Raw genomic sequence first — 288,358 nt, 5'->3', positions numbered from 1 at the left:
AGAATGAAATCCATTGATGTTCGGGCCAGGGTTTACAAGGTGCGAGTAAATGTTGCAATGGCACACGAAGCTTGTTTTGGGGGAGGAGAAAGGGCTCTTCTTTGCTCAGGCACAAGTGACAAATGGATTGTACTTCTTCACATCACAATCAATCTCACTAGAATTGTTGTCTAATGAGTTTTTCAGGTGTTCCTGCACCCTGCATGTCCCGCCACTATCAAAAACCAATAAAAGTGCCCCTGGTGCACCTGACTCTGATCGAGGACGAGAGAACAGGCTGTGGCTGGCAGTTTGCAAATAAGAATTCAACTGGAGAAAATGTGCTTTATATGAACACTCTGGGGATGAAAATGAACAGCAGACGGCAGTGCATCGCTAACTGACTTTGGCTTTGTTCTATTCTTTTGATTACCCCTGAATTTATGGACTATCATCAAGTCCTCAAGATGTTCTTCAAGCATTACTAATAAGGGGAAGAAAAGTCAACACAATATGAGCTCTGGAGGCCAGTACTGAATTTGGATGAAGGAGGAAATTCAAGCTCTATTCAGTAAAACCATCAGTGCGGGACTTTCACGATACTCGATCTCTTAGCCATTGGGCTTGCTTCCCTTTTTAATAAATATTTTGTTTACCTTTGTCCATATGTGTGGTATTTCTGTATTTTAGAAGGAGTAGTGATGGGGTTCCTGAATCAAACAAACTTGTTTATTTTTTTCATTTTTAATTCTGAACTGTACTGGCGTCTACAGAGCAGGCTTAGATGATGCCAATGTTGTTGGCTACATCCAGTGTATCGTAGTCTGGAGCTAGACGCACCTATGCCTTCTTCTAGCCGTCGTGCCTGATCAGTGTGTTGACCATTGCAACATCAATATCATAAAGCTTCTTTACAGCCTGTTTGATCTGGTGCCCGTTAGCCTTGATATCAACAGTGAAGACCGGAGTGTTATTATCTTCAATCTTCTTCATGGCGGTCTCCGTGGTAAGAGGGAACTTGATGATTACATAATGGTCAAGTTTGTTCCTACAAGGAACACTCTTCCTCGGATACTCTGGTTGCCTACTTAACCTCAAGGTCCGTGGCCTCCTGAAAGTTTGGGGTGTCCTAATTTTTTTCTTCTAGTGACCGTGTACCTCCCTAATAACAGCCTTTTTAGCTTTGAAAGCCTTGAATTTTGCTTCGGTTTTAACAGGGACAGCTTCCTTCTTGGCCTTCAGTGCCATGTTGGGGGTGAAAGAAGTCCCAAAAGGGGACATGAAAAGGGTACTTTAACATTAAAATGTTGTTCCACATTAAACCACTGAATAATCAAAATATTTCTCTCCTCTGTGAATTGTATAACATGAAATGCAAAATTAATTACTAGATTTATTTGATGCACACAGGGCGCTTTTGATGTTTTGATATTGTGCTGGGTTTCTCACGCCCCTTGTGAGAATCTTGTTCAGGGTACACCCCATTAGCGAGTTATGTCTCACCACTATAGCATTAAGAAATTACTGTAACATGTTATAGAACATGTTTTTTTCCGGTACATACCAACAATTTTTTTTCATTACCCACCCCTGTTGGTTGAATGCAACATGAAGCACCTGTAAAGCAGTGAGGAAAGAAGAAGGGGCAGCCTCCTTTTACAGGGACAGAAGACGGTTCTTAGAAATGGCGATTTCTGTTTGGCTAAGGCTAAGTCACCTGCCAAAGATAACCCCTGCTCACCCCCTTGGTAGCTTGGCACGAGCAGTCAGGCTTATCCCGAAGGCGATGTGTAAACCACTTGTGCACGCACCCACCAGCAACAACATCCAAGGCCCCCCACAAAAGGAACTCCACACAAGGTTATAAATAAAAATAGCATTTGTATTATACCAAACATATTAGAATAGTAATCACAATATGTACACTTTGCCAACTGGCACTGGGCAATATTTACAAGGGATTATGTAAACCGGACAGGGCCACATGGACCACTGTCAGGACCATCACAAAGTGAACCTGGTAAAGGTGAACTAAAACAGACAAGTATCAATAGGTCATAGAAAGTAAAGTCAGTAAACACTGATAATCACTGCACTTGCAACAGTCTGCGCCATGAAATCCATCATACACAGTATCCCATCAGTCTAACTCCAGTAGACCCTCACCACCTAAGTAAAACCTTACACTAGGGGCGGAAATCACACAGGGAAGTACAATCTCCCTAACATACCTAAACAGGTAAAACAACCTCCTATGCATAAGCCATGTCTAAAGGTATCAGAACACAGGATGCGCAAAACATACTACACACAGTACAATTCCTAACACCCAAAAAGCAATAGCACATGAATCATAACAGCACATAAATCACATTAGGGTCCAGGTGGCGCCACTGCGCCAAAACCTAAACGTAGCAGCTGCCCACTACTTGCTGGGTAGCTGAGGACAAGAACAGGGCCTAAACGCTGCAGCTGGCACTAAGTGCTGTGCAGCTGGGGATGGCCAAAGTAGGGGTGAAGGAGTGCGTCCCACTCCCGAGTCCAAGACATGTCCCTAGAAAGCAAAACCTAAACGGTGCAGCTGCCCACTACTTGCTGGGCAGCTGGGAACTCAAAAATGTGACTGGGGCTTTCACTAGCCCTCTGGAAGAAAGACTGCGCAAAATGATAGAGCCCTCCGGCTGTAGCAGAAACATGTCCATTTTGGGGGAGTCCTCTAGGCTCTGAACAAATCGTGCCAACTGGGGGGAGCTGCCCGCTGCCTTCCGGGGCCGCTCAATAAAGCCAAAAGAAACTGCCCCCAAATGAGGAGATTAACGGCGGGGCGGCCAAGTGGGGTCGCCCAAGACACCAACAGAGCCAAACGTCGGAGCAGCCCTCTGGATGTCACCCAGACGGGCTTCCGCCCTAAGCATGGGACCGAGACTGCCCTGCTAGCCGTAATGGAGGAAACCAGAGAGATCTTGGATCGAGGGGGATCGGCGGCAGTCACCCTCCTCGATCTAAGCGCTGCATTTGACACGGTAAACCATAAAATTTTACTGCATCAACTTTTTAGTCTGGGTGTATCAGGCAATGCTCTAACCTGGCTCACATCCTTCTTGAGCGATAGATCTTTTCAAGTCTTTGAGGGAGATACATTCTCTTGCAGCAAACCTCTGGGATGCGGAGTCCCACAGGGCTCAACGTTAAGCCTAACGTTTAACGTTTATATGAGACCACTGGCTGAGATTGTCCGCCCTTATGGTATTAAGATCATTACCTATGCGGACGATACTCAGCTGGTGGTCTCTCTGGCTCAGGGAAGCGACACTCTAGCAAAGACTGACCTTGCAGGTTGTTTAGAGGAAGTAAAGAACTGGATGACTATGTCATGCCTTAAGCTCAATGGAGAAAAAACTGAGCTGATGCTCCTCGGCCGTTCTGCTCCAGGCACAATTGACTCTATATGGCCTTCTTGTCTGGGTCAGCCACCAGCCCCCAAAGACACCATAAAAAGTCTTGGGGTATGGTTGGATAAGTCCCTGACATTTGACAGCCAGGCCACCAAGCTGTCTGCCTCCTGTTTTGGCCTTCTCAGACTCCTTAAAAAGATTCAGCCCCTCCTGCATTTTGAAGCCTAACAAACTGTGATTCAAGGCTTGATTCAATCTCACCTTGATTTTGGCAACGCCCTGTATTTGGGTGCTCCTGATTACACCCTTCAGAAACTCCAGGTAATTGAAAATTGTGCTGCGCGCACACTGCTCCAGCTTTCCCGCAGACTCTCAGCTAAGTCTGGACTGAGGAGCCTTCACTGGCTTCCTGTCAGAGAGAGAATTAACTTTAAATCCCTGTGTATCGCGCAACGAGCCTATTGGAGAACAGGTCCAGTGATTAACAACTCCCTAATCACTCCCTATCATCCGAGTAAACAGTTGCGCTCCTCCAACTCCTTTTTTGTCATAGTCCAGAAAATAAGGAGATCAAGAGCAGGAGGCCGGTTATTTTCCTATAACGTGGCCAAGATGTGGAACTCTCTCCCTCTATATTTGAAGTCCAACCCTAATTTGTCTTCCTTTCGAAAACAATTAAAAACTTTTCTATTCAACTGATAGAATCTCGCTTCCCTCGACTTAGCAGTCTCCTCAGCTAGCACCTTTTTCTTTCTTAGCGCTTGGACGCCTCAGGGCAGCAATTTGCGCTTTACAAAACTCATTTTCATTTCATTTCAGAGCGGGGATGCTAGGGTAGAGGCACCGGCGGGGTGAGCGACCTCGCACCTTCCCCTCCCAGCCGGCTTTCACTCACTGACTTGCTGCAGCGGGGATCTCCACTCTCCGGTGCGGTGGTAGCGGGACTGATACTTCTCAACTGGAGCCCAAAAGGCTCCAGGACTTATTGTGCCCACTCGGGTAGGCGGGGTAGGCTCCCGGCCTCCCCACGTAGCACCAGCTTCATCTCGGCGACGGGCAGCATCTCCAGTCTCCCTCTCCACACGGGAGACGGGAAATGCGGCCCGGCCTTCCCCCAGGCAGGGGGAAAGCAGAAGTGACCCACTGCTGGCACCGCCCACAGTCAGGCAGGTGCGGGCCTGGCTTCTGGTTTTGCCGCGGCGGCGGCACCAATATTTTCTTTCTCGGGGCAATACTCGGGGTAGGCTCCCTCGGTGAAGAAGGTAAGCGGAGAAGCGGGGTGGGCACCCGCTAAGGTGCATATAAACGGGGTGGCACCCTTAAATAAAAATATAAATGTGGGTATAATAGGGGTAGGCACCCGAATTTAAAAATACAAATGTGGGCATAATGCAGGGTAGGCTCGTGCCAGCAAAATATATCAATCAGCAAGGTGGGCACCCGCAAGGCAGGAGTCACGGGGGAATCCCTCTTAAAGGGCCTCAAGAAAGAGGAGCACAGTGCTCCCAGTGGCATTCAGTTAGCATAAAGCCCCCAAGGATAAAGAAATAAAGCCAAAGTCTTTACAAGGTCCTGAAGTAGAAGCCATGCAGAAGGGTCCCAGCAACAATGTCCATCAGCAATCCAGGGGCTGGGCAGGGCCCTGGTAGATTCAAGTACGAACACAAGAACCTTTAACATGAGGTCACAGCCTCTTTTTATACACCAAATCCCTTTGTCTCTAGGGTGCAGGGTGGTGGGAAAACCAGAAGCAGCTGGTTTTGGAACACTCTGTTCTGCTCAGCCCCCCTCCCCATTCACTGGCCAGGCTAGGGAGATCAGTCGCACCACAGGGGGCGGAGCCAGCATTGGGTAGGAAAGGCCCAGCCCTATTCAGGTCCCAGGTGCACCCCTCCCTCACATCAACATGCAGATCTCTCCATTCACCACCGGGGCAGACCCATCCTGACTCATGGAGCCAGGCACACCAGCCAATCACAAGTCAGACAGCCATTTCACATTCACTGCACAGGCAGGCCAACTTCTAGAAGTGGAAGTTCCACACTAGACACCTTAAAGCCGCACACATCATCGCGCAGCATTCATTCTCATGAGTTTGCACATACCAAACTCAACCTTGCACTTCCGACGCATCAGGAATTACCATGGACACACATATCCCCCATGCATTCCTATGGGAGGGCAAGCCAATCTCACATACGCACTCAGAGAGCGCACGCACCTTACACTGCGCCACAGTGCTAAAGTGCGCAAAGACCAGAAATCACTATAACGATGTAACATTAAAAGGCAAAAAGTTCAGGGGTGAACCTGCCAGAAGGGCCAAGTCCAACAACGGTGTGCGGTTCTGAAACAATCCTTTCATATGGGTAGAGACTAAGTGCAAGGAAATGCCTCTAATTTTGTACGGTCACTCCCAGGTTTTTAGTACTGATGCTGCTAGTCTGAGAGTGCACTGAGGCCTGCTAACCAGACCACAGTACCTTGCCCTTACCCTTAAACGGGTATGTCGAGTTGGCTCATACCCAATTGGTTGAGCTAAGTTGACTGCAAGTCCCTAGTGAATGGCACCCAAGGCATGTAAGTTGGAGGGTCAACCCAGGGGCTGCAGCAATAGTTGATAGCATTATCTACCAACTATCCCAAAAATGTACCATGAAAACAGCCAATATAGATAATAGTGAAGCAGCTTTCTTTACTATAATGGCGGCTGACGATTATGCGGTCATTGGCCCACCACAAATTTTATTTCGGGCCTTGTGGAAACCGTGGTGCAACCAGCACTACGCCACAATAATCTGACCGTTCTAGGCGATCAAAATTTACATTTTGACGCCCATACTAGCAATGAAGCTCAATCCCTATGTTAGGAATGAGCCACCCTTCAGCTAGAGATTAAGCCCCGATCGCAGTCCCTCGGTCCGACCACCATCTTGTGGCGTTCTCCATTTCACTAGCTAAACCCCCTCCCACAGCTAAAATCAGCCCAATTACTCTGCACAGAAAAGGGACAAATTGAACGCTGAGAACTTCACCCAAGCACTTCAGCTGAGCCATCCTCAATTGGGAGAGGATATTAATGCCACCAACACAGCACTGGACAAGTGGATTGTTGACACACTGGATGCAGTTGCTCTATTAATATTCTTAAGAGATATACCAAATTGGCGCGTTGGTTTAGTGAAGATCTGATGATACTTTTAAAAACCCTGCAAACGCTTAGAGCACCAATGGAGGAAAGATTTCTCAGATAGCAATAAGGCTACCTACAAGTCAGAACTAAAGAACAACGATTCTCTTATTAAGAAACCTAGTGTAGCTTACTATAATGATAGATTAGAGAAGGCGGACAACTCCTTCAGAGAACTGGCGGCCATCCTTAAAGATTAATCCTCCCTAGAGAGAACTATGGCTTCTGCCATGTTCTCCAGAGTCATGTAACCAGATTGTAGACTTCTTTGCTATGAAGATATCCAAAATGTACGATCCTTTCCTGATGAGACCCGTAATGGTACACTTTCTCAATCCGACAAGAGTCCCTGAGTTTGACACCATTTTCCGCTCTGAGTTCTCCCCCCCCTTCATTGGAAGATTTAAAAGGTGTAGCTTTAAACATTAAATGTGGTTCCCCAGTGGACCCAGCCCCGCCTAAAATCATAAGCGAAGCTCTAGATGTAATACTGCCCTATGTACAGCAATTCCTGGAGCTCTCCTTTCGCTGCAGGAGGTCACGAGTAAGTGAAAGCAAGCAATTGTCCTTCCATTAAAGAACAAGCATTGGAAATGCAATAGGCCTCGCATTAGGAAAGTTTGAGCTATTGGTCTTATAAATGGCTTTTTTTTATTTATGTGTTTTTTTAAATATCTAAATTAATAGCTTTGTCATTTACAATGCCAATAGTTATAACTTTCGCAAATGTGACACCTATAGCATTTGTAATGCAACATGTTTTGTATTTACGTGACTTAGATGTATTGATATTACAAATAACAATGGCTTTTAACTTTTTTAAATAATTATTACGTAAATAAAAGTGATTGTAATTTATAATGGCAATAGCTTAAACTTTTGTAAATAACTTTAGTGAAGATTATGTTCAGTGTATTTTATTGTGACGAAAATCCAAGAACAGAAGTGAAATATTAACATCTTTTTTGACATTTGTAATAAAGCTTGAAACATTGAGAGAACATATTTGAACCAGTGATGCTGTGGTTGCACTGAGTGATGCAGTAATTGCACTGAGTGATGCTGTGGTTGCACTGAGTGATGCTGTGGTTGCACTGAGTGATGCTGTGGTTGCACTGAGTGATGCTGTGGTTGCACTGCGTGATGCTGTAGTTGCGCTGAGTGATGCTGTAGTTGCGCTGAGTGATGCTGTAGTTGCGCTGAGTGATGCTGTGGTGGTGGTGCAGAGTGGTGCTGTGGTGGTGCAGAGTGGTGCTGTGGTGGTGCAGAGTGGTGCTGTGGTGGTGCTGAGTGGGAGATGGGGAGAGGGAAAAAAAGGAGAGCAGGGAGAGGGTAAAGAGATGGAGAGGGTGAGAGAGGAGAGAGGGGGGGAGAGAGGAGAGAGAGACGGAGACGGGAGAGAGGAGAGGGAAGAGAGGGAAAGGGAGAGAGGGAAGTGAGCGAAAGGGAGAGAGGGAAAAGGAGAGAGGGTAGATGGAGAGAGGGAGGGGAAGAAGAGAGGAGGAGGTAGAGAGCGAAGGACTGAGGGGAGAGAGAGGGGAGGGAGAGGGGAGGGAGAGAGGGAGAGAGAGAGGAGAGCAGGCAGAGGGGGAGATGGGGAGAGGGAGAAAAAGGAGAGCAGGGAGAGAGGAAAGAGAGAGGGGGAGAGAGATGGAGATGGGGAGAGAGGAGAGGGAAGAGAGGGAAAGGGAGAGAGTGAGAGGGAAGTGAGGGAAAGGGAGAGTGGGAAAAGGAGAAAGGGTAGAGGGAGAGAGGGAGGGGAAGAAGGGAGGGGAAGAAGAGAGGGGGAGGACGAGAGCGAAGGACGGAGGGGAGAGAGAGGCGAGGGAGAGAGAGAGGAGAGCAGGCAGAGGGGGAGATGGGGAGAGGGAAAAAAAGGAGAGCAGGGAGAGGGAGAGAGCAGGGAGAGGGAGAGGGTAAAGAGAGGGAGAGAGGAGAGAGAGGGGGAGAGAGAGGGGGGAGAGAGGAGAGAGAGACGGAGATGGGGAGAGAGGAGAGGGAAGAGAGGGAAAGGGAGAGAGTGAGAGGGAAGTGAGGGAAAGGGAGAGAGGGAAAAGGAGAGAGGGTAGAGGGAGAGAGGGAGGGGAAGAAGAGAGGGGGAGGACGAGAGCGAAGGACGGAGGGGAGAGAGAGGGGAGGGAGAGAGGGAGAGAGAGAGGAGAGCAGGCAGAGGGGGAGATGGGGAGAGGGAGACCAAGAAGCGAGTTCCTCCTGCAAACTAGCTTGAAAAGCCAGAGCTCGGGGTGTGGTGGGTTGAGTCTGCACGGGCACACCATGCCGAGCAGCTGCAGCCCTGGCAGGGCGATGTAGTAAAAGTCTGTAGGAATCCTGTAAATATAGTACCTTTTCAATTCCCCTGGGACTGTACTTCATTACATGGTGTTCACAGCAACAAACAATATGAGAGTGGGGGCCAGTGACGGACGGCACGCTGTTCCTTTAAATCCTTTAAAAAAGATTTTAACAGTACTAGCTTTCAGAATGTCAATCCAAGCAAACCAATTTTGAGCAGCAATAAAATCAGGGTTTAGGAGGATGAAGAGGGGTGAAACTCCTACAGTGTGAAGTCTCTGTGCATGCACTGTCCAGACACAGCAATGTATTTAAAGAGTAGATCTCTTCATTACAGCCGCATGCTGCAGAAATCTTGTAGGCACAAACACAACTAATGAAAAAAAGAAATAAGCAAGTGCAGCCGAAGCGGACAGCGCTTGTGCAACTAATTAAATAAATAAATATACAAGCACGGCCAAAGCAGACCACGCTTGTGCAACTGATTAAATAAATAAATAACCAAGCGCATCCGAAGCGGACCGCGTTTGTACAATTTAGTAAATAAATAAATGAATACCTCCGTAGGTCGGAACGCTCCAATGGCTAGGGCAGTGCAGCAATAAAATCAGGGTTTAGGAGGTGAAGAGGGGTGAAACTCCTACAGTGTGAAGTCTCTGTGCATGCACTGTCCAGACACAGCAATGTATTTAAAGAGTAGATCTGTTCATTACAGCCGCATGCTGCAGAACTTTTGTAGGCACAAACACAACTAATGAAAAAAAAAGGAGACACGGAACCAAGCGCATCCGAAGCGGACCGCGCTTGTACAGGATATCAAATAAAACTGGGCTGCAATTTATCTTTCAGCATGGTTATTCCACCTGAAAGACAGAACAGTGTTCACAAGTGCTTACTTTAAAAACAGTTTGTCCTTCCTTGACTATAAACAAAACAAACTCGCATCAGTTTCCAAGAATGAATTCCTATAGGAAGAGTGATTTTTGACCTTTGCCGAGATTATAGTTCAGGTATGTTGGACTGCGAAGGCTGAAGCTGTAAATTCAAGGTCTCAACCTTAATTTCACAGGATTTACTATGACACAGCAGAACATGTGGCGAAGCAATGCACCAGCTTTGCCATGAACAGCAAGAAACTAGGCAGCTTCACATTGGACAATTCCCGTTGTCACAATCAGACAATCTGTAAATGAGTCAGCTTGTACTACTTAGGAAATGGTCTTAGTGGGGGGTCAGATTTCTTGAACATTTATAACTTCCCGAGCCCCAGTCGATGCGGATGGGTCCCAGACATACCTGGCCTTGCACAAGACATTCAGGCGGGTTATTTCAAGGACGAACACTGTTGAAGCTCAGATGTGGCCAGACAAAGTGCTTTCCGCTCCGAGAAAGAGCCGCAGGTTGTGGTTTTGGCAGCTCGGCTACAAGTCGAGACAACACCTGCACACTGTACTGGCTGGGGAGATCTAGCTAGCGTCCGACAGCCTCTCAATTTGTGTATGGTGGTTTGGGCGGGGGCGAACTCAATGTGAAGCAGACAGATATCCAGCAGTTTAAGCAGCGAATGAACGCATGAATCCCCGATCAATGGACGAGAAGGATTCTTAGCAAGGTGCAAGTGCACATGCAGCCAGAACAGCCTATACAGAGGCTGGGGCATTTCACAGATGTCCACCATGCCACCACATGCCAGCATACATTAATATACAGGTCACCCACTAGTACGAAGCAAAACGCAAACAAGACGGAGGAATTGCTGGGGGGAGGAGAAATGCGACACGGTGGGCAGGGGAGGGGGAGGAGCGGGGAGAGCGGCAATGAGGGTGTGAAGCAGCAGGGGCCTTTGAAGTGAAGCTAAGCTTCACTTCAAAGGTGTGGGAGGAGTGCGGCTGAGGGAACAGATGGCGATTTGATGATGGGCACGCGCATTTTAGGTCAATGCGCTTGCGCATTGACCTAAAAGCGCACGGGCACAGCACCAAATCGCCAGTTAGTTAAAGTCTGTTTAAAGCCCTATAGTCTCGCTCCGCTCAATGCGCATGCGCATTGATAGGTCACGAGACCTAAAAAACCATCAGTGGATCCGGGTCTATTGGATAACCTGCACCCTATTTCACTCCTGTCCTACTTCTCTAAACCAGCAGAGAAGGTGTTAAACACACAATTGGTGGCGCATATTAATCGGCACAACATATACCATCCCACACAATCAGGATTTAGAGCCACATACTCTACGGAATCAGCGTTACTCCTCACCAAAGAGACACTACGCAGGTGTGCAGATGAAGGTCAGGCTGTAGCTCTGGTTCTACGGGACCTCAGCACAGCCTTAAACATGGTATCCCACAAACTGCTCTCGCAGCGACTTAGGTCAGGTGAGCTGGAGGGAGAAGCTCTAAAATTGATGATTTCCTTCCTGCAAGATCACAGCTTCCAAGTTGCACAGCGCCAACACATTTCAAAAATCATTCCACTCTCAAAAGGGGTCTCACAAAGCTCAATTTTGAGCCCAGCTCTTTATTATCTTTACATGGTCATGTTTATATGTGTGTATAGCGCTCGATTGCCGAGGTGTCTTGACGCTGTGACGTATGGGCGGAAAAGGACCGTTGTGATTTAGGCCTGCGTGGCTGTGAACAGCCAAGTTTTAAGACTCCTCCTGAAAAGCTGGAGATTGGGTTGACGCTTTAGAGAAAGCAGCAGTTTGTTCAAGAGCATTGCCAAGCAGTGTGCGAATGCTCTGCCCCATCTGACTCGCCTGATTTTAGTGGTTTTAATAAGGCCTAAGTTGGCCGATCTGAGATCGCAGGAAGGGACATATGGTGAGAAAAGATTTTAAAATCCTCACCCCCATGGACTGCCTTATACACAAGAGTTAAGGTTTTGAACTCAATACCTTGTTTAATAGGTAGCCAGTGAAGTGATTTAATGCCGGCCGAAGTTGACTGTCCTCTAAGGATGGCCAGTAGGAGTCTCGCTGCAGCATTTTGTAAAGATTGCAATTTTTGCAGCTGTCGTTTATCGATTCCCAAAAATACAGCATTATAATAATTCAGTTTGGATAGAAAGAGGGCAACCATCACTGTCTTTTGTAGCTCTTGCAATGGGAAGACTTTTCTTCCCTGGAGGAGACTGTGGAACGACACAATGTCACCATTGTATCTTATGCAGATGACACACAGGTTGCGGTCTCCCTGTCTCAGATCTAAGAAGCAGCCATCCAGTTTTCCTCCTGGATGTCAAGTAACTGCCTCAAGTTGAACTGCAGCAAAACCAAGGTCCTTATCATAGGGAAATCCCCTTCGATCTGGCCCTCAGCTTGGTGGCCCCAGACTCTGGGCCCTATACCTATCCCAAAGGAGGAACCAAAAATCCAGGAGTCTGGCTGGACCCCAAACTCTCCAAGACCAACATTAGGAAGGTGATAGGGAAATGTTTCGGAATTCTCAAAAATGCTGAGGAAAAACCCTGGACATCCTCCCGGTCTCAGCCAGGAAAACCCTGGTTCATGCTCTTGTAACCTCCCAGTTGAAGGAAATGTCCTCTATCTCAGAGCAACAAAAAACATCTCCATAGGCTGCAACGTATCCAGAATGCGGCAGCATGCCTAGTCCTTAACTTACCTAGGAGAGCTTCCTCCGCAAAAGCCCTGGACTCCATGCACTGGTTATTTCTAAAATTATTTTTAAAGCCTTGTGCTTTTGCCATCGGAGTTTGTAGTTATCTCTATGACCTTCTTACACACACACAGCCCTAATCCAACCGTCATCTCAGGTCAACTGGGGCTCACCTGGATAAAGTCCCTAAAGTCCAAAGAGCAAGATTGGGTGCATGCTCGTTCAGCTACGTGGCAGCCAAAAACTGGAACACATTACCCCGCTTTCTCTGAGCCATTGGAAAAATATATTCCGAAAAAGATTGAAAACTTGGCTTTTCAAGTACTGAGGCTTGTGTCTATCCAGCCTTCTAAAGAGTGGTTCCCAGCACGAGGACACACCAGTTGGTGTAACCAGGGGCTTTATAAGTGGGTTTATTTTTAATGTGGCTTTGCATGACCTCATAAAAATGATTTTGTAGTTTCCACTGCCAGAGCATCACAAAAAGCTACGGTCCGGAAGCGAAAGGGGCTCATAAACATGCCCCATGTTGGTCCTGGGTGGTGCGAACATTGAACCTGACTCATTGGCCTATGGAGACATACCAACAGCGCCAGAAATCTATGGGGTGGAGATAAAGGCCCTGAGGGATACAGGTGCCAATGTGACCATGGTTATGGCCACACTGTTTTCCCCAGACCAGATCCTATCAGAAGAGATGCACGAGGGAGGAGGAGCTACGTCAGCAAGCAAGATGGCTGCTTAGGCTCCCGGCTCCGTCGACCCTCGTAACCCGCCGCGATATCCTGCATGTTATCCTGACTCAACGCCTAGCCTCTGTGTGCATGAACTGTCCCGCACTCCAATGGTGAAATCCGTAAACTTTTATCATCTTGTTTGACGGAGTTACATCCAGTGTAAGTTTGCGGCCTACTCCAGCGGTGAAGCCGGGGCCTGGAGTACTTTCACGGCCGGGCTGTAGTGCAACAACATCGGCCAGGAGACTCAGGCTGGGCCCGGTAGACCGGAGTGGAGGCTTTGTTTCAGCCCGGATTTGGTGGCGATCGTCTTCATTGCTCAGTATCGACGGAGAAGTGAGTCTGCGTGCTGCAGGCTGCGGGTGGGGGCCCCCGTCCCGCGGCCCCGGTTTGCTCCCGCCGGGGTTCGGTGGTTCGGGGTCACTGGCCTGCGGCTTTAACTGGGTTGACCGTGGTTGTGAACGAAGACTGGTCACCCTTCGCAATTGCACGTTCGAGATCCTGTCTATCCCCCTTGTGGGTGCCGGAATCACCCGGGAAGGTGATAGTGATTGATACCAAACACAATATTATGGATCGAACGGTGCATGAACCATCGCTGCGGCTAATACTGGCAGAACTGTGGGCGTTCCGCTCACATGTGGATACTTTGCTGAGCAGGTTGGATTTGCGCCTATCTGAAATTCTCCTGGTGGAACCGGGCCCAGCCTTATTGTTGAACCGGGATTCTACAGCCATTCAAAATGCGGCCATTTTGACTCCGTGCGAGGACCCCATGAAGAAACGATCAATGGAATCATCGGATGGTGCCCTGGTAGACTGTGTTCCCGAGGATGGCATGGTATTGCTGAACTTTTCACTATTGCCGGCTTTGGAGATATCGTCAGGCGTTCCCCTTCCGGAGACTTTTGTCTGTGACTTTTCATCTCTTTTGTGGTCATCTTCTCCTTTCCTGGCAACGCTAAGACTCCTGTTCAAGACACATAGGGACTATTCATCTCGGAGGGAGAGTTTATCTGCATCTACGGTTCTTGAGGACTCACTGCCTGCTTGTAGCCATGGGCTGATTTTTGCTGACTCTTCTCTTCTTTATTGCTTCTTTGTATTCCTCTGGGTCTCGCTGGAAGGGGTTCGTGTTTTTGTTCGTAAGGGCCAAGGTTAAGATCGGCTGAATCGGGATGGGTTGGCATGGCTTTTACAAGTGTTGGACCTGCAATTGTTTGCTCCACAAGGCTGGGCGGTAACTCACGGTACCCTCTAACTTCTCTACATTGCTGTCATATGGTTATCTTTTGCTGACGGGGGTAGATGTTTAAGGCGGGGGTCTAAAGGGGCTGGGAGCCCACATGGATAGGCCCTCCTCCACTTTTCTTTTTCCTACCTTTGGGGTTTTAGTTGTTAGGGGCAACAGGCACGCTGATAGTGGGGTTAGGCTGTAGCCATTTGCAGGGGTGCAGGGTGGGGGGCTGAAAAGGGGTTTTTTTATTTTGCCTTTTTTATTTTCTATGGCCTTTTTTCTTTCTTTTTCTCTTTGTAGGGTCAGTATAACTACGAATCATTCGGATTCTTATCGTATGCTTGTACTTAGTGCTTTCGCTTTCATGATATCTTGATTTGTGGGCGGGCAGGCCTTGAGTATTGTGGCAACATGGAAATGCATATTGTATGTTCTTTTGTATAGACTTAGAAGCTCTGGTGCCAAATTTTCATTATAATGGTCATTACATGTATATCCTGTTTTTACCCTGTCCCCCGCATCTTCTGTTTGATTGTATGACACCTGATCCTCTCTTATATAATATAAAATGAAACCTCTGTCCTATCCTGAACTTTGATTATGCATTTTAACACAAGCTTTAATTTGAATCGCTGCCGGACCCTTGGGTTGTCAGCTGATGAGCTGTGTCATATTGTGATATTAACGACTTTTGATTTGTCTAGCAGCCGGCCCCCGTGGTTGTAGGCCCATGCTTGTATTTTTACTGAATGCTAAAATAAAAGCTTTCCACAAAAAAAAAAGAGATGCACGAGATAGTCAATGCTGACACAAAGTCACACCCTATGGGTGGGGGCGACTGAGCGAAGAGCTACTGGCCCAAAAATCCCCATGGAGTGCTTGCTGGAGAATGACTTGGCAACCTCTACTTACGCAGAAGTAGAAAGGATCTCTGCAGCAATGCTGGGTCTACCTGAATGGATATGTGCTATCACTAGAGCCCAGAAGGCAATGGAGGAGTGTCAAGCAAGCCTGAAACAATGGCCCAGGTCCCTGAAGGTAAGATGGGCAGGAAGGCTGGCTGCCCAGCCCCAAAGTTCCATATGCCCAGGTGTCCAACCCTCAGGGGGGAGGCCTAAAGCCTGCACAAGAGATTGCTTCTGGAAACGTGCCAGAACTCCATGGAGCAGGGGGCCTCCAGGGAAGAACATAGTGGACTAATACCTGCTCTACTCTAGAAGACCTGCGACAGTTAGCTGCCTAACAGAAGCAAGGGATTACCAGTGGTACCCATAAAGTATACTGGGAGGAGTGGCTTCTGCGCAGCAAACTAAGAGACCCCCAGACCAGGGGAATCCAGGTGACTGGTGGTCCCTCAGCTTAACTAGTGGTTCCTCCTTAACTGGGCCACAAAATCCCCTTAGCTACACACCTAGGGCAGACCAAAGCATGGGAAGAGGCTAGCCAACCACTTCTGCTGGCCCCAGATACCAGAGAAGGTCAAGGGATTTTGTCACTCTTGCCAAGCCATTATCAAAGCAGGGGGAAATCCAAAGGTTCTCCGTATACCACTACCTGTGGTTGTGGTGTCTCCCTTTGAGTGGGTAGGATTGACATTGTCAATCCCCCAGACCTCTCCAAAAGCTTCAAGGAACAGATTTTACTTGGTGATAACTGGGCATTCCACCAGAAATCCTGAAGCTTTTCCCCTTAGGACAGACACTGCCCCTTTAGTGGGCAGAGCCCTCCTTGGATTCTTTACCATGGTTGGGTCCCCCAAAAACATTATCTCACATGTATGATCTGCTGTGGGTTTGGTATGTACAGGTGAAAGGCGCTCAAACGGTGCGGGTGGAGTTTGGTAATGGAAGGTGGCGAGATACAACAGTGCAGGCAGTATAGAGGAAAACCCTATAACCTCTAACTAATATTAAGGCATGGGGTGCCTAAACATTATAAAACATACAAGCAGTTACTGTGCACACGTGAGATAAATAATTTGGTATACATGTATTGCAGGACAAACATAAAAGCTTTATGTTATTCATTTTGGAGAATATACAGACGCCAGCCGACACGTGTTTCATCAAGCAGGACGAAGCCTGTGAATCATCAGGGCTGTGAATGGCGTGGTGAGTCTTATGCGGGTAGGGTAGAGTAAACGTTGTAAACTTGGTGGTCAGCGTACAAGAAAAATAGTGGCTTCTAAGGAACAGTCGGGTACGACTTTAGACGGTAACCTGTGGTAATGGGTTACGCTGTCGCTCCGTGAAGGATGTGGCTTCGTCCTGCTTGATGAAACACGTGTCGGCTGGCGTCTGTATATTCCCCAAAAAGAATTACATAAAGCTTTCATCAAACCAACAGCTTCATCGCTGTTTGTCCTGCAATACATGTATACCGAATTATTTATCTGACGTGTGTACAGTAACTGCTTGTATATTATCTCACATAGGGGCACACATTTCATATCTGCCATATAAGCAATGTGGAAAGAGTGTGGTGTGACGTACAAGTGTAACACCCCCCTAGCATCCTCAAGAAAATAGTCTAAATGAGAGGTTTAACAAGACCATGAAAAGTATAAAACTGGGGTTGAATTAGAAACTCTGGAGTTGGGATGTCCTTCTCCAATGCCTATTCGCCTAAAGGGTGGTCCCCCAAAAAGGAGTTAGCTTTAGTCCCTTTAAGCCACTCTATGGGGTCCACTAAGCTTGGTTAGAGAGGGTTGTGATACCTATCAACGAACCAAAAAAGCTCTGAGGGTTTGTGAAGTCACTTCTCACTTTGACTCACTAGAAATCTAACCGTAGCAGACGTTCCGCTACCCTTGGATGTCTAGTGAGTCAGATTGAGAACACTGTTAAATATTTCAGTCAGGGCATTTTCAGCCTTGTTATTCACTCCCATTAAAGAGATTATTAATGTGCTCCTATCACATTTACTCATGAGCACTTTAAGACAGAAAGCAGGGACTATTATTTCACTATTGCAGTGAGCTCGGGTTGACTGTACTTAAATCATCAAGCTATCTTATTTGCTCACAAATATGTATCGCCATTCCCCTGCTAACGCTCAAACAGAGCAACATTGCCATACATTGCAACATAGCACCCCTGAAAAAACGACAAATCAAACTTGGCAGCAAGAAAGCCTCCTGGTTCAACGATGATCTTAAGAAATCCAAGAAACATTGCCGCTCCCTGGAGAAAGCCTGGAAAAAAGACCCAACCACCAGCACCAAGGAAGCCTTCAAAAACGCCACTCGCACACACCACCAACTGATCCGAAAAGCCAAGCAAACCGCCTTCAAGGACCGACTAGATAGCAACGCCCACAACAGCAAGGAACTTTTCAACATCGTCAAGGAATTCACCAACCCCTCGGCCAACTCCAACGACATCACCTCCTCTCAAGCCCTCTGCGACTCCCTAGCCTCATTCTTCCACAACAAAATTGCAGACATCCACAACAGCTTCGACAACCAACCCGGAGACCATTCCACCCAACCATCCGCTGGACCTTCACCACCCTCGAACACCCTTAATGATTGGAACCCAATCTCCACTGAGGACACTATCCGCCTGATGAACTCCATCCACTCAGGATCCCCCACAGACCCATGCCCTCACCACATCTTCAACAAAGCAGACTCCATCATAGCACCGCACCTCAGAGACGTCATCAACTGCTCCCTCAACTCCGCCACCTTCCCGGAAAGCTGGAAACACGCAGAACTCAGCGCCCTTCTGAAAAAACGCCACAGCGGACCCCACCGAACTCAAAAACTACCGTCCCATCTCGCTCCTTCCATTCCCGGCCAAAGTCATCGAGAAAGCCGTCAACAACCAGCTCGCCGCCTTCCTCGAAGCCAACAACTCCCTCGACTCCTCACAGTCCGGCTTCCGAGCCAAACACAGCACTGAAACCGCCCTCATCGCAGCAACAGATGACATTCGAACCCTACTGGACAACGGAGACACAGTCGCCCTCATCCTCCTCGACCTCTCCACAGCCTTCGACACAGTCTGCCACAACACCCTTCTACAGCGCCTCAGAAACATCGGAATCCAAGGAAAAGCACTAGAATGGATCACCTCGTTCCTCACCGGAAGAACCCAGAGAGTCCGCCTTCCACCATTCAAGTCAGAGGCCACTGAAGTCATCTGCGGCGTCCCACAAGGATCTTCACTCAGCCCCACCCTTTTCAACGTATACATGAGCCCCCTCGCAACCATCGCACGCCAACACAACCTCAACATCATCTCCTACGCGGACGACACTCAACTGATCCTATCACTCACCAATGACCCTCACACCGCCAAAACTAACCTACACGAAGGAATGAAAGAAGTTGCCGAATGGATGAAACATAGCCGTCTGAAACTGAACTCTGACAAAACAGAAGTCCTTATCTTAGGTACCTCCCCCTCTGCATGGGACGATTCTTGGTGGCCAGAAGCCCTTGGGAAAGCACCCATCCCGACAGACCACGCACGGAACCTGGGCGTCATCCTGGATTCCTCACTCTCAATGTACAAACAAGTCAACGCCGTCTCTTCATCCTGCTTCAACATTCTTCGCATGCTCAAAAAAACATTTCGTTGGATCCCCACCGAAACTAGGAAAACGGTCATCCACGCCCTGGTCACAAGCCGACTGGACTACGGAAACACCCTCTACGCCGGCACTACCGCTAAACTCCAGAAAAAACTCCAACGAATCCAAAACGCCTCAGCCAGGCTCATATTAGACATCCCGCGTAAAGAACATATCTCTGGTCACCTGAAAAACCTCCACTGGCTACCCGTCAACAAGAGGATCACCTTCCGTCTCCTAACCCACGCACACAAAGCACTCTACGAAATCGGACCAGAATGCCTCAACACACGACTGTCCTTCTACTCCCCCTCCCGCCAGCTACGATCATCCAACCAAGCCCTTGCCACTGTACCCCGCATCAACAAATCCACCATGGGAGGTAGATCCTTCTCCTACCTGGCAGCTAAAACCTGGAACTCCCTTCCCTCTCACCTTCGCCTTACTCAGAATCACCTAGCATTCAGAAAGCAACTTAAAACGTGGATATTTGACAAGTAATTCCCCTCCCCAAGCGCCTTGAGACCCTCTGGGTATGTAGAGCGCTATATAAATTCTTTGACTTGACTCAGAAACAGGCTTGTGTCTTGAAAGAAGGATGTATATTTTTTTAGATTTATTTCGAAACGCAAGGCATGTGGGCAGTGGCAAAGGGTCAGAAGAGACTGTTCAGCAATGGTATGCAATGTTATGTGTTGCCATGAGTAATATTTATACAGTAGATAAAGTCAAACGAAAAGACATCATTCTGTCTAATACTACCGCGTCTGTCTGACGCTCCTTCATGGCAATCATCCCAGTTATAGAGTGCCTGCACTGTGCGTGACACACATACAAGTCATAAGCTTTAAAACATGCTGCTTTAAAAATGAAGGCATTTTAATTTTTGTAATTTTCATTACCTACCAAGGATAGAAAGAATCTATATTAAGCTAATTGGCTTGTTCTTTGTATTAGGTACTTTAGCATCCTTTCTGGGGACATTGTATGCGGGGCCAAGAGAGCGTTTATGTGATTGGCCAGAAAATGACACAAAGAGCACAACTCCAGGCAAATAAGTTGGGCCGTGTAAAAAGTGTGTTTCCATTCCAGAGCTGGTCTTTATTGCCAATAGTAGTCCCAATATTTTCATTTAAGGTCACAATTGAAATGGATGAAAAGCCTCTTTTGAGGCTTATCAAATATTTAACAAAACGGCAGCCACAATTCTCCTGCCAGATACACGGCGTATTACTAACAAGTGAACTCTGCCCACGCAAATACAAAGTTTGGCCATGATGTTTGAACCCCCATCAATAGATTTACTCATACACAAGAGCCAATACCTGCACAAACCGATGGCTGCAGCTACATCGCCAGAAGCCTGTACACAAGGGGTCATGTGATGGGGTCAGAGCACATTTGTATTTAGCACTGCGCCAGTGGCTCCAAGTCTTGAAGTGCGCGCTCAGACTGGGTGGGGTTCGGCATTTAAATAATCTGCTGTCAGCGCCCTGACAGGCAGCATGCAAGCCATGTTTACAATACAGGCATCGTGAGAACAATGTTCTAATGGGGGGAAAACGCATCCATGGCTACTAGATTAGAACATTAAACCCATTAGAGACCATTTTTTTACGTTAACTCTTGAAAAATAACGGGAAGTTACTGTGCAAAGTGCACCTGAAGCTTTCATGAAGAATTCTTTGGAACTGTGTTAATGGCATTTCGACAGAAATCCTTCTGTTCTTCATGGGCATGTTTTCTTTATGGACTTTTGAGTACCCGATTATGAATTTCTAATTGCCTCGACCATACATGTTTCTTTTTTAAACAAACATTACGGGGAGGTTTATCCGGTGAGGGCGTTTCTTATATCATGTCAGTGGGCTTTACTACCATTTAATAAGCATTAGCATGTATGTATATATTTTTTTTTTTACTGTGTTAGATGTTTAAACAGGATATTATTATTAATTACCATTTGAACGAGAGTGAGATTAATAGGGACTATAACCTGTTATTGTAAAAATCTGGCGCTCGGGCCTCTTTAGGATGCAGTTTGATGCAAGCCAAGGAGAAACTGGGCAGATGACATGATCTCCCAGTGCTCTGTTATCTAATGTCCACAGAGTTCTCAGCAAGTAGTAGTCACTTGTCTCTGGCCGCCTTCATCCTCATATTTGTTGAAGGATGAGGGTGTGTGGTGGTATAGTTGTCACCTGTTATCCCCAACCCATGTCTTGCCTACAGTTAAGACGGGTATAAATATAAACCACCCCTTGGGAGGTTTGGGCTCGCTCGCTATACTACCTTACAGTGTCACAAAACTTATGCTGACAAAGTGTGTCACCAACATGAAAAGTTTGGAAAGCTGTGCCCTAGTATGTAGTACCCAGGGCCTGTAAGTTACAGTAAGTCGTCCCCCCCTCAAGGTAAGGTGCTGCACAGATGGGCTCCACAGGCACGGAGAAGGGTTTCCCATTGTCCATGTTCAATTGCCTGAGCAGGGAAGCCCATCATCTCCCCTGGCTTCAGGCTGGAGGGGGGTCAAATTGGATTTGGCCCTCTCTGTAGGGTTACCCCAAAACATTGCCCATACCCCCAACTTTTGTTAAAAATGTGTTTTCGTTCGCCTTAGGACTGCAAGCCATTGCTAAAGTGCTTGTGCTCTCCCTCAAACACAGTAAAATTTGCTTTCACCCAATTTGCAAATTTAATTTACATATAGGTTACTTTAGAGTTGTATACCATATACCAGGGTGTGGGAGCATACATTTATTAAGCAACTGTTCTCCATGTAGCGTCTTTACTGATTTCATGCAAGTGTAAAAACCCTGGCTTCTGCACGTGGCCAGGAGGGGAAAAAACATCTGGGGACTGTTTATGCTTGTTCATTTCCTCTTTGTTTTCAAGAACTGAAAGAACACATAGAAAAGAACGAAAACAGATGTCGAAACTGCAGCTGTCCACAGAATGTATTAATGTGCCATGATTCATATATGAGATTATATAAAGCTTGACTTGCAGAACCACTGCCTGCAAACATCTGACCCAGCTATTTCAACGTATGTCAAGTGAGTTCAAACAGTATATAAAAATTGTGCCAGGTGAAACTGGCAGAGCAAACTTAGAAGCCAACTGCTTTGTATTGCTTAAGCAGACCTCCACAACTGTGTTTGATGGCGGTCTCTCATTAACAGACAAGTATACCCGATTTGTGCGTTCTGAAATGGGGAGAAACAAGGCAAGGATCCACCAAGTCAGTCCAGATGGACCAAAAGTAGCTGCGGTCATGGGGCCCGTTGGAGAACCAGCCAAGTATATAGTGTACGCACATGCAAAGGGGATTGCATATTCCAGTCGCAGACTGAGGGAGGGAAATCACCAGTACTCTGTGATGAAAGGGCGATTCAGCTGGATCCAAAGAATTCAAACACTCGTCGAGACATCATAAGCAGAACACTGAATGAGTGAAATAGGAGATAATGAATTATGCCCATAGTGACAGTACAGTGAATTCTACTTTATGTGACAGCCCTGCATGACGACTTTTTTTGCGATGGGATGCATTTACAGACTCAGCAGATTCACCATTACCACACTAAACTAATTATCTTATAGAAGAAGGGAAAAATCTATTGTCGTAGTAAATTGTGTGGCGTAAAAAAACATTTAGATGAAGTACAACCATGTCCAGCAGAAGGACCTCCAGAATGGGAGATGAGGACTAAACAAGGGATGGAGGCTGGGACATTTTTTTTATTCATGGTTTGAACGTACTGAAAGGAATCCCCATTAGTTTCCATTTAATGGCACTTTAATGCTAAATTGAATTAGCTAGAAAGGATAGTGAGACTGTTGCAGTTTGATGTGCTGACTAGGTGGGAAAAACTATGCCAGGCAAAAACAAGCAAGCATTGGCATATCCAATAGGTCTCACCTTTGGAACCATATATGTTCAGCTAGAACTTTTGGCTATGTTGTAGAGCATTGTGGCTGCTGTGCATTATGTTGAAAAGTTATTTAAAAACTGTTAAGCATTTTTGTTACCTTTATGCACAACTGAAAAATCTGATTAAAAGATTTTAACATACAAAAAATGTCTTCTAGTTTTTAGGGTACTGGTACTGCTGGTAACTTCTTCCTGCCTGTTCTCATGCTTGTTATAATTTTTTGTTATGGGGGAGCGGGACATAAATAACAGGGGAGTGGAGGTTGGAAAATAGTAATTTAATTAGAACATGAGCAGCAGACGGACACTAGAGGAGAATCAACAGATGGCAGTTTGACATGATGCTTAGGTGGCGAAGGAGGTTTGGTGCTCCGGTGGTGACACTATGGTGTGGCTTGGAGGTACGTTGTGGATTTGAAATATGTTGTTTGGTGAGTAATTATGCGGTGTGTATTGGAAATGTGTGGAGGTGGATTGTGTGGCCTGGAAGTGGGTCGTTGAGTGAAATTATGCTTAGTGAAAGTGTCATTGTGTGGAGTGCATTTATGTTGATTGGTGGTATGAAGTGCATTTATGTGAAGTGTATTTATGTTGCATTGAGTAAAGTAATTATGTGGCATGTAATTATGCGGTGATAAGTGGTATATGGAGTGTATTTATGTTGCATTGAGTCAATCCTAAAGCTGTATAAGCATTTTTTTAATACTAATGTATGTATCGCAAACTTGACCCGGCAGTATTGGAGCGCTTTACATGAGCTTTGGTTATGTTACACAAGGACACATTCAGGCACAGGGAGATTAAGTAATTTTCCCAGAATCACAGGTGGGGCTGGAACCCTGGTTTCCTGCACCAAAATCTGCAATCTAGCCTACGGACCACATCCTTAGGAACACATGCTGCAGGCACTTAAAACTTTGCAGCGGTAACACAGGTAGTGATGGGTGGGAACGGCACAGCAGAGAACCGAAGGGGAACACGCTCACATTAAAATATGCTTTTAGGGGGGATTAATTGAAATTGACTAGCGATCTGGGAGGGGGAGCCGACTGAGAATTGTGATATAGAGGGATACTTTTTCTCTGCTGCTTCGAGGCTCTGAAAGCACCAAGAAGCTGAAGTCCGCAGAATTTGAAAGCAGTCACAGGAGTGGACCATGCTAACAAAAATAAGCAGCAACAGAGAGGAATGGGGCAAGGAGCAATGCTGGGGGATTGTGCGGCAGAAATCTGAAAACAAGCCTGCGAGTGGTGCGTAATAGAAATAGACTAGTGATGGGGGGGGGGGGGGGTAATGGGAGCTGACAAAGAATTGTGATCTCAGGGGATACTTGTGCTCTGCCCCTTCGAGGCTATGCAAGCACCAGGAAGCTGAAGTAGGCAGAATTTGAATGTGAAGCACGATGTGGACGCCAATGAAAGTGAAAGCCACGGCAGCAGTAACCTGCTGCACATGAGGAATGCAGCGCACTGCTGCTCACTCCAGAGAACCCTAGGCCAGGGAACAAAGGTAGGTCAATCACCCGCCTTGAACCAATTGCGTGCTGTCTTTTAAAGAAACACACATGCATATGCCAAATGCAGGTTAGTAAACATTTCTTTTTAAATAAAACAAAACACACATGAGCGTGTGTTCAAAGTTCCAAAGCCCTTACTAAATACCTCGCAGCACATAAGTGCTGGCTCAGGCGAGACCTAAAAAAACAGAAATGGAGTAACAAGGAATTGACAGAAAAAAAACTTGGTGTTGAATTTTCAGTAACATTAAATAAAGGAAATTGGAGTATTTGTGGTATATAACCCACCACAGACACCCCCTGCATTAGAAGAACAGGGAGACTCAACGGAGGATGACCCTCCTTTTTCTCCCCCCGTTACTATTTTACTACGATACAGAAATGAAAGATGAAAATTAAAATATTTGTTCAGAACAATACGAAACATGTCACTAAGCAATGTGCAGATGAGGATAGGGTTTTGAACACCTATGATAATGCATCGAAAAGACAATATAAAATCAGAAGTGGGAAAGGTGAGCCATCCTTCTGCATTAGTTATATTTTCATTAAAGTTTAAACAGGGTCAGCCACCAGATTAGACGCTGCTTCTAAATTTTACCCATTATGAAGGTGAATCAGACACGGATGCCGAATGTAACAATGCTTTTGCCATTTATCTGGTGTAGAATGACACATATCAATCTCGACCTGCCAGTATGATGGGAGCCAAGCATGAAGTACCAGGGTTTGATGCCAACAGACCAATGTACCATGTCCTTTGGACCTAGACGGGATGAATAGCTTTTTTACAAAGACTATCGTGACATCAGAAAAAACCTTGATGAATGGTAAACAAGGGGATACTCTGCACCAACTTACAGACCCCAGAATGCCCAAGTAGATTATGGATAAGAAATTGTTCATTATTAAAGAAAACTAACAGAGGGCACTCCATGTAACAAGGACGTGCCGAAGGACAATACAGAATTTCTTTAAACTGTGCACAACAATGATATGCCCAAAAACAGCCCCTATGCTGATGACATCACTTATCAGAGACACCAACAAAACTACTTTGAGACACAGGCTAATGGATCCCAGACAGTAACTGTCCCTTGGCCGGATTATGATTTAGCACAATATGGTGACCTAGGAGAGAGAGGGACGGGTGGAGATATCAGTAGATTTAAGAGGGCCATATATTGAAGGCATGGTAGAAGGACAAAAGGCGGGGCACTCCTCTCTGAAAGGTATAATACATCTGTGTGTTTGTTTTTTTAAAGACATCGCCATACATAGCCCAGTCTCATCTCCACTGACATACCATTGGCCCAATAACTGACAAACATTGTGTTAACAGATATATGCGCCCTTAAATTGGTGGGCATAGACTCAATTCAAATATTACATGCAACAATAAAATGCACCACAGATGGCATATCTTGAATGTACCAAACACACTTTCCCACTAATGCCTACTTTGCCCGACCGAAAACTACAGTACACAACTGGTGTTTGACAAAGTAGACAAAAATGTTTGGGCATCCAGTGGCGCATGACAATAGCACCCATTCAAAAAAAAGTGAAACAAAATGTTCCTAACCCACGAGTGCCATGGTACAAAAAAAATCACCAAAAGGAGAACAGAGAATGGAAAGAGTGATCCAGGACTTACTTAGGAACAGAGTGATAAAGAGATACAGGGTTCTCCATGCAATATCCAGATACTCCCAGTGTTATAAAAAGAGTGATACCTTCACTACGGAAGAAGTCTGGAGGGTTGTGTTTTTTATTTGCAAGCATTTAAAGCAGAACTAGATACCTTTCAGTTGACACCAACCACCACGCTCTTACAAATACATAGACTATAATAACAAGGGCTCGAAAAAAAATCAAAAAAAATGGTACTAGTCCTGCAGCACTAGTACCTTAAAAAATTTCCTCGACCTAACTGCAACCTACTTGACCTCCATCTGTGAAAGCGGAGCAAATGTGACAGGATAACAAGATTTACAGGCATCTTTATTGCTGATTAACTTTGTGAGCAATAAAAATGCCTTTAAATCTTGTCACATTTGCTCCGTTTTCACAGACAGAGGACAAAAGTCGGTTTGTTTTCCTACTCGCCAGAAAGGGCGAGTAGGACCTAAATACAGCTCGACCTTGCTAAATTTAGCTTAACTATGCGGTCGAGTGGAATTTTCGAGCCCTGATTAATGTCCGACACTAGAAAAACCAACTACGCTTCTGACACCACCGCCCTAGTAAATTTTCTAGGGACACATGACCACAAGGCATTTCCTACTCAATTGCAGTATGTTTACTAAAAGTGTTTCTATTGACAACACCTCTGTAATAGGGGGAAAAGGAGGAGACTTGACCCTCAAAGAGTAAAAGCTACACTGGACATTCAACCCCCTACAAGCACAAGCCTTCCTGAGTTTGGCAGGTAATTATAGACAAGGTTTCCCTAACTTTTCCCTTCTTTCCAAACCAATGCTAAACCAGACGACTTTTCCATGGTTAACTGAACACCAGAATAGTTTTCTGCAAATCAAACCGGCACCTTGGGATGCTCCTGCTCTTGGAATGCCCGACCATACTAAACAATTTCATCTTTTTGTACACGAACAAGATGGGTGCACACATTCTATTGTAACACAACAGGAGGTCAGGAAAACACCCTGCGCTTATTTTTCCACCACCTTAGACATGGTTGCTCAAGGTTTACCAACATGCCTGCGTGCAACTGCAACAGCAGAGGGTTCCCCAATGACAATCAAGAAATACTCATTCTTGGACATAAAGTGCATCTGTATGTACCTCACTGTTTAACAGAATAAAACTCAACATTTGACAAGTGGCAAGCTAACACATTAGGAGTTATGTTTGTACAGTCCTCATGTTACCATACATCGATTTAACTCACTTAATCCAGTGACCGTTTGGCCTACTCTCCATAGACAGGTAGTTGAAACTAGTAGAATTATGGTCACAAGCTGCCACATTAATGACATTAACAAGAGTACGCGAGGTAAGCGCTGAATCAACTGTCAATATATAAACTGAGACAATATGCCTTTGGAGTTGCGCATAACGTTGGCAGGCTTTGAGTAGAAATAGGTTTCCTCATGTATCACGGAATGAAATAAGCAACATCGTCCACTGAAGGCTTCATCATTGCCAAAAAGAGTAGTTCTAGTCAAATGTAATGCACACAAAACGTTATTAGATGACATAGGCAAAATTAATGCTTTTGTTGACAAGATAGTCAAAAGAGAATGAACAGAATATCTGGTCATTATACGTTTCCCATCAAATGTTTATTAAAGAGAAAGAAAGTGCATTACTTCAGCGATAAGGGCATAGCAGATTTGCAAAGACAAATAAGTTACAAAAATGGAAACAATATGGTACTCAAATGAATGGGTATTTGAAGGATCAGGATGTTACTGATTCATGCTCCCTGAAAAACTGGTATATCCTACAACATTGACGATACAGGCCCTTCCCATTTGGGAAGAAATGGCATTGTAAACAGTATTTTACAATTTGAGGGAAATGGCCAATACATGGAAATTTGGAGACAAAATATGTAAAGATTGCCTGGTATGCACACAATAGAATACCTATAAGCAAACTCCTACAGGACATTTTGCACCTGCTGAGGTACCATTTGAGTATTTGCATGTAGACTTTATTGAACTGCCCCCCTACAAATAGGTAATGGTGAAAGACCATTGCCTCTGCAAAAAAAAAAAAAAAACGCACAACTCTTGTATAGTAGGTGGAGAGTCGTATCCTTGACAACAGTTTGCTATTCAGCCCAAAAGCTATTGGAAATGCCACAGGAGAAAACAATGGACATTTTAGGTCCATGTAGTACTTTACGGCTGCTTCCTGAATACATGTTACTTGTAGTGGAGTACTATCGCCAATGGTCAGAACTGAAGTTTATGTGTAAGCTGTTGTGAGCATTGCTTAAGGGCGGACCTAGGGAACTGACAATGTAAAAAAGTAATTTGGACTGAGAAGTGAAAAGTAAAATAGAAGCAGAGAAGTTCTCGCTGAATTTGCTGCCTCACAGTAATCAGTTATATCAGTCAAAAGTTGCAGTGTCTCACTGCTTGTTGGAACAGATGTCACGAATTAGAATGTTTGCAAAAGGATGCAATATCAAGGAGAAGGATACAGGTGAAAAATATGAAGAAAGTGAGTAAGGGGTGTATTTAGTATTGCCTGACCTTTCTTGTATTTGCTGAATAGTACCCATTTGTGTTAGATTTTAGCGGCCAAGAACCTCAAACAGGGATGTTTCCATACCGAATACCATTTGCTGGAAGATACCCTTTTGTGGAACTCGTACTTTGTTTTTATTGTGAATAAAAAAAGTGTTCATTAATCATCAACCAAGAGCCATATCCAATGATAGGCATGCTCTGCAAGACAAACCTCCGATGCCCAAAAACCACCCCACCTTCAAGCCCTCTACCATCACATGAACCCGCAGGATCATCATCTACACATATTTATAAGATCCCCACTCGCTTCTTTCCCTCACACAGCCCGCCAGGTTGCAGGAAAGAGCCACAGCTCTGGGGTCGAACAGGAGACACGGGCCTTTGGAAACACGTGTATTTATTGACGCCGTCGAGCCTGACGGAACCTTTCATGAAGAAATAAGAGCAAACAAAACAAAACAAACACGATCAGTCTGGAATGATGTCCTCCGTGTGCTGGTGGGGGCAGAGTCCAGTCTCTGGGGGAAGGGGTCCTCAGGCTCCCGGGGCCCCTCACGCTCCCCTCGGGTCACAATGTTCCTGGGGGCTCTTCATTCTGCTGGGGGGTGGCGGGTGGCTCAGGCTCCTCCTGGTACCCCCTCACGCTCCTTCCTGGGGCCCCCTCACGCTCCTTTCTGATGCCCCCTCACGCTCCTTCCTGGGCCCCCTCACGCTCCCCCCCGGCCCCCTCACGCTGCCCCCGGCTCAGGCCACGAAGTCGAGCGGGCGGTTGAAGCCGCCCTTGCGGTTCATGTACTGCCGGTACTTGCGCTTCTGGCTGACGTTGATGGCGTAGGCGTTGACGGAGCCCTCCACCTTGCGGCCCTTGGTGGAGTCGAACTCGGCGAAGCCCATGATCTTCATCATCTCGATCTCCTCCTCGGTGCGGCCCTCCAGGTCCTCCTCCGTCAGCTCCTTCTTGGCCGGCGGCTTCGGGGGCCGCGACTCGCTCTTGGCCGGCCGCGCGGGCGAGCTGGAGGCTGAGCGGGCCCGGCGGGGCGGAGGGGAGCGGCGGCGGGGCGGCTTCGGGGAGCGGCTGCGGCGGCGGGCCTTGGGCGAGCGGGCCTTGGGCGAGCGGCGGCGGCGCTCGCGCTCCCGGGAGCCCGAGCGCGAGCGGCGGCGCTCCCTAGAGCCTGAGCGGCGGCGCTCCCTGCGAGGGGAGCGGGAGCGGCTCCGGGGCATGGCTGGGCGGGTCACCGGCTGAGGTCTGAGGCGGCTCCGTGAAGAGAGAGAGCAGACGGGAGTGTACGAGCGGCCTCCAAGATGGCCGCGGCTCTGCCTTCAAGCAAAGGATTGTGTCAGAGAGTAGTGCAAGACGGCTAGAGCGGCACTCAAAGATGGCCGCGGCTCAGGCTTCAAGCAAAGGATTGTGTCAGAGAATAGCGCAAGACGGCTAGAGCGGCACTCAAAGATGGCCGCGGCTCAGGCTTCTAGCAAAGGCGTGTGTCGGAGAGTAGCGAAAGATGGCTAGAGCGGCACTCAAACATGGCCGCGGCTCAGGCTTCTAGCAAAGGCTTGTGTCAGAGAGTAGCGAAAGATGGCTAGAGCGGCACTCAAACATGGCCGCGGCTCAGGCTTCTAGCAAAGGCTTGTGTCAGAGAGTAGCGAAAGACGGCTAGAGCGGCACTCAAAGATGGCCGCGGCTCAGGCTTCTAGCAAAGGCGTGTGTCAGAGAGTAGCGAAAGATGGCTAGAGCGGCACTCAAACATGGCCGCGGCTCAGGCTTCTAGCAAAGGCTTATGTCAGAGAGTAGTAACGGACGGCTAGAGCGGCGCTCAAAGATGGCCGAGGCCCAGCCTTCTCTAGAGACCTAAGTCATAGAGTACCAAACTACGGCTAGAGCGGCGCTCATAAATGGCCGCAGTTCAGGCTTCTAGCAAAGGCTTGTGTCAGAGAGTAGCGAAAGACGGCTAGAGCGGCGCTCATAGATGGCCGCGGCTCAAGCTTCTAGCAAAGGTTTGTGTCATAGAGTACCAAAGTACGGCTAGAGCGGATCTGAAAGATGGCCGCGGCTCAGCCTTCTCTAGAGGCTTCTGTCATAGAATACCAAAATATGGCTAGAGCGGCGCTCAAAGAATGTTGCGGTTCAGCCTCTGCTTATAATTTATTTATGCATTATTATACACAGCATACTCTACCCGAAAGTGTCAGGGCGCTTTACAATAGAACCAGTTGCATTACATTAGGACTTCAGAGTACATAACATATGCAAAACAGATACATGCGGCAACAAGCATTAAAAATATAATAGGTCTCGCCTTTTATTAAGTTAAAGCCATTTGCTTTGCTATATACCATTAGCAAAACAAATGGCTTTAACTTAATCAAAGGCGAGATCTATTGCATTTTCAATGCTTGTTCTGGACTGCAGTGTCACCAGGCACATCGATGTGCGCATCGTTTAACTTCTTTTTTTTTTATTTTTTATTTAAGAAGTTTTCTATAGCGCTGGCCAGACCCGAAGGTATCGGAGCGCTTTACAGCAGGGTGGAGAGAAATCAAACACATGGTAGAGAATAAAATAAACTTCTAACTAGTGGGGAAGTTACAGCATGCCAGGTCAAGTCAAGTCAAGTCATAAAATTTGTATAGCGCACTACATACCCAGAGGGTTTCAAGGCGCTTAGGAAGAGGAGGAGGATTATTTGTCAAATATCCACGTTTTAAGCTGCTTTCTGAACGCTAGGTGGTTCTGGGTGAGGCGGAGGTAAGCGGGGAGTGAGTTCCATGTTTTAGCAGCCAGGTAAGAAAAGGATCTGCCTCCCATGGTGGTCTTGTTGATGCGAGGTACAGTGGCGAGGGCTTGGTCGGAAGAGCGTAGTTGGCGGGAGGGGGTGTAGAAGGACAGTCGAGAGTTGAGGCAGTCTGGTCCGATGTCGTAAAGTGATTTGTGTGCGTGGGTGAGCAGTCGGAAAGTGATCCTCTTATTGACGGGTAGCCAGTGGAGGTCTTTAAGGTGACCAGAGATGTGTTCGTTGCGTGGGATGTCTAATATGAGCCTAGCTGAGGCGTTTTGGATTCGTTGGAGTTTCTTCTGGAGTTTAGCGGTGGTGCCTGCGTAGAGGGTGTTTCCGTAGTCCAGTCGGCTCGTGACCAGGGCGTGGGTGACTGTTTTCCTAGTTTCGGAGGGGATCCAGCGAAATGTTTTTCTGAGCATGCGAAGAATGTTGAAGCAGGAAGAGGATACGGCGCTGACTTGTTTGTTCATTGAGAGTGAAGAGTCCAGAATGACGCCACGGTTCCGTGCGTGGTCTGTCGGGATGGGTGCTTTTCCGAGGGCTTCCGGCCACCAGGAGTCGTCCCAAGCAGAGGGGGATGTGCCTAGGATGAGGACTTCTGTTTTGTCTGAGTTCAGTTTCAGACGGCTTTGTTTCATCCATTCGGCGACTTCTTTCATTCCTTCGTGCAGGTTAGCTTTGGCGGCGCCGGGGTCATTGGTGAGAGAAAGGATCAGTTGAGTGTCGTCTGCGTAAGAGATGATGTTGAGGTTGTGTTGGCGTGCGATGGCCGCGAGGGGGCTCATGTATACGTTGAAGAGGGTGGGACTGAGTGAGGATCCTTGAGGTACGCCGCAGATGACTTCAGAGGCCTCGGACTTGAATGGAGGAAGGCGGACTCTCTGGGTTCTACCGGTGAGGAACGAGGTGATCCATTCCAGTGCTTTTCCTTGGATTCCGATGTTATTGAGGCGTTGTAGAAGGGTGCTGTGGCAGACTGTATCGAATGCTGCATAGAGGTCGAGGAGGATGAGGGCGACTGTGTCTCCGTTGTCCAGTAGGGTTCGAATGTCATCTGTTGCTGCGATGAGGGCGGTCTCAGTACTATGTTTTGCTCGGAAGCCAGATTGTGAGGGGTCGAGGGATTTGTTGGCTTCGAGGAAGGCGGCGAGCTGGCAGTTGACGGCTTTCTCGATGACTTTGGCCGGGAATGGAAGAAGCGAGATGGGGCGGTAATTTTTGAGTTCGGTGGGGTCCGCTGTTGGTTTTTTCAGAAGGGCGGTGAGTTCAGCGTGTTTCCAGTCTTCAGGGAAGGTAGCGGAGTTGAAGGAGCAGTTGATGACATCTCGGAGGTGCGGCGCTATGACGGAGTCTGCTTTGTTGAAGATGTGGTGAGGACATGGGTCTGTGGGGGATCCTGAGTGGATGGAGTTCATCAGGCGGATGGTGTCCTCAGTGGAGATTGGCTTCCAGTCGTTAAGGGTGTTCACGGGGGGAGGATGGACAGCAGACGGCAGGGTGGGTTGGTTTCCGGGTTGGTTGTCAAAGCTGTTGTGGATGTCTGCAATCTTGTTGTGGAAAAAAGAGGCTAGGGAGTCGCAGAGGGTTTGAGAGGGGGTGATGTCGTTGGAGTTGGCCGAGGGATTGGAAAATTCCTTGACGATGTTGAAAAGTTCCTTGCTGTTGTGAGCGTTGTTGTCGAGTCGATCCTTGAATGCTGCTTTCTTGGCTTTTCGGATTAGTTGGTGGTGAGTGCGGGTGGCGTTTTTGAAGGCGTCCTTGGTGCTGGTGGTTGGGTCTTTTTTCCAGGCCTTTTCAAGGGAGCGGCAGAGTTTCTTGGACTTCTTGAGATCATCGTTGAACCATGAGGCCTTCTTGCTGCCAGGTTTGTTTTGACGTTTTTTTCAGAGGTGCTAAGGTGTCAGCGGTGTTGGATAACCATAGGGTGAGATTAGCGGCGGCTTCGTTAGCGTTGGAGGAGGGGGCTGGGGTGTGTTGAAGGAGCGATGCGGAGATTTGGTCCGTGGTGATTTTGTTCCAGTTCCTTTTCAAGGTAGGTTGGAGGTGGATGCTGGGTTTTGGTTTGTTGTAGGTGAAGTGAACGCATCTGTGGTCAGTCCAGATGAGGTCCGTAGTGTGGCTGAAGGAGACATGGTTGCTGGAGGTGAAGATGGGGTCGAGTGTGTGACCTGCGATGTGGGTGGGGGAAGTGACCAGTTGTTTAAGTCCGAGGTTGGTGAGGTTGTCCACGAGGGTGGCGGTGTTGCGGTCGTTGATCTTATCGAGGTGAAAGTTGAGGTCTCCCAGAAGGATGTAGTCTTTGGAGGGGAGCGCGTGTGGAGTGATGAAGTCCGTGATGTCTTCACTGAATTTTGCGCGGGGTCCTGGTGGCCTGTAAAGGAGGGTGCCTCTGAGTGTGGTCTTGGGGTCGATGTGGATCTGGAAGTGAAGGTGTTCGGAATTGGCGAGGTTGGCGTCAGAGCTGGTTGAGATGCGGATAGATTTCTTATGGACTATAGCGATTCCTCCTCCTGTGTGGCTGGTGCGGTCCTTGCGTGTGATCTTATATTCATCAGGGATGGCAATGGTGATGTCTGGTGCTGAGGAAGCATTCATCCATGTTTCCGTAAGGAAGGCGATGTCCGGAGAGATGGTGTCTAGTAGGTTCCATAGGTCGATGGCGTGCCTGTGGACTGATCGGGTGTTGAGAAGGATACAATGTAGGTGGTTGGGGTCGGGTATCTGTGGTGAGGTTGTAGCGGAGATGTTGTCGGTGCCGATGAATTTGCAGGAGTAGCAGGAGAAAGGTCCATGGGTGCGACTAGGAGCGGCTTGGACGCAGTTGGGAGCGCGACCGGGGTTAAGGGCTAGGAGGGTGGCGGCATCGTAGGTAATGCGGGAGGGCTGGGTAGCGCGAGGGGCAGGGGGTCTGGCGCTGGGCGCGGTCCAGGCGCGGACGGGCGTAGACGGGCTTACCTTTGGCGCACCTTCGGCGTGTACGTAGCGCGTGGACGCTGCGCGTGGGGGCATTGGCCATAAATGGATGGTGGGGGGGAGGGGCGAGGGCGTCTCAGCTGGGAGGCGGGGCGGGCACACGAGGACAACAACAACAATCAAGATGGAGGCGGAGGGGGGAGCACAGCGGAGCGCTACAGTGAAACGCGCTAAACAAACAGCAAACACTCTAAAACAGGTTTAGCAGTAGAGAGGCAGGCAGCAGGCAAATGGTGCCGGTAAAGTTACAATTAAACCAGCGCTACGATGCGCTACAGTAAAAATGCTCTAAACAAACAGCAAACACTCTAAAACAGGTTTAGCAGTAGGGAGGCAGGCAGCAGGCAAATGGTGTCGGTAAAGTTACAATTAAACCAGCGCTACGATACCGGGAACCAGCAGGGGATGCTGGGAGCGACCACTCGGCTCGAGGAGAGGAGTGAGTCACGGCGCGCTGAGGGGGAGAAGCGCTCTATAAGGCTCGTGGGAGGGCGTCTCAGCTGGGAGGCGGGGCGGGCACACGAGGACAACAACAACAATCAAGATGGAGGCGGAGGGGGGAGCACAGCGGAGCGCTACAGTGAAACGCGCTAAACAAACAGCAAACACTCTAAAACAGGTTTAGCAGTAGAGAGGCAGGCAGCAGGCAAATGGTGCCGGTAAAGTTACAATTAAACCAGCGCTACGATGCGCTACAGTAAAAATGCTCTAAACAAACAGCAAACACTCTAAAACAGGTTTAGCAGTAGAGAGGCAGGCAGCAGGCAAATGGTGTCGGTAAAGTTACAATTAAACCAGCGCTACGATACCGGGAACCAGCAGGGGATGCTGGGAGCGACCACTCGGCTCGAGGAGAGGAGTGAGTCACGGCGCGCTGAGGGGGAGAAGCGCTCTATAAGGCTCGTGGGAGGGCGTCTCAGCTGGGAGTCGGGGCGGGCACACGAGGACAACAACAACAATCAAGATGGAGGCGGAGGGGGGAGCACAGCGGAGCGCTACAGTGAAACGCGCTAAACAAACAGCAAACACTCTAAAACAGGTTTAGCAGTAGAGAGGCAGGCAGCAGGCAAATGGTGCCGGTAAAGTTACAATTAAACCAGCGCTACGATGCGCTACAGTAAAAATGCTCTAAACAAACAGCAAACACTCTAAAACAGGTTTAGCAGTAGAGAGGCAGGCAGCAGGCAAATGGTGTCGGTAAAGTTACAATTAAACCAGCGCTACGATACCGGGAACCAGCAGGGGATGCTGGGAGCGACCACTCGGCTCGAGGAGAGGAGTGAGTCACGGCGCGCTGAGGGGGAGAAGCGCTCTATAAGGCTCGTGGGAGGGCGTCTCAGCTGGGAGGCGGGGCGGGCACACGAGGACAACAACAACAATCAAGATGGAGGCGGAGGGGGGAGCACAGCGGAGCGCTACAGTGAAACGCGCTAAACAAACAGCAAACACTCTAAAACAGGTTTAGCAGTAGAGAGGCAGGCAGCAGGCAAATGGTGCCGGTAAAGTTACAATTAAACCAGCGCTACGATGCGCTACAGTAAAAATGCTCTAAACAAACAGCAAACACTCTAAAACAGGTTTAGCAGTAGAGAGGCAGGCAGCAGGCAAATGGTGTCGGTAAAGTTACAATTACGCTCATCGATGTGCGCAAGCTCACACTGCTCACTTCTCAGTAGTGGAGAAGTTACGGCATGACGTCATGCCAGGTGAGCGTTGTAGGGGAAGGGAAATCCTTAAAGAGTCATCCTCTCTGGATTTCCCTTCTCTTTTTGAAACTCAGGAGCAGAAACATCGTTGTGGTGTCAGCAGGGCTTTAAGTGGAAGCTTTTTCAATATTATATACAACAAACCATTGTTGCAGCTTATTTATGTTATGCAACTAACAACCATTGACAAAGCCAACAGTCCTGACTTGTTGTAGGTATGATGTTACTTGTTGTATCATATATGTGGATGCAATGACAGAAACAGCAAAATACAAGTAGGGCAACACAATATGCTAGGTACAGATTTTTAGCTTATGTGTTTTTAATCTACATCCCTAATTACATTGACCACACCCCTTTGAGAGACCCCCTAGATTTTTCATCCCACTTAAAGCCCTGCACAATGTAACTAAGGGCCAGATGCATCAAAGCGTTTTTCCCATTCTGTGTCTATGGGAAAATGTGTTCTTGCATATGGCCCTAAGTGCTTACAAGCAGCATGAATCCGAATTCAACTACATATTGAAACGTGCAGAAGTGAAAGCAAGCAGCAGCATGGGCAAGCCAACCACACCCGAGGTCGAAAAGAATTTCAAAACCTCATTAGCTTCTGTGCTGTATTTACCTTGCAGCCTCAACTGGTCCTCTTCCATCACCTCGTTGCAGCACCACTTCCAAGCCAATAAATAGAGCTGCTGGGTTGCAGTCCATGCACGAGCACACCAGTACCTGTTGTTATTCAGTTCATCTCGTGCTCCCTAAGTTTAAAAGCTACGCGCATCTCCTGCCCTGGACGCATACTTCTAGCGCACTAACCCAACATGCCACACTAGCCCACACCCTGCATAAAGAAATCACATTTGTCAAGCTCACCTCTCACCCCACGATGCACAGATTCACTCGAGCTGCACAAAGTAATGGGCTCCCACTGACGGTCAAACAATAAGCAGTTTTTAACAAGACTTGAGAGCTGCTGAAAATGTGAATGTAATGAAAATAAATTACCGTAATGCCAATCCTAGGTCTGAGCTATAAAACACAAATTTGGAAGCATGTTCAGTAGTATTTAATAGCAGCAGCGAAAGACAAGAACATACCGATACAGCTGCCTGTGAAGGCTTTCTGTGATGTAGACAGCATGCTCAGCAAAACATAGGAGGGTCACTTTGCGACATTCTTTACTCAGTGCCCCTTCAAGCGTGGCTCTTAGTTGAAAGCACGTTGGGACTAGGGCCGCTGATATGTGGGGGCTGGAGGGTAAAGTATACAGGAGAAAAATGATAGGAAAGCTGATGGACGAAGCAAGATGCTTCCTAGAGTATTTCAATGCAGGGACATAACCGCAGCACACTTAAGTACGTAAAAGCCATCAGGCCCTTTGAGGCTTAGGAAGTTTGCATGCACTAACTCCCCAAAATGTTGTCCATCTGTACTGCTCTGCTCAGGATTTAAAATGTTTTTTGTTATCAGTTATGCTCCTGCTGAAGAGGCGCCTATCTTGAATTCCAGGGCAACATAGCAAAAAAAACAAGCGTTACAATTTGTGCACTGGTCGATTGATTAAAATACTAGTGCAAAGTGACCCCACACCAGTGCAAAGTGTTTGCAAACCCGTTGCCGGTGAGGACGTTTCTGCACAGTAATGCTGCTCAGCTGTGTGTGTGCTGCAAAGTGTCTCGCACCTACCCTGGGCAGCAAACGGTCGCTCACTGGCTCCATTGAGTGCACGTGCATCATTTCCACCTTCAAGCTTCCTAGGATGGTTTCTGGCATAACAGCCGTCTTCCGCCAGGCTTGCTCGAATCCAGTGGCAAAGTGAGCAAGGGACTCACGTCTGAGCATACCCTGCCAACTTATGGCAACAAAGTGGTACAAAAGGGGGTGGTGATGGAAGTCCTTCATTGCCTTTTGTATCGCTTTGTTCGCCCTAAGTTGGCAGGGTATGCTCAGATGTGAGTCCCTTGCTCACTTTGTCTCTGGATTCAAGATAGCCTGGCTGATGAGGATTATGAATCCGAAACCGGTACCAGGATGCTTGTTTCTGGTCCAGGGAAGACATGGCTTGGCAGTTCGGGCTGGACTGTTCCCATGAAGCACAGGGTCAGACTGATTTGCATATGGCTATGTCTGAACTGGGTGGCAGAGTGAGCTAAAGAATGGTGATGGATTAAACCCAGATCAGTTGACTGGGGGTGAGTGTTTGATTTGCTCAGATGCCCCGTCCATCTTCGCCTTTTGTATCGCTTTGTTCGCCCTAAGTTGGTAGGGTATGCTCAGACGTGAGTCCCTTGTTCACTTTGCCGCTGGATTTAAGATAGCCTGGTTGATGAGGATTGTGAATCCGAAACCGGTCCCAGGATGCTTGTTTCCGGTCCAGGGAAGACATGGCTTGGCAGTTCGGGCTGGACTGTTCCCATGAGGCACAGGGTCAGACTGATTTGCATATGGCCATGTCTGAACTGGGGTGGCAGAGTGAGCTAAAGAATGGTGATGGATTAAACCCAGATCAGTTGACTGAGGGTGATTGTTTGATTTGCTCAAATGCTCCATCCATCATCGCCTTTTGTATCGCCTTGACTCAAAAAGAGAGCAGGCTCCGGGGGACGCACCTGCGACAGCAAAACAGTAACAGCGAGCCGCACTGCGACGCACCTAAAGAAAAGAGGGAGGTGCCGTGGGATGTATCGCAGCCCGCGAGGACGAAGCGGGCAGCACCACGGGCCGAATAACAGTCTTAGGTGAAACACCGGTATTCTGGGTCCGCCCACTCCAACGGGTAGTGTACGGTTTCTGGATATTGTCAACAGCCGAGTGCTGATTTGGTATAGATGGAGAGCAGTGGATAGATACTTAGGGCAACATCCGAGAAGGTGAAAGGGGAGATTTTAACAAATTGGGAAAATAGATTTCTTCTGTGGAAGTCTATTCAAGCAGAGGCAGTTGCAGGCAAGAGACAGCCAAAGAAGAAAGCTATTTTGGGTTGAAAAATTGAGAGTTCCTCTTCTGAATAGGATAAGTTGGCATTTAACATATTGTACAGAAAAGCCTTTCCCGCCAGTAGAAATAATGACTATGGTTACCACTTAAATAGGTTTATACCGGCTGGAGAGGTATGTACCTGCCGGTACAGGAATTAAACTTCTCTTTCATCTCACTGGGGTTTTTAATGGGGGATAGAGGAGAGGTGGTGTTCCCTTGCAGTGGTGCCCTCATTCCTTTTTGCCCAGGCCGGTGTATGGGGAGCTGGTGGAAGGCGCTGTGACAGTCTGCGGGATGAGGGGCGGTGGGCTTTTCTGAGCTCTTGCCCTGCCATTCTCGGACTGTTCGTTGGTTGGCTGCACTGAGCTGGGAGTGTTGCGGGTGATGGAGGGTGGGGTGTGGTTGCCTGATAGGGGTTGGCTCGATGCCAAAGTGGCTAGTTGTTCAGGGTTTGGGCTTGGTGCCACCGAGTTGGTGGTGTAGGGGAGGGTGGGATTCTGGTGCAGTCTGTGACTTTGGAGATGCTTGCTTTCCATCTGCGGTTCCCATGTTTTTTGCAGGGGCACACGTGTGACGGTCGTCCCGCTCCCAGCCCCTGCATCCTTTTGTGGTGCTTCCTTTCTGAGTGTTGTTCCTTCGGATGTTTGAAACAGGGCCCTTTGAAAATGCACACACTCACTGCTTTGAATTGAGTGGTAGAGATTGTGGATTTTTGTAGCGCTCATAGATTGCATGCAGTGGCGCTGAGCACCCAGTGGAATGGAGTTGGGATGGATTGCTCATGGCGGAGTTTAAATTCCCCGGAGGTTTCGGTGCCGTGGTTCACCGGCACGTGATCCCCAGGGAACGGGCACTGTAAGTGTGTATGGGGCCGGTGAAGGGTGGTTGTGAGCTAAATGGGGAGAAAGGGAGCACCTGACAGGCGATTGGGAAATGGGGTGTGAGAGTTTTCTAGCCTTGTGGTGGTGAGAATGTGCGGGCCCTGCATGGACTGTCCACGGGCGAGGTTCCAGTGGGCGCCCTTCAGGGTACAGGTGCTGCCAGTTCGGCCAGCACAATACCACAACTTTGATAAGGAAGTTGGGGATTTTATTTATAGAGTTTTGCATGGTATGAACCAGACTCGAAGGCATCAGAGCGCTTTACATAATTGGCATAGAAAAAGTTACCCGACTTTTACATGAGGTAAGTACAGTACATGGAGTAGGCACAACAGTATACTATAAATGGTGATAGTGGTGCTAGTCACATGTGGAATAAAACATGGAGTAGTCGCAGACACATGGCAACAGTTCATACGGAGGATGGTGGGATATATGTGCGATATAGTTCTCAGGTGGTTGAGACAGGGTGTGTTGACTTGGGTACACTGTGCGCATAGGCTAAAGTGTGGATGTGAGAGAAGCAGAGCGGGCAGGTATATCCAAATAAGTGCATTAAAAAGAGTATATAACACATTTCCTCCACTGGTCCATTTTGAGGCAGATGAACTTATTGGCCCACTTTAGCACTGTTGGGCAGCCGCCAAGGCATGGATGCCCAAGGACATAAACATGGCTATTAATTATTTACAATAGCATAGGACAGTAGCAGCTGTCAGAGAGTGGTGGCTTGGTTTTGGAGAACAGGTTTTGGTGGCATGGGTGACGTGGCAGCACAGCAGAGACTTGCTGGCACTGAAGAGGGATGTGGGTGGCACTGGGGTGTATGGTGGTGCAGCTGCTTCATGCAGCAGCATTGACGGAGTTGGTGGTGGGCTAGTGGCAGTTTCTTTACTTCCACGCCGTGGGAGGAAGGCTTTGGAAGATGTGTGTTTTCCAGGTGTGGGGTTTGGGATGGCCAGTGGTTTGGAGCTGGACATATCAGGAGGTCTCGGGGAGCCATCTCCATTCACACATTCCTCATGCAGCACTCTTTCACTGCGGAGCAGGAATTGCTTTGGGTGACGCGGAAGCCAGTTGTCTCTTGAGTGTGTGACAAATGCGCCACATGGACTTGGGCGAAGCCAGATGCAGTTTCCAAATATTACAGAAAGACACACGCAAAGACATGATACCCATTTCTCTTCCCTCCCTTACCTCCCCTAGGCACAGTTATGGTGTGGCATCTCTCTTTGGCAAAGCTTCAGAGTATTCACTTGGACCCTCCTGGTGTGCATGTGTTCAGTGCCTTTGGATAGGGTAGTGCTGTTGCTAGGGGTGCGCAGGCAGCATCCTAAAGATCCGGGGAGGGCAGGGTATGATTGCCTGCTCTGACCAGACTACAGTGGAGTATATTTTGCATTCCGTTTGCCTCCATGGCTTTTCAAGTGGAAGTACTAGGACAGTGGCGGGTGTTGGTGAGTTGAAAGGCATGCACATGTTGTTGTGGCAAATGGGGGGGAAATGGGGGAATCAGTGCAAGGCGAGCGCTCCGCCAGCCTCCTGCCGCACCATGGTGTCTTGCTGCCCATCCCAGGTCGGGCTTCTACGTCCTAAGTGGGAAAATGTCAAGCATTTCAGGAGGGATGTGTATGAGATGCTTCCGCTGCCACAGCATATTTAGTGTCTGTGTGCAAGGCGCTCTGACGTCTCACTGATGTGGTCCGCACTATGCAGGAACTAGGTATAGGTATTTGGTGTCATTAGAGGTACAATGTTGGGCTTTAATGCTACGGGTGGTTATTCTGAGTCACAACACGTGTTTTCACGTTTGGGAGGTGTTCACACTGTGAGAACTTAGCCTGGCCTATGATGTCCACTATTCTAGTGGGTACCTTGCACCAGTCTAATCGACCCTTATTGATGGTGGTTATAAAGTCAACCTTATAGACAAGCTATACTAGTGGTAGCATGGACCAGCAGTCTTAGGCTAAAATTTCAGAGAGCATGTGAAGCTAGTTGTTTTACCAATTATAATCCATTGAATACCAAATGAAAGGTCACCACACAAGGTATATATCAAATATATATGTATTTATTTCTAACACAACCCCTCTGCACTCTTTATGAGGTCAAAGGTAAAAGTACAACACAAGTTACTTAATTAGCATACGATAAGTTGCACAATATACAGTAATGCCCTAGGGGCCTCACTAACCATATACCAAAATAGTGGTATAAGAACCACTACAGAAATAGAAAGTAGGCCTAGGGCCTAGGGAATCGCTGGGGCTACACTAAACAACCAAAGGTTAGGAAGTAGGAGATCCACGGGAGACGCGTGCAGTGTCTAAACACAGTCGCGAGTTACCATTGACTTAAAATGGAGAACGTAAGAGTTACAAAGTTACTGTTTTAGGGCACTTCCGGATGGACTACGACAAAACCCCTTTAGACTAGGACACTTCGAGAGTCAAGACCCACGGGAGCACCGGAGAACTTGTGTTACCTCACGCAGGGAAGCCGGGTGCATAGGTGCCTGTTGGTGTCGGGTTTCGTCAATGTTTTCAATGGAGATCTGCAAAGAAGTGCTGCAGGCGGCCAGAGGAAGAGTGTCCGGGTCAATCCAAGGGTGGATCAAGGAACTGAAGAACCTGAAAGCAGAGGGGACAGAGTCTGGGTCACTAGCCAGTGACCAGGAAAGTACCAGGAAGGAACCAGGCGATGTCGCCATGATCTCAGGTGAAGCTTGTCTCTGCAGCCATGAGAGCCAGGAGGTGTCGACGAAGACCAGGAGCTGGATTCGAGCTGTCCCACGAAGGATCAAGTTGACTGTGGCATCGGTATCCGGATTGGACCCAACAAGCCTTGGCTAACGCAACCCACGCAGGAAGTGAAGATTCGCTTCGGTGCAGACCAGCAGGGTCTGTGGAGCTTCTTGTAGTGATGGCATGTTCCTTTAATTGGAATGTTATATATGTAATTGGAATGTTTGGATGCTGGGCAACAGTAACTGGTGGATCTAGTGCCATTCTTGATGTATCTTTACTGGAGCTACATGTGTAGTGACCTCTCCTTTGCAGGGAAGCTGGAGCAAGCCTGGAGTAACCAGGAAAGCGGTTTGGGTTCTTCAGAGGGTGAGCTAGATAACAGGCTAGCAACCGGGAAGACGCGTTGAGCTGAAATGCAAGAGCTGGCCCCATGCGGCACTCGTGGAGTGTGAAGGGCTGAGCTTCGGTGCAAATGGCGCTCTGGTCTGGGGCTTCTCGTACCCCAATGCACAACTGCGAGTTACCTCAAGAGCTGATGCAGTTAGCAAAATGCAGGATGTCCAAGGTGTCCTGTCCCAAGTCTCTCATGTCCGCCACGGGTCTCAGCTTTGCGGTGGATGTGGATCGGAGTCAGAGAAGTCTGGAAGTCCAGTTCCTGTGTCGCTGAGTCTTCGGGATCCGGCAGAAGCGTCGACAAATGAGACCGGCAAGTTACTGGTGATGCCTGTTTGCACAGGGTGGTCACTCCTTGACCACAAGGGAGATGTCTTCAATCTTCTTGTCAGAATAGAACGTCGAAGGTCCAAGAGTTCTGTATCAAAGTTTCGTTCCAGGATAATCTAAAGTCCTGGGAACACAGCTCCTATACTTATACTAAGAAAAGGGTCTGGATTACCTGCTAGGTCCCTCCTATGGGTGGACCTGGGAAGGGGGTGGTTACACCCCTTTCCCTTTGTCCAGTTTCGCGCCAGAGCAGGGCTGGAGTGCCCCAGCAACTGGTTCGAACCGAGCTATGCATGGAGCACCTTGTGTGCCCCAGGCAGGGTCTGGAAAAGCATCTGCTGATGCAGCCCTCCCTGCCCCAATACACAGCCTGTCTGGGGAGGGGCTGGCACCTCCCTGGACAGGAAACCTATTGTCCAGGCCTCCCCTGCCGGAGTTTCGTCCAGCAGCAGGAGGTCAGACTTTTGTCTGTGGCAGCAGCATCCATTTTGTGATGCTGGGGCTCTGTTTAACTTTAACCGGGTAAAGTAGTAACTACATGTCTTCTCCCTCTAGAAGGGTGGAATGCTACCCCCGCCGCCAGAATTGGGGGGGGGGGGTAGTATTCCAAAGTGTTTGACACCTTACACGACATGCTTTGATACAGCCAAACCAAAGTTACCATCAACCGCAAGGATTATAATGGACTTAGGAGTATACGGTATGGCTATATCATAGAACAGCTATAAGGAGATGATTCCGAAAGCTGCAGAGAGGCTCTGCTCATGCTAGGGCACCCTCTCACATAAAACCAAGCACTCTGCCTCCAGGATCGATAAGGCCTGCCATAGGAGTGACTTATAGGTTACTATGGGTCTATCTATAAGGTAGATATTTATATTCTATATCTAAGTAAGGAGTGATTACACCACCTTACCCAATCTGAGTGACCAGCCTGTGGTGTCAGTTTAGAGGGCCAGCCAGGGGTGGCATAATACATGCTGCAGCCCCTGGTAGGCCTTGGATGCACCTATGCCCTGGGTACCTATGGTACACTATACAGGGGTTCACAAAGGTGACCCAACATCCAATCTGGTATGTACCTAAAGTACATGGTATCAATTTAGAGAGAGACAGCTGGGCTGTGAGTCTGATTAGCAGGCCCACATCCATATTTAAGTCGAAAAACCAGAAAATCACAGCAAAAAGTGGGGGTGACCATAGGAAGCAGACCCTACTCTCCTACACACATAAGAGGAGGTGTTGTCTTTGAACAAAACAGAAAGAGGTCCAGCTTACAGACAAGCACCTCACGTGGGTCCAGGTGGTGGGTGCAGTGTAGTGTGGCAGGCTCTAAGGCGGTGCTTCAGATGGGCGGTTCCCACGTAGGCACAGCACACCACAGCAGTTCTGTGAACTGATCGATTTACAATGGCCATGGGATTGACGACAGTTGCATGTTGCTTTGATGTAATTGGAGAGCAGTTATAAAATACAAAAATAGAGGTATGTGGTAGATTAAGGGACAGGGAGTGGCTTAATGGTCAGGGAGGCAGAATTTGGAAACAGGGGAACAGGGTTTCCAGTTTTGGTGTTGGCTTAACGTACTGTGATTCTGGGCAAATAACGTAATATCCCTTTGCCTACAAAACGAATGTGTTCTTGCGTAACATAACAGGGGCTCTTACCGTTATCACGCCATTCGCAGGTTATCAGATGTTGGCTTAAGATGTGGCACCAGTATAGCGGGCTTGCCGTGAGGGCCCTTTTTTACTGTGCATGGGGGGGGTGCACTGGCCGTTTCACACAGGCACCTTTGGGATTTATATGGGTACCGTTCTAGCGCCAGTTCACTGCAACAGATAGGAATGGGCATTGAAGGCAGGCTGCAGGTGGAGGGAGCTAAGGTGGTTGGAGTGAGGTTTAGGTAGCACATGGGTGCACTTGCACACATGTACTTAGAAGGTAGATTATTAGTAGGTCTAGGTATGGACCTGCCACTGATAAAAAGGCCATCAACACAATATAAGGCCCATTAAAGGTCTAATAATGTATTTGCTTGGTAGAGTTAAAAGCAAAATGATAATCGTGAACATTACCTGCGCCATCTTGTCTGGTGGATATTTCTATGTGCACGTAAGCTGCAGTCAATTGTATCTATCACAGCCATTTTGTACTCTGTTGGTCGCCTTTGTTTCACCCTGCCCTCACTAGCATCCCTCTGGCCCTCTTACCGACCTGGTATGTGTGCTGGTGGCTACAAACTCTATTGCCACGACAAACTTCAGCGCCTTTTGCTGCCACAAATTTGTTTTTCTTCTCATCTCTGTTTACAGGCAAACCCACGGACAATCTGTTTCTCACTGCACCTAGTTACACAAACAGGTTCTAAATACCAAAAAGACTCTCGCAAACATGATTTATTGCAATGCAAACAGCAAGACTTGTTTTTGCCAACAATGGGACCTGTTTTTATCAACAGAACGGACTCTTAGATCTGGCCGGTCTCACATGTTTTAGACTCTGAAGCAAGGTCCAGCTGCAAGATAAGAATGTCTGTTTGACCTGGGTGGGAGGAGAATTACTATTGGGCTTCCTTGTGTGACAACCTGCCCGGGGCGGGGACTCCAAGCTTGTGTAACCATGTTGATGAAACAAATGCATTGTTCCAAACCTGTATAAAAAGAAGAGCCAAAGGTGTAATCAGCAGAACACCTCCCTTAGACATCCCGGTGTCTGCAGTTGGCGTGGTCTCCTCATGAGAAATAAACCTTTTTCTTGTCTTCCAGTTTCCAGCGTTTGCCTCGTTATTTTGATAGCGAACCCAAAGTGAATTAGAGGTGGTACCCTGCACCGAACAACATTGGGAGTCTTAGGAGACTCGCTGCCTTTCACAAATTGGCGCCAATCGTGAGGGTCCATCAGCGACACGTGGGTCCGGTAGAGAGGTCCTAACAACGGAGTGAACGACTAAACGATTGGGGTATCCCTGTGTGGGAGCGCAGGTTTGATATACAAGCGAGAAGGCTGTATTTAGGTGCGAACAGGTGATGGTTTATTTGCAACAGGTATAAAGTCAGGGGAAGCAAATGTCTGAGTGTCACACGGTTCTTCTTCTTGGATTCCTTCCTCTTCTTCGGGTCTTGTGGAGGGCGATGTTCCAGGCTCCTCGTCGTCGGAGTCCAAGGGTTTTCACCGGAGGCTCATAAAAGAGGGAAAAGAAGAGCCGTCAGATCAAAGGCTTCCTTGGGGAAGTATTAAGGGTAACCCGTCACCACTTTTAGTCAGAGTTATCGCAGGGTAAGTAGTTTTTGGAAATATACAGTGATTGGTGTCGATGGGAGGAATAGCGTGAGGGGGAAAAGGAAAGGACTAGGATGTAATAGCCTCAGTTGAAAGGAAGCACTTTAAGGCAGAAATGAATAAAGTACAAGATTTACGTTCAGCTAAGAGTGAGGCACTAAACAGTACTTCATACCCGGTATTAGGTTCACCAAATTCTAGGTGCTCAGGTTTTACCCCGTGCCCCTTTCTTACCCACCCCCTCCCTCCAAGTCCCGTGGCACACCTCACTCACCGGCTCTGCCGTAACTCTCCTGAGTTACGGCCGCCCTCCATCATCCTCCGGGGGACTCCACCAGTCCTCACACCACGGCTCGTCCTGCTCTTCGTCCACGAAGTCTCCGCCCCTGGATTCCTGCGAGCTGGTCCTTTCCCCAGGATACTTCTTATCCGCTTCTCCTTCTGGCGTCCTCTCCTCGTGTTCGGCACCATCCGAGTGACCGCCTTCCTTCTCACAGTCCGGTTCTTTCATTGGTTTCTCGTAACTGCCACCGGGGTTAATCCCCACCCTTCCGGGTTCTGGTTGCCGGCTCTCTGTAGAGACACGGAAAGACAGCATGGATGTTTGTGTTTGGATCGGGATTCCTTCCGTTGCCCCGACTCCCATGAATAGCAGGCTGACCACGGGGAACCTCTGCCCATGGGGATATACCGGTGAGTCCCTTCTCACACCCTGCCTGGAAAGTCCCTTGTCTGGCTGCGGATCGACTGTACTTCACCGGTTCCGAACAGACCTCTCTCGAATGACCTGCGGTCCTGACTTGAACCTTAGAGGAACGCCGCATTGATTGGACAAACCAGGCGCTGGAAGGGGAAGATGAAGAACTGTCCATACGATCCGGGTAAGGTCGTGAAAAAACAACTTGAATTAATTGATTGATTGAATAGTTTGATTGAAAATACTAGTATTCCTTTTTGACATTGAGTTGTTTGAGACATTCCCTGCTTGCAAACAACGAAGAATAGGAATATTCTCTCTCTTTGCAGACAGTGAAGGACAGGTAGTGCAGACTTTTTGTCTAAACTGATTGATTGAGATATTAATTTTGACCGATAAGTACGTCATGCCTGTTTTCTCTAGATTGTTTGGTTGTAATTGTTTTGGACCGGACCGTTAGAGGTCAGTCATCCGGCGCCGCCGGAAGGCACCCCTAACAAGGACATGTACGTAATATATGGATTAGCCACTGTAGCTTATAGCAAACTATGGCATAAATACACTAGGAAGGTGTGGCCACTGACGGGATCTTTCGATCCTGCTAAAATAGAAACGTTAGAATTAGCTCTCCACAAAAAGAAAGCTAGACCAGCCACGTTTGACAGCTTTGGTTTATGGCGAAAAGAGGCAGCTCAAAGAAAGAAAAGAGACGAAGCTAGACAAGATAAGCAAACGCGGAAATCAGCTTACCAAGCTTGTAAAAAGTTAAAAGGAGAACTAAAAGAAAAGGATATCGATAAAAAGGAACAGGAATCAAAAATATCAGATCAATGCCCTGTTAGAACGCCCTCGACTCTTTACCCTGAGTTACCAGCAAAACAAAGGGTAGATGATGATTTATTGTTAGGTCTCCCAATCATATACATGCCACCCCCTTATGCCCCTACTCATCCCGTAATACAACGCCAGACCACCAAAGTATAGCCGGAGATGGCACGATCGTCTCAGTCTCCACCACCTCTGCTCCCACCGAGTCACCCACACCAAATGCCTCTTCAAAAGACACAGTAGTAGAGGTAGGATCAAAAGACAAGCATTTACAATGCAATGGTTTCGCCTTTGGAAAAGTTAGAGCTATTGGCATTGTAAATGTCAAAATTTGTATTTATGTATTGGTTTTGACAACAGATAAATAAATGGCATTGTCATTTACATTGCCATTAGCTTAATCTCTCTCAAATGTTAGACCTATTGTACCCTAAGGAGGAGCTCAGCAGACAGCAATTACTACCACACACACACACCCAGAGCCACACACACACACACCCAGAGCCACACACACACACCCAGAGCCAGCCACACACACACACCTAGAGTCAGCCACACATACACACCCAGAGCCAGCAACACACACGTCAAGTATCCAAACTTTTGCTTCGAATGGGTTAGCCTATGTCTGAACTATCCCCTCCAGTAAGCCAATGACAAGTGGCTGTGTCCTTGATGGGCTCTCTATAAGATACAAATTTAGTCATTTGCGGAATATTAGGTTTGCGCGGTGGCCACGCTGTCATTTTATTGTGAATGTTTATCCCCCCACCCTTAATTGCCTGCAGGTGCTTCCATATTGCTTTGGGATGGAGACCCAAGCTTGAGTGGCAGAATGCAGGATTCTGCATCCTAGCAAGCTGTCCCTCCTGGTTGTGGTAGTGGATGTGGTGGTGGTGGATGTGGTGCAGTGCGAAAGTGGGCCCTCACTTAGTTAACACCGAAGCACAGCCAGGAAAGGACACAAACACAAACAATCGCACAAACCGCACCACCAGGTACCCACATTCATAAGTGCCTGCGACAGTGCCAAGCGCTAGACCATCAGCTCAACTTAAGTGCTGCAACAATCCCGGTGAGGCAAAGGAGGGCCTTTGTGTTTCTGATGGCTAAATGTGACCCAGCACGCAGCTCGCCCCATAGGAATAAGCATACGATAGTAGCGCAGCCCAACAACTCAAACATCAGCAACTACAATAGAGTATCAACAAAAATGAGCGGTACTGCATAAACATCTTAGACTCTTGTCATCTCAGAGACAAATGGCAACACGGGCTGAAGGATTCACACAGAATAAGGTTTGCTTCTCAACTCATAGACAGTCCGGTCTTCCCCGGAGGTGTTTTTCCTGCCCAATGCACAACTTCTACCGGGCACTCTGCTACCTTAAAAGCACCTGCTCAAATAAAGAACTGCCCCATATAGGCTTTAAATTGACCGAACTCCATGCATAACTGGAGCGTACAATGCGCCTTCACCAAAATTATTTCTCCCAACGCCATCGGGCCGACGCCTCCTGACAATATATTACCACTTTTCAGAAGTTAGTGAAACTAGCGCCACATTCGCTGAAGAGCCGGGGGGAGGGGGTAGCACAATGAACTCCATGCTTAAATTACACGTGCTCCCACACCAGTTGCCTGCAATGCACTCACCTCAACACTGCCTGAGTGTCCACCAAAACACACCTGCGCAAACCCCGAGCTCCAGTGCCTCAGCTTCTGTCTCTGGCCGGCATCCCGCTGATTGGAATTACAAGTGTAAGACAACAGAATATATCCTTGGCGACTCGCACTCCAGGCCAGTGTTGCTGCCAAGGACCTTCCTGCGCGCTCAGATAAGTGAGACTCCATAATCGACTAACACTGGCCCATTTAGTACCCCTCGGCAAAACCAGGGGGCTTGAGTTTGTTAACTCTTCTCTGCCACCACATCCATAATTTATTAACACTTGGCCTTTCCCTCAAGCAAGCCCGAATGAAATAATTAACAGTAACGCCCCCTCGCCTCTACTGATAATACAATGCCACACACAAAGACACAGACCCCCCCACACACACACCCACCCACAGAGCCCCCCCCACACACAGAGAGCCCCACCCACACACACAGAGCCCCACAGACACACACAGAGCCCCCCCACACACACAGAGCCCCCCACACACACAGCTACTACACTCCCACAGTAGAAGTTAATAACAAGCCAGAGCTCTGGCTCCATACTGGCTTGGTTCTCTATGAATTTGCCCATCTGCCCACCTCTACTTTTTGAAAGCTGCTGTTCATGGGTCTACTCCTTCCAATGCCGGCTCTGCATTGGCAGGCGGGACCGTCCAATCATTGTTTCCAAAAGCGCAATAGCTACATTCACACACTCATGAATATTAAGCAATGTTTCACGAAGAAACAAGTCAGAAACCTTCGATTTTTGAAAATTACAGCATTAATTCACATTGAAAAATGCAGAGGAATGAAAAGTCATGTACAGCAAAGGAGCATATAGAAAATAATTAATAGGGTGCTGAGCGATTATGAATTATTAATGGCATCAAAATGTGTTCATAATCTAGATTGAATTGTGTAACATGCATTATTAATAACACAAATGCAGCATAGTTCCACACTTAGGGGGGCATTAGGATCGCGGACGGACTTGCGTCCGTCCGCGACCCCAGAGCAGGAGGGAACCTCCGCATGGCATGCGGAGTTCCCTCCTGTGCAATTAGGATGTGACCGCAAGGGTTGCGGTCACATCCTCTATTTTTAACATTGCTGCGGGTGGAGCTTCAAGCTGCACCCGCAGCAATGTTAAAAACGCACGCATTGCATTTGTATGTAGAAAGTGGCAGGCACCGCGCAGTTCCTGCCGTTTACTGCATACAAATGCAGGGGGGTACCATAGGTACCCCCCATGTGCTCCCCCCACCCCCGTTCACCTAGGGAGCCCGCAACGGGCCCCGGCAGTGAAGTTACACATGCTTTTCCACGGCGGAAAAGACGCAGCGGAAAAGCATGTTTCCGTGCACATCCTAATCTGGCTGACGGTGTCTGAGAGACACGTCACCATATTAGTACTTTTCCGCCGCGTAAGCCAACCGCGGAGGAAAAGCTGCGGACGGAAACCAGGACCCACCAGCCATCCTAATGTGGCGGTGGGTCTTGGTAGGTCCGCAGAGGATTTTCCGCATCATCCAGGCCGGTGGTGGCTTCCGCCGGCCTGGAGGATGCGGAAAATCCTCCATCCTAATGACCCCCATATTATGCATTTCTGGCTGCTGCTTGGTGTGCCTTGTTACTTACTACGCTGCTGTTTCTGATCCGTCCCTGGTTACACGAGTTTAGAGCAGATTTAGCTTTTCTGGGAGTGGACCAAGTGAAGCGATGCCTCTGTCGCTAAACGTTATTGATTGGGACGTCTTCTTTCAGCCCCTCCACATCCTCACATTTGTCACAGCGGATGAGGTCAACAGAGGAGGGCGAGCTTGGAAAGTGGTGAGGGTTGCCAGGGGAGATGTGCCAATTTAAAGCTCTCTCTCTCTTGAGATCCTATCCTTCTAAATTAAGTCCCAGGGGATTGTACTGGCAATATCGACCTTGGCTCTTCCTGGCCATGACGCAAAGCATGCTGCGCGAGGAGACATGTTGAAAACTCCTGTCAGGGTTTATGGGCAGCGATAAAGTTCTGTGAGGCTGGACACTGCAACTGCCTTTAACTGCTAAGACAAACCAATTTTGTTACAGGCAATTGGAAGTGCAGGTGTACAGCGCGCGAGCTGAATGTGCCAACAGGGCAGCATGAAAAAATAAAAATGTTTGTGCAAATCTGTTTGTCCTCTATTTATTGCATGTTTTTGTGTTGTTTTCTGAGCCTGGCAGATCTCCGAATTGGCATTTTTAGATAAATGAACTCATCCCTCAGTATCCACATACATATTCCAGAAGTATGCCATATGTTATTGCTTTTAAGCAATATTTCTGTAGCGCTTCATAGCCACGGCGATGTGCGGAGGCACCTTTGCTGGACAGGCAGCACGTTGGGGCGCCTGAAGATTCCCCAGTTAAAAGTGCGGGAACAATGGCAACGGAGCCCCTCCCCAGCTGCACAAGGACAGTTTGGAAGAAAGCTTGAGTGGGTGGACTGCTAGGGCAGCGTGTGCAATGCCTGTGGCCCCAAGAAAGTGACTGTCAAAGGCCCTCCACACATTCACAGGGACCCCTTCCAAGAACAGTCCCCGTCTCAAACTCCGAAACGTGCACCCGCCCCAGCCCCTCCGATCTTGGAAGCACTTTATGTGCATTTTCAAGCCACACTCACACGGGACAGTATAGAAATGAGCCTGTAACAGTCCTGAGAGGAACAACAGAGTATACACTCGAAACACAAAGAGTTATCCACACTAAAATGTTGATAACCTTTGTAAGTTTCAAAACAAAGAATTTCAACATCTCTCCACAAAAAATCAGGCGTGTGCAACATTCTTTTTACATGAGTGAATATCTTGTGTAAACCCCAAATACTGAGTTACCTGTATGTCAGCTAATCTCTGTTAACTGTGAAATTAGATAACTTCATCGGCGGCATGCTCTGTAGTATCACGTGTCACCTCCTCCCATCTGCCTCACACCTCAATGACTCCATCATCCCCTGAGCTCCTCCTATCTGCCTCACACCTCAATGACCCCCATCAACACCCTGCCCCCCTCCCATCTGCCTCACACCTCAATAACCCCAGCAACCCCAGAGCTCCTCCTATCTGCCTCACACCTCCTACCGTCGCACCGCAAAAAACCCCTACCCGCTCCCACAATAATGAACACGTTATTTCGGCCCAGGGCAATGTTCTGGTCAGTCCGATGTGGGGCCGGCTCCGATTCGACCTGTGCCGCGTAGGCTCCACACACCTCTGCAGCAGGTACTTAACCACTGGGGCTACCTTCCTGGAACTCCTCACACACAGACCTCTGCAGGAGACACTGATTACCAGTCACCTTCTCCCTTTGAACTGCAGGTTACCCACAATGTCTGCCTTAAAATACAACGTTGAGTGTGTGTTCTCCGCCACGCACACCCACCGCTCCGGATGCAGCTCAAAAAGAGGTGCTCTGTGAAACGCAGCGCTATGGGTAATACTAGCCAAGGCGGCACCTGTGGCGCGTGGCCCAACACGTGTACCAGACTTTTAGGGGAAACGTCTGCGGCAGGGTGGCTCGGTGGGTCGTGCGCCTGCGGTATTGTGGCTCGGTGGATCGTGCGCCTGCGGCAGGGCGAGACGTGCACCTGCGGCAGGGTGGCTGGGTGGGTCGTGCGCCTTTGGCACAGCCCCACACCTCTGTGTAAATTGCCAGACCCCCGATATTAGCCTCACCAAAGGCCATGGTCCAGCTGCGCTATTTCTGAGTAGAGAGGGCAGCAGAAGCCGCTCATACCCCAGCAGGAAGAGCCTTGTGCGCGGCCCATCGTGCCGCCGGGGTGTGGGTACACGGGGGCAAACATGGAGTCCCGCACACAGCACGAGCGGGTGGGGCCGGGGCAGCTCTGGCCTCCGGACATCAAGGCAGGTGTCCCACCCCCATCGCCCAAAGCCTCCGAGAGTGGAGAGGACCTGGGGTGCCGCAAACTGCAGGGTGGAGCCGGCGCAAAGAATGTGTCACTGGCACTCTGTGCGCCCCGAGGGTGCACGATCCACAGACGCCTCCCTGGCAAGGGTTGGCGCTAGACTGGGGGGAGCAGAGGGTACAAGGGGGCGCATGGGCACCCAGAACCGGCAGAGGAGGGCACAAGCACCCCTGGGCAAAGGTTCCAGGCTGGCTCAGTGAGAGCCAAGGACACAAGGTTTATGATGGATGGACTGTGGCCGCAGAGGGGAGTCTGGACACGGGTTCCTGATAGTCACGGGGGCGTAAAGGAAACAGGGGGCTTTGAGAAGGTTCATGATGGATGGACTGAGGCATCAGGCAGTACTTGGGGGGAATCTGTTAGTGAAGGTTCAAAGTGATCACTGCCCCATGTCTTGTGCCCGCCAGGTCGTCCACCAGCCTCTGCAGTGTGCATGTTGACGTGCATACATCTAGGAGCCTATATGGCTGCCGGACTGTGCCGTCTCCTCAGCACGCCGGTGGTGATGCTCCATGGTTGGCCTTTTCTGCTCAGTAAACAGGCTCCATGGGAGGGGGCAGGGGAGGTGTGTGGCTCGCTACCGGAGTGTGCTTGTAATTGCCGAGCCTCCTGCCTGCCTGTCTGCCCTCCACCCCGGCGGCGCCTCGCCCTAAGCTTTGGGCCACGTTCAAGCCACGCTGGCAAAGTCTCAATGAAACAAGCACCACAACTCGCACACACACTCCCCACGCCCAGCATCTCACATACCAACACAGCTTTCTTCTCCCCCCGCCGCTGCTGTAGGATAAAACAAGCAGAGGCAGCATGACCGCTGGAGAGGGAGGGAGGGGAGCGGTGGGGGCCTGGGGGAGCGGCAGAGCGTGACGGAGGAGGGCAGAGAGAAGGGGGGGAGGCTAGCGGAGCCGAGCAGCTCCTGAAAGCAGCCACGCACAACATAACACGGAGACCACAGGCACAAAGACGACAGCCACGCATGAAAACCGGAGCATACATACCGGGCAAAGACGGAGACGACAGCCACGAGCCAAGCACGACATAACACTGAGACCACAGGCAACAGAAAAAGTGCAGCTCATCCGTGCAACAGACACCTTCCAAATGACAAAAACATGGCTTGAAGAAAAAAAAAAGCACCGCCCACCGCCGCATGACGTCGGCAAAAGCCTAAAATTCTCGGGAACGCCCACGAATCTGCTCCAGCATTGACGGACAGATCTCTGTTCCAATGGCTAGCCTCCATTTATGGAGCTAGCCAATGGAACAGAGGGGCGGGACATGAGCACACATACTCTAGACATAAGATTTCACCTGCGCCGAAAAGCTGCGCGGTGCGCAGCTTTCGACCAGGCGAAACCTAAAAAAGGAGCGACCAGGGTCCCGCAATTAAGTAAAGATGAGCGAGCAGGCATTGATAAAATAGCTAAGACCCTCATAGATAGGAAGGAGACAGAAGAGTATGTAACTGACATATGCAACTCCTATGTTGAAAACCGCAAACAATACTTTATTGTACGTCTCTGTTACCACATTCTTACTGCATATGAAGAGAAGTACCAAGATGTAGGGCCCGAGCGACTAGTGACTCTCTATAGGAAGGTAGACACCGGAGATGAAGGTGACAACGATGTTATAGAACTCTTTTCATCCACACTGGAAGTATTCCGTCACCTCGTGGAACAAGGACCGATAGATAAGGACAGGACATCTAAGATAGCAGGACCCCCGGTGGAAAAACCAGATAGCATGATGCCGATAAAAGATGCTGCCCCTTACTGGGTACCTCCTAGAGGACAAGGGACTTGTGAAGATATGAACCATCAAGACGCTAAAGGAAGCAGAGAAGGGATAGGTAGGGGTAATGCTGGAGAGTACAGCCGTTCAAGGCCCAGCAGTCTCCGCAGCCTGTTCCATGCCCAGCACGTGGTCGAAACAGTTTGAATGTAGTGGGGGTCACAAGGGAATCCCGTAGGTAGGATAGTGGAAAGGTGTCGAGGGTGCACCAGGTCTGCCTCCGGCTTCAAATATGGTATGCGTAGATCCGGATTAAACCAGACATGAACGTAACAACACTGTGCAATCAGGTAATATAAATAAAAGTTAGGGACCCTAAAGCCTCCCCTCTCCTGAGGAAGGGTCAAAGTCTGCCATTTGTCCTGAGGTGTTTTGTCCCCCCAAACAAGGCGCAATAAAAGTGTAAGCAGTTATGAATTTTTTTTTGGGGTAAGCGGGATGGGAATGTTATTAAAAAGATATAAGAACCGAGGTAGGACAACCAATTTGAATATGGCGACCCTCCCAGCCATTGATAATGGCAGCCGCAGCCATATTCCTGATTTGTGACTCAAGGGAGCTGACAGCTCTACCGTAGTTTAGCCTAATTATGTTAGTGGTGTCAAGATGAATATAAATTCCGAGGTATTTGACTGCGTCATGGCACCACTCAAGCGGGAAGTCGCAGTTCCAGGGAGTCGTACCGGCCGTGAGTGGAAAAATAATCGACTTATGCCAGTTGATATTTAGCCCAGAGAACTTACCGAATCAAATGATTTCCAAAATTAAGGGTTCAAGGTTGAGTTTGGGCATTCTAACATACTATACAGTGTCATCTGCATATAGCGAGATCAGAAGGTGGCCAGTACCAAATTGGAGGCCACGGTGAAGATGTTTTTCCTGGAAGTGGCGTACCAGAAGATCGATTGCCAGAATAAAAAGCAGTGGGAATAAGGGGCAGCCTTGTCACGTGCCACGTGACAGATTAAAAGGGTCGGAAAGAGTGCCGTTCAAGCGTAGTCTAGCAGTTGGCCGGGTGTAAAGCAGAGCCACCGTATAAACAAAGCATTCGGGCATTCCCATGCGGCACATGATGGACAGGAAAAAGGGCCACTCGAGGGAATCAAATGCCTTCTCTGCATCAAGGACAGCGGCAGGGGGTGTGGCGGGATCGATCCTATGTATAACAGTGAATAAGTTCCGCAGGTTGAGAGATGTGGACCTGTGAGGCACGAAGCCCGACTGTGCTGGCGAAATGATGGATTCTATTAATAAGGACAGTCGTATCACAATCACCTTGGCCAGTATCTTATAATCGATGTTTAATAAAGACAACGGCCTGTAGCAGCTGCATAGTTTAGGGTTTCTACCAGGCTTGGGGAGGAGAATAATGACCGCCTCCCTGAATGTTGGTGGAAGGATGCCCACCTCCAGCGCCTCAGCATACACCTCCAACAGTCTGGGAACTAAGATATCTTTATAGGCTTTATAAAAATCGGCAGAAAAGCTGTCAAGACCGGGAGCTGAGGCGCCTCGCAAAGCATCAATGGCCTCCAATATACTATCTTGAGTAATGGGGACGGACAAAAAATCCTGCATGTATCGCTCTAAGTAGACCATTGCAATCTCCGCCAGGTAATTCCCCTGATCCCCAGTGATTCTTGACGTATATAGTGTTTTGGAATACGAGAGGAAGTATTTGCATATATTTGGGGTAGAGTGCAGTATGGTGTCATTCGGGCAGACTATTTCCGTGATATAAGCTGAGTCACGTGAAGGGCGAAGTGGATGAGCCAACAATCTACCAGGTCGTTCGCCTTCCCCATATCGTCGCGCAACGTGCTGTTTATTAAGGAACAATAACTCCCGGTCCGCCGCCTCTCTAAATTCAGGTAGCAGTGCCAAATGGCGCGCCTCTCCTGCACTGGATGCAGTGACCATTAACTCTCGGTCTAGGGCAGAGAAGTCAGTCTCAATGCGGTTTAGAGTGGAGCGAAGATCTTGCAGGACTCCTGCTTGTTTAGCTTTGCATACGCCTCTAATATAGGCCTTAAACCCCTCCCAAAGAACTGCCCAGGTGTCCAGAGATCCAGAGTTGATTTCGGAATATTGTTCAATGGCCTGTCTAAATTCCCATTAAAAACCGGGTCTAATAACGCGTTGCCAGGGAAGCGCCATTGCCTTTCGTAGCCACCTGGCCTGGGAATATTGAGCTTAAGAACAACTGGAGAGTGGTCCGAGAGTGAACGGGGTAAAATAAATAGCCCCTCTAGCCAGCCAACAATTCCCGGGGAGACTAATCAATAACCTATCCTCGTCCCTGTGTTATGAAACCCTGAATAGTGTGTAAATTCCGGAAGTTGCAAATGCAGTTTGTTTTCAATATCTATCAGAGAGAAATTAGTGCATATGTCGTGCAAGGCTTATCGGGAACGGGGCTTAGTGCCAGGGGAAGTGGAAGTGCTATCTCTGGATGGGTTCATTAATAAATTGAAATCACCCCCTAGTATCAATAGTCCAGGGTCGAGTGAGAGGAGCCACACCTGCAGGCCGTGGAAGAAGGCTGGGAGTCAACATTTGGACCATAAATCCCGACAAAGGAAATCTTGTGTCTTGACAGGGAACCACTGACGATCAAAGTTCGACCCTCAGCATCAGTCAGGGCCCTGTGTAGCGAAAAGGGGACACGTTTATGTATGAATATAGAAACCCCCCTAGCATACCGACTGTAGTTAGAGAAAAATCTGTGGGGACCCCAACTTTTTGCAATGGGAGCATGATCTGAATCTGACAAATGCGTCTCCTGCAGAACACAATGTCGATGTTGTGCCTGACTACGTAGTTAAGGACTTGCCTTCGCTTTTTGGTATTATTTAGACCCTAACGTTCCATGACGTCAAGGAGTGCCCAGATGGACCGGGCATGTGGCCCAACCTAACCATTAAAAAACTGCAACCATATTCACTCCGCTATGCCTGCAAATCTCCTGCCGCAAACGAGTGACCCAAGCAATGACTGTAAAAAAAACAATGAATTAGCGTAAATACCCCATCCACCACCCAGCCTCCAGGAAAATGTTTCTTAAAAAACAATTCAGGTGTAATACTGATCTGCAAATTGGGTCCTTGGCCAAGAGGCTGGCGACCTCGCGTCTGTAAGACTTACCTTCTGAGCTGAGAAAATCAAGGGCCTGGTACGTACTACCTGCAGAGGGGAGCCCAGGAATTCTATGTGAAACCCCTTTGCAGTTCCCAGAACCCAAGGATCTGAGGTATTCTCCCTCCATTTGAGTACAAACCACCGGAGCCTCCCCTTTAGGTTTTGAGAGAAAGAACGGATAGTCCTTACTGGTGAAACCACCTTGGGCATTTGCTGCACCTCCGCTTGCCCTGTGGCATCTGCTAAAGCCTCTATTGGGGAAGAAAGTCTCTGACTGTCTCCCATCATGCCATCTATTGTTTTGTTTATTGAGTTCTCAAAAGACCTTCTTGATTTGCGATTGCGCCTTATCCAGAGGTGAGAAAGTTGCTATGAATTATCCTAGTTCTCTGTAGAGGTTCCCATCTGCAATGGCACTTTGCCTCTGAAGTGGCCAGTTCCTCGAGCTTGGGTTCAATTTTGATTAGGAGTGATTTGTGTCATTCTGCCATTTTCTTGTTCCAAGGGATATGGGTATCAACCCCTTCTTCTGATGAGACGTGAGACAACTGACCAGGACCTTGGGGAGAACAGAGACACTTTGGTGTACAGTGAGCGAACTGAAACTGCTAAGACTGGATGTACCTCTTGTTTTTGGCTAAAAGACACCAGGATTGAATTTCCTCTTTTTCTGTTAAACTATTAAACCATAAAAAATAGCCCACCTACCCGCGTGAGCGTCCTATCTGACTGAGTGACGACAGTCCCTTAGTACTGTTTTCTCAAATATTTATAGTTCTATGGGTATTTTCAAGGTTGGTGGATAAAAGCTTGAGGGCCTCTTTAGCCCAGAGAAGTTTCTCTCTTGGTAGTAGTGAGGTCTGAGAAGAAATCTTAAAAGCGCATGTTGTCAAAGTGCTGGAGAGCTTCCAGCCTTATTTGCATGAAGTCTGGTATTTATAGTTTTATAGTTTTAGGGGAATGTTCAAGGTCGGTGGAATAGAAGCTGGAGAACGCGAGGGGCCAATTAGTATACGCAACATTGATTCTCTTCACTTCAACCTTTGACCGACTTGACAGACCTCGTCTTTTGAAAAAAATAACTGCCTTTGGGAATCCCTTGGGTTTGTTAGAAATGAATATTGACTTACATATTTCCATGCTGTTGGTTGGGGATTGTGGCTTTTCCTCAAAAATTAACATAAGCCATGGCCTGAAGCAAGGGTGCCTGTTTGCTGTTTTATTCTCTTTATGCGTTCATGGTTTTCCATGTAAGTCAGAGTTCTTCAAACTGTGGGACACCATCCTTGGGGGGGCGCAAACTCCTCTCTAATTTCACCTTTGTTCTCTGTGGCAAGTCGAGGGAGGAGGGAGGGGAAATCGAAGAGGCACGAAGTGCCCATTCTTTTATTATGTTTATTATGTTTACCCTCCCAGGGTAAACCCCCCAGGGTAACCCCCTCCCAGGAGGGGGTTAATTAATTCAGCTTCAGCAAGGAGGCAGGAAGTCTCCTCTACTAAACCGAAAACTGCCTTTCGAGGACATTTAATTTAGGAAAAGAGGTCTGTGATGGTTTCTGATGATATTCACAGAAGCCATGGTGACGTGGGAGGCGCTGCTTTAGGTGACTGAGCCCAAATGCAAATTATGGTTCGTGAAAAAATGGGAACAGCGCCAATTGCAAACAGGAAGCATTTAAAGTTGGCACGGAGCCGAGCCCCCCTTTGAAATGAAGTGAATCCATACCAAGAGCACAAAATCGTAAAGAACAAAATCATCCAGAAATTGGGCAAAGTCACAACATTCAGACCATGAAACAGGACATATTGCATATTGTTGCAGCCTTATTTTGACACATTTATAGCAATTGATTTGTGGCGCTTGCCAATGGTCCCTTAACCCACATTCCTGATTGTCTGTCCCCAGAGGTGAAATACAGATGGCTCATTAACATACAAATGGTCTTTTAAAGACCTGTGAAGTGCTTGGGTGCGGGGGGTGCCCTGAAGCTGTATCAGCCCGGGCACAGACAGGCAGGATGAGATGAAGATGGTGATAGAGGGAGGTAGAGGGAGGGAGACAGAGGGAAGAAGGAACAAGCATTTGCAATGCAATAGGTCTCGCATTAGCAAAGTTTGAAGTTGTTGGTATTTTAAATGGCATTGTTTTTTATCTATTTGTTTATCTGGCCAACAGCTGAAAAAAGTGAGCTGGGGGGCTCAACCTACAAAAGTTTGAAGACCTCTGATATAAGTTATTCCACCCAGCAGTCGATGCCCCCAAATTGGGAGATCGGCCATTACATTCGGTTATTTGCAGATTATTTGGCAAATTTTGATGTAACCCCTAAAGGTCTTCAAAATTGTCTTGAGTGCTTCCAGAGATATGCCTCGCAACACTAATTTGCTAATCAACTCATCAAAAAGCAAAATATCAGTATTTAGGTAAAAGGAACACTGAAAACAAACTGATTTCGGTTTCTCACTAGGTTGTGAACAGCTTGAAGCTGTGAAAACTATTCCTGCCTTGGGATAACTTTGTCCCCCGATTTAAGTGATACATATAATAAAGGACATCTAGCGGTCACTGCCCTGTCCCATGCAAACGGGTTACAAGTGTTTAATATTGGTCATGGTCATAGGCATTTTAATCACCTGATTAACACCTATCGAACATAAATCTCTCCCAGCCTTTTCTATTCAATTGAAACTATTAATTTTAGCTCTTGACCTTTTGTGAACCTAAATAAAGGAAATATTCTGTGCACACCGTGTACTCTGAAGTGTTGAGCATTATCTCAAGCCATCTGAATTGCCCGTTGGTTCGGCCCCCCACTCCCCAAGGGGAGGGGGACAGTGGCTGGACCGGGGGTCTCAGTGGAGGCCACCCTCGGGAAGCAGAGCCCGAGCACCAAGAATTGGCAGGAGATAAGGGGAGCAAAGGCAGGGAAAGAGAAAGAGCGCGGGCCCACCAGGCAATTGGGCTGGGCCAGCTCAGCCATAAATCTAGGGTAGGAATGTGGTAGGGAGATAAGGGCTATTTAAGGGTGGTCACCGGGCACAAGGCCCTCTTTCTCCGGGGAATCTTGGCAGGAGAAGAGAGGCAGCATCGACAGAGTGCGAGGTGAGGGGGGGGGGCTGGGGGAGCTGCAGGGTAGTGGGTATAGCAGATAACGGGTGGGTGAGGGACACGGGGCAGCTCCCGTAGATGGTGCAATGCAAGCAGATGTAGGAGTGGGTGGGACAGCAAGGATCTATGGCGGAGGAAGGTATAGGAAAGTGTTCATCACCCCCCGCAATTTCAGCCGATCATGGACGGCACAAGGGGTGTCGGAGGATAGGGGGGGCAGCTGGGGTTCTTGGTGCTGACTTCACTGGCTTGGGACCGTGGGGGTCGGGCCTGGGCTAGCTCGTGGGTTGGTTATGGGCGGAGTAGGGGCAAGGGGTCTTGTGCCGCACGCAGACAAGGACATCGCGGGGTGGCAAGTAATTGTGAAAGTTATTGTATAAAGGGAAGGACGAGGCGGTGTCTTGCGGGCAGTGGCGCGCGTCGGAATGGGATTGTTGTCAACTGAGCATGGCGTATACACAAGAGTACAGAAGGATCATGCTTCCGATACAAAGAGAACAGAAGGGGGATATTACATGTGTAGCAACATCATATTGTTGGAGGTCACTCGTTGGTGAAGAGGCACGTATGGTATACTGCAGGGAGTAGGAATAAAATTGTGAGTACAGAGCTGGTTGGGGCTCCCAGCAGAGGCGACAAGTAAATGGAACTATTAAGGCATCGAATGTCATTAAGCGCGGTCCCAGTGAAATGTACGGGGGTTGGGCTCGGAGGATAGCAGGGTGCAAAGGAGAAACTGTGGTAGAAGGAAAGGGCGCCAAAGGGATTGGGGGGGATGGGGTACCAACGCAGGCAGCCACGGAAGACCCCGGAGTAAGGGGTAAGTGGCAGTGGAAAGGATTTGGTAGGACGAGGAGAACAGGGAGGGCGCATCAGCTGCGGGGTGCGAAGGTTAGGGGGCTCTGCTGGGAGGGAGGGGGGGCTCGGGAGCGACAAAGGGGTGGAGGGGGGCAAGACGGGCGGCAATACAGAAGGAATGGAGGAAAGAGAGGATATTACATGCAGAGCCCAGCATGTCGTGTGGATGGCACTAGACGGTGAATAATCACCGAAGGCATAGTGGAAATAAGGATGGAAGGTGGATTAATGAACGGGTTGGCTATGAAGGGCGCACAGCAGAGGGCCAGAGGGAAAAATCACGTTGCAGATACTAGAAGACAGTAATTGAGCCGGGATGCATAAAACGTCATTAGGCGCAGTCTCTGGGAAGTTGACTGGGGTTTAGGCTCTGGTGGGATGGCGGGATGCAGAAGCTAAGAAGGAGTGGTGGACAGAAATGGCACCAAAGGAAGTGGGGATGGGTCAATAACGCAGGCGGTTAAGTAAGACACGGCGGAAGGGGTGGGTCAAGGAAAAGGGGGGGTCATCAGAGGATAGGGAGTGGTAAGAGTAGGATGGGAGCAGGGAGGACCGCCGATGGTACGGGCGGGGAAGTGGGTTGGTGGGGGAGGGGGGCGGAGGCTGCTCCAACAGGCAGGGCAAGGAGTGGCAAATATGGCGGGGCAGTGGGGGATGCGAGGCGAAGTGAGGAGGGAATACGGAGAAGGAGGCATCACTCCCTCGCATTGGTCGCTAGTCCGTGGCTCTTCCCTTGGTACTACTGTTAGGTGTGGCTTCGGCTGACCACATCATTCCCGCTTTATTTGATGCAATGTTATATAGCGCGAAATTTTCCCGAAGGTGTCGGAGCGCTTTACATGAGGACCAGTTGCAAAGCAGAAGGATTTAGGATTGCATGAGTTATATAAAAGATACACAGAGAAGAGATTGGGGATTATCATTATTTCAATGTACATAGGGAAGGGACATGCCTTATCGCATTTCGCAGAGAGCCCCCATAATTTTGTGTTACGCCACTGGCCAAACTTCCGCTTTTGTCAAGACCTGACTAGACAGTACAGGTGTTGGTATTAGGCGGTGTAACGGTTCCCAAATACCAACTGCTAAAGGTCAGAAGGCCAATTTGGCAAAGGAGCGAAAAGTACAAGTAGAGATATAATAGGGCAATAAAAGGCAGACACACAGCAATAGCAAAGGTTCACATGGGGAGGTGGGGTCACAGGGGGGGTTAGGGGCGCAAAAAGGTGGTGCTCAAGGGGAGGCATTTAAAGGGGATTTTTCAAAGAATGCGGGAGGCGCACTGGAGGCATAGCACCCGCCAACAACAGAAATGCGCGATAGATTGCTCAGGGTCATGCGAAAGCTGCCGTTTAGTGGAACAGTGAAGAGAATGCTAAGGGGCCAAAAAAAAAATACAAGAGCGGAGCTTGCACCGTCAGTAACAGCTGAGCCCTTTTTAAAGGGTGCATTTTCGGGTGGGGGAAGAGTGAGAGAGAACACGCGAGACCAAGGGCCTGCCTAGGTGGTAGGTGCTGCGGGTGCGCCTGTCAGTGGAATGTTAGGGTGACTGGAGTGCTCCAGAAGCTCACTGCTGATGCACTTCCAAGGAAGGCGCTATCGCCACGATTGGGTCTTTGAAAATGCTGCCCTGCGCTCCTATTAAGAATAGTCATTAAGCGAGATTAAATAAATGGGATTTCCCGATTTCTCCGTTCTACGTTACATCCCCGTAGGGCACGTCAAGGGAATGTAGTGGCAAGTTCTTCATGATCCACTGTTTAAAATGAGGCATGTGTACCGTGAAAGCACCTGGAAGCCCTGTATGTATATGAAATGTACACCTCCATGTACTCGAGTGTTGTGAATTAAACTTGAACTTAAATGGGGAATTGCTGCAGAAAGTACCACGAGGCGCTAAGTGCTAAGTAGGCTACATTGACATAAAAGCCACATTGCCCTCTGCATTGTTCATCTCCCGGGTGTTTAAATACCAGCCACGGGACAGTTACGCTATACCGAATTTTGAGTAAACGTACTGAGTGCTTACAATGTTTACAAGTGAACACATGTAGCCTGTTCCGTTCACGATCTTGTTACATAACTATACAAGTTCCACAACTTGGAATGATATTTTCTCCCCTTCACCTGCAATTACGTTTTCAAATGTTACTCGAATAAACTTGAGTAATGTCGAAATTTACATAGTATGCACGCACATTTTGTACGATAATATGGAGTGATATTCTCGCTATGTTGACTGTTTGGGGATTTGTGGGGGGAAAAGTCTAATTGGACGCGAGATATAATAATAGCTCAGAAAAGTGGAAATGAATTCTATCTAGCAAAAAATAAGCGTTCTTGGATGCTACGTGAATGCAGCGGTAGCATTTCTCCGTAAAATTGCCCGTGGCGAGGCATTCTAGAGTTGTAAACTGCCATTTGACCTGGTTGCTGCATTAACACTGAGGTAGAGGACGCACCAGTAGTCCTTCAATTAAAGAACGCACAATGATTATGGCAAATAATTTGTGTGATATCATCAGAAAGGAGATAAGACCATCTTAAAGCAGCACGTCAAGAGTGTTTTCTGAAAACAAGCTAGAGCCTCAGCCCTCAAGAATAACATCTCTTATTTTCTGTTCGCCCTACCACACTGATACAGGCCGCGCCCACGGAGATGCGTGGCAACCCTCTACAGGAAAAATAGAAAGGCAGGGTACTAGCCATAAGAGGGTGTGGCGTAGCGAGAGGGGGGGGAGACTATGCTGGGAGGGGTGGGGGAGTAGGGGGATCTGATGAAATTTGAGCAAAAATTTTTTTTTTTAAATGTGCAGGTTGTGGCAATAAATGCATGACCTTCTGCAAGGAGCGCAAGGGGCCTAGAGAGGAGGGGGAGGGGGGCTCTGGGGAGAGCATGCAAGGCTCAGGCCGTGGGTTTGGGATGGGGGCGAGTTGGGAGAATGGTGAGCTCCCAGCGCCCTCTGCCCCCTTCCCCAGCGAGCCTCCACCGTGGCCGGCGGGGTTGGAGTTGCAGGTAATTTGGGCAAGAGGGTGACAAGGGGTAAGGGTGTGTCGTAGGCACGGACGGATAGGCGGCAGTAAGGTTGGGGGAGCCCAAAAAAAAATAAAAGATTTTTTTTTTTTTTTAATGACAGCTATATATACAGGTGGTCCAACGAACAGAACTAACGTGTGGTTTCTATTATAGAGTTGAGCACAGTTTGGAGACAGTGGCCGGTGAAGGGCAGAGTGAACGAACGGAAAAGTGCCGGTAGTGGCGGAGGTCACGAACTGGGCAAAGGGGCAGGAAAGAGCACAAGGGGTCGTGACGTGACGGAAGGTGAGTTCAAAAGACAGGGGGGCGATTCGGCAAAGACATGGAGCACCGCTGGGGGAGGATGAGGATAGCACAGCAAGGCCGGGGCACCCCTGGGGTTGGGGCGGTAACACTAGCGGGCTAAAGGAGTACCCACGCGAAAAAGGCGCTCACAACAGCTGCTTGCAAGGGTAACATTATTTTCAATTTTAGGTCAGCAGCGTGAAGCGTTATTGCTCCAGGCGCACCTGACAATGATGGGAAAGGAGGAACTGTTTCACGGCGGTGCATTGGAACTGGCAGCGAACGAGGAGGCTGGACCTAGCGGGGTGATCCCGGGAATGGAGTACCGCGGCGGCCAGGATGCACAACAGCTTTGGGCCACCTTTGCAGCAACAGCAAAGGCAAAGAACTGGGAAGGTTGGGAGCTGGCAATGGCTCAGATGCATGTACCGGCCCCAGAAGGCGTTGGACAATGCAAGGACGTGAAAGAGTGGCAAGGGGACGGTTGTCCTATTAATGGTCATACTTATTCAGCGACACATGGGGAAAAAATGGGTATGGAAAAGAAGGCCAGGGGGCGGGGTGGGGCTATCGCAGGAGCCAAAAGAGCAAGGATGCCTACAGAGGACGTAACAGCAAAGGCTCTAATGGGGGAAGATTCACAGGCAGCGGCAATTTTGCGGGCGTTCGTGCCAAGTAGGCAAATGGGAGAGGACAAAGACCAGTCAAATAAAGAAGGGGCATTAACAGCGGAAAGTGGTTCCTTAGGTGAGTTGTCAGAAATCATTAAAAAACTGGTAAATTATTGGCATAAGCCTATTGGAAAAAAGAATGGGGAGGCAGGGTTGGTGGATGAAGAGATAATAACAGGCGGGCCACGGGAGGGTTCCCCAATGCAAGTCTGGGAGGGAGGGAGTAGGGAAGAGGGGAGTGAAGGGGGGGCTGGAAGGAGAGTGGCAGCTCGGGCGGTAAAAAGTAACACCACGATACTGGTAAGAGATTCCGGGTCAAAGGCATCCCAAGATAGTGACAGAAATACAACACTGTCGAGGAAGGTAGGTTTAGGGGGGCTGAATGGGACACGATCAGAAGCATGGCATATACCTCTGGAGGTTAAAGAGAGAGTTTGGAGGAGGGAGTTCATTGATATTTTCACTCTACTGGAGCATGTGCGCAGGGGGGTAGACACGGTACGGGTATCGGAGCCCGGCAGAGAGAGCAAGGATAGGAAGAGGATCAGGCCGGAGGAGAATATTAACAACTGGTTAGACGCCTTTGCCCTACTTGCAGCCATAACGTTAGAGAAGTTCCCGGAGCAAGGTCCAGCGTTGAATAGATACAACCAAGCCATCCTGGACAAGTTCAGGCGACATGGAGGCATGGGGTGGCTCCAATATGACCTCAACTTCCGCCAACGCATGGAGGAGTCACCCGCAATGTCGTGGGATGAAAGAGAGGGGAATGAATGGATGGAACAGATGGGGTCCAAAGCAGGTTATGGGCTAGGTTTAGCAGGCGCAGGCAATGGGGTTCAGCAGTGGGGCGCACCAGCATCGGGACAGGGTTGGCAGGCTAACAATATACAGTCACATGCGTTGGCGAACGCGCAATACGGGTTGGGTCAGCAACTAGGGTCAAGATTTGCACAGCAGCAATTGGGACAGGTACAGTTTCAGCATGGTGTAACATACGCGGGGAATGGAGCAATGATGGGGTCCCAGCATCAAGGTGCAGTAGTTGGGCCCTGTCAGCAGTACCCTCTGGTGAGCGGGGCGCAGCAACATACATGGTCAGGTCCCGTGCAGCAACAGGCAAGTGGAGGACAAACGCTGCAACAGCAATTGGGATCAGTGGGACAACAGTTCACACAAGTGGGGCCTAACCAGCAGGTAGGCACCGGTTTTCCAACGTCCAACATGCTGGCGGGGGGGGCAGCTACAACAAGGCAGCAATGGGCTTGCGACTGGGCAATTCAACAGGGGCAGGAGCCATCAGCCCCTGACGGCGGTAGGATTACCAGCGGGCGTAGGGCAAACGACTGTAGGGCAGCTAGGGGAGCAGAGGCAAGTATGCATTGTGACTACACAAAATTCCGCGGGGTCAGGGACAGGCCAGGTACAGACCATGGGTAGCCACCAGCAGTCCCCCAGGAGCAACAGCAGGCATTTCGAGGCCCAAAGAGGGCAGACGACTTCAAGCAGCCGCTGCAATGTAAACAGAGGGACAACACGTGTCGGCTGTTCAACGCGGGCAATTGCACCTGGGGGGTACATTGCAGATTTCGGCATGAGTGCTCCCAGTGTAGCGGAGACCATCCCGCTGTGGCATGCAAAACACTCGTTAGAGTTGCAACGGGCACAACCTTCATGGGTCAACAATAGTCTGGGCCAGGTTACAAAAGGCCCATCCCCAATAAATGTTGAATTGCTAGCAACACTATTGAATGAATACCCAAAGATTGAGGAGAAGGAACTACTATTTTGGTGTTTCAAGGAAGGGTTCAAAATACCTTACACTGGTCCTTTAGCGGGCAGATCATCTAAGAACCTACGCTCAGCGGAGGAACTGTGGAAGTAGTTGCAGAAAAAATACAAAAGGAGCTGCAGCTACGAAAAATAGCAGGCCCTTTTGACACCGCCCCGTTAAGTAAATTCATTATTTCTCCGCTAGATATTGTTCCAAAAAATGAGGCAGGCAAATACAGAATGATTCACCACCTCTCCTATCCCAAAGGCAACTCAGTAAATGACTGGCTAAGCCAGGACATTTGCACGGTCTCCTATGCAACATTTGATTAAGCCATTGAGTTAGTCAGGCAGGCGGGGAAGGGGGCCCTTATGGCAAAGGCGGATATTGAGGCAGCTTTCAGGCTATTACCAGTACATCCCGACAGCTTTCATTTGCTGGGGTTCCAGTTCAGAGATAAGCTGTACTATGACAAGTGTATGCCCATGGGTTGTTCCGTTTCCTGCGCTTATTTTGAGGCATTCAGTTCCTTTTTAGAGTGGGCAACGAACAAAGTCCAGCCGGTGGGTGGCAAGCTCCACTATCTGGATGACTTCCTGTTTGTAGGTGAGGCCGACGCCCCCGAATGTGCACAGGCGTTGGAAGCCTTTACAGATGTGTTACAAGGCTTGGGAGTTCCATTAGCAGCAGAAAAAACAGAAGGCTCCACAACTACGTTAGCATTTTTGGGGATAGAGTTGGATTCAGAGGAAGGGGAGTCACGCCTCCCAGTGGAGAAAATTCAGGACTTTGCATCAGCTATCAAAAAAGTATTGCAAAAAGAGAAGGCAACTTTAAAAGACGTCCAGGAGTTAATGGGGAAGCTCAATTTTGCAGCCAAGGTCATTCCGGTTGAGAGAGTTTTTTCAAGAAGGCTGGCAGGGGCTACAGCAGGCATGACTCAAAAACATCATTTTGTCAGGTTGAAGAAGGGGCTAAAGCAGGACTTGCAGATGTGGCTGTCTTTTCTCCAAAGTTTTAATGGGGTTAGAATATGGCCGTCGCTATGGACAGCGGATGAGAGGGCGCAACTGTACACAGAGGCCTCCAGGCAAGGGGGTTTTGGGGCAATATTGGGCTCTGCGTGGTGTGCCAAAGAGTGGCCTACTGCCTGGCGACGATGTGGCCTCACCAGCAATATCACAGCGTTAGAACTTTTTCCCATTGTAGTGGCATTGTCAATATGGTCAGACACCTTGGCTAACAAGATTTTAGTCATCAGGTCAGACAACATGGTAGCAGTCCATGCAATAAATAATCAGGCGGCGTCATGTCACACAATATTAGGCTTGTTAAGGCATTTAGTGAGCAGGTGCCTCCGGTATAACCTACAGATAACAGCTAAGCATGTGCCAGGTGTTCAGAACAAGGCAGCTGATGCTCTTTCTCACTTGCAGTGGGAAAGATTTCGGGCAGAATGGCCAGAGGCGCAGCAGGGAATGACTCCCTTCAAAGAGGAATATTGGAGACTAATGCATCAGAAAATGAGCTACAGAGTATGGCGGAAGAGGCTTTGGCGGTGGGAACAAGACATTGGTATTGGCGCTGTGTGGACACCTTTCAGAACACGACGGCGGAGGCTTCCGCGCCTTCAGACAATGTGCAGCAACTGGGGATGCGGGTCAAACAGTTTGTGGTGTGGGCCAAGGGGGCCGGCAAATCTAGGTCATGGGTCGGGGAGCACCTATCAGCAATAGCATACCATTCAAAGATAAGGGGTTTGGAGGATCCGACGAAGGGTTTTGTGCTTAGGGCAGCCTTGAAAGGGTGGGCCAAAAAGGAAGGCAAAAAGCAGGATAACAGGTCCCCGATTGTTTTTAGCACACTAAAAATTCTAATGGACCACATCCCTGGGGTGTGCTACTCAGAATATGAGAGTAAGCTGTTTAGGTTAACATTTTCCCTGGCCTTTTTTGGGGCCTTTCGCATTAGCGAACTTGTAGCCAGGGCAAAAGGGGATAAAAGCAGCAGGTCCCTGTTGGTGAAGGACATAGCCAGAGGAACACACGAAGTATTCCTTCAGGTGCGACAATCTAAGACAGACCAGGTGGGAAGGGGACAATGCATTACACTGAACAGGATGGAGGGGCACAGCTCGTACTACCCAGTGACGCTTTTAGCAGGGTACATGCAGGAACGGGAAGGAGCGGACAGCAACAGCTACCTCCTCACTCACAAGGATGGGACCCCGTTAACACTTTATCAGTTTAAAAGGGTGTTAGCAGCAACGGTCCAAATAGCTTGGCTCCGAGGGTGTCACTACACTACACATTCATTTCGCATTGGGGCAGCCACCACAGCATTTCAGGAGGGTATGTCGGCGGAGGCAAAAAAACAGATAGGCAGATGGGAATCAGACAGGTTTAAGGTGTACATTCGCCCAATATCGGACAGATAAAAAATAGGGAACGACATGTGTTGCGGCGATTCAGTTGTGGGGATCTTGACTATATGTTGTACAGCACGCTAGATGTATATTAAAGACGGATTGGTGACGTTTACTCAACATTTCTGTGCTTCTGTTCTAATTCACAGAATACAAAACAGTGTGGGTCATCGGACACTCATACGTGTCCAGGGCGGCTAGCAGAGCTCACAGCCTTGGTTGGAATGCTACGTTCCCATTTCAACGGACAAGGGTGCAATGGTTTGGAAAGGCGGAGTTGCACTGGAGAGAATTGCAGAGTGTCATTGAAGAATCTCCGCACATGTTCAAATGACCCGAGTATTTTAGTAATTCACCTAGAGGAAAATGATCTTCCCGTGATGGGGCGGGGTGCTCTACTTCACATGTTAAAGAAGGATCCTAACAAGTTAGCCAGGTGCATGGGCACAACGGAAATTGTGTGGTCTGAGTTCATTCCAAGAAGGGTATGGTATGGTGCGCGCTCACAAAATGGCATGGAATTGTCAAGGAAGAGGCTAAATAGCTTAATGGCCAAATTTCTACGAGGGGCAGGCTTAGGGATCATCAGGCACACTCTGATTAACTTGCGGCAGCCGCACTATTACAGAGCAGACGGGGTGTACCTATCTGATACGGGGACGGATGTCCTGCTAGGAAACATGCTGGCAGCGTTGTATGCAAGGGGCTGTTGGTAGTTCACAAGAATGGGGCCGCAGTTAGGGCATGGGGGGGGCCTCGCTGGCAGTGATAGCTCCAAGCAAGGCATGGCCGTACTTACAAAGCGATCCAAAAAGATTACAAAAAGCAGGTGGCACAGCGGGCTCAGACTACAAACGGGGCAGGCAGGACCCAGGGGGTCACTGGCAAGCTCCCTGAGCTCCCTGTGTTCAGGTGAACCGTAAATAAATAATTAATTGCGCAACTCGGACGGGGGTGGGGACAAACGCCAACCCGGATGGGAATGTGTGGGCACCGGAAGTGAAAAGGTCACCCGGCCGGGTGGGAACCGGCTGGTTACCCGGGAGTGAGTGGGCACTGGACGCAAAAGGGCCATCCGGTTGGGTTAAAGCAGACGCTTACCCAAGGAGTGTGTGGCAACCGGAGGTAAAAAAGGTTACCGGGTCGGGCTGGAAGCAGAAGCTTGCCCGGAGAGAAAGGAAAGGTGGCGTCCCAGGGAGGGGGTTACCTTGGCAAGGATAGCTGCACAGAATGTAGGGCACAGTGCAGAGACAATGGGGTTACGGATGGTGATAGGTCACTTTGGTAAAGTTTGCCGCACTGAATGTAGGGCACAGTGCGAAGCGGATGGTGCAAGGACGCAGGCTCGCCAGATAAATAATGGTGTGTAAAGGATCGCTTGTAAGTGGTAATGCCCAATAAACTGCGGCCTCAATTCTTCCATAAAACAAACTGTGTGGTCTGAATTTATTGGGATTCGGGCGGTGCGACGCCTCTGCTGTGTTTTTGGCCTCAGTAGCACTTATGCAGCAGAACTAGCCCCAGTAATTTATCGGGGCGTTCGGCTGTTTCACTCCGCAGTCTTCTTTGGGGGAATTATTGCGTACGGAGATGTTTTCATCGAAAGGGGGCCTACAGATCTGTCCGCAAGAATTTCTCTTATGCCTCTTTAGGGTTTCCCAGACCTACTTACTAACCTTGACATTAGATCCTATACAATGAGGGAGTGCTAAAAGAGTCCAAAGAATTTCTTGTGAATATTATTAAAAGATTGCTATCGTAGTATTCTCTTTATCTCATGTACAAATACCCGGTCCTTCTTAGATGAACAAAAACGCAGGAGCCATGAACCTATGTGTTTCAATCCAAAGTATTCTTTTATTTATTCTTTCAATAATCATCCACAATCAACCCAACAACGCATTTTGTCCCCAGAAAGGGACTCTGTCAGGGTTTTATTGAATGTATCCAAGGATTCACCGCCCCAATGTACATCAAATACGGCCATGTGTCCTGATCCTCCACACGGAGCCTGCTCGAGAGTTCCAGCTGATCTTTTGTTTCGAGAGAAAAGTGACCCAGAGCAGCACCCGACGAAGAGGAACCGGGGGGAGGGGGGGCTGCGCGGGACACTCTGGAGCGAGAGCGCACCCACCCCCCGCGCCCCCCCCCAGCCCCGCGAGGCCGGGCCGGGGTCAGGCGCAGCGAGGGGGGGGGGGGCAGTGACCCCACCAGAGGAAGAAATGAAACCTCGGCCCCCGGGACACTGCTGGGACCAGCCACACGCTGCCCCGGAAGCAGTACCCTTGCCGCCGGAAGTGCGGCGTTTCACTTCCGGTGCGCAGCTGGCGCTAATTTTTGAAATGTTTGGTGTGTGTAGCGGGGGCTAAAGCTGGCTCTGTGCACGCCGGACCCCCCCGCAGTGCCAGGCCTCACCCCCCCGCAGTGCCAGGCCTCTCCCCCCCAGCCATTCTTACTGCCTCCCCCCCCCGTCCCCTTTACCAGCTCCTAGAAGCCACCGCCCCATGGACGCCGAGACCCAGGACCTCTGGGGCCGGATCTCCCGGCGGCTGGGCTGGGACCAGAGCACCGACCTGCGGCGGGAGGAGGCCCGGGTGAGCGGGGGCCGAGGGAGGGGCACCAGCAGGGGGGGGGCTCTGCAGGGGGGGGCGATGAGTGGCGGGGGGGGGGGGACTCTGCAGGGGCAGGGGGGGGTAGGTGATAGGTGAGAGGGGAGAGGTGGGGGGAGTCTGCATCGGCTCTTTGAAGCCCAGGGGTCGCGGTGATGTTTGGCCCTCTCTTCCTCTCGGCAGATTTGTTGCCCCCACCCCCCCACCCTGTGCATCTCCGGTGATCTCCGGTCATGCATCATTGCCAAGACAGGCTTTATGTATTTTCTTTTTGAAGTTGTACATAGCGCTAGCGATACCCGTACGTATCAGAGCTCTTCACATTCACACAGTAAACAGCAGAAGGACAATACATGACACAGCGACTGACACAAAGAAGCAAAACAAAGCAAGCCTACAGCATGGGAACACATGTGCAGCGGAGGGAGGGGGAGAGAGCAGTGACTGAAAAGGCGAGAGTGACACTTTCATACCGTGTTACACAGTAGAACATTACAAAGATAAACAGGAGAGTAAAAAGGAAGGGCTCACAAACACAACACAGCACGCAAGGGTGAGGAATGTACAGGATTATTTTTTAAACACATTTACAATGAAGAGCGAACTCCCTGGAGGGGCCTGAACGAGGGGATTAGTTCATTATTTAATTATGCAATTTTATATAGCGCGGACTTCACCCGAAGGTGTCAGAGCGCTTCACAGAAGGACCAATAATGATATACAGGAACAAAATGCAAAAGCAAAAAATAAGATACATGGATCAAAAGTGACACTAGTGAGCAACCAAAATACATGAGGTAGCAATCGGTGCATTATGGGAGAAAAAAATAAGGGTGCAGGTTACAAAAACGTATAAAATACAAGTAGAAGTATAATACTGCAATAGAAGGCAGACACTCCAGTACAATAACAAACGTTACGTAGGCAAAGGTGGCACTTGTGCAAGTCTCTAAAACAAACAAAATGTGCGAGGTAGCAAATAGTGTGTTACAAAACAAAAGTGACGTGTGCAAGTTCCAAAAGGGTACCATACACAGGTATTGGGAGATTACTAAACATTTAAACTACCAGAACACCCTGGGGAGGAAGTACCATAAACCTGGCCAATAGACTTTCCAGTAATGGGAGGTCTTCCTTCAGACGAAGGCAAGGGTGTGAGTTAGACTTGGAGGTGCCTTTGGAGGAGGAGAACTTTAAGGTCCCATTTGAAGGCCTGAGAGGAGGAGGTAGTCCGGAGCTGAGGCGGGAGTGAGTTCCAGATTCTCACTGCGTTGCCTGAAAAGGATTGGGCCATCGATCTTTCCTTCTTGAAAGTGGGGGGTTCCAGCAGAAGATTTTCCGCATTCCGAGATGGTCTAGAGAGCCTCCAGAGAGTTTCAGTTTATTCGACAGGTAGCGAGGAGTGCAAGGCTTTGGGGGTGATACAGGCAGTCTTGTAGATAGCTCTAGCCTCGATGGGAAGACCACGAAGGGAGGATAGCAGCGGTGTGATGTGGTCGCTTCTTTTAGCCCCATAGATGAAACAGGCTGCTGAGTGTAGGACCGAATTCAGGGGGGACAGGTGGGATTTGGGGAGGCCAGTAAGGAGAGAATTGCAGTAGTCCAGTCTAGAGAGGACCAGCGATTGCACCAGTGCTTTAAGGTCATGCTCAGGGAAAAAGCGACGGATTCCCCAAAGAAGTCGCAGTTGGTATTGTGCAGACTTTGCCATGGAATTGATTTGAGAGATTAGAGTGAGATTGTTGTCGAGTAAAACACCAAGGGATTTTGCGCTTTCAACAATGATATGCTTATTGTTAAGTAGATTCGTCTGATCCATCCAAGATTGAACCGGGGGAGGAGAAAGTGAGGAGAGGAGGAGGAATTCAGTTTTGGAGGGATTCAGAATCAGTTGATGAGTTGGCATTAAGTTTTGAATGGAGTCGAGAGTTGAGCTAAGGATAGCGAGATCGTGGGTGGAGGCAACCTTGAGGTAGATTTGAGTGTCATCTGAGTAGAGATGATAATGGATCCCAGATTTACTTAGGAGATTTCCCAGGGGTTCTAGGTAGAGGTTGAACAAAGTAGGTGCAAGTATAGAGCCTTGAGGAACACCTTGACCCACCGCCAGAGGAGATGAAAGGCTGATCACTATTTTAATCATTTGGGATCTATCTGAGAGGAAGGAAGCAAACCATTTAAGCACATTACCCTCCATGCCCATTCTCTGTTGCAGAGTATTGAGGAGAGTGTCGTGGTTGACAGTGTCAAAGGCTGCAGAGGTGTCAAGGAGAATAAGACAGGACCCCCCGAGTCGAGTATCCTCAGGGCGTCATCGATCACTTGCAGTAGGGCTGTTTCATTGCTGCAGTTTTGGATGAAGCTGGACTGACATTTGTCAATAAGATCATTGTCCTTGATGTAACGAGAGAGTTGTTTCGCTGCACATCTTTCTGTGATCTTCGCAAGAAAGGGAAGGTTAGTGATGGGGCGGTAGTTGTTGAGGTCATTCGCATCAGCAGAGGGTTTTTTAAGCAGAGGGTGACCTGCCCTGTTTTGAAGGAGACAGGATGGGAGCCTTAGCAGAAGGAGAGGTTGACCAGAGTGGTCCAATAGGACAGTGAATGGGAATAGAAGTCGATAGCAATGGCACTAGGGATGGGGTCAAGAGAATGGTTGGAGGGCTTTGTTTCGAGGATACATTTGAGGATGGCATCTTCAGAGATGAGGTCAAAGTCCTGCCAAATGGCTACGGATTTCGCTCGCCCTACCCCTCAGGAGGGGTAGGGTGAGCGACCTGAGCCACAAGGGATTTCACTTTTTTGTCAAAGAATAGAGCAAAGTCTGTTGCTTTCTTTGTAGAGTCCTCCAGCTTGGAGGTAGGGGGAGAGTGGTTAGGAATTTTGATGAGATCGAATAGTTTTTTGGGTCTACTTTTGGCAGAGTCAAGGAGGGTTCTGAAGTGCGACGCTTTCCCAAGGAAGATGTTCTTATGGTATTTGGATCTTGCAGAACGAAGCGTGGCTAAGTTATCGGTGGAGGGCGCTTGCCTCCATTGTTTCTCCAGGTATCTTAGCTGCTTCCTTTCTTCATAGAGGGATTTGTTGTACTAAGGTGCTGACGGAGTGGGCCTAACCTTTTTGCTTTGGAGAGGAGCGACCTTATTGATTTCGACTGCAAGGACTGTGAGGCATTGGGAGGTGAGTTCGTCAACATCTAGGTTCGGGTCTAGCTTTGGAAGTGATAACAAGGATGATTCACAGAAGGAACCAATATCAATATTTTTAACATCACGGAACCAGGAGGTAGGCCTCTTAGGTTGGCCAAGAGTAATAGTGTGAAAGGTGAAGAGAGAAAGGAATGAGGAGGTGGTCAGACCAGTCTACATGAATAGGGGTAGTGATAGAAAGTCTGTCTGCTTTGGAAATAACAAGGTCCAGGATTGAGCCCTTGGAGTGTGTTGCCTGTGTGCAGTGTTGTATAAGATCGTTTGTAGAGAGAAAGGTGGCAAGCGAGTTCGGAGAGGAGTCTTGCGGTGAGCCCCAATGGACATTGAAGTCCCCCACAAAGGTCTGATTGTCACTTTCCGAGTGTTGGTCACTGATGAAGTCAGTGAGTTCTTCTAAAAACGAAGGGTCGCTCCCCGGTGGACGGTAAATAACATGGAATCCGAGGGGTGAGCGATGGTGCAATTGGAGTTCAAGAGAAAGGCCTTCAAAAGTGCAGAAAGAGCTGAAAGGAAGAGCCTTCAATTGAAGGGAGTTTCTAAAGATGACTGCAACACTTCCCCCAACGCCGTCGCTTCTGTCTTTCTTGAGTATAGAATAGCCTGTGGGTAGTAGGAGATCAAAGATAGAGTGTGAGGTATAGTTGAACCAGGTCTCTGTGAGGAAGAGCATGTCAACCTTGTGTAGGGTGATGGTATCGGAGATTTGAAGTTTGTTTTACTGCTGATCTGCAATTGTGGAGCAGACAGCGTAGCTCTGTCAATACTGTTTTGGTGAGGGGGGTACTTGGGCTCTGCAGGGTGATTGGTATGTTGTACTTATACAGGGGTGCTCGGGAGGGTTTAGGTGGGTGCTTGGTTCTGACAGAGGAGATGGTCGGAATAGAGTAGACAATCGGGTAATCGGGAGGTGCAGGTTGAAGAAGGGTGGCGTTCGAAGGCTTGTGTGAGATAACCACGTTTGCCAATGAGGGGTTGGGCTTAGTTATACTGGGGCGAGGTGCATTTCGTGGGGTGGTGAGGGTTATCCACAGGAATAGGGGTGTATGGAAAGGAGGGAAACTTGGAGCTTCAAAGTGAGATGGCACTTACAAGCTGGGAAATCAAGGTGATCAGGGAGACTAGCTTATTTTCCAGGGAGATTAAGGTAAAGCACGTGTTGTTTGGTGGTTGTAGGGAGACAGGAGGGGGGTGGAATTGGAGGGGGAAGGCAGGGAGAGGTTGCGGTGGAGGAGGGGAGTTGGGGTGTGGGTTTCAAAAGTGGGGAAAAGTGGAGGTTGAGAGTAGGAGTAGGTGCGTTAGAGGCGGAGGGGGAGTTGTCTTTGTTGGAGTTGCAGGAAGGAAAGGAATTAAGGACACATTTAGGAGAAGATCGGTACGGATCCGGGCGGTATGGTAGAAGGAGAGGAGAGTATTGATTGGAGTTATGGGAATGTGGGAGGTAAGGGAGGAAAAGAGGGGAGGTGGTCAAATGGGTCCTGTCATCGATAGGGGGTTGCTGTTGGGAAACGGCCATCTGGCCGAGAGAGGGGGGTTGGGAGAAAGGGAAATTGAGGCAGGTCCTTGGAAGAGTGTCTTTGGGGTTGCAGTGCATGAGCGTGAACAAGACCCCACAGGACCTTTCCTTTACGGATTTTACAGAAAGTCCGAGCAATGAAAAAAGATGCTTTTAACTTTTGTTCTTCCCTTTCACATTTGGTGCATCAAAGACCAGTCATGTGTCTTCTCACAAATTTCTGCTAATAGGATTGCTATTTACTTTTCTTTCTTCTGCTGCAAAGTGGGTGAAGTTTTTAAGTGGATTTAGTGACAAACCTGCTCTAATGCAGCCAAGTGTGAAGTTTTTGTTTTTATTTTCAACACACAGAAAACTATAGACCCCTGTACACGAACTGTATTCATTAAGCAGTTAGGAAAATCAAAAACAACACTTTTTTTTGTAATTCTAAAGCATGCTGGAATCAGATTTTAATAGGAACAAAAGACACCAAGGCGCTTTATTATTTGGTGATGCACAAATGATAAATGTTCACGAAAACATGATTTCCACACTATCAAATGCGCTATATAGTGTTATCCGTAAAATTGTATGTCCATTTAAAGTTAATAGCCACTTCAACAGAAAATGTTCTGTCCGTAAATAGTGCGCTACCACACAATACTTTAGTTGCGTTCAAAAATCGCTCCTCATGTATATTAAAGTTAAGTGGGTCACAAAAGTATAGTACTGAGAAGTGGGTCGTGTTTCTAAAAAGCATGGGAACCATTAATCTAGATGTGTTTGTTACAATTAACTAAAATAAAGAGGGGATATAAAGCATTGAGGAGTTTGTCAAGCAAGTGAGATTTCAGAGAACATCCAAATACGTTGAAAGATTTGAACTGTCTGGATACAGATAGGAAGTTCTATATGTTGAGTACCTGCTCGAGAAAGCGCAGGCAGAGGGTGCATTTTTCCTAAAATATTTGTGAAAAATGTACAAAAAGTACGACACTGACCACAAGATGTAAAGTAAAGTGGAAATATATTTTACTTCAAACATAAAATACACAACCGTCGGCTAAAACCAACACATCTTACCCTTAAACATAAAGCAAAACTAAACCTACCCCCTCAGAACACAACGAGGGGATGCTAACCATACATGATGCGTAGTCTCGTAACCACACCGTTGGACTCTTCTCCCTAATGGTTCTTGTGCGTGGATGACTAATTTCCCTTGACATTTCGCCCTATTCATGGGAACACTTCCCACCTGGATGCTCTGGGGGCTTCTTAGCACTGACCACGAAGGACGTCTTTGCACTGACAACTTCTTTGCTCTACCATTTGCCGTCTTTCAGTTGACCACACCTTTTTACACATGCACTACTTTTTTGGATAAGAAAACCCTGACTGCCCTCTTGCCACTATGCCAGGCAATTTGACTCTGCCCAAACCACCCTCAATCGTCCTTTACTTGTGCAGCTTCATGCTTTTCCTAAACTAGTGGTTTTTTTTCCCCCTTCTGATACCTCAAAGCCAAACGTCCAAGATGCACCAATTGCCTCTGCTTCGACCACTTCTCACTCCCTATGCGCCGTCACGTAACCTAAGATCTTCTAACCAAAACCTTCTATGCGTCCCGCGCATAAAACTTTGCCGCATGGGCGGCCGCTCCTTCAGGTTTCTTGGAGCCAAACTTTGGAATGATCTACCGCAACACATTCGCTCCATAAAAAGCCTACCGGCGTTCCGGAAAGTAGTAAAAACGTATCTATTCCCTCTCCCGTAATGTCCCTTTTCATCCTTTTCCGCTCAGGCCAGGATCTTGGTTCTTAGCGCCGGGACGCCTCATCGCTGGGGCAGCTGTTTGCGCTCTACCAAAAAAAAAAAAAATGGTTGCAGGCAACCTACCCTTGAGTAATTCAACAGGTGACATCCCAGTGACTGCATTAGGAGTGGTGCATATTGTCCATACAAAATCCTCTGCTTCTATTCTCATCCAGACCGTTCACTAATGAAAGCGGCACATTGTCCTTTATCACTATTGCATCCCTCCACCAAACCATTACTCCTGGGATGGTACAGCGAAGTGGTCTCATGCTTCACACCCCAATGGTTCACAAATTTGCTAAAATCCTCTGACACAGCTGAACACCACTCTCAGTTATCAATTCGGTTTCAACCCCTTCCCTCAGAACAATGTATGCAAAAATGTTATCATTTCCAAAGTATTTGCTGTCTTCGCAAATTTCACCTCAGTTGATCGAGAATAGTAATCAACGAAGACAATGCCATATCTAGAGCTCTCCTTAAGCAAGTTCATGGACTCCATAATATCCATGCCCACTTATATTCATGCCCAGTTTCGATCAAGGTTTCTCTCGCACTGGAAAAGCTCCTCAGGACTTGGCAATGTTGCTTCTGACTTATCACTCAGGGCACACGCTACACCATTTCTTACCCAACGCTCCACTTGCCTATCCATTCCTGGCCACCCAAAAGTGTCTCTTGTCTTTCTTTTTAGCCCCCCTCATTCCCACATGGCCCTAATGCCAATTTCTACAACTTTACCCTTACTCCATGAGGCACGACTGACACATCTTTACATTTCGAAACGTCATTCGAGACCCTTAATTCTCCAAAAATGTTTGTATACTTTCAACAAATCCTCAATTTCTCCTTTGGGCCACCCTTTTATATATGCACACTATTAACTCTTGCAACACCAGTTAAATCTTACAGCTTAAATCCACTCTTCTTCACCGATGCAACCCATCTCATCAGCTGATGTACATGCTATAACACTAAAATCATCGTCCTTCTCTTCACTAGCATCTACCTCCAACGGTAACTGTGACAGACAGTCCACAAAGACATTTTTCACCCCTGGTATGTATTCCACTTTGAACTGAAACCCTCGCAACATGTAGTGCCACTTGGCTATTCTCGGAGTTGCTTTGCCAGCTCATTTGTTGTAAAATAAATAAGCCAGAGGATTGTGATCTATCCGCAAGGTGAACTCCAAACACCATATATATTTTCTAAAGTGGTTCACTCCCTACCACCACGCCAACGCTTCTCTTTCAATCACAGAATATGAACTCTCTGCTCCACGGAGAGCAAGCAAAGCAAAAACAAAAACAACTACCATGGTCTTACCATTCTACTGTTGCAGAGAGTTCATATTCTGTGATTGAGAGAGAAGTGTTGGCGTGTTGGTAGGAAGTGAACCATATCGACTAGCATCTGTTACAATGCTGCACAGATCAAGAGTGCCAAAAGACTTGAGAGAAATAGCCTCAGTTATCTCCTCTTTTATCAAACAAAACTTCATGTTCACCTCCTCAGTCTAACTCTTTTTTTAAAATAAAATTAATTGTTTTTGTCTTTATGCACATTTTGTTACAAAATACGCATAAAATTCAAGCATGCCAAAGAAAGACTGCAATTGATCTTCATTTTGGAGTGCAGGAAACTCTTTAATTGCCATCTCCAAACTCTCCTTTGGTTCCACCCCTCTGCCAGACAATTTGTTCTAAATACTCCTCACTGGTTACTGCAAATTGGCATTTACTTGGTTTTAAAGTGACCCCTTTTCACTTCAGAATGGACAACACTAATGCTAGGGTTTTGTCATGCTCCTTATCAGCTCCAAAAACTAGTATGTCATCTTGAAAGCACCTCACGTTTTTTTTATTTTTAAAATTTTTTTTAAAACCTTTATTTGAGGAAATGGATGCGTACAAATACGGGCCTACAACCCGGAGGCCGGCCACGGAACAAAACTGGAAAGCACCATCATCAATTAAAGGCACGGAGTGGTTAGATGATATTACCTAACGCTGTAAGTCAATGTTATTAACTAACTAGAACAACTCGACATAGGATTAAAGGAGTTTAATTTTTATATATTAAAGAATAAAGGATCGGTCGTATAGGTAGCAACCTGGAGTACGTGGGGGGGAAATATCCAACTGTTTCGTTGCAGTACAACAAAAAAGCAATAATCAGAAAGGTCCATAGCATGCAAAACATAGGTTCGCTTATAATTCCTCAATGGTAATATCCACGCCCGACCACATGTACCCAGAGACTAACTGAACAGCAATTCCGCAGTAATAAAAACCATCAGGGAAACAGATAAGTTGCAATCACTATACATCCCAACCCAAGAAATAAGAAAACAAGAATACTAAAGAGGAAAAGAAGTAGGGGGACTCCACGTTATTGTACCCGCCCCGCAGTGATAATGGCGAGCAATAATACAAATAGCGAACGTGCTTGGGGGCGGATCGATAAATTCAGGAGAAACAGTGCCATGAGTACCATGTTACATAAAATACCTATTCCTCCCCTCACAGTAACTCACCCCGCGGGGTTACGCACAGTCGTGGAGACCCAAGAAAAGGATACAAAAGAGCCATAGAAACAAAGAACTACCTAATAGACCCTACTCCACCCGTCCCACCCTGCACCCCTGCAGAAGGCTACGGCCTACCCACCCCCAGCAGCGTGCCTGTCGCCCTAATTATGAACCCGAAATATAGAAAAAGAGAATATAGAGAAACGGAAAAAGAAAGGGAGAAAAAAGAAAAGCCTGGGGTGAGGAACCATTAGCAAATGGTACGCCCCCCCGCCCACTTACGCCATGAGTGTGGCCCAAAACGAAACTGGCAAGTGTTTAGTAACACGTAAATACGAAGGAATCAACAAAGTATCACAATGTAGGGCAGTCCATAACTCCATTCACCGATCAGTAGTCCTCCGAAAAGAACCGGGTTCATCCTAGTCCTTTCTTAGCCAACGTCGCTATGTGCGTAGATCCAGTGGGCATAGGACATGGCGATGAAGAAAGGCCGTGGAAAAGTTGCTGGATTATCAATGGAAGCAGTCAATGGAACCCTCTCTCCCGAGGGTACTGCAGAAACTGTTCACAGCTGCCGTATATACCAGTGTCAATGAACACCAGCGGTTCCACCCGTTCATGAATCGGATCATCGCTACCCCAACCAGAAAGCGGGGAACAATCAACGACCTCACCAGCCCATCTGCGTCCTCAAAAGCTGGCCCGGGAGGAATGGCGGCCATTACATCCCCCTGCACACAGGAATCCCGGACCAAGGTTGACCTCCAGGTCTTCAAAGCTTGCAGGACTTTGCTAATCGTGGGTTCGAGCTCACCAGTACAGGCCCAAGCAGAGTGCAAGGGCAAGAAATCGGCATCCCGGGACCCTGCACGGGACATGGCAGCAGCCGCCATTTTGCTACAATTACGCCGTCTCTCCGGACTCATCTCCAGGGGTGAGCTCAACAGCAGAACCCCGGCGGGACCCCCATCAAGCGCACGAGCAGCACCCACAGCGCTGAAATAGTGATCACAAGGGAGGGGGACCCGCCGGTGACACCGCTCCGCCAAAATCCCTCTTCGCCACCAAGCGAAGGAGCCCGGTACGGCAGGACGGCAACAAAGGGGGAAGCCACCAGACACAGCGTCCCCAACCCACAACTTGCCGCACACCACCTCTGGAGCACCGGACGAGTGTCCCAGGCACGTTCATTTGCCTCCGGGCTCTTCGCACATCGGCATCTTCCGGCCGTTAACATCTATCATACACCAAGGCTTCTTGAAGACAGGACCACCCAATACTGCTACCTCTCCATTCTCAGACATGGTCTGGCCTTCTTCTTTTTGTTGCTCTTCTTCCACCATAAATACCACACTTCCTTCATCGGAACCGGATTGAAAAGACAGGGTTTGACCATCACCCAAACTGTTTACACTTTTCAAGGACTAAACCTCCTTACTACATTTAGCTTTACACACTTTCATGAAATGTCCGCTTTTCTTACATTTCCCACATATCTTATAAGTAGCAGGACAACTGGATGAATTTCCTAAATGGGTTTTACCACTACATCGTTAATACTCCAGCTGTATTTTCCTTTCCACGTTCATGGACCACTTCTTCTTTGTTTTGCCTTCACATTCCAGGGCATGCACATCGTTGGCTTTGGTCTCGGGCACACATGAGATCCGTTCTATACAACAAGTCTTTTAGTAGCTTGTTGTTGGATATCTTGAACCAGGCTCTCTGCATGAGAAACCCTGCCTGCAAGCTTTGTGATCTTCCCTCAGTAGGTTCACTTTAATGGTTAGTACAATCATCTTGTTTTCTAGCGAAGTCTTACAAATGTAATAGCTCTCTGAATAGAGTCTAATTTGTCTAGAGCTTCCGGTGACAGAGTTGAAATGTTAGGTGTTGTAGGAGGTACCCAATGAGGAGGAGGGCTGGGAGCTAGTGGTGGACCCGAAGTTTACCACTATGTCTGATGCGAGCAAGAGTCCATAATATTGGAAACAGTGGAGGCATGTAAGGATTCATTGAGTACCTGGGCCCACTGGCAGGGAGTTGTGCCTAGCGCACAGAGTCACAGTAAATGAGGGTTACGGGCAATTGACGATTCCGGTCCGTGTTCCTCTTTGGGGGTCTGGTCGGTAACTATGCACCTAGAGTTTACAGGGGTTAATTATGGGCTTTCAGTGTTGTGGAATGTGCATCCCTGTCTGTCCGTGTCTATCGATTGGAGGGTTGAAGGTGGTGCCCATGTAATTTCACAGTAGCATAGTGGTGTGAAACCCTGGTTGATGGTGTAATTGTATCAAATAGCCCTTACTTGTCCCGAAATGCATTGCATGATCCCCAATAGGGCAAGTGGGTGGTGGGCAGTCAGCGGTAAAGAATCTTGCCATAGCTGCCACCATGAACCCCCCCCCCCCCGCACCCACCCTCCCTGCAGACCAACATCTTCCTGGGTTGAGCGAAGCATATTAAATATGGTTACTGCCAAATTTGTCCCAGGTTGCTTGGAACGTGAAAGCGAGCATGGAACGCTGAATGTTGCAGTAAAGCCTGTTGTGCCTGCAGTAGGAGAAACTCATTAAAGAAAATAGTGCTTACAGACTAAATAAGACCTACTGTGTACCAACAGACGAAAAAGGGCCAGTCCTCATGGAGGTTACACATGAAGACAAGGCGGTACTAACGAGGGACTAACAAGCCTAGTAATGTATCAGAAGCCAGCATTTACGAAGGACAATGAGACTAGCCAATGAACAATCTGGAAGGAGAATGGGTGGAGCTTCAACTCCGTTCTCTAATACAGCATTGCCCTCAGAGCAGCACGTGGCCAGCTGCGGCTCGACCTAAAAAACGATTTACAGAAGTGGTTGAGTTGGAAGACTAGTAGTAATGTTTGTAAGGACGTGTGGTATGGAATATGATGTGCAGAGTTTGGCATTTTATTTACATGTTTTTTTAAGTTTCTTTCTGTTTTTTAAATATTCTTTCTTGCAGCTGAAGGAGAGCATTAAGAAAAGCAAGAAGCCTTTGTTCAGCCGCTCCCAGCCTGTCCTTAGCCTTGACCTGGAGGATGTGGAGAGTCCAGTCTTTGTGTCCTGCTCCCATCGGCTGGACCTGTCCGGCTCCGACTTGGACAGTGATGTCTCATTAAAAGAGAACAAATGCAGCCCCACCAAGCAGAGGCAAAAAGGCCTGACTGGATCCACAAGTGTCCCATCACAGCTCGGGAGGCTGGGCTGCCCCAAGGAAAGCCTGGAGACAAGCGACACAGGGCGTGCAGAGAAAGGTAGGTAACTGGAGGCAGAGCTGTGTGATATTTGTGGAGCGGATGTCTCTGAGTTCCGTGAACATATCTAGTGCACCCCAGATGTTAAGTGGGGAAAATGTAAAGTGAGCCGAGGTAGTGGAGGGAAGAAGCCGTCCCTGTCGGACCCCTTTCAAGGAACCGCCGGGCAAGTGGGCCACAACCATCCAGGGTTGTTTGCCTCTCGTCTGCTGGGATCTGCCCTACTATGGCTCTAAAAAGTGGGTGAGGTAAATCCATTCCTCGCTTGAGTCTTAGGGTAGCAAGGGCGAAAGTCAAAGGCTTGTCAGCGACTTAGTACAGGGTGGGCAGCGACTCCGAACTCAAACTCTCATATAGACATTAGGACTCACTCTCCAGCCCACTGCTTGACATAATTAAAGGAGAAGTACCGCAATATCACAGCAACATGAAATACTACACACATTAATAAGAATGGAGCTGCAGGGTTCTACAATCACATATATGGGGCTCTAGCCAAATATGGAGATCCTGACACCTTCTTCAGTGACCTAACGTAACTCATGTGGTATCCACAATGTTTAGCAGAGGTAAAAGGTCATACACGGAATCGGGTACAGACAGGCGCTTACTATCGGGCTCTGCAAGCACCTACCGTGTCGGATAACCAGTAAGTTCATTCAGATCTTGAGCAGAAGAGTTCACACTGGCAATCATCATTATCATCCCAATGGGCATCAGATACATTCTCTCAGACATTTTGCTTGGGCCCTGCACTACTGGTTCGCTGGAGCACAACTCTGCTTTCAGGTTGTCACGCTCTTGGCAGGTGACTGTCATTGGAAGGATCCCAGGCTGCTTGCCTCTGGAAGCCAACAGCACTGAATGGTTTGGCGGCTGTCGCATGCCTTTGGCAGGTGCAGCCTCTAAGCCACTGGGAAGATCCCATGTAACTGTAGTGGTGTTTATCTCTGCTGGTTGCAGCGTATTCAGGCTTCGTCAAAACATCAATGACTCGCATGAGCTGTGCATGCCCAAGGCACTGGGCACTACACCTCCCACCCCCAGACACACCACGTGCCTGGTTGCCATTGTTGTATTTTGCTGAGCTATTGTGCCTTTTTTGGGAGGTGGACATTGGTTTGGACTAGTGTGGTTGTTGTGTGGAGGCACACAGTTTGTAGCATCATTCAAACTTTTGAAGTCCTGCATGTTCCTCAGTCAATTAAAATGCTCCCATAAACTTATGTTTGAGAAGTAGTGACTGGAGCGAGTTGCTATTGATCCTCATTTAATGAGAAATTAGCTGCTGCGCCCACAAGAAGTGTTGGCTACCAAAGACCAAATGTTAGCGAGCAGCACTGAATAACTTTGCCCATAGACTTAGCATTATAGGAAAATCTAGTGTTTTAGCATTTCGCTCACATTTGTCTGATATTCATGTTTCATGTATTGTATTTGATGTTTTATGTATTGTGCTTTGCTGTGTTCGGAATGTTGAGCCCGCACCACCTCATTGGTAAGTCATGGGTTGCTCCAGCATGAAGGGGTCGATTGCCAAAGGGAGCTCTTTGTGTATGGGTCCCTGTTGGCTGAAGACGCCAGCAGTCTCAATTGGAGGCCAGTAATCCCTGATTGTGTTATATTGGTTTACTAGCAAACTGTTGAGCATTATGTCCTGCAGAGTATTGTGAAAGTAATTGCGTGTTCTATCTATCTATATATCTATATATCATATATATATATATATATATCCCCCCGCTTGGCCGGCCGAAGCGCGTCTTGATGTTGTAAGGAGAATAAAATAATGCTTGCACATAAGCTGGTCTGCGCCCGTGATTTCGCGCTGGAAAGAGAGTGAAAGGTTGCGAACTGCTGCTGATATATATTTTCACTGAAAAAACTATAGGTTTCACACCAGTTATAGTTAGGTGGAAATTTTACTCGCATAAAACCATTGAAATTCCCACGTTATAGTTAGTTGGACTCACTATAATTTCCACCTTTCTATAACTGGTGTGAAACCTATGGTTTTTTCAGTGAATTCAGCGGAAACAGGGAGGCTGCACTAAGAAGATTAGAAACGAGGTACATTCTCATGTTGGATAGTAAAGCTCCTAATGGGCTTAATGCTTCGGAAGACTTTTATACCGGTCTTTAGATCTTTTTCAATATACTGTATTGCCCTTTTGTTCCTCAATGACACCATTTATAGGTCAACTCAATATATGCACTATATGGTTTCTCATATGTAATTCCAGCTTGCCATGTGCTTTTGACTTTTTGACTGGTGTCAGTGTTTTTTTACAAAGTTCAGTCAAGCCTGCCATGGCGATAGACAGACTTGGTTCAGTCTGTTAATTATCTGATACAATTTTAACCACTATATTAGGTTTTTGTCTCTGTAGTTCTTACAACACCCAGCACTTTATTTCACAATTATTCATCATACAACGTAGAGATGTGTCTTCTCTAATATTAGCCAGAAAAACCAGAATTTTTTCATATCATACCGTTGAGTTTATTGCTTGTATATTAATGGGTATCCATTCTTTTAGAGCAATTTCTATAACATGAAATGTTTCGGTAGATATAGGGTTTTTTAAATGTGAATGGTTGTTGGTTATAGACATGCATATGTTTCTAAATGTATCATAATAGGTTCAATGTTATTTGACCAGACCATACATTCATTTGTATATACAAATTTATAGTCATATGTGGTTGAACAATCATGAGCTGTGTTGTTCACAAATGGTTTTATCCATCAATTATGTTTTTAACCATATCCATATTATCACATTTATACAGGCATTAGGCCAGTTCACTGGTTTTTGTTTAAAGTATTACTGGCTACATGTGACCTTCAGGGATTTATCCCAAAACGTTTGTTTGAAAAGTCACGATGCATTGTTATTTTTGACACCATGGTAACGCACAGTATGTTTACTATGTTTATTGCACTGTTGTACATACCTCTACGTTGATTGGCTAACGCCATATGCATGTGCACTTTAAATTTCTGCCATTCCCCTCTGGAATGCCATGTGACCAAGGCCTCTGGGAGGCCGAAACGTTATGCTGTCCGTGTGTTGCAGAATAAATTAATTACTCACAGAAAATTTTGGGTCTGCTGTTTTCTGGTCGCGCTGCGGTGATATCGAGACTACGGCGCTGCTTTGTGAGAACCTGTGTGTATGTATATATATATATATACTGAAAAAACCATAGGTTTCACACCAGTTCTAGTTAGCTGGAAGTTTTACTCGCATAAAACCATTGAAATTCCCACGTTATAGTTAGATGGACTCACTATAACTTGCGCGTGTAATGCACTGCTGATGACGTCACATATTACATCACTCATGACATGGTCAGTGACATCACTGATGACACCATCCAGTGAATGTGTGTCTTTCTGAAAAATAAATATGTTTTATATATGTATATGTAAAAGTTGATGGAAGAATAAATGTTTAAATAAGTGTCTAAATGGATGTTTTTTAAAAAAAATTGATTGGTTAACTGGCTTATTAAGTGTATCTTAGTGAATACATATATTAGTGAGTAATGTTTAAATATTTAAATATATGTATTAGTGTTTCACTTTGTTTATAAGTAGCTGCATGGGTTGGTGAGTAGCCACATGTGTAGGTATATGGGTTATTAGATGTTTTTTTAGTATCCGTATGAGTGTTTGTATGGTTTGGTGGGGGTATTACTTATAACATAGATGCATGATTGACTGACTGTCTCTTTGTATGTGTTTTGAAGACCGCATATGTGCAGGACTGTATGGGTGGATGAGTGTATATGTGTGTGTTACTGAGTGAATGACTCTCACTAGTGTCTTTATCAGTAACTACATATGTTTTAATCTAGTATATGTGAATATTGATGTATATAAGTGAGTATATGTGAGAGTAAGAAATTGTAAGAGTTCCTGTTTAAATAAGTATGTGTTTCTATAAGTGATTGTTTAAGAGAGTAAGTATGTGTAAGTTTTCTTAGAAGTAAGGTGGTAGTGTGTGTTTAGCTGTATATGCAAATAAATGGATGTTCAATAGTTTACTTGCATGTGTGAGTGTGTGAGAGTAACTTTTGGATGACTGTTGGTGTGTAACAGGATGTATAGGTGTATCACTACATATGATGAGTGAGTATATGTATGAGTGACTATATAGAACTGTTGGTGAATGAGTGGATGTGTATATAGATGGTGGAATTATTGAATTGGTTGTTGTAACTGGTATGTGTATCTCCATTTTTTTGAAAATGTTAATTTCTATTTTTGAATGTGTTTCATGGGTTACATTACACTGAAAGGAGGTCTGTCACAAGGATGATGTCCTCAGTGATGTCATGAGTGATGTCACTGACCATGTCATGAGTGATGTAATATGTGACGTCATCAGCAGTGCATTGCACGCACAAGTTATAATGAGTCCATCTAACTATAACGTGGGAATTTCAATGGTTTTATGCGAGTAAAACTTCCAGCTAACTATAACTGGTGTGAAACCTATGGTTTTTTCAGTGAATTTAATAGGTTTTTTAAATGGTAATTCCTAACTAGAACTGGTGTGAAACCTATGTTTTTTTTTCACTGAATTTCATAGGGTTTTTTAATGCTAATTCCTAACTATAAGTCTCACTTTATAAGTAAGACTGTTAGCGCTCTAGTTGTTCTTTAGAACACTCTGGTACATTCTGTCATTGGGCTACCGTTGGGCTACATCTAGCTGATATTTGGGCTACATTTGCTTTTTTTGTCTCTGGTGGCCATCTTTGGGCTACATTTGGGCTACATTTGCGCTCTAACATATATATAGCCCAATGTAGCACAATATATATTTTTTTCAAAGTTAATTTTCGTAAAAACCACTTGAGAATAGCAAAGGCACATTGGGCTACCAATCCCTACAATTTTTCCCAATTTATTTATTTTTGTATTTTTTATTTTTTTTTTGCTATGGAGCGCTCCCGGTGCGCGCCCCGGGGTGCGCCCCGAGAGCGTTCTTTCATAAAGCGCCCCAGGGCGCGCTCCGGGGAGCGTCCCGTAAGCGCCAAAATCACGAACGAAAACATGATCGTGACGTATCGCGTAGCCGCATCTGCGTGATACGCACGGCGTAAGCGCACCCGGAAGCACTCGAGCGAATACGATCGCGCAACGTAGGCGTCCGACACGCTTATGATACGCGCCCCGGGGCGCGTAGCGTAAGCGCGTCGGGTCATGTGACCAGAAAATAACACACTTCATTGGTTCATAACCGTTTTGGTTTCATAATGATGAAGCCCCTGGTCATGTGACCTGAAAATAACACTTTTCATTGGTTCAATAATTTTTTCCCCTAAATTTTGAGAAACCCACCCATTTCTCTCACTATTGATTTGCACTTGGAGAGAGCAAGAGGTGTTTTGTGAATTATCTACTCATTAATTTCCTGATCTACAGCAATGGCTGCAAGGGAGTCATCCAGCAGTGATTCAGATGGTTTTGTGCAAGAGGACCCTCCTCACCAGAAAACAAAGAACCACTTCATCTGGAAATTTTATGACATCCCTGAAGGACAAAAAAAAGTTAATGCAAGTAAAGTAACTTGTAAAATATGTGGCAGTATTTTATCCAGAGGCAATCCTCTAAAAAAATATAGCTTTGGAAATGCCAATTTAATTAGGCATGTCAAAAGAAGACACCCAAAAAATTATTCCAGGGAGAGTGTCAGGGAGCTGGCAGAGAATGCACGAAGAGATGGCGGCAGCACCTCCACTGGTGGAGCAACACCTTTTGGTTCAACACGTGCAAGAATGGTCCCTAACGTACAGCCGGTCTTTGCAGGCATAACATTTTAATGCGTGGACTGTGACGAACTACTCTGTTATGGGGAGCAGAGCGTTGAACTCATTGCAATAAAGAGACAGGAACACCAATGCTCTCCCCGTCCCTAAATTTTCTCATTTTTTTGCTCCTGTTGAGCAGTTTTTGAATCCCTGTTTTTGTTTTTCCCCTGTAAAAAATCCCCCCAAAAAATAAAATCGTTTTAAAAAGTATAAAAAAAATATAAAACAAAAACCAAAAAAAGTTATTTTCAGAACTACCTCCAATTTATAAAAAAAAATGCTATTTTTTTAAAAAAGTTTCATTCTTTTTTTCTCCATGGTACGCTCCCCGGTGCGCGTACCGGGCTCTCCCCCAGCGCAAATAAAAAAATAAAAAAAAAATTTTATCGCCCCGTGGGGCCCTTTTATGACCCCCACAACAAACCTAGGGGGTCAGGGGGGTATACCCTGCCCCCTTTTGCTCATTTCCCCCTTTGATTTTTACCACCTCAATCCTACCGAGGTACAAGATGGCGGCCGCTGCGGACTGTTTCGAATGTTTACAGACACCCCAGAGCCAATCGGCTTTCCGTACGCAAGTTGTGTGGCGCGCTTTGAGCGCTCCCCGGTGCGTGTACCGGGGCGCGGCTCTAGATATATATATTTTTTTGAACCTAAATTACTCAAAATCCACTGGAGCACATATCTTGAGACATAGCAAAGGCACATCGGGCTACTAGTCCCTACAATTTTGCCAAGTTTGGTGTAAATCCATTCAGCCGTTCGGGCTAAAAGTGAAATCGACCGCCCTATGGAAATTAACATGGGGAAAACGTGTTTTGGGACCCCCCTTTTATCTCGGCCCCCGCTTGACAAATTCCCCCCAGACTTTCAGGGAAGGACCGGAGCGCCGCGAGGCAAATTTGAGGAAATTTTCAGGCAGATTCGTCAACCGGCGCCAAAGTTATTCCAAATAGAATTTTGAGATTTAACATTGAAAAAAATCCTAACTATAACTACCTACTGGCGACCGCCAGTAGGAGATATACATATATATATATATATATATATATATATATATATATATCTATATATATCTATATATATATATATATATATATATATATATCAAAATGAAACCCCTCATTTTGTTCCTTTTCAAATTAAATGTATTAAGTGTTACCACTTTATTCCAATCAAGATGACTTCTGGTGTGCCATACTTTTGTCATAAGTAAGACTGTTAGCGTTCTAGTTGTTCTTTAGAACACTCTGGGACATTCTGTCATTGGGCTACAGGGCTCGACAAATCCACTCGCCCGCTCGCATTTGCGAGGGAGAATGGATGAGGGCGAGCTATTTTTAGGTCCTACTCGCCCTTTCTGGCGAGTAGGAAGACAAACTAACTTTTGTCCTCCGTCTTGGAAAACGAAGGAAAAGTGACAATATAACAAGATTTAAAGGCATTTTTATTGCTCACAAAGGGGCTAAGCAATAAAGATGCCTTTAAATCTTGTTAACTTGTCACTTTTGCTCCGATTTCACAGACAGAGGTCAAGTAGGTTGCACTTGGGTCGAGGGGATTTTCCAAGTAACTAGACCTGCAGGACTAGTACATTTTTTCAGATTTGTCGAGCCCTGGGCTATAGTTGGGCTACATCTGGCTGATATTTGGGCTACATTTGTTTTTTTTGTCTCTGGTGGCCATCTTAGGGCTACATTGGGCTACATTTGGGCTCTAACATATATATAGCCCAATGTAGCCCAATATATATTTTTTCAAAGTTAATTTTCGAAAACCACTGGAGCACATATCTTGAGACATAGCAAAGGCACATCGGGCTACCAGTCCCTACAATTTCGCCAAGTTTGGTGGAAATCCATTCAGCCTTTCGGGCTAAAAGTGAGGTTGACCGCCCTATGGAAATTAACATGGGGAAAACACGTTTTGGGACCCCCCTTTTATCTCGGCCCCCGCTTCACGAATCCCCCCGAAACTTTCAGGGAAGGACCGGAGCTCCGCGAGGCAAATTTTTGGGAACTTTTCAGGCAGATTCGTCAACCGGCACCAAAGTTATTCACAATAGAATTTTGAGATTTTGCATTGCAAAAAATCCTAACTATAACTACCTACTGGCGACCGAACTTAACTTTCACACAGAAAGATGAATGCGGACCCAAGAGTTCTTCGTGTCGGGTATTTCTTTATTTTAGATCACCCTGCATTGCCGCCATGGCGCGTTTCAGCCCCACCTGGGCCTTGGTGTGTGTGTGTGTGTGTGTGTATATATATATGTGTGTGTGTGTGTGTGTGTGTGTGTGTATTACACAGTGCCAGTTGCCACTGTTAAGTTATGGTTTCAGAGTTTCCATAGGGAAAATATCTTTTTTGTTTTGTTAAGAACTTTGACGATGCAAAAAAAAAATCCCTAAACAGTTCATCGATTTTAGCTCCTTCATGAAATGTTTTGCAGTGATCCATCAACGGGTGCCACGATAAAGGGTGGGCGTCCCAAAACAACAATGTCCCTTGTTACTTCCCATAGGAAACTTTGCTCTCTGATACAGAAGAAACAGCTGGGCGTTAAAAGGGGTGCTCGGGTTGGGCATGAAAAGGTTAAAAAGTTAGGTATTTCTGGACTGATGGTCTCACTGTAGCACTGAAAATAAAAACAAACACAAAATGGACCATCTTATTAGCTGACAGAGCTTTTTCCTCCTCATGCCATTTCAGCACTGTGGTACAGATTGATCTGATTGGTTGGCCATAATGTGGAGAACATTTTTTGCCCACATTACAGGACTCGTGAAGTTTATCACTGTGTCCTCAAACTTTTTTAGCTGGGCAGGTTAGGGACCTTCAGGCTGATGTGGGGGTTGGGTGTGCTCAAGTTTGAATCTGATATAAAAATAACCCATGAATCGATGTACGCGCATCACCCGTGGCCACTTTTCTATCACCAGTCACATGATGGCATTACGTGCGGACTCGGTATATCTATCAAGTTACCCACATTTGTTGGATGTTACTCTCGATTAACTGGTATTATCCCGCCTAAGAAACAAAATGCCTCCAAGGGCTTTAATGTAGCTGCCCCGCTCTTCAAACCTTGAATACCCCCTAAAAAGAGTTTCTGTACTATTCACCTCTGCCACACAATAAAAGGAATACTGTAGTTCACCTTGGAGTTCACAACCTTATATAGGAAGTCTGTCTTTGACCTCGCTCCTCTATATGGTCACAGAACTCCTCGTTGCTGGCAGTATCCTTCTAATGTATGGTGGGGGGGTCTTTATCTATGGTGTGTAGGCAATCTTTACTTGCCTTTATACATATGTATTACCGTCACATTCTGGTTGTTGATAGTTGTGTCCTCTACTCTGACATGTTTGGTTGAATTTCTGTTGCTTTATCCTACCTCTTATCAAGATAGCAAAGCGCACTGAGTTTGTTGTATGAAAAGCAGGGGCTTGCCATGCTGGAATTTAAGTCTCTTGACTTTCAGAATGTAGATGTCCATTTAAACCGGGTGTAGAACTCGCTGAGCTATCGTACCCTGGTGATCTGTTTTGTGAAGTCAACTGATATTTTGGATCAGAGCAAGCAAAGTGTTTGACACAAGAAGAAGCGGCGCCCACAATTTTCTTGTGCAGGCATTTCATACGACTGTGAACTCTACAGGGCTCAACAAGGCACCAGCTTTGCCTTTCCGGACCAAGTGATTTGCTTTTTTCTCTGCAGCACGCAAACAAAGTTATTGGGAGCTACAGCCTGCTTCAACTTTAAAAGGCTGCAAGTTAAAGAGCTCACCTGAGGCCGTATTATACAATAAGGCACATTTTCCTTGTTCGCACTGGGCTCACCTTCTAAAAGGTGCGTTTGGTGCTAACAAAGACAGTGTGCCAGGTTAGGCTGAATGCACATTCCCCCCACCCCCGGGTAGCTGCAAACTCGTGCTGTCCCCAGGGCTTTGCACTTAAGTGAAATACGGAGCAGCTTTTAAGCAGCCTCCATGTTTTACTGTGCAGGCGGCAACCCGTCCGCACTTTTAAGAGCGGGAGAGAGATCTCCTTGCAGGCGGGTGCAGAGAGTGACTGCGCCCGCCTAAGAGCGGAGGTCTAGGGAGTCTGAGACCCACTCCACAGGGCTGCCATCAGGTGGTTCACTGATAGTGCACCCCCTGGCTGCTTTTTTTCCCTTTGCGCCTGAGTCGCTACTACTGTGCGGGCGCAGAGTCCAACAGATTCCTTCATTTGCATGGGGCTACATACCCATGGAAATGAGAACGCACTCTGGTAGCGATGGTGCTAAATGTGTGCCAGTGCTTAATTTCTTTAAAAAAAAAAGAGCAAAAAAATGCTAGGGCTCTTGCCAGGAGGCCGCTGCAGCTTGCATCATTTGTTGCTTCTGCCATGCTATCAATGATAGTAACAGTCAGGGGTGAGGAATTTAATAAAATATCTACATGTCCATGGGACAGGCTGCTTCATAAATGCACTTGTCTGTAAAAAAACAAAATTAATCCACTTGTCCCTTTGGTGCCGCGTAGTGAGGCGATAAATTATGACCACAATCTTATTATGTAAGAGCTCTGATAATAGCCTCTCTTATTATGAATGGGCTCATATTATAGAGCAGTTTGACTACTAACCATCGCCTTATTTTGCCACCTTTCTGCAGATCTACATGCTGGTTGGAGATAGCGGTAAGAAATAGTTCCAGGGTTGATATGCCTTTTTGAGTGTGTGCAAACCTACTAACTTGTATGTTTTAGAGGTTTTCACCAGCTCTTCTCTAATATTTGTCCATTCTAAGAAAGTTAGAAATGTACTCCTGACAAGGGCAAATGTAAAACTTCTTCCAGAGTTAGGAAAAAAAGTGGTTGGAGGGAAGGTCAACTTGTAACTGCTCGACAGATTTTCACACGAGCAATTCCACTCGTGCATATGTGCTTGTGCTAAACAGCAGTTCTCAAATGTTTTCTAGGAGTACCATTTCCTGGCCTACGAATGGAAATCTGCATTAATTTTATTTGACAGAGTTTTATATAGTGCGAACTTGACCTGAATCTGGTATCGGAGCGCTTTACATAGCACCAGTTGCATTACATGAAGACACATTCATTTTTTGTTACGGGGAGATTAAGTGATTTGCCCAGAATCAAAGGATGTCCAGCGTCCTTGCCGAGACTCGAACAAAGTCCCCCAGATTCACGGTCGACTGCCCTAGCCGTATAAGGACATATACCATGGGTGCACTTTGCTACTTTCTTTAAGAATTGGGTCCCTAATTAGGTCGTCATTAACCAAGACCTTTGGTTTTATTAAACTTGTTTAATGAATGACTTTACAGTGAGTGCCGTTATTTTGCTCTTTCACAATAAGCATATATCCGCACGCAAAATAGTTTTGCTCAGTGCTAGGGACTTCTGTGGCAATGTGTGCCTTTTGAGACCAAAATGTATGTTCGGTTTTTGCTAATGTTTGTTATAATAGTGAAGACATGACAGCTACCACAACAATAACGTTTTTAAAAACCATGTGAAAACAAGACACACATTGAAAATAAACTAAAATGCTGACCCCCAATGACTACCGTTTAGCTTTGCCAATGCTTGTTTATTTTCTTATTTCTCATAGTCTTATTGAAACTAGTTACACTGATTCCATTAGGAATATTCCTGGGAATTCTAGCATGCATCAGCATTTTACTAAATGATGCTTTAAAGAAATGGTACTTAAAATTTCTGAGTTGCCTATTTTTGTAAACCTTTTATTTAGAAAGGAAAGAATCGTCAGTCTTACTTTCCGGCTTCTGCATATATTTGCATCAAATAGGAGAGCATTCCGGAAGCATTATTCTTAGCCTTATATTGTTAAACATTGCAAATGTGTGCATAGTTTTTTTTTTTTACTGGAACCTTTGTCAGTAGTGCGGTCCAAGCTCACAACATTTCCTTTGAGCGCTCAACCTAATAATAAAGGTGTAAGAAGTGTGCCTGGTTTATGCTGTCCACTAGTTCTAGTGGGCACCTTGCACCTGTCCAAACAGCCCCTTAGAGGTGATAGGTTAACCCCTTCGACGCTCATGACGAGCTCAGCTCGTCGTGAGTTACGCCTGTCGTACGCTCATGACGAGCTGAGCTCGTCATGTAACGCAGGTTTTTTTAAAACACAGCGCACAGCGGGAAAACTGCTCGCACGAATGAGGTTAAAGACAACCTTTATTGAAAGCTGTCTTAATAGTAGCTATAGAGAACAGCCTTCAGGCTAAGTATTGAGGGAATGTAAAGCAGTTTGTTTTACCAGTCTATAATCTCATGAATGACCAAATGAAAGGAGAACCTCACCAGGTGTGTGTGTGTGTGTGTGTGTGTATGTATATATATGTGTATATATGTGTATATATATGTATATATGTATATATATGTATATATATGTGTATATATATATATATATATATATATATATGTATATGTATATGTATTCATTCTAAACACACCTTTCTAGTCTCTTTATGAGGCTAGAGGTTAAAACACATAAGTTACACTTAATATCACACAGTAAATTAGCACAATATACGTTGAGCCCTAGGGGCGTACCAAACCATATAGTTAGACAGTAGTATAAGAACCACAACTTGACTAGACACAAGGCCTAGAGCCTGTAGAACCGCTGGGTCCACCAGACACCACCCAAGGTAGTGACACAGGGGACCTATAGGGGACGCGTGCAGTGTGAGAACACAACCGCGATTCACCGTTTGCTTGTATGGGGAAAGCCACTGTTGGAAATTTAAAGATTAAGGACAATGAGAGAGGACTTTGAGCAACCCCTTTAGACTTGAGGGGTTCTCGGGCCAACACCCACGGAAGCACCAGGGTACTAGTTACCTCACCCAGGGAAGCCTGGTGCATAGGTGTCTTTTGGTGTTGGAAATCGTCGTCGTTTTCAATGGCAGTCTGCTTCAAAGTGCTGCTGCAGTTGAAGTGGGAAGTGTCTGGGGTGATCCAAGCCTGGATCGAAGATGTGGAGAACCTGAAAGCAGAGGGGACCTAGTCGGGGTCACTTGCCAGGGGCACGATAGTCGAATGCCCACCAATGTTGGGTGATTTCAGGTTGAAGAGGTGAATCTTGACTCTGCATCCACGAGGATCAGGAGGCGTCTACGACGACCAGGAGCTGGATTCAAACTATCCCACGAAGTATGTCTAGTGCTGCAGCGTTGGTGACCGGAATGGACCCAACAAGCCTTGGCAACAGCAACCCACGCAGAAAGTGAAGAAATGCTTCGGTTCGGACAAGCAAGGACCGAGGGACGTCTGGAGCAACCTGGAAAACCCACTGAAAGTTAAAGTTGCCTTCTCAGGGACCCAGCAGTCGACGGACCAGAGATTGTGAAGGTACCTGAAATGCTGAGAGCGGGCTCACGGAACACTTGTGGAGTGTAGGCCCACAATCTTCGGTGCAAAAGGTGCTCGGTCTGGGCTACAAGCAACCCAATGTACAGCCTCGAGAGTCGTCGGGAAGCTGATGCACTTGCAAATGTGCGCGATGTCCAGGGGTTCCGATTCCACGGTACCCACGAGGGATATTGGTCTCTGCTTTGCTGGGGACTCTGTTCAGCCTCTGGGAAGTCTGGAAATCCACGTCTGGTGTTGCAAAGTCTTCAGCGTCCGGCAGGAGCTTCGGAGATACAGACCGGTCAGATGCTTCTTTGGTGCCTCCCAAGCAGGGGAGTAACTCCTTTACTCTAAGGGAGATTCTTCAGTCATCTGACGTTGAACAGATCATCGAAGTTCCAGGATTCAGTTGCAGAGTTTCGTCCAGGGATTTCTAAAGTCCTGTAGTCTGGGGTTCCTTTCTTATACCGATGGAAGGGGTTGAACATAGTCTGGGGACCCACCTATGGGAGGGTTTGGAAAGAGGGGTGGCTACACCCATTTCCTTTGTCCAGTTTCGCACCAGCGATGAGGCTGGTAGCCCCCGCAACCAGTCTGAACTGGGCTATGCATAGGGACACCAAATGTGCACCCAGTGCAGTTTTCAAAGCACTGAGTGCACCCACCCAGCCCCAATACACTAAAGCCTGTCTGGGAGGTGGTTACACCTCCCTGTTACAGGAAACCTATTGTCCAGGCCTCCCCAGCCGGAGTTTCGTCCAGTAGCAGGAGACCAGACTTGTGGCTGCAGCATTCATTTTGTGATGCCAGGGCTCTTTAAACTTGGTACCAGGTATACCGGTGTGTACATGTGTCTGGGTAGGATTCCAAAGTGTTTGACACCAAACACAACATGTTTCTGTGCAGCCATTCCAAAGTTAGCATGTACCGCGAGGGTATAATGCACTTAAGAGTATAGGGTCTGGCTGCATCACAGAACAGCCACAGAGAATAGGTCCCGAAGGCTGCAGAGGGGCTCTGCTCATGCATGGGCACCCTCTCACACAAAACCCAGCACCCTGCCTTCAGGATTGATAAGGCCTTCCATAGGGGTGACTGATAGGTTTATATGTGTAGTGATTTAAGGTAGATAAAGGTAACCTATATCTCAGTAAGGGGTGCATGCACCACCTTATCCAGGCTGCAGTAGCAGTCCTGTGGTGTCATTTAGGAAGGCTTCACAGGGGTGGCGCAATACATGCTGCAGCCCCTGGTAGGCCTCTGGGGTACATATGCCCTTAGTACCTGGTGTACCATATACAAGGGTAGCCCAGTAACCAAACTGGAGTGCACCTAAAGTACATGGAATCAATTTAGTGAGGAAGCAGCTGGGCTGGGGTCCTGGATAGCAGGGCCCCAGCCAGACTAAAGTCGAAAAACGGTGAAACCTCAGCAAAATTTTTGGGTGACTATAAGCAGATCCTACTCTCCTACCAAAGGGTTTGTATTCCTTTGTGTTAGGCCTGGAAATTGTGCTCTGGGCTTGGTGCTGCAACATGCAGCAGCATCTAATGCATGGAACAGAAAACAAAGGTAGTGTCAAGTATAGCTTTTTCTGACAGTATATGCAAACCAGTATAACTTGAGGTTATCTAAAGGCACTGTTAAGCTATCTGATGACACCATATTTGGAGTGCATCTAGGAGTAATAGAAGGTCAGATCCTGTAGCCCCTTGTAAAGTGACAAAGTAATGTTTTGAGTGCAAAGTATTGTGTAACCTAGCTTTGGTTAGCTGTGTTTCCATCATGTTTGTGGTTTTTCTGGGGATACCTATAGGAGGAAGATGTTAATACAACATAGAGAAGAAGGGCAGACCTCTGTGGCATTTTTTTTCTCCAAGAAGATATGTGCTCTTCTGACTGGAACCACCCTTCCGGCAACCACCTGCATCGCTGTTCTCATCCCTGAAGACACCAGTCAGTCCTCTTGCACTGGGAAGAACTGCACCTGAGTGAAACTGCCCTTGTGAATTACTTTGGAATAAGATCCGTTGTTGGACTGTTTTCACAGCGTGCTGGTGTAGACTACCAATTGATGTATAACGAAACAGACTGAGGGCTGAGGCAAACACAGAGACCGCACCTGTCCACAAAAGTCTTGGCAAGTAATATTGGTGCAGAAAAACCAGGGAGTGCGCCCCTCTCCACTCCCTATTTGGAAGACACAAAATTACAACAGCATAAAGAATAGGAATTCCGCACACAGAAATTATAAATATATCCAGAATCAGTTGAACAAAAAATGTTATTGATATGAGGACATTTTCAAGTCCATATAGTCCTGTTTTCTTTTTTGAAAATTATTCTTTATTGGAAAAGCTGAATACATCGGGTTGATAAAATCCAAGATTCACAATTCATTAGCCGGCGTGTTTCGTCCCAATAGGGACTTCTTCAAGGCTCTAATATCAGTTCACAATAAAAAATGTGTGTCTACAAATAGTTCTTGTGACATGTAGGTAACATATCTGTATAGTCACCAATAACGTGGCACGGTAGCCGGTAACTATCGTCTCAGCATCTGCTTCGTGTGACTGCGCCTTAATGAAACCCAATGCTATCTGAGAACGCAAAGCCAAACTCTACGTTGCCGAACGCCGAATGACCCCACTCTGTAACTTGTTTAGGTTGAAGGAAAGCACCGAAGTCGCTCTCTTGTCTGATCTTTGCCCATCATTAAGTTTTTGGGAAAGTCAAAGAAGAAACGTAAAAAACCTAAGTGGAACTCCACTCCTTCCTTCCACTCTTGAGCTCCAGAGAAGGCATTCGATGGTGTAATAGTGCTTCTCGGTCTCGCCTCTGAAGCCGATCCCCTTTGGAACTAGTTTCAACTATTGTTCCAAGCCAACCTGAATTTCCAAGTACATCAGGGATTCTGCAGCAAATCCAACAGTTTTGTGAAGCCATTCTGCTTCTGTTTGGCTCATGATCTGCTCTCTGGTGCGCCTCGGTGCCAGTTGGACCCACATGGGCTATACCATGGTGCTTATGCGGACTTGGATCCTGGAGCCACAACCCACACCAGATCATATAGAATCACAGCTGCTGGTGAATGACTCGCGCAGCCAATTGTGCTCTCCGACCAGGAGTTGGTGCTGCTTCAACCTTAACCTAGGCCGCACCCTGGCCTAACTGCCCGCATCCTTTTGGATTCACATACCCCGCACTTGCCTCCCGTAACAGCCTTACACACTAAATGCCTTATTTGGAATTGATTCTGATAGCTATCCCTATGATCTGTGAGATGAAATTGCCAACCTTTTACAGATAACTGATGTGAGGAACTCCAGGATCCCAGTAGGCTGGGCCATTGCAGCCAGAACTGCCGGCCCGATCCTCAGCCAAGTATAGCTTGATTCCAGTGACCCTATGCAGGGGATCCGTATCTGGGCATACTCATCCCACCAATAGCGGCACTAAATTTAGCAAAACAAGATCAATTGAATGCTTGAATTAATCTCAGCCACTAGTAACTACTCGGGCTGCATTCCAATCCTCATTATTTTGCCCACCGTGCCACCTCTGTTTAGGCGCAGACATCTCGCACTGTACGTGGTATACCACTAGGTGGTTCTACCAGGCCCAGAGTTCATTGGTACCCCAAAAGTGTACAGGGCTCAATGTATAACCCATAGTGCTCTATTTGTGGTAGTGTGGGCGAGCAGCCTTAGGTCTACACATAGTAGTGTAAGACATTTATTGCACAACCTTGATCAATAATGAACACAACACTCAAAAAGGAGATCTTGACCCATTTTTACAAAAATAAGCTTTGTTTGTATTTTATTTTAAGACCAAGATCTTCACAATAAGGTACGTATGTTTTTAACTAAAAATACTATTCCTTTTAAAAAGTAGACGCTAGACACTTTCTGAGTAGTCCAATGTTATCCTATTGGGAAAACAATAATGCGGTTTAACAGGTAAGTACAACACTTACAATTTCTGTCTTCGGGCCAAAAGTTCAACAAGGGGCAAGGGACAGGTGAGTACCAAAACTGCGGCACAGGGGTGGCTGGATGCAGAGCTCAAAATCTGAGTTTGGTCCAATGCTTTTCAATGGAGACTGGGGGTGCTTGGAGCCACACTGCTTGTAGGTAGATACACAAGTTGCAGGGGCCAAGCTTTGGGGGTAGGCACCAGCACGGGTGGGGGGGGACACAAAGCAGCACCAAACATACACCACCAGCAGAACCTGGACGTCCTGCTGCCTGGTGCAATTTCCGCGTGGGGAGTCCAATGCATTTTAATGAGGATTCTTCATTTTGGAAACAGACTGCAGGCCTCGCAACGTGGGTTACAAGAAGGAAGACCATCAACAGCAGAGGTAAGTAGAAATGTAGGGGCACCGTCGGTTCAGCTCAGCATGGACCAAGGGCTTCGGGTGCAGGAGGTGCCTTTTGGCACCTGAGTCTTCTTACCGGAGCTGGTCGCGGTCAGGGAGGCCTCTAGGTTCACACTGCATGCACCATTGTGGAGGCCAGGAGAGGTCAGCCAAATGGATCCCTAGTCTTTAGAAAGGGGCTTGGGACAACTGAACAGTGCCTCACTCCCCGCCTTATTGTGGCCAAATATAAATATGCCAATGCTGTTTCGACCCATTTGTCGTTTATGGATCTATTGAGCGCCTTTGATTGCGTATGCAGATCCAAGTTGTGGTCCATCTTAAAGGCTCTTGTATTACGACCGCATAGCATCTGTAGGAGTTGGCAATGCTGGTGAGTGCACCCAACCCTTTAAAGTTGAACGCGGGGTGCTTTCTGACCCAGGTCCTTTTTTGCATCAAGTGTTATTCCTTGTACTGTTACAATCATTGTTGTCCCATACCTTCACTGACTAAGCCTTACGCTAGAGCCCCCTGTGACTCTGGGTGAAGTTTGCTGCTTGCATTGTGACGCTCGTTTTTTTAATTTCAGGTGGAAGGCGAAGGGGGAAAGGCAAAAGTTGCTCAGAGAAGAAGCATGAGAGGTGAGTCTTCAGGGACGGTGGTCAATCTTTCTTTTCTTTCAACTCTGAGCTCTGCTAACCCTGACTGCATCCATTCCCTTCCACATAATGTACAGTTCTGTTCAGTGTGGAGGCTTCAGCCTTGGCCCTGTGGTGCTTTGTCTGATGCGGTTGTTAGTGTTATGGCCTTTTGGGAGCAGTGGATGTGTGGCCTGTTTAATTAGTCTTCTTTTCTTCCCTTCCTCAGGGCTCCTGTTGTCATCTCTGATTCAAGTGACGATGAGTTTGAAACGTGTAAGTAATCAAATTGCCAGAAAGTTCTGAAGTGCAGGTTGAAGCACACGTCACAATTTGTGATTTTGTTGGGAATGTGTTGTCTGTTTCTTGTCATTTTTGGTACTGTTCCTGTTTTTGTCTAGGATTTGTGATTGGTGGGGCTGTGTGGAGTGCTGTGGTTATGGGGCTTGGCCTTTTCCTTTTGGGATGACATCATCTGTGTATCTAACCTTTGGTTTGTCCAGGCAGATGTTCTCCAGGCATGCTGCGGTGGTTTGACTGGATGGAATGGTGGCCATTTCTCTAAATTATGATGACTCGAGTGGTTTGGCTGAACTTGTTCTTTCTCAAGTGATACAACGGGAGGTTTTTGGTGTCTGGAAACCTGTTTTCACTTTAGTGCGGGTGCTTTGTGATATGTTCTGGGTCTTAGGGGCTGCTTTTGAAACGCTTTGACGATGGATGGATGGATGTTAACCTGGGATATTGGGCATTCAGAGGCTGGCTTTGTATTCTCATATATGATGTTCCTTTGAGAGAGGTGTTGATGCTGAAGGGGCACTTGCTTTTGCACATCACTTGATTGAATGGATCTACTGTGGTGCAAATGTGATTGATGAGACCACCCATACTCTCTTTTCCGATTGTGGCATGCGTGCCGTGACTTTGGGAAACATGGTTGCCACACTGTGCCAGGCTTGTCTTGCGGGGCGGTGCTGTGCATTGTAATTATGGGATATCGAGACTTATGCAGACATTCTTATTTAATTTATTTATAGTTTTATGTAGCGCGGACGTGACCCTTGGGTATTGGAGCGCTTTACAGTTACCTGAGGTAGGATTGGGATACAGTTAGTATAGCATAACGTTTCACATGGACATGAGGTAGGTTTGAGATACATCTTGTATAGCAGCAAACTATCTTTACTCTTCAAGAAAGGTTAACAAAACAAGGGAAAAAGCAACAAGACTTTGTGAAAAGTCTGGTCCGACAGTAGGACGCAAGGGGAAATCCCTGTCCGTGGATCTGCCTGGCGTGTGTTTGCTGTGGGCTCTGATGGCATTATTGAGTCCCGCTTTCTCACCCTTGAGAGTGATGCCAGAGTCTGCTGGTTCCCAGTGTGGGGTCAGGGTGGGGGGGGGATGGCCTTCCCAGATACTGGGACCTTCATGCACTTGGTGTTCTAATCTCTGAGGTCCTGTGTTGCTCGTTAATGTCTCTTGGTTGTCTTTCAAGGTGTTTGGTCTGGGAGAGTCAGTCTGTGCCTCAATTGTCTTTCACTCCTCTACCTCTTCTTGTTTAACTTGAACCATGGGTTCCATCTAGTGCTCAGTGGTAGTTCAGGGCTGGGAATTCTGACCGCTCAGTATCTACTCTTTAAGATACTCCGGTTTGCTCGAAGCTAAACGCGGGAATAGCCACAGCGCAGTGAACTTTCCCAGCAGATTCAAGTTCCACCGTGTTTGGGTGCTTTCAATGAGTCTCTTTAGCATCACTATGCATTTTATGTAGGTCACACTGTGGCTTTGAGAGGCTCTGGACAGGTGGATGAGATGAAGGCGGTTTGAGACTCTTTTTACTAGAGCCAGACGGGGGAGTGGTGCGGCTAGAGGCAGGCGGGGGAGTGGTGCGGCTAGAGGCAGGCGGGGGAGTGGTGCGGCTAGAGGCAGGCGGGGGAGTGGTGCGGCTAGAGGCAGGCGGGGGAGTGGTGCGGCTAGAGGCAGGCGGGGGAGTGGTGCGGCTAGAGGCAGGCGGGGGAGTGGTGCGGCTAGAGGCAGGCGGGGGAGTGGTGCGGCTAGAGGCAGGCGGGGGAGTGGTGCGGCTAGAGGCAGGCGGGGGAGTGGTGCGGCTAGAGGCAGGCGGGGGAGTGGTGCGGCTAGAGGCAGGCGGGGGAGTGGTGCGGCTAGAGGCAGGCGGGGGAGTGGTGCGGCTAGAGGCAGGCGGGGGAGTGGTGCGGCTAGAGGCAGGCGGGGGAGTGGTGCGGCTAGAGGCAGGCGGGGGAGTGGTGCGGCTAGAGGCACGCGGGGGAGTGGTGCGGCTAGAGGCAGGCGGGGGAGTGGTGCGGCTAGAGGCAGGCGGGGGAGTGGTGCGGCTAGAGGCCGGCGGGGGAGTGGTGCGGCTAGAGGCCGGCGGGGGAGTGGTGCGGCTAGAGGCCGGCGGGGGAGGGGTGCGGCTAGGGGCCAGACGGGGGAGTGGTGCGACTAAAGGCTAGAGCCAGACTCTTGGGGGGGGGGGGGGGGCGCGACAGAGAGCCAGACCAGGGGGGTAAAACGAGAGCCAGATAGGGGAGTACGACGTGAGCCAGGCCAGATGGGGGAACGCGCTGAGAGCTAGATGAGGGAGTGCACCTCCGAAAGTAAATGCCATCAGAGTAGACTCTTCTTGCACATCCTGCTGTGCTACCCTGCCGGCTCCTAGTTATAGTCATGGTGTGTTCACTCCTGCAGCAGACCGCTCCACTCAACCTCTTTGTGAATGTCAACCTCTGTCTTGGATCCTAGGCGCGAGAGAACGTGGCTTGCTTCAGATTTAACGATTTTTACACCGTGAATGATTTCAGTTGCTTAAGATCTCAGAATCCTCTCTTTCCTTGCTCATCCCAGCCTCTTCAATGTTGTACGTGTCCAAGCTGTAGCTGCGTGTGCTTTATGCACCCTTGGTGGTCTCCAGGTCTCTTTGGGAAAATTTGTTGTAAATGGCTCGAGTTCAATTCTTTCCTTTTGCCTTCTGGCAAACCTCTACAATGGGCCTGTCTTCTCCAAAAGCATGTACTCGCCCAGTATTAGAACTCCTGACTTTAACGTTGCGCTGTCCGAAGAGGTATCTTTTCGAATACATTCCCCTAATCTCTTCACTCTCCTGGCCCGTGCCACAAGGCTGACCTCTCAGTTCAAGAAACCCCTGTAGGCGGATCTTTCAACCAATACATGGTCGAGCCGGGTCTGTATCTGTCTTTATATCCTGCAAGTCTGGCGCACGACCGCCCAATTCTCGCCGTCTGTCTTGCATAGGAAACGCTCTGTCACTTGTTGAGGTGATGGAAACACTGACCTATCCTTTGACTTTGCATCTGTCACCCGGCTGTTTCTACTTTGGTGCCATTCGAAGGGTTGCTAGACTTTAAGTGCAGTTGACACTGCCCTGATGTCTTGAAGGTGACAATTGCCTCCTGAGGCTATTCGGACATTGGACAGAATGGCTCTGTGCCGTCTGTCTGAGTCTTAAGCAAGCATTCAGACAGCCGCAGTGTTATAGGAGACCCTCACTTGAGCTTCACTACAATTGCACCGCTTTCTCATCCGCTCTCTGCTCCCTCCCTTTCTCACACTCAAACCCCATTTGTGTAGCAAGAATATACTTTATTATATAATATGAGGGCTTGAGTTGCTCACTCCTTTGGAATGTTTAGCGTTGAATTTTAATCTGAAAGGTCGTTTAATTCCCTGAGATAGTGTTCTACATTTTCTTGACATTAAACAGGTCCCTTGACTTGTGTTTTATTCACCTTGATTGTTTAAATACCGTTCATATAGTTGTACCGGAAGGACCCATTGTTCCCCATTTTAAAAGTTTACATTTTATTAGACATTTTTGTGATGCAGAAAATACAGCAATAAAAACCCAAATTAGAAAGCGCAAAATAGCACAGGCAAGAAGCAAAGGCAGTGCAGGGATTATCATGGAGTCCCATGAAAGAGACCATTTGTAAGCCCCATACCCGACGGAGTGAGGACAGCACATTGGGGCAGCGAGACCGGACGCCGACATGCGCGGTTGCTACAGCTGCCATATTGGCTAACCTGGTCAGAAGAGGTCTTCTTCTCATGGAAAGAGGAGAAGAGAGAGTGATGGTGACGTAGGAAGAGGGAGGGGATATCCAAAGTATCTAGTTGATGGACGGGGTGCAGTTAGCTGGCATTTCGGGTGTCGGTGCCCTTATCCGAGCGAGCAGAGCACTGTAAGCATCTAAGAGTAGCCAATGCAGTCTAGATTTATTGTGGTTGAAGCTTTGATTGAGGATGGTGTTGTCCGCCCTCCTGAGGAAGAAAACCCAGGTCCACCAAGAATGGGAAGAAATGGATTTGAAGCCCCCATTTTCTTAGAAATCTGGGACAATCCAGTGCAAAGAAGAAAACCCGTTCTCTTGACCCAGTCTGGCATCTCTAACAATCACCAAGAAAGGGTGTTCCCGAGTTTTCCTTTGCGCTGTGCTTGGGTTTTGAGTAATTGTGATCTCATTCACTGACGCGATCCTTTAGAGAGCGGGGAAGTACAGCTGACCCCACCTGGGTTTCCTGTGGGACACTTTATTTACAGTTACTACCAAAGTATTCCTTGGAAGTTATTAATTTACTACATCTGGCTGTTCCCAAAATCACGTCTCAAGTACTATGGAGACCACAGGACAGGCCAGTTGGTCTTCACAGCCACAAAACCATACCTCATGCTCAGTACACGTCCGCCTTTGCTCTATCGCTTCATCAAGTGTCGTGCTAGAGTCCAAACCTCACACATGACAGCAAAGCGCACAACTCATAGCTGACACTTCGGCTAGCCTCTTCCTGCAGCTGGTTACTCCAAAGGGGGTGGTTCTTTAATGAACCTAAGAGTGTTTTGGGGCCTTGCAAAGGGATGGGAAAGTAATCTTGAAAGGATCCAATACAGTTTAATTAAACAAAAATCATTTCTCTGAGGATCCTGTGTGGACTGGTATGTTGTGTAACTGCTGTAGCTGGAAGTCTCCTGCTGCGTAATGTGTTGAATGTACCCAGTGATGCGCTTGGCTTTATCCACACCGCTTATGGAGTTTCCTTTCTCTTGTAGTTTTGATGCAGTTGAAGACCCCGAAGTCCGGCTGTCCAGAGCCGAAGCATTTGATGGATGAGTGAGTACTCCAGCTCTTGTATCTGTACAGTGGTGCCTGGTAGAGGCATGGTGGGCTGGGGCAGGAAGCGTGCTGATCCGGGTGAGCTGGCGGTGGAACCATGTGGGCTGGAGACCTGAGCAGGAGTGACTCTAAAGAGTAGTGCCTTCTCCCAAAGTTGCTCCTCCTCAGAGGTGCACGTTTTAATTTAATACCTTGGGAAATGAAATGACCTTTGCCCCCCTCCTCTGACCTTCAAGAGTGCAGGAGCACAATGCAGCAGGAAGGGAGGACCTCTTTATAGAGTGTAATGTTAATACAAATGAAGCCAGTCCTAAAAAAGATGGGGGGGGGGGAGAGGGAGGAGTGGCTTTAACGACGTTACATATAGTGGTGTTGCGTCCCTTCAATATCCCTCCTGGGATAGGAAACTTACCTAGTTTACAGTCAAAGTGTTGCATTACTTGGCTTCTAGCCAAGACTACGGCCCTACTATGGTGACTCTGAAACATGTAGTGAGTGCACAATTGGTCAAAATACTAATTTTGCGAAGGAGGGCCCTCAGGCTGCAGCCCAGATACCACTATTTGATGTAAATGGGGTATTTTCCAGACAACCAACAATCCTGTAAAACTAATGGGAATAAATAGCAGGTTCCAAACCTCTTTTCACCCTCCATAGACACTTCAGGATATACTTTAGGAATACTGTAAATTACTCTATTTTAATATCAAACTTTCTAGTTCAAGGTGAATGTATAGTTTTAATTATTAAAACAAAATGTAGTAGCAGCAATTGTAATCAACAAACAGAATAACAAAAAGAAATGCAACATGATTGAGGGTTTTACTACTTAGCTAACCCCCCCTCCTTCGCCCTTCCTTGTCTTCGGCTAAACTATTTCTAGCACATAAACAAGCCTGTGAACTTTTCTTGCATTTGCCCTCCTATCGTAACAGAATAAACAGGGTATTTTCAGAAGCAATTGCAGATAATGGTTGAGGCAACACCAAGGCCTCATCAGACTAGATGTTCAACGTAAAAGGCATTCTCTAACATGCACTGTTCTAGAAAAGAACATGGATGTATACGCATGAAAGAAATAGAGTTTACATCGGGAACTTCCCACGGTCTTTGCTCTGTATTCGAATTCAAGGGAGCCTGTAGTTGAACTCACAGTAGTTTTATAGCTCACCTTTGAAAGATAATCCATGCATTTATCAACCTTAATCATTTTCTTATAATCACTCAAATATAATTCTTTAAAATACACGTATATTCAGCACCAATGAAGCTGGTATTATGTTAAAGGCAGTTATTTATGAATCATGATGCGTACACAGGTGGCATGAGTGAGCTTTGTGGTATGAGGTGGATGCCTCACGGCACGCGCTCTTCACAAAAACAACAAATGAATGCCGCCACACACATGTGGAAGGAACAATTCTAAAGTCATGTTTACTTACATTTTTTTAAAAAACACCTATTTCTTGGTAACTGCATTTTTTAAGTGGTTTTGCAGTGTAAATACAATGTGCTGGTTCTATTTGTAGAAACGGAGTTACATGGCCAACCCGGGGTCAGTTACTGAAAGTAGTACACAGTAGCTTTTATTTTTTATTTTATTTGTAGGTCTATACAAAAAGACGTCTAGCTTACATCGAGTACCCCAGGAGACCAAACATAAACAATACAAAAGGCAGAAAAAAAAGAGAAATTGCAAGTAAATAGTCATGGTGTAGAAAACCAGCAAGAATCAGACTTTAATCATGTACAAAGTAAATAAAGAATTGAAAAAATTCAGAAATTCAATGCTTAGAAATGTATTAGCAAATTCGATAACAATGGGTAGTTTTACCCAGAGCCTCACCTATTAAAGACGAATTCACCATATTAACACTTTGACTTGACACTCAGCGTACTCAATAGATTTATTTGATGTCTTTTTTTTGTTATAGACTTACAAATAACCTATAAATGACTTTTAATTCCTGTAAATTATCTCCTTGTTGGCCATTTATAAATTTATATTGACACCCGAGCTCATGGAGTTATTGGATTGCCCTTCCTCTCTTTACTATAAGGCTGTATTGGTAGATCAGTGGTCTGCAGGAGTGTAGGAAGCTGGCTTTCTATGTAATATACCCAAACGAGGCACACTATGCAGAAAGTCCAGGTGACCCATATTGGCTTACGGGGCTTGCTTTAACAATCCCATGGCGCTCTATTTGTGGTAGTGTGGTTGAACATTTTAGGTTTATCAGAGGGGAGCGTTGATCATTTTAACAAATTCAGTACCAAAGCTGACTGATTTTAGGAATGATTCTTGAACGTGTTAATGTTATCCTATGGAAGGAGAAGACTTACTGCATACAGGTATTTGCAAACCGTTGTAGAGGGTACCCTTTGGGACTTACAGTGCATGAGGGACAAGGTCCAAAGTATCGCCAGCAGTTTGGGTTTACCTGCCCTAGTGCGTCCGGGTGTAGAGGTGCTGATCGCAATGGTAGCCTCGCGGACGGTCAGCTGTCAAAAGTTTAATGAAATAAAAACAGAGTCTACAAAGGGGAACTTGGGCACAAGTCTGGCAGAACCCAAAGGTGGTGGCTTAGCTCGGGAGGACTCCTAGGCCACAGAGACACGGGCAGAAGACGTGCACTCTGGCTGCTGAACGCAAGTGCAGGTGTGCTGGCTGGTGGGCCACTTCAGCGTTGGTGGCTTTCACAGCTCTAGTTATACCTGCAGAGGAGGGAAAAGAAACGCAGTAGGGCCACTCTCTGTGTGAAGCTTGCCACTCTTGTAGTCACTCAATGTGCAGTGGTGATGGTGTCCGGGCTGGACACAAACAAGCCTTGGTGGGCGCAAGTGCCTCCGTAGTCACGGTATTGGTGCAGGGGGGCTCCTGGAGGGTCTAGCGTCTTGAAACCCGCCAGAGAGAAGAGGCTGATATCTTAGAGCCTCTGGGACCTCCTCATGTTGCACTGTTCCCTTGGCAGGCCGATGGTCAACAGCATGAGTTACTGGACAGATATGATCCTGTCCCTCACCTCACCACCCCTCCCCTTCCCTAACTCTCCCCTCGTTAGCACAGGCTTTCACCTGCATTGGATCAAAAACTTGTCTGTAGCGGCAGGCTGTACGATACCAGTTAGCCAGCACACTAGATACTGTAGGTTTTTTAGGGGGCACCTCTAAGGTGCCCTGTAGATGCATGTCATAATAAATCTGTGCTGTGGGAGGCTGTTGTGGTAATGTTTCTAAAACAGGGAAAAGACGCAACCCTATATTATTCTTCCGGACTTCTATCACTCCTTTGCAGTAATACTAGGCCTGGGCGGTGAACTCCGCTCCGTTAGAGTGTGCAGAGTTTTCTGCTCTCCGTGCACAAAACTCAGCTCCGTGTAGTGCCGCAGAGTTTTTTTCCATGCACGCGAGTGGTAAGTTTACGAGCGCTTGCTGCTGCTGCTCTGGTAGAATTTGTACCCGAGCAGCAGGAAGACCAGCACGAACGGCACTTCGCACTGCACTCTTTCCCACACGCGGAACTCTACAGAGTTTTTTTTGTCCACAAACTACACCCAGGCCTGGCTAATACCAAAATTCGAGCATAAGTGATTGCAGCCAGACTGCTCCCTTCTATGTCCGTATTGGTCCTTCCAAAGGTCTTTATCCATGTGTGTCTTTCCATTAATGCTCTACCTGTTTCTTGACCTAGAGGTTTTACTTTTTTGGTTGCAGAGAAAGCATTTGATTCATTCAAATGGTGAGATTTGTTCAGTTTTCTGAAGGTTGGACTTGGGTGAGGGCGTTACCTTCCGGATCTCAATCCTTTACACATCCTTGCGAGCCTATATTAGGATAAATGGGCTATTGTCCAATCCATATGTATCAAGACGGGCAGCCCTGAAGGCTGCCTGCTATTCCTGCTTCTATTGATCAAAACTCTGGCATGCTTAGTCGGGGAGCGTTACTCCAAAATCGGTATTCTGTTTGCCAGAAGGAAGACCCTGTTCTCTTTACATGCATAAAATCTTGTACTATGCAAGGGGCCCCAAATACAATTCGACTAAATTAAGCAGGGACTATTGTTTGATGGTCTGTCGGGCTGCACATTCACAGACTTGTTGGACTTGGCCCTTCTGGCAGATTCACCTCTTAACTTTTTGCTTTGGTATGTGACTTGGTGTTAGTTATTTTTGGCTTCTGCGCACTATAACACTGTGTCCCAGTGTAAAGTGTGTGTGCACTCTGAGTGCATGTTGTGAGATTAGCCTGCCCTCCCATAGGAATGCATGGGAAATGTGTGTGTCCATGGTAGTTACTGATGCGTGGGGAGTGCAGGGTTGAGTTTGGTATGTGCGAACTTGTAAGAGTAATTGCTGCTCGATGATATGTGCGGCATTAATGTGCATGGTGTGGAAGTTCCACTTCTAGAAGTTGGCATGTCTGTGCAATAAAGGTGAATTGACTGTCTGGCTTGTTTGGCTGGAGCTGGCTGGTGTGCCTGGCTCCAGGAGTCAGGATGGGTTGCCCCGGTGGTGAGTGGAGAGATCTGCATATTGATGGCAGGGAGGAGTTGCACCTGGGGCCTGAATAGGGCTGGGCCTTCCCTACACAATGCTGGCTCCGACCCCTGTGGTGTGTCTGATGTCCCTAGCCTGTCTAGTGAATGGGGAGAGGGGCTGAGCACAACAGAGTGCTCCAAAACCAGTTGCATCTGGCTTTTCCCTAACCCTGTGCTAAAAGACACAGGATTCATCTGTATAAAAAAGGGGCTGTGACCCCATGGAAAATGTTAACTCTGATCCTGATCTGAGGGGGGCCTGCTGCTGGGCGCCAGGAGGACCTCCACTGGGGACTGCCTCCCTGCCTGGAGGGGCCTGTGAGCTGGCCCCTGGGCCCAGCCTTTGCCCCCCCACCTCCTGCCAAGACTTTTTGTTGAGCTTTACCATGGGCTTGGGTCTTTGTTTCCAGCAGCGCCTGGGAAGCGCTTGCGTTCTCCTCCAGGTGAGGGCCGTTCTCCATTGCAGCGCGGAGCTGCAATCCCCTTTCTCGAGGGATTCCCCGGCGTGGGGATCCCGCTTTTTGCTGATTTGTGGCACGGGTGCCCACCCCGCACTGCCTGCCACTTAATTGCCCATTATTTGTTTAAATAGCCAGTCTGGTGCCCACCCCGCCAGGGACTTTATATTTAATTGTAACGGGTGCCCACCCCGTTTTATTTATTTCTCGGGTGTCTACCCCGTATTGCAGCCGACAAAGGAATTAACACTGTGGGCCGCCGCTCTGCCCATGGCGACCCAGAAGGGGAAATCCTCAAACAGGAAGCGGACGGGAGACCACCCGTGCTCCTGTAACAGAAAGGACGAAGGTGGCGTTTGCATGTGGAGCCCCCAAGAGCGAGGGAGAGCCCCGTGGTGCCCCGTGTGGCCTGAGAAGACCCAGGCGGGAGCCTACCCCGCGCTGGGCCGGACCGGGAAAGGAGAAACACCCTCAGTACCCAGGCGGGAGCCTACCCCGCGCTGGGACGAGCGTCCGAGGCAATCCCCGGTGCCCAGGAGGAGAGCTGAGTGAGGAAGCAGCCTACCCCGTGCTTCCGTGACCAGAGGACCGCCTGAGAACCGGGTGAGTGGGGCTAAAGAGCGGTTGATGGAGCGGGAAGCCTAGTGCACCAAAGGAAAGAGCCCGGTGAGCAGGGCTCCTAGGTTCTTGTTTGTAGAGGGGGCGTCTGGGCACTTTGCCGGTGCCCGCCCCCTCCCCTCCGACTGTACCTACTTCACTTGGCATTTTTAGGAGCCCCAGTGGGAGGTCCATAGGCACAGTGGTGCCTGAGATTACTGATCCTGGGGCATTTCTTGTGGTAGAGCGGCCCCGGATGGCAGCGGGCCGCTCCCACCGCGTGGCAGCATTATCATAATCAGAGCCCACGTGGCTCCCCCAAGTACTTGGGCGCATTTTGGTAATTCGAGCCCGGGAGGCTCCTGGGGGCATTGCTGCATTCAGAGCCAGAGAGGTTCCAATGTGGGGCATTGTTGCATACCGAGCCCCGTGGCTCCCACATTGTTCTGAGGGCACAGTTGTTTTAGAGCCTGCAAGGCTCCCCACGTGATTTCGGGGCACTATTGTTTCATTGAGCCCCACAGGAGAGACCGGGTGCACGCTGGAGCCAGGCTCAGTTCCACAGCTGCCCAGCACTTAGTGAAAACAAACGAGGGAACCCGATAATTGGCTAGGGACCACGGGTAACAATTCTATTAAGAGGAACAGTGGTCCTTAGCATACTGAAGAATGACGAACAAAAAATACAATATAGGCCACAATATACAAACTATATGAATCCACTGACCAGCCGGACGTGGAGTTTCATTCAACTATAATTAGGAATATAATCAGCAATTTCTGTAACACCAGTTTCTATGATGGGGCACACACCTGTCCCCTATATTGGGAAGGAAGTGTGGAAAAACAATACAAAACGTTCAAACATAAAAAGGTAACAAAATTCTGTCTCTACATTCTATCACACCCACCTATACCGCCACAATCACCTACACATATACCGCCATCCCAGCATGGAGCCCATCGGCAAGCACACATATAAAATCAACTACCCGTCCGCACTCACCAAAAAAGCTGCTAAACTCTTTAAACACAACTTCCTGAGGTCTCACCCTGAAATCCCCTTTGTCGACACCTACTTCTCACCAGTCAATGGATCCCTTAACATCGATATCATCTTCCACACCTCACGCAGAGCCCAATGGAGAGAAACGTTCCGCACCCTACTCACTATCTCCACCACCAGGAAATCCGCTCACTGCTTAACTCTCTCCATCACACCGTCTCAACTCTTCCTAGGCAGAACCACTATCACTATCTACAATAACGGGATTGTCCTAATTCAATCCACAGACAGGAACCTGGAACTACTAGACAACTTGTTCCCCACTTTCAAAGAGAACCTCTCCAACCATCGGACCTCCACTCACATCCCCGCCAATATTATCACCCCAGACCTCACAGCCCCCACCGACAACTCTTGTTACTTAGCTCAGCACCAGAAGGACATACACCTCACCTCCTCCCCCAACACACCAGTCACTCACCCACCTGCTACAACCACCCCACATCCCGCAATCAGACATAAATAACCTCCCATCACACACTAGCCAACCCCACACTCCCACCCCGGTGACCCCCTCTCATAATACTCCCACCCACCCTCTCCCCTCTGACACCATAGACCCCGCCCACAACCCCTCTAACCTAGTTCAGCACCTGATCGACACACATAGCGACAAATCCCACACCCTGTCCCCCCCCCTCTCTCAGCCCCCACTTCCACACGCTAACTAATCATGCAGAGCACACCACATCTACCATCTTAACTCCCCCGCCCCACGACAGGACCATCTCCAACCTCAACTCCCCCCCCACTCTCAGCCCGCACTTCCCTTCAGGCTCCCCTTTCACCACCATCATACACTCCACTTCCACCCCGCTCTCTCCGCCTGCCATGAACCCCCGCCTCCACGCCTCCAACCTCCTCCATACTCCATCCACTCCCATCGCCCCCGTACCCTCTCTCCCTAACACCAACCCGCACGACGACAACACTGAGCCCTGCATGAACACTAACCCTCCCCCTCACCCGCACGCTAAGTCCCTGGTCATCCACCCAACCATGACTTCCACCCTCAGCACTAACACTCATCCCACGCTAGACAGTATTATGTCCTTCCTCCTACAACTCAAAGAAGAAATTCACACCATCAAGGAAGACAAGCACACCATCAAAGAGTTGCTCACCTCACCCCCTAGATTCGCCTCACGCACCACCACCCCCCCTCTCGACCTGCTACCCTCCCGTCCCGACGACGCTCCTAAGCCACGTCCCTCACATCGGACCGCGATCCATGCCCACAATCGCAACAAGCATAACCGCCGCACTCACTGGACCGCGATCCCCGCCCACAATCGCAACAACCGCCCCCGTCGTACATGCAACCCTCTCTCGGACCTCGACACCCTCTCCCTCCTCCGCTCCTACGACCAGGCTCCCCTAAACCTCACAACTGCCTCGCACTTCCCCATCCCCACAATACACTCAAATCCCCGTAGATCCCCCACTCTCAACAACAGAATATCCGTCCCAAATAACCTTAGAAAAGTCCCCCTCTCTCTAGTACCCTCATCCTCTCCAGACACACCCCGTCTCAAATGGACTCTCCTAAACTGCAGATCGGCTTCTAAACACTCCTCCGACATCGCTGATCTCATCCGAAGACTGGACCTTGACCTTATCATCCTGACTGAAACATGGTTAACCGAATCCTCTACACCTATAATGGACATTCTGGTTCCCCCTAACTACCACATCATTAGGCTTGACAGGTCTGGCAAGATAGGTGGCGGAATCGCATGCATATACAGGAACAGCCTTTCTGTTCTGACAGTTTCCGTGCTGCCCCTAACCTCCCCAACTTCCTACGAATACATCTGCCTCGATATCATCAGTGATGGAAAACCAATATGCTCTCTCCATGGCATTTACCACCCTCCCAGAGACCACCTCATCTTCGCCCAACAATTGATGGACCTAATTTCAACCAACGCAGGAAGACAGCTCACCCAAATATACCTGGGTGACTTCAACCTCCACTGGAACGATCTTAACGATGCGGTGGTAAATAGTCTTAAAAGCTTCCTCAGCGCACTGGACCTCACACAATTGTGTAACAGCCCGACCCACAAGAAAGGCTCTAGCCTCGACCTTATCATCGCCAAAGAGGGCACTACTCAACTTGAGACTATTCAACCCTGTGACTGGTCAGACCATCATATTGTTACTTTTCATATCAATGAAAAAGTCAAACTCAACTCGGTTCAACCCACCAGAACTAAAGTCTGGAAAAGAGACCTGAAAAAACTCAACCCATCATCCTTACCCCCGAACAGTTGCGACCTCCTACTCCCCCCTACTGGAGTTACAGATGTCCAATCCCTGACTGACCACTATCTTAGCGCTGTGACCTCAATAATTAATGAGGCTGCTCCCATGCAGCTAAAAAGAGTCTCCGCTAAAATCTCCAACCCATGGTACGACGGGAGTCTCAATGAAGATAGACGAGCCATGAGATTGGCAGAGCGCACCTGGAGGACAGCTCCCTCTGCACTACACCTGAAAACCCTGAAGAAAAAGAGAAACGCCTACTTCAGGAAAATAAAGCGATCAAAAGCAAACTTCTTCAGCCTCCAGCTCGACCAAGCAAAAAATCGCCCTAGAAAACTCTTTGAGTTAATCAGAACACAAGCCAAGGAACAACCCCAACCTCTCAGGACCTTGCACGAAGCACCCTCCTGTGAAGACTTCGCCACTTTCTTTACCCAAAAAACTGACAACATAAAGAATGATCTCCGCGATGACGCAAGACTCCACAACACACTCAACTGCATAACACCCACCGAACCTAAAAACAATGCAACATGGTCAACTTTTGAAACCTACTCCGAAGAAGAAATAGGCAAATTGCTCAACACCCTGAAACCTTCCAATCACCTCACGGATCCCCTCCCTGCTAGCGCTGTCAAAGATTTCATCCCACTGCTCCTTCCTCTCTGGACTAAAATCAACAGCTTGCTCCAAGAAGGAACCATCCCTGACTCCCTCAAAGTTGGTCAAGTCACACCTTTGCTAAAGAAACCTACTGCCGACCCGTCTGACCTAAACAACTACCGTCCCATTACCAATATTCCCACTCTCGCCAAATTATTGGAAAAATGCGTTCAACTACAACTGACTAAACACATCGACCTGTTTGATCTCCTCAACCCGCATCAATCAGGCTTCCGGGCAGGACACAGCACTGAAACTGCTATGACTCACATAATTGACGCCGCCCTTCAAATCCTAGATCAAGGTGATACCTGCCTCCTCATCCTGCTTGATCTCTCCTCGGCATTCGACACTGTCAAACACGAGAAATTACTCGATCTTCTGAGCACAAGAATGGGTCTTTCTGGGACTGTTCTCAAGTGGTTCACCTCCTTTTTACACAACAGATCGCAGAAATTCAAGAGTAACAACCTGATGTCCTCTCCAATACCTGTGTCGTTAGGCGTTCCCCAAGGATCTTCTCTATCACCAACCCTGTTCAACCTAGTTATGGAACCTCTCACCACCTTGCTTCAAGCATCCAATGTACTTTTTCACATGTACGCAGATGACACCCAACTATATCTCAAATTACAATCCCCCAACGACATTTTACTACTGAACGCTACGATTAGAAGCACCCAAGCCTGGCTTGCTGATAATCATCTCAAACTCAATGCTCTGAAAACAGAATTCCTGCTGATCGCACCTCCCACGAAGATCCCCATCACACAAACCTGGCTTAAACAGTTAACGGCACTCAATGTCCAACCCATCATAGTGGACTCAGCGAAATCTTTAGGCATAACCCTCGACTCCAACCTTAGCATGCAGCAGCATATCAGCAAAGCCACTAAGGGAGCGAACTTCCAAATCAATACACTGAGGAAACTTAAACCCTTCCTACCAGCCAAAGACTTCCAAACTGCAGTACAAGCTTTAGTAATCCCACGAATTGAATACGGCAGCACTGCCCTCTGCGGTCTCCCGTTAACCAGCACTGCACCCCTAAGCGCCTCTCTAAACGCTGCAGCCAGACTCATCACTGGATCAAAAAAACACTCGCACATCACACCTGATCTGAAAATGCTGGACTGGCTGCCTTTTGAAGCCAGAATACATTTGAAAATCGCCTGCATGACACACAAGGCTCTACACCTGAGCTCCCCCAGATACCTCACTCGGAAGCTGTCAATCTCTGGTGGCTCTAGAAACACTAGAGGCACAGACAATCTTCTGCTAAAACCTCGAAGATTCCGGAAGGTAAAAACCTATAAACGCTCTTTCTCAGGAATGGCACCCAGGATCTGGAACTCACTCCCTCCTGAAACCAGGCTCATCTCCTCCTTCACACTCTTTAAGAAAGAAGTAAAAGCTATTTTTATGGCCAAATACACTTGACCTATTAGCTTGGATTTGGAAAGACCCTACTCTGACCTGTATTACTTTGTTCGATCTCTATGACTATGTATTGCACCTTGAGCCATTTGTGTTGGAGTAACTCCGCGATTATGTATTTCACCTGAATTATTGTCGCTACTAACTATCTACGCACACATTTAATTCGCTGTCCGAACTCTATGAATATGTATCTTACCTGTATGATTGATGCCACTGACTATCTATGCACACATTTAACTGTTATACTTGTACTATTGATTTGCTGTACTACTTATATGTAACCCCTCTCTCTTGCTGGCATTCCCAGCCGTGTAAAGCGCTCTGATATCTGCAAAGATCCTGTTCGCGCTATATAAAACTTTCTAAATAAATAAAATAAATAAATAAATAAAATTACAGGCAAAGACTTTGAGCTGAGGTAACTCGCATGTATCGTACTCTCTTGTGGTTCCTATTTTTGGGTAAACTCGCTACAATTGGACACAATGGAAAACTGTGGTGCTATTTACAAGTGTCGACGTTTCGATCCCATGCTCCTAAATAAACGGGATCATCATCAGGACTAAATTACAACATTTGTCTGGAAAAATTGGTAAAGGCCTATTGGAGTAAAAAACAGAGAGGGAAAAAGTACATTGGTCTGTGAGACAATTCACACATAAAGGTAATGCAACTAGGCAGCAAGAAAATTAGTGACTTGAGTGATTTTGACATGCCACGGGCACATATCGCTGAACATGCAGGTTTGTGGTGAAGTTAATGAAAATTATGGCAACCTGATAGTGTTTAGGTGTCTGGGTGTCACATACTGCCTTAAGGTGCCTCGGGTGGTTGAGTTACCGAGAGATGGTGGTCTAGACTAAAAAATATTTATGGCACCCTGGCACTTAGTGGGCAGATGCTACGTTTAGGCCTATTCCTCTTGCGCATTCTTCTTTGGCTGCCGGCACAGCCAGCCCAGACATTCTGGACATTGGGCCCGTGAGCCCCTGAGCGGCCAAGTTGGCCTGGGGTCAGTTATGTGATTTTTTTTTTTGTTGGCCCGAATATGATTACCTGCCTACTGTGATTTTATGCATAATATGCAATGCTGTTTTGCCTATACCTCTAAATGTGTGTTCATGCTTAGGAGGTTGTTTTACCTAGTATAGTTATGCTAGTGAGTTCATGGTGCCCTGCATGATATATGCCTATGGTGTTTAGGATTGCATAGGGTGTACTTACCTTTTACCAGTGGTTACTGGTTGTGTGCTTCATTTGCTATTTGGTACTACAATTATTCTATGTTATAAGTGCTATTTCTACAAGGTGCTATTTCTACAAAGTGCTAGTTCTACCAAGTGCTTATTCTTGACAGTGGTCCATGTGGCCTTGTCCTGTGTATATAATCCCCTGTAAATTCTGCCCGTGCCATTGGCACAGTGTAAATTGTGTGTTTATATATAAAAATAGCCTTTGTATTATACCAAACACATTAGAGGATGATCTTTTTTTTTTTTTAAGTATATTTTTATTGCAGCTTCCAAATTTGTACAAACATTCCGATAATCAATTCAGTTACTCATCTCCTAATTCCACAGGTATCAAAAAGAAGTTGTACACGGCCATTTAGCTCACACCCCGGAGGTTGAGCGGCATCAGACAGTGGAGCACTAATATCTGACAGGTGTAGAAATGTTACTATACGGCTGTACCGTAATCAGAACTCAAGATTGCTTTTCTTCCTTCTTGGTTCTCTTGTTCCTCGTCCGTTGAGCTGCTAACCAAACTATATACACATCACCCCCCTAAAAAAAAACCATCTCCAGTGCATTGGCAGTAATTTAGAGAGAGAACAGCAGGCTGTGGGTCTGATTAGCAGGCCCACAGCCACATTAAGTCATAAACCAGTGAAGCAAAAAGCAAAAATTTGGGGTGACCATAGGATAGCAGACCCTACTCTCCTACACCAACCTACCAAGGGGGTGAGCAGGGGTTATCTTTTGCGGGTGACTTCCTTGCTCTGACTAGAGTGGTGGTTTCTGCCTGGCTTTGGCGCAAGCCTCAGCCAACCGGAAATCGCCAATTCTAACCAGACTCAATCCAAGCATTTGAGGCTGCCAGGGCAAGTATTTAAAACTTCTTCCGGAGTCCCCTATGCAGTGGACACGTGACTGCTGTAAGATATTTGGGGCTAGATTCTGTGGATGTTACGGTCCTGAGGGGAAACTATGAAACAGTGATTCATAAGGCTACGGGTCTTGTAGACCATTGGATCTCCCTGCCCTTATTGCGATCATGAAGCACAGCACTCAATCGCATGATGATTTTACCCAAATGACTGTACGTAACGTTCCAATAACACAGTCTCATTTGCTCAGTTGTTCTTTCTGCAACTGCGTTCCTTATTTATAACTTAATCTTAACCTTTTAAAGTCTGATGTATTAGTTTTATCTAAAGCTGTCTTTTTTTTATATGTGTATTTTTTTTCTTTTTAACTATTGCTATATAGCAAAATGAAAAGAATTTTATCAAGCTGTGCTTTTATGATTTATCTGTAACTCGAATAAAGCTTGATTTGATATAACTTAAACTTGGCAAACAACAATCAGGAATGAACTGGGAAACGCTTACACAACCATATCATGGGTGCAAACCTCCCAAGCTTTATTTATTCACCTCCCAGGCACACTTTGCTCATCAATGGTATCACTCCAGTTCACCACAGCAGGAGGCGGAGAGGGAAACTTGGCGCTGTACCCCCTGAATACGATCCTTGTGCACCAACTTCCCAAGACTATACAATATATAAATGCTCTGCTTGCACAACTTGACCTGTAACCTCTTCGCCGGGCTCTCCCACAACTATACTCCTCGGAATGTGATATTCGACCAAACCCAAAGTACAATAGCAGCTGACAAAAGGAGGCCTTCCATTTGTAAGTGAGCCATACCCTGATGCAGGATTCTAAATGCCGTTGTTTGGACGGAAAACTCTACACGGTAATGGACGTTTACCCCTTCCCTGAGTGTCGAGCCGTACTGATCTCTCGATCCCTAATGCAGATTTTGTTGTCCTAAGCAAACATGCGTGTGTGCCATGATATAGGCCTCTCTCTCTCAGCTTGTGGTCTTGTTGGACCAGAGACCCAAAGCGCGACTCTCCTAATGGTGGAAGGTTACTTCCTTCACCAGGAGTTAAGCGGCACGAGCGCGATGAGACAAGCTTACCGTGTAGTGATCAGTAGGAGGGAATAGGCACCTCTGAGCCGGTCACTGTAGTGAGGCCTACAGGCTCATGTGCTTTTTAAAGGTTCCACTGCTGTGTTTAACTTGCCCTTGGCCTACATCCGGTTGATGTGAAGTGCTACTGAGAGCAGAAGCGGGGTACCTGCCCTGGGTGTATGTGTCTGGGGAGGGTGCCATGCACGTACAATTCAGTACTGAGTGCATGTGTTCGAGGTGCACATACCTATGGCTGGTACAATATCTGAAGGATGTAGTGCTCTGCAGTGTGTGCGGGATAAGTGCGTGTGCTGGTTGTATGTGTACCTGTGAGTGGTAGAATACTTGAAGGATGCAGCGTGTGCATATTAGTTGCGCATGCTTGGATGTATTTGTACCTGTGAGATGTGTAGTGCATGGAGGATATAGTATTGTGCAGTGCGTGTATGCTGTATGCATGCACAGGGGGTATGCATACCTGGGGACGGTACAATTCATGGACCCCTAGGCTCGATGGTGAAACATGGAGTGGAGGTATAGCGCTCCTTCCTCTACAGATTTGTAGGTTGCTGCATTCCTGTTAGCTGGGTGGGACACCCTGGGGAAGGGAGGACCAGGGGTAATAGTTGATTCTGGAGAGGTCACTTGGAAGGGTCCTGGGTACATCTCAGGAAGGAGATGAGGCTTACAAGCAAATCATAAAGAGTAGGGCTTAGATCCCTGGGGTATCCTTTGGATTCAGACATCACTATGGCTGACATCCAGGTATAAACTCTAGTCACTCCCCGGGCCTGCGTTGTGGGACTATTAACTTCAGCGACGCTCCTGTTTTGACAGGCTGCTTTTCAAGAGGAAGAGGGAGCAGAGAAGTGGATGCATCAAAAGAAGCAGAATCCCAACGTAAAACTTTAAAGACCGAATCCTAAATCTCACCTGGTGTCTGGAAATGGACTGTAAGAAAAGGAGGGTGAGACCCCAAACATTTGCCATCTGCCAAGAATTCAGATGGGCTGTGTGAGATGGGGAAGGTCTGCAAGACTTCTGTCTGTGACCAAGGCCTGCTGGTCTCTCTGCAGGGGGAGGGGACATCACCTGGGGAAATCAAGACCTCCTGGCCTGGAGCACCAGCGCCTGCTTGCATGCCAAGACCAGTGTGCCCTGTGAGGAAGAGGAGAGCATTGGAGGGAGCATGGTCCTGTGGGGAGCCCTCCCAAGTGAACCCCCTATGCGAGGAAATGGCTGCTGCACCGATTGGGCCGTTGCCTTTGTGCAGGACTGAGTCTGCTACCCCTGTGTGCCAGGAGAGGCCTGCCATGAAGATAGTGTTACATTTATGTTATTTATTTTATTTTCTCGTGCTTGCATGCACGAGCTCATGTGTTTCAAGTCTTGTTTCCTGGCACGATCAGTTTGTTCCATACTAGAACATCTGATCGACCTGGAATCAAGATTGACAGTTGTGCAGTGCCAGCCGGAGCCTCCAGTCTTGTAGCCGGTGGTGCTTCATTATTTTTTAAATAAACTTCATTAATCAACTTGTAAGTCCTCCATTTCATCATAACAATTTTGACGACGATATTTGAAGCATCACTCTGAATCTACGAACCTACGAATTGGATTAATTTTCTTGAAACGCTTTTATGAACATTCCGGGGGCCATTTCGTGTCATTTTGGCTATTGATATTCTACGTTTGAAATTAAGATCCACTCATCGGAGTTATTTGGAATATATTTCCAGGAAGTACAAGCTGATCTACATTTGAACTTTTATTCTCTTAACTGAGTCATCCAGTCTACATGACCTGCAGGTATGACTTTTCTTTAAATGCAGCTTGTTTATTGTCATCTTAACTTCTCAAAGATTAAGGGGTCGTTTTTACTGGTGGAAGTTTGGAAGAATGCGGAACCACGGATAAGCTGATTAAATCTGTGTGAAGCTTTTACCGTGTGGAGCATTTCAGAATTGTTATGGTTTGATTATAAACCAACGTTTCACTCACCAGAACCCCTTTTAGATTTTTCATTCCTCGGATTCCTGACAAGAACACTGTTCATTCTTCAGTGTTCTGCGAAGAAACATTCTTCAGAAGCGGCAAGACGGCTCTACGCAATAGGCTCTTTGTGTTATCACGTGACCTGAACCTTTCACGCTACGTTTCTGCGCATCACGTTCTACATTTCACGTGACCTGAACCTTTCATGCTACTTTTTTGCGCATCGCGTTCTACATTTCACATGACCTGAACTTTTCACGCTACGTTTCTGCGCATCACGTTCTACATTTCACGTGACCTGAACCTTTCACGCTACGTTTCTGCGCATCACGTTCTACATTTCACGTGACCTGAACCTTTCACGCTACTTTTTTGCGCATCGCGTTCTACATTTCACATGACCTGAACTTTTCACGCTACGTTTCTGCGCATCACGTTCTACATTTCACGTGAACTGAACCTTTCACGCTACGTTTCTGCGTATCATATTCTACATTTCACGTGACCTGAACCTTTCACGTTCCGTTCCTGCGCATCATGTTCTACATTTCACGTGACCTGAACCTTTCACGCTACGTTTCTGCGCATCACTTTCTACATTTCACATTACCTGAACCTTTCACGCTACGTTTCTGCGCATCACGTTCTACATTTCACATGACCTGAACCTTTCACGCTACGTTCCTGCGCATCATGTTCTACATTTCACATGACCTGAACCTTTCACGCTATATTTCTGCGCATCACGTTCTACATTGCGCAGCCATCATCTGTTCGCTTCAAGTTTCTTCAATTTAAAGAAGACGCTTATGCAGTCATCGTTTCTTTCGTTTTCAGAAATAGATTTATTTTCCTATTTATTTTTCATTTTGATCTCTGGAACAGAAACACAAGGTACTTTATTCATTAAGTAATTTTTACTTCGAAGACGAAACTCATTCACTAATTTTCAATCTTTTCTAGTTCTACAGCGCCATCTACTGGACTACGACTATTTTTAGGTCTCGCCTTTACCATTCCGAAGGAATGGGAAATGGGGAGAATTCAAGTCGGCTATTTTCTCTTCAAACCAAAGGGCTTTCAGCCCCGCGGTTTTCATGCAGTGCCCGTGTACATGCACGCGCATCGCATGCAAGCCCAGCCCAGTCCTCCCCTCATTCACGCCCACCCACCAGGCTCTCCCGCCCCCATCAGGCTTCTCTCCCAATCCGCATGCAAGCCCAGCCCAGTCCTCCCCTCATTCACGCCCACCCACCAGGCTCTCCCGCCCCCATCAGGCTTCTCTCCCAATCCGCATGCAAGCCCAGCCCAGTCCTCCCCTCATTCACGCCCACCCACCAGGCTCTCCCGCCCCCATCAGGCTTCTCTCCCAATCCGCCTGCCTCCCCTCGTGCATTCACGCCTCCCACCAGGCTTTCCCGCCCCCATCCGGCGTTCACGCCTCCCACCAGGCTTTCCCGAAACATTACTTTTTTCACTGCTGGCCGGCCCATCTAGTTTTTATTTTTATTTTTGTTTCTGGTGCACGTCGCGTTTCTCCTGTCCGAGTGCTCGTTTTGGCTTCCCAGGTCCCAGTTTATTGATCGCCTGTTTTTCCGTTTATCCTGCCCCCTTATCAGTTATTGTGCAGTGCAGCGTCCTGGGAGCTTGTTTGTCTGATCCCCGCTGCGTGATATGTGCCGTCCGGGACTCCTCTGGCCGAGTCTGTAATGTGAGCTTCCAGGGGTGATTTTGCCAGGGCCTCCTTCCGGTCTGTTAAGCCCTCTTCACCTGCACTTCCGCCCAGCCCGCTGTGTACTGGAAGCCGCTGCTCACTGTCGCGATGCAGGCCGCTGATCTCTTCCAATCGCGCTATGCGTTCCTGTCGTCGGTTCGTTCCTGGATATCTGATGTTCGATGCTGCCCCATCCTGGACCTCAGGGACTGCCCTCGGAGCCTTAAATTACAGCGGATTACTGTGCCGGATTAATGTAAGGGCCGCCTCACCCACGGAGCTTCTCAGCTATGCAGCCATCATGGTCGGCTGTAGATTATCAATTTTAAAACATCTTTTAGACATAAACCACTTAATGTTTATTAAATGTTCTTGCCTTGGTATTGAATTCAGGGCTGGATAAAATACTACGTGCTTCCAAAGTTCTTACGTTTTGTAAAGTATTAGGAATTGGAAACATCTTGATTTTCTGTAACAATCAGTAAACAAACATAACATTTGGAAAAGCAAAAGGGAAACAATTGCAGAATTTCTCCTTTCCTTTCAATCAGTTTTGATCGCAAGGTGTGGGGTCCCACATGGCTCTTTGTTGAGCCATACCATGTTCAGCATTTATGTGGCATAATTCGCTGCTCTGATCAGGTTATATAGGTTCTTATTCTGTGCTTATGCTGATAACAGACAGATCTTGATTCATCTTGGCTGGACTCAACCTCGTCAGCAGGGCGTCCCTTGCAAAAGGTTTTAAACTGTACAGTTTAATCGATAAACTTTCCATTTGGTGCATCAAGCAGGCATGCATTCCTGAATCAACACTGCATGACCCAGTTTGTGGTAATTGTACAGTTTTTCAATCCCTGGTTTAATTTCGTTCCTGTTTTTTTTTTCATTTCAAGTTGTCTCCTTAATTTAAGTGTAAGGCTTGCAAATTATTATAAACACAGATAAGAACGGAAAGACACACCCCTTTCACGTGCCCCTGGCTGTAAAAGGAAGTGACACATAGGTTGAAAGCCTACAGAGCGTGTTGTGCACATGAAAGTGACAAAGCAGCTGGCTGCTCTGGAGTCTGCAGAGATCTTATCGACTCTATAACCGTCTCCACCACAAATGGGCCCCAAACACTGTCGATCGCACAAACTGGCCGTATGTTAAAGTGATGCTGACACTCTAATGGATGTTTTCCACTTTGAATTCTCCCAGCTCTGCCCAGAAGAGAAACTTTTTCCTTTCAAACTGATTTGCCCAGTGCAGTTCTATTCACTTTAATCCTAAATGTGAATTCCTGCTTGCATACAATAATATTGTATTTGTGCACACAAACGAAATGGATGTGTTCCTAAAAAGCAGGGAATACATACATGAAATAAATGCACATTTGAATCGTTCATTAAGGATAAAAGCATATTTGGAAATTAATTTGCCAGAGTGCCTGTGTCAACCAGGGAGGCCTTGAGGACAAATAGCTGGGCTTTCAGAAACTTGATCCCAAACACGACTTGCTCATAATATGAATGTCTCTTTTTATGAGTGCCTAAGTTCATTGTGTTTTGTGGCTCACCCTCAACCCCCCACTCACCCTCACCCTCACTCACCCTCAACCCCTCCCCCTCATTCACCCTCAACCCCTCCCCCTCACCCTCAATCACCCTCACTCACTCACCCTCACTCACCCTCACTCACCCTCACTCACCCTCACTCACTCACCCTCACTCACTCACCCTCACTCACCCTCACTCACCCTCACTCACCCTCACTCACCCTCACTCACCCTCACTCACCCTCACTCACCCTCACTCACCCTCACTCACCCTCACTCACCCTCACTCACCCTCACTCACCCTCACTCACCCTCACTCACCCTCACTCATCCTCACTCATCCTCAACCCCTCACCCTCACCCACCCTCAACCCCTCACTCACCCTCACTCATCCTCACTCACCCTCAACGCCTCACCCTCACCCACCCTCAACACCTCACCCAAACTCACACTCACCCTCACTCACCCTCACGCTCACTCACCCTCACGCTCACTCACTCTCACTCACCTTCAACACCTCACTCACCCTCAACACCTCACTCACCCTCAACTCCACAGTCACCCTCACTCACCCTCACACGCACTCACCCTCAACTCCTCACACTCGCACCCCCTCACCCTCACACCCCATCTGCCTCACACCCCCTCACTCACACTCACTCACACTCAATGACAATAACTCACACTCAGACTCACACACCCTCACGCTCACACACCCTCACGCTCACACACCCTCACCCTCACACCCCATCACCCTCACACCCCCTCACTCACACTCACTCACACTCAATGACAATACCTCACACTCACCCTCACTCACCCTCAACGCCTCCACCTCAACTCCTCACCCGCACTCACCCTCAACACCTCAATCACCCTCAACACCTCACCCTCAACACCTCACCATCACTCACCCTCAACACCTCACTCACCCTCACCCTCAACACCTCACTCACCCTCAACACCTCACTCACCCTCAACTCCTCACTCACCCTCAACACCTCACTCACCCTCACTCTCACTCATCCTTACTCACCCTCAACACCTCACCCTCATCTACGCAACGCCACTCATCTACTAAAATACACTCAACTACGCAACGCCACTCAACTACGCAACGCCACTCAACTACGCAACGCCACTCAACTACGCAACGCCACTCACACATGCAACGCCACTCACACATGCAACACCACTCACACATGCAACGCCACTAAACAACGCAACACCACTCAACTACGCAACGCCACTCAACTACGCACACATGCAACGCCACTGCCACATGCAACGCCACTGCCACATGCAACGCCACTCACACTGCCAACAACACTCACACAGGCAACGCCACTCACACAGGCAACGCCACTCACACAGGCAACGCCACTCACACAGGCAACGCCACTCACACTGGCAACGCCACTCACACAGGCAACGCCACTCACACAGGCAACGCCTCTCACACACAGGCAACACCTCTCACACACAGGCAACACCTCTCACACACGCAACGCCACTCACACACGCAACGCCACTCACACACGCAACGCCACTCACACACGCAACGCCACTCACACACGCAACGCCACTCACACACGCAACGCCACTCACACACGCAACGCCACTCACACACGCAACGCCACTCACACACGCAACGCCACTCACACACGCAACGCCACTCACACACGCAACGCCACTCCCACACGCAACGCCACTCCCACACGCAACGCCACTCCCACACGCAACGCCACTCCCACACGCAACGCCACTCCCACACGCAACGCCACTCCCACACGCAACGCCACTCCCACACGCAACGCCACTCCCACACGCAACGCCACTCCCACACGCAACGCCACTCCCACACGCAACGCCACTCCCACACGCAACGCCACTCACACACGCAACGCCACTCACACACGCAACGCCACTCACACACGCAACGCCACTCACACACGCAACGCCACTCACACACGCAACGCCACTCACACACGCAACGCCACTCACACACGCAACGCCACTCACACACGAACAACACTCACGTTGCCAATAGATCGCGCAGTACGACAGGTGGAACTATTACAATGGCAAATAACAATGCCTTTCACTGTTGTTATCATTTAGAATACATAAAGGGCTTTGTCATTTACACAACCAATAGCTCAAACTTTCCTACTGCGAGACCTATTGGCAACGCCAGTGCTTGTTTAATATTATTTCTTTCCTCTTTCTTCTTTCAAGTGTGAGTGTGTTTTCTATATATCGATATGTGTGCTCAAGGATATACTCTTCCTCCTCCACAGCCTTTTCGGTCTGCTGGTAGTTCTCCTTGGATGCCATGGGTAGAATGGAAAGCTTATTTTATGAATTATATTGAGACACTTGATGCTAATGGTAAAATTAAACCACCAGAAAAAAAAGGTATTTTCTTACACTCTCTAGGTCCAGAAGGTCTCAAAGCATTCAACCAATTGCCTAGGGTTGAACGCAGTGGTGACAGTAATGCTTTTGAGAAAGCCATCTCCGATTTTGATCGTTATTGTTCACCTAAGGTTTGTATTGGCATATCTAGGTATACGTTTTTTCAAAGAAAGCAACTTAGCAATGAGACTGTTGATAGTTATGTTTCTGCTTTAAAGATTCTGTCTTTGGATTGTAAATTTGGGAACTTACAAGAAGACCTCTTCAGAGATCCGGTAGTAATGCATACTAACAATGAGACACTACAAGAAAGATTGTGGATTAATGGACATTCTGATTTAGAAAACATTCTAGCAATTGTGAGAAAATCCTAAATGTCATGTCGAAGCGCAAAACAGGTTAAAGGAGAAATTAGTAGTCGCAATAGTGACACTGTTGCTAAAGTGAATCTTAAGAAAAGTTCAAGGGAGGAAGATAAAAAAGAAAAAAATAAATCTAATTCTTTTTCTAAAGGGAAGACTGAGGATTCAAAAGAAAACATAAGGTGTTTTAGGTGCAACAGTAAATCTCACCTTGCTAACTATGAATCTTGTCCAGCTATTAAGCAAAGGTGTTCTAACTGTGGTGTTGTAGCCATTTTTCAAAGGCCTGCAACGAGAAGAGTTAGAATAACAAGGTCAAGTGCATTGATCAAAGTGAAGATAGTGGTTGCGATGATTCTAATACAGATTGTGGTGAGGGTAGTGCTTTTTTTCTTTACATTAAAGACACCGAATTTCCCATTCTTAAGATTGATTATACTGCTGTTAAAAAGAAATCTTTATGTGACATGGTTGTTGGTGGAGTTAACACAAGAATGTATGCAGATTCAGGGTCACCTTATTCCATTGTCAATGAAATGGTGTGGAATTCTCAATTTGTTGAGAAATTAGGTAAAGACTTAGAATCTCCTGATATTAGTCCTGAGGGTCATTCAGGAGAACGCATTGACATTATTGGTTTTAGATCTTATTTTTAGATTCAAGAACAGGAAATGTACTGCAAAACTTTGTTTCGAGAAAAGGACCTTCTGTTCTTGGATGGTTTGAGCAAGTGAAACTTAATATCATCCTGAATCCTAACAGTCCTAATCCCGTTATCGTTATTAATGAATCTGAGTTAGTAATTTACTATTACCGAAATTTCCGAAAGTTTTCAGAACTGAAATTGGGGAACTTAATAGTTTCAAGCATGAGATACGTTTAAAAAAAGGTTCTTGTCCTAAAGTTTATAAAGCACAGAATATTCCTTTTGCTGTGCGTGATGGAAGTGAAAGAAGAACTTTTCTCTCTTGTGAAAGAAGGCATAATAGAGAGAATTGAATCTTCAGAATGGGTTTCGCCCATTGTGGTAGCCAAACATGTCAATGGCAAGATTAGATTATGCGTAGACCTTCGCCACCTTGATAATATCATCATTGATCAATTCCCATTGCCACATGTCTCTGAAATGTTAGCTAGTATTGGTGGAGCAAAAATCTTCTCCACCATTGACTTATCTACAGCATATCACCAGATTGAGTTGCATGAGAACAGCAAGGATTTCACAGCGTTCATTACTCCTTTCGGATGTTTCAGATATAACCGAATGCCGTTCGGATTAGGATCTGCGGCAGCAATTTTTCAACGAGTCATGCAAGACATTTTGAAAAATAGCAATAATGCGATATTTCAGGATGACATCCTTGTTTATGGGAGTAATGCGGATGAACATTGTGCAGCACTAGAAAATGTTCTTACAGTGCTTTCCAATCATGGGTTGACAGTTAAACATTCAAAATGTAAATTTGGCGTGAAGTCAGTAACCTATTTGGGGGATGAGCTGTGTGAAGATGGGATTAAACCCAAAAGTGATCTAGTGGAGGCCATACGTTCAGCACCCCATCCTAAGTCAATGGATGATGTGAGCTCGGTTTTAGGGCTCACTGAATTTTATTCGAAGTATGTACCTCATTTTTCTTGTCGTGTGTTTTCATATCAGACAACTAATCAAGAATAAGAACAAATTTTACTGATCTACAGAATGTGAGAATGAGTTTGTGGACGTTAAGAATGCCATATGTTCTGCTACCCCTCTTTCGAGTTTTGACTCTTCGCTTCCATGTGGTGTTACCAGAGATGCCAGCTTGAAAGGCTTAGGGGCAGTCCTTGCTCAGAAATCGGATTCGGGTAAAGAATGTATCATAGCTCATGCATCAAGAGCGCTTACACCTGCTGAGGAAAAGTACTCTACCATAGAAAGGGAGACTTTGGCAGTAGTATGGGCTCTTGAACATTTTAGAGTTTTCGTTTGGGGTAAGAATTGTGTGGTCAAAAGTGATCAATAACCTCTAGCACGGTTGTTGACCACTGAAGGTATGTTGAAAGCATCAGCTCGTATAGCACGTATGTCCATGCGTTTGCAAGACTTTGTTTATTCAGTTGTTTATGGTCCTGGAAAGGAAAATGTAACTGCTGACTTCCTACCCAGAATGCTGTTACCCCTTCAGGAGAATGTTTACAACGATTGGGATAATTTTCATGTTGCTTTAGCTCATGATGAGGATTCTCCACCTATTGATCAGGAAGAATGGTGTGAAGAACTCAAGAAGGCTCCTTTACTGAGTGAAGTTAGAAAGTATATGTCTGGGGGGGGGGGGGAGGGCACAGAAGAAAAACATTGGTTCTGATCTCAGGTGCTTTTGGGAGATAAGAAACAAACTTTCATTAGTTAATAATCTACTCAAAAGAGGTGACAGCCATTCATCCAAGTAAACCGACATCAAATTATTTCTTATGCTCATGATGGATACGCTGGCATTGTTACAACAAAGCAAAAAGTTTAAAAAAAATTGTTGGTGGCCCCAGGTATGGATATCTACATTGAACGTTTTCTTAGGAACTGCATTACTTGTGCAAATGCTGACAACACTTTGGTTACTCTTAAGCCTAATTTAGGTGTGCATGTTATTCCTGATGATCCTTGACACACTATCGCCATGGATATCATGGGACCAGTTGGTCCAAATTTAAAATATATTTTGGCGGCTATTGATGTATTTTCTAAATGGCCTATAATCAAAATTGTTGATAAAATAGATACTGACAGTATTTTGGTCTTCCTGGATAAAAAATTTACTGAAGAAGGTTTACCAGTGCGGCTGATCACTGACAATGGAGTGCAGTTCTTGTCCAACAAAGCATATTTCAAGAGAGTTGGCATTGTCCATGCCACCACTTCTTTGTTTAACCCCAGTGGCAATGGTGTTATCGAGCGTTTCAATAGTTTTCAAGAGTGCAGTTCACATTGGAGGGGTTGACAATGACAAGTGGGAATTACAAATTTCAAAAACTGTTTGGATGTATAGGACCTCAACTAATGTTATGACTGGGTTTTCTTTCTTTGAGATTGAGAGGTTGGGTTCCCAGAACTAAATGTAATCCTGTGTGTTTAGCTCCTTCTACCTTATCTAATATTGATCTTGTGAAGGTCAAAGAAAATTTGATTCAGAATCATGCCATTAATAAAGAAAGATATGACGGGAGGAAAGGGTCTCCCCATGATCCTATTGTAAAAGTTGGCATGTTAGTCAAAGTTAAAAAACCTTGGAAAGTAAAGAAAGACGAAAGCCAAATCATGGTTCCATTTGAGATTATGGAAGTTCTTAAAAACTCTGTCAGACTGAATAATAAAGTATGGAATTTAAACAGGATTGCTGTTCTTAAAGGTGACAATGTTTATTTTAAGTGTGGAAAAGAGTCTAGACTTACTGATGGTCTAGATGACAATTATTCTGTTGCAAGTTCTGATCGCCCTGCTGAGTGTCCCATTCCCAGATCTGAACGTTCTGTTTCCAGACCTGATAATATAATTGTTCCTGAAAGTGTTAGTAACAATAATGAACTTGGTAAACATCTCAGGAAAAAACCTGATTGGATATCTGGTTTTGTTGCTTCCATCAGTAACACATTTGTTAATTAGTTCATCTTTTTATTGTTTGGTAAAGGAGGAAGATGTTACATTTATGTTGTTTATTTTATTTTCTCGTGCTTGCATGCACGAGCGCATGTTGTGTTTCAAGTCTTGTTTCCTGGCACGATCAGACTGTTCCATACTAGAACATCTGATCGTACCTGGAATCAACACTGACAGTTGTGCAGTGCCAGCCGGAGCCTCCAGTCTTGTAGCCGGTGGTGCTTCATTATTTTTGGAATAAACTTCATTAATCAACTTCTATGTCCTCGATTTCATCATAACAGATAGCCTTAGAAAAGAGTGCTGAGTGGAAAGGGCCAAAGCCTGTGCAGTACCATTGCGGCGACCCCGTTTGCCAGTAGGAGCCGCCGTGGTAAAGACTGCTGTGTGGTAATGGCCGAAGCCTATTGCGGCAGCTGTGCAGCAACCCCATATGAGGAGGGGCTGCAGTGAATACTTGTGCAATGTTGATCTCCTGGAGCAGTGAGAACTGCGACTGGTCCGACCCTGTTGTGCACGTGATGTTGCCGTTGGAGCATCATCACCCTAGTTTGGAATTGAGGAGCAGAGTGTTGGAATCGAACCTCCCCAACCCACCCCGCGGAGTCTGCGTACAGCAACTCACCTGAGCCTCTGCAAGTGCCCGCAGATGGGGCACGCTCCAGCACTATGCATGAGTCCATCCTACCAGAGCAAGTAAGGCTTGTTTTGGGCCTATCAGCCCCGGGGGAATTCACTGCTGAGAGCGCTGTGGTCCTAGGACAGTCTTGACTTTGAGTCGGAGTGGACTCTTGAAACACGGACTTCTAGCAGGGCATTCCCTGGAGGTTGCCAACAGTGAATGCGGAATAAGCAGCATTGCTAACGCAAAGAGGGAGTGACCAGGGAATTTCCATTGAAACACTAGAGCCATGACCTCAAGGGTAATTGTGTTCTTTTGTGAATGCCCTATTTTTCCTTTGTATAGGTTGCGGCAGAACTAAAATACATATTTTCATAAAAATTAGAATTTTGCTGGATATGGATTTATTGCTGCACACCTTGAGTTGTGAGCCTGTGTTCACCCTCCTGTGCCTACGTTGGGCATTATTCAGAGGTAGAGTTGTGAATGGAACCCCTGGGTAATAATAGGAATATCGAGAAATGTATACTTGAATTTAAAGTGTGTAACACACAAGCCATGTCAATTTTCATTAATCTATGCTGTGTTCTTGAACTATAACTTTAATTTGAACAATGTATGGAACTGCTGGTAAGAACATTTTAATGACTGCTTACATTTCAAAGTGCCTTTTTCCTGCCAATGCTCACCAATACCAGTTTATTATTGTCATTACATTATATTTGGAAGGTTGCATTTTTTCATATTTTGACACTTAAGATTCCATGTTTACTTCTTTTTCTCCTCTCTTGTAGTTTGAAAGACTTCATCATTGAGTCGGACGAAGAATTCGGTTTTGATTTGACAAGTAAGAGGAAGGGCTCCTCAATCAAGAAGGGTGAGTGATCTTGCCCCCTCTTAGGATTTGGGGACAACTGCCAGACGTCCATCTGTGATTGTTGCTCTTCTGCTGCTTGTGTTTTTAGCCTTGTTTTCTTGAGCTCCAGTGCGCTCCAGGGTCATCTTCAAAGTAGAAATGCATCGACACACAAAAATTACACGGAATAATTACTCCCAAGTATTCAAATATTAAAACTTCAGCTGAATTTTTCTGCTTAGCAAGTTGGGCGCTGTTACTCTGCCCAAGTTCATACTGAACCGTTTTATTCTGCAAGTATTCCTGTGACCCAGAGTGCTGGATCTTATCGAGAGGAATCTTCCACCTTGGTGTGGTGGTAGATGGTTGATGTAAAGCAGTTTTTCCTATTTAAACAATCTGTGTTTTGTTTGCTTGATTTAGAATTCCATCTGCTGGTTGTGGGTTTACTTATGGGAGTAGTTCATAGGAGGATTAGGTCTTTCAACCTCGGCCAGCAATTAAAAATAAAGCCACTGAATGAGCAGAGAAGTTATTGACCGTGTGCTTCTGACCTCTGATATTTACTTGAGTTCCGGAGGACGTTTGTGGTTACTGAGCAGCATTCCGTTCGGATACTTTTGTTCACTACTGCTGTCCCATGGCTGCAAATATTGTACACTCGAATTGGGTAGCACCTGGACACCTCCCCTGCCACTTGCCCGTGGTCTCTAGTTGCTGCTTGTCCAATGACACTGCTGCTTCCCCAGGTTTTTCTGCTCACTGTTCTTCCTGTGAACAGAAGCCTCGCCCACTCCAGGATCTACTTCATGCAGGCCGCAGTGCGACCGCATGAGTGGGGCCCTTCCTACCTAGCCTCCCTCTGGCCTCAGGTTTCTGCTTGTCCTAGCCTGATCCAGTGACACCGCTTCTGCCCTGGTTTTCCCGCTCACGGTTCTTTCTGCCAACACAAGCCCTGCCCACTCCAGAACCTACTTAATGCAGGCCACAGCGCAATCGCGCAGCGGACACGTGCTGCTGTTGCGCCAAAGACACGCCGGTCTGTGGCTGTCCGCGCCTGGACCGCAACCAGCTCCATGACCTCTGGCCCTCCCTCTTCCAAAGATACACCATCGTCCAGCTCTACACCCCGTCCCTGGACGCCGCAGCAAACACTGTCACCCCGACGACCCACACGCCACGAACTTTCACGAGCACCCACTGCCACTTCACCTGCCACATTGATTACCAAGGGGTCGGCCCATGTCTGTTCAGTAAGGTTAGGCCACTGTAAATTGAACCTTAAAAAAATAACCTTTACTGACATCAGTTAGCAGCACGTTTAGTTCATTGTGGTCACAAAATTCAATTATCGTTATCACACTTATTCCAACTTATATTTTGTTTTCATCAAATTATCAAACCATTTTTTTCCAACATGTCATATGCTTTGGAGCATTCGACCAATTGTGAAGGTTAAACAAACTTTTTGAAGCCACCACAACTTTGAAGGTGCATAGATCACCATATTGTACACCTCGAATGATTTGAAGTTAAGACAAAAGCTTACAAAAAAATATTTAGAGGAATTTTTTAAACAAAAATACAATCTATACATTTATAACAAAAGTTGGTGTCCCAGTTTTTCAATTAAAAAAGTGGAGGAGTAAGATTCGATTGTTTCATTTGTCCATACCAAACCTAGCGGTTAGCGTGCTGCTTTTAGAAAGGCCTACTATAGAAAGCAAAATTTCCACACAGGCTCTCTGTGTCCCAGAGTCACTCAGTCAACTCTCTTGGTATAAAAATTGTTGATGCTTTTCAAACCCCACAATTCGGCGTTCTCCTTGTGACCAAGAACCAGATGACAAATCCCCCTCACAGGAACTCTGCGACAACCCTGCAAACTTCTTCCACGACCAGAGCGCTACCATCTACAAAAACTTCAAACCACAGCCGAAGGTCACCAACTTCATGAAGCAACACAACGACCCCACTACCACCACAGACACTTGACTAGTCAAATGAAGCCAGCTCACCCCACAGGATACCGCCTGAATCATGAACACTGTCCAGTCAGGGCGGGTCAACTGACCCATGCGCCCACTACAACTTCAACCAATCTGCATAGCCATTTTGAGAATTTATTTTGGGCTTATTAGTGATTCTAGTCCTCCGTGACATGAAGTGTAAAGAACTCTCCTGTTCCTATATATTTTTAATATGGGCATAGTCCTGTTGGTGCCCCATGTTGCTGTCTATACTTTACCCGTTACTATATATTCTGTAGAATGGAGCAGTCAAAGTGGAGGTGGTGTATAAGTTGTGACGTTGGCTGTACTGTCTGTAGGTAGTGGGGTTGCTCTCATACGGGACAATGGATGTTTGTTTATGGCACTTATTTTTGTACCTTCATGAGGATATTCCTACCCATGATCTTACTAGCGTTAAGAGTAGGAAAGCGGGTGAAGGAGGTCTCTGGAGTTATCGTAGTTTTAGTACCGGGTGCCTTTGGATCTTGTCTTCTAATCCTGTCTTGTTGATGGACATGCAATTGCAGGAAGCTGGCTCTGTATATGCTATACCAAAGTGAGGTATGTTGTGCCCAGTCTCCAGTGGAACCCCAAAGGTAGGCAGAGGTAAAAGTAGAGAGCACCTTATTCTCGGTTTATGGAAGTGTGGGTGAGCAGTAATGCTTTATAAGAGGACCGTGTTAAGCATTTATAGTACACACTCGAAGCCTGAACTCAAACCAATTGTTTGTATAAACAATATTGCTTTAGTCGCAATTTTATTTTTAGAACCAAGCAGGACTTTGTACAGGCAAGTAGAATTGTACTTTTAAAAACTGGTTGTTCAAAAAAAGCAAGCTGGATGAAATTATCTTGGTTACACGTTTGTAAAATATTTCAAGACAATAGGTATTTTTAATTACTTTGTGATTACTTTTCAGAATACTCTTGAGTACTTTTTTAGATTACTTATTCTACTCATTGTGATATGCCAAGATATCACGCTGGGACATTTTTTAGATAAAGGTAAGTAAAACAGTTTTGCCTCACAGTTGCTTAGGTTTCCATACAAAACATAACTCAAGACTTTTTAGAGGAAAACAGTCAATGCAATCCTAGTTAGAAAAATAAGATTATCGGTTTGGAGGTAAGCAATCCGTCTTGGAGGTTGAGTTTCTGGGGTTAGAACAAGGCTCCCCCCAGGGTCAAGGATGAACTCCAAAAGCACCCTCGGCAGCATCGGGGCGACCGAGTGCAGAGGCCCAATGCTAGCCTATGGGCCTGGGGCCCGTCGGCTGGTGGCTGCTCTAGTGCAGGCCACTGGATTAAGGGAGCAAAGCTCCTAGGGTTGAGCTGAGGGCAAAGAGGATCAGAGTTAGCACACCGGGTGCACCCACAGCGGCACAGGGGGTGCAGGGTGCTAATTTGGCATTGGGTGCCCTGTTCATTTCAATGGGACATCTCCGGTCGGAAGAAACACTGCTGGCTCGGGTAGGGAGGGTTCCCGGAGGCAACCACAGGTTGGAGAGGTAAGTTGGGATGCAGGGGGTTGCCAGGACACCGTCGGTTGGCCTAACCAAGGTCTTGGGGAGTCTGGTGCAGGGATGTCTTTAGGCGATGGGTTTACTTACCATCTCCTGTCGCAGTCTGGGGGGGGGCCTCCAGATAGAGCCTGCAGGCATTGTTGGGAGGCTTGATGTAGGTCAGATCACCAGATCCCAAGTCAGGATTGCTGGGGAGACCTCCACGTGGTGTTGGGCTACTCTAACTTGGGCCGTGGGCGTCCGGTGCAGAGTGGTGAAGACTAGTGGATTCGGCCGGAGTGTAGTTCTTGATGAAGTCCGGTGCTTGCAGGAGACAAAGCCGCTGTAGGGAAGGCAGGGCAGGTTCTCTGGGTTTTGGAACCTGCTGGCTGCGGGATATGCTGGGATTCCACTGGAGGAGGTCGAGGTCTGAACAAGCCGCTAGGGCTGAGGCCAAGGCAGTTTGTGTCCTCCTTCCTTCAGCACAGCTCTTAGGTTCTTCTCAATCTTGCTGGTCTCCTGAAGCCAGGTTTTGGGTTGCCGCTAAACATAAAATGATGGACCCGGCCTCGTGGCGTGGTCACCCCTGAACCAGATAGCTCCCCAAGACCCTGAACCACCCGACCCTTCCCGCCATGATACGCATCCCCGACCCTGGGCTTCCCGTCCTCGTCCCCGATTTTCCTGACATCCAAGACAGAGGCCCATGTCCCAGCACCTAAGATGGCTGCCCCGGCCCCAGCCCGACCTCGGCCGACGGCGCCATCCCCAGCCAGGGGTTAGGGCGCTCCCTGTGAGCGAGAGAGGGAGGAGTAGCTTGGTCACACCTTCCACCTCCCCTCGAGAGATGAGTTTCAATCACCCATCCGGCCTCCCCGAGGGCTGGCTCCAGGCCTGATGAGTGTCTGGGATCCCTCCAGACCCAACTTGAAAGGATGAAAGGAGCTGCCGAGGCGGAACCCCCAACAACCAGCCCTCGGGTGCTAAGACCTCCGCCTGCGAGGACTCCAGACATCAAAGGAAGGAAGTCCTATATCCAGGGCGGCCCTGGAATGATCAGGCAGTTGTATCCTGAACTACGAGAGCCCTGCTGACCTGGTCGCGGCTTCCCTACTATCCGGAGAAACTCTTGAGCCCTGCTGATTCGTTCGCGGCTCCTTTGCAACCGAGAAGATCACCGAGCCCCGCTGACGCTGTCGCGGCTCCATCACTACCTTGAGAACTCTTGAGCCCTGCTGAGTCGATCGCGGCTCGAGAGACTACTCTGGTCCGGCTGGACACAAGATCACCCCATATCCCCCAGCTCGAGGATTGAGAGCTGTGCGCCGGATACCTTTAACTTTGAGACTGACCCGCTACCCTATCCCTACCAAGACTCTTTGAGCCCCGGCTCCCCTGTACTTAATAATCTGCGGATCATAAAGATCCCTTTTTATTCGAAGAGATAAAGAATACTTTCTCTTAAAATCTCCAGTGTGGTGTCCCTCTGTGAAGTGGTGCTAGCGAGATCCTCAACCTGAGGGTCTCTCGCCAGTGCTCGGCTGTATTCCTAAAAGAGGTGGGTTCCAGGGTGGTCGGGTACGAAATCTGTCCCGTCCTGAGATCGGGCCTCTTAACATTGGTGGCAAGCGACTGGATCCGAGTCCGTAAATCTAGATATCGTACAGTAAGCGGCTGACGCACTACCAAACAGAGATGGCAGAGAAGAATACCAAGGGTGCCACTGAGAGTGATGCAAGCACCGCGTTCCTTCCGGAACGATTAGAAGATTACACGCACAGAGAATTGAAGGAATTTTGCAAGGAACGAGGAATCGCTACCACTGGCCTGAATACGAAAAAAGATATGCAAAAAGCTCTACAAACTTGGGTTGAGTCCGAAGACAACCTTCCCCCGTCAGGAGGAGGAACAGAACGACCGACCGAACCCAACCCAAGAGGAGGCAGCAGCACTCCGGTACGGAGCAACATCCCGGACGGGGGCCTCTCCCCCGGAGAACTAGCGGACAGAGAAAGGACCCGCAATCATGAACTTGAATTAGCTAAACTCAAAATTGAGTGTGAACTGAAGCTAGCAGAAAATAGGCTAGCAGTAGAGCAACTAAGAGTACAAGGAGAGTTGGAGGAAAAGAAGCTCCAACGGGAACATGAAGACAAGAGACTCAAGCTGGATTACGAGCGCGGCCTGAAGGAGATTGAGCTCAATGCCCGGAGCGAAGAAAACCGAACCTTGGGGAACCGAGAAGCGGTTCCCCCGCCAGAACCAAAGGTCCACATCCCCAAGGATGTGGTGAGAGAATACTATAAGAACGATGATATCCAGCAGTGGTTTAAGGCCTACGAAGTCGCCATGTCCTCCCACCGAGTTCCGCAGAAAGATTGGGGAGCCGGGCTGTGGGGCCGATTCCTGAGCGAGGGGAGAGACACCTTGCTCGACCTACCATCACCAATGCAGACTTCCTACAGCCACATGAAGGAGGCCCTCTTGACAAGATACGGCCTCACTCCAGAAATGTACCGCCAGCGGTTCCGGGACTGCAAGAAGATTCCTGGTACTACCTGGGTGGAGTACGTCAACTTTTTCAGCAGAGCATTCGACGGGTGGGTCAAGGGCAGCAAAGTGACCACCATGGAAGAGCTAACTGACCTTATGCTATGGGAACATATGTCCATGAACTGTTTTGTGGAACTCCGCCAGCATCTGCTCGACAGCAAGCTTGCCGACCCAAGGAAGCTGGCCGTGTAGGTTGATCGCTGGGTGAATACCCGGGTCCCCCGTGGTCCCGTAGTAGACTCCCCCAAAAACAGTCAGGGATCTCCCCGCCAGAGGGGTGGGGGGATCCAAGGTAGACGGAGGGATTCCCAGTCAGGACCCCAGCGTAGTCACCCCCCCCCCCCCCCCCCCCCCCCCCCCCCAGAAGCCAAACCTAGACCATACCAGCAACCGCACCAGCCACTTCCGCTCCCCCGGGCAACCGTGGGCACCGGGTCACGATTTCCTGTTACCGATGCCAACAAACCGGGCATTACGCCAGTGACCCCCTGTGTCCCATGGCCACGTGACCCTCTGCAACAGCTCCCGCAGCCAGACAGCAAATGTAGCTCTAGGGGAGGAGATGGAGGACACCGAAGAGTGGGAACCCGCCGCCATTGCCCTAGTCTCCCTAGGAGACCGAGAGATGATCCCTGGGGACCCCTTACCCGATAATACCAGGAAGTACCGACAACTATGACGGTGAACGGCCACCGGGTGGAGGCTCTTCGTGACACCGGGGCAAGTATCACAGGTATCCTCAGCCACCTAGTCAGGGAGGACCAGATCATTCCGAATGTCCTATGCCCCGTATTGTCCGCTGACAACACTGAGAGTCTTTGTAAGATGGCCCTAGTACCGTTCGAATGGCGGGGGAGTGACAGGAGAGTTACGAGTTGCTGTCGGGGCCTCCCAACCCGTAGACTGTCTCCTGGGCAACGAACTGGAAAGTTCCCCATGAAGACAAGTAGAACGTAAGACACACCTGGGCATGATGGGCCTACCCGAATGGGTATGCGCATCCACCCGCTCCATGTCCGCCTGACTACCCCCCCCCCCATCGGGGCGGTCGACGCCGAGCCTCCCAACCACCTCCCTGTAGAAGAAGATAGGGAAGATCGAGCTGAGCCCCCCTGCCTCTCCCCAGGAGGAGAGCCCGTCCCCGACAACGAGGCCTTGCATCCCGAGGCCGCCCAGCTCCCTGAGATAGATGATCTGCCAGAGTTGGCGCAGTGGCGTCACGAGGGGGGCCCCTCCCGAGAGGAGTTCTGCCGGGAGCAAGCCACTTGCCCGTCCCTGGTCGGACTCCGACGACAAGCCGCGGCCCAAGCTGCGGGCGACCAGACTGGGACTCACTCCTTATACTGGGAGAATAGCCTCCTGTATAGTGAACAGAAGTCTGCGGAGTTAGGGTCGGGTACTCGTGGTCCCCCTACGCTTCCGAGACTGGGTCTGGCCCATGATGTACCCCTGGAGGAACACTTGGGCCAAGATAAGACCTACGATCGCCTAGTCACTCACTTCTATTGGCCCAAAATGCGTACGAATGTGGAAACCCACTGTAAGTCCTGCCCCACGTGCCAGGCTAGTGGTAAGAGTGGAGGCGTGCGCAAGGCTCCCCTCCAACCCTTCCCGGTCGTCAGCACCCCCTTTGAGCGGGCCGGGATCGACATAGTAGGACCCCAGAACCTCCCAAGGTCACCGATTTGTCCTGGTGGACCACGCCACCAGGTACCCCGAAGCCATTCCCCTCCGCACCGTGACGGCCCGTGGTGGGCCGGGCGCTGATGGGGATTTTCTCCTGAGTAGGCTTCCCCCGCGAGGTCGTGAGTGATCGCGGCACAAACTGCATCTCAAAGTACATGATGTCCCTGTGGCAACAATGTGGAGTGTCCTACAAATTCACCACCCCGTATCATCCCCAGGGCAATGGCCTAGTGGAACGGTTTAACCGGACATTGAAGGGGATGATCATGGGCCTAGAAGAACCCCTCCGGCGCAAATGGGATGTCCTCCTTCCCTGTCTCCTGTTCGCGTACAGAGAGGTCCCCCAGAAGTCCCTGAGGTTTAGCCCATTTGAGCTGCTGTACGGGCACCCCTTAGCCTGGTCTAGGAGGGATGGGAAGCAGACCCCCGGGAACCTCCCCCTGATGTGTTCCGCTACATTCTCACCCTCCGAAACCAGACACGGAAATTCCGAGCGCTGGCTGAAGCCAACCTCGAAGCAAGTCAGGAGGAAATGAAGCGCTGGTACGACCATAATGCCACTCTGGTCGAGTTTCAACCGGGCCAGCAGGTCTGGGTGATGTCCCCGGTGAAACACTGCGCCCTCCAAGACAAATGGACAGGCCCCTTTAAGATTGTGGAGAGGAAGAGCCAAGTGACCTACTTTGTGGGCGTCCAGTCCCCTCGGAACCCCCTCTGGGTCCTCCACGTGAATCGCCTCCAGCCTCACTTCGTGCGGACGGAGTTGAGCTTGCTCTTGGCCACCAACGGAGCGGAAGAGGAAACGGAGCCTCTCCCTGACCTCCTGTGTGCCAAAGAAAAAGATGTCTCTGTAGATGGAGTGAACCTCTCTTCCTCCCTCACCCCTCAGCAGCGTGAGGACTGCCGCCAGCTCTTGGGGCAGTTCTCAGATTTGTTCTCCCTAGTCCCCAGAATCACCAACTGGTGTGTCCACGACATGGACACCGGAGACAGCCCGCCGGTGCGACACCGAGCCTACCGAGTGCCTGATCGAGTCCGGACCTGCATCCAGGCCGAAGTCTCAAAAATGCTCGGCCTAGGAGTGGTCAAGCCCTCCGACAGCCCCTGGGCCAGTTCCGTGGTGCTGGTCCCGAATGCCGCGGCCCCTGGAGCTGTCCCCGAACTTCGGTTCTGCGTGGACTACCGGGGGCTTAACGCAGTCACCCGAGCAGACTCCCACCCCATTCCCCGTGCGGACGAACGCATTGACTGCCTGGGGTCTGCTCGCTACCGGAGTACCTTTGACCTGACCTGCGGCTACTGGCAAATTGCGCTCACAGAGGGAGCCAAGGAGCGGTCTGCCTTCTCCACCCTGGGCGGGCACTATCGCTTCCGAGTGATGCCCTTCGGGATGAAAAACGCCCCGGCCACCTTTTCAGAGACTGGTGAACCGAGTCCTGGCCGGACTGAAAGAGTTCAGCGCCGCATATCTGGACGATATTGCGGTGTTCAGTTCCCAATGGAGTGACAACCTCCGGAGGGAGTTGCTAGCCCTGCGCCAGGCGGGCTTGACGGTGAAAGCCAGCAAGTGCCAGATTGGGCAGGGGTCAGTGACCTACCTAGGCCACCAGGTCGGAAGCGGGCAGGTCGCCCCGCTCCAACCGAAGATCGACGCCATTTTGGCCTGGGAACCACCCACCACCCAAACCGAGGTCCGAGCCTTCCTGGGCCTCACAGGCTACTACCGGAGGTTCATAAAGAACTACGGCAGCATAGTGGGTCCCCTCACAGAATTGACATCCAAAAGGCAGCCCAAGCGCGTGCACTGGACCCCCTCCTGCCAAAAGGCGTTCGAAGCCTTGAAGACCGCAATGTGTACTGCCCCATACTCCGAGCCCCGGACCACTCCAAAGAGTTTGTGGTTCAGACTGACGCCTCCGAACATGGCATTGGGGCCGTACTATCCCAGCTCAATGAGAAAGGCATAGATCAGCCCATAGCATTCATCAGCAGAAGGCTACTGCCCCGAGAACAGAGATGGAGTACCATCGAATGAGAAGCGTTCGCAGTAGTCTAAGCCCTCAAACTCCGACCCTACCTATTCGGAACCCACTTCCGAGTGCAGACAGATCATCGACCCTTACTGTGGCTCATGCAGATGAGAGGGGAGAACCCCAAACTGCTGCGATGGTCGATCTCCCTCCAGGGGATGGACTTCACAGAAGAACACTGCCCTGGTACCAACCACGCCAACGCTGACGGCCTCTCCAGGTTCTTCCGCCTCAGCAAGGAGAATCCCCAAGAGGATGGGTAGTTCTCCCCGACCTTCAGCTGGGGGGGGCGCGTGTTGGACCCGGCCTCGTGGCGTGGTCACCCCAAAACCAGATAGCTCCCTAAGACCCTAAACCACCCGACCATTCCCGCCATGACATACATCCCGACACTAGGCTTCCCGTCCTCGTCCCCCATTTTCCTGACATCTGAGGCCCATGTCCCTGCACCTAAGATGGCCGCCCCGGCCCCAGCCTGACCTCGGCCGACGGCGCCATCCCTAGCCAGGGGGTAGAGCGCTCCCTGTGAGTGAGAGAGGGAGGTGTAGCTTGGTCACACCTTCCACCTCCCCTCGAGAGATGAGTTTCGATCACCCATCCGGCCTCCCCGAGGGCTGGCTCCAGGCCTGATGAGTGTCTGGGATCCCTCCAGACCCAACTTGCAAGGATGAAAGGAGCCGCCGAGGCGGAACCCCCAACAACCAGCCCCCAGGTGCTAAGGCCTGCGAGGACTCCGGACATCAAAGGAAGGAAGTCCTATATAATAAGGGCGGCCCTGGAATGATCAGGCAGTTGTATCCTGGACTACGAGAGCCCTGCTGACCTGGTCGCGGCTTCCCTACTATCCGGAGAAACTCTTGAGCCCTGCTGATTCGTTTGCGGCTCCTTTGCAACCGAGAAGATCACCGAGCCCTGCTGACGCTGTCGCGGCTCCATCGCTACCTTAAGAACTCTTGAGCCCTGCTGATTCGTTCGCGGTTCCTTCGCAACCAAGAAGATCACCGTAAGCCCTGCTGATTCGATCGCGGCTTGAGAGACTACTCTGGTCCGGCTGGACCCAAGATCACCCCGTATCCCCCAGCTCGAGGATTGAGAGCTGTGCGCCAGATACCTTAAACTTTGAGACTGACCCGCTACCCTATCCCTACCAAGACTCTTTGAGCCCCGGCTCCCCTGTACTTAATAATCTGCGGATCATAAAGATCCATTTTTATTCGAAGAGATAAAGAATACGTTCTCTTAATCTCCAGTGTGGTGTCCCTCTGTGAAGTGGTGCTAGCACAGCGCGTACGATTCGAGATCCTCAACCTGAGGGTCTCTCGCCAGTGCTCGGCTGTATTCCTAAAAGAGGTGGGTCCCAGGGTGGTCAGCTGCGAAATCTGTCCCTTCCTGAGATCGGGCCTCTAACACTAAATTTAGGGGCCTTTCAGGTAGGTACAGGTTGGTACAAATAGTTTCCTTCCTTGGGGTGAGTACATCCCTATTATGTCACCCTCCAGGGGGGCATAAGCCTTTCTCTGGTTGGCTGGATCCCCCCATCTTCAAGATGCCAGGGACTGAGAGTTGTGCCTCGTCGTCTTCTCCATAGGGGTGATGTTGGCAAAGGTGGGCACACCTCCCCTCCTATCTTGGTTTGCCATGTTCTTCAAAATGCCCTTCCCGCATGAGTTTGGAAAATGATATGGGACATTGTAAGACTGTGACTGGGAAGGGGCACAGATGTGCTACTTGGGAAAGGGGGGGGGAGAGAGAGACTCTTGGTGGGTTTTGGGTTTAGACTTTTGCTGTCAAAGTTCCCTTTTGGGGTATACTCTTCTAGGGTCTGATTGCAAATAATTTGTGGGGTTGCACAGTTTAGTCTCTTATCATAAGAGGGAAGAGGAAATAACGTCCATTCAGTTTCCATGAATAGGTGCCTCAATAATCACAAAAGAGAATGGACACTTGTATCTACAATAACCAATGGTTATTTCTTGACAACCCTCATAGACGCTGTGATTTTGTTGTTGCGGTGTATCTTTTATCCGCCCCTTCTCTAGCGTCATGGCATAGTCATCGAGTTGCCAAGTAACGTGCTATATGCCTGCCTCACCCGAGGCAACCTCTGGCAAGTGTAGAAGTGTCCAGAGATAGTTAGGACTGTTCCAGAGGAATTGACATGCAGTGCCAATAAGTGGGTATAAAAGCAGTGTTGCATCAAAAACCAAAATTTATTATAAGAAAATGCACACTGTAAATTAAAAGAGAAATAGTGGTATATTCGGTAATCGAGTTACAAGATTACCATATAACTCTATCAGTAGGTCAACATGTTTCAGCTCTATATGGCCCGCAGGGGTCTGTAGAGCTTTCGTCAGGACAAAAAACAAAAAACTTGATACTCACACAATTAGTGTAGTTTTCAATAAGGGGTATGAGATTCTCATACTGAGATTCCTTGGTTGCCGGTAAACCTCTCTACATCAGGAGGCCAAAAGAGTCGCGTTTCACGTGGCGTTTGCCTCGTGTTGCTACGCAATTGCTGCTAGTGCTGACTCTACCCCAGGGGCAGAGTCAGCAACACGAGGCAAACGCCACGTGAAACGCAACTCTTTTGGCCTCCTGATGTAGAGAGTTTAACCGGCAACCAAGGAATCTCAGTCTGCCGCGCCGAAGACTAAAGTGAAGGTGGTTGAGCCAAGCGCTTCGGCGCCGAAGACGGTTGACGCCGGCAAAGGCCTCAGCGACCCAAAGAAGGCTATCAGCGACCTGAAGAAAGCTCTCGGTGACCCGAAGAAACGGCTGGATGACCCGAAGGTTTCGCGACTCCGCGTCAGCAGGACAAGGCCAAGGACACCGCACCCCGAGAGTCGACTCCAGGTGAGGCCTCGAGGGATTCCATTGAACCGGCGCGCCCATCCGCCGCGTTCACCAAGAAGGTGACGGACTCCCTGCAGCGCATCAGGGACGGGCCCGCGTTGGTCGGTCCGAAGGATCCTCCGCCTACAAAACCGGTGGAGAAACCACTTCAGGCGTCCACGCCCATCCATTTCACGTTGCCGCCAAAGACGACGCCAAAGGCTTTCGCTCTTAAGGCGGTCGCCAGCGTGCCCGAGAAGGTCGCCTCGGCGCCGAAGTAGTCAGCGGTGGTCCCCGGCCCACAACCTCGACTACCTTCAGTGGACGAGCATCAGGAACACTTCATCGATGCCGAAACGGGCAGGCTTTCCCTCCACAAGCGGAAAATCGCCCCAGAACGCCCAATGGAGTCCTACAAGATCCCTCTCAAGAAAAAGGACTCTGCTTTCACTCAAGCCTTGGTGGAACCACTTTCCCCACAGACTCATGTTTTGCCCACTTACTCTGATGTGGACGCTGGAGAGAGGGATGATGAGGATGAGTACAGTTATCCTGTCTATACAGACCCTGAGGACACCAACGAACCCTGGGCCGCTGGTGGTGACCCTGGTGATCCTCAATCAGGACAAGACCCTCAACTATTTTCTGCAAAAACGTCCCCTGCAGTAGACTGCAGCTTTCAATGCCCTCATTGAGCGGGCAGCTAACAATCACAACGTCCAGCTCCATGCTGACCCTGTGGATGTCGACTTCCTTTTTGATACCTTCTCAGTCTCAGAAAAAACTGTTAAGACTCTGCCTATGCTGAAAGGTGTTTTAAAACATGCTGCCGAGATATTTAAAGAACCTACCAGGGCGAGGGTGATAAACCCGAGGATTGAGAAAAAATACAAGTCAGCGCCTACTGATCCTACCTACATCAAACGACAGTTGCCTCTGGACTCCCTTGTCGTCTCGAATGCCCGGAAGAGGACTAATTCTCAGACTACGGGTGATGCTCCTCCCCCCCCAGACAAAGAATCCAAGGTCTTTGAGGCATCGGGGAAGAGGGTAGCAGCACAGGCAGCCAACATCTGGCGCATTTCTAACACACAAGCGCTTCTGGCGAGGTATGACGGGGCGCACTACGACACACTGGAGACCCTGTTGCAGCACCTTCCTGATGAATACAAGGAGGCGGCTGAGATGCTGATTCAGGAAGGGAAGCTGATCTCTAACGCTTCAATTAAGTGCGCTCTGGACGCGGCTGATACCGCTGCCAGGGCTATAAACACTAGTGTTATGCTACGGCGACATGCCTGGCTGAGAATCTCTGGATTTAAGCCAGAAATCCAAACCACCATCCTTAACCGAACAGTCAACCCAGATCACCTGTTTGGCCCGGAGGTTAACACCACCCTAGAAAAAATTAAAAAGGACACGGAGACTGCGAAATCCATGGGTGCCTTACAGTCCCAGCAGTTTCTGGGTGGGTCTTTTCGTCGCTCAAGCACTAGAGGCATTTCCAGAGGTCAGCTCTCCCAGTCCACGCAGTACTACAAGGGCAACACTCAGTCCACATACACCAACAAGAGTCGAGGTGGATATCGTGGTAACAGCGCCAAGGGCAGAGGTCGTGGAAACAGCTCCAGATCCTCTGCCACCAGCAAACAGTGACGTCTTGTCACTGCCCCCCGACCACACAACACCGGTCGGGGGGAGACTCCAGCAGTTCTGCCGGTCGAAGTCCATCACCACAGACAGGTGGGTCAGGAAACTTGTTCAATACGGTTATTGTCTGGAGTTAACGTCCACTCCACCCAACATGCCCCCAAGAAACCGTCCTATGTCGGCCGAGCATTTGCACTTATTGCAGCAGGAAGTCACCGTTATGCTGCAAAAAGGAGCAATAGAGCTCGTGCCTATGCGAGAAAGAGGCACAGGGGTCTACTCCCTGTACTTCTTGATACCAAAAAAGGACGGGTCCCTCAGGCCCATCCTGGACCTCAGGCCACTCAACCATTACATCCTGTCGGAGCACTTCCATATGCTGACCCTGCAGCAAGTGCTCCCGTTGCTCAGTAAGGGGCATTTTCTCGCAACTTTAGACCTAAAGGATGCGTACTTTCACATTCCACTGCTCCCTTCACACAGGAAGTACCTCCGGTTCACCATACAAAACCAGCACTACCAGTTCACGGTTTTGCCTTTCGGTGTCACCACGGCACCCAGGGTGTTCACAAAGTGCCTGGCGACAGTGGTGGCGCACCTCAGGAGACGGAACATCCACGTCTACCCTTATTTGGACGACTGGCTCATCCAGGCAAAGTTAGCCCAACAGTGTGCCGCCCACATGTCCCACACCATTCACCTCCTGCACGATCTGGGATTCTCACTGAATTACCCAAAATCCCACCTCCAGCCCGCCCACATATGGCAGTATCTGGGTGCGACTATAAACACTCTGGCAGCCACAGCACAGCCGAATTCAGTGAGTCAGCAGCATTCAATCGCTGATACAAAAATTCAGACCTCAACACTCGCTTCCAGCAAGAGTGTTCATGCAGTTGATAGGCATGATGGCCTCCTGCATCTCCATAGTCCCGCACACGAGACTACATATGCGCCCGCTTCAGGATTGCTTAGCACGTCAGTGGACTCAGGCTCACGGGCAGTTGAAAGACCTAGTGTTGGTGAGCGGTCGGGCATACAACTCTCTGCATTGGTGGAATCCATGAAACCTTTGCAAGGGCCGACCGTTCCAAGAGCCTGTGCCACAGATCATCCTGACAACGGACGCCTCTTTCCAGGGATGGGGAGCTCATGTGCTCCATTACACAGTGCAGGGACTATGGACTCAACAGCAACGGAAGATGCACATCAATGTTCTCGAACTGATGGCGATCTTCATGGCACTCAAAGCCTTCAAAGTACATCTGTGCAACAAGGTCGTGTTGATCCGGACGGACAACATGACAGCCATGTACTACATTCAAAAGCAGGGAGGAACACACTCTCCGCAGCTGTCTCATCTGGCTCAGAGCATGTGGAAGTGGGCCATTCAAAGGAACATCTTCCTCATGGCAGAACATCTCCCAGGCAAAGACAATCAGATGGCGGACCTGCTCAGCAGGCACAGCCACCAAATGCACGAGTGGAAGATACATCCATCAGTCCTCCACCCGTACTTCCAAAGGTGGGGTCATCCAGAGATAGACCTGTTCGCCACAAGGGAGAACGCAAAATGCCACAGCTTCGCCGCCAGGTTCCCACACCCACAGTCGCAGGGCAATGCGATATGGATGTACTGGTCAGGCAAATTTGCGTACGCTTTTCCCCCAGCACCTCTGATACCGCTGGTGGCACGCAAGCTCAGGCAGCACTCGACTCTCATCCTGGTTGCTCCAACGTGGGCTCACCAACCATGGTACATCACGTTTCTAGAACTGTCCGTGGTACCGCATCAGAGGCTGCGCCTCATACCCAGGCTTTTGACGCAGAGCCATGGCGACATTCAGCACCCAGATCTGCAACAGCTCAACCTGGCGATCTGGCTCCTGAAGTCTTAGAGTTTGGCTACCTGCACTTGCCTTCTGACTGTATGGACATCATTCAGGGGGCAAGGAAGCCCACCACCAGAGCATGCTATGCTGCAAAATGGAAGCGGTTTGTCATTTATTGTGCAGACCACAACATTAACCCGCTAGATGCATCTATTCAAAATATCATTTGCTACCTTTTCCATCTGTACAAATGTAATCTGGCCTATGCTTTCATTCGCATACATCTATCTGCAATGGCCGCTTATCTCCAGACCAGGCAGCACCTCTCACTTTTCAGGGTGCCTGCCATTAAGGCCTTTCTAGAAGGACTCAAACAAGTCATTCCTCCGCGGATTCCACCAGCTCTGGAGTGGAACCTCAATGTGGTCCTCACCCGGCTGATGGGTCCTCCCTTTGAATCACTGCATTCCTGCAAGATTCAATTCTTGACGTGGAAAGTGACTTTCCTCATAGCGATTACATCGCTGCGGCGAGTTAGTGAACTACAAGCACTAACTATCCAAGAGCCATTTATTCAAATTCATCCCAACAGGGTAGTGCTTCGCACTAACGCTAAATTCCTTCCTAAATTTGTCTCAATTCCATATTAACCAAACTATTGAATTGCCTGTTTTCTTCCAAAATCCTGAGTCATTGGCGGAGAGAAGCTCCACACCCTTGACGTCAAGAGGGCCCTGATGTATTACATCGATAGGACCAAGGATTTTAGGAAAACTAAACAACTCTTTGTTGCCTTTGCACCACACCACAAAGGTAACCCCATTTCCAAGGCTGGTATAGCTAGGTGGATCGTTAAATGTATCCAGATCTGCTATCTGAAAGCCAAGCGTACTCTCACCATTCCACCAAGGGGCCACTCCACCAGAAAGTTGGGGGCCTCCATGGCATTCCTTGGAAATATTCCTTTGGAAGACATATGTAGAGCAGCCACATGGTCTAAACACACACATTTACAAAGCATTATTGTGTTGATGTGCACTCCAAACAGCAGGCAGCTGTAGGGCAGGCTGTTCTAAAAACACTTTTCTAAACTGCTGCAGCTGGCACGTGCGGCCGCCGTTAATGGAGGGACTGCTATGTATTCTATGCACAGATATGAATTCAGCAGCCCACATGCCTCGAACCGAATATGCTACTTACCAGTATGCATCTGTTCTTGGCATGTAGGGCTGCTGACATTCATATCGCCCGCCCTCCTCCCCGGCGCCTGTAGCAGCTGCAGAATTCACACATACTTCTAGCATGGTCATCATTCACTTAGTTTCACTCCATCTTGGCCACAATGGCTAAAAACAATCTGAGGATGGAGTCGATGCCCATGCGCACTGTAGTCCAGGGGAGGCGCCACCTATCTCGTGATACTTCGAAGACTCTTCCAGGACAAATATGTGCAATCATCCGGACCCAACACTAGGCGGCGATCTATGCACAGATATGAATTCAGCAGCACACATGCCAAGAACAGATGCATACTGGTAAGTAGCATATTCGTTACGTAAAGTTTTGTGAAGGAACATTGTCATACCAACCTCAACTAACCTGCTGGGAAGGCACGCTGAACGAGAACCAACATTTGTTACCTTGAGACGGTCCGTCACTTGCATATGTGTGGATAGAAAAGGGCCAGCCAGATTACTCCAATTGTCTAATCCTAGTGAGCACTGATCTGTGCTTTGCAGCAAAAAGGGGGGGGGGGGACAAGGGGTACCACAAAAGGTTAGACTTACCAGGATTATAGTTAGTGTTTTGGTCTTGCCTGATCTCAGCGTGGCTTCCTTGATTTAGGCCTGCAGTAACAGGCGAGGGTCTCTGACACTGAATGATCACTGGATATAAGGGGGAGGGGGGTTCACTGTCACATCTGTACTGTTTTAATGCTGGATTTTGTTTATAGAATGAACAGATTTAAAATCAATGAATTAACCCTTTAAACACGGGGCTAATTCCCACGGGGTGGGGGGGGGTGGTGGTGGGAGGGGGGGTGGCGCCTCTTAGACTAGTTCAGCTCGTCATGAGGCATAGTGGCGCTGTGCTCATGACGAACTGAGCTCGTCACCACTTCACCCACTCAATGAAACGCCCCGCACAGGAGGGGAATTATCCCCGTGTGGGCGTTCCGCGGCTGTTATCACGCCACTGTGCCTCATGACGTCCAACGGGAAAAATTACTTGTGGTATCTGAGAGGATCCACAGCTATGTGGGTTTGGAAAGTCATCTGGCGGGAGGGGGGGGGGGCTGCTGATTGCTGCATTATTCTCTTTAAAGCCCAAATCATTGGCGCTAAAAATACCTGCCTGATTCCTACTTTACAATTTGTGTAGCTTAGCCTTCGTTCCTACTTAACGTTATAGCACTATCTCCAAGACTGCTGTACTCAATCTTATGGCTAAAATATATTACGTACAAATAGCCTCTGGGGAGTGGTTTTTGACCTGAGTAGGTTTGGTCTTTTGTTCGTGTTCCAAGAGGATTTAGACAACATCATTATATGGTTACTGAGGCTTTCTGCATGCACTATGTACACAGCTTTAGCCTTTTAAAGGCCACTGCTGGTGGGAATTCGGAAGAAAATAGATGTATCTTAAAGGTAGAGTAGTTACCATTCCGTTTCCAGACAGACTGTGAGGTACACATCAGGTGTTTGGGAACCTCCTGGCTCCAATGAGGCTCACTTAAGGGAATCCCTCCCAACATGGGTACAAAAATGCCACATGTGGGCAAGACCAGTAGTGGCTGATGTGTGCGTTAGGAAGGAGTCCTTATAGACCACCTTGAAGAAAAATTCAATATCTTATCTGTGTAGATTTATTTGAAAATTAGGTGGCCTGTTATTGCGATCTGCTTTGAAGGAAGCCGGTCAAAGACCATTGTTTTGGATGCTGATGTGGTTGTGTAGTGAACTGGGGGTTTGTTGCAGTACTTGTGTAGGAAGCTGGCTTTGTATGTGATGTTGCCACTAGGTGGTTAAACCATGCACAGAGTCCAGAGATTTCCCAAAAGTGTACAGGGCTCAATGCAAAACCCGAAGTGCTCTATTGGTAGCGTGGTTGAGCAGCCTTAGGCCTAACAGAGAGGAGTGTGAGACATTTATTGCACAACCGTGATCAATAAGGAACACAGAACTCAAGAAGGAGATGCAGACCAAATTTAGAAAAATATACTTTACATTTTATTTACAGACCACTTTCAAAAACAGAGATTTAGAAACTTATCAGCGCAGTCCAGTGTTATCCTATGGGGAAAACAATATTGCGAATAAACATGTAAGTATTGCACTTACAATCCCAGTCGGAGCCAAAGGTCATGGCTAAGGTGAGTACCAAAACTGCACCACCAGCGGCCGGGTGCAGAGGTCAAAATTGGAGTTTGGTCCAATCTTTTCAATGAAGACGGGGGGTGCCTGGGACCACCCTGCTTGCTAGGTAGATCAGTTGCAGGGACCAGGCTTTGGGTATTAGCACCAGCACGGGGGCTCAAAGCCGCACTAAACATACACCACAGCGATACAGGGGCGGCTGGGCGCAGGGTGCAATTTCAACGTCGGGCGCCCAATGCTTTCCAATGGGGTTTCTTCTTACGGCAGAGAGGCTGCAAACGTGTCACCGGAGGTGGCAGGAGGAAAACCAAAGACAGCAGGGGTGAGTTGAGATGTAGGGCGTTGTCTGGGCATCGTTGCTTCAGCTCAACAAGGCCCAGGGGGTAGGAGTCTTTTTCGAATGCAGCAGTCCACCCAGGGTTTTTAGAGGTCGCTGGCTATAAAACAGGTCACAGGTTCGCAGAAGCTGGAGACAGGCCTATAGGGCTGGGGCCAAGGCAGTTGTCTACTTCAGTCTTCTCTGCAGGGTCATCTTCTTTCTTCTTAGGTCATGGCAGATATAATTTCCAGGTCGGGAGAAACGCCGGAATACTAGATTTATGGAGGTTTTATGGGGGTAGCGGGTAGGGCCAATAGGCACTTTTCCTTGGGTGACTACACCCTCTATTATGCCACCCTCCTGTGGGAGGGGGCATAGACTTGGCCCTGATTGGAGGGGTCTCCCCATCTTCAAGATGTTTCGGACTGAAAGATGTGCTACTCCTCGCCTCACACACCTTAGAAGAAAACGAGGTGTGCCCACCTCTGCAAACCCCATCCCTAAGTTTTACAGCAGGTTTTCCCACCCAAGTGGGGGTATAAACCAGGCGGTGCCATCTGCTGCTAGCAGAAGAGTCTGTTTGTCACATTACCAAGGCTGAAGGCCTTTCAAGCTTCCCTCTTCGAGCACTTGCCCATCCTGGGAGAAGAGGTCCAACACCTCTGCCCAGGATGTGCATTATTTCTGGTCCTAGAGAGCAGTCGTTCTCGACCCAAGAGTCCAGAAACATGTCTGGTGGTGGCTGGCTGCCCACAGCTGGTCAGAGAACACACCAGGTTGGTAGGTTTTCAGGGGGCACCTCTGCGGTCCCCTCCCGGTACATGGAACAATAAATCCCACACTGGCATCCGTGGGGATTTATTGAAAGTAGTTTGGTACCAAACACTTCTGGGTTAAAGTCATCATGGTGCTGTGTTACTAGAGTTGTCAAGTTCCCAGCCCATCTACTCTCCATGGCTTCACTGTCCCTTACAATATTAAGGAATGGACCTCCATATTGTAGAGGCATATTTGCTCCTGCAGATCTATATCCACACCTCTGGTATAGTGAACACTGCCTTAGGGCTGTGTTGCCTGCTAGAGGGGTGACTTACCTTTGCCTTCAGACAGTGCTGGTTGGCATGGCACCCAGGCACGGTGCCATGTTGCCTTGGTCCTTTTCTCGCTCACAGGTGCATGCAGGCTGCAAGGGCCGTGGAATGGTCCTAGTGAGTGGGGTCTCAGGGTATCCTCTTGGCCTCCCAGGTACTCGGAGCACCCACCATTTACTAGGGACTTGCAGAGGGCAGAAGCAATTGTGCCACCTTTAGACACCCCTCAACAAACACACACACACACACACTGCCATTGTAGACTGTGTGTTTTGGTGCAGACAAAAACCTAAGAGTCCTCATGCCCACATCCCTGTGTGCAACCACTGCCTGTGGCATAGGTAAGTCACCCCTCTAGTAGGCCTGAAAGCCCTAAGGCAGTGTGCACTATACCACAGGTGAGGGCATAGCTGAATGAGCAATATGCCCTTACAGTGTCTATTCTCAGACATTGTAAGTGCAGTGAAGCTATATTGAGGACATGGGCTGGGAGTTGTCCTTACGAACTCCACGGCACTATGATGACTATACTGAATGCGTAGGAGTCTGTTATCAAACTTCTCAGTACAATAAACCCACACTGATGCCAGTGCTGGATCTATTGTAAAACGAACTGGGGACATCTTTAAGAACGTGCCCTCTTTCTGCATGATTGCTCCCACATTTTGCTGAACCGCTGATGTGCTTTGACTGAGTGTGCCCCAGGTTCCTGCCAATCTGGTACCCAGGGCCTATATCCTTTCCCTAAAACTGCATTGAAAACAAAACCCAATTAGCACTCTTTGGACACAGGAACCAAGGGCACTGTGGCAAGGGAAGGCCTCTAAGGGCTGCAGCACTTATTGTGCCACCCTTAGAGACCCTGTACCTTTACACACACACACATTGCCATTGCAGGCTGCTTGTTTTGGTGCAGAACAAAGTGAAGAGTCGACATGGCACACATCCCTGTGTGCCATACATACAACCCACTGCCCTGGTGTAGGTCAGCCACCCCTCTAGTTGGGTGCAGTATACCAATGGTGAGGGATGAAACAATGCACATACTGGGACAAGGTGCCAAGCCTCATCCCCCGGGATGGGCAGGGTCCACGAAGGGGAAGCTTCAAAGGTTTGCCGCCTTTGTGAGCTTCCCCAGGCCCTTTGCTGCTTCCGGCAACTGGCCCCCACTGGTTCGGACCCCCACTTTGGGCTGCAGAATCGGCGATTAAAACCAAGTGAGGAAGGGAGGTGTGCCCACTTTGCCAACCCCATCCCTCAGGTGGCGTGGGCGAGGTGCAGCACAACTCAGTTCCCACCATCTTGCAGATGGGGGGCGGGCCTAGCCAACCAGAGAGGCATATGCCCCCCTCCACTGGAGGGTGTCATAATAGGGGGTGTACTCACCCCAAGGAAGAGAACCATTGGTCCCAACCTTTACTTACCTGTATTGCCCCTAAATCTAGTATATAGGGGCCACCCCGAACCTTTCATCTTCAGACAAGAAACGACTAAGAAGGGCCGAACAGCCGTGCTGAAGCTAAGAGGATGCCCACTGACTTGGCCCCAGCCCTACCAACCTGTCCCCACCTCAAACCTGCAGAAGTGAAACTCCGGTGTGTCCTGCAGCCAGCAACCCCTCAACATTCCCATGGATCTGCCCTTCCTTCCACAGAAAAGACTTTGTCTCTCGTCGGCGCAAGATTTGTTCACCCACAGACTCTGGCTCTGGCCAAATCTGCGAGTCTGCACCACTCTCCACCTGTCGCCATGGCCCGAGTTAGTGTGGCCCAACACCACGCGGAGGTCTCCCCGGAGATCCTGACCTGAGATCTGGTGATCTCTGACCTGCCTCGAATCTCCAAGCGAAGCCTGCAGCCTCTTTCTGAAGTATCCCCCTTACAGTGGCCGGAGCTGGTATGAAAACACTACACCTAAAGACACCCCTGCGCCGAAGCCCCACGGCCGTGGGTGGCCCAACTGACGGTGTCCCAGCATCCCCATGCATTCCAACTTACCTCTGCAACTGGTGGTCGCCTCCAGAAGATCTTCGTCCCCAAGCCTGCAGTCTTTGTTGAAACCAGAGAATCCCCATTGAAATCAACAGGGCACCTGACTCCAAAACAGCACCCTGCACCCACCCGCCCTGTGCCGCTGCGGGTGTACTGTGGGAGCTGACACGATCCCCCTTTACCCTGAGCTAAACCCCAGGAGCTTTGCTCTCACAACCCAGTGGCCTGCTCGTCTGCAGCCACCAACCGGAGGCCCCATCCCCGTTTGGATAACATTTGGCATCAGCACTCGGCCGCTCTGGTGCCGCTGAGGGTGCTTTGAGAATGCATCCTTGTCCCTGGGGGCACCCTTGTCCTAACCCCAGAATACCAACTCTCACTAAAACTTACTTACCTGTTAACCAATAACTTAATTTCTCTCCATAGGAATACATTGACTGTTATTCCTTGAAAGTGTGTAGTTGGTTTTGTATTGAATTTTGAATAACTGCAAAGAACTAAAAAATGCTTACTTATCTTTTTCTATTATATGTCCCAGTGTGAAATCTAGGTGTATCACAACGATGACACCAACTCCACCATCCTGATCGACAACCTCAACAACCTCTGACTCTGACAACTCGTCACAACACCCACCCACTCCGCCGGCCAAACGCTTGACCCCATCTTCTCCGCAAGCTCCCATGTCTCCTTCAACCACACCACCGAACTCCACTTGACTGACCACGCTGCATCCACTTCACCTTTCGGAAACCCACTACGCACCACCGCACCCAACAGATCCCCCGCCGCTGCTGGAGCAAAGTCACCGAAGACCTGCTAACCACCCCCCTCTCCCAGAGCCCACCCGCGGACCCAGACACCGCCGCCCGCAACCTCAGACAGTGGATCGACGACTGTGCCAAAACCGTCGCCCCGATCAAAAAAACCTCCAACAGTCACACCAGCAAGAAAGCCAGCTGGTTCACTGAAGTCCTCCAGGCCTCCAAGGAAACCTGCCAAAAGCTAGACCAGTAATGGCACCGTGAACAAACACCGGACAGCCACGCAGCCCACAAGAATGCCACCAGCAGACACCATCACCTCATCAGAGCCTCAAAAAGGGCCTCCTTCAAGGACCGCCTAGACAACAACGCACACAGCAGCAAAGAGCTCTTCAACAATGTGAAGGAACTCTCCAACCTCAGCTCCAACACCAACATCCCACCCATGCAAGACCTGTGCGACTTCCTAGCTACCTTCTTCCATCGCAAGATCGCAGACATCCACGACCACTTCAACGTCACGATCACCCCGACAACAACTGAGACCTCCGCCCCCATGACCACCATCTGCACCGACCCCCCCCCGCTCTCCTGGACCAACATAAACGACGACGGCACCATCAAAATCATGAACACCATCCACTCTGGATCTCCTTCTGACCCGTGCCCACACCACATCTTCAACAAAGCCAGCACCACCATCGGACCCCATCTCCGGAAAGCCATTACATCTCATTTGAGACTGCGACCTTCCCAGAGAGCTGGAAGCACACAGATCAACGCCTTACTCAAAAAACCCAAGGCGGACCTCAAGAACTTCCGGCCCATCGCCCATCTCCCTGCTCCCGGCGAAGGTAATCAAAAAGACCGTCAACAAACAACTGACCCGCTACCTCGAACGGCATACTGGACCTGTCCCAGTCCGGGTTCCGCAGCAACCACAGCACCGAGACTGCCCTCCTCGCTGCCACCAATGACATCAGGGCCCTACTAGACAACAGAGAAACTGAAACACTCATTCTCCTGGACCTGTCAGCCGCATTCGCCATGGTCTGCCACCGCACCATACGCACATGCCTCCACGACGTGTGATCCAAGAGAAGGCCCTGGACTGGACCAAATCCTTCATCTCCTGCAGAACCCAGAGCGCCCGACTCCCCACTTTCCGCTCCGAAGCCACCGAGATCTGCGTCATACCCCAAGGCTCATCCCAACACTGTTTAACATCTACATGGCACCGCTCGCCCACGTTGCTCGACTGCATGACCTCAACATAATCTCCTACGCAGACGACACCCGCTGATCCTCTCCCTCACCAATGACCCCCACACCGCCAAAGCCAACCTCCACAAAGGAATAAAAGCAGTCGCCGAGTGGATGAAGAACAGCCGACTGAAGCTAAACTCGGACAAGATCGAAGTCCTCATCCTCGGATCCACCCCCTAGGCCTGGGATGACTTATGGTGGCCAACCGCACTGGTAACAGCTCCAACACCCACCGACCACGCACGCAACCTAGGGTTCATCCTCCACTCCACTCACTCCATGACAAAGCAGGTCAATGCTGTCTCTTCCTCCTGCTTCAACACCCTCTGCATGCCCGCAAGATCTACAGGTGGATCCCCACTGAAACGAGAAGATCAGTCACCCATGCCCTCTTCATCAGCAGGTTGGACTACGGAAACGCCCTCTATGCAGGAGCCTCGGCCAAACTCTTGAAATGAGTCCAACATATTCAAGAAAGCCTCTGCACGCCTGATCCTCGACATCCCTCGCCGCAGCCACATCACACCCCACCTGAGAGACCTGCATTGGCTCCCCGTCAACAAGAGTATCGCCTTCAAGCTCCTCACCCACGCACACAAGGCACTCCACAACACCAAACCAGCATACCTCAACAGACGACTCAGCTTCTACACCCCCAACCGCCAGCTTAGCTCCCCTCGCTACAGTCCCTCGCATCCAAAGAGCGACCTCCGGCGGCAGATCGTTCTCCCACCTCGCTGCTAAGACCTGGAACACCCTCCCCATCCCCCTTCGGCAGACCCAAGACCTACTGACCTTCAGAAGACTCCTCAAGACCTGTTTTTTTGAGCAGTAGCAGCCCCCCCCCCCCCCCCCACCCCCCAGCTCATTGAGACCCTTACGGGTAAGTAGTGCGCTTTACAAATGCTTTGATTACTTTTTCTAATCAATCAGGGAAATTAATCTGCAAAGTAATTCAAAGTAATCTAACAGTAATTTTCACTGTATCGAAAGCATTTACAAACCTGTAACAGTCATTTTTATTCAGCTTGCTTGTATTGTTCAACCTACCTAGAAAATTATCAAATACACTTACCTGTGCCAGACTTGCTTGGTTCTAGGAAATGAATACAACTAAATAATAATTTTATACAAACAATTGGCCCAGAGTTCAGTTCTTGAGTGTGTGAATCCATTTGCTGATTGAGTGAGTACAACAAATACTTAACACTGTCCTGTGATACTGCCTTACTGCTCGACCACTCTACCACGAATGAGAGTAAGGTGCGATCTAACGTTTACCTCTGCCCACCTTTGGGGTTCCACTGGACTCTGTGCACACTATACCTCACTTTGTTATAGTATATACAGAGCCAGCTTCCTACAGGTTGGCCCTGCACATGGCTTCTATGCTCACCTGTTCATCCAGGCGCTTTCATCCATGTTTTTGGTCAGATCTCTGTGCTGCCTGCACTATTGTCATTTTTGTGTTTTGCTTTTATCTTTTTAGGAGTGAAGAATGGCCAGACCCATGGACTGGTCCCACCTGCAGTAAAAAAGCCTCCATCCCCAGAGGAATGGGCGTCACCAGTGTTTGTGAATGATAGTTCGGACGACAGTTCCATTGTGGTGAAAAGCACTTTGCGGGATCGGAGAAATGCCAAAGCAAGAAATGCTAAAACGAAAAGTCCAAAGGACGATCGGCCAACCCGTTTTGACTTCCCTGCATGCGCCATTCCTGCCAGGCTGCTTCCAAACAAAGTTCTGGACCCAAAGGACAGGTTGACTGCAACAAAGCCTGCCATGCACAGAGCAGCGAGTTGGGAGCCACGGTCTCTCACTGTTCATGAGCTAGACAGCTCCGAGGATGAGTTTGAGTCTTTAATGGTACGAATAAAGAACCGAACTCGGCCACAGACACCAACTTCTACAGCCAGCAAGAATGTGGATCTGAAAACAGTTGGTGGGGGTAAGTTTAACGTTTGCAGATAGAAAGAATTGTGGGATGGTCTTCTGGAAATATGCCTGCTTTCCTCGTCCTGTTGTTCATACGTTGTTGGAGGTGCCACAGATGTTATGCAGAATCAACTTGATGTAAAACACTCCATTGATGGATCAGACACTCTTTGAGCAGCATGTAGCTTAAGGTGTGGATGCCAGTGTTGTGGTAGAGGAATGTGTTTGAGACCATCCCTTTACTGTGACTCTTTGCTGGCTGTCACCATTGGGCACGGTTGCTTTTTAAAGACCATAGTTTAACCTTGAACAAAGATTAATTGAAGTGGTGTAGGGTTTGTTCTTGGTTGTAATCTCTGGCTTTAGAATCTGTTGTTTAATAATCTCGTATGGTTTGGTTTATTGATAAGGATTGCAACTCTTTAGTCTTTTTGTCCTCCGGTGTAGGGTTGAGTATTGCTTACTTTCCCCAAACAGGGTCCCCTCTTGTCTGTGAGTTGGACTAAAGTTGAGCTGCAGGTTTTCAGTTTGTAAGTTTTCTTCTCCATATAAGTGCTGAAGAGCCTGCTATGAAGTCAAGCAGACACTGCATGCGGTGTAAAAATGATTTTTGTTCTCTTTGGCCGAATGGCTGTTACCTCATATGCTGAAGTCTTATTTTGCTGCTTAAATGAATCAAGAATGTGCTGTCCTTAATTAGTTGAAAATATACATTAGCCCCCACCCTGATCTTCTTCTAATTTGAAAGAAACCTAGTCTACATCCCGTTGTTCAGCCAATTATTGGCCTGTCACCCTGTTACCTACTATGGGAAAGATCCTGGAAAAGCTAATGTCAAAGCTGTCTTTGAAGTCTGGCAGACTGTTTTTTTTTCTGCTGGGCAGGTTACTGATACCACTCTGGTAGTCTCTTCAGACAATGTCAGCTAAGTTATGGACTAGGATGATGCCGCAGTACTGACTGCTTTGAATTGTTTCTCTGTTAGAAGCAATAGATCATGGCACCTTCCTCCAGTGGCTCGATGACATCTGCATAGCCGGTAACATGCCTTCATGGTTTAAATATATTTTAACCCACCTCTACTAGCCTCGTTCACTGACCCATCCTCCCGTACAAATGCAGAAACCTGGAAACCAAACTCTATGTAGTTGAACATAAGAGGCGAGGTCAGACCCATTCCAGTTCACCAACCCTCAGATTTGCCTGGTCACGACCTACAGTTCATGACCACTCCTGCCCACGGTTCTCCAGTTTTTGGCCAAACGTTACGGAGTCATTCTCTTTTTCTCTACTGAGAAGTTTGCATGTATGTATTGTAATTTATATAGCGCACTACTTACCCTTAGGGTCCCAAGGCGCTTCGACCGCTGCGAAACCCTTCCTGGCTTCCCTGAGAGATGGTCCCTTAATGGGTATCTCCAGGGTGAGACCAGGCATCCCCGGCGGTCTGGTGGGGCCGTTAGTGAAGATGAGGCAAGCTAATGCCCAGAGTTGCCGAGTGTGATCGCTGATCAGAGTGGGCACCGAGGCGAGAGAATTATCGAGTCCGCTGACCCTGGTCCAGAAACCTGCCGCGCCGGGAATCGAACCCTGGTCCCGGGCTGTCCTCTGCTCTCGGGTCTGCCGCCTCTAACCAGTGAGCCACACTACTTCACCAGCCTAAAGTGCCAATGTGGGTGCCCGAGGTGGACCCATTTTTGACTTAAGTGGCTAAATGCCTTCCTACAGAAGGAGATAGTCAAAGTGATGATGCTCTCCCAAGTCCTGTTCGCATTGGACCCTGAGGACTAGATGGAGTCTTTGAAGTTGTATGTAAATGTGTAAATGTATTGGCATTTATATAGCGCACTACTTACCCGTAGGGTCCCTAGGCGCTTCGACCGCTGCGAAACCCTTCCTGGCTTCCCTGAGAGATGGTCCCTTAATGGGTATCTCCAGGGTGAGACCAGGCATCCCCGGCGGTCTGGTGGGGCTGTTAGTGAAGATGAGGCAAGCTAATGCCCAGAGTTGCCGAGTGTGATCGCTGATCAGAGTGGGCACCGAGGCGAGAGAATTATCGAGTCCGCTGACCCTGGTCCAGAAACCTGCCGCGCTGGGAATCGAACCCTGGTCCCGGGCCGTCCTCTGCTCTTGGGTCTGCTGCCTCTAACCAGTGAGCCACACTACTTCACTTGTGTACCTTCATGTACCCATCCTGTAATCCCACACGAGTTCTCTTTTTGTGGTGGAGTCAGAAACGTTCAAATTACTGCTCTACCCTTGGCCTTACATCAACCAATTGGGTTCAGAAAGGTCATTTTTGTGCTAACAGACCAAACTCACAGTTTGGAGATACACGTATTCCTGAAACCGCGACTGACTCTTAGTTAGGACCCCCTGTAGCGCCAATATCAAAACAGGCAAAAGCTTCTTTACTTCTATAATTGTAAAAAGATTCTTGGCAGGTGCAAAAAGGATCGCACCACCTAAAAGGTTACCACCACCGACATGGAACCTCAATATAGTGCTGACAGAACTCATGAAAGCACCCTTTGAACCGATGCATAAAGCCTCTCTACAGATGCTAACGTTAAAAACAGCATTCCTAGTGGCAATCACCTCGCTACGCAGAGTAAGCGAGCTGCAGGCGTTAACACTACAGGAACCCTATATACAAATTCACGACGACAGGGTGGTGATGAGAACGGACCCACACTTTATGCCAAAAGTGGTGTCCAAGTTCCACATCAACCAGACGATTCAAATACCAAGTTTCTTTCAGAAACCAACAACAAAAGCAGAAAAGGCACTGCACACTCTGGATGCGAGACGTGCGGTCATGCATTACATAGAGAGAACTAAAGATCACAGAAAAACAAAACAGTTTTTTGTCTCCTTTGCTGACAGTTTCATGGGGAAAGCTGTTACTAAAGGAACAATTGCAAGATGGATCGCGCAAACTATACAATTCTGCTACAAACAAGTTGGACAAGAACTAGTAGAGGGGCCAAGGGCATCATGGGCTTCTGTGCACACGTTCACAAAACACTACTGTGTGGACATACAAATGAACAACGAAGCACAAGTGGGACAGAAGGTGCTTCAGCACATATTCAAGAACACAAGCTCATCTTCCACCCAGCCGCCACAATAACAACAAACCGCTACGAAGTCTATGCACAGCATAGTGAATCCAGAAAGATTCACGCTGCAAAACGAATAGTTTCTTACCTGTCGGTGTAGTTTTGCAGCTTGAAGATCTTTCTGGATTCACTAGCGAACCCACCCACCTCCGCCAGAAAGATGAGGCTGGAGAAAAGAGGTGGTAAACAAAAAAATGAATGAATAAATAAAAATTTATAATTAAGACTTCATGGAACTTCAAGGAAAATAGCGCTAAAAGAGAAGATTAAAACATTGCCAAACAATTCGGAAAAAAAAAACACAAACTGAAATGAAAAAAAGAATCCGAAGATGAAGCCCAAGGGTGGGAGCTTCCGCAGGAAGCATGCCGACGTCATAGGACGGACACCAAAAGGTGGGACGTTGACGCCCACCTGGGCTACAAAAAAAACAAAAAACAAAGAAAAGACTATGATTCCGGACCCAACCACTAGACCGTGGAATAATGCACAGCACAGTGAATCCAGAAAGATCTTCAAGCTGCAAAACTACACCGACAGGTAAGAAACTATTTGTTTCAAATACTTCTCCACTTGACACTATTCTTCAACGTCGAATACTTCGATTCCGGTTGACGGTCTTCGGGCCTAACTAGGCCTCCACTCCAGCTCATGGAAAGGATGCCCTTCAAAAAGTGTCCTCCATGTGGGTCGAAGTTTCCCCACACATACCTTTGAGGTGTGTAACCTCTGCCTTTCTCCGGAGCACTAGGCAAAGGACTGCTCAGCTTGTGCCTCTTTCCGCTCCAAAAAGACTATCCGGGACCGAAGAGCGAGAAGAACAATTGCTCCATCTTCAACCTCCATTCCGGACGACATCTTTGAGGAAGGAGTCCACGTCCCAGAACAAGACGTCAACAGCGGTTCCGAACATGAAGAAGATTCGGATGTCGAGGACATCACTCCATCGCAATGGGTCGTAAGTAAGACCCCTGACCCTTCCTCGACACTCCAAATGAAGGCCCAGGTTACACCCTCGCCCTCGAGCTCTGGTGCACACCGACACTCTGCTTCTACTGCCCCACCTTCGGGCCCTGCAAAAAAGCCAATTAAGCCTTCAGGCAACTCGGGCTCGAGTCAGCCTTCGCATGGTGCCGGCGCCAACTTACCGGCACCGAAAAAGACAATGACACCGGCTATGCTGATGTCCAAACCATCGGCGCAGAAACCCGCAACTCCTTCGGCACTGAAACCCAGGTCTGAACCAAGCAAAGCTTCGGATTACAAAAAACCGCCAGAACCAAAAAAAGCATCGGATCCAAAGAAACAACCGGATCCGAAAACACCTGACCCCAAAAAACCTTCGGAGCCCAAAAAACATTTGGACCTGAGAGAATCCTGCTTTCCCGACAAAGGACATTGTCAAAAAACCAAAGCAAGCTGCTTCGGTGCCCAAACCTTCCACAGCACCAAAGGATCGGCCTCTGGCAGAAGACTTATCTTCTCCAGACCCTACCCAAAAGACTCTAGCTAGGGGCCCAATAACTGGACAGTTGATTTTGGCCTCAAAGAAGCGACCACTGGACAAACCAGCTCCTCATGCAAAGGAGGAGGACATGGCTACCTCGCCTTTAAGACCACCTTCCCCTTCTCCATCTAGGCCATCACCACACCCTCCCATACCACAGCATTCCCCAGCATACTCTCATAGGGATGATAGTTCTGATGATATGGGGGGGTAACAGGCCTGATCCAGACACAACTACAGGATCACCTGACCCATGGGATGATTACACCACTCCAGATGTCCCAAATGTCCCTCAGGATGACTTATACCCCTCACGGCCTTCCCCCACCAGAAGACACTATAGGGTTTAACTAATTGATACACTGGGCTGCACAATATCACGGTGTAGACATACATACAGACCCTGTAGACGAAGACTTCCTGATGGATACCTTTGATAACACACACAGGTCTGCATCCATCTTACCAATGCTCAAAGGAGCAATTAAACACGCTGCTGAAGTCTTTAAAGATCCAGTTAGAACTTGAATCATTAATCCTCATATAGAGAGGAAATATAAAGCCGCCCCTTCAGACCCAGCATACATTAAGGGGCCAATACCACTAGACTCACTTGTAGTTTCCAACGCACGCAAGAGAGCAAACTCGCAAACAGGTGATGCTGCCCCACCAGATAAAGAATCTAAGTTACTGGACGCATCAGGGAAGAGAACTGCGTCTCAAGCAGAAAACATCTGGCGTATCGCCAACACACAGGCATTGCTAGCCAGATAATATAGAGCACATTATGACGAAATAGAGTCAATAATGAGACACCTCCCTGATAAGTACAAGGATAGGGCACATGAACTCATCCAAGAGAGTAAAAACATTACAAATACCTCCATCAGATGTGCCCCTGGCGCAGCGGATACTGTGTCTAGAGCAGCTAACACCAGCGTCTTACTACGCAGACACGCTTGGCTACGTATATCAGGATTCAAACCAGAGGTACAAAGTGCCATTCTTCATCAACCTTTCGATGAGCAACACCCCCAAGCAGGGTCCAATGTCACAGGAACATTTAACATTGCACAGACAAGAGGTAATATCCCTCTTGCAGAAAAATGCAATAGAATAAGTTCCAGAGCACCAGAAAAACAAAGGAGTATACTCACTGTTTTTCCTAATACCAAAAAAGGACGGATCTCGAAGACCCATCCTAGACCTCAGACCTCTAAACGTTTACATTCAGTCGGACCATTTCCATATGGTCACACTTCAACAGGTCCTTCCACTACTGGCACTAAACGACTTCCTTGCCATTCTATATCTCAAGGACGCCTACTTCCATATTCCCATCCACGCAGCGCACAGAAAATACCTTAGATTTGTGCTAGACAGGCAGCACTGCCAGTTCAAAGTGCTCCCATTCGGAGTCACAACAGCGCCAAGGGTGTTTACCAAATGCCTTGCAGTAGTAGCAGCACACTTAAGACGGCACATTCATGTCTTCCCATATCTGGACGAATGGCTCATCAAAGCCAGCTCATACAGCTAGACTCACGCTACCATTCAACTGCTTGACTTGGTATTTACAGTAAATCACAGTAAGTCGCATCTACAACCCTCACATGTACAACAGTGTCTCGGCACTACAATAAACACCCAATTAACACTAGCGTATCCCTCTCCAGCAAGGATAACAAGCGTACAAACTCTTCTAACAAAATTCAAGCCGCAACACTCACTACCAGCTCGAGTATTCATGCAGCTCATAGGAATGATGGCATCTTGCATATTCGTAGTTCCTCACGCAAGATTGCAAATGCGTCTACTTCAAGAGTGCCTAGCACACCAATGGAACCAGGCTCAAGGTCAACTAACAGACCTAGTGTTGGTAGACGGTCGGATTCATCGTTCTCTGCAATGGTGGAACACCAAAAACCTTTCCAAAGGGCGACTGTTTCTAGAGCCAGTTCCTCAAGTAGTCTTAACAGCGGACGCATCGCTCTCCGGCTGGGGAGCTGCTCACCTGCATCACACCATGCAAGGCAGGTGGACACCGCAACATAAGCTACTCCACATCAACCACCTGGAGTTACTAGCTGTGTTTCTAGCTCTAAAAGCTTTTCAAACTCCAGTGTCAGGCAAAGCTGTCCTAGTCCGCACAGACAATATTGCAGCTATGTACTACATAAACCAGGAAGGACATACTCTCTGTAGCTCTCTTAGCACAGCAGATATGGAGATGGGCTATACCACTAAAGATCTTCCTATTAGCCCAACACGTCCCAGTAGTACAAAACACCATGGCAGATCTGCTAAGTCGACAAACTCAGCAAATCCGCGAATGGGAACTTCATCCATAAGTTCTTCATCCGTTCTTTCAAATGTGGGGACAAACTCAAATAGACCTCTTTGCCACCCACGAAAACGTAAAGTGCCTAAACTTTGCCGCCAGATACCCACACCCATTGTCCAAAGGCAATGCGATATGGATGAACTGGTCAAAACTATTTGCATACGCTTTACCTCCTCTCCCACTACTTCCATTAGTGGTACGCAAACTACAGCAGCATTCATTAACACTCATCCTAATCGCTCCAACTTGGGCCAGACAACCGTGGTACACCACGCTGTTGCAGATGTCTGTAGTACCACACCAAAAACTAAACCTATCTCCACACCTATTAACGCAGAACCATGGAGAGATCAGACACCCGGACCCAGCTCAGCTCAACCTAGCGATCTGGCTCCCGAGGTCATAGTTTGTTTACCTCAACCTTCCCCCAGAATGTATGAACGTTATCAAAGAAGCTAGACGCCTCACCACTAGAGCATGTTACTCTGCTAAGTGGAAAAGGTTTGTCATATACTGCCAAACAACCAAATTAATCCTTTAGATGTGTCTATTCAACACAACAGCTTCCAAACGGACCCAGCTCAGCTAAACCTAGCGACAACATTGGATATTTATTGCACCTTCAAAAGTGTAACTTAGCCTACACCTCTATCAGGTTACACCTGGCAGCTATTGCAGCATACTTGCAAAAGAAACATCTACCTCTTTTTAGAGTGCCAGCTATTAAAGCTTTCATGGAAGGACTCAAAAGAATAATTCCTCCCAGAACACCACACGCACCAGTGTGGAATCTAAATGTGGTTCTCAAGGTTAATTGGACCTCCTTTCGAACCATTACATAAGGGCGAATTGCAATTTCTAACCTGGAAAGTAGCTTTGCTCGTAGCCATTACGTCTCTCAGAAGGGTTAGTGAACTACAAGCATTTACCATTCAGGAACCCTTTCTGCAAATGCATCAGAACAAAGTGGTTCTTCGTACTAATCTAAAAGTCATTTCCCCTTTTCATCTAAATCAATCTGTTGAGCTGCCCGTATTTTTCTCGCAGCCTCAAACAGTCGCAGAAAGAGCTCTACACACTTTAGATGTCAAGAGAGCATTACTGTACTACATTGAAAGGACACAAACTTTTCGTAAGACAAAACAACTTTTTGTGTCTTTCTCACCGCCACATAAAGGCAACCCCATTTCAAAGTCGGGGATAACTAGGTGGATTGTTAAATGCATACAAATATGTTATCAAAAAGCCAAACTCACGTTAACAATCCCACCAAAAGCCCATTCTCCCAGGAAGATAGGGGCTTCAATGGCATTCTTAGGGAACATTCCCCTAGATGACATATGCAAAGAAGCCACATGGTCTACACTGCACACATTCACAAAGCATTACTGTGTAGATGTGCAAACTAAACAAGCCACTGTGGGCCAGGCTGTACTAAAAACTCAGTTTCAAACAACTGCAACAGATACGAGTAGTCGCCGCTAGGTGTGGGTACTGCTATGTAATCTATGCATAGTGTGCAATCTGCAGCTCATATGCCTGGAACAGAAAATGCTACTTACCAGTATGCATCTGTTCTTGGCATGTAGAGCTGCAGAGTTGCACACGCCCACCTGCCTTCCCGGCTACCTTTATCTGTTCCATTATTATCTTTTTTTTAGATACATATCACATGGACATCAGTATCTCTTATACAGCTCCATCACTTCCCTAATGGCGAAAAACAATCTGGGGATGGAGCCGATAACCATGCGCAGTATCAGCCACAGGAGGAGTCGCCTATCCCGAGACTTTTCTACAAAACAAACTGAAAACATCCGGGCCCAACACTAGGTGGCCATCTATGCATATTGTGCAACTCTGCAGCTCTACATGCCAAGAACAGATGCATATTGGTAAGTAGCATTTTCCTTCCTTTCTAAGTACTCGCTGATCCCTAAAGTAGGCTTCGCAGACCCCGGACCACATGTTGAAAACACCTCCTCTAGAGTATCCAAATATCTGTGGAGAACATCTGGATTCTAATCAGTCCTAACTACATATGGCTTGAGCTCGGAGGTGTGTCTTGCGGCGCCATGGGCACCATCTGCGTAACTTGTGCTTTCTCCCTCCTGCCCTTTGCTAGGGCATGTAGGTATCGCTTAGAGTATAGCAAAAGAGAGCCTCTGAGGCTATTGAAATTAATGGGAACCAATTGCTAATGGAGTATAGTGACTATGCCTTGAGAGGTTATACGAGGAGAGCGGCCAGAAGGCCAGTTCCATCACATGATGGATTTCCGAAAATACCTCATTGCTGAGGGAGGAGCACTGGAATGTTGGAGATACCCTTCTGAGTGTCTGTGTGAATATTCACTCTCTACCCGTCAAATGTATGTTTCATGGAGGGCGAAAGCTTCCCACTCATTTGTGGAGTACGAGATTGCTGCACCTTTTACTTCTACTGCAGCTGCTTGCATCAGCTCTGCCATCGAGACTGCAACTGTCTTTGGTGTTCGCATGTGTGCAGGGGAACGTGAGAGCGAGGAATCTGATGAAAGAGCTTCTGGGTGAAAGGGGAGTTTGGGTATGAGAGGACGAATACAGTGATTTTATTTGCATAGATCAGAGAGAGAGTGACCTCCCTAACGTCAAAGCATTCATCACCCAATGGCCGCTGAGTCCACTCCGATCTGGTGAAGATGAATCCTAGTACGGAAGTAGATTACCCAGTCACCCTCTACAGACCCAGCAGCAACTACTTAGCCCGCTTGCACTCCTTTTGAATGGAGTTACACCACAGAGATTTTGGCTGCTGGTTGGCATGCTTTAATCGTTCAGCATTTTGCTTTTTTGGCTGCAGATTACAATAAGAAAGAAACAAATTCCTATAAACTGTAGGTGCCTGTATGTTCTAAGCACTAATCTTGATTAGTTTTTCCAGTGCCCAAGGCACTCACTGAGCCCAGAAATGTAACCAGTTCACACTGGAATATTGACTTTAATGTTGGAACCAACTACACTTTAACATGTGATACTTTCGTAACGATTTGTTCCGGATATCTCAAACCATTACACCTCCCTACAGCTGAGGATGGGCACAGAATACGTACAACTTAAAAAACTGGGCATCTCGAGGGGACGAGGGGTTGTAAATGTGCTGTGGAGCGTGTCCAGACTTCAGGCGATGCTTTGTCTTGAAATCTGACTAGATAGGGTGAGGGTTCTTGTGGCTTTTGCACACCATGGTCAATTTAGTCATTGTGGCGCTTCCATCTCTTGTTTTCACCTTCTCTCACTTTTTGTACTAGAACTGGAACATAATAAACCACTGCGTGATACTAGCAATGGATCTACGAAAAAGCCTGAAAAAAACAGTCGACCGAAAGCGAAGTCTCTCCCGAAGGCTGGCGTGGAGTACAGCCCGCCGCTCCCATCGTGGTCGCCGCCTCCAATCAAAGGCATTAGTGACATGGTGCCACCTTCCACTCAGAGCCGGTAGGTTGCGTTTCTTTCTCATTGTTAAACTTTTGATTCTTGGTAATTGCTTACTGCAGCTCTCGTGCTGTGTGGGTTCTTAAACCCTGACCCCTCTTATCCTAATCTCTCCTTGAGGGGCGCAAGTGCGAAAGTCCTGTGACTCCCATTCTTGGAGGCTCAGGCCCACCGTAGGTGAGGGTCAGTTGGATAGTCAGTCTGGTATCCCATTAAATTAAATTTCTCCTGCAATGTTCTTAACAGTGTTTCCCCCATCTGTGTGGCACAGTAAAAAACAGCTGAGTGGCAGTGATGCCAGGGATGGGTGTGCTTACCACTTATGTGCAAGAATGGCCTTCCGCTCCACCCACCTCACATCTTTTCTTCCTTCATGAGGGTGAGTGCTTCATTGGGGCTATGCTTGTGTAGTGCAGCTGGGACTGGGCTGCCATGCTGTAACCAGAGTTTACAAGTTTAGGGGCAGCACTAAAGCAATGGTCTCCCACAACCTCCACAGTTTTCTTCAAGGCAGTTATTTTACACACGGGTCCTGTGCTGAAGATTTATATATGTGAGTTCTGATCACTGCCAGGGTCCTCCGAGGCGACAATGAGCGAGAGCTGCCAGCCCGTCACATGTGAGAAACTGCCGCCTCAATCTTGTACTGGGTGGCGAAAGGGCTACTGCACACTCAGCCACGTTAGGATGGAACTCCTCGAATTATATATTTATTATTTATTTATTTATTTATTTGAAAGTTTTATATAGCGCGAACAAGATCTTTGCAGATATCCGAGCGCTTTACAGACGAAAGGAACAGCGTGTGAGTAAATAACAATTGGGATGTGGGAACATAGTCAGCCAGATACATCAATAATGAAACGAGTACAAATAATTGATAGCGTAAACACTCAGGCAGGACAATAACACGAGTCATACAAAAATGCAGAAAAGATCAGTAGAACTGAATGGTACAGCGTCTGTAAAATCATCCCCAGTAATAATTCAAGTGTATGTAGCCATGAGGATAGCTTTTACTTCTTTCTTAAAGTATGGTAGAGGCGATGAGCCTGGTTTCAGGGGGGAGTGAGTTCCAGATCCTGGGTGCCATTCCTGAGAAGGAGCGTTTATACGTTTTTTCCTTGCGGAATCTTTGGGGCTTTAGCAGGAGATTGTTTGTACCTCTAGTGTTTCTAGAGCCTCCGGAAATAGTCAGCTTCTGGGCGAGATATCCGGGTGAGCTCAGGTGGACAGCCTTGTGCGTGATGCAGGCGATTTTCAGATGTATTCTGGCTTCAAAAGGCAGCCAGTTCACGGCTCTCAGGTCAGGGGAAATGTGCGAGGGTTTTTTTGGTCCGGTGATGAGTCTCGCTGCGGCGTTTAGAGAAGCTCTTATGGGTGCTGTGGTAGTTAGGGGGAGACCGCAGAGGGCGATGCTGCCATAATCTATTCGAGGGATGACTAGAGCTTGTACCGCAGTTTGGAAATCTTTGGCTGGAAGGAAGGGTTTGAGTTTCCTTAAGGTATTGATCTGGTAGTTCGCCCCCTTAGTTGCTTTGTTGATGTGTTCCTGCATATTGAGGTTGGTGTGAAGTGTTATGCCTAGAGATTTTGCTGAGTCCACGATGGTGGGATGAACATTGAGTGCGGTTAGGTGTTTAAGCCAGATTTGTGTGGTAGTGACCTTCGCAGGGGGTGAGATCAAGAGAAACTCTGTTTTAAGAGCATTGAGTTTGAGATGATTAGCGGCCAACCATGATTGGGTGCTTCTGATCGTTGAATTCAAGAGCATAATGTCTTTGGGTGATTGTAATTTGAGATAAAGTTGGGTGTCATCGGCGTACATGTGGAATTGAACATTGGATGCTTGTAGCAAGGTGGTGAGAGGTTCCATAACTAGGTTAAACAAAGTTGGGGCTAGGGAGGATCCTTGTGGGACGCCTAGCGATACCGGTATTGGAGAAGACATCAAGTTGTTACTCTTGAATTTCTGCGTTCTGTTGTGTAAAAAGGACGTGAACCACTTGAGCACAGTTCCAGATATACCCATTCTTGTGTTTAGGAGCTCGAGTAAGTTCTCATGTTTGACGGTGTCGAATGCAGAAGAGAGATCAAGAAGGATAAGGAGGCAGGTATCGTTTTGATCCAGGATTTGGAGGGCGTCGTCAATTATGTGAATCATAGCAGTTTCTGTACTGTGGTCCGCTCTGAAGCCTGATTGATGAGGGTTGAGTAGATCAAACTGATTAATGTGTCTAGTCAATTGAGTTTGTGCGCATTTTTCCAGCAATTTGGCAAGAGTCGGAATATTGGTAATGGGACGGTAATTATTTAGATCAGAGGGGTCGGCTGTAGGTTTCTTTAGTAGAGGTGTGACTTGTCCAACTTTGAGGGAGTCGGGGATGGTCCCTTGTTGGAGTGAGCTGTTGATAATTTTAGTCCAGAGTGGGAGGAGCGACGGGGTAAGGTCTTTGACAGCGTTGGCAAGAAGGGGTCCGTGAGGTGGTTGGCTGGTTTCACGGTGCTGAGCAGTCTGCCAATTTCTTCTTCCGAGTAGGTGGCAAAGGATGACCATGTAGCATTGTTTTTTGGTCAGTGGGTGCTGTGCAGAGGGGTTTGGGGTAGAGACTTGCGTCAATGAGGAGATCGTTCTTTATGTTGTCTGTTTTTTGGATAAAGAAAGAAGCGAAGTCTTCACAAGAGGGTGCTTCGCCCAGAGTGCTGAGTGGTTGAGGTTGTTCCTTGGATTGTGTTCTGATTAGCTCAAACAGCTTTCTCGGACGATTTTTGGCTTGGTCGAGCTGACGGCTGAAGAAATCTGATTTTGTGCATTTTATTTTCCTGAAGTAGGCATTTCTCTTTTTCTTAAGCGTTTTTAAGTGCAGTGCGGAGAGAGCTGATCTCCAAGTGCGCTCTGCCATTCGCATGGCCCGTCTATCGTCATTGAGACTCCCGTCCGACCGAGGATTGGACATTTTTGTGGATGCTCTTTTTAGCTGCATAGGTGCAGCTTCGTTAACTATGGAGGTCATAGCGTTGAGGTAGTGATCCGTCAAGGATTGGACATCCGTAACGCCAGTGGGAGGAAGTAATATATTGCAGCTGTTGGGGGGTAGAGAGTTTAAGTTGAGTTTTTTCAGGTCCCGTTTCCAGACTTTGGGCTTGAAGGATTGAGCCGGGTTGAATTTGACTTTTTCGTTGATGAAGAACGTGACAATGTGGTGATCTGTCCAGTCACAGGGTTGGATAGATTCGAGTTGGATAGAGTCCTCTTTGGAGATGATAAGGTCGATGATTGAGCCTTTCTCGTGGGTCGGGCTGTTGCATATTTGGGTGAGGTCAAGGGCGTCGAGGAAGTTTTTAAGACTATTTACCACCGCGCCATTATGATCGTTCCAGTGAAGGTTGTAGTCACCATGGTATATTTGTGTGAGTTGTCGCCCTGAATTGGTTGTGATCAAATCCATGATTTGTCCCGAGAAGGTAAAGTTGTCACCTGGTGGGTGGTAGATGCCGTGTAGAGAGCATATCGGTTTGCCCTCACTGATAATATCGAGGCGGATATATTCACAGGAGGTTAGGGAGGGTAGGGAGGGAGAGGTTACTTTCAGGACAGAGAGGTTACTCCTGTGTATACATGCGATTCCCCCACTATTTTTTGACCAACCCTGTCTAGTCTGGTGATGTGGTAGTTGGGGGGAACCAGTATGTCCAATATGGGTGTAGAAGATTCAGTTAGCCAGGTTTTACTCATGATGATTAGGTCAAGGTCCAGTGATAATATGAGATCAGGGATTGCGGAGGAGTGCCTAGAGGCCGATCTGCAGTTGAGGAGGGTGCATTTGAGACGGGGTGTGTCGAGGGTGGAAGGGGGTTCTAGAGAGAGGGGGACTTTTCTCAGGTTACTAAGGATAGAAATTGTTTTGCGTGGGGGGGTCTAAGGGGATTTGGATGAATCGTTGGAATGGTGCGGAGTGTGGAGGGTATTTTAAGGGGAGCTGTGTCGTAGGAGCGGAGGAGGGTAACTGTGTCGTGGTCCGATAGTGTGTTGCAGGAGCGATGGGGACGGTTTTCCCGATTGCGAACAGGGATTGAGGTCCAGTGCGGGGGGCGTTGAATGCGCGAGTCAGCCGACCGGGTGGAGGTCCTGTTAGGAAGGGTGGTGCTGGTGAGGGCGGGTGCGGGGTGTCTGGGATGTGTGCAGAGTAATTGTTTGATGTGAATGTCTTGTTTGAGCTTGTGGTGGGTGAGGAGTGACTGGAATGCGTGCAGAGTAGTTGTTTGATGGTGTGAATGTCTTCTTTGAGCTGGAGGAGGGAGGCCATAACGTAGTCTAGTGTGGGATTTGTGTTGGTAGTGGGTATTGGCAGGTTGTGTGAGGATGACATAGTATGGAGGAGGGTATTGGTGGTAGGTGGAGAGTGCATGGTGGAGGATGGGCGTGTGTTAGTGGTGATGGGGCGCATGTAGGGTAATGGGGGGTGAGAATGGGAGGGCAAGTGTAATTGTATGTTCTTTTTTGTGGAGTCGGAGTTGAATTGATAGAGGCGTGCTCAGTGTGGTTGTTTAATGGGTGGAAGTGGGGGGAATAAGGGGTGGGGTTTGTCTGTGTGCGTGTCGGTCTGGTGCTGAACTTGGTTGGGCGGATTGTGGGTGGGAGCTGTGGTGTCATGGGTGAGAAGAATGGGAATGTGGGCTGGTGAAAGGGGGGAGGGGGTACGGTTGGCGTGTGTGGGTGACATAACTGTGTCTGTGAGGGGTGTGAGGTATCAACCGTAGGTGGGTGTATGACTAAGGTGCCGGTGGTAGAGGAGAGGTGCGTGTTCTTTTGGGGCTGAGGTAGGTTAGAGGCGTTGTGGTTGGGGGCTGTGTTGTCAGGGGAGAGAGGAGTGGGAGTGGTATGAATGGAGGTCAGGGTGTTGGTGGGACGGGAGGGGGTGCGGCTGGTGTATGTCGGGAAGAGATCTAAGTCTGTGATTGAGGAGTGTGAAGTGGATGCAGTAGGTGGATGGATGACGACGGTGCCGGTGGTGGAGGAGAGGTACGTGTCGTTTAGGGACTGAGTTGGGTTAGCATCGTTATGGTTGGGGGCTGTGAGGTCAAGGGTGATCGGACGTAGTGGGGTCCGTGGATTGGAGAGGTGCTGTACGAAAGTGGGGAACAGGTTGTCTAGTAGTTCCAGGTTCCTGTCTGTGGATTGGATTAGGACAATCCCGTTGTTATAGATAGTGATGGAGGTTCTGCCTGGGAAGAGTTGGGATGGTGTGATGGAGAGTGTTTGGCCATGAGCAGATTTCCTGGAATTGGATACGGTGAGTAAAGAGAGGAACGTTTTTCTCCATTGAGCTCTGCGTGTGGTGTGGAAGATGATATCAATGTTTACGGCACCATTGACCGGTGAGTAGTAGGTGTCTGCATAGGGTATTTCAGGGTGGGACCTCAGTAAGTTGTGTTTAAAGCGTTTAGCTGCTTTTTTGGTGAGTGCGGGTGGGTAGTTGATTCTGTATGTGTGCTTGCCAATGAGCTCCATGTTGGGGTGATGGAGTCGGTAAGTGTGGGAGGGTGCCCAGTAATCACCGGTTGCATGGAATGAAAGTGACACTAGTGGGCAGCCAGAGTGTATGCTGTAGTAGTCAATGCAAACAGGGATAAGATCTGTAGTGGGTGCGGGTTGCACAGATGTAGGGTGCAGATTAATGATATACGAGAGCAGAATACAAACACATACACTAAACCAATTGCATATAACAGTGACATTCATGAGTAGCCAGAGTATATGTGGTAGTAATTGGTGCATAAAGGGAGCAGGTTACATAAGTGTAGCAGGTCAATATGAGCAATTATTCGGGGTATTACAGTGAAGTCGTAGTGGGTTACAAACATGTACAGCATAAAATATAGGTATAATACTGATGATATGCTGGACTGAAATACTGATGCAGATAGTAACATGCCTGAATCAAAAGTGACGAAAGTGAAAAGTCAAAAATGGGTGTTTCAAAATAAGTGAGGTACATGAATCAGTAGCAAGATAGAGTTGCAACAAAAGTTATATGCAGTATAACAATAGTGAGTAGTCAAAAATAAATGAGGTATATGAATCAGTAGCAAAATACAATTACAACCAAAAAATTATGAATCCTAAAGTGACACTAGTGAGCAACCAAAATATATGGGTTAGCAATTGGTGCATAAAGGTGCAGAAAAAGTGGGATGTGCAGTATACCATTAGGAATATAGACATAAAATACCACCGCAAAAGGCAGACATCCTATCATAATCTTGCGTGTAAACATATGATGCAAATATGAGGTAGCGTCAGTGCATTACAGTTGACTAAAAAGTGAGATGTTCAAGATACAAATAGGCAAATACATAAAGTACCACTGTAGTAAGGCAGACATTTGATCGTGAGGAATGACTAGTCCATGAAGGTCGCCAGGGATTCACAGACCAAGATGGCCGAACCTCTAGGGGAGATAGAGAAATTAGTCCTCTGTCTGCTGCTATTACTTTGAGCACAGGGAAGGGCAGTTTCACTTTCCGTTAGAGCAAGCACTGCTCGTAGCATGCTGGGAGGGAGGCTTATCTCTACTTCTGGTGGAATTGTGTGGAGGAGTTGAGCTGAAGAGCCTCGTGGACATCAGGGGCATCAGTGGGAATTATTACTACAGTTTTATGGCCCCAGCCATTTTGAACAACGGAGATAGTTTAAGATGTGAGCAGGCGGGTGGGGTGAAATAAATACCTTATATACCAGCTTATATACCAGCTGCACCGTGTGCATGTTGAGTTTGCCAGCAGAGATTGTCAGGTTGCTGTTTCAATGTTTAATCAAATTGTATACAGGGCTGGAGGGGGGTCTCTCTCTCAGCCCTCCGCTGTCTCTGTCTCTCCAGCCTCCGATGGCAGGCTCTACTCATCAAACGTCATTCCTGATCCCTCCTGGTCCCGTTAGTGTGCCGCGTCTGAGGTCTGAGGTGTGGGCTGATCGCATCACCGGCACACCAGCCCCCTTCTGCCGAGGAGCGAGCGAGGGGGGGGCCTCTCCCAGCCCTCTAATGCCGCCGCGCTTCCACCGCGGTTGAGCCGGCGGCACTGCTTCACTAGTGATCCCTGCTCAACCAGCGCAACAGCCCACGTCTCCGCCGCGAGGCGGGCAGGGGGGGGGGGCTCCCGGTCCTCCGAAGGCACCGCGATTGCTATGCTGTGGTGCAGGCGGCTCCTCTCTGCCAATCCCCGCCAGTCGCACGAACCGGCGCAACAACTCACGCCTCTGCCTTGGAGCGGTCGGGGGGAGGGGGGGCCTCCCTCAGCTCCCCAGTCCCGCTGCGAATCCTCTGCTGTGGTGCGGGCCGATCCCCGGGAAATCCACGGTGCAGGTTGCACGGTGCACTCAGCCGGTTCCCGGAGCCCCAGCCACCCAGTTCCGGCGACACGACGGGGGAATGTCTAGAGACAGGTCGAGGGGCTTTGCAGGCACCCACCTCCGCCAAACAGCCTGACTCGTCAACCCGCTCTGGCTCTGCAGTCTCCCAGCGCCCCAGCCGCCCAGTCCTGGCGACGCGATGTAGGTGCCCGAGGCGAGTGTCCAGTGGCAGGTCGCGGGGCTCCCCAGGCTCCAACCTCCGTCAATACGTCGATCAGGTCAGGCTCCAACCTCCGTCAATACGTCGATCAGGTCAGCAATCCAGTTACTTGTAGAAATCCAGTTACTTGTTGACTATTCCAGTTACTTTTTCTGCTTTCGTTCCGTCGTTCTGGTGGGTGCTAACCGGGATAAAGCCCGCAACGGGATCCCAAGCACTGGGAGCTCTTCACAGGAGCTCCTACCAGGCGGCCATCTTTACTTCACTGCTATACTGCTTTCAGAACTGTTCCACCTCCTGCTCTCCTTGCTCCGCTCACTCTCCGCTTGCATCCGTAGGGTTTATTTCCTTGATGGTTTATTTTTCTTTTACCTTGCCTACTCAACAGTTCCGAGTTCAGCCCCTACTGACTTGGACTCTGCGAGCGTCTGTATAAATGGTTTAATCCTAATGAAGCAGAACTGCTGCAGCTCCTACTCTGCCCTCCGCTCACCCCTTTGTATCCTTTGGAAAATGTTCAACTTCAACATTTGCAGCTTGTTTGGTCTTTCAAGTTCTTTCTACAAGCCACCCCATTAGATGCTGGAGGTGAACAATGTACTGACGTCCCACACAAACTGCTTCAATTTCCATTGTAGGATTTGAATCTGTCCATGGCCTATCACTCCGCCTCTGTCCTGTGCAGGTCCGCGCTCTGTGGAAGCCTCCACGGACATGACTGTCCTGATTGAGTGCGAAGCTTACATTTTGAGCCCTACACCATGCATCCATGTCCTTGCCTGCGCTCCACAAGATTCATTGCTGTCTCCTTGTGTCCTCTTGTCCTCAAGCAGCCCTCCTTCGTATCATTATACTCCAAGATCTTAAGTATTCTTGATTCGCTGCTGCTTGATCTTGAGCCTCGTCTTGACTGCTCTGGGACAGGCTGTAGTGAATGTTCGGAGTGTTTTATGCACAAGGGCTCACATTGGCCACTGGACAGTCGACCGCGTCATCCTAGATGGACTACCCTGGATCCTGTATGTAGTAATCTTTGTGCTGGGGAGTGGCCCTGGCGACAAGCCAGTGGTCCACAAAACCCCTGACTCTGGTTGTTGTAACAATCTTGGATGTATTGCTCACAGCGTCTGTTCCTAACAGGAGTGTATGATTGATTGCTGCTTTCCAGCTTAGTGTTGGTTGTCGACCTCCGCTTAGTGTTGGTTGTCGACCTCCGCTTAGTGTTGGTTGTCGACCTCCCCTTAGTGTTGGTTGTCGACCTCCCCTTAGTGTTGGTTGTCGACCTCCCCTTAGTGTTGGTTGTCGACCTCCCCTTAATGTTGGTTGTCGACCTCCCCTTAGTGTTGGTTGTCGACCTCCCCTTAGTGTTGGTTGTCGACCTCCCCTTAGTGTTGGTTGTCGACCTCCCCTTAGTGTTGGTTGTCGACCTCCCCTTAGTGTTCGTTTCAGATGTTGAACACATAAATGCCTATTAAAAATAAGTCAGGCACACATAGGAGGGTCAGTCAGTGGCTGCTTTATGTGACCATGACACATGAATGAGGCATGTTGTCGTATAGTTTTCAGCCACGTGCTCTTCCTGATGTATGAAAGCCGATGGAGGTTGTACTGCTCTTTACAGAATCCAGGAGCCCCATTATCGACGGCAAGTCTAAACTGTGCTTCTCGAGCACCTTACATTGTTGTGGTTTCTTGGCAAAATCCTTGGCCTTTGCTCTAACCCCTCCTCCACACTCCCCACTTTGTTCCGTTCCTTTCCCCTTCCTGCCCACCTCCCCCTCTATAACAATGAAGGCTGTCTGCAGAGCTCAGTAGAGATTTGAAACATGGCTGAATGTGTCCGTAATAAACTCTTGGTTTCCAGATAATGCTTTGGCAGCATTTGCCCAGACAGACCTTGAAGCTGCCAGACCGTTGTTGCAGGTTAGTAAGCTTTTGTTGGTAGTCACTGTGCAAGGATCGGGCGCTTCTTCAACACTGTTGAAGAGACACCAAGGTAACTATGACATCGAAGTGGTTACATAAATGGGTCTCAAAGCTCCCAAATCTGGGTGTCTTTGTCCTGACCATTCCCGTGTCCACCACTGTGTTAAGGTTATGCTGAATCTGTTGCATTTGGAACCTGGAGCAGGAATGTCCGCATCCGCACTCACCTGAGTAGAGTGATCCTGGGGAGTTCATACTTCCTTTGTTTCTTGTAAACCAGGAGCATCTACAAACCATGTTTTGTAAAATACAGGATTATGCATTATTTAACCAGTTCTCTCTTCTCTGTAGGAGCGCTGCTTGTCGTGTCCCCAACTGTTTCCTGCAAGACCTCACGAACCCGACCTCTGCATATGTGAAGAACTTCAAGCAGAAGAAGCAGGAGTTAACCCAGAGGCTCTTCGCCCATTACAACAGCACCATCTTCGATTTGAAGGTAATATTTTGCAGTGAGCCATCATTAATGCGTGCTGAGCCTCGACTCTCCACGTGTTCACTGAGTAAATGTCCTCTTCAGTACTTTAACCCCTCCCTCGTATCCGTCTCCTGTCACTTCTTTACCGCCTCTAGCCTTCCATTCCTCAGTCTTTTTCAACATCTGCCTTCCTTACCACTTCCATCCTCTCCTTGATACCCGTCTGCGTCAGCAACAAGTCTTTGCTGCACTTTGTCCCCGTTCCCATCTGCGTTTTGTTTATCCTGTGTCTTGCAGCGAAAAAATGATAACTTTTAGGCGGGGCCAGATTGGAATGAATCTGAGGGGAGTACGAGCAAGCCTCCTGTGAGTGATCCTGCTTGTTGTGTGGAGGTATCTGAGGAGCTCCTGTGTTCTGTTGGATTGCTCGAGTGTCTCTGCGGGTTGCGTAGTGCAGAGCTAGGTTCATTCTCGTCAGCTGCTGTCTATGGAGGAGTCCACTGAGTGGTCTGATGCTCAGTGGTGTGGATTGGTGTGTATTATGTATGAAAGTTCAGAGAAACCAGAGACATGACACTGGTGCCACACTTCACAAATGTGACCCAGGCACATGTAACACACTACGGTTGCAACTGGGAGTCTGTCTTAACTGATGGAAATTATATAGAGTATGCAAGCGTCCAGTAAGTCACCCGGCCGGTCACATCTGTGTGAGAGCCACGAGGCTCGTAGTGCTTGAGTTGCCAGTCAGGTTGGTTAGGTCATGAGCTTGGATCTTCCTGGTGGAGGGTTTGGCTTTTAGCACAACTAAACACGGCAGAGTGGTGATGCACAGAGTGCAGTCTGAGCATGGACACAATCAGACCATGCTTGGAACAGAGCACAGATTCGGATGGATGCTCTAACCGCAGATTCCTCGCCTTTGAATATCCCCAGGCTCCATGTTTCACTGGTCTCCTCGTTTTTCAGTCCATTGAAAAATGCATGCAGCAGAAGAAAATCCAAATTGAATGTTATATTATATACCTCAATTGAACAGTAGGACCAATTAAAAAAACGGTTATTTAAAAATTTTCATTGATTTTCGAATTATGTTAAATATGGGAGTATGCGGTCTCCCCCTAACTACCACGTCACCCATAAGAGCTTCTCTAAACGCCGCAGCGAGACTCATCACCGGATCAGAAAAACACTCACACATTTCCCCTGACCTGAGAGCCCTGAACTGGCTGCCTTTTGAAGCCAGAATACATCTGAAAATCGCCTGCATCACGCACAAGGCTGTCCACCTGAGCACACCCGGATTTCTCTCCCAGAAGCTGACGATTTCCGGAGGTTCTAGAAACACTAGAGGTACAAACAATCTCCTGCTAAAGCCCCAAAGATTCCGCAAGGAAAAAACGTATAAACGCTCCTTCTCAGGAATGGCACCCAGGATCTGGAACTCACTGCCCCCTGAAACCAGGCTCATCGCCTCTACCATACTTTAAGAAAGAAGTAAAAGCTATCCTCATGGCTAAATACACTTGAATTATTACTGGGGATGATTTGACAGACGCTGTACCATTCAGTTCTACTGATCTTTTCTGCATTTTTGTATGACTCGTGTTATTGACCTGCCTGAGTGTTTACGCTATCAATTATTTGTACTCGTTTCATTATTGATGTATCTGGCTGACTATGTTCCCACATGTACCTTCCCCGCCCCAATTGTTATTTACTCACACGCTGTTCCTTTCGTCTGTAAAGCGCTCTGATATCTGCAAAGATCTTGTTCGCGCTATGTAAAACTTTCAAAATAAAAATATGCAGTGGTGCGATGTAAAAGTGACCCCACACTCGCATGTATTAACATGTTTATCATTCAAGAGTGTAAACCCATTAGATGGATATAAAAGATGTTGGATTGGTGCACTGTTATCTCTCATATTCGGTCAGCCTCGTCTTGTTACCTCTGACCCCACTTTTCTGACGCCCAAAAACGGTGGTGTACAGGCATCGATGAGTCGTGCCAGTCCTAATACCTTTCCAACTGATCCTCCTGAGAGTCAAAACCTGTTGATGACTTTGGTAAGATAATGTTCTCTTTGGCTGGTTAAGCCTTGAGGTCCTGCAGAGCTGTGTCTCCTAAGCAGGCACACCCACGTTTTATTGGACATGGCTGAGATGTGTTTGCATATCTTGAAAGTCCTCATGGCATCTCTGGTCCAGACCATAGTTGACCAGTGCACTCTGAGGTATGCGTTGCATGCTGGCTTGGGTATCATAGACTCTGTTGGCAGGGTTATTGGCACCACAGATGTACTTAGAGGGCACCCCTGGATGTGGTCAGGGGGTTCTCCAGAAATGCCCTATCTTTCCTCATAGGCATAGATGTTGATGTCTCTCGATTGATTGGGGGGCGGGGGGGAGGGAAGGTTGATTCGGCGCTTGAGCAATTTAGGAACAGTTGAGGCAAAGCATGATCCGTGACACACACGTCCCCTGCCAAGCATTTTCTTTAACCGTTCAGGAAGTTTAGGTGTTTTCCGAGAGATTAGCTAACAGAGGATGCCAGGCATTCCAGCCTGTGTAGCATGCCTTATTGGTAGATGACATGGCGGCGATCGAGGCCTTTAGCAACTACAGGGAAAACATTTCCCTAACTCTTCTTCTCCTACAGTGGTTGCCAACCTGCTTTTACGAACCTTTACCAACCCACACTGATCCAATAGAAGGCAGAATGTCACATTTAATCCTTGGAGATGGAATGTGTCTCTTAGTGACTTTGCATAAATAAATTCCAACTGTGATGGGACACAGGTTCCCTGCACCCATTACCACCGCTACCTCTCCCGCCTCCGGTTCTAGTCCTCTTCCGCAGGGTTGAGCCGGGAGAACCAGGTACCCAAAGCTGCTGAACATGAACCTTAGCCTCTGACCCCACAACCTCCTCAGGAAGACCTCCTATTTCAGTAGCAGCAAGGGCCCTGGACCAGAGTCTCTGCAACCTACACCTCGTGTGGAGACTAAACCGAGCCAACTGAGTGGACTGACTAGCCCACTGAAGGAGTGGAGGTTATCCTTGATGCTCTGTGTCCATCTGCCAGATCTATTCAGTCTGAACATTGGGCAACGTTGGTGGTTTAATGTAAGGACGCTCCAGTTGATTCTCTACAGACCAGGCTATCGGATGCTTCCTTTGTTTTGTCACTGGTCAAGCAAGACTTTGTTAAAGGTTGTTAGTCAGTGCTTTCGGCCTTTCTTCGTTCCCCTGACCAGCCCTTGTTGAAGTCACTGGTTGTGATGAGGTTTTTAAAAGGGCTCACAATGAGTTTCCTCCTGTTCACTTGATCATGCCGCAGTGGAACCATCACCTAGTCCTCACATTCATGAATTGCATGCATATGCACCTATACACAGCTGCACTGTTTGTGGAAAGAGGTTATTTCTTGCAGGGTTTATAATTCTAGATTTGGACATGATTTTAGCCTCTCCTTTTCCCACTTGCAGCTTCCAGAGAACATGGACATAAGCTGGAACAAGAAGATGAGGAAAACTGCTGGGTATTGCGTCACTGGTCAGAAGAAGTGCGGCGCGGAGGTGCAGCGATATGCCCGCATCGAGCTGTCCGAGAAAGTGTGCGACTCTGCCGGTGAGACCCTGCGTCCTGTTTGCAGGAGCGGTTGATCCTGCACTAAAGCAGCCTCTACTCCTGAGCAGATTCTTCTCTAGGGCACATTATAAAAGGCTGGGCAGCAGGTGGGGGGCAATCCCTGAGGATTCCGCCTCTCGCCATCACAGGGCATCGTGGGAACATCTTTAAATGTTGTCTTAGTAACACCACATTTTATGTACTACGAGGAGAAAATCCCTGGGACCAGCTGTATCTCAGCCGGAGTAAACTACATATGAGGAATATAGGCAAATGTATGTTTTTGTTGACATCCATACTGTATGAAACAAGTTCCATTTTGCTTACACCTCCATCATATTACATGCATCTCCAGCACTGCCAGAGCATGGTTAAATGCAGGTAGATATTTGAACTGCATGATGTGACTTGAGATCCTTAATCTCTTCCCTAATAGATCCTAGATGTTCCTCCTAGCTCACCGTATATTTCAGCAAGCGTCAACGTTGATAGGGCTGACGAGAGAGGTACTTTCCAGAAATTATTTTCCATTCAGAGCTTTAAGAATCTAAAGTTATGAGCCAGGTGCTGCCAGAAACCAGGCCACCCCTACACGAACTGTATTGTATGTGTCAAGTATAAATACCTGTAAAATAAACTCCCCCCACTAGAGGTACAAACAATCTCCTGCTAAAGCCCCAAAGATTCCGCAAGGAAAAAACGTATAAACGCTCCTTCTCAGGAATGGCACCCAGGATCTGGAACTCACTGCCTCCTGAAACCAGGCTCATCTCCTCCACTACACTTTTTAAGAAAGAAGTAAAAGCTATCCTCATGGCTAAATACACTTGAATTATTACTGGGGAGGATTTGACAGACGCTGTACCATTCAGTTCTACTGATCTTTTCTGCATTTTTGTATGACTCGTGTTATTGACCTGCCTGAGTGTTTACGCTATCAATTATTTGTACTTGTTTCATTATTGATGTATCTGGCTGACTATGTTCCCACATGTACCTTCCCCGCCCCAATTGTTATTTACTCACACGCTTTCCTTTCGTCTGTAAAGCGCTCTGATATCTGCAAAGATCTTGTTCGCGCTATATAAAACTTTCAAAATAAAAATATGCAGCGCTGAGATGCCGGACTTCACCTTGGAGTGGACATTTCACAGGGAAAAGACAGGTAGGGTTCCTTAGCGATATGAGTACAAGCGCCGGGAGACCCGGTCCGGGTAGCTGTGCGCTACACAAGTACAAAACATTTACATTTACTAATGGGTATAGTTTATAAGCTGGCGGCCTGTGATGCCTCACAAGAAATGGTTTCTATTGCAGACTTCCCTTCTTAACCAATCAGGGTTACCCCTGTTCCTTCCTCCGTTAGATTGATTACCAGGACCTCAGCCTGATCTGGCTACGCCACATTCAGAAAGAGCTAGAGTAGCACTGATCGCTTCGGCTGAGGATTTGACATTATGAACCTAAACTCTTTTTAGAACTCCAAACAATATGAGGGCTACTGGCCAAGTGGAACAGTGGTCCCAGGGGGCAAGCTCTGTTATTTGTTTATCCTACCAGGTTACTTGATTGGTCAGCTCAAGGGATCTGTTTGACCAACACTATTGAGACGGGACACCCAGTAAATCCGGTGTGCAATTTCAGCAAGTGCGATTTTAGATATTCACAACATGTTAATCGCACGTGTATGATGCAATGAACAAAACTCATTAACGATAGTCGTATACCATTTCGGCGATCTTTGCTGAGGACTGCCATTGTACAATGCATAGCTTAATGAGGAATCGTCACTCCTTGCCCCCTGTTTCAGCTATTTATAATTTATCCTGACCAAAATAAAACCTGTTGACTGCTGTCCCAGCACTGAAGAAGTCTTTGACCCATAGAATACCGCTGGGTTCACCCCCTCTCACCGCCTTCAATCTTTACCTGGCCCATTATTTAGTATCTGCAAAAGCCATTCTGTAGACCTATCCCAACGATCTTCAACGTTATGTTGAGTAACCGGCTGGAACAAAACGTCCAGCCCACACGGCTTGTATTTTGGACATCAAAGCACGAACGAGGGACTGTTTTGCTCAACTGAGGAGAATGGAAACAACTGATTGAATCGTATTCGTCAGGATGGTAATAGCTAACATCATGATGCTTCTGCTGTTCAATTTTGAGCTCTGTCCTTTCGAAAAGTAACCGAAAAATAAATCTATATTTTTTTTTTCATTAATGGGAATCTGGATGATCAAGTCGGTGCAGGGGTTCACATCTGGTTTTCACTTCTGCACTCTAAAATCTGAGTTTTTTTCCAGCTTCACCATAGGGCCTTGGTGGGAGTGCCGAATATACTTATTCACAGCCTTCAACTAGTCCACAAAGATGCTTTTAGGCTAGTCCGTGACCTCCACTGCCGGCATAGCATCTCTAAAGCAAGGATGTTCTGTTATCGGTTGCTCGTCCAGGATCCGCTATGTGTTTTAAAGAGCACTTCTTTTTAGATGCCTGCTCAACTGGCTTCAGTCTACCCTGCCTTGAAAAGCAGCTGCTGTCTTTCTCCAGGATTGCTGCGAAGCAGCACCTTTTGGCTTTAAATTTGTGGTTATAGGAGGGGGAATTTTTACACCTACTGGTCAGGCATGCAATATACTATCATCTGAAGATTGAGGAACGATTGCCAGAGTGTGCTACGCTAGAAGATAGAATTAACGGAACTGTACATTGTCAACAATGATGTATAACTGTTGCAGCTGAACCACTGTAAAGTATATTGTTCATTTGTATGGAAAACATTTGTTTTTGTTAATAAAAAGATGTTTAAAGAAGAAAAAAAAAAGAATTATGGTTGCGAGACCCTCCAGGGCCACATCTGCTCCTGCAAGCTTCAGGCACACACCCTTTCTAACCTGCAGTAATCCGCAGGTTCCAGAGACTGTGCCGAATAGGAATGCACTATATAAGCGAACTGAATCCTCATCAGTCAGTCGAGGCATCCTCAAAGATGGTCCCCTTGGAAGGCTGCTGTAGCTTGTATGAGAGGACATTCAGAGATATCCTCGGCTGAACCCTCTATGCCTGCATCAGCCCGTCTTGCAGATGCTCCCATCAGTCCAGGCGGGGGTCTTGAACTAGTGAGCAGCTGTGAGGGTTGTGTTTATTGTAAAGTCCTGGGACAGTGCACTTAGAGGGGTTTAGAGCTAACTGGTGAAGGTACGTTGGTTTCTTCTAGCAGTGGCAGACTCTTGCATTGGTAGGTATCAGACACTTGTATCATGATCTAAGCTCGTCTCGCAGTCATTGGTTGGTGTTGGTATCCTGCCTCGTGCCAGCTCTGTATAGTATTTTGACCTCCACTGAAGCTTGCGTTGTGGCCTTTTTCACAGATCGCCTGCGAGACACCCTCATTCACGAGGTCTGCCACGCGGCAACTTGGCTGATCAACGCAGTACGTGACGGACACGGTCAGTTCTGGAGATGCTATGCTAAGAAGTCGACTGTCATTCATCCGGAGCTGCCAATGGTCACTCGCTGTCACTCCTACGAAATCAATTACAAGTTTACCTATCAGTGCTCTCGCTGCACCACTACGTGAGTATTATTGCTGCTGCTTAGCGGATATGTGTGTGGTTGTGTTCGGATGTGTGTTTGTGCGGGCGCACCTTCCCCCATCCCACTCAGTGACTGTGTCTCGACCCCTCTGCCCGCTGTCATCCTCTGCTCACTTTGCTCTCGGCTTCACCTGCCTATGCAGTTTTTTTTTTTGCAGAGTTTTATATAGCGTGAACTTGACCCGAATCGGGTATCGGAGCACTTTACATGAGCACCAGTTACGCTACATGAGGACACGTATTCGTATTTGTTAGGCACGGGGAAATTAAGTGATTTCCCAGAATCACAGGATGTTGAACGTCATTGCCGAGACTCGAACCCAGATCTCCAGGTCCGAGGTCGAGCGCCCTAGCCGTTAGGCCAACTCCTCTCCCCTGGCCAATTTGTTTGTAGTGCCGGTTTCGCCTGTACCTGTATCATTTCTTTCCTAAGTGGTCTTTCTTACAAATTGAATCAGTAAGGCCACAATGTATAGATGAAACAAACCTTTGTGGGAGCCAGAAGCGTTTCCCTTCTCTGAGGAAGTAATTTATATCCATCTCCACAGATAGGCGCAGCTGCTGATCACGGAGTATTATTGCGCAAAAGAGATTTGGAGGAAGAGAAAATGGTGACTGTCAAAGTTCTGTTAAAAATTTCTGCCCACTGTTGAGACCTGGGAAAGAAGGCATTCTTGCTGGTTAGCTGCTGGCACCAGTAGATTGCCCTAGCATGCTGGGTAGCCAAAAGCTGCTGAATAGTCGTCCGTCAGTCCTTACCACATAAGCTTGCTTGATCGCGTGCCTAGACTGTTTGGCAAACAAAGTTTGGAGGTAATGGTGTGAGAAAGGACCCTCTATTTGGGGCATAGGGCACTTGCCTGAGGCTCTTCCTGATCCGGCCCCTAAAGTGAAGGAATTAAGTTTTTGGCTGGATAAGAATCTGCCAATGAAACCTCGGGTCGCTAAGCTAGCCGCCACCTGTTTTGGGGTCCTGACATGGCTAAGAAAGATGTGGATGCTCCCCTTTCAGCTCAAAGGACTGTTCTTTAGGCCCTGATCCTGTCAAGATTAGACTACAGGCATATCCTCTATCTAGGGGCAGGGAAGGCCTCCATCAGATGTCTGCCAGAAGCCCAGAACTCCTGCTGCTAGGCTACTGTATCGGCTCCCGTGACGAGCCTCTGTCATGTCTCCTCTCTGAGATTCACTGGCTCACAGTGGAAAAGAGGATACAGTTCAAGGCATTATGCCACATGCATAAGGCTATGTCAGGCACTGGTCCATGATGCCTTCAAGAACCAGTAGTCCCCGAGCAGCCAGCTCGCGTTCTATGTTTGAGTATCGGTTCCTGTACTCAGTTCCCAGATTCAAACTGGCTCGTACGGGAGGCCGCTCCTCATATTTGGGCCCCAAGTAGTGGAACAACTTACCCGAGCATCTGAGAAACTGCCCCTTTCTGACCCTCTTCTGAAGGAACTTGAAGACCTCTCTGGGCTGCTAGCCCCTATCTGCTGCCATGGCGCCGGGAAACACTGTTTAGGGTTCTGTGCGCTTTATAAAACTCTAATATAATAATAATGCAGTAAAACCTAAACTGGTGAATATATTGTTTAGAATGGATTGCTTCTCTAAAAATGACTAGATTTCCATCAGACTGCTCCTCTGAGATCTCTTAAGTGAGTTAGAAGGGAAACTGGGAAAGCCTGGTGCATGGTGGACACACACTCGAGGGAGGTTACTTGTGATAAATAGGTTAGATAACCTAGTAAACAACAATTGTATATTTCCCCTATCACCAGCACCACTCTGAACGTGTGGGACTCGATAGGAGTTAATTTGAGCTTAGCATCCTTTACCTCGCCCTTTACCTCGCAATGGGGAAACCGAGCGTCCATGCACGGCAGTGGGAGACCTCGATTTCTAAATTGGGCAGAAGGGCGCAGTAAAACATTATGGAATGTTTTCAGCTACGAAGAGATTAAAACACTCTGAACAGGTGAAAGAGAAATGTGGGCTCACGGAAGTGGAACCCTATAGATACTCTCCAGTGTGACACTGGACCCAGCTTGCCCAAGAGAGTGGGAGCAGCAAGAGCACTTACCCCTTTGAAAAATAGATCACAGACAAGTCACACCATCCTAACAGCAGAAAAGCAGAAAGGAAACCACCCATTACAGAGGCCCTGGGAGCAAGAATGGTAAGAGTACTTGATTACAAACAATGGGGCACTCTATAAACAAAGGTCAATAATGTAGCCCCCTCTAATGCAGGGGAAATTAATATTACACCCCAGAACAACTGGAATGACGAGCCCATCCAGGAGGCTATGTGTTGTCGGGGGATATGGAAACATTGGTACACCGACACACATGTGGTTTTGCGCAACATTGCAGCAATTCCGGAAAGGGATAATTCTAACCATTGAAGACGTATCCGGTTCTCACGTAGCAGAATGTCCAAGGCGATAATGCTTCAAAGCCCCTCTCAGAAAAATATGCCCCCTGTTCACCCAAGAGGAAAAACTAAATCCCATGTATTACTGTCAGCCAAAAAAAATCTATACTGGAGCTGAGGGGAACAGTAGTGCCAAGAGACGCTATGTGGATGGCGAAGTTGTGGTGGGTGCTAGGCATGGAAAAGCTATCACAAAACATCTGGCTGGAAGAAGAAAGACTTCCAAAAGCGATGCAGCACTATATTGTGGTACTTTAGCAGGAACTTAAAGAGGTACAGCGAGTAAAGATTGTTATGCATTTTGGAAGAATCAAGGCTAGATGTAAAGAGACTGGAGAGAAATGAACACCATCTTGAATATGAAGGCTGAATGGTACACATACTACATCATAAAGGGTCTTGAGCAAGGAGAACGGAAAATGAGATGACAGTAGGGGTGTATGGATGACCGGTAAAGAGAGGAAGGGTTGTTTTTTAAATGTTCATTGTTGATGTGTAAAGGAAAAAAAATCAATAAAAATGCATTTGTACTGAAAAACAATGGTGTATTCAGGGCTCAAAAAATCATAAAAATATTACTAGACCTGCAGGTCTAGTCACTTTAATAATCTACTCAACCTATTTGTAATGTACTTGACCCGTGAACAGGTCTCAAATTGTGTGATATTAGGCAAATATTTTGTTTTATGGAGTCGCCTTTTTCTTCATTATCACATGAGAGAAATATTCAAGTTCACTATTTCTGCTGTACAAAAAAACTCTATTTACTAGACTAAATGTTTGCTCCATGTATAACCAGAACGGAGCCCATATATAGAGTACACATGATTCTTGGCTTACCTCTTAGTTCACTACTAGCATTATCTGGGCAGGAGCAGGAATATTTCCAAGTTCATGATTAAAAACTCATTTTTCATAAATATATTACCAAAGCATGATGTGGTATTGCACTGTCATGAACAGAGAGCATACTTTCCATTGACCTGGCCACAAAACATTCCCACCAACATGTAGTTTTACTGATAATGGTGCATAAACAATGTTTGGAAATTGGGTTTCAGCAAAAATACTTCAAATGTGCTCATCCCCAAGTAAAGGGTTCTAATTTGTTTTGATCCTATAAAAATATTTTTGTTCACCACAGAATTGCAAAAATGTGTCTTCATAATTAGTGAAATAGATTTGAAATGTTTGAACAGTTGACTTAGCTAATTCAGTGCTGTTAGAGAAAAAGCCTGACCTCTTACAGCCTTTCATTTAACAGGCTTTGCACAGTTCAGCTGTCGCACAGTTCACTGTACAAATTCCTCTAACTTCAGTCACAGAAAGAAAAATACATGTAAAAAGATAAGCTGACTTTTGACTCTGAAAACCAGCAAATGTGACAAGATAACAAAATGTAATGGCATTTTTATTGCCCTGTCACTTTGTGAGCAGTGAAGATGCCTTAAAATGTTGTTATCTTGTCACATTTGTTCAGCTTTTAGATACAGAGGTCAAGTCAGTTTGTCATCCCTGAAGTTAAAGGATTTTCAACTGCCAGAAAGGGTGAGTACTCCCTAAAAATAGCTTGTCCTGAATAAATCTTGCACGACAATGCAAGTGGATTTTTCGAGCCCTGATAATACAAGCTTGTCCCACTTATCATGCTCCCCTCCCACAGTGAATGGAACCCAGCACTGTTGGACATTAAATCTCCTAGTCTGTTGGAAACAAAGTCTCACATCTTCTTTCCTTTGGCAGGATCGGCCGCCATTCCAAATCCTTGGACACGCAGCGCTTTGTTTGTGCACTTTGCCAGGGACAGCTGGTTCTTCTACCAAGTACACGCAAGGATGGCTCTGCTTCTAGCACCAAGCTCACACCCTTTGCAAAGTTTGTGAAAGAAAATTATGGATCTGCCAAGAAGGGTGCAACGGGGCTCAGCCACGCCGAGGTGATGCGGAAGCTCAGCGCGGACTTTGCAACCAAGGCACAGATTGCTGCATCGTAGTTGGCCGCCTTCAGAAGGGCTTGGTGCCAGTTTATTGGATAGTTTGAGTCACTTGTTTACACTGGCGGATTGAAGGGGAGGGTATTTATAGGTGTCTCCAGTTCACAATTGCTAGACCCTGTGCAGACCAGGTGCTGACTATGGTGTGTTCGCTCATGTATCAAATTGATGCATCCTTCCTTGCACTTGTGTGTGTGACTCTTACTTTTCTGAGCCTTCGAAAAACATGTGTATGTCTGCGCTGCAGGGTGGACCAATCTATGGAGACTGCATCGCTTGAGACTGAGCCCTGGCAAAGGGATTTGAACTTAGTGTAATTTAACTCGTCGCCCATCCTTGGATGCTAGAAAGTCTGAAAGTGTAAAAGTGGTTGTCTCTTCATTAGAGAGTAGTCTAGTATGTGCTTACTCCTACATGCTGTGTGCCCCTGACCTACCTCACTGCGTTCGCCCTGCGCAAGGGTTGTTTTCAGTTCCAGACTCCATTGCTGCAGATCAAGTTCCTCCAACATTCAAACCGGGTTCCAGCTGTCACTGTGAAAGGATGACTTTTCCTGATATTTCTAGACCGAAGAGACTTATTTTTGTATTTAAATTTCAAGATATATGATTTTTTTTATATTCGAGACTGCTAATAAATGTTTGTTCCTATCAATTTCACCTTCCCGCTTCAGTTTCTTTTTATGCACTTGAAAAATACTGGTACTTACTCTTATGTGCGATTGAGTGCAGCCCTCGAGTGGGCAGGTGAAAAATGTACATTATTTTTCTCTCTGCTTTTCCTAACTGTTCACAGATGAATCACTGTTAGAAATGTGGTCATCGCAGAGGGTATCTGTTTTCTGTGCAACCCTCCTGTACTTTGATCTGTTGGGGGAGAGAGGATAGACTTCTAGGTTGAGTAACAGAATATTCTTATGTTCAAAAAGTCATTCGACTTCAGAATGAGCGAACCACTGTGCTTTTGAGCAAGGCCCGTAGTGCAAGCCTCTTCATACTGTGCTAACATGTGGTTTTTAGCTTTCTAGTTTACTGTGAGGGCAGGCAGAGGTGGGTGGAATATTAGTCAGGGTGGATTCTTGCTGATAAGACGGTCTCCATTTTGAACAAAATGTGATTTGGTCATATTGCTACCTCTAGTTGCTATAGAAGCAAGATGCATGTACAGGCGCAAGCCCCAATCCAATCGACGTCCAGGGGATGGTCTGATAACGCATGTACAAGACGTGATGGGGATGTGACTTGTGGTTCCTCCATGCTCTGAATGTATAAAAATACTTGCGAGATATGATATCGGGACTAAGGCACAGGCACTGATTTTGGAAAGGGGCGACCACTCGGTCCCCCCGAACGTATGGCGGAGTGCCTCGATCCCCCCGGGAAGCCATTTTTGGGCGGGAGGCGCGTCTCGGCTGGTATTCCCGAAGCGGCATAGCCGGGGCGCGCCTGTTCCCGCCCTAGAGTGGGCTGGCCTAGACACTGACGCAGCCAGCCACGCCCTCGGGACGGGCAGGGGCGGGTTTACGCCCGCCCTGAAGACGGATAAAAGGAGACGCAAGGCCGGAAGACGTCCTCTTGTTCTTGTGCTCCGAAGCTGCACCTCCTCGCTACACGTGAGCTCGGGACAGAACAAAGAGCCAATTTTGAGCGTTTTGATCTTTTTCTTTGTCTTCCAGATACTTCGTCGAAGAAGATGCCCAGGAAAGGCGAAAAGAGAATGACGACTGACCAGATGGTTCGGGCACTCTTTAAAGATATGTCCGACATAAAGAAACGGTTGGCGGAGCGAGATGGGGAGGAGGGTTCGGGCCCTTCGCCGGCTGGAGGGAGACCTAAGAGGCCGAGAAAGGTTCCAGCCGGTGGGGACGTCCCGGCTCCCTCTGCCCCTCTCGAGGCGCCGACCCCGGTACCGATAGAGGGGAATCCAACCCCGGGGGTCGTCTCCCCGACATCCAAGGAAGACATGCCCCCCGAGCTGGCAGCACAGCTAGCAGCGTGGTTGGGGGATAGTGGTGATGGCGCCACGGCTGCCGAGGCACAGGCGCTGATAAAAGGGCTTCGTGAGAAGAAAGAGGCAGCTAGAGTGGCGGGGATAGACAAGCCGCAAGCGGCAGAAGCTGCGTCCGGTGCAGGTAAGCGGCCATTGCCGATTGCAAGGGACGAGTCAGCACCCTCTCGTAGAGAGAGATTGGGACAACATGTGCCGTTAGCTATAAAAGAAAAGATCTGGGCGGGAGAGTACGTGAATATTTTTTCCCTGCTTGTTGATCATTATGATGTGGAGCATGTGAAAAGTCAGAAGGACTTGATGCATCCGAGTGTTTGGCGCGCAAAAATGGCCGCCTTTAAGGTTAATGAGAACATTGGCAACTGGGGCAATGCATGGGGTATTTTCACATCGATTTTGGGGGAACGTAGGCCCGAGTTGCTCCCTGAGTTTCCCGTTTACCAATCACGAATTATGGGTTACTCGACAACGTATCAAGGTAACCATTGGTTTTGTTATGACAATCTGTTCAGAAAGGAAAAGGAACATAACAAGAGTTTGACTTGGGATTGTTACGATTCGTTAACTTGGGACAAAATGAAAGAATCAGGAATGTTAAGAATGCCATTGGTCGGGAGCAATGTTGTTGATTACTCCCGCCAGAATGTGGGGACGCCCTTTCGACCAAGTACGAGCACCGACGACCAGTCAAGGCCCGCAGGCAATACAGGGAAAAAGGGTTTCTGTTTTAATTTCAACAAGGGGAAATGTACCAGGCCTCCGGGATCGTGTAAGTTCAAACATGAGTGTAGTACGTGTGGGTCGTCCCATCCTGAGTCATTGTGCAGAGCCAGAACGGGTGAGAATGGGGGTAAGGGGGGCGCCAAACAGGTCTAAGCTAGGCCGAGGGGCGCCTTTACCAACCCCGATTGATACCTTGGCAATGATTCCCTGGCTCAGCGAATACCCGGATCGTACTTCTGCTGGGGTGCTACGGAACGGTTTTACACATGGTTTCCGCATCCCGGTAGGGGACTTTCAGGGTGTAGGGATGTGCAAAAATCAACTTTCCGTTTTACAACATACATCGGTAGTGCAGGAGAAAATTCAGAAAGAGGTTAGCCGGGGACGGGTCGCCGGCCCGTTTAGTGAACCTCCGGTACCAGGTTTCGTTTGTTCTCCGTTAGGGGTGGTCCCCAAGAAGGACCCGGGTGAGTTCCGTTTGATCCATAATCTGTCTGCTCCACGAGGTCTTTCGGTGAACGACGCAATTGATCCAGAAATTTGTTCGGTGCGATACGCATCTTTTGATGAGGCAGTAGCCATCTTGAATCGCCTGGGGCACGGGACGTTGATGGCGAAATCTGATATCGAGTCAGCGTTCCGGTTGCTCCCGGTACACCCAGACGATCAGCGTCTTTTGGGATTCGGGTTCCAGGGATCATTTTACATGGATAGGTGTATGCCAATGGGTTGCTCTATTTCATGTGCTTACTTTGAGCAATTCAGTACTTTCCTGCAGTGGGTGTTCACTGAGACAGCGGGTTTCCGAAATGTAATGCATTACCTTGACGACTTTCTGTTCCTTGGCCCCGCCGGTAGTCCCGAATGTGCCCAGGCTTTAGACAAATTCTGTGTGTTAATGGGTCATCTCGGCGTGCCGCTGGCACCGGGTAAAACTATGGGTCCCACGACTTGCCTCGAGTTTCTGGGGATCGAGTTGGACTCAAGGGAGGGGTGCTTCCGTTTACCAGCTAGCAAGGTGTCGAAATTTAGGGCAGCCCTCCAAGTATGTTTAACTGCATCCAAGGTTACACTGCATCAGTTGCAACAGTTAGTGGGAAAATTGAACTTTGCCTTGAGAGTGATACCAATGGCTCGCCCCTTTTCCCGCTCAATTGCCCAAGCGATGGTTGGCCTGAAGGAGGGTCATCATCGCACAAGGTTATCGACTGAGGTCCGCCAGGACATGCGGATTTGGTTAGCATTCTTGGCGGACTTCAATGGCCGAGTTGTCTGGAACAAGCCAGTCATGTCCTCCGATGAGCTTGGGCTATGGACAGATTCAGCAGGAAGCGTAGGTTTTGGCGCCATCTTCGGCACAAAATGGTCGGCACAGAAGTGGCCCCTATGGTGGCACGAGAAGGGGCTGACAAGTAACATCGCTTTCCTCGAATTATTTCCCATTCTGGTGGCCCTGAGAACCTGGCCAGAAGGGTTCAGAGATCATTCTGTTGTGTTCTGGTCCGACAATATGACCGTGGTAGAATGCATCAATAGTCAGGCAGCCCGTTGTAAATTGATTTTGAGGCTGCTCAAAGAAATTGTCTTACTGTGTATGCAACTGAACGTGGTATTCAGAGCAAAACATGTCCCTGGGGTGATGAATCAGGCCGCTGATGCACTGTCTCGTTTTCACATGCAGGCTTTCTCGGGCTTCCTTCCTTCAGCGGACCCGGAGCCGGCACCCTTCCCCGAAGCTCTCTGGTCTCTCGGTGCCCCGAACTTCGTCACCTCGTGGGAGAGAGTCTAGCACCCAGGACAAGGAAGGCATATGAAGGGGCGTTCCAGGCCTATTTAGCCTTTTTGGGGGCAGAGAGAGGGGGACTTTGGGGGCAGGAGGAGTTGGTAGTACTTTTCCTGATGTCCTTACGTAGGGCTGGGAAATCGGTGGCCACGGCCCAAAGGCATCGTGCCGCCATTTCCTTTGTTGCCAGGGCCCATGGCATCCTGGACCCGACAGCGTCTTTTACGGTACAGAAAGCGCTGCGAGGGTGGCAACGTCTGGAGGGTCGCAGAGTAGACGTAAGACGACCGATAGGTCTAGACAGGTTGTCCCAGTTGCTGACCACACTCCCTAACACATGCTCGTCCCCGTTCGAGACCTGTTTGTTCCGGACTGCATTTATGCTGGCATTTCACGGGGCTATGAGAGTTAGTGAGCTGGTTGCAAGGAACAAACGGGATGTGACGGGGGGCTTGTGCAGGGAGCAGGTTCAGATCAGGGGTGATGCGATGATTGTCTCCTTTCTCAGGTCCAAGACTGACCAAGATGGGAGGGGGGGACTGCACGATCATTCGCAGGATCCCCGAGTCATCCATGTGTCCGGTTCAGTGCTTAGAAGATTACCTAGCACGAAGGGTGGCATCATGGGGGGGGACATTGTTGAGGCATGTAGACGCCACCCCGCTGACGAGGTTTCAGTTTCAGCGGGTGCTTGCAATGGCCATTGCCGCAGCGGGCTTGGACCCGGGTGAATTTGGGACCCATTCCTTTCGTATAGGGGCTGCCACAGAAGCTACAGCCAGGGGTCTCAATGTAGAACAAGTGAAACGGGTGGGGCGTTGGTCCTCCAATTGTTATAAGAGGTATGTGCGATTGCACATGTTGTGAAGCTGTAATCATGTACTCACGCTTCTTGTCTTCTGTTTGTTTTCAGTTCAGCAAGCCTACGCGGCAGGGCGGACTGTGCAGTTGACCCAACACCAGGCCAGCGGTCACACATCACCGGCTGAGAGAAAGGAGGTGTGGGTTGTAGGCCACTCATACGTGAGACGGGCCGCAGACGTATTCAAAGCAGGTGATATGATTCACGTACCTGGGGAATACGGGTACAGAGTGTCCTTCTACGGAAGGGGCGGTCTCTGTATTGACCAGTTTCAGGCATTTTTTGAGGGTTTGTTAGAGCGGATGAGGTCACCGCCGTCCATAGTCATAGTACATTTGGGGGGCAATGATCTAGTCACCACCGGTAGACGACTTCTCCTGGAGGCTATGCTTTCCACGGTAAGTTGGTTAGCAAGGAGAGTTCCGGGGTGTACAATTGCGTGGTCTCATATGATCCCACGAAAAGTGTGGCGGGGGGCTATCTCGATCCCTGCTTTGAATCATTCCGTTAAAAAATTGAATAACAAAGTGAGTCGGTTGTTCCGTTCCAAGACATTACATTCGATCTCGCATAGTTGTATTAATGATGACAGTATGTATTTGCGGGATGGTGTGCATTTGTCGAGGGTGGGCAATGAGTTACTCATAGGCGACTTCCTAGCTTGGTTAAAATCGTTAAAACATGACCTTTAGGTAGGAGTCTGGTGGGGGGTCCGGATAGCCGGTCAACTATCCGGACCTGTGGCGGTAAGGTCATGATCGGTGAGCACTAATTGGTAGATCCCTATGAGTGGGCGTCACCCAACACGGATGGGAGCGCTCGGGGGAGGTGGCCATTGGCCCCTCAATGGGGAGGCGGTCCCGTCTAAGGGCGGGTCGCCGGAAGTTAAGGAAAGGCGGTCAAGGCCCCTTCCTGTGTAGGAGGGGTTACAGCCCCCTCCTGAGGAATTTCCCGGGGCCAGGGTCATCTGCGACGGCAGATGCGGTAAGTTGTGTGGGGTGGGGGGAGGTCCACGATACCTTCTAGATACCACACACAAGTATTCGAACGACCTTTAAATGGCGTCGAGTCTTAAGTGCCCCCGACAAGTCAAGGGAAATTGTTAGTAGTTGCACTTGAGGTAAGCCTCTGTGCTGTCGCCCTTCCCAAGTGGGAGGGGTAAGTCTGGTTAGGGATCTTGACACCGGTTATGACCTTGCCGTTGGCCCTTAAACGTTAGGATGTACAATTTCAGTGTTTATAGAGAATGTTTCTGTAGGATGCTAGTTCGGCTAGGAGAACCTCTGTATTAGAGAATATGTTAAGATTAGCCAAACATCGCAAATGTGATAATGAAATTGTACATAATATGAAACGTTTAATGTTTAATTTTTGTTTTAATAAATACGGCCGCGGGAGGGTCACTCCCTCCCACATCCAAAAACTTTGAAGAACTGTTTCCGGTTTCCCTTCTTTTGGGGATCGTGTTGAGAGGGGGTGGCGGGTATCTCAGCCATATGGAAAGGGGCGACCACTCGGTCCCCCCGAACGTATGGCGGAGTGCCTCGATCCCCCCGGGAAGCCATTTTTGGGCGGGAGGCGCGTCTCGGCTGGTATGCCCGAAGCGGCGTAGCCGGGGCGCGCCTGTTCCCGCCCTAGAGTGGGCTGGCCTAGACACTGACGCAGCCAGCCACGCCCTCGGGACGGGCAGGGGCGGGTTTACGCCCGCCCTGAAGACGGATAAAAGGAGACGCAAGGCCGGAAGACGTCCTCTTGTTCTTGTGCTCCGAAGCTGCACCTCCTCGCTACACGTGAGCTCGGGACAGAACAAAGAGCCAATTTTGACCCACCCACCAGCCCCTGAGGACAGCAAGTTGTTGTGCAATAAAGTGGATTTTCTAAGTATGTTCTTCCTTTTTTTCGTTTACAGGTTGTGAAAGTATCAGTTTTGTTGTTTTTCATAATAAAGTATCGTGAATATCATTTAGGTTGTTACGATTAAAAGGACTTGATGTAGTGTTGCTTTTTGAGCATGCTCTTTCGGTCGTAGCGACCAATGTTTTCATAAGTTCGAATTGTCGTATTTATTTTTTGGTAGGCGGTAAGGTCATGATCGGTGAGCACTAATTGGTAGATCCCTATGAGTGGGCGTCACCCAACACGGATGGGAGCGCTCGGGGGAGGTGGCCATTGGCCCCTCAATGGGGAGGCGGTCCCGTCTAAGGGCGGGTCGCCGGAAGTTAAGGAAAGGCGGTCAAGGCCCCTTCCTGTGTAGGAGGGGTTACAGCCCCCTCCTGAGGAATTTCCCGGGGCCAGGGTCATCTGCGACGGCAGATGCGGTAAGTTGTGTGGGGTGGGGGGAGGTCCACGATACCTTCTAGATACCACACACAAGTATTCGAACGACCTTTAAATGGCGTCGAGTCTTAAGTGCCCCCGACAAGTCAAGGGAAATTGTTAGTAGTTGCACTTGAGGTAAGCCTCTGTGCTGTCGCCCTTCCCAAGTGGGAGGGGTAAGTCTGGTTAGGGATCTTGACACCGGTTATGACCTTGCCGTTGGCCCTTAAACGTTAGGATGTACAATTTCAGTGTTTATAGAGAATGTTTCTGTAGGATGCTAGTTCGGCTAGGAGAACCTCTGTATTAGAGAATATGTTAAGATTAGCCAAACATCGCAAATGTGATAATGAAATTGTACATAATATGAAACGTTTAATGTTTAATTTTTGTTTTAATAAATACGGCCGCGGGAGGGTCACTCCCTCCCACATCCAAAAACTTTGAAGAACTGTTTCCGGTTTCCCTTCTTTTGGGGATCGTGTTGAGAGGGGGTGGCGGGTATCTCAGCCATATTGCATTCATAGTTCATGTCGGTGCTTTTTAAACCTGCTTTCTCAAAGCCAATAGGACTCGCCTCTGTGAGGGGTATTTGCTTTGACAAGGTGTTTAAGCCATGTTGTACACCTTTGTGACGGCTGTTCGGCATAGCTAAAACATACTGGCATGAATTTCAGTGGTGTAGATTGGAGTGGGGTAGATTAGGGTAGAGTGGCTGTGAGAGGCTGGCTTGGTATATGGTGTACACTTATGTAAGTGGGCACCTTACACCAGTCCAGACAACCCTTATGGTGATTTAAGAGGTCAAAGATAACCTTAGAAAGGTCTCCAAGTGGTAGCTGTGGAGAGCAACCTTCAGGCTTAGTCCAGAAGGAGTGTAAAGCAGCTAGTTTTACCAGAACATAATCCTATAGGTATAGATTAAGTGAAAAAGAACCACTCTGTGTATTTATACAAATATATATTTATTATAAGACACTAACCCATACAGATATCTCCTAGTTGGAGATATACACACCAGGCACATAATACTTTTCAATAGAAACAGGTAAGTAGCACGTAATGCACAGTGGCACCAGGGGGAGACCAAACCATATACTAAAATACTGTTATGCGAACCACAACTCGAGTCAAGAATATACCCAGAAGACGTATAAGTGTCGGGGACCCAAGGAACCACCCAAGGTAAGTAACCAGGAGCCCCACGGAGGCTATTTGCTGAATAGTAACACGACCGCTGGATCAATGCAAGTAGATAGGTAAGTCGCAGTTGCAATTTTATAGGAGGACCCTTCCCAATGGATCCTGAAGAAACCCTTTAGAAGACAGAAGGTTGGAGAGCCACCCCACCCGTGGATACCTTAGGAACCAGGATACCTACACCAGGGAAGCCGGGTGCATAGGTGTGAAGTGGCATCGGAAACCGCTGTCAAACCCAATGGAGGACTTCAGGAAGATGATGCTGCTGGAGAAGATGAAAGTGTCTGGTGGAACTCAAAGGTGGATTCAGAAAGAGAAGTACCTGCCAGCAGAGGGGACAGTCGATGCCACTCAGGAGTGACGAGGAGTCACGTAAGACGAATGGCCACCGATGTAGAGGTTTGCAGGGAAGCTGACTGTGACCTTGAAACTGTAGCTGTGCGGACCAGGTGGTGCTGTGGATGCCCTGGAGCCGGATACAAGCTGTCCCATGTCGGATGTCGAGAGTTGAGGGGTCGGTGTCCGTCAGGAGCACCAACAAGCATTGGCAACTGCAAATAAATGTGGACATTGAAGAAGGTGCAATGTCTGAACCAGCAAGGTTCAGGAGATTCACCAACGGAGTCAGGACAAGCCCCGAGCAATCGGGGGAGCCCAAAGAATTCCAAGATGACCCTCGAGGACCCACAGGTCTGAGGCCCTGGAGTGGCAGGAGGACCTCAACCAGCTCTCCGAAGATGCAGGCCCATGGTGCAAGTGCTGTGGTGAGGATGAAGATCTTGGTCACTGGAGATGCTTGAGGTTGGGGCTACTTGGAGCCTGAAAATCTCGGTGGAAGGAAGCTAACAAGCCTTTGCAACTGCAAGTGGACACAGTGCACAGGGGTTTGGTTCCTGCGGCTCCGACGAGGGATACTGGCCTCAAACTTGGTGAGAGAACAGGGCAGTCTTCGAGGGATGTTAAGAACTACTACCAGTGTTTCTGAGCCTTTTGGAGTCTGTGGGAGCCCAGAATCAGCAGAATGGTCAGCTGCGTTGCGGTGCCTGTGGATGCAGGGAAGTGACTTCTTCACTTCAAGGTAGATTCCTTCAGGTGTCTTGGATGCCCACAGGCTTTGGAAGGTTCCAGAATGGTGCACAGGCACGGATGTTGCAGCAGACAAGCAGGGTGACTAGATCAGGAGCAGCAGGAGTCTTCTCAGTTGCAGCCTTGATGCCCAGAGCAAAGCCCAAAGTGCCCAGACCGTTGAAGTGGTGTCTTGAAATGAATCTTGTCCTACTACGAATCTAGGGACCCACCCTCAGGTAAGGCTTAAGTAATCTAAGGAAAAGTTTGGGACGATTCAGGGTTCCCTCCCAGTGGAGGGGTCAAAGTGGGGAGGATACTCCCATGTCCTTTGTCCAGTTTTGTGCCAGAGCGGGAGCCAACGGCTCCCTGAGCTGGCTTGAACTGGGCGATGCAAGGAGGGCACCAAATGTGCCCTTCAAGCAGGCTGAGTGGTACTGGGGAGACCTCCCACCCGGTCACAATACACTAAACCCTTTCTGGGAGGTGGTCACACCTACCCGTGACAGGATACCTATTCTGCCTTCCCCTGCTGGAGCTTGGCTCAGCAGCAGGAGGGCAGAATCATGCCTCTGGTCGGCAGCAGCCATGTTGTGCTGTCTGGGTCTAGAAGAATGGTACCAGGAGCACTGAGGGCCTCCCGGAGGAGCTTTACAGTGCATGGAGTCATATCTCCCACACCATTTACAGGGGGTTGGGGTATGATTCCAACATGTTTGATACCAAACATGATGGGGTTCGTTACAGCCAGTTTAAAGATTGTCATTGCGTAATGCCACGGTGCCCCTCTGTTATATGGTGGTCTCACTTATAACCTGGGACAATCTGTAGGGGTGTCCTGCTCATGCAGGGGCACCCTCACACTTGGATCCAAGCACCCTGCCTTAAGGATTGACAGGCCTCCTCTAGGGGTGACTTATAGGCTTTAAGTGCAGTGACCCTAGATATAGGTAAAACTATATCTTTTGAAAGTGGTGCTAGCACCAGCTTATACAGGCTGCAACGGCAGTCCTGTAGTCAGTTTGAGTGGTCTATCATTGGTGGCATAAAACGGGCTTCAGCCTATGTGGAACCCCTGGTGTACCTAGGACCTGGGTACCCTAGTACCTTATACTAGGGCTTATAGGTACATCCCAGATTGGACACTGGTGTACACTTAAGTACTTACCATGCCAATTTATAGGAGAAGGCACAGAGACTGGGGTCCTAATTAGCTGGATCCCAGTCAGACTAGTCAAAAACAGTATTAAATCAAGAAAAAAGTGGAGGCTAACCATAAAAGCAGATCCTACTTTCCTACACTGTCGTAGAGTGGAGTGGGGTAGAATGGAGTAGGGCAGATTGGGGTGGGCGTGGAGTAGATTAAATTGGGGTGGAGTGTGGTAGGTTGAATTTGGGTGGATTGGGGTAGACTGGAGTAGAGTTGACTGGGTTAGATTGGAGTGAGGCAGAACAAGGTAGTTTGGGGTAAATTGGAGTAGGGTAGATTAGATGGATTTTATTAGGGTGGAGCGGGGTAGATTGGGATAGTTTGGAGTGGTGTAGTTTGGAATAGAGTAGTTTGGGGTGTGGTAACTTGGACTGGACTGGAGTGTGTTAGGTTTGAGTAGTGTGTAGGAGATCAGAGTGGAGTGGGATGGATTGGATAGAGTGAATGGTGTATGGTCGATTGTGGTATAGTGAGGTGGATTGGAGTGGGGTAGATTGGAGTGGAGGGATATAGATTGGGGAAGAGTGGAATGGGATAGATTGGAGTGGACTGTAGTGGGTGGATTAGAGTGGAGTGCAGTATTTTGGGTGGATTAGAGTAGGGTAGATTGGGCATGAGGTGGGTGGACTGAGGTGGGTGGACTTGGGTGAGGTAGGGTGGACTTGGGTGGGGTAGTGTGGGTTGGGGGTGATTGGGGTGGATTGGGGTGGGATGGATTAAGGTGGACTGGACTGAGGTGGGGTAGGGTGATCTGGGGTGGGGTAGGGTGATCTGGGGTAGGGAGGACTGGGGTGGGGTGTAGGGTGGGATGGATTGGATTGGGGGTGGGATGGGATGGGGTGAGGTAGGATTGAGGGGGTGGGGTAGATTGGAGTGGAAGATTGGGGTGGGGTAAACTGGACTGTGGTAGAGCAGAGTGCAGTATTTTGGAGCAGAGTGGGGTAGTTTGAGCAGAATAGATGTGAGTAGAGTGGGGTAGATTAGAGTGGCATGGCGTAGTGGTATGGCTTAGAGCAGAGTTCTTCAATCTGTAGGGCGTGCCTTCCCCCCCGGGGGGAGCGACACCATCCCGGGGGGGCTCGCAGTGCACTGTAAAATCTTACCTTTGTTTATCTTGTACTGTGCTACAATCGCAAGTCATGACCCATTTCAAATGGGGATTTTTGATAGGAGTCCTCCGGAGCAGCAGCAGCTAATCCGCAGGTAGGACCGTCCCCACTGGTGTTCCACCAATGATGGGACGGCAGTAGAGATTGCAGGAAGTGCCGCGAAATTCGCATCCATAAAGTTCCTGCATTCCACTGCTTGCTGCCTTTTCTTCTTTTTTTTCTGGGTTTTACCGTCGCCTGGCTATGAAGGACTTTGCTTAAATGAAATCTACAACAGATGAGGGCGTTTTGGGATGAGGCGGGTTAGAGAGGAATTGGCCGGGGCTGTGCAGTAACGGAGGGTTGGAGAGGGGAAAACCATGGGGCATGACGTGATCATTCTTCTTTTAATTCCGCGAGCTAATCCTCCTAGAGCAGTCTAATCATCTTCCAGATCGAATTACTTAGACTAGAAAGTAACGTAGTAAAACTTCAAAACATGGGGGCACAAACAAAGCACTCACGGCACTGAATGTACACCCATTAGCAATTAAAAAAAACAGATGTGTAACTCGTATACAGTCCGGTATATTGCCTTTGCATAGTGACCTGCAATGAGACACTAGCTTTAGAGATTTTTTTTTGGGAGAACATATAAAAACAGCAACAACTTATTACTGGCTGAGCACAGCAGAACATTTTGTGGATAGCATGCAGGGAGAATTTTTACAAATTCATAATAAGACAATTGCAGGAGGTGCCTCTGTCGTTCTCCAACAGCAAACCTTGATTCCGATAAAACTACCAAAGTCACAGAAGGAGAAATAACCTTCCAGAACAGAGCCCTTCCTCAAACTGCCCGAACTATCTCTTTTCCAATAAACTGGTTAATTCCTAAAGCTGCAGTGGGAGGCAGGGAATCTCTTTTGCTAAAACCGAAAGCTAACTTAGTGGACTATCTGTTTTTAGGTCGAGGCTACCGTCCTACTGCGAAGCCGAAGATTTTATGACTTCTACAGTTGGGCTTTAACCCGCCTCTCTCTTCCATTGGCTAGCTTCGTAAATGGAAGCTAGCCATTGGAAGAGATGTGTGTCACTCGGAGCTGGAGCAGATTCGTGGACGTTTCTTGCTTTTTTAAGCCCCGCCCCTTTTTGTTCGTCATTCGGAGGTGGGCGTTTACTACTTTTTTATTTTTTGGCGGCGCTTTTGTTTTGCCATTTCCCCCGACCGCCGCCGGAAGAAGTCCTCAGGTGAGTGCTTGCTGTCCTGCCCCCCCCCCCTTGTTCGTGCTTGCTGTCCTGCCCTGTGTCCCCCCCCCCCCCACCCCCCCATCCCCACCCCGTACTTGACTGGCAGGGCTTGGCAGATGTAGCATTAGAAATCTTAATAGTGCTCAGGTTAATACACACTGAAAACCCGCTACGAAGGGAGTTGGTATGGAGGTAAAAAACTGTTATGCTAACTTCAGTAAATGTTTTTCTGCGCTTGGCCATGAATACCAGCTTGTTGAAATAAGACACGCTCTATAAGAGGTGGTTTCCCAAACGTGGAGCTTAATAACGATTAGACCAAGAGTAAACAAAAAGTCACGCTGTGCAGCGTATACCCGCGAGCAAAATGAGCCACCGAGGCAGACTGTTTCTGGTGCCTTGTCTTTTTATGTGCTCTTTCAGTAGCGTTTGCCCGAGGCTGACATACTTGTACCAACAGGAAGTCGCCCAATTTACGCAGATAAATAGCCAGCGCTTGGCACAACAAAAACATTGATGGGCGCCTTTGTGAGGTTACAAAATCATGCCATCGTGCCCACAATGAAGCCTGTGGTCATGCGACGGCACCACAGCATGATCAACAAGTCTATTAAATGCCATTCCAATTATAGTGCGCAGAATTAGTTATTCACTCGGGGTTTTTCTGAATCGCAGTTGATATTGCAAGATTTCGGGCTATTGTCAATTATAGTAATGTGCGTCACTCTGCACTGTTCGTGAACGCATACTCCTACGAGCAGCTGGGAATGAGTTGTTGAAGGTTCACCACAGCACAACATTACAGCTGTCTGATCGCCCGCCTCTTACCCTTTACCACAACACCACAGATACTTTATCTGTCACACACCACGTGGAAGACATAACATTCGCATAAATGCAATAGCTTCGCCACCGCCCGGCTTTTCCTGGAGCAGGGGCCTGCAAAGGGTCGGGAGTGCTTGAATGCATTTAATCCGAAATATGGATTATCAGGAACGTGTTTACATGTATTTTTCAAATGGTTTGACTTGTAAAACCTAGTTAATGAAAGGGGTATTTTTTTTTAGGGCAATTATTATAAGGTGAATGCAGTCAAATGCAATCAAATACCGTTTACACATTGTGATAGCTAAGCGTTGTCCCAAAACATTTTTTCTTTTCGTAAGGCCTGCTTTGTTTGCTGTCAAGGAGACTGGCTTTCCCAAGATGCTTCATTTCTCCTTTAGTCAATGGACACCAGAGTGGAAAATAAGGGAAGAGACAAATATCCACCGAGTGAAATCACTTTAGACATTATACCCCTGTCTTCAAACTAAGCTTTGAGTGCCGTTTGAGTCCCCTGTAGGGACCCCCCGCCCCCTCCTCCATTGACATAATGCTACAGTAATCACTTTTACAAACCTCTGGATCCAACCGCACACATGTCTTGCGACACACCCTTGCAGTATGAATGCATCCTATCCCCAATGAGGCCAGATAATCTTCTGCAGCACCAAAGGGACATCGCAAGAAGTACTGTCTCAGCATTGAAACTTCAGTTTTTAGGGCACCTTCCCCCCCCCCCCCCTCCCACTCCCCCCCCCCCCACCCCCCCACCCCCACAAAACAGGCAGCTGAGGCTTTAGAACAATCAAGTGTCCCCCCAGCTCCCCACAAAATTAAACACATAAATAAATAAATAAATTAAACAGCAGACTGGACTGTGATTTACCCTCTGCAGCGCTTTCTCGAACACCAATTCTGAGGGGCCGCCCTCTAGCCTCTGAACCAGCAGTTGCTGTCCCCAGTCTGTCTCACCCAGCAGCAGCTGCCATCTTTGTACCCCAGTGGCTCTGTCGGTCTGTGTGACTGTGTCTGTGTGTGGCTTTGTGTGTGTGGCTCTGTGTGTGTGGCTCTGTGTGTTTGTGTGTGTGTGTGTGTGTGTGTGTGTGGCTCTGTGTGTATGGCTCTGTGTGGGTAGCTTTTTTGTAGGTGGCTCTGTGAGGGTGGCTCTGTGTGTAGGTGGCTCTGTGTGTGCAGGTGGCTCTGTGTGTGTAGGTGGCTCTGTGTGTAGGTGGCTCTGTGTGTGTAGGTGGCTCTGTGTGTGTAGGTGGCTCTGTGTGTGTGTGTGTGTGTGTGGGTGGCTCTATGTGAAAGACTCTGTGAATGGCTGTGTGTGTGGGTGGCTCTATGTGAATGACTGTGTGTGTGGGTGGCTCTATGTGAATGACTGTGTGGGTGGCTCTATGTGAATGACTGTGGGTGGCTCTGTATGTGTGTGTGTGGGTGGCTCTATGTGAATGTGTGTGTGGGTGGCTCTGTGTGTGTGGGTGGCTTTGTGTGTGTGGGTGGCTTTGTGTGTGTGGCTCTGTGTGTGGGTGCAAATGCAATAGGTCTCGCATTTGGGAGAGATTAAGCTATTGGCATTGTAAATGACAATGCCATTTATTTAGGTTTTAAAAACAAAAACATAGATAAAAATGTCATGAGCAATGCCAATAGCTCTAACTTTAACAATGCCGAGACCATTGCATTGCAAATGCTTGTTCCGGTTTGGTTTCAAAGCAGAGGAGACTCCTTGCCTCCCACTGCAGCTGAATCATTTCGGCCCCAGGAATTTAACCCCCTCCTCTTCCCAGGAAGGAGACAACCTTTGTTTTAAAATGACACGGGCAGGCGCACAACTTCTACAGCAGGCTAAAATGGCTTAAAGTTGCCTAAAGAAAATGCCATGTGTGGTTTAACACCTTGGCTGCTAGGTGTTTTCCCCCTCCTGTGCTGGAAATTGCTTTTTTACTTTATTTATGACTAGCTCAGCTCGTCATCAGCACAGCTCAACTGTGCATCATGACGAGCTGAGCTCGTCATGAGCATCGAAAGGGTTAAAGAGCCTGCACATTGCTTATCTTGACACTAAATACAGGTTATAAATAAAGAAGTTTGTATTCATTTGTAAAGTGGCTTTTCTGTCTTTGTTCCCTTTAATTATTAGTCATGGATCTTTCAGGCAGCCCTAGAACAACATTAAAAGTGCTTTCTATTTAGATTTGCTGTTCAAAGTACGCACAGATAAGTACTGAAAATACAGCTTTAGGTGACTGCTTATTTGTGTACCGCCTGGGACATCAAAATCAGCTGGCAACCCTAATCATAAAACAAAGTTTGTTGCAGGATCAGCACATTATTTATTTCTGCCACCCTCAATCCCTGGTAATGCCGCAATAGTTTAGCTTAGATCTTAAACCCTACGCTGCCATCAATAACATGCTGAGTTACCTCAAGTGTCTGGGAATGCACCCTGTATTTAGACAACTCGCTCCTTCTTCTCGCCCTTCACTTTCACGATCACCCTGCACTCAGTGGTCACAATGCCCTCACACTGATCCCGATGCACTCACCTGCTCCACCTGCGCTCACTGTGATCACTCTGCACTCACAAAGGACTTGCACTGTTCACCCTGTACCTCACCCTGCTGTCACACGAGCACACTACTCACCCTGCACTCATGGGACACTTCACTCACCTGTCCCCCTCATTGCTCAATCTGCAATATCACTCAAGCATGCCCATCACTAACCATACGTTTATTCGTTCCACTCTGCACTTACATCTGCACTCAAATTCATATGGTCACCTCACTCGCGCTGCAGTCACTCCCCATCTCACTCTCACACTGATGCATCACTCACTGTGCACTCACATGTGCACTCCTGCCACCCACACAGCGCATAGGGTTAATGTGCCTGCTACAAAGAACATGTACCATGCAGATCAAAGAACTGAGTGAGTAAACTAGGAGTAGTTCTCTAAAGAAATGTGTTTGTCAGAAAGGTGCTGCAGAGAATGAGGTGCACTGTTGGTGAGTGGTAGTGAGGGAATTCCTGGAGAAGGAGGAAATGGGGGAGGGGTGCCAAAAATACTATTGCACTGAGGGCCCCCTTGATAGACAGTGCTGGTGTTTTTGCCCTGATGACCTGGAATAATTCCCAAGCCGGTTCTTGTGAATACAGTTTTTTCCATTTCTTTTGAATGTGATTGATGTGGGAGAGTCTTACTATTTACAGAGAAATGTTTGTTTCATGCAACAACCATAAAGTTTTTTTTTTAGATCAAAACAGGTCCTCACAAATGAGAAATTGGAGGATTTCACAGATATTATTCGCAGTAAAATTGGTGGATGTGGAGCACAGCCTGAGAATGGCAGTAAAAAAAATCCATCCACAGATTGACCATCTCTGTAGCGAAAAATAGGCACACCTTGTAGGAGAGTAAATGTAAATGTATAGGCATTTATATAGCGCACTACTTACCCGTAGGGTCCCAAGGCGCTTCGACCGCTGCGAAACCCTTCCTGGCTTCCCTGAGAGATGGTCCCTTTTTAATGGGTATCTCCAGGGTGAGACCAGGCATCCCCGGCGGTCTGGTGGGGCCGTTAGTGAAGATGAGGCAAGCTAATGCCCAGAGTTGCCGAGTGTGAACGCTGATCAGAGTGGGCACCGAGGCGAGAGAATTATCGAGTCCGCTGACCCTGGTCCAGAAACCTGCCGCGCCGGGAATCGAACCCTGGTCCCGGGCCGTCCTCTGCTCTCGGGTCTGCCGCCTCTAACCAGTGAGCCACACTACTTCACACTACTAGTAGGGTCTGCTATCCTATGGTCACCCCAAATTTTTGCTTTTTGCTTCACTGGTTTCTGACTTAATGTGGCTGTGGGCCTGCTAATCAGACCCACAGCCTGCTGTTCTCTCTCTAAATTACTGCCAATGCACTTTAGGTGCATTACGAATTGGAACTGGTTCACCTTATGAGCCCCTGTAGTAGTGTACCCTAGGTACCCAGGGCATAGGTGTATCCAAGGCCTACCAGGGGCTGCAGCATGTATTATGCCACCCCTGGCCTGGCCTCCATATTTGACACAACTGGCTGATCACTCAGCTGGGGTAAGTTGGTGTAACCACCTCTTACTTAGGTACAGTATGTCTGTGCCTAACCCTAAACTGGACACATGTTCCTATCAGCCACTCCTATGGAAGGCCTCATCAATCCTGGAGGCAGAGTGCTTGGAAATATGTGAGATGGTGCTCTAGCATGAGCTGAGCCTGTCTGCAGCTGTCGGGAACCACTCCCTAAGCTGTTCCGGGATATTGCCATACTATATACTCTTAAGTGCATTATAATCCTCGCGGTTAAATGCTATCTTTGGTTTGGCTTTATCAAAACATGTCGAGTAAGGTGTCATACGAATTGGAATACTATCCCCTCGCCAGTTCTGGCGACGGGGATAGCATTCCACCCTTCTAGAGGGACACGACATGTGTGTAGCCTTAACCCCGGTTAAAGTTAAACAGAGCCTCAGCATCACAAAATGGATGCTGCCACCACAGACACGAGTCTGGCCTCCTGCTGCTGACCGAAACTCGGCAGATGGTGGCCTGGACAAAGGGTTTCCTGCCTTGGGAGGTGCGAGCACCACCCCAGACAGGGTTTTGTGTATTGGGTAGGACAGGGCTGAATAGAATCAGACATGCCCGGGGCACACAAGGTGTCCCCGTGCATAGGCCAGTCCAAACCGGCCCTGGGACTTTCCAGACCCAGGCTTGGCGCGGAACTGGACAAAGGAAAGGGGGTGTAACCGCCCCCCTTCCTGGTTCCTCCCAGAGGAGGGACCTAGTAGGTGATCCACCCCTCAGATTGGGAATAAGAGTGGGAGCAGTGCCATTGCACAGCAGATCATCCTGAATCAACTTGAAATACAGAAGAAGACTGGACTTCGACATTCTGCTGCACAGAAGACTGAAGAGAATCTCCCTTGTGGCCTAGGAGTGGCCACCCTGTGAACACAGGTACCAACCAGCAACTCGAGGACTGCTTTGCCGCCGCCTCCCGCCGGAGCCCGAGCCCAGAGCCCGACAAGAACCAGACTCCTAGACCTCTCAGAGCCCGATCCACAGTCCCTGCAAAGAAGGGACCCGTGGAGGCACCGAGTGACGTGGGACCGGACCTCTTGGAAGACACTCGAAAAGCTGACTGCGCAGCTTCTGAGGCATCCTCGACGTTGTGCTTTGGGGACTGAGAACCCCCACCACCGAGCAGCCCTTGCACCGAAGATCAGCCCTCCAGCATCTCCACGATCTGCGTGGGGCCCTTTTGCATTGTGCCACTCGACGCGCCATCCCGGCCACTAGCCACGTGGTTAGCGGCCATCTTGGCGACGAAACCAACGATTTACACAGCAGGTCTGGTTGCTCCAGACCTACCCAAGCTCCTGTAAAAAGGAGCACCCGCTCTGACCTTGCTGGTCCGAGTGAAAAGCATCTTTCACCTTCTGCGTGGCTTGCATTTGCCAAGGCCTGTTTGCTCTGATCAGGTCGCCGACACCGCCAACAGCGAGAAGCCTGCGTGGGACAGCTTGTGACCGACTCCTGGACGTCCTCGACCCCGGGTATCCACGTGGCTGCAGAAAGAAGCTACCCGACAACGCCTGTTTGCACCCGACATCGCCTGGTTCCAATCTGGTTCCACGGTAGTCACTGGCTAGTGACTTTGAACATTGTCCCCTCTGCTTTCAGGTCTTCACAACTTCAGATCCACCCTTGGACCTACTGGAACTCTTCACATCGAGCAGCATCTTCAGCTCCAAGCACCATTGACCAGCGTGACGAAACCTGACACTACTTCGACCCTGTGCACCCGCTTCCTGTGGGTGAGGTAACTCCGCTCCGCCGGTGCTCCTGCACTGGTACACATCCCAAGGGCCTGTGTCTTAAGTTTCAGCTCCGTAGGTCACTCGGAAGGTTCCTAACTTTCTAACTTTGTACTTTTTACGCACCATAGACTTTGCATTGGAAAGTGTGTGCACTTTGAACACTGCACCCGAGTCCCGTGGGCCTTTCCCGACTTAGTCATTGCTAGTCTCGAATAGCTCCAGCGATTCCCAAGGCCCTAGGCCTGTTCCCTTTCCTATTGGTATCTCTTATACCACTTTCTTAGTATATGGTTTAGGTGGCCCCTAGGGCTCATCCATATTGTGCAACTTTTGTGTATTTTAAACTGTCTTGTGATTTAACGCTTGTGCTTCTGTGCTCATAAAGAGTCCAGGGGATTTTATAGTTAATAAATCAATATATATTTTCAATATATATCTGTGTGGTGTCCCTTTCATTTGGTATTCAAGGGGGTTGTGTATGGTATAACAGCTGGCTTCACATGCCTTTCAGAGTTTAGCCTAAGACTGCTTTGTCCACGTTACCACTAGGATAACTGGTCTACAAGGTTGAATTACAACCATCATCATAAGGGTTGCTTGGTATGGTACAAAGTGATCACTAAGAATTAGTGAGCATTATATACCAGGCCAACTTCTCACATTGGTGAGCAGCGGATTGGGATCTGAGCTTGCTGTTGTTTTACCATTACAATCTTTGAGATTATCATTTGAAAGATCATACAGGTACCTGCTAGGTACATATAAAACAAGACTAGTATACTTAAGTTCTACTGAACTTAGTTGTTGTAGAGCAAAGGGAGTAGCACACCCTAGCTACAACTACTAGATAGGTTTAGTAGGTAAACACCAGTGTAGGTAGATTGCAACACATCCACCCACACTAGAGCAATGTCTGGAGCAGAGGGTTCCACTGGGAACATCCCTGTTGAAAGTGACCCTCCAAGGGCACCATCCAAATTTGCTATTTTTTCCTTTAAGGAATTAAGACAGCTTTGTGTCTTAAGGGGTCTGAAGACAGGGCCATCCCCTACTACAGACCACCTAAGAGAGCTCTTAGACCAGTCTGAGACTCTAAAGCCCTCTAAGGCAAACCCCACAGGGGATGCTGAAGGAGGCCATCCTTCAGAGGATGACACTGTAGACACCCCTGCCCCTATCATCCTGGTAGATGAGGAAGCCTCCACCACTGGAGCTCCTCAGGTAGATGAGGAGGAAGAGGAAGAGGAAGAGGAAGAAGAGGAGGAGGTGGAAAGCAGTGAGTCAGATGATGACAGAAATAGTCAGGTGCTGGTCAGTAGACTGAACCAGGCTAACTTAAGCCTATTTGGGACTGAATCAGGTAACAACCCATTCAGACCCCCAGGTGGACTTAACCAGAAGCCTAGGAGGAGAAGGACTCACTCAGGTGACTCTGACAAATCCGATGCTTCTCGAGGCTCTCATGGTCACTCCAGAAAGGAGATGACTAGCCCTCAGAGAGGGGAACATGAGGCCAAATTGAGAGAGGCTGAGCTTAGGATTCAGAGGCAAGAACTAGAGGTTGCCCTGGCCCAAGAGAAACTTGCTAGAGCAAGACAGCCTAGAGAGAGTGGGATAATAGAACCCACTGGTGGCAGCAATATCCACAAGGATAAAGACAGGTCTTTTGATAACAGAAACCTGAGTAAGATTGTGCCCCCCTACAAAGCTGGGGATGATATCCATAAATGGATTACTGCAATGGAGAGAGCCTGCAGAGTACAGCAGATCCCTCAGGAGCAGTGGGCAGCAATCTTGTGGCTCTTCTTTGAAGGTAGAGGCCGAGACAGACTCCTCACAGTTAGTGATGGGGATTCTAGAAACTACCTGGTCCTGAAGAGTGCTCTGATTGATGGGTTAGGCTTAACCACTGAACAGTACAGGTTAATGTTCAGAGAGACCCAGAAGACACAGACTCAGGACTGGTCTGAATTTGTTAAGTGTGCCACTGAGGCTCTGGAGGGATGGTTGCTGGGAAGCAAGGTTACAGACTATGAAGGATTGTATAATTTGCTGATGAGAGAACACATTTTAAATAATTGTCAGAACCAGCAGTGTGGAATTTTAGTCTACGAGCTGAACATCATCTGCGCCAGCTTGTCACCCACGTACAACGTGCACGACAGCCATTTTAGGTATCATGGTCCCCCTGTCCATGATCGATCGCCAGCGCGCTCCTCCGACCCTGCAAGCATCCCCCGCGCACCCTGGCTCCCCCTCCCTCCCTCACATGAGCGTAACCCTTCTCCTCCTGCATGACCCTGTCCTTGGGAGTCACGCCCGCGCCTGACCAGCATCTCCTCTCCTTCCATGAATACCCCTCTGTTGATGAACCATCCCTCCGCGCTTGATTGTCCACGCGGCATGAATACCACTCCTTTGATGTCCCCTTCCCCCGAGTCCGACTGCCCACACAGGTCCGAGGCCATCGCCTAAGCCGGGAGATACCGTTTACTGCCCCTTATTGTATGGAGTCGCTCCTCTTCAAAGGACCCACTATTGATCATGGCCTCCCCACCCCATGGGATACGATCAGGCGCACACATCCTAAGAATCGGCGGAACACTCCGCCGCGTGATAGCCCCCTCCTGTTATCAGCAGGGTGAGGACCTCTATTGTGGATGTATGTGGGGGTGGGTTTGACACGAGGATTATGGGGACGTCATTTCATAAGTTTAAAGAGTCTTTTTATGCAATAAAGAATGCTCACATGTCGTAAAACAGGGTATAAGAGGCCAGGCCTCAGAGAGGCTGTTAGAGCACCTCGAGATGATACCTTGTTGTCTGATCTGATGTGTTCTGCTCCGTCGGAATAAAACTTCTGTTTCCTGCCTTCTGGTCTCCGGCGCCTGCCTCATTGCTTGGTAATTTGAATGGTATAAAGGCGGTTAGCGCCGGGCAAATCTTGAAAAAGGCCATAGCCCTACCCTTTTTCCACAATTGGCGTCCCAAAGCGTGGGGCCCATCAGCGACACGTGGATCCAGTGGGAGAGGTCCCGACGACAGAGTGAACGACTGCAACGATCGGGAGAGCTCGTGTCCGATAGACCCTCGTCTGACAGCCGATCATCCGACCTTCACTAGTTCCGAACAGACCTCTCTCGAGTGATCTACGGTCCTGACTGGGAACCATCAGGAGTGCCACGAACATCACGAAGAATAGAGGACGATCGGGCACTGGATTCGGAAGACAGGAAACCGTCCATGCGGTCCGGGTAAGGTCGTGTAAACACGACAAATTGAGAAATGATTGTTTGATTTGGATAATACTAGTATTACTCTTTTGTTGATCCCTCTGGAGATTCACCGTCTGCAAACGGAGAAACAACAGGCTCTCTCTTTGCAAGCAGTGAAGGATAGGTAACGCAGACTTTTGTCCCCATTGTAATCCGTCGTGCCTATCTTCCTCCCCCACTGTTTTCCCGAACTGTCGTTCGTGGATTGTTGTCTGGAGATTCTCTGTCTGCAAACAGGGAAGAACAAGGTCTCTCTTTGCAGGTAGAGAAAGAGTGGGTAACGCAAACCTTTAACACGTCGTACCCACTTATTCTCCCCACTGATTGTTTGATTGACCGAACATTGATTGTTCGATATTGGTTCTTTTTGAGGTATTCACCGCCTGCAAACAACGGAGAATAGAAATATTCTGCCTAGTCTTTGCCCGCCGTAATAAGATAGGTAGTGCAGACCTTTGTCCCCGTTGTAACCCGTCATGCCTATCTTCTCCCCACTGATTGGTAGCCTGTTCAGCCCGGACCGCTTATTAGAGATGAACCATCCAGCTCCACTGGAAGGCACCCCTAATAAGGACATGTTCACTAAGCATGGACTAGTCGCTATTGCCTATACTAGGTTATGGCATAAATACACAAAAACTGACCTCAAAAGTCAGTGGCCACTGATAGGTTCCTTTGATGATCATAAAATAAAAACATTAGAAATAGCGCTCCAGAAAAATAAGACTACGCCCACCATGCTCGATAGTATCGGCATGTGGCGCAAAGAAACGGAACAACGAAGAAAAAGAGAAGAAGCAAAAATAGGGAAAGAATTACGAAAGGCAGCCCACCTAGCCGCTAAGCAACTAGAAGAAGAAATAAAAGAAAGAAAGGAAGCTACACAAAACCAAGAATCAGGGTCGACAGGTCAATGTCCTGTTAGGACCCCCTCTGCGCTCTACCCTGAATTGCCCTCCAAACAACGGGCGAACGATGAGTTACTGCTAGGTCCCCCAATCTACATGCCCCCTCCATATGCCCCCTGCCAACAACACCTGCAGGCCCTGAGTGCGAACGAGAACGACCTTAGCGCTAGTGCACCAGCCCTCACGGCCTCCGCACCAGCCACGTTAGCAGCACCACCAGATGACCCCGAGGCTAGCAAGCACCCACCAGCTAGACCAAATAGGTTGAGCAAAGATGAGCGGGATGGGATTGACAAAATAGCAAAGACATTAGTAGAACGAAGGGAGAGCGAAGAATACACAATGAACATGTATAATTCGCATGCCGACAGCCACAGACGACATTTCATTTTGCGATTTCAGCTACCACACCCTGAACGCATATGAGGATAGGTATCAGAGTAAGGGCCCCGCTAAACTGTCAACGCTGTATAGGAAGATTGATGTTGGAGATGGGACTGAATGTGAGGCGACGGAGCTCTTCATGCAGATGCTTGAGGTCTTCCGCCACCTCACGGAACAAAAACCAGAAGCCAAGGTTACAGTCCCTGAAACGACCTCAGTAGAAGTAGCCAACACTATGATGCCCATCAGAAAGGCGGCCCCTTACTGGATTCCGCCACGTGGTCTGGGAACAAACGATGATATTAATCCCGCAGATGCAAATGGGAGGGTTGTGTACAATTGGGTTTACCAACCATGGGACCGACAAGATATCCTAACTTTTAGACAAACTCTGCCCGATTTTAAGAAAGAACCCGACAGCATTCTATACCGAATTGGGCACAGCCTTGGGTTCGACGATAATGACTTTAGCGGACATTGACTTGTTTTTCGGGTTATGCCTGCCAGCTGACATGTGGAAGCAAATCCGGAAGGCTGACCACACAGATCTGTTTGGACATACCTGGAACCAACTCAGTGAACTAGATAGACAGCGAGAGCCTGGAAGGAAACCAGTAAAGGACATATTAGAACTCCCAGACAAATTAGTTCAGAAGTTAAAGACACTGATCCCAGAGAAAAAAGTAGATTGGTCGATAGTCACGGCCTGTCGTCAGAAACCCCAGGAAGATGTATCGAGACAGTGTTCTCCGACTACAGTGGCCAAGACATGACCACCGCAACCGGACAACACCTGTTTGTACAAAACTATGTGAAGGGCCTATCACAAGAGGTCTCCCAAAAACTGCAGACGAGTGAGAGTAGTTGGGGGGCCTCCAAACCCGCAGCTATCCTTCAGATGGCTCAGTATTACGAGCACCAGAAGAATGAGAATGATAGGGCATCTGAGAAAAAGAAGAAAGATTTGAAAGAAAGAGTGATGATAGCCCAGATACAAGGTATAGCGGTCGGACGGGAACCCCACAGGGGGAACTACCAATCGACCATCCCTAGAAATCCACCTCCTAAAGATCACACCCCAACACCCCACACTGGACGTAGAGACATTAGCGATGACCAATGTGCCTTCTGCAAAGGATTCGGCCATTGGAAATCCCAGTGTCCGGTTCTGCTAGAGATGAACAGAAATAGGGACCCCAAGGATGTAGCGGGTGGACCGAGAAATAAGGGACAAGGACGAGGGCACACAAACGACACCAACAATGACAGATCAGGGAGATCGAACACATTTGACCGCCCCGACAGAACCAGTATCAACTATCCGACTGTGAGAATGCCCCCGATTTTGCATAGGACTGCCAGGGGCAAGGGAGGGATCCAGTCGAGCTCTGTGTTGACCAGCAAGGTCCTTATGTCACTGCTAAGGTCCTGGGTACAGAGTCTCCATTTTTGATAGACACTGGGGCGACACGTAGTGTGTTATCAAAACGACTGATTCCAAGGGCACCCTTGTCTGGCTCACACATTACATCGATAGGTTTCGATGGGACGCCCTCCACTAACCCCCTGTCCGTGCCTGTCACCTTTGACCTAGAAAGCAACACCACTGACACAACATTTCTGCTCTCCTCCAACTCCCCTGACGCCATTATGGGCATTGACTTACTGAAGCATTTTCGAGCTACCATTAGGCGTTCCCCGGATGGAGTCCGAGTCATCCTGTACGACAACCCAGACATACCCAAATCCTGCCCTGCACGACACATGTGCTCCATAACTGATGCTGACCTGTCCTTGCTTGATACCCTGCCTCCGTACCTATGGGCCAAAAATGACTCTGATGTGGGACGAATGATGATTGACCCTATTCATATAACTGTGAGACAGGACGCTATGCTCCCGAAACTCCCGCAGTATCGGATATCGCCCGAGGGTGAGAAGGCACTGGTAGCGATCATTCAGTCTCTGGTAGATGCAGGGGTGGTCGAAGAAGTGGTTAGCAATGTCTGCAACAGCCCTATCCTACCCATTGTCAAAAAGCAAGGCGAGGGAGATGAGAAAGCGTACCGCTTCATCATCGACCTACGAGAGATCAACAAAGTGGTTGTACCCCAATACCCCGTAGTCTCAGATATCACCACCATTCTGACCCTCATCCCGTCCACTGCCACCACCTTCACTGTTATCGACCTCAAGAATGCGTTTTTCTCTATCCCCATCCATCCAGACAGCCGCTATCTCTTCGGCTTCACCCTGAAATCCCGCTCGTACCGATTTTGTAGAGCTCCCCAGGGGTACACTGAAAGTCCCAGTATTTACAGCCAGGCCCTCAAAAGACAGCTGGACGCCGTCCAGCTACCGGATGGAGTGGTGTTGATCCAATATGTCGATGATATCCTTTTGGCGGCCGACACCACCCCACTTGCAATCACAGCCACTGTTCAACTCCTACACTTTCTTGCAGAAAATGGCCACAAAGTTTCCAAAAAGAAATTGCAGTTCTGCCAACCACAAGTGACATACCTAGGCCATCTCCTGTCCAAAGAAGGGAGGAAACTTACACCCGATCGAATCCAAACCATCCTAGACACCCCCGTCCCAAAAACACAGAAGCAAGTCCGCTCTTTGGTTGGCCTTACCTCTTTTTGCAGACAGTGGTTACCTAATTTTAGCCTCATTGTGAAACCCCTACTTGCCCTGTTGACCAAAGATGCCCCCTTCCCGCTCCCTTGGACCCCTGAGTGTCAAGCATCCTTTAAGGAATTACGAGATGCCCTCTGTTCAGCGCCCGTCCTGGGAACCCCGGATTACTCCAAACCCTTCTCCCTTTTCACCCACGAAAGGGAGGGGTGTGCATTGTCTGTCCTGACTCAGTCTATGGGTCCAAAGCAGCGCCCTTGTGGCTACTTCTCCGCCACTCTTGATCCTGTAGCCAGATCTTTGCCTGCCTGCCTTCGAGCAGTAGCAGCCGCTGCTGTCTCTATCCGTCAGAGCGAGGGAATTGTACTTTCCAACTCCCTCACTGTGTTAGTACCCCATGCAGTCGACACCCTTCTGAACCAAACCAAGACTCAACATCTGACTAGCGCACGACTGACAGGGTACGAATTGACGCTACTTGCACCCCACATCACACTAAATCCTGCCACATTGTTGCCCCTGCCTGAAAATGACCCCAACGTTCCTCCCATACACGACTGTGTGACCCTCACGGACGAACAAACTAGGAGTAGAGTTGACCTCCGAGACACTGCTTTCACAGACCCCGATGGAGAGCTATGGGTAGACGGCTCATGCATCAAACTCCCAGATGGCACCACTTCAGCTGCCTATGCAGTAACGACAGCCCGAACAGTAGTTGAGACAGCCCGCATCACACAACGATCTGCCCAGGCGGCAGAACTGATAGCCCTCACACGAGCATGCATCATAGCCACGGGAACCACCGCGAACGTATATACAAACAGCCAGTATGCCTTCGGGGTGGTTCACCATTTTGGGCTCCTGTGAAGGGAAAGGGGATTCCTGACGTCCCACGGCACCCCCATCCTTCACGGAGATCTGGTTTCTGCCCTGATTGAAGCGGTTCTCCTCCCCAAACGACTAGCAGTGATCAAATGCCAGGCACACAAGAAGGTGACAGACTTAGTCGGACAAGGGAATGCACTAGCCGACATCACTGCACGAACCACAGCTGAGAATAGGACGGTGACACGCATGTATGTGACCAGGTCACAAGCAGAGAAATGGACTGACGCAAGGGAAATGATCAGAGACATCCAGTCGGCCAGCACCCCTCACGAACTGACTAAGTGGGCAGGGGTGGGTTTGAAGGATGATGAGGGCTGCTGGCGAACAAAAGATGCAAACAAATGGTTGATGCCTGACTCATACCTGATCCCCATACTGACGATGGCTCATTCCCCGCACACATAGGATCTGCACCCATGATCGAACTCATTTCCAAAGTCTGGCACAACGACAAAATCCCCGACGCAGCCAGACGCCTAGTCCAGCAGTGCCTTATCTGTCTGCAACACAACCCCGGGAAAGGAACTGTGGTACCCCGGGGAGGGTTTGGGACCCCCAATCACCCCTTTGAGGTCCTTCAGATGGACTACATCCAGCTAGAGAGATGCCAAGGCTTGAAGTATGTACTAGTCATTGTATGTGCCTTCAGCAAATGGGTAGAGGCCTATCCAACCCGTGATAACACTGCCATGACTACTGCCAAAGTACTACTGAAAGAATTCTTTCCTCGCTATGGCCTTTGTCGAATTTTATGGAGCGACAATGGCCCCCACTTCATAGCTGAGGTTATCCAACTAATCTTAAAAGGATTGGGGGTGAAGCAAAGGTTTCATGCGGTCTTCCACCCCCAATCCGCCGGCCTGGTGGAGCGCCATAATGCCACACTAAAATTGAAATTGTCAAAAATAGTGGCCACAACCGGACTTAAATGGCCAGATGCCCTCCCACTGGCTTTGCTATCGATGCGCTCCACTCCCACCAAACACCATTTGACCCCCTACGAGGTTGTATTCGGGCGACCGATGAACCTCTGGACTGCTCCCAAACCGACCTCCATTCATGACGTCCCAGACGTCCTACTGTCTGATTATTTGTGCAAGTTAACTAAAACGTTGTCTGTCATCCATCAACAGGTGCAGCAGGCCATCCCCGATGCTTCCAGGGGCCCAGGTCACGACATCCAACCGGGGGACTTCGTTCTAATCCGGAACTTCCAACGGACCAAGAGTCTGGAACCCCGGTGGACGGACCCCTGACAAGTGCTGATCACCACACGGACGGCGCTTCGAGTGGAGGGGAAGAGGCACTGGCTGCACGCACACCACTGCCGGAAGGTCTCCGCGACCCTGGCCACGACAGAAAACGTCAACACCCAAGAAGAGCTCCTGAACAAAGACCGACCAATATTGAACTGTTATCCCGATACTGAGGCACTTGAACTTGCAAAATTCTCTGATCCCACTGTGCCAACCAGAGAAGGGTATTTCCTGCGTCGAAAGGAGGGAGCTTCGGCTAAGTAGGCCACGGACTAAGTTGAATCTCAGAACGGTGACCTAAACACAACCAAGGGTTACCGGGAGAGAAGCTAAACGAAGTCTGTGGTTCTGCCCACCACCGAACACCTTGAAGATGATGGAAGCGCCAGATAAGAAGATGATGGAAGCGCCAGTTGAGAAGATGATGGAAGCAACCGGAAATACCCACTACAGGAACCCAAAGACTGACAACCTGCACAAATCAAAGACAATCGCCTTCTTCATTGTCTTCCTCTTTTGCCTCCTCCTCATGACCTCCTTCTGGATCCTGGAGGAAAGCACACCGGCTCATCAGGCATTGCTGCCCACTGCACAACCAACCCCCATGAAAGAGCACCACCTGATCTCCCTGTCACCTCAGCTCCGAGAGAGACGCAGGGAGTTCTGGAACAATTCCTTCGTGCAACTGTTGCACCAACACAACCTTGCTGCAAATGCCACGAACTGCTGGATCTGCGGATAGCCCTACCCTTTTTCCACAGCAGTTGCATCAACATTTGGTTGACTCAGATTTGACCTCTCCCCAAGAATTGGGAAAGAGGGCAGATAAATGGGTAAGAACCAGAGTTAAGCAAAAGAACCAGAACCAGGGTGGTGACCAGAAGAAAACAGACCAGAAGGGTGGGGAGCAGAAATCTAAAGACCAGAAGTCTTCAACAGGGCCCCAAACTGAAACAGAGGGTGGGTCCCAAACTTCCAAGAAGAAAGAAGGTCAGAAGAAACCCTGGTGTAAAACTTGTAAGAACACCTCTCACTGGACAAGTGAGTGTAAAAAGGGTGGAGCCCCCAGCACTACTGCCCCTAAGGCACCTGCACCCACTAGTACAGCTAGCAGTGCTGGTCCACAAACCAAGGGGGTAGTGGGAATCACTTTGGGAACTGAAGGAGATTCTGACCTAGTCAGAACCCTTACACAGGCTGTTCTGGTTTGTGAGGGGGACATGGATTTGTCCCCTGACATGAGTCCCAGTAATCTGGGCAAATACAGACAGACGCCTTTGATCAACAACAAAGTGGCTCAAGCTTACAGGGACACATGTGCCAGTGTCACTATGGTGACACCTAACTTTGTGGACCCTGGACAATACATGCCAGGTGATAATTACCTGGTGACCAATGCCAGCAATGTCACTACTACACATAGTGTGGCACTTGTTAACTTTTCCTGGGGAGGGGTAACTGGCCTAAAGAGAGTTGTGGTTAGTGCTGATCTCCCAGTAGAATGTTTGTTGGGCAATGACCTGGAGAACTCTCTATGGTCAGAAGTTGAGTACAGGACTCATGCAGAGATGTTAGGGATATCATCACATGTCCTTGCTGTGACCAGGTCACAGGCCAAAAAGTGCCTCTCTGAACCTCAGGTCTTGGATCCTGGAACAATGGACCAAGCACCTTCCAAGAAGAAGAACAGGAGGGTTAAGGCTGCGCCTTCCCAACTGCCTGCAAGTGAGGATCAGGCTTCACAGGAAACTGATCTTGAGACCCCTGAAGGAACTGTCTCTGAAGAACTTGAACCTGATCAGGTTGAGTTTCTGGGGACAGGGACCTTCTAGGGCAGACTTGGGGCAGGCTCAGTTAACCTGTCCTTCTCTTGAACCCCTCAGACAGCAGGCTGCTGCTGAGGCTGCTGGGAATGCTCAAGGTGCCCATAAAGTTTATTGGGATGAAGGACTCCTTTACACAGAGGGTAGAGACCCCAAGCCTGGTGCAACCAGGAGGTTGGTTATACCTCTGCAATTCAGGGGTTTCCTTCTCACCTTGGCCCATGATATTCCTTTAGCAGGACACTTAGGCCAGAACAAGACCTAGGACAGGCTTGTCCCTCACTTTCACTGGCCTCACATGTCTGAAGACACCAAGGAGTTTTGTCGCTCCTGTGAAACCTGCCAAGCCAGTGGTAAAGCAGGTGGAACAACAAAGGCCCCCCTAATACCACTACCTGTGGTGGGGGTTCACTTTGAAAGAGTGGGGATTGATATTGTTGGTCCAATGGATCCCCCTACAGCATCTGGGCACAGATTCATACTGGTGGTAGTGGATCATGCCACCAGGTACCCAGAGGCAATTCCACTTAGGACCACAACAGCTCCTGTTGTGGCCAGGGCCTTACTTGGAGTTTTCTCCAGAGTGGGGTTTCCTAAGGAGGTAATATCTGATAGAGGTGCCAACTTCATGTCAGGATATTTGACAGCTATGTGGAAGGAATGTGGTGTTAACTACAAGTTCACCACTCCTTATCACCCACAATGCAATGGGCTTGTTGAGAGATTTAACAAGACCCTAAAGGGCATGATTAAAGGATTACCTGAAAAGCTCAGGCGAAGATTGGACATCCTACTGCCCTGCCTTTTGTTTGCTTACAGAGAGGTCCCACAAAAGGGGGTTGGCTTCAGCCCTTTTGAATTGTTGTTTGGGCACCCTGTAAGAGGACCCCTGTGTCTGGTGAAGGAAGGATGGGAGTTACCTCTCAAAAAGCCTAAGCAAGACATAGTGGACTATGTACTTGGTCTCCGCTCCAGGATGGCAGAGTACATGGAAAAGGCATCCAAAAACCTTGAGGCTAGCCAAGAATTACAGAAAGCTTGGCATGACCAAAAGGCTGTCCTTGTTGAATTTCAGCCTGGACAGAAGGTATGGGTGTTGGAGCCAGTGGCCCCAGCAGCACTCCAAGACAAATGGTCTGGACCCCATACAATTCTGGAAAAGAAGGGAGAAGTTACCTACTTGGTGGACCTAGGAACTCCCAGGAGCCCCCACAGGGTGCTCCATGTAAACAGATTGAAGGCATATGTCAGCAGGGAAGACATGGGCTTGCTCATGGCTACAGATGAGGGACAGGAGGAAGAGAGTGACCCTCTCCCAGACCTGCTCACTCAGAACCCTGAGGATGGTTCAGTTGATGGTGTGGCCTTAGGTGGCAGCCTCACTGAGCATCAGCAACATGACTGCAGACAAGTTCTACAGGCATACAGACATATGTTCTCCTTGACACCCAGTCAGACTAACTGGTGTACACATGTGGTGGACACTGGTGACAGTCTTCCTGTAAAGAGCAAGATTTACAGGCAGCCTGACCACGTCAGGGACTGTATAAAGACTGAGGTGCAAAAGATGCTGGAATTAGGTGTCATTGAGCCTTCAGAGAGCCCCTGGGCTAGCCCAGTCGTTCTGGTCCCCAAACCTCACACCAAAGATGGCAAGAGAGAGATGAGGTTCTGTGTGGATTACAGAGGACTCAATGCTGTCACCAGGACAGATGCACACCCTATTCCAAGGGCAGATGAGCTCATTGACAAGTTGGCTTCTGCCAAATATTTGAGCACATTTGACTTGACAGCTGGCTACTGGCAAATCAGGTTAGCTGAGGAGTCTAAAGCCAAAACAGCATTTTCTACCGCTAGTGGGCATTATCAGTTTGTGGTGATGCCCTTTGGTTTGAAAAATGCACCTGCCACCTTCCAAAGGTTGGTGAATCAAGTCCTTACTGGGTTGGATGACTTTTGTGCAGCTTATCTAGATGATATTGCTGTCTTTAGCTCCACCTGGGAGGATCACCTGGTCCACCTGAAGGAAGTGCTTGAGGCTCTGCAGAAGGCAGGCCTCACTATCAAGGCAACAAAGTGCCAGATAGGGCAGAGCAAGGTTGTGTACCTGGGCCACCTTGTAGGTGGAGGCCAAGTTCAACCACTGGAGAGTAAGATCCAGACCATCAAGGACTGGTCCCCTCCAACCACCCAGACTCAGGTCAGAGCTTTCTTGGGCCTGACTGGGTACTACAGGAAGTTTGTTAAGAACTATGGGTCCATTGTGACTCCTCTTAATGATCTGACATCCAAGAAAATGCCCAAAAAGGTTCAGTGGACAGAAATCTGTCAAAAGGCATTTGATGACCTGAAGAAGGCCATGTGCTCTGCACCTATCCTGAAGAGTCCTGACTACTCAAAAGAGTTCATTGTCCAAACAGATGCTTCTGAGTTGGGAGTGGGAGCAGTGCTTTCACAGCTTAATGTAGATGGCCAGGACCAGCCCATTGCTTTTATTAGCAGAAGGCTGACCCCCAGAGAGAAACGTTGGTCAGCTATAGAGAGGGAGGCCTTTGCTGTGGTGTGGGCCCTGAAGAAGTTGAGACCATACTTGTTTGGCACTCACTTCAAGATTCAGACCGACCATAAGCCCCTCTTATGGCTTAATCAGATGAAGGGTGAAAACCCCAAACTACTCAGGTGGTCCATTTCCCTACAGGGGATGGACTTTACAGTGGAGCACCGCCCAGGGACTGACCATGGCAACGCAGATGGTCTCTCCAGGTACTTCCACTTAGAACATGAAGACACAACTGGTCAAGGTTAGTCTAATGTCCCTGCGTTTGGGTGGGGGGGGGTTATGTAGGAGAGTAGGGTCTGCTATCCTATGGTCACCCCAAATTTTTGCTTTTTGCTTCACTGGTTTCTGACTTAATGTGGCTGTGGGCCTGCTAATCAGACCCACAGCCTGCTGTTCTCTCTCTAAATTACTGCCAATGCACTTTAGGTGCATTACGAATTGGAACTGGTTCACCTTATGAGCCCCTGTAGTAGTGTACCCTAGGTACCCAGGGCATAGGTGTATCCAAGGCCTACCAGGGGCTGCAGCATGTATTATGCCACCCCTGGCCTGGCCTCCATATTTGACACAACTGGCTGATCACTCAGCTGGGGTAAGTTGGTATAACCACCTCTTACTTAGGTACAGTATGTCTGTGCCTAACCCTAAACTGGACACATATGTTCCTATCAGCCACTCCTATGGAAGGCCTCATCAATCCTGGAGGCAGAGTGCTTGGAAATATGTGAGATGGTGCTCTAGCATGAGCTGAGCCTGTCTGCAGCTGTCGGGAACCACTCCCTAAGCTGTTCCGGGATATTGCCATACTATATACTCTTAAGTGCATTATAATCCTCGCGGTTAAATGCTATCTTTGGTTTGGCTTTATCAAAACATGTCGAGTAAGGTGTCATACGAATTGGAATACTATCCCCTCGCCAGTTCTGGCGACGGGGATAGCATTCCACCCTTCTAGAGGGACACGACATGTGTGTAGCCTTAACCCCGGTTAAAGTTAAACAGAGCCTCAGCATCACAAAATGGATGCTGCCACCACAGACACGAGTCTGGCCTCCTGCTGCTGACCGAAACTCGGCAGATGGTGGCCTGGACAAAGGGTTTCCTGCCTTGGGAGGTGCGAGCACCACCCCAGACAGGGTTTTGTGTATTGGGTAGGACAGGGCTGAATAGAATCAGACATGCCCGGGGCACACAAGGTGTCCCCGTGCATAGGCCAGTCCAAACCGGCCCTGGGACTTTCCAGACCCAGGCTTGGCGCGGAACTGGACAAAGGAAAGGGGGTGTAACCGCCCCCCTTCCTGGTTCCTCCCAGAGGAGGGACCTAGTAGGTGATCCACCCCTCAGATTGGGAATGAGAGTGGGAGCAGTGCCATTGCACAGCAGATCATCCTGAATCAACTTGAAATACAGAAGAAGACTGGACTTCGACATTCTGCTGCACAGAAGACTGAAGAGAATCTCCCTTGTGGCCTAGGAGTGGCCACCCTGTGAACACAGGTACCAACCAGCAACTCGACGTCTGCTTTGCCGCCGCCTCCCGCCGGAGCCCGAGCCCAGAGCCCGACAAGAACCAGACTCCCAGACCTCTCAGAGCCCGATCCACAGTCCCTGCAAAGAAGGGACCCGTGGAGGCACCGAGTGACGTGGGACCGGACCTCTTGGAAGACACTCGAAAAGCTGACTGCGCAGCTTCTGAGGCATCCTCGACGTTGTGCTTTGGGGACTGAGAACCCCCACCACCGAGCAGCCCTTGCACCGAAGATCAGCATCTCTACGATCTGCGTGGGGCCCTTTTGCATTGTGCCACTCGACGCGCCATTCCGGCCACTAGCTACGTGGTCAGCGGCCATCTTGGCGACGAAACCAACGATTTACACAGCAGGTCTGGTTGCTCCAGACCTACCCAAGCTCCTGTAAAAAGGAGCACCCGCTCTGACCTTGCTGGTCCGAGTGAAAAGCATCTTTCACCTTCTGCGTGGCTTGCATTTGCCAAGGCCTGTTTGCTCCGATCAGGTCGCCGACACCGCCAACAGCGAGAAGCCTGCGTGGGACAGCTCGTGACCGACTCCTGGACGTCCTCGACCCCGGGTATCCACGTGGCTGCAGAAAGAAGCTACCCGACAACGCCTGTTTGCACCCGACATCGCCTGGTTCCAATCTGGTTCCACGGTAGTCACTGGCTAGTGACTTTGAACATTGTCCCCTCTGCTTTCAGGTCTTCACAACTTCAGATCCACCCTTGGATCCACCGGAACTCTTCACATCGAGCCGCCTGCAGCATCTTCAGCTCCAAGCACCATTGACCAGCGTGACGAAACCCGACACTACTTTGACCCTGTGCACCCGCTTCCTGTGGGTGAGGTAACTCAGCTCCGCCGGTGCTCCTGCACTGGTACACATCCCAAGGGCCTGTGTCTTAAGTTTCAGCTCCGTAGGTCACTCGGAAGGTTCCTAACTTTCTAACTTTGTACTTTTTACGCACCATAGACTTTGCATTGGAAAATGCGTGCACTTTAAACACTGCACCCGAGTCCCGTGGGCCTTTCCCGACTTAGTCATTGCTAGTCTCGAATAGCTCCAGCGATTCCCAAGGCCCTAGGACTGTTCCCTTTCCTATTGGTATCTCTTATACCACTTTCTTAGTATATGGTTTAGGTGGCCCCTAGGGCTCATCCATATTGTGCAACTTTTGTGTATTTTAAACTGTCTTGTGATTTAACGCTTGTGCTTCTGTGCTCATAAAGAGTCCAGGGGATTTTATAGTTAATAAATCAATATATATTTTCAATATATATCTGTGTGGTGTCCCTTTCATTTGGTATTCAAGGGGGTTGTGTATGGTATAACAGCTGGCTTCACATGCCTTTCAGAGTTTAGCCTAAGACTGCTTTGTCCACGTTACCACTAGGATAACTGGTCTACAAGGTTGAATTACAACCATCATCATAAGGGTTGCTTGGCATGGTACAAAGTGATCACTAAGAATTAGTGAGCATTATATACCAGGCCAACTTCTCACACACCTGTCACATTCATGTTGGTGGTGGTGTTATCAATCTATGTCTTGTGTAAAATAAAGCATCTTGGAAAAACAATTTGCACACATTTTATCTTTTAAAATTGTTTTTGAGCTGTGTAATAATCCTCTGTCATTTCAGCACACCCACTCACAAACCTGCAGTTCACTAAACACTCTTATTGTGTTGAACATTATTTGACCGACATGGCCTGGGAGTCGAATATCAGTTTGTTTATCTGTTGTACCAGAGTCCAGAAATTTCTGTCAGGTGTTTGGGGGGCCTGACATAAAAAAAAATAATAATTCAGATGGGCGGGGCTCAACCTACAAAAGTATGAGACCTCTGACTTGGAGTGTCTTAGGTTGGAGGGGCGTAGTGCGCTGTAACCTAGTCAAAGGGCATACCGTGTAGTATGGAGTATGCATGGTGTGGTTGCGCACTGCCATTAGAGAAAACACATTTTCAATTGAAATGACCATTACATTTGCATCGAAATACGATAAAATTTGCTATTAGGAAATCTCAAAATAAAAGCTAGGTACAAGTGGCCCTAGTGTTTGAAGCTCTTGCGCTTAAAACTAAGTGCGCCTTTAAGAGGGAGTGGTGAGTTTAGGAAGGAGGTTCTTGTGAAGATAACGGGGGTCAGATGTTTAGACACAAGGGGGTGTTGGCCTTCATAGAAGGGCAGCGAAGTAAGGGTAACATTCTTTCTCTGGTGCACAGGCAACTGTCCACTCTCAAGGAGTGGAAGCAGAATAGAGACACTGCCAAATGCTTCTCTCATTCTAAGGCCAACAGTCGTGTTATCACGAAACACAGACCGGACACTACGCTGAGGCTAGCGGCACTTCTTCGAAGGTCCTCGATTAACCCCTGGCTCCTTCCCAGGCTCGCTGCTTAACGAAACCACCAAACATTGAATTGATACAACTCCAGAAGTGATTTGTCAACGTCCGGTTTCCTAATCAATCAGTGCACACTCCCATCCAAGTTATGAGGTCCTGATGAGAACCCCCCCACCAGCTAGGGGTTCGAAACACGTAGACCGCCTATCTACACCATAAAAGTGCAATTAACTAAATAGTTATTTTGATATGGTTAAAAATCATTGATCTAACCAAACAAGTTTCTTTGGTGTAATCTAAAATTCTTTTTGTGACATTCAAATTGTAAATATTGATATGTATGTATGGTTTGTGTGCGAGTGTGAGATTGGAGTGCTGATGTTGATCAGCCACGTATGAAAGGTTACCTTACTAGTGTGTATTTTATGCAAATGTCATTTTTATGAAAATTGTATTTTGTATTGTTTGTTCTTTATTCATTTTGTGTACTTTTGGTGAATTATAACCAACAAACGTTTGAAAAAAATATATGATAAATAAAAGTGATTTATTCTGACAGACAGTCCAAACTCACACTCAATTTAATTCTATGTGTGTAGAAATTCAATTTGTCCTTCAAATAGAAGTTACAGTACTGGCTTTTGTTTGTTGCTCTGCCACTAAATTGGTCAGGGACATTTGCCTACATTTCCCCCACCCCCAATTCCTCTACTACACAAGGTACTGGAGAGGGCCAGGCAACCAGGAACACATCTAATCCCCATAGCCCCTCAATGTGTGTGACAAACCTAATACTCGAGCCTACTCGAACTGTCTAAAGGGACAGATGATCAAATTCAAGGAAGAAAAAGACCTCCTCAAAATGCTAATAGGTCAAGTATTCTACCCAGATTCATCAGCACTCAGCCTAGCAGCCAGACGCCTGAGTACATAGAATTTGGACATCTAAATTTACCATCAAGAACAACGGAGATACAAAAGGAGGCAAGAAAACCAACCACAAGACAATGCTATGCAGCTAAGTGAAAGAAATATCTAATTGGTGTAAAGATAACATTACCCTAGATTAAATATCTACTCTGGAAGCAGTGAGAATATGTTACCCACTTGCTAGACAGTGCAATCAACTATTCAAGCATGTGGTGCACCTTGTAGCAATTGTAGCATACACCAGGGGAGCATCATGTACACGTTTTTTCTAAGTCTGGGTGGTGAACTCTGCTCGCGGAGTTTGCAGAGTTTTCTGCACTCCGCGTTACGCGGAGCGGAGGTTCTTTTCCTCGCTCGCGTTTGTGGATATCAAGTTGGCAAGTGCGAGTGAGGAAAATCCACCTCTGGTCGAGATTTTTCCTCGTTGGGGATTGTCAGCATCAAGTTGGCGATAGTGAGCATGGAAAATCAGCCTCCCAGCGAGATTTCTCATTGCGAGTGGTTGCTTATGCTCGCGACCGCTTGTGTTAAGAAACTGTCTGTTCACATTAAAAAAGTTGTCGCTCGAGTAAAAATCTACTCGAGTGGCAGAAAGAAAGCAGCGCCTGCTTGCGCTGTGCATGCTGCCGTTTGCGATGATTGCACAGTGTGGACAAGGATATTGCACTGAAAATCATCGAGAACCGCATTTATCTAACGCAATCTGCTGCTTGCGATGCTCCGTATAGCACAGCAGAGTTTTACTCTGAACTCCTCAAACTCCACCCAGGCTTAGTTTTTTCATATCACGTCATCAAAAGATTTCTAGAAGGTTCCAAAAGAATCACACTTCCAAGGAAGGCTCCAATCTCTATGTGGAGTTTCGACACTGTACTGACACAGCTTCTGACAGAGCCTTACGAACCAAAGCATAAAACAGAACTTCAGCATAGCACAATAAAAACTGCCTTCTTATTAGAGATAACGTCACTACGGAGAGTAAGTGAATTACAAGCATTAACTACTGAGGAACCATACATGTAAATCCACAAGGACATGATCCCTAGTTCCTACGTAAGGTGGTGAGCAAATTTCACATGAATCCAAGCATTCAGTCAGCAGTTTTCTTTAAATACCCACAAAGACGACTGGAAAGAAGCCTACACACCCTTAATGTAAGAAGAGCATTACTATATTATCTACAGAAGACAAAACCATTCCGTAAGGGGAATCCATTTTTTCGTCTCTTACACAAAGTTCAGCAAAGGTTCAATTGCACACGAGATTGTGGAGGCATTTCAAGTATGCTACTCCAACAGGAAAGCAGCTACATGGGCCTCTCCACATACTTTTATCAAGCATTACTGTGTGGATATACAAATGACAAAGGAAGCACAGGTGGGGCAGAAAGTACTTCAACACCTGTTTGCTAATTCTTCCACATCTCACCCCTACCATCCAAAGGAAGGCGAAATCGCTACATAATCTAATGCACAGCATGTGAATCCAGAAAAGGATTCATGCTGCAAAACTAAATGGTTGCTTATGAGTAAGAGTATTTTTGCAACTTGAAGACTTTTCTGGATTCATATGTGCCCCACCCACCTCTCCAGAGATGAGGAAAGCAAACGGGTGAGAAGATCACGTAAAGAAAAGAACATATGCTTAAATCAAGAAAAGTAATTAAATACCCTTAATCACAACAAAAAGGGAAAAAAGAATCCAAAATGGCTACCACACACAGGAATGTCCGGGGCGCCATCTGACATCGCACAAGGAACGGACTTAGCACCAAATGGTGGTCGGCGATGTCCGTGACCATAAACAACAAGCATTTGCAATGCAATAGGTCTCGCATTTGTGCGAGTTTGAGCTATTGGCACTGTTAATGACAATGCCTTTTATTTATGTTTTGGGTTTTAAAACATAAATAAAAGGCATTGTCGTTTACAATATTAATAGCTTAAACTCTTGCAAATGTGAGACCTATTGCATTGCAACAAAGGGCCTTCTTGACCACTTGTTAGATTGTAAATTGCGGAGGAAGAGACTAGCCTGTGACGTCTTCAACGTAGTGATAAATAGTACAGTGAAGAATATGTTCGAAATTACATAGACACGTGTGAAGTGAGAGTTACATTCAAGCTATAAACACTAACAAAGCGCTCCAACACCTTTCGCTCTGTGATTACACTGTCATAGCTCAGGAGGAAGAGCAGGGGGTATATTTCCTGCCCTCTCCGTGATTTGAGTGTGGCATTGCGTAATGTCATTGCTATCTTTGGCCTAATACAAAACACTCCAGCTGTAGTAGGGCCCTGGCTTCACCTCCTGGTGCAGGGCAGGCTGTGCTTTATGGCTGGCATGTAGCGAGGAAGGGATTGTCTCGGCTGCAGCACTGGCCATTCGTACTGTGCCCCTGCTATTACTAGTGAGCGAGAGGTGCTGAGGTGGCGGTATTGTTATTGGTGGTGGTATTGGTGGTGGTATTGGTTGTGGTGTTGGCATTGGTGGTGGTGTTGATATTGGTGGTTTTGGTGTTGGTATTTATTGTAGTGGTGGTGGTATTGGTGGTGGTATTAGTGGGTTTGGTGGTGGCGGTTGTATTAGTTGTGGTATTGGTGGTGGTGGTGGTGTTGGTATTAGTGCTGGAGGTGGTATTGGTGGTTTTAGTGTTGGAGGTGGTCTTGGTGGTGGTATTGATATTGGTGGTGGAGGTATTGGTGGTGCAGGTGGTATCGGTGGTACTGGTGGTGGTATTGGTGGTACTGGTGGTACTGGTGGTGGTACTGGTGGTGATGCTATTGGTGGTGGTGGTGGTGGTGGTATTGGTGGTGGTGGTTGTATTGGTGGAGGTGGTGTTAATTAAACAGGTTTTGAAAACAACGAATCAGACGGCTTTAGTACAGATGATATGTAACAGATGTCTGTTGTCAGCTTCAGCCCATTAGCACAGGATTATGTGCTACCTGGAATTCACATGACTTAATTCGCTAATCATTATAAATCCATTTTACTTGGGGGTGGTTGAAACAGACACAAGATAATGCCGGGTTAAAGTGATTGAATGCAGGTGCCCTTGTTACGGGCGGCTGTGCTGCTTAAAAAAAAACAAGTGGTTTCAGCTGAAACAACGCATGTCCAGCCTGCAGTAAGAGACACTCAATAAAGTAAATAGTGTTTACAGACTAAATAACAGGTCGAGTGTAACAACTGAAGTAAAAATGCCAGTCGCCATGGGAGAGTACAAATGAAGACTAAGGAGGAACTAACAAGCCTATTAATGAATCCGAACGCAGTATTTGCGAATGTCAATGACAAATATGTCCGGAGAGTGGGCACGGCTTCTCTTTCGTACTCTACTGCAGCAGTGTCGCAGAGCGTGCATTGCATGTGCGCTGCCGCTAGGCGCGATCTAAAAAAAAAACTGAGACAATTCTGGACCCAACCATAAGATGGCGGAATAATGCACAGCATGTGAATCAAGAAAACCTCAAGCTGCAAAACTACTCCTACTGGTAAGTAACCATTTTGTTATCCCTTGTTCTAATCAAACTTCAGTTCACATTGTATAGGAAGATTTTCTCAATCTTGTTTTAGATATTGTCCCCTTTCACCTTTTCTTCTTATGAGTGTTACACTGTTCCATGTCCTTCTGTCTTTTCTATATGGAATGGATATTGTAGTTGAAAGGGTGAATACAAAATGGACCCTTCCTGTTCGTTTACAAAAGACCTGTAGACACCACTTGGTTTTAGGTAAGACCTTGTCTTGTGCTGGGTTTCCTGGAGCTGCCCCTCCACCAAGTATGCTTTTAAATGAATGATCATACAACTGAAAGATGCAAAAAATCCATGTAGAAGTTATTGTTGACCTGGCCTAGAGATCCTTTTCTGTTGCTTTTCCTTCTACTTCACAAACTCTTGATTTTTTTTGCTCTAAACTCTTTAATTAGGTTCAGGTAATTAACAACCAGAGGACACTGTTGCAGATTTCCTGGCCCCACCCTTGGGCCTGAAGTCTGGTGCGCTGCTCCTGCCCCCCAGGATCTTCCTTGGATCCCGCGAGTGTTGTGCGCTAACAACGCCCATTGAGACCTGATGTAGGTAACGAGTGCCCTGAGACAGCGGCAAATACCATGCCCCCGTGTCATCTGATTAGACCTCCCCCCCCAGAGTGAAACTCCTCATTAGTTAGCTGGATCAGTATACACGGAGAAGATTGGTCCCACGGGAGGACCCACGCAATGGCGCAAGACTTGCTGTAGGGTTTTGTGCTGAGTTGTTCGGTCAGGGTTGTGGATTGTTGAATCACTACCTCAGATTCCATTCATACAAGAAAAGAAGACCCCATATGAGGCTTGAATTGTATCTGCTCACTGTCCTCTGCATGCCAGCTAAGGAGGCCTTTTATTCAAACCAAAGGTCCAGATAACAAAACACACTAGATTTTAAAGCCCCATAGAATATTCAAAACACTTTTTCTACCACTTGTCTTTGCCAATGCTCTCTGGCAATGCCATGCTGCACTGGCAAAGAAAAAGAAGAAAGTTGCAATCGCATGTATCGCATGTATGTTCACATGCTTCATGGCCTTTTTGCAGCCCAGGATGATGACGTGCACTTGCGTCACCACATTAACTTCATTTTAGTTTTCTTCACTATTCCAATGTCGTGTGAAGCATAAAGTAAAAAAAAAATCCACTTATTTGTGCATGTAAACACTTTTTTCAATAGTGAACGGCCCTGCAGCAAATGTCAGCTGGTGAAGTACCCCATGCCCCCCACCAAACTCCCACCCCAAAAACAATTGAAAAGAAAAAGGTCATTGTGGAGGGGTAAAAAGGGGCGGGAAATTAGTGAATGTGTGTGTAGCTATGGAGAAGCCTCAGGTGGTGAAACAATAAAACAATCTGGGAGAGGGAAGCTATGGGCGAGTCTATGGTGGCGTAGGAACACGGAGCACGCTGGGGTGGGATGCAGCACACGAGGGCAAGCAAGAAACACTTGCGCTCACGAGGTGCTGAAAGAAAAGAAAAAATCGATGTCCCTGAATGAGCAGTGAAAGGGATGGTAAAGAAGCTCTGCTTCAGGGGAGGGACAATCACAAGAAGAAGTAAAGTCAGCCAATAAACACCAGGCAAGTGAGAGTGACAAGAAGGCAGACCAATGGTGATCAAAGGGCGGGCTGTAAGCATGTGGATTGGTGTAACGAGGACAAAAGATCAGTTTACAAAGGTCAGGTGTGTTTAGGAATTTCCCCCCCCCCCAATTATTATTATTATTTCATTTCTTATATAGCGCCAGAATCGACCCCCGAAGGGGTATCTCCGCGCTTGCCTTGGGAACCCGTCCTGGTTTTTCCCTGTGAGATAGCACCTACAGGGCATCCCCAAGGTGAAAGCCAGGCATCCCGCCGCGGGGGGCCGTTGTGGAGATTAAGCAAGCTTAATGCCCAGAGTTGCAGAGTGTGAACCCATGATTAGGTCAGGCACCGAAGCGAGAATTATCGAGTCCGTGGACATTTGAGCTCAACACCCTGCCGCGTCGGGAATCAAACCCTGGTCCCGGGTCTGACCTCTGCTTCAGGGTCTGCCTGCTCTAACCAGTGAGCCACACTTCTCCACGGGATCTCCGTAGGGATCATGGCAAATTTACAGAGAATATCCATGACAGCTGTGGTCTGAATGTTGATGAATGGATTGTACACGTGAGTAACGCCCTCCACTATTGTATGTTATAAACAAAGATTTGACCTAATCCTTTCTTGTTTTTCGGCTTAAATCCCAAAGGGAGCATGTGCCCTACACAGGGTGACATGGCCCTGACCTTGAGGGTGATGAGGGCTTACCCCAAAACTGCTTGAAGTGTAAGTGCTTCTCTAATACGAGACCCGCCAACTCATACAAAATAATAATAATCCACATTTGTAAAGTGTGAACACTCACCCGTAAGGGTCTCTAGGCGCTGGGGGCCGTCGGGAAGATTAAGCAAGCTGTTGCCCAGAGTCACATGGTGCTGGGCAGACCCTGCCGCCGGTGCCGGGGATCGAACCGTGAACCCCAGATTCCACTGTCAGTCGCCCTGGCCGCGGCGACACACCTCTCCCCTAATTTATTCTGGGAATATGCTTCCAACAATGGTGCAACAAAAAGGCCGCCAAGTAACCGATAAAAACCATTGCTCTCTGAAAGCAAAGGCAACAACGAACATTGCCAAAGGTCCCCCTTTGGGACATATTGGCTTTGCCAATGCCTTTTGCCAATGCTGTACGGCATCGGCAAGATGATGGTGATAAGAAACAACACTTACAAAAAGTAACAGGGACCCTTTCAACACCCAAAGGAATAGGGTGAAATTAAAAAGAAGCAAAACATTGTCCTTTGGAGACTACCTCACCACCGCTGTTTTATACTCAATCAAAATGACATACATCCAATCTTGAGGGTTGCCGTTCTGACCAAAAACGCAGTGTGCTCACACATAAAAGTAGATTACAAAGTTGTTATGTCAATTTATTGATAAAAGTATCCGCAAATCAGAAACTTTGTCATACAGATGACCTTGTAAACAAACAATAACAGCAGCACCCTCCTATGAATCCACATAGGATTACAAATACAGTGCAAAAAACACATTAAAAACCTATCGAGAGTTAAGAACGACACTACTCTTTGTCATAAGAAACCATATCCATAAGAAGAAACGTAAAGGCTGAACCCTGATATATTGCAGTCCGTCAGCATCTAGAGTAACAGCCCACTGAATGGATTTATGGTGCACAGGCTTCAACGCCTTTCGATGGTTTCCTGGTTTAGACCATCTTTATCAAGACTAAAAGCTTGTACACTCTCAGCTGTTAATGTATCTTCAAATTAATTGAACCTGAATGTAGGAGTTCTTTCTGGGGATGTTTGATTCGGCTCCCAATACCCACGTACAAATCTGATGATTACCACCTTGTTATGAGACTAACAGTTCAACTTAGGCAAGGCACCCTCTAGCGAACCAAGATTTGTTGTGTCTTTGGTTCTCCTGACGGTGTCGATGCTACCATCCAATTGCAGCGTAAAGCTTCTTGTTTTTAGACGTTATTCAAAATAGCGCGTCTGTCTCTGCGCTACTGTATACAATGTAATCTGTATGACAAAGTTTTTAATTTTGGGATACTTTTATCAATACATTTTCTTCAAAATGTTGTAATCTACTTTTATGTGTGAGCACACTGCTTTTTTGGTCAGAACAGTAAAACTCAAGATTGGATGTATGTAATTTTGATTGATTGAGTATAAAACATTGGTGGCGAAGTACTCTCCAAAGGACAATTCTTTGCTTCTTTTTGATAAGAAAAAAGAAACAAACAGAAAGGTGCGCTGACTCGGCTGCGTTATTTTGCAGGTGCACATGCATGATGACGTCTGCTTGTGCATTTTTCAGTCTGCATGCTCACACCTACAAAATGGCAAAAAATCGTAGGAGACAATGAGATTGAGCAGGGCTGTGCAAGAAGGAGAAGACCATGAGATCGACGAGAGATGTGCTAGTAGTAAGAGACAATGAAATTAAGAAGGGCTTTCCTACAAGTAGAGCACAATGAGATCGAGAAGTGCTGCGCTTGAGAGAGGAACCAATGAGATATATAAGTGATGTGCTAGAAGTAAGAGACAAAGAGCAAGAAGAGCTGTGCTGGAAGAAGAAAACAATGGGATCAAAATTGGCTGTGCTAGAGAGAGCAAACATGAGATTAACAAGGGCTGTGCTAGAGGGAGCAGACCATGAGATCAAGAAGGGCTGTGCTAGAGAGAGCAGACCATGAGATCGAGAAGAGCAATGCTAGAGAGAGCAGACCATGAGATCAATAAGTGATGTGCTAGAGAGAGCAGACCATGAGATCGATAAGTGATGTGCTAGAGAGAGCAGACCATGAGATCGATAAGTGATGTGCTAGAGAGAGCAGACCATGAGATTGATAAGTGATGTGCTAGAGAGAGCAGACCATGAGATCGAGAAGGGCAATGCTAGAGAGAGCAGACCATGAGATCGAGAAGAGCAATGCTAGAGAGAGCAGACCATGAGATCAATAAGTGATGTGCTAGAGAGAGCAGACCATGAGATCGATAAGTGATGTGCTAGAGAGAGCAGACCATGAGATCGATAAGTGATGTGCTAGAGAGAGCAGACCATGAGATCGATAAGTGATGTGCTAGAGAGAGCAGACCATGAGATCGAGAAGGGCAATGCTAGAGAGAGCAGACCATGAGATCAATAAGTGATGTGCTAGAGAGAGCAGACCATGAGATCGATAAGTGATGTGCTAGAGAGAGCAGACCATGAGATCGATAAGTGATGTGCTAGAGAGAGCAGACCATGAGATCGAGAAGGGCAATGCTAGAGAGAGCAGACCATGAGATCAATAAGTGATGTGCTAGAGAGAGCAGACCATGAGATCGATAAGTGATGTGCTAGAGAGAGCAGACCATGAGATCGATAAGTGATGTGCTAGAGAGAGCAGACCATGAGATCGAGAAGGGCAATGCTAGAGAGAGCAGACCATGAGATCGATAAGTGATGTGCTAGAGAGAGCAGACCATGAGATCGATAAGTGATGTGCTAGAGAGAGCAGACCATGAGATCGATAAGTGATGTGCTAGAGAGAGCAGACCATGAGATCGATAAGTGATGTGCTAGAGATAGCAGACCATGAGATCGAGAAGGGCTGTGCTAGAGAGAGCAGACCATGAGATCGAGAAGGGCTGTGCTCGAGAGCGCAGACCATGAGATCGATAAGTGATGTGCTAGAGAGAGCAGACCATGAGATCGATAAGTGATGTGCTAGAGAGAGCAGACCATGAGATTGATAAGTGATGTGCTAGAGAGAGCAGACCATGAGATTGATAAGTGATGTGCTAGAAGTAAGAGACAATGAGATGAACTGTTGTGCTGGGGAGACAATGAGATGGAAGAAGGGCTGTGGTAGAGATGCGAGACAACAAGATGGAGAAGGTGCGTGATAGAGATTGGATACCATGAGATTTAGAAGGCCTGTGCTAGAAGTATGAGACAGTGAAATAAGAAGGAAGCAGCTAGAGACAAGATACAATGAGGTTGAAAAGGGCTGTGCTAGAGAGAGGAGACAATGAGATGGAGAAGGAGCGTGATAGAGGCAGGAGACAATGAGATGTTGCATGACTGTGCTAGTGGTAGAAGACAGTGAGATGAGAACGCATGACCTTAAGACAGCATACAATGAGATCGAGAAGAGTTGTGCTGGAAATAGAAGGCAGAGAGATGAGAAGGCTAATGAGCTAGAGATGGGAGACAATGTGATGGAGAAAGTATGTGCAAGCGATGTAAACTATGAAATTAGGGAGTGCTGGAGAACCAAAGAAGGAGAAGGCTGTTTGAGATGGGGAACAAGGGTACAAGAACAATGTTCCCTCAAATAAAGTTTCTGTGTGTGCAGCATTACAGTGTTCATGTGTGTAGGAACGTGCCCCTTTTTGCATGGTTGCCCCCCTCCCTTTTTTGCCTAGTCATAGTCAAGTCAAGTCATAGAATTTATATAGCGCACTACATACCCAGAGGGTCTCAAGGCGCTTAGGGGGGGGAGGAGGATTACTTGTCAAATATCCACGTTTTAAGTTGCTTTCTGAATGCTAGGTGGTTCTGGGTAAGGCGAAGGTAAGTGGGAAGTGAGTTCCATGTTTTAGCTGCCAGGTATGAGAAGGATCTACCTCCCATGGTGGTCTTGTTGATGCGAGGTACAGTGGCGAGGGCTTGGCTGGAAGATCGTAGTAGGCGGGAGGGGGTGTAGAAGGACAGTCGTGAGTTGAGGCATTCTGGTCCGATTTCGTAGAGTGCTTTGTGTGCGTGGGTTAGAAGTCGGAAAGTGATTCTCTTATTGACGGGTAGCCAGTGGAGGTTTTTCAGGTGCCCAGAGATGCACTTTGACTGAGTGTGATCAGGGCTCCTGCCAACCAAGTACTCGGGCCTATGTTCTTTCCCTGAACTGTACTGATGCAAAACCCAATTGGCACGCTCTGGCCACATATAAGTCCCTCGTAAAACGTACTCTAGTTACCAAGCGCACTGTGACCAGGGAAGGCCGATAACTCATTGTGCCACCCTTAGAAGGCCAGTACTTTTACACACACACACTGCCTTTGCAGGCTGCGTGTTTTGGTGCAAAACAAGGTGAAGCGTCGACATGACACACATCCCTGTGTGCCATGCCTACCACCCACTGCCGTGGCACATATCGGTCACCCCTCTATCTGGGAGCAACATACTAGTGGCGAGGATACAGGTCCATGGGCCCTGTGCCCCTACAGTTTCTGAGTCAATTCTTAGACACTGTAAGTGCAGTGATGCCATTAAGAGTATATGGTGCTGGGAGTTTGTCATTACGAAATCCCCAGCACCATAATGTTTACACTAAAAACTGGGGACTGTGGTATCAAGCTTTTCAGCACATTAAACCCACACTGATGCCTGTGTGGGATTTAATGAAAAATGCACACGACTTAACTCTAGTGTCTAGGCTGAGTGGCTGCCAACCCGCTGCCACCCCCAGACATGTTTCTGGATCCCTGTCAAGAGCCTCCCGCTCTCGGGGTCATGAAACAATGCTAATCCTGGGACAAGGTGTCAAGCCTCCTCCAGCAGGATGGGCAGGGTCCACAAAGGGGGAGCTTCAAAGGCTTGCTGCCTTTGTGAGCTACCCCAGCCATTTGCTGCTTCCAGTAACTGGCCCCCAAAGGTTCTCACCTACAATTTAGATGGGAGAATCTGCAGAAAAACCAAGTCAGGAGGAAAGGTGTGCCCACCTTTGCCAACCCCCAACTCTCATGTGGGGGAGGTGAGGTGATGAACAACTCTCAGTCACCGCCATCTGGCAGATGACTGGACCCAGCCAACCAGAGTGAGGCTTATGTCCCCCTCCCACTGGAGGGTGGCATACTAGGGGGTGTACCCACCCCAAGGAGGAGACCCATTGGTCCCGACCTGTACCTACCTGTAACACACCTAAATTTAGTATTCAGGGGCAAACCTGAACCTTCCTGCCTCAGACAAGAAGAAATAAGAAGGAGCAAAGAGGCGTGCTGGAGAAGAGGAGGACGCATACTGACTACAGGCCAGTCCCGACCTCAATCTGCTACAGTGAAATCACAGTGTGTCCTGCAGCCAGCAGACCCCAAGAACCCGGAGGACCTGTCCTGCCTTCCCAAACCAGACTTTGTCTACCATGAGCACTGGATTGGCCCACCCACAGACTCTGGCTCCGGCCAAATCTGCGAGTCTGCACTACTCTGCATCCGATGCCCAGGGCCCAAGTCGAGTGGCCCAACACCACGAGGAGGTCTCCCCGGCGATCTTGACCTGGGATCTGGTGATCCCTAACCTGCCTCAAGTCTCTAGTTGACGCCTGCAGCCCCTTTCTGGATGATCCCCCTGACCGCGACCAGAGCCGGTAAGAAAAACCTGATGCCTAAAGACACCCCTGTACCTGATTTCCCATGGCCCCGGGTGGCCCAACCGACGGTGTCACAGCATCCCCAGCCATCCCAACTTACCTCTCCAACCAGTGACCACCTCCAGAAGATCTTCGTCCCCGAGCCCAACTCCCACAACCAAGTACTTACCTGTAAACCGATAACTTAATTTCCTCCCATAGGATTCCATTGACTGCTTTTCTTTGAAAAAATCTTGTGTGGAGTTGGTTTGTATGAAACCTTGAAAAACTGCAAATGTACAAAAACTGAATTACTGTCCTTTCCTCTAGGAAATGTTCCAGTGTGATATCTAGGCATATCACACTGAGTAGAAAAAGTAAGTTAAAAAGTAATTTCAAAAGTACTGTAAAGTAATTTTGACTGTTGACTTGCCTGTAATCAAACCAATTGCATCTAACTACATACCAATTGTATTGAACTGCAGTATACCTGCAAAAGTAATATTTCACTTACCTGCACCAGGTTTGGCTTGGTTCTAGAAATAAAATAACTTCATAATATTTTTATACAAACATACTGATCTGAGGACGGTATTTGAGTGTGTGACATCATTTCTTGCCTGAGTGTGTACAACAAATGCTTAACACTACCCTCTGATAAAGCCTTACTGCTCACCCACAATACCACAAATAGAGAGTAGGGTGCTATCTACTTTTACCTCTGCCTACCTTTGTAGTTTCACTGGATTCTGTGCACACTATACCTCATTTTGGTGTAGTATAGACAGAGCCAGCTTCCTACACTGTGTACAATGTTTGAGTGGTGGGCACAGCTGAGGAAACACAAATCACTATATGAGAGTGCTACCAGTAGTATCTACTGACAATAGTGTAGGATAACGGTTATTTCAACATATCTTTTAATAAAAACAAGTGTCTTAATAAATAAACATGCTAATTAGAGATACTGTGCCACAGAGCATACATTCTGCTTGCTATGCTGGCCCTTCAGTTTACTCAGTTCAGAATGTGTTCCAGGCATGGTACAACAGGATTCTTGCATTTACTGGCCTCAAGAAGCTGAGCCTGTAATGTGTGCTACACAATATCAACATTCGCTCACTCATCAGTATCCCTTTCACATTGTTCTTCACTTTCTCATGCATAAGTGTCTCTTGTTCAGCACTTGGAGTGTTGTCAGATCCGTTATTGATAATTGTGACTGTCAGTGCAAGGCTCACGCTGACTGTCTTCATGTACTTCAGCCTACCTCTGCCCTCTGTCTGTACATACCTCCAGATTGTAGGCTTAGCCACTTGTGGTCTTGTGCAAAAAGCCCTCTTCTCACAAGCCCTTGACAAATGTACCTGTGTGGAGACCTATTACTAATACTGTTACTGTGAGAAGCTGGCCTGGTATATGATGTACACGTATGTAAGTGGACAGCTTTCACAAGTCCAGACAACCCTTGTGGTGATTTAAGAGGTCTTAGACAACTTTAGAAAGCTCTCCAAGTGGCAGCTGTGGAGAGCAGCCTTCAGGCTTAGTCCAGAAGGAGTGTAAAGCAGCTTGTTTTACCAGAATGTAATCTTATAGTATAGATTAAGTGAAAAATAATCACACAAGGTATTTATAAAAATATGTATTTATTTATTATACCATTTTGAAGAAAGCTATGAACTCAGAGCTGTTGGCATATCTGGATCTACACAACACCCTTGATTCCACTCAGCATGGCTTTAGATCTCGGCACTCCACTGAGTCAGCCCTGATCATGGCAACAGAAGAGATCCGCAAAGTGATGGACAGAGGTGATCGGGCTGCCCTTATATTGCTTGACCTTACCGCAGCCTTCACATCGTAAATCATGCGGTATTAGTACAAAGGCTGCAGGCTGTCGATATTTGTGGTAAAGCCTTAGCCCTACTAACATCATTCTTGTCATCTAGGGATCAAATAATTCCCTGGGAGGGACTTCGGTCAGAACTGTTTACTCTCCCAGGTGGAGTCCCCCCGGGGCTCGGCCCTGTCCCCAAATATGTTTCACATATACGTTGCCCCTTTTGACAGATTAATAAAAAGCCATGGTCTTTTGCTTGTGTTGTATGCGGATGACACACAGCTAGTGTTGTCCGTAAAGCAAGCTTAATATGGAAAAAACCGAGGTCATAGAATTCGGTCAGAAACCATCGCTCTGGAGCAAATCATGGTGGCCCCCTGAAGCCGGAACATTCCCTGTTCCGATGTCCAAGCCTAAGAACCTAGGCTTCTTGATCGACAAAGATCTAACGCTTGCCCCTCGGCCATATCAAGTGTCCTCAGCCGTTTTTTTTACACTGAAAGTCCTACGTAATATCCTTCCTTTCATCCCTTTCTCTCTAAGGAAAACGGTGGTTGGAGCTCTAGTTCTAGAGAGCAGACTACTGTAGCGCTCTTTACCTAGGAGCAGGCGTAAGTCAGCTCACTAAACTCCAATCACTCCAAAATCCGGCAGCGCAATTATTGCTTAATCTACCCAAACACCATCCTGCTTCCGCCAGTATAAAGCAACTTCACTGGCTTCCAGTGAGACGGCGGGTGGAGTTCAAGGCTCTTTGCTTAGTACACAAAGCCCTATATGGAGAAGGGGCAAAGGATTTACCGTCTCTATTTCCTCGGTATGCCCCATCACCCTGCCTAAGATCCACTGATACTGGACTGGTACACCTCCCCAGGATAAAAAGAGTACGATGGGGAGGAAAACGCTTCTCATTCCAAGCAGCTAAATTTTTGAACTCCCTCCCCGTACAATTACGACTCCAGTTCAGTAGGACGCATTTCAGGAAAAGATATAGAAACATGTCTTTTTACTCAACCCTAAATCTGCCTGTAACAGCAGGCGCTAAGGATCACTACTTGCTTTCAATACGGTGATGCACTGGACTGCCTTTTTAGGGCTCGCCTGTCCCATTCCAAAGGCGAATTTTTAACAGTTCACGTGAACAAGCATGCGCTTTTCCCCCACAGGCACCATCTGTGCGTCCACATCAAAGCAACAATCAGCCTCTCTCCCACTGGCATCTGAAGCTTCCCCCAGCGTGCGCTCGGCCGCAGGCAGGCATTTCTCATCCCCTAATTGTTCACTTCACTTTCACGGCCGCCAGGCTGTGCATTTCCGCCCCCTCCCCCTTCCCCACAGCAATGCCAAGAGCTTGTTTTCAGACTCAGCATGGCACCCGCTTTATGGACATCGTGCTATAACTTAAATATGCTTCGAAACCCACCTCCCCCCACCCAAGCAGACATTCTCTGCATGCACCATTGTTCCCCTCCGTACACAATCGATACCCTCCCTGAGGCTTGTTCTATTCCCGATGCAGTGTTTACTTTATGGCGTTACCTGCAGAGCGCCTTAGTTTTCTTCGGCTTGCCCAGCTTGCAATAGCTGTTGCAGGTCCTGCGCACTGTTTTCTTACCCCACGGCAAGAGAACCGTCCCGACAACGACTCCCCCGATTGACCTAAAGGCATGGTTGGCCCACACTGTGTTTTGCTCCCTGCATAAGTTTAACCTAACAAAAGTGTGTTACCTTTCCTTTTAATTTTGCTAATAACCGCTACCATGCTGTTGAGCGACGCTACTTTACTTATAACGCAAAAACAGACACTCTTGCTTCGTAAAGCACTCATATGGAAAAAATGCGATTCTTTGGTGGGTGACCTTTGCTTATGCCAAAAAAACTTTCAGAACAGATTGGCCGCTGTATGACGCTCTACTCTACCTAGGTGTCTCTTGTATAAAACCCTACAGCCTCAGCTTCTACTGAAAGGTGCATGCTGGGACGGGAGAGACTAGTGTTGATTATCATTGAGCCTGCAGCTTTTTCAAAAGTTGTGGAGTTGAGCGAAAGCCAAATGGCGGAATTAAGCTTACAGAGGTGCTGTCTGCCCTGAGGCATCATGAAGCTGCAGTCAGACGTGGCGGTCATTTTCTTTTTCTTGGGTAATAAAAGTAACGTACATGCAAATTTTTGCCTCAGTTAGCTTTGCGTATTTTTATGCTGCACGTTGAGATGTATTCACTGTATAATAGTTAGTTATGATAGCCTTCAGCCTAATTTTTCATGCATAGTGGGCGACATTTGCAAGAAAATCCTTTTGTTGTAGCTTCTTACAAATTTATCATGAGGTTTTAATTGCATTGTTCCGTTGCATATGCTAATGCGGTGTTATGTACATTAAATGTTTTAATTTATGGGGCAATAATCTAAGTTAATTACATTATGTTGATTGGCATCCCTGTCCAGTCACATTTGCTTCTTTCTACGGAAGACTGTTAGATGCTCCTTAACAAAGGAGTTTTATCACCTCGTTAATCCAACCGGTGTCTCAAACAGTCTTATCGAAAAGGGATGCAAACATTGCCTGCTCTGTTGAGAGAAAGAAGGCACAGAAACACTTTTATAACGGCAGGCGTTTTAAGCTGTGACAAAGGAGGCACTCTGGAGCAGTTCAGTGGATTTATATACTGACAGTAATTAAATGCACTTCGTGAACACATGTTTTGGAGAAGACTCAAACCTTGGACTGCCACGCCCCCTTCACCAATCCTGTAACCCACCCAGCCCTAGCGACGAAGCCTCTGTATGCATGTGTCACCCTGCCCTTAAGGGAACATGAACCATCTCCCTGGGCTGGTCCTCTAAGCCACATAGATTATGTCTCAAGCCACTTAAATGTGCTTGAGGTTTCTTTTCAAGTTTTGTCATTATCTAAAGGTTGTAAAGTAGTTTTAACCATCAGAGGCACGCGATTAGAGATAGGATCAACTCAAAATTCCTATTTTTTATATCAATCATAAAATAGAAATGATTATTACACTGGATCGTCACCAAAATCACGGTTCATATGTGCGTTCATTATACTTGTTTGCTTCCTCGTTTCTCTCTTGAAACGCCACTATATCATTTCCACCCTCCTTTTGAAGCCCTGCTCCCGCGACACTGATTTTCCGTCTACTTCTTCTTCTACTTGTTCCCCACTTTCATTGCCTCCTTTTCTCTGTCTCTTTTTCCCCTCTTTCATTGCCTCCTTTTCTCTGTCTCTTTTTCACCTCTATCATTGCCTTCTTTTCTCTGTCTCTTTTTCCCCTCTTTCATTGCCTCCTTTTCTGTGTCTCTTTTCCCCCTCTTTCATTGCCTCCTTTTCTCTGTCTCTTTTTCACCTCTTTCATTGCCTCATTTTCTCTGTCTCTTTTTCCCCTCTTTCATTGCCTCCTTTTCTGTCTCTTTTCCCCCTCTTTCATTGCCTCCTTTTCTCTGTCTCTTTTTCACCTCTATCATTGCCTTCTTTTCTCTGTCTCTTTTTCCCCTCTTTCATTGCCTCCTTTTCTCTGTCTCTTTTTCCCCTCTTTCATTGCCTCCTTTTCTCTGTCTCCTTTTCACCTCTTTCATTGCCTCCTTTTGGTAACTGGACATAATATCGACTACATAATATCGAATGGACAAAATATCGACGGAAAAATATCGACATTACCGAAATATCGACTATAGGAATATCGTTGGACAAAATATCGACTGTAAAAATGACCCAGAAATATCGAATACAAAAATATCGACTCAAAAATATCGACCAGACAAAATATCGAAATATACTGAAAGTAAAAAATATCGAGAAAATGTTAGAAAATATTGATTTTCTTAAATAATATATATATAATATATAAATAAATAGTACTTAATGTTTAGGAGCGGGTTGTGGGTTTATAGGGGAATAGGGTGGGAAGTAATTTAATGATAATTAATTATTTAATATATGTTAGGTAATTGTTTTAATTAGATTTTAATTGGTAATTAATTAATATTAATTAGTTAATTGTTTAATTGATTATTTAGCATATAATTTAATTGATTAATTGATTAATTAATTATTAATATTTATTATTTTTATGAATTGATTTGTATATGATTTTAAATCATATATTGGTTATTAATTATTAATAATTAGTGAATTTTTTATGAAGATTTAGCATATTATTTACATTTATAAATTGCTAACACATTAATTATAATTAGTTAATGATGTAATTAATATATTGCATATCATTTAAAAAAATTAATTGGTAATTAATTTATAATAATGACTTAATTAAATTAATTGGATACATTTAAATGTAATGTGTTAATTTATGTTGATGTTAATTAATTGATTAATTGGAATTAAACAATATTAATTAATCAAAATTATTATTATAGCTAATGTGATAATATATTTTATTATTGTTTTTGAAAATAATTTTTTTATTTTATATATTAATGTTTAATGTTGTGTTCATTATTATTTATAGTGTTCTGGCTCAGTTTCATAGTTTTTGTTATAGGTTAATTTTTTAGGGTTCAGGGTCATTTTTCTGTTCGTGAGTAAAGGTGTATTTAGTGGGATTTGGGAAATTTTAACGTTTGTGGCTAAATGGGTTTTTTTGAGGTTCAGGGTCAGTTTTCAGTTCTTGTGTAAAGGGCTATTTGTAGGGTTCAGGGTCAGTTTTCAGTTTGTGGGTAAAGGGGTATTTGTAGGGTTCAGGGTCAGTTTTCAGTTTGTGGGTAAAGGAGTTTTTTTGAGGTTCTGGGTCAGTTTTCAGTTTGTGGGTGAAGGGGTATTTGTAGGGTTCAGGGTCAGTTTTCAGTTTGTGGGTAAAGGGGTATTTGTAGGGTTCAGGGTCAGTTTTCAGTTTGTGGGGAAAGGAGTATTTGTAGGGTTCAGGGTCAGTTTTCAGTTTGTGGGGAAAGGAGTATTTGTAGTGTTCAGGGTCAGTTTTCAGTTTGTGGGTGAAGGGGTATTTGTAGGGTTCAGGGTCAGTTTTCAGTTTGTGGGTAAAGGGGTACTTGTAGGGTTCAGGGTCAGTTTTCAGTTTGTGGGGAAAGGAGTATTTGTAGGGTTCAGGGTCAGTTTTCAGTTTGTGGGTGAAGGGGTATTTGTAGGGTTCAGGGTCAGTTTTCAGTTTGTGGGTAAAGGGGTATTTATAGGGTTCAGGGTCAGTTTTCAGTTTGTGGGTGAAGGGGTATTTGTAGGGTTCAGGGTCAGTTTTCAGTTTGTGGGTAAAGGAGTATTTGTAGGGTTCAGGGTCAGTTTTTAGTTTGTGGCTAAAGGGGTATTTGTAGGGTTCAGGGTTAGTTTTCAGTTTGTGGGTAAAGGGGTATTTGTAGGGTTCAGGGTCAGTTTTCAGTTTGTGGGTAAAGGGGTATTTATAGGGTTCAGGGTCAGTTTTCAGTTTGTGGGTAAAAGGGTATTTGTAGGGTTCAGGGTCAGTTTTCAGTTTGTGGGTAAAGGAGTATTTGTAGGGTTCTGGGTCAGTTTTCAGTTTGTTGATAAAGGGGTATTTGTAGGGTTCTGGGTCAGTTTTGGCCTTTAGGGTGAAGGGGTCTTTTTAGTGTTTTGGGACAGTTTTGGGTATTTTAGAGTGCTGATGTATAGTGTAACTTAACACTGATACATTAAATCTATTACACGAAAATAGCAATTATTATAACTTTACATTAGTACGCTTTATTTTGATCAAAACAATATATGTATTAGCATGTTTCCAGACAGTAGCTAGAGTGGAGTTGGAATTCTAATAATTAATTGGTTGGTGTCCAGCACCATCAGTAATATTACCTACACTGGAGTTGGATTAATAAAAAAACATTGGTCAGTCTCCACCACATTTTATGGTATTACCTTGAGTGTAGTAGGAATAGTAAATAATTTTTTCCTAGTGTCCTGCAGCTTCTATGATATTAGATTGACTGGAGTAGTAATAATACATATACAATTGGTCAGTGTGCAGCACATTTGTATACATTTGTTCATTACTGTATTTTAATATTAAAAATTAATGCAACATGGATGTTTTCAAATAACTTTATGAAACATTTTTTAAATTTTTTATTGTGTACTACAATACAATCACAAACAAATATAACATCACATTTTTTTGACTTTTATTATTCACAGAATAACATCTTTACATTTATATACATGTTGTCAATGTAAAAAAAAATTTTGATTACTAGATTCTTTCAGTAAATTTTACATATTCCCATCAGTCACTTACAATTTAAAGTATTTATATAGAAATACATAAAACAATGATTTGTTATACATTTCTTACATTAATATTTAATAATGTTAATATTAAATATTAATATAATAAAATATATATAATACATTTTTTTTTTAACAAGTAACATGACTATTATTACATTTGTTAGGATAAATTGAAATACAAAAAAAAATTATCTTGGTGTATATTTCACAAAATGTTGTTTTTACATAAAACATATAAATCGATTTGGTAGTAAAGTTTATAATTGTATAGGGAAACAATATGTTTAATTATAATATCTGGTATTCACCAAATATTAGTAAAGCAATTATATACTTTTGTTATACTTAGAAATAATTATAAAACTTTTTGTAATAATTAATAAAAATAATAATTATTTTATTAATTATTATTATTATTAATTAATAAACATAAACATTCATTTATTATTAACAAAAATATATACATTCACAGATAAAATAGATACTTTTTTTCAGGCCATTCTTTATATACTAAATGGTTCTAATTGTTATATTAATAACAATAAATAAGTTATATTATTTATCATTATTAATTATTACCAAAAACATTTATTATGTTTTATTAAAATTATACACACAATTATTCATATAAATATACACAATAACAAAATATTTACATCTTTTATTCAAAGTCTTACATAATTATTTAATAATATTAATATATAATAAATATTATATATTAATTTATATTAAATATATTTATTTTTGTTAATAAAGGAAAATTGTCATGAGTATAGTGTATTAATTTGTTACGTTATACATGTGTATGTATTATATATTTTCCATATGACATTGTTTATTCTATTATCATTTTACACAAATGGGTTAAGGGGACTACTTTTTTACCGCGTAAGGTTATTGCGCTCCATTCAGGACTGGAGAAGCTCGCGGTTGGGAGTTGCTTCGCGTGGAGAGAGGTAAGGTTATTTTTAACTACAAATTATAAGTAAGTGGTCATGTTTGAGGGTATAATCGAACTCTGTAGTGTTTTTTGGTGTATGTATTAATAGTTTAAGTAGCGTTTGGGTGAAAAGTCTCCGTTATAGATGTGTCGTGCTTTTTTTACTTCAAGTCTAATTTTAAGTGTTCGGAAATGTCTTCTTACATGGTTAATGTTCATTGTTAGTATATTTACAAATGTGAAGGGGGTATTTGTGGGTGGCTTTCGTTATGTATGTTATTTTACAGGTTTCGGTTCCTCGCATGAAAACTACATGGAAGGAAGCGTGTTTTTTAACGGAGAAACAAATGTTTAAGTTATTATGCTTATATTGTGACATTTATCTCCTATTTTTCGTGTTTGCCAGGAGCGCTTTTTACACTTTTTAAACCTTTTTCGGGTTTTTTTTAGGGTTTCGATTCGGATTGATACATTGATATGCGTGACCGTTTTTTTAAAATAGTGTGTATATAACTTTAAATCCTAAAGTGTCCACACTACTGTTTTCGGGATTTCCTGGAGCGTTTTTTTACGTTTTACATTTTATTTTCGGGTTTTTGAGGGTTTCCCATATTGGAATAGTAAGATATTGGATTGGATTGTATGGATTGATTTTTCCTTGATTGCGTCTCTCAAGTCCAAAAATTGTAAGTATTTATTTTACAATTTTGATTGGGTGGGAAATGTCGATTTTTAATGTTATGTGTATGTTATAAAAAATTATAAACATTGCATATTTGTTACGATTTTTTTGACATAAATTAAAAAAATTTGTCAAACAAATATGTTTTATTTATAATTCATTATATATGTTTATGACATGTAATTTTTATTATTATTGTAAGAAGACATTTGTATATTTACTTTACATTTTTATAGTAGACTTTTTGCTATTATTGCCAGGTATTCTAATCCTCTAGTTGTAGGGTATAATGTGACTTGACTTTGAAGTAGTCGGAACATTTGTTGGGTTTGTTTAGTGAGTTTTGGACCTATTTGTGACACTGATTGTTCCATTCTTAGTTCCTGATAGCTTTGTTCTTTTTTCAAAGCTTCTAGAAGGTTATGGAATGTGGGTTTGCCTCTGTTTGTAGTTGCTTGGAAAGCATTATGCCACCCTTCAACACTGTTGTTGGTTTTAGCCTCTTGGTTTAAAGTACTGAGATAGACATTCCACCAAGGGATTTGGAATTTGGGCTGGCGTCGATGTCCTGATCTGTGCAACCTTCCCACCCAAGTGTCTTCAAAATAGTCTAGCAATGGTGTTAGTTTATCCTCATTCCTTTTATAATATGCGCTGTCAATTAATAAATTGTAATGTTCAGCAACATCTGTAACAGGGACGTAGGCCAGGGCTATTAACTTTTTAACTTGATAGGCAAAGGTGCTATCTGTAGAGTATAGTATACTTAAAGTAGATTTTTGGAGATGCCTCCATATACTCTGATTAAAATGATAATAGCAACCCTGGATTGCTGTGTGGGGAAATGTTCTCAAAATGCTATTAATCATAGCTAATTCGAAATCAATAATTATTTTTTCGGGAAAATAATTATTGATTTCCGTTTTGAGAACATTTAAAATTTCGGTGTAAGTTGTTTGCTGTTTGTTGGGTAGCAAACAGTAAATGAAAGGTATGTTAGAATGATGGTATAAACCGTGGATGGAATACAGTTGGTAAAAAGGTTTTGGGCAGGGTTTAAATGTTCCATCCATCATCCATTGGGGACACTGTTGGATTTTTCGTAAATTACTTGCAGTTGCAAACATAATTATTCTGTTTGTACTGCTTTCATTATCAAAAAGAATAAATTTATCTTTATTGTGTGTGATGGCCATTTCGGGTGAAATAATCATTTCCTCAAAACAAGTTGGGTTGGGTTGGGTTGTGCTAGTGAGTCGTTTAGTGCGTGCAATTGTGCGTTTCAGGGAGTCAATAGAGGGTAGTTGACCTGAAGCATGGGCTGGGATTTTTACCAGTTCTTCTTTAAGGATTTGTGTGGTGGGTTTGTCACTTTGTGTGCTAGCACTTTTAATACTTTCTAAAGCATCTCTAATTTCAATTTCTGTGACATTTGGGGGATGATTATGTTCTCTAGTAAATAGCACATTACTTTCCTCAGTAGTGGCCCTCCCATAACATTTGTTGGAGTAATATTTGGTACACTTCCAAAAAACCTTTCTACCACTTTGTCTCTCCTGATTATACACATAACCCATGTAGCATAATAGTAATTTATTTTTCTGAGACATGACAAATTCTGCACCTTCAGTCATTTTGATTTATTTGTTCTAGGAAAGAGTAGAAAGAAACAAAATCAGAACACATTTTTTTACTTTTGTGGTGCTAACATCATTATTGATGCATTTATACTTACAGTTAATCAAAGTAGTAGTCACAGAAGCAGAAATGTCTTTTCAATGATGTTCTTGTATGTATGTCTTTATTTGCTGTTGGTATGAAAATATAGAAAAGCAACGTTAATGTTTACATATAACAAACGTATTTCCTACTCAAAAGCAGTTGTCATTTTTGCTTACTAGTGCATTTGATGTAAACATTACATATACTTACTTGTTTAAATAGTAGAATAGTAGTAATTGCTGGAGTAGATCAATTTAGTACAGGTATGATCTGTAGAGTAGATAGAAGAAATAAAAGCAAAATATTATATTTTTAATACTGAACCATTTGGAAATGTAACAGATTTAAACGTATACTAACTTCTAAATATGTCGTTTTCTTTGTTGTAGGTAGAATAGCTGTATGATGTATTCAGAATATCTGTAGAGGAAATATAAAATAGATAACATGTTGTTAAGAACATAGTCTGTGTTTTTTTTGGCAGTTTTAGAGAAATGTCAAGTATACTTACATTTTTTACAAGGCTATTCTTGTATATTGGTATATTTTGTGTAGGATGTTTTCATATGATATGTAGAATAGATGTATGATGTTTTCTGAATATCTGTAGAGGCAATTCAAAATATATAACATGGTGTTAAGAATATAGTTAGCGTTTTTTGTGCCCACTTTTTGCCAAATTACAATTATACTTACATTTTTCAGAAGGGTATTCTTGTGTTTTGGTATAGTTGATGTTGGATCTTTCAAATGATCTATAGGGAAGATGTAAAAAGCAAGATATGTTGTTTAAAAATGTGCATTAATGAAATTGGCAGTTTTATAACAAACACATCTATACTTACATGTGTAATTAGTGTAGTTTTATCGTTTTTGCTGTAGAAATAGCACAATTTCAGTATATCTGTAAATATAATGTTTTTAAAAATTAAATACTCTTGTAAATTAGTGTTTAAAAACAGCAGTTGGTGTGTAACAGAGAATTATTATATACTTACTATCTGATTTTGCACGTGAAGAAATATGACCATGTAATAGGAATTGTGTTGGAGTAGTTTCTATCAGAAAAGTAGGAAGAGATGAAAATTAAATAAGTGTAAGACTTAGGAGATGTAAGGAAAATAGTGCACTACTAATTTAGTTTTCTACATAAATGCTGTGTTACTTACTTGATTAATTAGCTAGTGAGCTGGATCTTTAAAGAAGTTTATTCTGCAACAAAATCTTCAGAGTGTTGGCATCTACTTTCCAGAGAGGTAGCAGCAACAAATGGTAGAATGCATGTATCCCTTTTATAGTATATGTGTTATGTGTGCTTTGATTTGATTGGTTGTAGGATGTAAGGAAGCATAGTATAGGCTAGTTTGAATTTTTTTTAGTTAATTGGAGTGTTTGTTGATGTGAGAATGGTGGTATGTGGTTATTCCCGCATTAAAGCAGGTTCGTGTTTAAATGAAATATATTTATATGTGAAAATAAGTAATGAAAATGTTAGTTAAATGCAAAGAATAGTAGAAAATGATAAAATGCATGTAATAGAATGTATAGCAAATGTGGATTAATAGTAATTTTATGTAAGTAACAGGTATTATATGTGAAATGTATTTTTTAGTGAGAAATGACTTTTATTGATGATAAAGATGGTATTTTAGAAAGAAAAGTGTACAAACATGAACTCGATATTTTTTTTTTAACGATATTTTGGTAGTCTATATTTTTGTAGTTGATATTTTTGTAGTGTTAGGGCTAATTTCATGTCAAACGATATATTTGTAGTCGATATTTATTTAAGCGATATTTATGTATTCGATATAGTTAGTACTCGATATTTTTTACTCGATATTTTTGTAGTTTGTGTAATAAGTATAGTAAGTCGATATTTTTGTCGTCGATAATTTGTCAACGATATTTTGGTAAGTCGATAATGTGTCCGTCGATAATATTTCAGTGATCCCCTCCTTTTCTCTGTCTCTTTTTCCCCTCTTTCATTGCCTCCTTTTCTGTGTCTCTTTTTCCCCTCTTTCATTGCCTCCTTTTCTGTGTCTCTTTTTCCCCTCTTTCATTGCCTCCTTTTCTGTGTCTCTTTTCCCCCTCTTTCATTGCCTCCTTTTCTCTGTCTCTTTTTCACCTCTATCATTGCCTTCTTTTCTCTGTCTCTTTTTCCCCTCTTTCATTGCCTCCTTTTCTGTGTCTCTTTTTCCCCTCTTTCATTGCCTCCTTTTCTCTGTCTCTTTTTCCCCTCTTTCATTGCCTCCTTGTCTCTGTCTCTTTTTCACCTCTTTCATTGCCTCCTTTTCTCTGTCTCTTTTTCCCCTCTTTCATTGCCTCCTTTTCTCTGTCTCTTTTTCACCTCTTTCATTGCCTCCTTTTCTCTGTCTCTTTTTCCCCTCTTTCATTGCCTCCTTTTCTGTGTCTCTTTTTCCCCTCTTTCATTGCCTCCTTTTCTCTGTCTCTTTTTCCCCTCTTTCATTGCCTCCTTTTCTCTGTCTCTTTTTCACCCTGTCTCCTTTGTTCCCCTGCTTCCCATCTCTCTCACCCCTCTCATGTGTGCACATTTTCTGGCAGTGACTGTAAGGAGGCTGCAGGTTCTTTCTAGTAGCCTGGGTTGTTTGTGCATCAGTAATGTTTGTCCTTTATGGTTCCTCGCTGTGCGAGTCAGTGATACACATTATATGGGACGTTGTGGGCTCTGCATTGTCAATGCGTGTCCCGCCCGCCTGCATTGCTGTGGCTTGGAGATGTGTATTTCCATCAGCTGCCTGAGGGTGGGTAGGATAGAAATGTGTTATTTGTTTCTGGCAGCGTGACCTTTGATGTGTGCGATCATTGGACGCCGGTTACATCGCAGACAGTGTATCGGAGACCTATGCTCTCCGGCAGCGCGAACTTACACCAGAGAAGGGTGCGCTGCGCTCTAACAACAGATGGCGGGCAGTGTTTTATTTGTATTCTCTCTAGCATGTTGTGTGTACAGATGACGCGAGTAGGGTGACCAACTGGCATAGGTGCAAATTCAGGACGATGAGTGTAAAAATTCAGGACAAAGGGTCAAAATTCAGGACACAAATTCAGGATAAAAGGTCAAAATTCAGGACAAAACTTCGGGACAAAAGGTAAGTTTTACAGACACTTCAGAGGAGGTCGCGCAATAGTATATAAGTAAGTAAATAGACAACCATCTAAGTACAAGTCAAAATAAGGTTATATTAGGTTGAGACAATCGTGTACTTCACAGTTTTTCAGTATGCCCGCAGCTTGTTACCTTAGACAATTCTAAATTTGCATCTCGCTCCAGCAGGTACATTAATCACAAGACGATGGTGAACCGCACCTGAATATACGTGAGGCCGCTTTTATTGTTGATTAAAAACTACTGGATATACAAGGAACTTTGCAGTATCAGCCCCCAGTAACAGACCCGCTCCCTCGTCCCCTTTCCAGCCTCCCAGGGAAACACCCGATGCCCGGTCCGGCCAGTCCGGCCTTGCTATCACCCTCCAATGGTGCCCCTCATCTTCACTTAGACCGTCTGTCATGTGTATTTAATTTCTTCTATAGTGTTACTCATCCCAAGTATGTGGGGCAGGGTGTCGGAGTGCGTTACATCACACACATTATATAGAGACAATGACTCATATTAACGTGAAAGTCAATGTATAGGAAATGTTACTTAAAATAATGGGTGCTAAGAAGTGTAATCATTCTTTTAACTATTATTCAGTCTTTCACCATTCATTCTGTCCTTCCATCTATGTGCCCATTTATATCCAAACATATTCAACCATTTGCAAACCTATCCACAAGGTATCCTTCCATCCATCATTTCACTCATGCATCCCTCCATCCACCCTTTCACTCATCCATTCATTATTCATCTACCCACCCCTTCACCCCATCCATCCGTACAGTCATCCATCCACTCTTCCACCCATCCATCTATTCACTCATCCATCCAGCCATTTACCTTTTCACCCATCCAGCCATTTACCCTTTCACCCATCCAGCCATTCATTCACTTACTCGTCCATCCACCCTGTCACTTATCCTTCCACCCATTCACCCATTCATCCTCCCTTTCTCTCTCCATCCCACTTTCACTTATCCATCCATCCATCCATCTATCATCCACCCATTCATCTACTCATCCATTCATTAATTCTATCCATTGATCCTATTACTCATCCATCCTTTCACGCATCCATCCATCCGTTCTCTCATACATCCACCCTTTCACTTCTTCGCTCATCTATTCATCCTTTTGTCCATCTACCCCCTTTCACTCATCCATCCATCCATTCACCCTTTCACTTATCAATTCCATCCATCCTTTCACTCATCTGTCCACCCATTCACTCGCCCATCATCTAAGCTTTCACTCATCCATCCATCCTTTCATACACCCATCCACCCTTTTACCCATCCATCTGCCCTTCTACCCATACATCTATCTATTTACCTTTTCCCTCATCCATACTTCCACTTATTCACTCATCCATCCATCCTTTCTTTTATCTATCCATTCACCCTTTCATTCATCCATTCATCCTGTCAGTAATCCATCCAGCCATTCACACATTCCTTCACTTATTTACTCACCCACCTTTTCACATTATGAGCTAAGCCTTTGTCTGCAGAGTTGCAGACAGAAGAGGCCCATCAAGAACTTCACCTTGCTGTAGTTCCTAAAGCAAGGGGTGGGGTGGGAGAAAGTTCACTATGCCCCTGCACATAGGCAATCCGAACACGTAGAAGTCATGAGTCATGCATGATGCACAGTGCCAGGATGTGAGGTGACTGTGACATGGTGTTGTTTCCAGGGCTTTAAATGGTGTAAAAAAACTGGGGAGTCTCTTCAAAGGGGGTGTTCAATGTAATTAAGGGCGTAGTTTAAACCAGCTACCAGCCACCAGTTAAAATCAGCGCTAGCATAGTGTTCCGCCCGACTGGTATTATGTTATTTATGTCATTGCATCCAGATATATATATATATATATATATATATATATATATATATATATATATATATATATATATATATATATATAGTACAGCAAGTATCATTACACCAACACTATTGGACTATTGGCTTTGTCAATGGTTGTTAGTTCCTTAAAATAAAAAAGCAGCAACTATGGCTTTGTCGAATATAATATTGAAAATACTTCAGTTAAAAATGATGAGAAAGTGAAAGAACAATTAACCCGTTCTTTTTAACTTATTTTACAGGCTTCTTTATATAAACTGTTTTCTAAGGTTGCTAAAGTTGCAGCATTAGCGTTTTACCTTTTATTTTACAGAATGCCCTGCTGTACCCTGGGGCAGGAGGAGCCCTCCACATGCTTTACCACCCCAGACTGCCCCATTGTAATTCTGTATGTGGCAATTAGCGTGCATACAGAATTACAATGGGTGGGAGGGGCTGCTCTTGTACCCTCACACCCCTCACCCTCACACCCCTCACCCTCAGACACCCCCTCACCCTCACTCCCCTTCACCCTCACACACCTTCACCCTCTCACACCTCACCCTCACACACACCCTCCCCCTCCCCCTCACTCCCCTTCACCCTCACACACCTTCACACCCCACACCCTCACACACCCCCTCACCCTCACACACCCCCTCACCCTCACTCCCCTTCACCCTCACACACCTTCACCCTCACACCCCTTGCCCTCACACACCCCTCACCCCCTTCACCCTCACAAACCTCACCCTCACACCCGTCACACACCCCCTCACCCTCACTCCCCCTCACCCACCTTCACCCTCACACCCCTCACCCTCACACACCCCCTCACCCTCACTCCCCTTCACTCTCACACACCTTCACCCTCACACCCCTCACCCTCACACCCCTCACACACCCCCTCACCCTCACTCCCCTTCACCCTCACACACCCCCTCACCCTCACTTCCCTTTACCCTCACACTCCTTCACCCTCACACCTTCACCCTCACACCACTCACCCTCACACCACTCACCCTCACACACACCCTCACCCTCACTCCCCTTCACCCTCACACACCTTCACCCTCTCACACCTCACCCTCACACCCCCCTCACCCTCACCCTCACTCACCCTCACACACCTTCATTCTCACACCCCTCACCCTCACACACCCCCTCACCCTCACTCCCCTTCACCCTCACACACCTTCACCCTCACACCCTTCACCCTCACACACCCCCTCACCCTCACTCCCCTTCACCCTCACACACCACCCCCTCACCCTCACCCTCACCCCCTCACACACCCCCTCACTCCCCTTCACCCTCACACACCTTCACCCTCACACCCCTCACCCTCACACACCCGCTCACCCTCACTCCCCTTCACCCTCACACCCCTCACCCTCACACCCCTTCACCCTCACACCCCTCACCCTCACACCCCTCACCCTCACACACACCCTCATCCTCACACCCCCTCACACTCAAACACCCTCACCCTCACACACCATCACCCTCACACCCCCTCACACACCTTCAATCACCCTCACACCCTCACACCCTCACCTCACAACCTTCTCACCTTCTCACCCTCACACCCCCTCACTCACCCTCACACCACCTCAATCACTCTCACACCCCCTCACCCTCACACCCCCTCACCCCCTCACACCTCCTCACGCACCCTCACACCCTCTCACCCTCTCAACCTCACACACCCTCACTCAACCTCACACCCTCACACACCCTCACACACCCTCACACACCCTCACCCTCACACACCCTCACACACCCTCACACACCCTCACCCTCACCACCCTCACACACCCTCACTCACCCACACTCACCCTCACTCCCCCTCACCAACATAGCATAACAAAACATAGCATAGCATAACAAAACACAGCATAGCATAACAAAAAAGCATAGGATAGCAAAACATAGCATAGCAAAACAAAACATAGCATAGCCAAACACAATAAAGCATAGCATAGCATAACAAAACACAACAAAACATAGCATAGCATAACAAAACATAGCATAACAAAACAAAGCATAGCATAACATAACAAAGCATAGCAAAATGAAACATAGCATAGTATAACAAAACATAGCATAGCATAACAAAACACAACAAAACATAGCAGAACAAAACATAGCATAACCTAACAAAACATAGCATAACATAACAAAACAAAGCATAGCATAGTAAAACATAGCATAACAAAATATAGCAAAACAAAACATAGCAAAACACACCAAAACATAGCATACATAACAAAACATAGCATAGCAAAACATAACAAAACCAACACAGCATAGCATAGCATAGCATAGCATAACAAAGCATAGCATAGCAAAACACAACAAAACATAGCATAGCAAAACACAACAAAGCATAGCATAGCATAACAAAACACAACAAAACATAGCATAGCATAACAAAACAAAGCATAGGATAGCAAAACTAAACATAGCATAGCATAACAAAACAAAGCATAGGATAGCAAAACAAAACATAGCATAGCATAAGAAAACATAGCATTGCATAACAAAACAAAAAATAGCATAGCAAAATATAGCATAACAAAACACAACACATAGCATAACAAAACATAGCAAAACACAACAAAACATAGCAAAACACCACAAAACATAGCATAGCTTAAAAAAACACAACAAAACATAGCATAGCAAAACAAAACATATAATAGCATAGCAAAACATAGCATAGCCTACCAAACACAACAAGACATGGCATAGCATAGCATAACAAAACATAGCATAGCATAATAAAACACAACAAAACATAGCATAACAAAACATAGCATTGCATAACAAAACATAGCATAACATAACAAAATATAGCATAACAAAACACAACAACACATAGCATAACAAAACATAGCAAAACACAACAAAACATAGCAAAACACAACAAAACATAGCATAGCTTAACAAAACATAGCATAGCAAAACAAAACATATAATAGCATAGCAAAACATGGCATAGCCTACCAAACACAACAAGACATGTCATAGCATAGCATAACAAAACATAGCATAGCAAAACAAAGCATAGCATAATAAAACACAACAAAACATAGCAGAACAAAACATAGCATAACCTAACAAAACATAGTATAACATAACAAAACAAAGCATAGCATAGCAAAACATAGCATAACAAAATATAGCAAAACAAAACATAGCAAAACACACCAAAACATAGCATACATAACAAAACATAGCATAGCAAAGCATAGCAAAACATAACATAGCATAACAAAACACAACTAAGCATAGTATAGCATAGCATAACAAAGCATAGCATAGCAAAACACAACAAAACATAGCATAGCATAACAAAACACACCAAAACATAGCATACATAACAAAACAAAGCATAGGATAGCAAAACTAAACATAGCATAGCATAACAAAACAAAGCATAGGATAGCAAAACAAAACATACCATAGCATAACAAAACATAGCATAACATAACAAAATATAGCATAACAAAACAAAACAACACATAGCATAACAAAACATAGCAAAACACAACAAAACATAGCAAAACACAACAAAACATAGCATAGCTTAACAAAACACAACAAAACATAGCATAACAAAACATATAATAGCATAGCAAAACATAGCATAGCCTACCAAACACAACAAGACATGGCATAGCATAGCATAGCATAACAAAACATAGCATAGCAAAACAAAGCATAGCATAATAAAACACAACAAAACATAGCATAGCATAACAAAACATAGCATAGCATAACAAAACATAGCATAGCAAAACATAGCATAGCATAACAAAACATTGCATAACATAACAAAACACAGCATAGCATAGCATAACAAATCAAAACATAGGACAGCAAAACATAGCATAGCATAACAAAACAAAACATAGGATAGCAAATCAAAACATAGCATAGCACACAGCATCACTCAGGGGCACCACAACATCACTATGCGCTACCACAGCATTACTGAACGCCACAGCATCACTCGTTCGCCACCACAGCATCAATCTGTGCAACCATTCAACAACAACTGGTTCAAATATGTTCTCTCAATGTTTCAAGCTTTATTACAAATGTCACAAAAATATGTTAATATTTCACTTCTGTTCTTGGATTTTCGTCACAATAAAATACACTGAACATAATCTTCACAAAAGTTATTTACAAAAGTTTAAGCTATTGCCATTTTAAATTACTATAACTTTTATTTAAGTATTAATTATTAAAAAAAATTAAAAGCCATTGTTATTTGTAATATCAATACATGTAAGTCTCGTAAATACAACACATGTTGCATTACAAATGCTATAGGTGTCACATTTGCAAAAGTTATAACTATTGGCATTGTAAATGGCAAAGCTATTAATTTCTCTATTTTCAAAAACAAAACATAAATAAAAAATTTGTCATTTACAATACGAATAGCTTAAACTTTCCTAATGCGAGACCTATTGCATTGCAAATGCTTGTTTTAACCAGTTATGTCGTGGCGATTTGCCTGTGGAAAAGGATTTGAATGCTGCCCCTCTTTGAAACAATGACACGGATGGTCGTATCACCGCTGGTGCTTTTAGTAAACATAGAAGTGAAGAGTTCAGCTCGTTTATTGTGGGATGGCTCCAGAACATGACACTTTGTGGCCTGTTGAGTTTTCTGTTTCTGAAACACATTGGTAAAAAGGCACAAAAAGCAAAGCCTGTTGACACTGCCAATGCTTGTTTTTATGTAGTAATTACTACTGTTGATTTGCAATTTATTAGTCCTATAAACATGAAGTAGCTCAATAACCCACCACTAGTGTACTCTCTTTAGGGAATTCAGAAAGCTGAAGTTGCTTTAGCAGCATTCAAACCTGAGTCTCGGAAGAGTGCACGGCCGGGTCAGTCTCGGTGGGAGTTCAACCCATGATCTCCAGAACACCGCATGTGCCAGCGGCGAGCGTTCATATCTGATATTCAATATTCCTTGCGATTCTAAGCAGTCTGAAGTTTGTATGAACACCCGGTCGCCCGATTGACAGTTGTACACAGGCACAACTTGTTTTAGGGTAAGTGACATTTCATTTCATTAATCTTTATTTCGATCACAGATCATAAAAGATGCAAAACAGTACATACATTTAAAAACTTATTAAACATAGTGTGATCCAAATTTCTAAAAAGTAGTTAAAATATAAATAAGACATGGGTGGGCAGGCGCTGGTAATGTCCATTTATGGCAGGCATTTCATCATTCGGCTACGGGTAAACCACAGGGAGGTTAAAAATTTTGACAGTGCAAAAACAATAGGGGGGGAAAGATCGGATTTTAGCACTCTATAGGCAATTTGGTGGGATCTAAAACCCAAGTTCCTGAGCATCGGGACAAGCCAATATTTCCTGCTCCGCTCATAGCCTTTGCAAAAAAGGACCGCGTGCATGTCGTCCTCTTTAGGGTGTGCACACATTGGGCAAATTGATGTAGTGGAGCAGACTGACCAAGATGCTGTAAACGAAGCTAGAGGAAGGCATCCATAACGCCATTGTAAAAACAGTTTCCTGGTTAATGCAGGAGAAATCTCATCTAATGTTTTTTCAAGGGAATAGGTATCTTTTATTTTCAAAAATAAATTTGTCAGAGACCCCTCGCGAATGTCATTAGAGGCTCTGGTGAGCATCATGGCGTAGTAGGTGTCCGCGAGTGTCTTTTTTGGAATCTTGGTGCAGGAATTTAGAGGATCAGTCCATAGTTCCGGGAATCCCATTTCCTCGCACCTTCCCTTGACGTAAGTCAACCAAGGAATCCTTTTTATGCTTCGTAGTTCCAGGAATTCTTGTAGTTCTTCTCTATAGGTTACAAGATCTGGGCTGGACCACAAGCGCCTCCAGAATTTTAGGGGTTTTAGTCCTAGCTCCTCTGTGATGGGTCTGATTCCCAAATCCAACCTGAGTGGTAGTAGTGGGGTGCTCTGGGGGAGGGCGGCTACCTGTCTCAAGAACTTGTTCTCCGTGATCTGTAACTTAGGGTACTGGGTGTGTCCCCACAACTCTCCCCCGTAGGTGACCCCTGCCCTGGCTTGTGTTTTGTATATGTCAATAACTGGGGTAAGTGGTCGATAACTAGATTTGTTAGCCAGACGCAAAGTGCCACCCGCCAACTGTGCCAGTTTGATGGTCACTTTGGCCTGGTGTGCCGACCAAGTTAAGTGTTCGTTTATAGTAATCCCCAGATATTCAATATTGTGCACTCGTTCTAATATAACCATGCCGAGATTGGGGGGGGTTCTATTCCGGGAGTTAGGATTTAAAATCATGAATTTTGTTTTTTGGGGATTGACTTCCAGTCCCCGATCGGAGCAGAAGTTAAGGAAGCCGTCCAGAATGCGCTGAATCCCCATAGGGGATTTAGACAGCAACAGGGTGTCGTCTGCAAACATAATTGCAGGCACCCTGTTGCCGGTCAACTTGGGGGCGTCTGTGTTGGTGATCCTGTTAAGGTGGGCAATTACCCCGTTCACGAAGATGCAAAACAGGGTAGGTGCAAGTACACAGCCCTGTCTTACACCTCTGCGAACGGGGAACCGCTCAGATAGTTTCCCACCTTGGCCACACCTAACGCGGGCATAATTATTAGTATGGAGTCTTATCAGGATTGCCAAGATATCGGCGGGGACATCGAGTTCTTTCATGACATTCCACAGCCTAGCTCTAGGCACCAAATCGAAGGCGGCACGTAGGTCTACAAAGATGGTATAGAGACTACCGCCTTCGATTATCGCTGTTCTCCAATAGAGCAGTTGTAACCTAAATATTTGGTCTGTGGTGGATACACCCTCCCGGAATCCCGCCTGGTATGGGGACAGAATCTCCCTTTCTTGAATCCATGCTTGCAGACGATTTAGGATCAATCTGCCAAAAAGTTTTTGGGAGATATCTATCAGACTGATTGGTCGATAGTTGGACGGGAGCAGGGGGGATCCCTTTTTATAGATTGGGACTACCTCTGCTCCCGTCCAAGTATCGGGCACAGTCATTCCCTCCTGGATGGCATTAAATATTAGTGTAAGGTAAGGTGCCCAGATCCCTGGTTCTTGTTTGAACAGGTCCCCCGGTACCCCATCCAATCCCGGGGCTTTTCCAGCAGCTAGACCTTTGATGGCCTCCCTCACCTCTTTCTCAGTAAACGCAGCCCCCAAGGGGGTAGGTGCGGGCAAGAGACTCGTAATACAAGAGTCCTGACCTCTCTCTGCATAAAGTGCTTCAAAGTGGGCCTGCCACACTGAGGCGGCTATATTGGGTTCTATTGCCGATGATAACTCACCCGTGCCATTAGCTACTACCCGCCAAAATTTGCGTGAGTCTCTGGTTGATAGTGCCTTCACGAGATTCTCCCAATAGTCGTAGTCCCATTCCGCCCTGGCATTCACTAGGAGGGACTTGTACTTGTTTCTTCTCTCGCAAATTACTTCCCTGCTAAGGCGTCCCTTTATTGCAGAAAGCAAGTGAGCCTTAGCCCTCCTACATGTAGCATTATACCACGAGGTCTTTGGCTTAAAGCCCTTCCTTTTCATAGGAGTTGTGAACAGATCTTGTTCAAGGGAATCAGTAATAGTTTTGTGAATTTTTGCCAGCTCCCCTCTGGTGTCTTCGTCTGGGTATTTACTGCCCAGATCAAAGGCACACTCTAGTAAGGGGACTAGCCTTTCATAAAGGCGAGGGAGTTTGTCCGTGCTAGTAACCAGCTTCTCCCACTTCACTTTCCTACGGTTGGTTTCAAGTAGGAGACCAGACTTTTCAATCCCAAATCCCTGTGATGTATCCTTACAGCCGGGAAGGCAATAAGTTAGTTCCAGGGAGTTATGGTCACTATCGTTTCTTGGGCACACTTTGAAATCAACTATTGCTGGCCACATAGAGGTTTTGACCATTATGTAGTCAAGTCTAGATTCACTGCCAGGTTTGTTGTAGGTCGGGTTGCTGGGTATATCCGAGCTACAACGGCCATTACATGCCCTAAAACCGAAATTAAGGGTAAGGGCGTTTATTTGTAGGGCTAGGGGGGTCCAAGCCCTTGGCGGAGGCGCCGCCGTCTCGGGTATAAGCCAGGCGGAATCTTCATCTAGGGAAGGACCGTCGCGTAGTTCGGGCAGGGGTTCATAATGGGAATTAAAATCGCCCCCAACCAGACAGGCGAGATCACACGGCACGCCCTCTAGGAATCTAGCTAACTCTTCTATGGTAGGCGACTCTTTTTGCATTTGGGTCGGCCTGGAGTAGATGTTAATGATTAATAATTTTGTTGTGTCCGGCCACTCTAGTAGAACAGCCAACAGATCATCGGAGGCGGTCTCTATATCAGAGGCTTGGCAACCTAGATCCGTTGCTACCCCTATCATTAATCCCCCAGATGGTCTCCCCTTTCCCCCCCACCTGGCTATTTTGGAAAAGGAAGCAAAGCCAGTTATATCTATTGCTTCTCGCGCCCAGGTTTCTTGCAGGAGTATTAAGTTCTTGGATCTAATGTAGGAGGCCCATTCTAGACAATCTAATTTACTAGCGAGCCCTGCTACATTCCACGAAATTGCTGTTATGTGTGGTGTTTGGGCTCGCAACCGACTCACAGCAATATCAGTGGGCTCAAGGTGAGCCCTGTAGCTTGAGGATGAATGTGTGAAGTCCAATGGACAAATGGCAATGGGTGAGGGAGGGTTCACCATAGCTGGCGTCTGGGTCAGTTCACCCAGACTTGTTATTAATGAGCCCGTCAGTGTATGTGAATTTATATCACATATGGAAACTACGGGTATGTTGGTGGTAGTGGGGGAGGTTGCAGAAGCAGCGTTCCCCTCTCCAGCCATCTGTCAGTCTACCATATCTAAGTTGCTGTATCGATTCTGAGTTGGTAGATAGGCAGGGTAATGCGTTCTATATGGTCCAGGTATTCCCCTCCGTTGACCTCTTCCCCCCCTCCTCCTCCTGGTGACAGTTTCCCACCCCTCCTCATCCCCGTAACCAGAGATGTACTCAGTTGGTCTCCCCCTATATGGAGGATAGGTGTTAATATCTCTGTGACAAGTTTCCCAACCCTCCAATAACTCTTGATGGTGCCCCCACCTATGATCCTCAGAGTCATAAAGATTGGAGGGGTAGAAAAATGAAAGGGGAAGTGTTTGGATGCTATTACCGAAGTCCTCATCAGTAACACAGGAGCAAATATATGCAGCTGTGTTAGGGTCTCTAAAAGAGACCAAGATACAATCTCCTCTGATAGACTTCCTAGTATGCCCCACCCATGCTACTCTCTTTGTCGTGGATATGTCACTCGCAGTACCTCTCGGTAGTGGTCTATTAACCGAGAGCCAGTTTATTACTTTATTCTTGAGTGAAGTATATGATTCAAATGTGGGTGGGTCAAGTTCTGGTACCCCAGCCAAGACTACACTGTAGGGGGCGGCTTCTGGTGGAAGGTTTACAAACTGTAGTTTTCTTTTGAGGTGTGGCTTCTCTCCCTCAAGTGGGGGGTTGTCCTTGGTCTTGTTCAGGGGAGTTGGGACCGATTTTGATGAAGAGGTCGGTTTGGGCGTAGTAGTATTAGGCTGCTGTGAGGGTGTCGGGACTGTAAGTGTAACAGTAGGTTTTAATGCACTGTTTTTTGCAGGTTGTGTGGATCTAATTTTTGGGTCTAATGGTTTGGGGTTTGATACAGCCTGCAGGTTATTGTTTTTAGCCGAATTAGAGCCTGTACCCTCCTTTAATGACTTAGTGATATTGCTGTCAGTTTTACTGGCATCAGCGAGTTGCACCGTTGCCTTTTCGATGCTCACTAGTCTTGCTTCGATCTTTATCAGTCTTGCCTCTAATGGGCTTAATAAAGACCTGAGCATTGAGCCTATATCCTCCAGAGTAATGTCATCCGAGGAGGTGTCTAATGGGGGATTATCAGTAGGTTGTAGGGGTGGGATTGATTTGGGTGGTCTGGGAGTGGTTGAAATTCCGGACCTAACCCCCGTTGCGGGTAGGGCATTTAATTTCCTCCCCTTTCCTCTAGTTTGTTTAGATTTGGGGGTTTTAGGCCTAGGTTCTTCTTGGTTTTGTGGCCCTTGCTTTTTCTTAGGGATCGCTCCCTCTCTGGCTCCCTTATTGTTATCACTATTGGAATCTACGGTTAGGGCTATCTCGGTATTCTGTGGTGGTATAGGTTGTGTATTGGGAAGCACCATTAGGCTCATGTCCTCTAGATCACTTGGAACATCAATAGTGATTTCTGGGCTGTTTATTAGTGTGACCGTAGGGTGAAATGGTGTTTGATCAGAGCTATTCAAGATGGGCCTGCCTGCACTATTTTCAGGCGTTCTAGCTAGTGCCATCGGTCCCATAGAAGATCTCCTTACCCAATCAATTTCTTGAGAAATTCTTCGCTCCAGGACTTGGATCTCCTCAATCAGGAGTGAACCAGCCTTGGCGAAGTAAGTGTCGATTGGGCCTTTGGTCACTCCAGCAGCGACAAGGGAAGATGTTTTACTTCTTGTTTCCCGTGTGCACATTGTTCAGGGTGTCCGAGGTCTTGGTGGGGCAGGCAAAGAGCGGGGGCCCGGACCGGACTCTCCCGTACTCGAACGGCCTCAAACGGCCCGCTCTTTGCCCGGTCTTCGCCCCGTGCTCCGCCCCGCGCGCGTCCCGCGTCGCGGTTAGGCTTGGGTGGATTAAATGCACCAAGGCAGGGGGCGTGGCCGCCGGGGGAAGAGGCACCAGCTGAGTCAGCTAGGGCTGCTGGTCCTCGCAGTCCTCCGGTCGGCTCCAGGCACAATTCAACGCTCTAGGCCACACCCAGGAGCGCGTTAGCTCTTCACCGATTGTGAAGCCGCTCCCACTAGGCAGACACGGCGAGTATGCAAATGAGCGGCACCCGCGAAGCGGGTGTCGCGAAAAGTAGCGCTGGTCTTGGGTCCAGGATAACAGCAGAGCCTGTCTCACTCCACAAAGGGCAGCAGCGCCAGAAGCACCCACTCGATGTTAGGTCACAGGTGATCTTATTTCCGCGATGGAGGGGGCGTGGCCGCCGGGGGAAGAGGCACCAGCTGAATCAGCTAGGGCTGCTGGTCCTCGCAGTCCTCCGGTCGGCTCCAGGCACAATTCAACGCTCTATGCCACACCCAGGAGCGCGTTAGCTCTTCACCGATTGTGAAGCCGCTCCCACTAGGCAGACACGGCGAGTATGCAAATGAGCGGCACCCGCGAAGCGGGTGTCGCGAAAAGTAGCGCTGGTCTTGGGTCCAGGATAACAGCAGAGCCTGTCTCACTCCACAAAGGGCAGCAGCGCCAGAAGCACCCACTCGATGTTAGGTCACAGGTGATCTTATTTCCGCGAAGGAGGGGGCGTGGCCGCCGGGGGAAGAGGCACCAGCTGAGTCAGCTAGGGCTGCTGGTCCTCGCAGTCCTCCGGTCGGCTCCAGGCACAATTCAACGCTCTATGCCGCACCCAGGAGCGCGTTAGCTCTTCACCGATTGTGAAGCCGCTCCCACTAGGCAGACACGGCGAGTATGCAAATGAGCGGCACCCGCGAAGCGGGTGTCGCGAAAAGTAGCGCTGGTCTTGGGTCCAGGATAACAGCAGAGCCTGTCTCACTCCACAAAGGGCAGCAGCGCCAGAAGCACCCACTCGATGTTAGGTCACAGGTGATCTTATTTCCGCGAAGGAGGGGGCGTGGCCGCCGGGGGAAGAGGCACCAGCTGAGTCAGCTAGGGCTGCTGGTCCTCGCAGTCCTCCGGTCGGCTCCAGGCACAATTCAACGCTCTATGCCACACCCAGGAGCGCGTTAGCTCTTCACCGATTGTGAAGCCGCTCCCACTAGGCAGACACGGCGAGTATGCAAATGAGCGGCACCCGCGAAGCGGGTGTCGCGAAAAGTAGCGCTGGTCTTGGGTCCAGGATAACAGCAGAGCCTGTCTCACTCCACAAAGGGCAGCAGCGCCAGAAGCACCCACTCGATGTTAGGTCACAGGTGATCTTATTTCCGCGAAGGAGGGGGCGTGGCCGCCGGGGGAAGAGGCACCAGCTGAGTCAGCTAGGGCTGCTGGTCCTCGCAGTCCTCCGGTCGGCTCCAGGCACAATTCAACGCTCTATGCCACACCCAGAAGCGCGTTAGCTCTTCACCGATTGTGAAGCCGCTCCCACTAGGCAGACACGGCGAGTATGCAAATGAGCGGCACCCGCGAAGCGGGTGTCGCGAAAAGTAGCGCTGGTCTTGGGTCCAGGATAACAGCAGAGCCTGTCTCACTCCACAAAGGGCAGCAGCGCCAGAAGCACCCACTCGATGTTAGGTCACAGGTGATCTTATTTCCGCGAAGGAGGGGGCGTGGCCGCCGGGGGAAGAGGCACCAGCTGAGTCAGCTAGGGCTGCTGGTCCTCGCAGTCCTCCGGTCGGCTCCAGGCACAATTCAACGCTCTATGCCACACCCAGGAGCGCGTTAGCTCTTCACCGATTGTGAAGCCGCTCCCACTAGGCAGACACGGCGAGTATGCAAATGAGCGGCACCCGCGAAGCGGGTGTCGCGAAAAGTAGCGCTGGTCTTGGGTCCAGGATAACAGCAGAGCCTGTCTCACTCCACAAAGGGCAGCAGCGCCAGAAGCACCCACTCGATGTTAGGTCACAGGTGATCTTATTTCCGCGAAGGAGGGGGCGTGGCCGCCGGGGGAAGAGGCACCAGCTGAGTCAGCTAGGGCTGCTGGTCCTCGCAGTCCTCCGGTCGGCTCCAGGCACAATTCAACGCTCTATGCCACACCCAGGAGCGCGTTAGCTCTTCACCGATTGTGAAGCCGCTCCCACTAGGCAGACACGGCGAGTATGCAAATGAGCGGCACCCGCGAAGCGGGTGTCGCGAAAAGTAGCGCTGGTCTTGGGTCCAGGATAACAGCAGAGCCTGTCTCACTCCACAAAGGGCAGCAGCGCCAGAAGCACCCACTCGATGTTAGGTCACAGGTGATCTTATTTCCGCGATGGAGGGGGCGTGGCCGCTGGGGGAAGAGGCACCAGCTGAATCAGCTAGGGCTGCTGGTCCTCGCAGTCCTCCGGTCGGCTCCAGGCACAATTCAACGCTCTATGCCACACCCAGGAGCGCGTTAGCTCTTCACCGATTGTGAAGCCGCTCCCACTAGGCAGACACGGCGAGTATGCAAATGAGCGGCACCCGCGAAGCGGGTGTCGCGAAAAGTAGCGCTGGTCTTGGGTCCAGGATAACAGCAGAGCCTGTCTCACTCCACAAAGGGCAGCAGCGCCAGAAGCACCCACTCGATGTTAGGTCACAGGTGATCTTATTTCCGCGAAGGAGGGGGCGTGGCCGCCGGGGGAAGAGGCACCAGCTGAGTCAGCTAGGGCTGCTGGTCCTCGCAGTCCTCCGGTCGGCTCCAGGCACAATTCAACGCTCTATGCCACACCCAGGAGCGCGTTAGCTCTTCACCGATTGTGAAGCCGCTCCCACTAGGCAGACACGGCGAGTATGCAAATGAGCGGCACCCGCGAAGCGGGTGTCGCGAAAAGTAGCGCTGGTCTTGGGTCCAGGATAACAGCAGAGCCTGTCTCACTCCACAAAGGGCAGCAGCGCCAGAAGCACCCCACATTTACTTGTCACGTGGTTTGAGTTGACACGTTTTCAGGAGGTGATTTCATGATTGATAATTTCAGGAAATTGCCAAGAACTCTCACCATGGGGAGGCATGAAAGGTGCATGATAGGGTGGGATGAGCGATGATATCAGAGTGCGTGGCCCTGGGGCAGCCCATAAAGGCGGTGAGGGTGGTGAATGCGAAAGAAGGTGGCAGAGACTTGTTCTGCACGAGACAGAGACGCTGAGCTCTAAACCAGGGGCGTAACACGGGCCCCTGCACCCTCTGCGGCAGAGGGGTCCCCCAACTCTTCAGGGGGCCCCACCCCTTAAGAGGGGCCCTAATCATCAAAGGCCTACATATGTCTGTGATAAATGACTCACCGCATCACTTCCAGCGAGGGCAACATTTTGAATTAGGCCACAGCTCTAAACACGGCGGAGATGGCAGAAGGTGGCACCCAGAGGCTGGGTATGAGCATTAGATACGCGGCAGAAAGAAGGTAAGCCTCAAACTGTGGAACGCACCCGGCATGGGAGCATATAGAGAGAAATACTGTCTATCAGCAGGAAATAGGATTGTCCAAATCTCTATTTTTAATATAAAATCAGGGCCAGACGTATCACTGAAATTACGACATAAAAAAATATATATTATTGTCTGCAGGTGCTCGCGGAAGACCAGTTTCTACGGCCTGAAATCTAGGGAATGCTAAAAGCCATTCTGGTGTTTTACTGACCTCTGCTGGTCGTTTTCTATCAAGACAGTTAAATAGAGGCAGATGCTCGAAAAAAAAAAGTCCCAAAGCAAACCCGGAAGCAGAGAAGTCCTGGGGTAATGCTACAGAGTCGCAACAAAAATATATTTGGGTCTAATAACAAAAGGACCTAATACCAAACATGATGCTCTGTGAATCGCAAAACAGGATGCAAAGCTAATCCTGGAGAGTTACTAAGCAATAAGGATACCCATCAGTCACCACACACTACCGCCCTTCATCATCTGGGACACCTTACAGACCTTCCCATCTGTGAGAGATAAGTGATGTGTGAGGACTTGATGGAATGACTCACTGTGCCGTGCTGCTGATATCAGCTCATGGCGTGAATTGGTGGGTGACAGAATTGCAGTGCAAGTGACTGTGAATGAGAGTGAGTTAAAATTGGGTGAATGGGTGACACATATATTTATTGATTTCACTCAATCCTCCAATATTAAAACCAGAACAATAGAGGGCAGCATGAAACAAATATCCGCCCTGATGGTTTATAGGTCGACATGTTTCAGCAAATATAGTGGACCTAGTAGTCCTTGCCTTCCTCAGGACCTTGATAAATAAGTGCTACTGCAATGTGCAAAAGTGAATAAATAGTGAAAAGAAAAAGGAACGTTGGCACCTGAACTCCTAGGTGAATACTGTGTTCTTCCTGCGAGTGGACTGATTTGTCCCCTATTGTGCAGGAGTAATAAGCCTCACCTCACCTGGCTGCGGCTCAGGGAGAGGAAGCACTGCTCTGTCCGTCGGAAATCGAACCGGCATCTCAAGCTTGCAGAAAACAGGCCACTCTAGACAATGCCTATGCCAATTATACAGCCCAAAAGATTAATTGTCAATTCGGGCGTAAATGGGGACCAAATTGCAGGCTTGTGAGCAATGAGCTTAGAAAAACGCTGCTCCGGCGCTAACTCTCCATGTAAAACCGGAGATAAACCTCCAAAATGGCCGCTGCCCATGCGCGGTAATGGCCGCATGCCAGATAGAAAGAGAGGACTATGCGGGCCGCGCGCGTAGCCTCTCAGTCCCCGAACTCCCGCTCCACAAAACAGAGGCGGGGGCGCAAAGTGCCCGAACCAGGGAGGTGAGCTCATGCTCCTTGCAATGAAGAGAAAAGAAAATGAAACCCTGGAAAGCGAGGGAACCTGAAAGAGCACCAAGGAACACCCCAGGCTGCCTGGAACAGAGCAGAATCACAGCGCGAGCAAAGCGCAAGCACAGGCAGCACACACAGTAAGTTACAGGGCGAAATACGAGACAGACATAGTAGTACAGCACCCCAGGCAATAACAATGCAATAAGGATGTAAAGCCCTTAACTGGCTGCAGAGCAGCAAAGAAAGAGGATGTGGTATTCTCTATGGGACTTTATATAGTGGTTACTCTATGGTTTACCAGGTGATACCCAGAGTGTTCATGGGTAGTGTAGTTGTGTTTTTTCTTTATTGTTTCTGATTGGCTGTTAAGCATTTCTTAGTAAAGAAATGAGAAAAGCATAATCGGAGCCTCCGGTCCTGACATAGAATTGGAGGGGTACTTTGAGAGATTTTTGTGGATTTCAGCTCACATTAGTGTAGAAGTTTGGAGGAAAAAGTGTGCTGACAAGGTAGCAGTAGATTACTTGAGTCGGATAGATGCCCTGAAGGACAGCGGGGAGAAAATTGATATGTTACGTTTTAGATAGTTCACATGAAAGTTCAAGAATATACATACTCAAAGCAAATTGTATATATCAAAAAATTTACCCCAAGAGTTAGTGTAGTTTGACCTAAAGAACCAACATGTCGTTTTAGACCTTAGCAGCAAAGACCAGGGCTTGAGTATCGATGACGGTGTTACTTCTGAGAACAAAATGCTCAAAAGTCCCCCAAAGTTTTCAGCAGAACTTTAGGTAATATTAGGGGGTTTGAACACAAGATTGGTTTGAAGGACAATGCTTGATAGAAGATAATTAAGTCAGAAGTGTTCATTTAATGTTAAGAGAGGACGTATTTAAGGAGTTAGAAAAATAGTTGTTCTCGAATGAAATTGAAACAATCAAAGCATCAGATTAGATTTCTCCTTGAGTCGTAGCTCGATGTACTAGCGGCAAAATACGCCTTGTGTAGATTTACGCCATTTGAAGAACAATATAGTCATTAATAGATTTCCTTTAATGGTAACCTGCCTCAAGGGTGTCAGGTGGTGTTCTACCATAGACGTATCTATATACCGCATGCTCAACCCCACATTTTAGACCGATGCTGCTGGTTTTTGTACTCTGAGAGTGCTCTGAGGCCGGCTAACCAGACCTCGGTGCCAGCGTTCTAACCCCTGATGAAAGATATGTTGAATCGGCCACACCCAATCGGCAAGGACTGACCTGCTTATGAGTCCCTAGTAGATGGTACCCAGGGCATGTGAGACTGAGTGCCCACATAGGGCTGCAGCGCTATTTGTGCCACCCTATGTATGTATGTATGTCTTCAAGCCTGCCACTTCGGACTGGAAGGGCAGTACATACATTGCTAGTTTGACTTTGCCATTAAAGTCAATGAAAGAACGACCACATCCCTTAATAGTATACATAAGTCTCCCCTAAGGAAGGCCAATAGAGTCCTAGGACAGGGAGCTGTATTTTATTAAGTTAGACATATATTTTTCATATGTCTTAACATCAGCACTTCTAAATTGTCAGTTTGCTGTGGATAAAGTTAGTAGCCCCATTGGCTAGTACAGGGTTTCCGGTTAACACACTAGCTCGGTTAACTCCTGAATGGGACTACCTAACTGGGTCATGTAAGGTATCAAATTAATCATGACATTAAAAAAGACATAATGGCTGATTCAACATTTATGTCACTTTTAACATTTGGCAACTTTAGACAGTTGCCATTTCTGTGTTCAGCTAGTCCAGTGACTCCACATAGGCCTTAGCACAAAGACAGAGATCTTCCCACCTATGAAGATGTGCCAACAGCTCCCAGGCCAGGGACAAAGGCTGTTGCCGCACTGGAAGGTGTGGCCCCCTCCCACAGGGTGGCTGGCAAGGTGTTAGCCCAAAAGGTGAGCTTCAAAGGGGAAGCCGCCTTTGAAGGGCCGCTGTGACAACACTCTCAGGCAGGATGCCTTTTGTTTCATGTAGACAGAGTAGAGAGAAGTTTGAGGAGGGACTCCCCCCAAACCAGTTTCACCGTGGGCGCAGAGCCCTCTGGTAGCTACACCTCTAAGGTGGGCTAGCAAGTTCTTCACCACCAAGGAAGGGTCGTGCCATCTTGAAAGGGGCAACTATGTGCCACACATCACAGGAACGTTGTCACTAGGTAATAGGGGACAATGTTGCCCATTGGCTAGTGGTCATGTGGTCCCCTCAAGGCACTTTCCTGGTTTAAATAGAGCACCCCTGGCAGCCGGCACACTAGTACACACCTGACTTGAAGAAAGAACCCAGGAAGGACTGCCCTGATGCCCACGACCCGCACAAAGAGAGGCTGCACCATCGAGACGACTGCACCTGCTGCACTCTTTGGCTAGTTTGATTGAATCTGTGCTTGTGGCTCCTGAAATGGGTGAAAGTTGCTTTCCCACCTTCAACAGCAGCCGTGACTCCAAGGATCAGATGGCTGATGCCCGGGAACCAGCTCCAGGGACACAAGAGCTGAAAAAAGCCAAGTCCCATCTCTGGTGACCGCCACAGAAGTCTTGCCACTACCGGAGCCAGGCATCCCAAGGACTATTCAAAAATAGGCAAAAAGTGCTCCTGTGTCTGCTGGACCCATGATTGTTGATACCAGCCGCCACCAAAGAATTGCACCTTGACCGTAGTGTCGCAAAAACTCAAGAACTGCATTGGCAGTCCTTTGAACCCTCAATAGAGGATTTCGTGGGACCTCATGATCCGTAGACACAATAGCCTCCTCCCACCTGTGGACCGAGGACTCCACTGAACTTCACCCCATGGATCGCACAACTTCGGGAGCGTCCTTAAGCATCTTTAAGCCTGCATCTCTTTGCCTCAGAATCATTTTTGACTCCTATGGCGGTTGTCGTCTACATTTCGTAACTTGCTTCAAAAACTCTCTGGTGGCCAGGTAACTGTCCAACCTATCCTTTCTGGCCCCCTAGACCTTGCCCCTGCTGGATTTGGTCAGGCAAGCCAGGCCAGAACACTTGTAATAACTTTTACAAAACTTTTCAAGAAGTTCACAAACTTTATGTTAGCCAATGCCTTTTTGTGGTTACATTCAAAACTGATAGAAAGTTATAAAATCTGTATCTCCAGAACCCTCCAGTGGATTTTAATAATTAAGGTCTCTAAATATAGCATAATCTCTGTTTTGATACATTGCTGTGTCTCTTTCTTGTGTGACTTTCTTATTCTGTTGTTTGGTGTTGTTAAATGTTTTATACATCGTTCCTTTGCTGATTCCTGCTGCTCAGAGCAATAGCTATCCAGGGGTGAGGTTAAGGTTTTCCAATGAGCCTAATTAGACCCAAGGCAGATTTTGCGATTGTAATACACTATAAGGCCTCACAGCCATAACATATACAACTCACGTACTTCTCACACTCCTGAATCTGTGAAACTCACAGCGTTTATCACTCATGATGGGTGTTTTCAGTTCAAACACATTCCTTATGGCTTAGCATCAGCATTTCAGCATTTAATGCTTAGATTGGTCAGTAAGGATGATGGAATCATGGGGCATATTACCAAGCAATAGCGATAATTATCGCTATTGCTTGGTTAGAGACAAAAATTTACCGCTGAGCTGCGGCGATTTTTATCGCAAATAAACCTTGGTATTACCAAGGTTTATCGCAAATGCAATAAAAATCAGCCGCAATGCATGAATATCGCTGAAAAGTCAGCAAAATTCATGCATTACCGAGCTACTGCTCTTAGCCATGTTATCCACCTCCCATTGGATAACATGGCTAAGAACTGCTCAGGGCAGGTGTTAGCTTTTGGTAAAGTTGGTAATAGGAGATAGCGATGTTAGCGACTGTTTCCAGTCGCTAAAATCTTGGCACGCCCACTTTGCATGTCATTAGTGATAAATATCACTGACATGCAAAGTGGGGCCCAAGATGGTCGCTATCTCCTACTAGCTTTTAAAGCCAAAAAAGCGGAGATAAACCCCCTTGATAATATGCCCCCATATTCTTTCAGCACACCATTTAGATTTTTGGAAAAGATAGAAATGCATGATGGATGTTAGATTGGAGAAAGTATTAAGAATTTCGGAGTTGAGAGGTTGGATATCAGCATTTTCCAAATGCAAATTTACAGTCTGTGGTGTTACCTACCTGGGGCATGTTATAGAAGAAAGGGGAGTCAAACCGAAACCATCTTTGGTTAGTGCAATTAAAGTGGGTCTGCACCCGCTAGGAAGAATGATGTGCAATAATTTTTTGTTTTGATTAAAAAATAACTTTATTCAGCAACTTGCCATCAAAGTTCATAAAACATCACAGTACAAGTATCTAAAATCAAGATATTTATGAAAAGTACTGGCTAAAATTTGCATAAAAATATATAAAGTCAAACACAGTTCGAGTAACTGAGTGCAACTTTAAATATTAAAACACTGGATAAAAGTGAAAACCTAACAAGAATAACAAGATGGGCGCCAAATGATAATACATTAAAATACCGCTTGGAGTACTTCTTGCCTGATCATTCACAAAGCCAAGAGAAACCACAAGACCCCAAAAACCAGACATTGGCTGGTGTTTTTTTTTTTATAACTTTATTTTGAGTTTATCAAGACAGGCAGACAACATTACAGTACATCTAGATGTATCGCCCACTGCCCCCACCAAAATCCAACAACCATATGCAAGAGTCAAAACCTAAGGCCACAGCCTGTAGATTCGATATTCCACGGACAATTACCCAGGACAGAAATGGAGTATCTGCCCTGATCTATGTATGCATGTGGTGCTGTGGCCAACAATAAATGTGTCTACCCCCAACCCACTCCTATCGAACCACACCTCCCCCCTTGCCCGCCCTAACCCAACTCCCACCTGACCCACCCCAAAGCCCCGGAACCGGTGTGCCACGCACCATAAAACAAGGAAAAAGAAAAAAAGTACCATAGGTTAATCATCTTGCGACTCTTCCGCAGGAGTCGAAGCCTATGTGAGTCTGAGCAGTCGCAGGTACTTAGGGCAAGTCACTACATTAAATTCTTGCGGCAGCAATGCGAGGAGCGAGCGCCACATCTCCCAGAAGTAGGCTTTCAAGGCTGTGAGGGTGGCTTGTATGCGTTCCATGCCAACAACATGCCACAACCTGTGCAACCACCCTGTATGCGATGGCCTGGTCTTGGAGCCCCAGAGAGATAAGATATGATGTACAGCTGCACCCAGGGCGATCCCCTTTTGTTTCCTCCGTACAGATTGAAATCGGAAGGTGAGTGCATTAGGTAAGCCCAGGAGAGTGTAAGCAGGGAATCGAGGAATCTCTGTTTCAAAGTAAGTATCTACATCCGTAAGTGCCGATTTCCCCACACCCCGTCCAACACTCAGAGCTGCAAGCTGGGTTAATTTGGTGCAAACGGGCTGGCGTCAGGGGCCAATAGGTGGCCACCTTGACCGCGGCTTCCCTGCTCCCAACATTCCGTGCAGTATGGTGAGCCCTGTGATAAATCTGTTTCCATTCCATTGGTGAAAGACTACAGCCCAGTTCTTCTTCCCATCGGCATTGGTCCGCCGATTTATCCTGCCGCGTCTGCTCCATTCTACTAAATACCGGAGCTGGGCAACTTTGTAATAAGTCACCAAGTGGGGGATCCCAAGACCCCCCTCTCCCGTGGGATGGAAAGCTAAGTCACGGCAGAGCCTCGTCGTTTCCCGCCCCAGATAAAAAGCTGTATCTCAGACTGTAGCGTACGAAGGTAGCTTGGGGAGGCATCACCGGAATCGTTGAAAAACATACAGTATTTTAGGTAATATAGACATTTTAATAGCTGCAGCCCTGCCCAGCAGTGATAAAGGGTACCTTCTCCAGCAACACAGAGCGGTTGTCACCTGAAGGGTGAGTGCGGAGTAGTTGCAGGTGAGCGTAGAGTGAATGGACGGCGTTAATGTGATGCCAAGGTAAGGGATTTCATCCTGCACCCTCAAGCCCCCCATCCTCTGAAAGGCATCTGCAGGGGCACCCTCATGGAGGCCCAGGGGCAAAAGCATAGACTTCCCCACATTAACTTTGAATCCTGATACTCTGCCAAATTCTTCAAGCTCCCCCAGAAAAGCAGGAATAGACCGCTGGGGGTAAGTGAGCCTCGCCAAGATATCGTAGGCGTATAAGCTAACTGTATGCTGTTCCCCCCCGAACGGGATGCCAGAAATCGAGGATTGTCCCGGATGCACTGCACTAAGGGTTCGACGTACAACGCAAAGAGCAGGGGGGATAGAGGACACCCCTGTCTTGTGCCCCGTTGAATCTCAAAAGGTTTGGAGCACAGTCCATTAACCCGGATCGTCGCCCTAGGTCTATCATAACTACTCGCCACCCAGGCCCGGAAGCGCTCTCCCAATCAATCAATCATTTCATTTGTAAAGTGCGCTACATACCCGTGAGGGTCTCAAGGCGCTGGGGGGGAGGATGGGGCTACTACTGATCGAAAAGCCAGATCTTGAGAAGTCTTCTGAAGGTCTGCAGGTCCTGGGTCTGTCGTAGGCTGGTAGGGAGAGTGTTCCAGGTCTTGGCGGCAAGGTAGGAGAAGGATCTGCCGCCTGTGGTGGTTTTATGGATGCGTGGAACTGGGGCGAGGGCGAGGTTGGCAGAGCGGAGGCTGCTGGTGAGGTTGTAGAAGCTGAGTCGGTCGTTGAGGTATGCTGGTTCGGCGTTGTGTAGGGCTTTGTGTGCGTGGATGAGGAGTTTGAAGGAGATCCTGTTGTTGACGGGGAGCCAATGCAGGCCTCTCAGGTGGGGTGTGATGTGGCTGCGTCGGTTGACGTCGAGGATCAATCGAGCCATCTCATCAAGGAACTGCGAGTGAAAGATCGCAGCTGAGCCACGCATCGTCGCCCCGATCGTCGCAGTCCCTCAAGATCATCGTATCGTGCCTTTGCGAGCATTTTCCTATGGAACCTCCGCACCGGAATCCATACAAGTTATCGCCTCCCTCCCCATACAGACCAGATTCGTCGCAACACGCCCGCTAAGTCCAGCAGGGTTGTCGCATCGCCTCCCTAGGGTCTCAGGAGTGACGCATCGCTTGTTTTCCATCGCACCAGCTTCTGTTTTGGAACTTTGTTGCATTGAAAGGTACTGTTGGCAAAACGTGACGCAACTGTGGATTATTTTATAGTTAACGCTAAGAACTCTTTTGCAATTGTATTCTTGAACTGTGTATGTTGGATTTTAGTCACTTTGGTCTTGTGTAGTTTAGATTAAATACCTTTATTTTTTAAAACCGTTGTGGAGTCAGGTTGTGGTGTTTTCACTGCATTACTGTGAGTTTTGGTACAAATACTTTACATATTGCCTTTGATAAGCCTTGACTGCTCGTGCCAAGCTACCAAGAGGATGAGCAGGGGTTATCTCAGAGGGTTTCCTCCTCACCCTTACTAGAAGCAAGGGTCCCTATTTGGACAGTGGTACCTACCTCTGCCAACTAGAGACCCCCCAGTTCTAACAACATGAGTAAGAAAGAGGAAATCAGTGAATCCCACAGAAAGAATTGACCAGGACTTTGGAGGCTAATCTTAGAAGCTCTTTGAGCTCATTCTGTGGACACTTGGTGATCCCGTGACACTAATGTGAGCAAAGAATTGCTCTAGCACTGATTCCTTTGTGTCCTCCCCTTGGTCTCTCCACAAAAGCTCCATCTTCCCTTTCCATGACTGCCTTTGAGAGTTAAAAGAAATATGATAAATAGGTATTAGAGAAAAAGTAAGAGTAATGTATTTCATGAAGATTTTATTAAAGTGTGTAGTTTTATTGAGGACATAAAACAGACAAAGAAAGAAAGTTAATAGCATTGATGGCTGATGGTGTTTCTGGGCACAGTGGACTTCAGTAGCTTCAAGAATGAAGGGGCACTGGGCAGCCTGTGAGTCCTTCAGATGAATGGGAAGCAGAAGGAGGTAGGTGGACCCCAGTAGAGGCTTGGAGGCCCACTCTGAGGAGAGACCCACAGTGGATGATGTAGAAGGTCACAGGTAGACTCAGTATTTTAATTGCAATAGTGTTAATTCATTTCTAAATGAAATAATACTAATGATTTAATCTCGGAGAATGCTGAATCCTATTTCTCTTGTTTTGGAAAGTGCCTTCCTCTGTCTCTCGTGTCATCGGATCCCCGGGCAGTGTCTGAATCCCACCGCGCGTGCTCATCAAAGAGCAATCATAGCATCAAATAAGCAATTAGCTGAAGACTCTGGTGGGGATTCTGGTAGGTGCTGGGCAGGTCTCAGTGGTTTCATTTGTGTTTCCTCTGAGCACAAACCATGGTGTGTGGCTACAGCAACTTTGCTTATATACTCCCCTCTTCAGGTGAGGATGCTCCTCTCAAGGAGTCCATGCGGCTGCCATGGAGTCTCCAGGTGAGCGCAGCCATGGACTGGAGGCAGCATCGAGGAAATCTTGCTAAAAGCTCGAGCTCCTGCCTTCGGATGTCCCCCTTGCTCCATCATCCGCCTCAGTGGAGCACATGAAGGCAAGTGCTTCTTCTTTTTAAATATATATGTAAGGTGTAGGCCAAGGTTAGCTGAAGGTAGATGGCAGACTTCAGTAGTCAGACATCTCAAAACCACATCTGATTGTTGTCCATTCCCCTACGACCACTGAATGGATTCAACTAGAAGGGAGTTTTGAAATCTGATGATACTGGGTATTAGATCCGATTGATCATTGGTCCTCAGCGGCATGTTATGTTATGTTATGTTATGTTATGTTATGTTATGTTAACAAAGTTTATAATGCTCACAGTTACTCAAGAGAGTGTCCTGGCGCAAGCCGAAAGTAAAAAAAGAGAGAGGAGAAAAGGAAAAAAAGAGGGGAAACAAATCAGTTGAAGAGGAAAGTTTTAGGTTTCTTATTAAATTGGGTGTGATCTTGCATTCTGTATAGGTCAAACGGGGGAGAGTTCCAAGCCACAGCAGGCAAATAGGCCAGAGAACTGCCACCTTTCCTTTTCAGGTGGAATCTAGGTGTATTTGCCCGTAACATATTAGAGGAGCGCCAATGCCTACTGGGGGCGTAGAACTGAAAGTGTTTCCCAAGACAGACCGGGCCATAGTCATGGAGAGCAGCATGTGCCATTACCAGGGCCTTAAACTTAACCCTCACTTTCACGGGCAGCCAGCGAAGATTACACAGATGCTGCCGACACTGGCTCATTTGGGATGGTAAAAAGCATTCTGGCAACGGCATTCTGGACCACCTGTACTCTGTCCAGGAGGTAGCCAGGCAGACCGACGTAAAGTGCATTGGCATAGTCAATACGAGAGGTGATAAGCGCTCGAGTAACCATTTCTTTTGCTGCTAAGGGGAGGAGAGGCAGACCCTTTTTGAGTAACTTCAGTATGCCGAAACAGGTACCTGTCAATTTGCTAATTTGGCTGCAAAAACTAAACTTTTCATCAAACCAGATCCCGAGGTTTTTAACCGGAAGGCCCCGATGAGAGGGCCTGTGGGACTCATCTGGCCTAAAAGTGTGCCAGAACAAAGGGGGAAAATCACCGAAGAATAAGATCTCAGTTTTATTTTCATGACATTTGAGCTGAGCGGAAGTGAGCCGATTGAACACAGCGGTAAGCAAGTTTTAACATGGGCAGTGGATGACTCATGTTTCTTCCAGATGAACAAAAGCTGAGTGTCATCAGCATATGCGACAACTTTAGCACCTAACTCCTCTGCCAGCTGGATGAGAGGAGTCATATAAATATTAAACAGGAGCGGGCTCAACACAGACCCCTGAGGAACCCCGGTCCAAAGTTCTTGAGTAGAAGACATAAAGGGGGGCTCCTGACTTGCTCTCTTCTGCCTGCCAAAAAGGATTTGAGCCACATGCTAGCAGAACCCTTGATACGTGAGTAGGGACAGTATCAAAAGAAGCAGACAGGTCCAACAGGAACAGTGCTGCCCCCTGCCCCCAGTGTCCAAAGTTTTGCCAATGGCTTCAGCAATTCCCACCAGTGCTGATACCGTGCTATACGAGACTCTGAAACCAGATTGGGCCGGGTGAAGGAGGCCATGCTGTTCAACAAAGACGGTCAATTGCTAGTTGACCATCTTCTCACAGCCTTGCGTGATAGCAGGGAGGAGAGAGCTAGGGCGGTAGCTGGCCAGGAGGTTGGGATCAAGAGACACCTTTTCAATAAGGGGAATGATCGCCGCCTGTTTCCAGGAAGGAGGGACAATGGCCGATGCCAAAGAGGTGGTAATCAACTGATTCAGGATTGGATTGATTACAGTGGCTGGGCTAGCCAATATTTGTCAGGGCACGGATCATTAGGGGAACCTGATTTGACAGTGGACAACGTGGCCATAGAGTCCGTCAGCGTAATTAAGTCAAAGGAGGAGAAAATGGCCTCGGAAGGGGAGGAAGCTTGTTGGCCGGGGGCACCGTTATTACCTGGGTGTCCAATTTGCCAAAGTGAGATTGGAGTGCCTTAACCTTATTGATAAAAAAAATCGAGAGTTCTTCACACCATGAGCGGGATGGAGCCAGGGCATTGATCATGGCTTTAGGTGTCACATAACTTTGTACAATATTAGAGAGTTCTTTGGCGTTGTTGCCGGACAGGGCAATACGTTTGGCATAATGTGAGCGTTTAGCTTGTACAATAGCAGCACAATAGGATTTTTGGGCCATTTTGAGTGCAGCTCTGGCCTCTATACAATAGTTC

The 288,358-nt window shown here is 47.4% G+C and overlaps 3 protein-coding genes and 1 pseudogene across 4 annotated transcripts; 2 read left to right on the top strand and 2 right to left on the bottom strand.

Annotated features, from left to right (window-relative positions):
• Positions 1–759: 759 nt before the first annotated feature.
• Positions 760–1,227, bottom strand: LOC147718323 (large ribosomal subunit protein uL23 pseudogene; annotated as a pseudogene).
• A 26,536-nt stretch (positions 1,228–27,763) lies between these two features.
• LOC147718322 (uncharacterized) lies at positions 27,764–30,040 on the bottom strand. Of its 2 annotated transcripts, none has more exons than XM_086918263.1 (2): positions 29,410–30,040; positions 27,764–29,365 (listed from the first exon to the last, which is right to left on the bottom strand). In XM_086918263.1, exon 1 carries the CDS (start codon positions 29,917–29,919, stop codon positions 29,443–29,445), a length of 477 nt encoding a protein of 158 aa, XP_086774389.1. In that variant the 5' UTR covers positions 29,920–30,040; the 3' UTR covers positions 27,764–29,365; positions 29,410–29,442. The 2 variants fall into 2 exon arrangements, with proteins under 2 accessions (XP_086774389.1, XP_086774390.1); XM_086918264.1 differs by having other exon boundaries at positions 27,764–29,362; positions 29,432–30,040.
• Positions 30,041–66,359: 36,319 nt separating this feature from the next.
• LOC147718321 (uncharacterized) lies at positions 66,360–71,011 on the top strand. The gene is made up of 2 exons (XM_086967186.1): positions 66,360–66,876; positions 70,011–71,011. Exons 1-2 carry the CDS (start codon positions 66,360–66,362, stop codon positions 71,009–71,011), a joined length of 1,518 nt encoding a protein of 505 aa, XP_086823312.1.
• A 2,462-nt stretch (positions 71,012–73,473) lies between these two features.
• Positions 73,474–196,261, top strand: GCNA (germ cell nuclear acidic peptidase). The gene is made up of 12 exons (XM_086918262.1): positions 73,474–73,593; positions 85,654–85,945; positions 104,105–104,156; positions 104,383–104,429; positions 109,237–109,297; positions 136,615–136,697; positions 163,077–163,535; positions 173,785–173,971; positions 183,817–183,961; positions 187,433–187,574; positions 190,949–191,153; positions 195,353–196,261. Exons 1-12 carry the CDS (start codon positions 73,504–73,506, stop codon positions 195,600–195,602), a joined length of 2,013 nt encoding a protein of 670 aa, XP_086774388.1. The 5' UTR covers positions 73,474–73,503; the 3' UTR covers positions 195,603–196,261.
• Positions 196,262–288,358: the final 92,097 nt, after the last annotated feature.

Source organism: Lissotriton vulgaris, chromosome 4_1 (assembly GCF_964263255.1).
Source record: "Lissotriton vulgaris chromosome 4_1, aLisVul1.2, whole genome shotgun sequence".
Lineage (NCBI taxonomy): Eukaryota > Metazoa > Chordata > Amphibia > Caudata > Salamandridae > Lissotriton > Lissotriton vulgaris.
This window is presented reverse-complemented; position numbering and strand designations above follow the sequence as displayed.

What these genes read in the sequence shown, in the direction of transcription:
- LOC147718322 (XM_086918263.1), bottom strand. Translation starts at nt 29,919, where the DNA reads ATGCCCCGGAGCCGCTCCCGCTCCCCTCGCAGGGAGCGCCGCCGCTCA.
- LOC147718321 (XM_086967186.1), top strand. Translation starts at nt 66,360, where the DNA reads ATGATGGGAAAGGAGGAACTGTTTCACGGCGGTGCATTGGAACTGGCA. An exon ending in AGCGGAAAGTGGTTCCTTAG is followed by an intron (nt 66,877 to 70,010) that starts GTGAGTTGTCAG and finishes TCTCACTTGCAG; the next exon opens with TGGGAAAGATTTCGGGCAGA.
- GCNA (XM_086918262.1), top strand. Translation starts at nt 73,504, where the DNA reads ATGGACGCCGAGACCCAGGACCTCTGGGGCCGGATCTCCCGGCGGCTG. An exon ending in GGGCTCCTCAATCAAGAAGG is followed by an intron (nt 136,698 to 163,076) that starts GTGAGTGATCTT and finishes TTATCTTTTTAG; the next exon opens with GAGTGAAGAATGGCCAGACC. An exon ending in TCTGAAAACAGTTGGTGGGG is followed by an intron (nt 163,536 to 173,784) that starts GTAAGTTTAACG and finishes TTTTTGTACTAG; the next exon opens with AACTGGAACATAATAAACCA.